Source organism: Lepidochelys olivacea (genome assembly GCF_965140295.1).
Source record: "Lepidochelys olivacea isolate rLepOli2 genome assembly, chromosome: 8".
Classification (NCBI taxonomy): Eukaryota; Metazoa; Chordata; order Testudines; family Cheloniidae; genus Lepidochelys; species Lepidochelys olivacea.
Genome location: NC_140418.1, coordinates 89,014,491 through 89,236,177, shown reverse-complemented (window position 1 = coordinate 89,236,177; position 221,687 = coordinate 89,014,491). Strand labels below are relative to the sequence as shown.

Sequence of the window (221,687 nt, the reverse complement as noted above, 5' to 3'; positions counted from 1 at the left end):
AGAGGGGAAAAAAATAATAGATTTTCCCAACATCCCTTGGGACCATCTGGTGGGCTCTTTAAAAGAGTGAAGGAGGCACATGCCTGAAACTTGGGGGGGTCCTTCCAAGCTGCCAAAACTTCAGCGCAGCTAGTGTCTGTCACAGGTAAGAAAAATTATCTCAGATTTCACTCCTCTTGTTTTTATTGTATGGCTTACTTTTTAGTTCAGCATGTGTACTTTCTACCAGAACTGTTGGAAGTAATAACACTTCTCTTGTGTATCACTTTCCATTTCTGAGAGGTTTTACAAACATCAGCTAATTAATCCCCCAGTGTGCCTGGGGATAGTCAAGTATTATCAGCCCCACTTTTTAGAAAGGGAAGCTTTGACTCTCCATGCCTTTGTTGCTTGTGTCTATGGTAACAGCTGGGGCTAGAACTCAGGTCTTTCTGGCAACCAGTCCTGTGCTCAGGTTACTATGTCATGTTTCTACCCATAGTTTCTTACCTTCTTCTATTTATCAAATCTTTATTGTATATCTGGTTTGAGAAAGGTGTGTGTGAATGAGAGAAAGTGGTATGAATGAAAAGGACAAAACAAAATAGAACCATTGTTTTTCCACCCACCCGCAACTCAGCAACTATGTTTAGTTTCCTTTACACACTCAGGGCAACGGGTTTATAATGCTGACATGATAGTCGGGGAAGAAGTTCTGGCTCTTTTTTTTAAGACTAGATAGGAAAATGGTTCAGATATTTTTGAGGTAGAAAGTAGGGAAATATTCTTTATTATAAAAACAGTTTTAAAACATTCTACAATCTGAATCAGAGAGTTGAAATCAGGCATGGAAGTAGTTTTTTGGAATGTGGTTTTCTTCTAAATTCAATGTGCAGTTAAGGCAGTCAGTGGTGCAGGGGAGTCTGAAGTTGATCCAGCAGCACCTTGGAAAAGTGAACTGAAGTTGGGATGAGTTGAGGGAAGATCTCTTTGCATGTCCTGGCCTCAGTCTAATGGTTGAGGGGGGTCCTCTTGTGGACCTCTAAGTTTTGCAGAAGGAGCAAGAGATGAGCTGACTATATTGAGGAAGGAGGGTCTTGGGATACCAATGATAGTGAGAATGGACTTCAGTGGAAAACATTTGTGCCTTTATGTGTTGGGATCATAGAAGTTTGAATAGCACCAAACTCTTGGTTCATGTGGAGAAAAAAACCCAACTTATGTAGGGTTTAGAGTTTTCCATGCAAATCCACTTTCAGTTTCAATGGCCCTTACACTTGGTCCCCAGTCTTCATCCCCCTAAACTTCTGTAGCTGCAGACCTGCTTAAGAACACAGGAGGTTCTTGCTTTTTGATAGCAAGCCAGTGATTGAGGTTGCTGTTGTTGTTTGGTGTTTGTAAGCTTGCTCTGAAGTTTGGACCTCTGAAAGCAGGTGATCTATAGCTCCTAATTCTCTCAAGATAGAGGCTGATTTCTGTACAACCACACCCAAGGACCTACGTATGTACTCAAGTATCCAGCCTGGGCTGCCACACCTTTGCTGCTGCTCTTGTTAGAGCTAGCTACAACAAAGCTAGCTCAGATATGTCTGATTGAAGAGTGGACCTACTCTTACGAGGCCTGCAAATGTGTGGGGCAAGGCCTTTCAGGGGTGACTAGCAAAATAATTTCACTTTCTGGAATTTCACTTTCCTGGGGGTGGAGGAGAAGAAATTCCATTAAAAATATTAAAATAAATTAAATTAAAAATAAGTGTCTGAAGGTTGCACATTTAAGTGCACTAAATACCAGGAATGAAAAAGTTAGTTACACATTTACTCATTTCATCTCAGAAACAGAAACTACATCGGTAGGTAGAAGTGGCTTCAAATTATATTGTACCAGAAGAGAACTATAGTTATTATTTGTATGTCAATAATCTTTGGAGGCCTTAATGAGGACTGAGGCCCCAGAGTACTGTGCTTTGTAAATCATATAGAATGTCATTGTCCCTGTCCTAAACCCCATAAAACCCCAATCCTGCAAGAGGGGCTGACCATTCTCACAGCAGGATTGAGATCTTATGAACAGTACATATCTTTACTCATATGAGCAAAGCTGCTCATGTGCATAGGTGTCTGGTTAAGATGCAAGAAGTGAGAGTAACAGAACGGGGGACTGTGCAGAAAGATGAGGGTAACAGTAATAAGATTATGCAGTTATTTATGGACTAGCAATGTGCAAAGCCTGAGTCTATGAAATAATTAGCTTTCTTTACTGTTTAATTAAGCCTTTGCTGGTTTCAATTGTCTTTAAATCTCTGCATATTTCTATTTTTAAATAACTTTGTCAGTGAGCGAATATAATAAAAATCTTAAGCACAATTATCAATAAACAGAAATCAGATATTGGGCTGATTAAAGGACACAGCTGGCCCTTGTCACTTTATATATCCTTTAAGGATAATATCCACTTACCCTCTCCTGCTAGAGGAGCAGTGAGGAATTCAGAAGAACTCAGCACCCCAGGTGTGGCTACTTGTTTTGGTGCCTATAGGGGAGATGAGGTCTCTTGAAACTTTAGCTATCAGTCAAGAAGTAAGAAGATGACTGAGCAAATAATAGCCAGAGAGTCTGAACAAGGGAGCTTCTGGTGGGACCTCCATGTGGTGTCAGCTATTTAAGTGCTATGGTTATGGCTTCTGTGTACTGCAAGTTTCTAGCAGTCTTTTGTCTGCAGGGGCAGGGCCATTTTGTGCCGCAGGGCTTGAGTGTACTGCTGGCATGTACTGTAGAGAGGGGGAGGCGTTGGAGTTGTGCTCTCTTTGGAGACTTTATTTTATTCATTCTTGTTTGGTTTGTTTCTTTTAATCTCAAAATAGGTCACTCAGATGCAAAATATACGGTTGTTCATTATCCATGGGGGAAAACCTAGCCCTTCGGGCTGCAACTAAGGTATGCCAGAAACTTCAGGGAATTAATGGAGCAGCTGCGTCCTGAATAGGAACTTTGTGTGTGTAACAAAGTGACAGTAAAGGGGGAATTGGAAGAACTTTCTGTGTCAGGGACCAGCTTTGTGTAGGTTTATGATGATAGTATAAAACATCACAGCTCTACATAAGAGAAATGAATGTTGTGAAGTGTAATTGAACAATTCAGTTAATATTTGTGTGCTCTGCTTGGAAGTCAATTAGCTCATTGTACTGACATACAGGGATGAACCAGAGACACCAGAGACTGGTGTCTGTCAGGTTTCATTTTCATAAGCTCTTAGAAGATACCCAGCTTCTATAATTTACATACAAAAGGGGGGTGAATTTCAAATACACTGTAAAACATTATTTGTACTTCAGACCCCAGAAGCTCGAAAAGGTCACACTAATCAAATCCGACACCAGTTAGGCAGGCTGGGTGGCTCAGTTGATTTACATTATATAGCCTTTACTGTTTTATGTTCAAACATGGCTGCATTTCTAGATTGTACAAGTGTATTTTGAAGAGCTGTGTTTCCAATCGACTGTCTAATTAACATCTCCCTGTCTCTGTAGTTTGAAGATAGACTTGGCTAAAAGGGTTCTAGTGAGGATGTTTTTTCTAGCACAGACAATAACAAATTAGTTCACATTACAGAAATCATTTGAAACAAGCTATTTTTTTTGAAGTGCCATTTTAGTCAATGGTTTTATACCAACCTAGATAGTTTCTTTTTAATTCTTATAGTGAAATGTAAATCTCATGATCCATAACACACTAAATGACAAACTAAAGTCCCTTGCCTACAGTAATTTATAACCCAAGGCAAATTAATACCAGTCTGCAGAGTACTACACATATCAGAATGCACAAATGGTCACTAATCGTGAAAAATCTGTTTTCCAAGCAAATGGGGAGGAATCATGAAATCTGCTTAATTACAGCTTCTCATGTCTAATTAGACATTCAGCACGTAAGGCCTCTTTCATAAAGGTTCTGATTTTCGTTTAAACTAGAATAAATGTATGAGCTTATTTTTAGTAAACATTTAAATTATGGATTCATGAAATGGTTGTCAAACCTTGAATGCTAATATGTAAACAATTAGTTGGCTACCTAGTTATTTCCATTAATATTATGAGATATATTTTTGCCATATCCTGACTGGGGATGAAACTGACGGACTTAAGCTTTATTTAGCAAATCCCTCTCCATTCAGAATCTAAAGCTCCTTGTACTTGGCAGTCAGTGTCCAGAAGGTACCTTGTCTATGAAGCCATATGGGGAGAACCGCTGGGAGCAAATAGAATAGGAGGAGCCAGGCATGCACAGGCTACAACAGGGGCCTATCACGTGTACCTAAAGCATGATTTTATTTTCAGATATGAGTAATGTGTTTTTATGACTCATTTTCTTATTTTCCAGTCAGTCAAGCTTAGGCTGCTTATATATAAGCTGCAAAAGCATTTCCTTAAGGGTCCAAATGAAAATTCAAGCACTACTGCTATCCAAATATTAGTAAATACAGTTTTAAAATAGTGTGAAATTCTGACTTGACAATAATTATTGCTAAGCTACTTTAAAATTGTGGCATGCTGGCAGGGCATGCTCTGTGCAGGATCTTTGGGTTTGGATTTGGGTTCAGTCCATCAGAGACTGGATTTATTAACTTTATGGGCATTTCAGGAGGAGGCAGGTGGATGGGGTTGTTAACGGGCTTTCTTGTTTAAGGGTTTAATTTGGTGCAATCTGATGAATGAGTTAGTTTTAAATTTTGTTATGAATTATTGTCTTAAGTTTGGTAGAGCACCCCAAGCGCAGGAGGATGTTTAGCTAATCTGACTCATGCATGGATTTTAATAGTATTTATTTAAAAAAAATTGTCAAAGAGCAGATTAAAAATTAAAAATTTGGTTATAGCTATTTTACACAGATGGGCACTCATTCAGTGTTGTGTACTGCATGTTAGGTCCTGATCCTGTGAGATGCTGCACATCTGCAACTACAAGTAGAGTGAACATGAATTGCAGGTGTTTGGTACCTCTTGGGATCTGTCCCTAGCCATTTGTTACAAGGGTTTGGCACTGATTGTCCTTGGTGTTGAAAAATCCATACAATAATATTTTGCTCTTATTCAGTGCTTTTCATCCATAGTTCTTAAAGCACTTTACAAAGGAGGTCAGTGTAATTATCCCCATTTTTCAGGTGAGGAAACTGAGGCACAGAGAAGGGAAGTCACTTCCCTGAGGTCATCTAGCAAAGCAGTGATAGTCAGGAACTGCCCCAAGGTCTCCTGCATCCCTATCCACTAGGCTACACTGTCTCCTCTGTAAACTAATATTGGCATTGCATGCTGCTAAAATAATAAGACTGATTCTGTCACCTTCCAGTGCCCTCCTTAAACTAATGTAATAAATGCCAAAGTAATATGGAGACCACTGTAACTTTCAGAAATAAAATTCTGACACATTCTCCCAGGCTGCTTCTATAACTCTACTGACAGTAAATATAATGTATTGGCCTATTACCCAGCATGGGAGACAGGTTTGCAGTAAAAGTCATGCCTGTTTTTACTTGTTTAGAAATATTGATAGGAATATAAATCCTGCAAAATAAGGTACCATGTGTTTTATAGAGAGAGCAATAGGATATATATTGTAGGACTGAATTTTCCAAATTGGAAATATAGTCACACAACACTGAATGCATGAAACAGCACTTGTGCTAAAAGGTGTTCGTTTAAAACAGCTGTAATTATTTCAAAGGTTAAGAATTTAACAGTTTGGCTCTGCAGACAGGTTTAACATTTTCTGTCCTGTTAAAGTAAGTGGAGTTGTACGGAACCTATACCAGGGATGTCCCACTGGTTTTTAACTAGATCAGTTTAATTTTTTTGCAGTCTGTATAGTGCATGGAGAGTTAATTTGCATATTTTAAAAATAAATGCAAATAGCTTTTTAGTGCTTACTGAAGTAAGTGCTCAGGTATTTATACAGACAACTATGTAGATGTTAGGGTGTGTGTGTGTGTAAATCAAGATAAATGAAGGTAGGTAAATAATTTCCTGTAGCATTTCCAAAGGCAGCATCAGCGGAAGCTAGATACTGTAAGAAATGAGATGCGAGAGCCATAAGCTCTTCAGGGCAGGGACGGTGTCTTTGTATGTCCCTTTACAGTGTCTAGTGAAATGGGGTCTCAACTCGGATTGGGGTCTTTGGATGCTGGTGCAGTATAAGTTCAGTATTATTTAATATGCATGTTATGATGTTTGTGTACTTGTGATGCTTTCATAAAATGCAGTGCTCAATAGTTCCCAATTATCAGTGCTGTAGTATAATCCTATGATACACTGGGCTATGATCAGAATGTCTTTGTATGAGAGTCTAAAGCTCACAACCTCTTAAAAGATTGTAGTTACTCTACCCCTCTCCATTTGTTCATTTAAAGCATGTCTACCCTGCAATAAAAGATCCATCACATGGCTGCGGCTGACCTGGGTCAGCTGACTCAGCTTCACAGGGCTCAGGATGCAGGGGCTAAAATTGTGGTGTAGAGATTTGAGATCAGGTTGGAGCCTGGACGTTGAGACCTAGTGAGGGGTTTGTGTCTCAGAACCCAGCTCCAGCCCAAACCCAAATGGCTACACTGCAATTTTTAGCCCCACAGCCCAAATCAATTGACCCAGGCTTTGAGACTTGGTGTTGCAGGGTTTTTTTTACTGTGGTGTAGATGTACCATTTCTATGTCTCTGAAAGACTAACTTCAACATGGGTGTTTCTGCAGCCACATGTGTTGCCAGTAACCACAAGGAATAACATGTGTACTCCAGAAGGTGATAAATGATGATTGAAGTGCTGCAGTGATGGGCAAAGTATGCATAATCTGTTCATCCCAAGAAGCACTTGTGATGCTCTTAAATGCACAGATATCTTTCTAGTAGAATCATAGGTTTATAAAAGCAGCTGTGCCTTTGAACTGAAAAGAGAATAAAATGGGCACATTTAACAGGGGACAAGAGAATGACAAGTGCAATGTGACATGTTTACCAGAACCTAAAATATAAATGGATTTTCAAAAGCTGGCCAGACTCCTTTCCTTTCCTGAGCCCTTGGTGATGCTACCGTCCGCTTACAAAGTGTGGTGAATTCAGTGCAAATTGGTGAGCCCTGTGAAAGTTTTGTTTAACTGGGGTTCATGTGGACATTTTCTATGGCATCCTCTTTTCTTCCTCTGAAGCATGAGTTCCAACAAATTCAAAATGAAACAGTCAAAATTGCTGAGTCAAGCCAGGCTTTGATACTTGATCATAAATCAGCCAAGTTCATGCAAAAACATATGCAAACACTTTGATAAACTTCATCTGAGTTGGTAACAAAACCTGAAAGTGGGTGAACCTGATGTGAGGTTTGGGTTTGGTTGTCAATATTTCATACAGCCATAGCGCTGAGTGACTCTCTCTCTTCCTGGGGCTGGGTACCCATCATAGAATATCAGGGTTGGAAGCGACCTCAGGAGGTCATCTAGTCCAACCCCTGGCTCAAAGCAGGACCAATCCCCAACTAAATCATCCCAGCCAGGGCTTTGTCCTGCCTGACCTCAAAAACCTCTAAGGAAGGAGATTCCACCACCTCTCTAGTAACCCATTCCAGTGCTTCACCACGCTCCTAGTGAAAAAGTTTTTCCTAATATCCAACCTAAACCTCCCCCACTGCAACTTGAGACCATTACTTCTTGTTCTGTCATCAGCTACCACTGAGAACAGTCTAGATCCAGCCTCTTTGGAACCCCCTTTCAGGTAGTTGAAAGCAGCTATCAAATCCCCCCCTCATTCTTCTCTTCTGCAGACTAAACAATCCCAGTTCCCTCAGCCTCTCCTCATAAGTCATGTGCTCCAGCACCCTAATAATTTTTGTTGCCCTCCGCTGGACGCTTTCCAATTTTTCCACATCCTTCTTGTAGTGTGGGGCCCAAAACTGGACACAGTACTCCAGATGAGGCCTCACCAATGTCGAATAGAGGGGGACGATTACGTCCCTCGATCTGCTCGCTATGCCCCTACTTATACATCCCAAAATGCCGTTAGCCTTTTTTGGCAACAAGGGCACACCGTTGACTCATATCTAGCTTCTCGTCCATTGGAACCCCTAGGTCCTTTTCTGCAGAACTGCTGCCTAGCTACTCGGTCCCTAGTCTGTAGCAGTGCATGGGATTCTTCTGTCCTAAATGCAGGACTCTGCACTTGTTGAACCTCATCAGATTTGTTTTGGCCCAATCCTCCAATTTGTCTAGGACACTCTGGACCCTATCCCTACCCTCCAGTTTATCTACCACTCCTCTCAATTTAGTGACATTTGCAAACTTGCTGAGGGTGCAATCCACACCATCCTCCAGATCATTAATGAAGATATTGAAGAAAACCAGCCCCAGAACTGACCCTTGGGGCACTCCGCTTGATACTGGCTACCCAACTAGACATGGAGCCATTGATCACTATCTGTTGAGCCCGATGATCTAGCCAGCTTTCTATCCACCTTATAGTCCATTCATCTAGCCCATACTTCTTTAACTTGCTGGCAAGAATACTGAGGGAGACCATATCAAAAGCTTTGCTAAAGTCAAGGAATAACATGTCCACTGCTTTCCGCTCATCCACAGAGCCAGTTATCTCGTCATAGAAAGCAATTAGGTTAGTCAGGAATGACTAGCCCTTGGTGAATCCATGCTGACTGTTCCTGATCACTTTTCTCTCCTCTAAGTGCTTCAGAATGGATTCCTTGAGGACCTGCTGCATGACTTTTCCAGGGACTGAGGTGAGGCTGACTGGCCTGTAGTTCACTGGATCCTCCTCCTTTTTCTCTGTTGTCTTTTATTGCCAAGTTTATTCTCTCAATTCTCTGCATATTTTGTATTTACTCTTTGTAATATTCTTTAAATGTAGCAGGATTGCTGGAGAAAGTATTAGAAAATGGAGGTTTTAGGTTTATTCGAGGTTGAGTTTATTGTCCAATCAATTCTTTAGGGTGAGAGGTTAAAGATTTCTGAGCTTTTACAGAGAATTTGAATTTTGATTTTAGTTTTAAAAAATAGTTGATTAAATTTTGTAGGTGTTTTGGTGAGTGAATAAAGTAGAAATGAGTGGCAGGATGGCCTTCTGGTTCGGACACTGGGCTGGGTGCCAGGAGATCTGGGTTCACTACTTTGTCTTTACCACAAATTTTCTGTATGACCTTGGGCATACAGAAAATTGACCAAAATTGAACCAAACTGTAAACTCTGTATATCATGGAAAGCACTTCAAGCCAGAGGTGTGGTATTATGCCCAGCACCCCTAGCTGCAGTACCTATATGCTCAGGAATGGGGAAAGTAAGTGACATTGGGCAGTCACTTAATCTTTCTGTTTCTCAGTTTCCTTTTAATAAAATAGGGATAATACTTCCTTTCTCCTCACCGCTCCGTCTGTCTTGACTACTTAGATTGTAAGCTTGTGGGGTATACAAATAACTGTGCCACTCCTCTTTCCTTTAGGTCAATGTTTCCACACTGCTCAGTGGATCACTTGCTGGTAATCTGCAGGTGCTAACTCCTTATCTCCATCTGCTACACGGCATTCGTAGTCCGCTTTCCTAATATTCCTTGAATTGTGCTGTAGTTGCTGCAGGGTTGTCATTTGTTTAATGGAAGGGGAATGCTCTCCCTACTAAAGTGTGGTCCACACTGTGGAAAAGTTTTGGGAGCCGCCTCTTTAGGTTTCTGTCTAGGGGTTGAGAGGGCAGCTTTTCTGTCTGTAAAAGTCAAGGAAATCGTCACAAGCTGAGGCAAGTGGAGAGAGGTCCCAAAGCAAGCCATTCAGGTATGCATATAAGAACTGGAAGATCTTTACTGTTATAAACACTTTTTTCTTCTGCCTGTTTGTTTTTCATGTGTTTTTCCCTCCTTTTATAATGAACCCTGTGTTCATTAAATACAAAGGCCCCACCTTGTTGGTGAGATGGCATGGCCTAGGGGTATCTTGGAGTTGGTCAGGCATGCTGAGACTCCCTCTCCCAATCCATCCCTTATTTAAACAACTTTTGGCATTTACAGTCATTGTCCTCTCTTAACCTGAGACACTTAGCCTCAGTCAGTTTATTTAGTTAAGGCCCAGGTTCCGTCCCAAAGACCTTGCATTCTGAGACCTTAATTCTGTAACATGCTTCCTGTGGGCAGACCTCTGCACCAGAGCAGATTAATTATGCAGCACTGGGCCAAAATCTTTGCCTATCAGTGGAAGGAAATGGCAAGTAGTAATGCTCCAGTTGAAGACGTGAGAGATTTCTCCCTTTTGCTGCAGTGTGGAAATGGCATATTTGGCACTAAGGGTATGTCTTCACTACCCGCCAGATCGGCGGGCAGTGATCGATCCAGCGGGGTTTGATTTATTGCGTCTAGTCTAGATGGGATAAATCGACTCCCCGAGTGCTCTCCTGTTGACTCCTGTACTCCAGTGCTGCGAGAGGCGCAGGTGGAGTTGATGGGGGAGCAGCAGCAGTCGACTCACCGTGGTGGAGACACCATGGTAAGTCGATCCAAGGACGTCGACTTCAGTTATGTTATTCATGTAGCTGAAGTTGCGTAACTTAGATAGATCCCCCCTCTTCTCCTCCCCCCCACTTCCCCCCAGTTTAGACCAGGGTTTAGTGTGGGGGAATTGGAAGCATTTTCTTATTAGCAAAAATTCCTTTTCTTTTTTTGGGAAGGGGAGCACATACTGTGTCAGATACACATCATTAGGTGTGTCAAGAATATAACCTGTATAGTACCAGTAACATGTCTGATAACTGCTCTACAAGTGTTAAATCTCTCAATCATCTCTTTGAGTGTGTGCCTTTTTTTTTTTTTTTGGAAAGGTTAAATACTCTCCTGACCCATCTGACTTGGTTTAAAATTGCATCGCAGAAAACTACTACGGAGACATTAAAGCAATGCACACCATAACCAGAGAAAACCTGGGATAAGGATTGACTCAGCTACTGGAGTGATGGGTGCCATAGAAAATCCAGAGGTAGCTATAAATGACAGAGACATTCATGAGAGGTAGCAGTCTGCTTCTCTAACAGAGAATGCTTTCCCAGTTCCCAGTATCAGACTCAAGTGGAATCCTGTAGAAGGACAATTTCAGAATGCTTGGCAGGGAAAAAAATAAAAGCTGCTTGTTTGAGCATTTCACACACACTACTATAATTAAGAGATGACTCTGATAACTGCTGAAGCTAATGCAGGTGTCTGTTTTTAGGGGAGGAATACAGGTTGCGCATGCTGAATGGCTGCAATCTGTTGTCCGTAGCTTTGTTTTTTCCCTCCCCCGACCTCACCCCTGAAATTCTCATGCATTTCCAGCCTGATCTGAAAGCCCCACTCCCTTGTGTGGGTCTTTTGTTTCCTCTTTTTAATGGCAATTCCCTGCCCTTTGGCTCCGAGGCTCTTCATGCGAAATTAATTCCAAGGCTATCTTGAAGGCGGTCTGGATGAAATTTCTTCTGCATCATCCTTTTGGGGATAATTGTTTATGATGTGACGTCAGTCCAATTGATTTTCTCTTGAATGGCTGAGAGAGAAGAGGGATCAGCAGACACTAACGTGAAGCAAAGCTACAGCCTCTGTTTCAGAGAGATACAGAAACTGACATTCTGAATGCACTGCTAGTATTAGAATGTAATTGCACTGAATGGAGGGAGCCATACAATGCTAGTAAAATCTGATTATTTATTCAGACTTGATTTTTTTTTTGGCAGTCTTGTTTATGTGCACATTTCACGGCAGAGCCCTCTCTTAATCTGACAGTGGCTGATAATTAATCTTGTTCACCCAGCTGCTGCAATAGGATTATAAAGAGGGGAAGTGCGTCACAAGGTACAAAAAGGGGTTATACGTTTGGTGAAAGTGTGGGGGAAAATAGGAAACGGGTTCTTGTGTTCTGGAGGGGTATTGTGTCAGGAGATGCATGCATGCTACCATGTGACGAGGTACAGAGCTGGAGGGATTGGCTGAGACGCTGGCAGGCGTGTGAGCCAAGCCAGTTCTCTTTCTCTCCCTTTCTCTTTCAGCATCCTTCTGTGATCCTGTAGGTGATATGGATACAGCAGCATCCATGGCCTGTTTTTTGCCTTAGCATTCTTTTTCATTTTGCTCTGGCTGATGTACAAATCAGGGATCTAAAGCATTTATTTTAAGGACTTACATTAAGCATCTGGTAACTGGAATCGTATTTTCCTGTATTTTTTCAGGCTCCTTGGAAATTGAGGAATGCAATTCTGCCACCATGATGGAAGGTAGGTTATTTTCTGAGTGTGTCTTGCAGTATTCCTAGAGTTTTAAAATGCATTAATGGGGGGGGAGGCAGGAAAATGTACTGTGTGAGTATGTGTGTGTGAAGGAATTTGTATATGTTTCTCCTAAAAACCGTCTGGAAGCTTTTCAGAACTGGCATGTTGCAAATGATGATATAATATACAGCATGTTTAGATTATTGCAGTCAGATCCTCAGGACTGTGTGTGGTGTTCAAGATGTGCACATTTCTATTTAACCTGATCCTCTGAGGGTGATAAAACAGAAGCAGTCACAATGGTTCACAGTAGTGTAGAAATGTCCTGATCACAAAATAAATGTGAAAATGGGGTATTTTGCATTAATCTCATTTGATTAAGTGTTAATTCATCACTTACATGGAAATTCACTTTCTGAATTTGACATTGACACAAGGCTGGTCATTGAAAATGTTGCCCAGGCCAGATTTTGTAGGTTTTCTTTAAGATTTATCAGGATAGGATTTTGTTTGCCCACAATCTAGTATTGAGGGTATGCAGCTGAATTGTTTGAGGGGGACCAAATGCATTTGAACTGAAGGTGATATTTGCCATGAAGTGTCTCTGGATTGAAGATGCAGGCTTTTTAAAATGATTTTATTTATTTATTTGAGACTCGGAAAGAAATGAAAGGGCTGCAAGGGAAATGTGGCCTGCTGGGGCACATAAGATACTTATAGGAATGTCGTAAGGATGCAAATCTGGGCACATATGGCAAAAGCCTCCTGTTGTTTCTTGAACATATTTCAACCCGTCATTTTTTGCTCAACCATATAGAAAGCTGTTTTTATGCTTTATTGAGCAAGATACTAGGAAAAGGAACTATAAAACAATAGAGTAGATAGTTCATGGTCATTAAAATCAGATTCTTCTTAATCGCTTTACAGTCCCTTGGATAAAGACAGGAAGGGACCACCTCCGATACTGTAATGTGACCAGGAGACATATCGGCAGCTGTACTGAGACTGCAGTTCTTCTGGTTTTCACACCATACAATGGTGTAAAAATACTGCCCTCTCTAAAGATGACAGGCAGGATTTTGAATCTAGAATAGGTTTAACTATAGAGATTACAATCTGCTATGGTACGCATATCAGCTATGAAAATAGTTATGCAGTTGTCCTGCATATTGAACAAAGATCTTGAGGATTGATTTTTAAATATTTACATTGAAATTTACAGAAATTGGATGCTATAGTGCATATTGATTTGCACATAATAATTATTTTGTTCCATAACTTTTTTGGGGGGTATTTAGCTATTAAAAGAATTAAGGTTATTGCTGTCTGATTCTTTAACTTTAAAATATAGATACAAACTAGTATCAGGTATAATTTTCAAAAAAATAGTCTTTAATGGCCTGAGGCTCAATTCCTTTCCATTAAATCTAATTAATCAATGGGTCGTTGGGTTTTTTGTTTGTGTTTTTGGGGGGTGGGGGGAAGAGGTGTTTGGTAGCGAGACACTTAGGCTGTTGCAGGATTGAAAGAAACAGAATTGGCCCCGTCAGCACTGGTTCTCCACTTATGAGGTAACTCCCTTCTCTTTGTGTGTCAGTATATTTATGTCTGCATCTGTAAATTTTCACTCCATACATCTGAAGAAGTGGGGTTTTTACCCACGAAAGCTTATGCTCAAATAAATCCGTTAGTCTTTAAGGTGCCAACGGACTCCTTGTAGATTAAATTTAGATCATTTGCTGTTTACAACATATGTGTTTCACAAAAGTGTGGCTTAATTTCAAGAAGAATTCATAGAAATAAATGGAAGTTGTTCAGTTTTACTACTTTCATAGATATTAAGGCCAGAAGGGACCATTATGATCATCTAGTCTGACCTCCTGCACAATGCAGGCCACCGAATCTCACCCACCCACTCCTGCAATAAACCTCTCACCTATGTCTGAGCTATTGAAGTCCTCAAATCATGGTTTAAAGACTTTTTTTGTACTGTTTAGCAAATCTCGTGATTGTCTTTTCCCCCTGGGTATTTATCTAGTGAATTACATGGTTGAAGTGTGTTCTCTGGAGATGATACACTAATGTAACCCTTTGATTCCCCTTGCAGTATAGTCTACTGTGTCATCACAGACTGTCAGTTTGGTCCATTCTGATAAGCTTATCAATGTGCTGCCTAAACTAAAGTGAGGAATTAAACGAAGGCCTGTATTGAGTTTTATGGACAGCATTAGTATGGATTTAAAAGATGCATCCTACACAGGTTGCTACGTTGTGCCTTACAGAGAAAAGAGAAATTAAATGGTAAATATTAAGGGGCTTTTGTTGACTCTGTTGAGAGAAGAAAATAACCTTTTATAAAACATTTCTGCATTTAAAAAAAAAGGGAATTAAAAATACAGGTTTCCTATGTTGGATGTTTGTGACTCCTTATGAGATTGCTTACTGTGTTTTTCAATTATCTTAATGCTTCAGGGACTCAAGAAAGGAAGCAAGACAATGGAATTTAGTGGATAAAATGATTAACAAGTTTGATTAATTTTTAATAGTTTAAAACGAGTTCTGTTTAAGGACTACAACAGCAATACAATCAACACCTAATTCTGAAGACCATCATGTTGCAAAGACATGGTACCAAAACATTCTTGGTACCAGAACATTCTTAAAGTGTCACTGTCCGGTGAAACTTGACCTGAAATTTAGGTTTTATAAAAGCCTACGACCAAGCTGTTTCCTTAAACTACAACTTTTAAAAAAGGTCACTTAAGTCCTCTGCAGTGTTTGTCACCATGACATTGAGATACTGTGCTAGTGTCTGAGAACCTGAAAGAGAATTTAACTAGAAAGAAAAGTGAAATTTACTAATCTATTTCCTTTATCCAAAGTGGGAAAGGGGCCGAGAATGAATGTGGGTCACCACTAGCTAATAGCTCCTAGATTTAAACATCTGGGAGCCTAATATTCTTGATGGATGTTCTTGGGCGGATGTTTACCAGTAAGATAGAACCTAATTCTATTGATCTTTTTTGGTACTGTGTCAGATTCCTCTTCTGACTCTTGAGTGGGTGGCTTGCTGGATTTTTTTTTAAACAGGCAAAAGTTGTATTTCTATATTTTTAAATCATATTTATTAAATTCTTGTGTGTGTACCTGACATGTAATAGGGTACATTTGCTATATCTAAAAATACCTGAGGAAAGGCACGTATATTTCATAGTATGCTTAAAAATCATAATGAGCGTCTTAAAAAGCAGCCAAAAAAATCCCAACATGGTAGCTGCCTTCAGAGAACAGTGGATTCTGAACATATGCCATAGAATGTCTAGGATAAAAGAAGTAGATCGGACTGAAGAAGAGCTCTTTGTGGCTCGAAAGCTTGTCTCACTCACCCACAGAATTTCCAATAAAAGATATTACCTCACCCACCTTGTGTCTCTAATACCCTGGGACCTACACGGCTACAAATACACTGCATACAGGAGTAAATCAGTCTTGAATTTCACAATAATTAATCATAGATTCATAGGACTGGAAGGGACCTCGATAGGTCATCTAGTCCAGTCCCCTGCACTCACGGCAGGACTAAGTATTATCTAGACCATCCCTGATAGGTGTTTGTCTAACCTGCTCTTAAAAATCTCCAATGATGGAGATTCCACAACCTCCTTAGGCAATTTATTCCAGTGCTTAACCACCCTGACAGTTAGGAAGTGCATACTATATTGTTTAACTTGTATATTGCCTTAGTGCCTACTGGAGGCCAACCAGGCACTGTACAAATATGTAGGAAAGGACAGTCTCTTTCTCAAAGAGCATATAATCTCCTGTAGTTTTAAAATGTTGAGAGAAAACACACCTGTAACAGAATTGTATCATGTGACACAACTAGGATTTGCATTCAAATGACTAAAAACAGGTATGAAATTCCACCTTCTGAACAGTCTTTGGTATAATGGCTTGTTCTAGAGATTTGGATCTTCACACTGAGTTGTCAAGTAATTCTGGGCCTGATCCTGTAACCCTTACTCAAATAATCTGATTGGTTGGCATAACAGAGGTAAATTGTGTGCTCCCTTTTCTCCTAATACAAGAACAAACAGAATTAACCCATGGAATTCTCTGCCACAAGATATTATTGAAGCTAGTAGCTCAGTAGGGTTCCAGAAGGATTAGGCATTTATATGGATAATGAACACATCCACAATTACATTAGACTGGATAATATTTTTTATAAGAGATAGAAAACTTCATTCTTAGGAGCTGGTTTATTCCCTGATCTGCAGGGAGTTAGTGAAAAACTTCCCCTTTGTACATGTTGTTCCATAATTGTCTACTACAGACTTTCTTGCACCTTTCTGTGGCGTCTGCCACTGGCCACGGTCAGAAATAAGATAACTAGAGTAGATGGATGGATCCAGTATTGCAAATCCATTGTTCCGTTGACTTCAATGTGTTGCATTGAACTCTATTATTGTCATGCTGAATATACAGAATTAGGACTGCAGGTAATTGGTAGTGGTTAGTAAAGTCTCCCCTTACCAAGAGGAGAAGCAAGAATGATGCTTTCACTATATTCTTAGACATTGATGCTTTATTGTTCCATACATGAATTTCTCAATTCTAGCAATTTTAAGGGTTCTTACATGGAAGTGTTTTTAATGTGTGTTTTTTTTGTCTTACGTAGTTTTCTGAGCACAGCCACTGGTAGGTTTGGGATGATGATTGATGCAACAAGTTCACTTGTAGTTATGCATAGTAAGATATAAAACGAATTTTTCTAGCTTGCTAGTGCGCAATTGATAGGATCTGCAGTATCAGTCTCTAAAATTTCATAAATACATATTTAATAGTAATGTTGTATACTAACAAAACATAGAGTGCCGAATGTAGCCTCAGACAAACCAAAAGATCCATCACCCCTTGATTATGGGAACGTTTGGAGGCGGATCTGTATTCGGAATTTGTTTCATGCTCATTCATAATAGCATTGAAAAACAATTCTGTTCACAACTATTATATCTGTATTTTAGCACCTTATTGTTGATACAGAATATTGTACGTTACTCCTCGGTCTTCTACAAAGATATTAGAGAATCACACTATACTTTTAGGGTTATGCATTCCAAGCAAAATCTTTGTTCCATGTTAATGTGACATTGAATCTGTGTGACCTCTCTAAACTACTGTTGGGTTTTTGTAAATGTACTGGCTGTTTAAAACAGCCTTGTAAACAATATTAACATTTTTACTGCTTGTGAGCATGTGGTCTATGTTGTTTCCCAAATGGTTTGATCAGTCACTATCCAAATTAATAATTAACCATCGTCTGCAATTGATAATTTGGTCCATCGTCTGTTCTTTTGGAAGGGATGGTTAAGAGATGTATTGTTTTCACTTCCATTCAATGAAGATGCTGCATTTCTAGGTAGATACATACCTACATTTCAAGTTGGTGTGGTATGGCTCTTTTAGTCATTGCATCCCTAGGGTCAACTGTGTTCAACAAAATATATCCAGGTTGGTCTCCAACACAACAGACAAACTAGATTAAATAAACCTGAGATTAATTATTTAATCTCCAATCTGAATTGGAGCATCCCCCTTTTGGGATGTTTTGGCTTTGATGTTCTGAGTGGGTCTGATATTAAGAGGTGCTAGGCTTGAGCCAGGCATTTGGTGTGAGGGGCTGGCTAGTTGTGATATTCTGTATCAGGCCCAACTATGTACAGTCTTGGGGAAATAACATAAATTTCCCTATATAAAATAATTCTGCTTCTAGGGGTTACCCAAGTGAAGTAAACTGATTTTCCCATAGCTTGTAAGGAAAAGGAAAAGCCAACTTGCAGGTCCTCTCTTATTTAGATAGTTGAATCCTTTCACTGTGTTTTCTGTTCCTCTCCAAATCAAAGTATTGATCCTTCTAGCTAGACCAGTAGCTTGGCAGATAGTCAACCTATTATGGTAGGGGGAACACACTGATTCATAAGCAGCATTATTCACCACATTGGCAGAGAATGTGAGCTGCTTTTGATGTGGGATGGAGCAGTTCTGTTTGGATCCTCATTTCCACTCTTCCCTCCAGCCCCCATGCATGTACACACCCCACTGGCCTTCGCTGCAAGGATAGTGTAGTGCATGTAACTCATGGCTGCGGGGGGTGAAATGGATGTTTTGGCTACAGAGTCATGAAGAACCCTCAGATAGCTTTTAAATCCCACAAGCCCTGTCAGAATACACAACTGAGACCCTGATTTTTCTAAGCGTTGCCCACCTGCAACTCCCCTTCACTTCATTGGAAGCAGCTAATCCCCAGCACTTCTGGAGATCATGGGCAAGGTGGTCACACAAAATTAATGAACACTTTTGAAAACATTTGGCCTTAAGTTGTGTGACTGTTACAGTTCTCCTGTCACTTACAGTTTTTTAGTCTATGTGCATAAAATCTTCCTGGTGGGCCTAGGGCAGGGGTGGGTAAACGTTTTGGTCCGAGGGCCACATCTAAGTATGGAAATTGTATGGCGGGCCATGAATACTCACGAAATTGGGGGTTGGGGTGCAGGAGGAGGAGAAGGCTCTTGAGTGGGGCTAGAAACAAGGAGTTCAGGATGTGGGAGAGGGCTCTAGACTGGGGCAGGGGGTTGGCATGCGGGGTGGGGGTGAGGGCTCCAGCTGGGGGTGGGGCTGGGGATGAGGGGTTGGGGGTGCAGGACCGTGCTCTGGGCTGGGAGCAAAGGGCTCAGAGGGCAGGAGTGGGATCAGGGCTAGGGCAGGGGGTTGGGATGCAGGAGAGGGTCAAGGGTGCAGGCTCCGGGTGGTGCTTACCTCAAGCAGCTCCCAGAAGTAGCGGCATGTCCCCCCTCCAGCTCCTACGTGGAAGTGCAGCCAGGGAGCTCTGTGCATTGCTCCGTCCGCAGGCACCGCCCCTGCAGATCCCATTGGCTGGGAACTCCAGCCAATGGGAGCTGCGCAGGTGGCACTTGGGGTGAGGGCAGTGTGCGGCGCCCCCTGGCGGCCCCTAAGTGTAGGAGCAGGAGGCGGGACATGCCGCCGCTTCCGGGAGCGGTGTGAGCGGGGCAAGCCCCTGACCCTGCTCCCCAGCGAAAACTTGAGGGCCGGATTAAAATGTCTGAAGGGCCGGATGTGGCCCCCGGGCCGTAGTTTGCCCACCCCAGTCTAGGGTTATCTTCTCCCCAGCAAAACATTATATTATATTTCAAAGGCTTCAGAAGAACCTTCATGAGGAAGGGATTAAAGTAGGTCCGGGCAGGTATGGGCTCACCAGAGAACAGGGGGATAACTTCCAGGACAGGAGGAGACATTCATCCACAATTCTAACCTTGTTAATTCTGCAGCTACCTTGATATTTATCATAGTTGTTCAGATAGGTGAATGTATAATAATAAATCTGACTGACTGTTAAAAAATATCAAACAATGGGTCAAAAATGGATCTGGGACTGGCAGTTCAGGAAAGATACATATCTTGCTGGTTAAATTCAGTACTTGTGCCAACATGCTGCCAATTTATATACCTAGGTTGATGATTTAATGATTTAAACCCCAAAATATTAAGACAGCAAAATCTCTTCAGTATGCATTGCACCTAAAGAATGGATATGGCGACAGAAGCAAGCGTAATGCAGCAAAATCCATTGTTTGTCCTTCAGGCAAGACAGCATTGTGCAAAGCAAAGGTAATGCAGCTGACAGTATGTAGTCAAAATGGATAGTATCTCTCTTGTAGTGTATTCTCTTCTCCAGCCAAAATGGGGCTGTTACCAGTGATGAGCTGGCAAAAGGTGAAGAACCGGTTCCTTCAGTCGCTCCAGGTCTTCGGCGGCACTGAAGGACCCGCCGCCGAAGTGCTGCAGACGATGAGGAGCGACTGAAGGACCCGCCGCCGAAGTTCCGGCGTGCCACCGGGTGAGTAAAAATTAAAAAGAGATTCTCCAGGGGAGCCTTCCCAGCTGAGAGCTCAGGCGGGCCGGACAGGACGGTCCCGCGAGCCAGAGTTTGCCCACCTCTTTAACAACTGGTTCTAAACCAGATTCAAAATTTAACAACCGGTTCGCGTGAACTGGTGCGAACCGGCTCCAGCTCACCACTGGCTGTTACCATATCTTTATTTTCGATCCTTTGTGCAGCATGTTGCATGTTGTTAATTTTAACCACCAATCGTCAATTTTAAAGGCTTTGTGTCCTTCTAAAGCCCGAGGGATTGACTATTGTTAAAGGTTGGGTAATGGACTTGATTGTCCAGTTTTGAGCTGTGTCCTTATATATAACTGAGGCTGGCCTAGACTATACTTGATTCTATTCACAGCCAAATAAGATGGAAACAGTATGACTGGTAAAATTCATTTGGAGGGATCTAGATTCTTTATAATAGCATTCAACACCATAGTATCTGAGCAGCTCAAATACGCTGATGAATCTAGTCTCTCAATACTCCTGTTGTGAAGTAGTAAAGTTTTAGTACCATTTCATCACTGGGGAACTGAAGCTCAGAGATTGTGACTAGCTCAAATTACACGGGAAGCTTGTGGCAGTCAGGAATTGAACTCTGATTGCCTGAGTCCCAGACCAGTGCCTTTACCCTATCCAAGACTAGCTTCCTGAATGCTTACAGCTAATTTAAAAATGAAATGACCACTGATTTTGGATTCCCTCATTTTAGTATTCCTGACTTGAGTTTCAGATGTTCTGAGCCTTATTGGCTCCCATCGACTTTAGTTGGCATTGTGGGACTTAGCACTTCCGAAGATCAGGTCCAGAATATCTTAAATTAGATGCCCATAAATTGGCATCCCCAAAATTAGTGGCCCCTCTTGAAAATGTTGCCCTTTCATGGATTAGGTGAAAATCCAGATATAGGACTTCCCATGTCATTTCAACACTCTGGCCAACTTAATCTGAAAGCCAGATAGAATAATTTGGTCTTGTTTCCTACTTTGAATTTCCTCTCTGCACCGTTATCTGCCTCCCTGGCAACCTATTCCAGGTTGTACAGATGTAGAACTATGTGAAGTACGATCTTGGTAAGATGGTGTAAAATTTTTAATGGAAGATTTGCTGCGCCTATTGATTTGTATTTGTGTAACAAGACGAGGGGCCCTGCAAGCCTAGCATGGAGTCAAAGAATGAAGGAAAAACAGCTCATTTCCTCCCTAGTGATGAAACCGGTCAGATGCTCCAGTAATATGGCATTTCAGAGGGCGTAATTTCCAAATACAAAGCATTTGATCGTCTCCGTAGATTCCCTATTGATTGGGGTGCTGGAACTAGCGGTTTTAGGGGTGCTGCTGCACCCCTTGGCTTGAAGTAGTAATAACAAACACCAAGTATATGATTTCCATGGTTTCCACCGTCAGCACCCCCCTATAAAAATTGTTCCAGCATCCCTGCTATTGATCATAATACTTGAACGCATCTGCAGTGAAGAGATAAAGATAGAAATGAAAACTATTTTGCATTTGCTTTAGTCTATTGTTGAGAGAGTTACATTTTGTATAATGTGAGCAAAATCACAAACTACCTCACTTTTAGATAGTGGGACACACAAAAGCCGCTACCTACAAACATTCTTGCCGACTTATGGACACTTAGGAAAATGACGCGGTTTGCTGTGTTTTGTTATTAAGAGAAGTACCATTTTCAGAAGAGGACATTTTCTGGGATTTCTCATATTGCCAGTCAGTTGGAGTCTTGTAACACTATAAAAATGTATTCAGGATTTTCAGTGGTGGTGCTGTGCATACAGGAAAGGTAGACATATGGCAGTGCTCAACAATGGTACAGATAACAAAATATATGCAGGCTTATAAGGACCATTTTGTTTGATAGTTGAGCCCAACCAGAACTCTGCTTTTGGGCATGTCTGGTTTGGATCCAAGCTTTAGGGTTTGGGTTTCTCTGCAGAGTTTGAAGGCTCCTGCATGCTCTCAAATTTCTTTGGCCTGATTTCAATTTTAGTCACTTTGAATATGTTACTGCTTAAAATGATTATTTTTTCCTATTTATTTTAATCATGTGAAAAGTATAAAGAGTCAAGTAAAGGTGGATATTTAAAAAGTGAATGTGTATAAAAACAATGTGGCCATGTACCATAGTAGGTGTAGAGGAGTAGTAGTAGTATACAGCTCTAGTTTGAGTTAAGCTGTATCTTGCTATTTCACACTAATGTCTGGGATTCCTAGTCTCCAATTTCAAATATTAAATAAACATAGAAAAGCAAGCATAATGCATCTCCAAAACACGTTTGGTTCATTTATTTTGATTAACTGCAGTTTGGTTTTAATTATTTAGGGAGACATTTTGAAAGGCACAATGTCAGCTAAGGGTCCAGCTCCCTTTGAAAGTCAGTGGAAATTGAAATTCAGCTAACTCCTTTGTGTGCCTTTGGAAATTGCTAGTTTTGTCCTACCTCTCAACTAAGATTTAATAGCAGATTCTGTAATAAACTCATATTACTAATATAAGATGAATTATTTTTGCAAAATAATCTCCATCAGCATAGGGTGAAGTATAAGGGAGCAATTTCTTGAGCACAGGGCTCATAGAGCATATGAATTGGTAAAGTGCCTCTATACTCTAATCATACAGATCCAGGAATAAAAACAAAATAACTTCAGCCATGTTTTCTATCTTTAGGACGATGCTGCCTGAAAATCTTTCAATTTCTCTGCAGTACGTCTTTCAAATCTTTTTGCAGACTTTCATTTTATTAGATCAATATATTTGAATTTCAACAAATGGAATAACAGCAACCAAACCACGTTACTGATCTGATATTTTGTTTTTGTTAGTTGAATATATTAATGGCATTCCATTTCACCCAGTTTGCTTAATAATCTATTGAGCATATGCCCCTATTTCCTTTATGATTACATGTTTAATTTTACGGACGTTCAATCACTGGCTGATTTTTGTTTAATACTAGTCTGCCCTGGCTTGAGTATGCATTTTGTAGAATGGTTACAGGTTTTTTTGTTTGTTTTTTGGGGTTTTTTTGCATTTAAAGCCTCACAATACTAACAGGATGGCATTTCTTTTAATTTGAATGTGTTTACAGATGCTAAGAACAGCTATTATAATAAAGTCCCATTTTAAACTAATGTATTTAGAAAAAAGGAAGGGAGCAGGAACCAAATGCATCACAAAGATTTTTTTTATTGATCTAAATTGGCACAACTCTACTAAACTCAACAGAGCTGCACCAATTTACAGCAGCAGAAAATTTGGTCTATTATCTACAAACCTGGAATAATAGGGATCCTGGCCCAAACATGGGAATGCACTTAAGCATGTTGGCATGTTTCCCTGAATTGAAGCTCCTGTCTGTAAATTCTGGTCTAATTTATTGATGCAAATTGACTTGCTTCCAATGGTGTTACTCCAGATTTAAATTAATGAGCGATCAGAATCTGGAACCCTCTTTGACAGACATTTTATTTACTGAAGCGCACATGGCCATTCAGAGAAGTTCTGTCTGAGAAATGCAGATACAGTATGCGGTGTTGTTGCTGTAGGCTCCAGGCATGCAGTTCATGCACCCTAACTGCTGGTGGAATGCACATATTTTTTGTACTGAAAAGTGGCATGCACAATAATCTGTAAAATGCACAATGCACACCACTTACGTACATGTGGAACTAAAAGGCTGAAATGAACACACAATCACTTATAGGATCACATTCTAGTTTTGCAAAAGCACCCCTATTTTGCTCATTAAACCTCATTTGTGGCTTCTTATTGTGACAGCTTTGTGTATTCCTCATTAAGGAACATTTTCGGTGTTGATGTGCACATAATCCCTTTTCCTGCAGTGTAGGCTGTGGCTAGAAAGATTGTTTAATTTGAGTGATTATGAAATTCTAGACCAATTCATAGATCCTTTTTAGTAGATGTTTAACTGCAGTATTGTCAAGGTATGGATTTCAGTGCAATTGTTTTCAGCAATCTGTGTGATTGCTTGCTCTATGAATGGTCCAAGTGAAGAATGACAGAAGATAAGGGTCCTGCACTTAGGATGGAAGAATCCAATGCACCGCTACAGACTAGGGGCCGAATGGCTAGGCAGGAAAGTGGCAGACACATATCAAAATGGATCCTGTTACCAAAGTAATTAATATTTTTTTATTAGCTTGTATTCTATAAAAGGGCACAAATATCCAGATCCAGAAATCTTTGGGGGAAATACAGATGCAGACCCATATAGAATCATAGAATATCAGGGTTGGAAGGGACCTCAGGAGGTCATCTAGTCCAACTCCCTGCTCAAAGCAGGACCAATCCCCAACTAAATCATCTCAGCCACTTTCTTTCTGTCCCCATGCCTGTAAAGGACTAATGTATGAAATTTGAACTCTAGGGAGTTTAAATATGAATCTTTGTAGTTCAGGCTGAGTTTTCCCTTCTTTCCTATAGCGTCTCTGTATAAAATTCATGTCACTAAGTTTTCATACACACCTTTTTCTGCAGTAGCTTGCCTGATCAGAACTGTAACTTCTCATATGTTTTAGAAGCTCAGGTTCTTTCTGCCCTCACTGATTTAATTTTGTACAATTAGGGACATGTGTCAGGGGTGTGTACCAGGTGATCCTGTTATCAGAAAGAGAAATAAAGCCCCCTCCCCCTTTTTTTAGCATGTTCAGCCTTAACTTTTAAGGCATGAGTTAATTTGATTGTTTCATAAAGGCCCTGATATCCATAGTGTGTTGTCAAATGCTAGAGCTTCTCACTAGAGTTGTGTGAAACCTGCCGGGATACAGTTGAGTAAATACGCTCCTGTGTGTTCATTTGGAGGCTTTAAGTTTAAGGCTGGTTGCAAAGCAAGCGGACATTCTGACACTCTTCCCTTTTCCCAAATAGACCCTGGAGCCCCTCTATCATCTACACAATGGCCTCCCCCTCTTCCCAACTACCTCTTGGGTTTGTTGAGCCTTCCCTGGGTTTTCTAGGGGCCTGAGCACTATCTAAATGCTCTCCTGCCTTTTCTTTTTTTGGAGGGGTGGGGCTGCTAGGTGAGGTCACTTGTCTCCCTATTCCCTTATCTCAAGGCCCTTCCTGGCAGGGGCTAGGAAACATCCTGACCTCCCTACTGGGGAAGAGAGCTTTTCCTCTAAGCCATAAAGAAATGTATTGCTCCGTAAGGCCTGGTGAATCTTTAGGCCTCACTTACAATCACTCAATAGAATTATAAGGCCCCAATTCCATGGTTGCTATGGTGCTACCGGGCCTTGTGGCTCAGTTAAGACCATGACAATGGGAGAAGACAGCCAGCTTTCTTCTTCCACTGATCTTTGAGGGAACAAGACTTGAAGACGTGGTCTGACCACAGAAGGCCCGTAGGGGTGAAGGAGCAATGGCTTTTCCTAATGACTCTCTGAAAATAAACGGTGTGGGAGAGCAGCCAACTGGTATGTCCAAAGATTCAGGTTGAAGGGCACTGCACTAAATAGAGCAGAGGAACGGGAAGAAAGCTACAGGGCATTCCCTCCCAGCGGTAAGAATAAATAGGGGTTGGAGGTCTTGAATGCTGGGGGTGGGAGGAAAAATGGGTTTTAGTGATATCTGTGACATTCCCAACTCTGCCAATTTCCTTCACTCCCAAGATTGGCAAAACGTGCTGGACCTGGAATTTAGAGTCTAAGTTCTGTACGAAGGTCTCTCTCAACAATACAGACAACTTGACAGAAATGACCAGAGTCAGAACTAACTGATGGGAAGGAAAGAAGCAGCAGCAAACGAAATGTGACAAAGAATTTCTAAAAGCTCTGACACTTTGGGATTTCCATTCTTTTTTAATAGAAGTACAGTCTGAGGTGGTGAGTGACTGAGAGATGCTTTGAGGGTTGGGGTTTTTTTTTTTTGCTTCTCTTTTAAACCTCAAATTAATAGGAACAATGTGAGGGGTGGGAGGGGGGCGAGGGAAAATGTGAACAAACATCTGCTATAAACCTCTAAATGTTTCAAAGATTGCTCTGTTTTTTTCATTTTGCAATTTATCCCAGATCCATTTTATGCTCATAACTGCCGGTTTCTATTATCCTCTGCAAAGTGGCTGTTAAGACTTCTGATAAAGCCTTTGGTGGCATGGTGTTTTTTCTGAAGAAAAAGCCATCTTGCAAAGGATAACATTTGACTATTTTAAAAAATAATCAGAGATTATTACTGTTTAGGCCCACAGCAGTCAGAAAAATTATTGCTATTAAGGGCAACTCTTTTTGTAGATGAGTTTTATTGAGAAAAATACTCTTAAATCCTAAACCTACATGCTGTAGGGAACTTAAAACATCAACTTCAGAATTAAGCTTCATCAAGCGTGGGATGTGTTGCGAATGTGTTCTGAGCACGGTTTGAAATAGGCTGAATTAAGGAAGAACAGCATCCTGTTCAGAAGGAATATGGAAGTCATTTAAAAATTGTGTGAGTGCAGCATTTCACATCTTTTTCTCCCACACCCATTTGCAGTTGTCAAGCAGGCAGATTTAGGATTTAGCACCCTGACCAAGGAACCTTTAAAATTATGATCTGTAGACGCAGGATGTGAACTCATTAAGCATGCACACTGATATGCTGTTCAATAAATAATACGCATGCATGCAGTTAAAGCATGCCATTCATGTATAAATGTGGTGGTCAGTTTTGTGATTTTCCTAAAACAACTTTGAACATTACATCTAATGTAACACAATTCATATAAATTTTATGGTTTCTATACATAAATATTTAATTACTTTAACCATGTTCCATTCAGTGTAATTTTCAGTTGTTCTCATATTCGGTTTCTTCTGAGTGTCTTCACCCCACCCTCCTACCACCAGACCACTCTCTCCATTATAATAATTGAGAGTGTCTTCCTGGATAAATAGTCTTGTTAATAAATAGTCTTCCTGGATATTTTTGACAGTCTCACCTCCAGCTTTTATATCACCTGAAAGTAAAGATAGACTGTGGCGTCATGTGACAGTGCTAATAAAACATTGAAGCCTTTCCAGAAACATTCAAAAATCATGCTGCGGCATGGCTGGCAGAATTGTGTATGGAATTGAAAAGTGGCCTCTGGATATTTTATTCTCTCTCTGGTGATGAAGACTGAGCTTCTGATAGGCTCTACAGAGGAGCCGGTAGACACACTCTCTAGTTCTGCTTTGATCATTACCAGCGTGTAATAATGGATGTGTGGGTGGCTTTAGAGATGTGGTAAGAAGTTTTTTTTTTTTTTCCCCCTCTGTCTTCTTAGCTATTCTTAAATGTCTGACTTTAATACACCCATTGAAATAACCAGAGGTTTCATCCTGAAAGTTTTACTCGGTGCAAAACTTTCAATGTATTAAAATGGGATGAAGTTGATGTGGGAAGAAAAATAGTGACCACCTTATATTGTGGAAAAATCTCTGGCAGTGGCAGAAGCCCCAGCCCTTGCGTTCCTTAAATCTAAACTGGAAAAAGAAGATTCTGTGAGGATCTGTGACGACAGGGTGATGAAATGCACAGTTGGGTGAAACTTCTGACTGAAACTTGTTTTGCCAAAAATGCAGATTCAGGCTGACTGAAACATTTGATAAATTTGTGTTGATTTCAGCAAATTTCCAGTTAAATAAATTCACACGACAAGAGGAGGAGGAGGAGGTGCTCCTCCTCTTATAGATAGGCCAGTGGTTAGAGCACTCAACTGGGATGTGGCATGTCCCTGTCCAAAGTGGGGATTTGAACCTGGATGGTTAGTATCCTAGCCATTGTGCTCTTGGGTATAAGGTCAGCTCCTCCTCCTTGGTTTTGTGCATGTAGCCCTTCAATTTCTACTTTCATTCACTGTTGTTAATAAAGGGTTAATGCCCCTAATGAAAAAATTCAGACTTCTCAGTTTGTGGAAAAAATTCAGTTTCTGGCTGACCCAAAACAAACACACACACACTTCTCAGAACTGCCAAAAAATCAGTTATTCACACAGCACTAAAGAGGATAGACAAGAAGATAACTTACCAGGTCTCTTCTGTCTCTAGCTTTTATAACTTGTCTCCCTTTTATGTCTTCAGTCCATTAATGTAACTGATCAATAAATAAATTCCCTAAGCATGAATTCTTAAGAAATTTTTAATAAAAATTCTTTCAGATTAAAACAATTCCTCTAACAATTGTTCTGAGTAGAGCATTGTCCTTTCAAAGGCAAGGAAGGGGCCAGCTGTATCTACAACACACTGATTTGGGATTTTCACTTGCATGTTCCTTATCCGTCTCTAAATTGTAGGATCTAAAACTCACTTCAGACTGCTATCTGAAGTAAAGGAAAACCCAGGAAAAGCTCTATATAGTTTATTTGGCTGGTATATGGTGGCAAGATTCAAGCGCTGCTTCTTTTTTAGAAAGTAACAGTCACAACCATTAAAAAGAGAGCAGGGCAAATAATTCATACTAGTTCATTCCAGTTTTGTTCAAAATTATTTGGGAAATGATTTCTGTGAATTATTCATACTGCTTAGGTGTTCACAGAAGTTTGTTGCAAATATTGAGTATTTGCACCTTTTTGATGATACCCACAGGTCAAAACGGCATATTTCTGTTCCCTGCTTGGATGAGTCTCTCTCTCTCTCATTTCTGGGGTGGATCTGACAATTGTTCTGCAACATTTGCTTAACATTTAGTAGTTTTGGTGAATGTTCTTTACAGCAAATTAACTAGCACACTAATATAAAGTAAACATACAGGGGGCGTGAATGCAATAAAAGAAAAATGATTTTTAAAAAAATTATGGATTTTTTTTTTAGTTGTAGTTTTTCTCTCAGCTTTGGCTAAAATCTTGTTCCAGAACGTGAAAAAGTGGCTTCTTTTGCATTAAATATACAGCATCACATTGAATAATTCTACAATGCGATTATATAATGTAATAATTTGCATTTATAAATTTCCTTTCATCTAAGTATCTCAAATCACTTTAAAAGTTGGTAAGTATTCCTACTCTACTGGTGGGGACATGGAAGCATAAAGAGATTTATTAACTATTCTGAGGCTACGGAGGTATTTAGTAGAGTCTGGAACAGAATCCCAGTCTTTTGACTCCCAGTCTCCTGCGCTATTAGTTAACTTAAGTTTAAAGCATCAGTGTTATTAGGGAATTGGTATTTGAATTTGATGATGGTGGAAGAGGGGCCACTCAAAAGGCTTCCGAGGGGAGGAGGGACAGGCCCACGCCACATTATCTTGCAGGAAGATACAGAAGAGCAGAATTTTGAGTAGAATATTCCATTACGCTTTAATGTAAATAGTGTTCAGTCATCACAGAAATAATGAATTGCCCTGAAAGAAAGCTTACTAGTGGCCTACCAGTGTAACACTGTCCCCTATCGACTAAACCCTTTTAGAATAACAATGTTAAGCCCAGATTTTAAGGCTATTTGGGCATCTGTGCACTCAGTGTTGCAATGCTTAACTGATTTGAATATGAGATTTAGGCTCTTAAAAGGGATTTAGCGTCCTAAATCAGGTAGGTGTTGCAACACTGAGCACAGCAACACCTAATTAGCTTTAAAAATCTGAACCTTAATGTCTTGATAACTCACTACTTCCTTTAGTCTATAACCACCCAAGTTTATTGGTCTTCAGGCTGTGCTTCAAGGTACATGTCTTGCTCATATGGAGATGGTGTGGAATGCTGGGTGTTTTTGTTTGTTTGGGAGTCAAATGTTTCTGCTCATGTTGTTGCTGGGTTATTTGACTTGCTCTTGGGGTAACTGACAGGTTTGTTTTTACATATATTTTCAAAACTTTTTTTGTCAAGGACAACCATAGTTATCAGATGTGCTCTCTTATTGTAGAAAACTAAAAGTCTAAATAGAAATGTGTGACCTCTGTTGCTACAGAAGGGTGAATGGCACATGGATGTGGAGTCAATGCTTCGTATATCTATCTATTTACTTCACTTTATAATAACTATAAAAAGTCCCAACCTCTGGGCACCCTTGACAATATACATGCACTTAAATAAACAGAACTGCCCCTGGCAGTAACAAAAACTTCAATCTTACAGTGAGATTCCACCCAGAGTTGACTTTCTCTAGTGCAATGGTTGTCTCACGTGCTGCACACAAAAAAAAGTCCCTGATTAGAAACTGGTCAGAAACAAGATGGTGAAGGAGCCATGGAAAGATTTGGATAGAGGGCACTTTAAAAATTCTGTGTTTATCATGCGTTATTTTTTCAATTTTGTAATGTTTTCATTGTCAGTTCTACTCTGTAATTTATTTTTTTTTGGCTTTTCACCTTCACAGCCCAGCATAAACTGCCATTTATATGTACAAAACCTTTGATCCTTAGAAAATAGTCCACAAACCCTGTTAACCCAAATACAGTTCAATTACAAATGTTCATCAGCATAATAGTACAATTTTTTGTTTTGTTTTAACGTAGGTTTATTTTAATAAAACCCACATTTCTTTATTGCCGTGAGACTACAAGGAGCATCATAGACATTTCTGCTGCATCTAGCACAGAAATTGATTTTACAGGGCAAGGGTATAAAATAAGAGAGAGTCTGTTAGATCTTGTAACTAGCCAAGGATTCCAAGTTTAACAGAAAGAAATAGTACATAAGAACGGCCATCCTGGGTCAGACCAAAGCTCCATCTGGCCCAGTATCCGGTCTTCCAACAGCGTGCTCCAGAGGAAATTAACAGAACATGTAATCATCAAGTGATCCATTCCATGTCACTCATTCCCAGCTTCTGGCAAATGGAGGTTAGGGACACCATCCCTGCCAGTCCTGACTAATAACCATTGATGGACATATCCTCTATGAACTTATCTACTACTATTTTGAACCCTGTTACAGTCTTGAAAAATATTGAAGTATTTGTATAGTATAAATACTAAGACTTCTAAAATAACCAGTTCTGCGTTCATGATACACTGTGAAATTATCCAATCTATTTTAATCAATAATTTTTAAGGCTATTCATTGCTTGATCTGCAGTACATGTATGTAAAGGTGAATGTGTTAGGTTTGTTTGTTTTTTTAAGCAGTCATATCCCTTAAAGCTATGCCATAACCAAAGAGTTACTTTTGGTTATGAGTACTGTGGAGGAGATTACAAGGACACTATTGTGTAACCCCAGAAGTAATGTTAAATCCATTGAAAAAGAAATGAAAGGTTTGCAGCAATCTTTTCAGGAGTTACTGGCATTCAGAGTATAATGTGCGTGGGTGTCTGTTGATATATTGTGTGCAGCAAACCGCTCCTCAGAAAACAGGCCAAATAAAAAAAATTGTGTTGCAGCTCTTCAGCAATCTGCTGAGATGGCGCACAACTCAGTTCCCAGAACTGCCTCCCAACAGAAATGTGACCTGCTAAAATCTCAGCTGAGTATTAGTGATTGTTTCCTGTTAGCCATGGGGGCGGGGGAATATCAGCTTTGTCCAGTTAGGATAGAGCAAAGTTATGCGGACGTTTTCTCACTTGGAAGGCTCCTTGTCTTTTCTTTAACATAAATCTGAAATTTTTTAGAACTTGATCCTTTCCTCTGAAACATGGATGTACATTGTTGTGCACCTAAATCAGCTGCATCACAGCTGATATACCAAGCAATGCGGTGATAGCATTTGGACCTGACGTTTTACAGATGCTTAACCTGGGGTGGGGGGCAGAGAAGCAGGGCCTAGCGGTTAAAATAAAGGACAGAGAGCCAGAACTCTTTGGTCCCATCCCTTCTGTTTTTTCTGTTTAACTCTGCAGTATTGGCAAGTCACTTAGTATCACCTTTGCCTCAGTTTCCCAAGCTATAAAGTGATCTCACAGAAATGTTGTGTGTTTAACATTTGTAAAGTTTTGAGACCTTCACAGGAAAGGTGCTACATTGCTATTCGGTATTGTCTCAAGTGGTTAATTAGTCAACAGGGAAGAACAATAAAGTCAGTCTTGACCAGGAGCTATTTAAAGGAGAAAGATTCTGTTCTATGCTATTACTGATCTGAGCACCTTTCTAAATAATAACACACAACCTTTGAAAAAGGCATTTGATCTCTTTTATGCCAGCAGTGAATTAAATTGACAAACTTTATCTAAGTCCAACTTATTTTCCGTAACAATTGGGTCACTTCTTTTTCTTGCAGAAAACAGGCAGGGGAAATCCCTTGGTTGTTGTGTGTACATACTGTAAGACTTTATATTTAAATAAAAATCTAATCTGCATTGAAATCTGGTAGTGAGCATTTGATATAATTACATTATTGAAGTCAATGAATAAAAGATGGGAAACAATTTATATTCTTATATTAAATGTTCTTTCTTTATTTAATGCATTAAAACATGAAATTAATTGCAGCTCCTCTATTGTTCACATAGACTGCTGCTCTTCTTAATTCTCTGCTAAATCTTATAGTAAGAAACAAAAAATCAGATAATCACTGGTTCCCCACTCTAGCTTAGATCTGCTTCCTCTAGGGACCTTTAAAAACAGATGGTAATATGGTTTTCAGTCAAAATATAGCAAAGGACAAGTATAAATCTTCAATGTGTAATTCAAATGTGTTTGATTACATTAAGATCGCAAGCTTTCATAGATTTTAGTCAAGTGAATCCAATTCAGCTCCTCTGAAAACAAGAAAAATGCTACCCCCTAATGCCAGCCCTGCACTTGTGACCCCGTGACCCCTGATTGAGAAACACTGATTTAGATGAGTTGACGTACCCCCCTGGAAGACCTCTGCATACACCCAGGCGTACATGTATTCCTGGTTGAGAACCACTAGTTTAGGGGGTAGGGAAGCATTTTAATCCTAGAAAGCAGCACAGACACTGACCAGCATGGATAAAAATCAATGATTTAAAAATAAATCCATTTTTATTGAAATTAAATTAGCTTTATTTTTTTTAAAAAATAAAACATTTTAAAATTACATTTGAAATTGGAACTTATGTTTGGGCCTATACTTACTACAATCCATTAAAACTACTTAATATTTTTGTATTTAAATTTAAGTAGTACATGTTTGGCTACTTTTTAAAGAAAGTCAAACCTCTGAATTGGTGGAAGTTACTGGCTAAGTACCTGGAACCAGAACTTGCTGAAGAGTTAAATCAGCTTTTGACAGCAATAATCACTTCAGCAGATGCAGAGAGATTTATTCTACATTTTATTCTACAGTTCTCTGAAAACATCTACTCAATGTGCAGCAGCAGTCAAAAAAGCTAACAATGTTGGGAATCATTAAGAAAGGAATAGATAATAAGATAGAAAATATCATATTGCCTCTATATAAATCCATGGTACGCCCAGATCTTGAATACTGTGTGCAGATGACCCTATCTAAAAAAAGATGTATTAGAATTAGAAAAGGTTCAGAAAAGAGTAACAAAAATTATTAGGGGTATGGAACGGCTGCCGTATGAGGAGAGATTAATAAGACTCTGTCTTTTCAGCTTGGAAAAGAGACGACGGGGGGGAAGGGGGAATATGATAGAGGGCTATTAAAATCAATACTGGTATGGAGAAAGTATATAAGGAAGCATTATTTACTTCTCATAACACAAGAACTAGGGGTCACCACATGAAATTAATAGGCAGCAGGTTTAAAACAAACAAAAGGAAATATTTTTTTCACACAATGCACAGTCATTCTGTGGAACTCTTTTGCTAGAGGATGTTGTGAAGGCCAAGATTATAATGGGGTTCAAAAAAGAACTAGATGAATTCATGGAGGATAAGTCCATCAATGGCTATTAGCCAGGATGGACAGGGATGGTGTCCCTAGCCTCTGTTTGCCAAAAGCTGGGAATTAGCAACAGGGAATGGATTACATGATGATTACCTGTTCTGTTCATTCCCTCTGGGGCACGTGGCATTGGCTACTGTCGGAAGACAGGATACTGGGCTAGATGGACCTTTGGTCTGACCCAGTATGGCTGTTCTTATGTTCAGTTTACTTAACTATCTCAATTCAAACTTGTTCGCTTGAAGTTAAGAAACAAATTGGAAGCTGAAAAAGCAGGAAGCCTTGTTTTCCTCTCCAATCTATGAATTAAAAATTAGGCTTGAGAAGACAAGAGCTACTTGTTTCTGGTCACCATGTCTTTCAAGATTTCAGAACTATCAGCTCAATTCACTAACTACAGATAACGCTTCCTTTTGTTTAATACATCAGTTAGTTTGAGTGTGAAACGTGTGTGTTTTTATATAGAGAATATTTTATTTACTAAAATACAATTGTTTTTGTGCATTTTAATTGAATTTGTATTTCCATCAGAATGAAGCTTGACTCAAATAGTCTAGTAAATAAGAAATGTCATTCATATTTTCTAAAATAATAAATTTAAAAAATCAGAATCTTAATAAATGTAAGTTAAGCCATAAAATTGTTTAAGTAAATGTGTATAGATTTAGTGAATCCTTTTGGAGAGCAAAAGGAAGCACCAAATTTAGTGTAAAGGCTACATTTAATTGCAAAGTAACATGTTTCAATGATTCCCAAGTAATGACAATCAACCTTTCCTTATTAATATATCTAAAGTACAAATGCAAAACATGATTAAAATTGATGATGTAAATCAGTCCACCCTGATACCAAGGTACTGTGGTCTAAACCTGCCAGCTGTGGAGTGTTGAGTGACTATCTGCTAAAATTCAGTCCAGGGATGGACCCAAAGTGGTGAGGCACTAGAAGTTTCTGTGTGCTTCCCAGACTAACAAATGGCACTTCTGCCTAATCAGAGCTCATAGATAAGAGAACACAAAATATTCAGTCTTATTTCCACTCCCAAATGCAGACACAATCAATTCACAAAATCCTCATGGTGCCTTTTGGCACTAGTGCAAGTGGCATGTTGTCTTGAAAAGAGTAACATCTAGAGGAAAATATCCCAGAGTGGGATGGTTGAGTCTGTGCCACTTTTCATTTGGAAAGAGTTGCTTAAGATTTAGTTGTAGGACCACACTTTCCTTCCCCTTCCCCCGCCCCTTGGTTAGCAACTGATACACTAGAAGCTTCCTTTTCCTCCCCCCACAAATGGATATGCAGTCTTGGTTGATCCAGTACGAATGTAAATTTTAAGGGGGTGGCTTGGTGTCTTGCATATTAAATCTGCAGCCTCTCAGTTCACACCTCCAGTGGAGATGCTAATTGGCACTAATATTGAGGTTTTGTGATGTGGATCACTGGCCATTGGGAATTGGACTAAGACAACCTACTTGCTTCATGTAGACTGCCATAAAGCTGTATGGAACAGCTCTTCGTTCTGACATGATTTGGTTTTGAAACATTGACCTAGTTCCGTTAGCTATCTGGATCCTCTCTCACCCTCCAAATCCAGGTTTGTTATAAATTTTACGCCCTATAGAAAATGATTGTTTAGACATTTCATGGTCTCCCATTTCTTCTGCTTTTTTGCTCTGTCATGCACATCCTAACCATTGATTTGAATTAATTTAATACTTATAACAGACATTCGCCTCTGTAATAAACTAGCTTTATATGTGGAGGAACATAAACATTTCAGTGTAATTTTTAAAATCTTAGAGACAAAATAATGTAGACGCTAACACGTTATCTAACAATTGTTAAATATTCTTTGTGTGCCATATAAAAAATCACAGAATATGAACATTTTCAATATTCTCTGTAAATGCTATATAAATTAAAAAGAAAAAAGATGAGTTCATAATGCATGTAGAGTGCAAATGAAACTATAGTTCATAATACATGCAAATGGAACTATCTAGATAGTACATCTTAAATATTTTAATGTAAAGTTAGGGGTTGACAATTTATACAAAAATCATAGTGAGAGGCCCACACCAAATTAACTCTCTTCTGTGCATATATGCCTTATAATAGGTATTTTATCATATAATCATGTAATGTGTATGTAGTGGCACAGCATGCTCATTCGTCATTCGGTAAGATTGAATGCATTACTCAGATACATACATTTACACGGGGCGTGCACAAGGGGAGCCAAGCAGGGCCCATGGCAGGGGCACAGAGATCCTCCAGCCCCGAGGCCATGGGTGGGGCACAGTACGCGCCCCTCCAAAAGCGGTCAAATTTAAATTCCTGTGCATGCTCCTGCATTCACATATACAAAAGTTCTTGGTGTTAAAGCTTGTTTTGTGGAGACATCTCTCCCACTTCCTCCCGTACCACTTAAACCCTTGTTGTTTTGGTAAAAAGAAAAGGAGGACTTGTGGCACCTTAGAGACTAACCAATTTATTTGAGCATGAGCTTTCGTGAGCTACAGCTCACTTCATCGGATCTCTAAGGTGCCACAAGTACTCCTTTTCTTTTTGCGAATACAGACTAACACGGCTGTTACTCTGAAACCTGTTTTTTTTGGTGTGAGGGTTGTCTTTGTTGAGATGGTTCTGTGGCTTTTTGCTACAGTCAAAAGGTGATGAACTTTTCCAATAGCCCTGCTATGAAGCACTAAAGGATAAACAATTCAGGTGCATGAAACTGTGCTGGGTATCTGTGGGCATCACTACTTGTAAACATTTAGAAAAGAGCTGCTTCAGCAGTTAAGGGCTCAGATCCTGCCCCCAAAATGGTGTGCAAGGAGTTACTTGGACTGGATTAGACCTTCAAAACTTCTGGCTCGGTTTGATGAATAAACTTAGGTTTTTACCTCCATTCTTATTTTCTGAGTGAACCAATGTCCCTACCTGTAATGCATAGATGCAATGTAAGGAGTTAAGGTTAATATCTTCATGATTTCTTAGCACTTAAATAGTTTACCTTCACTTTGTACCAATGAATGCTTTCTGCTTTTGTTTTGAAAAGGAAAGCAGAGAGATGTGGGAGAGGGAGGGTAGAAAATGCATAACCCCAAGCTGGCTCTTTACCACTGACAAGTTCCTGACTCATCTCTCCCCTGAAGGTGCCAAACCATTCTAAATCTGAAAAGTGAATGATGAAAAATAGACTGACTGTGATAAATGTAATAAAGAGATGGGGGTAAAAGTGTAAGCAAAGCTGCATAAAGAATGCTGTGGGAAACTGAGTAACAGCTGATGTCTGGGGTATACAAGATTAATGTATTTCTCATTATTATTTTTTCCTTTGTAGTCTCCCACATGGTACAGACAAGGCTCCTGTCAAGGTTCCTTTCCCACTCTGAACTCTAGGATACAGATGTGGGGACCTGCATGAAAACCCCCCTAAGCTTATTTTTACCAGCTTAGGTTAAAGCTTCCCCAAGGTACAAACTATTTTACCTTTTGCCCCTGGACTTTATTGCTGCCACCACCAAGTGTCTAACAAATATATAACCAGGAAAGAGCCCGCTTGGAAACGTCTTTTCCCCAAAAAAATCCTCCCAAACCCTACACCCCCTTTCCTGGGGAAGGCTTGATAAAAATCCTCACCAATTTGCATAGGTGAACACAGACCCAAACTCTTAGATCTTAAGAACAATGAAAAAGCAATCAGGTTCTTAAAAGAAGAATTTTAATTGAAGAAAAAGTAAAAGAATCACCTCTGTAAAATCAGGATGGTAAATACCTTACAGGGTAATCAGATTCAAAACATAGAGAATCCCTCTAGGCAAAACCTTATGTTAGAAAAAGACACAAAAATCGGAATATACATTCCATTCAGCACAACTTGTTTTATCAGTCATTTAAACAAAACAGAATCTAACGCATATCTAACTAGATTGCTTATTAGCTCTTTACAGGCGTTCTGACCTGCATTCCTGCTCTGGTCCGGGCAAAAGCAACACACAGACTGAGAGAACCTTTCTTTCTCCCCCCTCCAGCTTTGAAATCTTGTCTCCTCATTGGTCATTTTGGTCAGGTGCCAGCGAGGTTATCCTAGCTTCTTAACTCTTTACAGGTGAAAGGGTTTTTCCTCTGGCCAGGAGGGATTTAAAGGTGTTTTCTCTTTATATTTATGACAGCTCCATTTTGTATAGGCTGTGAGATCAGATAAGATCTGACACAATCCATGGTGCTATGGCTTCAGAAAAGTGATCTTGTTCTAGTTTTTGTTGGGGGAGCAACTGAGTTAATAGATTCTAAGGTCAGAAGAGACTTCTGTGATCATCTTGTCTGACCTCCTGTGTGGGGTTTCCCTGAATGAATTCTGCGTCAAGTCTAAAAGTTGTGTTTGAGCTAGAACAGTTTTTAGAAAAACATCCGTTCTTGATTTTAAAACGTCCAGTGATGAAGTCCACCACAACATTTGGTAAGGTGTGCCACTGGTTAATTAGCCTCACTGTTGAATGTATGTGTGAAAACTATAAGGAGTACAGATTCCTTGTGATGAAGCTAAACATAATGGTTTAATGATTAAGTTTACTGTCTAGACAGTGATTTTATTGTTGCCTAATATCAAGTATATAATACTGCAAAAACCAGGAAAAGACACATTATGCCATGAGCCTATTCCACCGTAGATGTTTTTAAGGTTCTGCAAGTCACATTTATTTTTAAAATTACTTTTTGCACATTTTGGTACACCTTAAAGCAATTAACTTCCTTCAGGTGAGCCCTATAGACCTCACAAGAGCTTTCTCTCATTCTAAAAATATATCAGGAGACCCAAGGCATTGTGACCTCAGTGCTACTTGATCTGCGTCCAGGGCAAAAGCAGGATTAATTGATCTTAGGTGGCTTGCTAATGGTCCTGAAGTTTTTCATGATGGAAAATGCCTGCAGCTAGTTTTTATGGGAAACAGTACATAATGGAACAACTGACCAACAAATGAGGTTTAAATTTAAGTTTGGAGGCCAGAAAGTCCTATTCAAATGTTTGCAGATTTTACTGAGGGAAGTTACCAGAAGCGTTCTAAAACACCAATAGGTTATGGCCAGTCCTGGAGAGTGAGTGATCCTTACTATCAGTTACATAGATACACATGTTGCCCCAGTGGTCTGCTACACTGGCTGGTTCCCCGTTGAATACAGAGTCAAGTTCAAGATCCTCGTTATCATCTGTAACACTCTCCATAGTACTAGTCTAGGCCATCTAAGCACTTGGCTATACTTCCAGATGTAGAGCGCTTTGAGTTAAATCGGCCTTCGTAGAGCTCAGTAGGGAAAACGCTGCAGTCTGTCCACACTGACAGCTTCAAGCACACTGGCGTGGCCACATTTGTGGCACTTGCAGTAGCATTGGGCATGGTGCATTATGGGCAGCTATCCCAACATGCAAGTGACTGCAACGTGCTTTTCAAATGGGGTGTGTGAGACAGGGAGTGTGTTGTGTGTATGTGTGGAGGGAGAGAGAGTTGGTTTTGGGGGGGCTGAGAGCATGTCAGCATGTTGTCTTGTAAGTTCAGACAGCAGCAGACCTCCCTGCCCCGCCCTCCCCCGGACTCTCTCTCTCTCTCGCACAGTAGTGGTTGCTTTGTCTCAGAGCAGATAAGCATGCCGGCTGTCAGAAATGGAGCTTTCAAAGGGCAAATCCGCTTTCCTACAGTGATTCAAAAACAATGACAAGAGTGGCCACTTGACTTAAGGGAATTATAGGACATTTCTGGAGGCTGATCAGAGCTCAATAATGCATCACCTCGTCCACACTGGCGCCACGGCGCTCCAGCGGGGGCGCAGTAAACATTATTCTACTCGCCGAGGTGCAGTACCAGCCGCACTGTTGCCGTGGAGTCAGAGTGCTCTACTTGCCTTGCCAGTGTGGACGGGTAGTGAGCTAGTGCGCCTGGGACTCCTTTATTGTGCTGTAACTCACAAGTGTAGCCAAGCCCTAAGAGACTACTTCTCTGAGCCCATTGTTTCCTTGGACAGCTAAATTCTTCAGGAACTATCCATTTGTGTGAGATTGGGGACACTACTGGTAGCTCGTCCTTCAGAAGCAGGTTAGAATGGCCATGGATCTCTCTGCTTTCCAAACAAAGTGTTAAACAGCCTGCTTTAGCTTTCCCACAATGATCAATATAAAAAATAACAAAAAAGAGAGGATGGGGCAGAGCATGATAAATGGGGAGAAAAAGAAGGAAATTCCTACCTCCAGGAAAGGAGAAAGGAAACTGGAGCACATGAGCAGCTTTATGCTTTGCTTAAATTAATCTTTACTAAAGACGAGTACTGTACAATGTTGACACACACATGCACATACAGGTTTCAGAGTAACAGCCGTGTTAGTCTGTATTCGCAAAAAGAAAAGGAGGACTTGTGGCACCTTAGAGACTAACCAATTTATTAGAGCATAAGCTTTCGTGAGCTACAGCATCTGATGATGCATCTGAGGAAGTGAGCTGTAGCTCACGAAAGCTTATGCTCTAATAAATTGGTTAGTCTCTAAGGTGCCACAAGTCCTCCTTTTCTACATGCACATACAGTATATCACATCAGAAATGGACTCCCTCATAAAACTGCAGTAAACTTTTAGAAAATCAATGTACCTTTCTGAATACTCCTTATTTTTTGTTTCTCTAAAATGTAGCACAAGCCACTGATTTTTAGCTCTTTGTTAGGTTTTGGGAAAGAACAAATGTGTCTCAATCTTAATTTTCTTGGGATTTGCTATATCTGTTAGCCAGAGCAATGTTTGCTGTAACTGTTAGCAAGAGCAACGTTTATTCTTGCGACCTACTCTCTAAAAATTCACTAACACATGAAAAATCTCAGTTTGAATATCAAGTCTACAGCCTATTTGATGACTGTATAAACTAATCAGGCAGTGGGATGTGTGAATTTCACAGGTAAGACTTGCTTTTAAAAAACATCACATTAGTATTTTTGAAAGGTGCCAAATTGAGAGGCTTGCAGATCACATTCCTTCTTCTGGTTGAGCAATTATAAGCTTCCTCTCACTGTCCCATTAATGTGCTTGTATCCTGCATGGGTCACCTGTAAAAATAAGGGAGTTAATTCAGTTCCTTCCAGTCTTTGACCTCTCAGGTGAGACTGTGAGCCAGGGTGTGACTTATGATCCTTTTTGTGATAAGAACACTTTTTTCAGTAGTTACAAGATTGAAACCAATAATGCATTTCATGCAGGGACATCTTTCAACTGATTTTTTCTTCTTTCCTTTCCCTTTCTTTTTTCCTTTCCCACCTTCCTCTCCTCCCCTTCTCCCCAAAATATGACTTAGGCTTTACTTTGCCCTCAGATCTGAACTGCTGAATCTGATATCTGGAATAACCTATGCATTAGGGAGCAGCCAGCAACTTCACTGCTAAACTGCCTAGTTTTTTCAATCCTTTAAGGAGCACAGAATTCCAGATCTGCATGTTTTCCACATTTAGACTTCCACATAGATTTCTAAGATGGAAAAATCAGCATGGAGTGACAAAATAAAGTAAAGTTATTAAAGCACACCAACTTTTCTTGTGCTATTGTTTGAAACAGGTGGACTTGGAAGAGTCCCATAATGCTTGTATTCAGTGACTCTTGCTAATAACGTGCTCTGTCTTCTTCAGCTCTGTAGTCGACATGAAGCCATCTGTTCGGATTTTTTAATATTTTTCTATCCATTACAAAAATCCAAAAGCTTTCATTTCAACCAGCTTTAATTAAACATATGCTTCAATCAAGTTATGTGATGTGGCACAGTGGTTGCCTGAGAGATCAATTGAAGAGAGAAAACAACAGAGTCCTTGTGGCACTTTAGAGACTAACAAATTTATTTGTGCATAAGCTTTCATGGGCTATAACCCACTTCATCCGATGCATGGAGTGAAAAACGCAGTAAGCAGTATATATATTACAGCACATGAAAAGATGGGAGTTGCCTTACCAAGTGGGGGGTCGGTGTAACAAGGCCAATTCTCAACAGTTCACAAGAAGTGTGAGTATCAGCAGAGGGAAAACTACTTTTCGTAGTGACCCACCCAGTCTTTATTAAGGCTTAATTTGATGGTATCCAGTTTGCAAATTAATTCCAGTTTTGCAGTTTCTTGTTGGAGTCTGTTTTTGATGTTCTTTTTGTTGAAGAATTGCCACTTTTAAGTCTGTTGTTGTCATGTCTTTTCAAATTCACTAATGAAAATTGCAGGATTCCCATTCTAAGGTGAAAAAGGAAGAGGTAAGGAAAGCAGCAACGCTCACTTAACTTTATTATGCATCTTCCAGCTGTTGCCCTGACTTTCCCAATCTTCCTAAATTTTCCACGTTTTAAATTACAGTATATCCTAGCAATGTATCGTGTAACTTAAAAGAGAAGGTGGTGAGATTAAATTTGGTAAAACCAGTATATAACATCCTCTACTAGCAACTTGGTAAACACAAGTCAAATTTCAAAAAGGTCTAAGGCCCTTCTTCAGATGTGATTTAGGAGCCTGACGCTCACTGAAAGTCAGTGGGACTTAAGATCCTAAGTCAGAAAAATGTGACCCTGATTCAATTTAATGTAAACAAATGCCCTGACTTAGATCATACAAACTGTATTGCTACATATGAGCACATTTTTATCAGTATTTACTGATTTCCTGCCTCCTCTCTAATTCTAGGTTTTGTGGTAGATTCTAATAATCAAAGTGCAGAACTACCTGTTAGCTAAGGGCTTTCTGAAAATCTGAGATGTGGGGTGTTTTGTTTTTTGGGGTTTTTTTTTACTCTTTTGTTTTCTTAATTTCTTTAAGTACACAATAATTAAAAATTCCCCAACCCTCTACAGGTTTCTCACTGCTCTCTTCATGTCCTCTGTCTGCTCCTCACTCAGCACCCACATCTTTCATGCTTCCCCTTGAACAGTTTCCCTCTCCCAATGTACCAGGTTCCTTCCCTCTATTTTTTCAACTCCCTCCTGAAAATCCACTTCTTCCTGCTCAGGTTAGAACTTGACAGCCCATTGCCATCCTATTTCGAAACAAAAATAATTTAACCTGAACAACCTCAGTCTCTTCTTTGATTCTTAGACTGTAAGCTCTAGCTACGGCACTGGTTCAGTACTTACTCAAGAACACTTGCACCTCTGTGGTCACTCAGTAACAGACTTAAAGGTGGCAATTTTGCAACAGAAAAACTTCAAAAACAGACTCCAATGGGAAACCGCTGAGGTTGAATTAATATGCAAACTAGATACTATTAACTTCGGTTTGAATAGAGACTGGGAGTGGCTGGGTCATTACACACATTGAATCTATTTCCCCATGTTAAGTATCCGCACACCTTCTTGTCAACTGTCTAAATGGGCCATCTTTATTATCACTACAAAAGTGTTTTTTTCTCCTGCTGATAATAGCACATCTTAATTAATTAGCCTTTTACAGTTGGTATGGCTACTTCCACCTTTTCATGTTCTCTGTATGTATATGTTATATCTTACTATATGTTCCATTCTATGCATCTGATGAAGTGGGCTGTAGCCCACGAAAGCTTATGCTCAATTAATTTGTTAGTCTCAAAAGGAAGAGTGCCTAGAGAGAGATGGTGAGTGTATGTAGCTCTCATTTAATTCAGTGAGAGGGCTCATCAAATTTCAGGATCAGGCCTTAACAGCACCACTTCCTGCTGCACCTGAGATCTTATTACTCCCAGCTCCTATGGGATATGAAGAAGTCCCATTAACCACAAGTAGTAATGCACATTAGTTGTATCCTGCAATGGGACAAAAAGACCCCTAGTCTCTCATTTAAGGAGTCTCATTTAAGTTTTGCCATGCCCTGACCCTTTCATGAAATTTGAAAGGTTACGATCTTAAGTGAAAATTGCATGTCTGTCTCTTCTCCATCTTTGTTGCCAAAAGACAAATTGGGGACATTATGTGATAGCGCTGCTTAGTGATTCATATTCAGACAGGCTTAACTTCTTTGAGAATTGCAGTTTTATTCTCACACTTACCGGTAGATTAATAATGAAATTCCACTTGCTTCATTACCAAAAGTAGCCTTCATTCTCAAGCCATATGTACAGCTGAGTCACATCTGAAGTATTGATCATATTCATTACTACTTGAAGCTAAAAATTAAAAGTCATTAATATGCCAACAAATTGCATATTCATGTTGGTCCAGTTCTCAGCAAGTGGGCATTGGTGCCATAGTTTTTACTGAAGAGAAATTTTTCAAACTAAAAAGCCTGCTAACTTTCAGGCTTCTTAAGGAAAAAGTGTTCAGCTTCTTTGACTAAAGAGACTCCACAGTTGAAAAGTGGGCAAGGAACAAACACCCCAGATCTCTCCAGTCAATGCAGCTTCCTGCCTCCCAAACCAAATCTGAATACTTGACTGGCCAGCATTGCTTCATTCTTGTACTGCATGGACCTTCAGAGATGCTGTACACATTTGAGCTATACATTCAAATGTTTTCAACTCTCTTGCCAGCATTTTATAAAACTGTTGATCAAAAGTAAATGATCCCTACAGGGGAGAAAGGGGGTGGAAGTGTGTAAAGCTCAAATTGTTGATTGCTGTTATGCCATGTAGTTATACTTGCTGCAGTCTTTCCACTAGATGGTAGTCAATAACATGATGTAATAAAAGATTTTAAGGGTTCCCCCGCATTGGTGTAACATTTTATAGCTATCAAAGTAGTAAAGCTGTTTGCAAGAGTGAGTCTAAAGGTAAGTGGAAGACTGTGGCTTCAGATACCATGGTGATGGGCATGGGATGAATAGAATAGGAATAGTGGTCAACAAGAATAACCCACAATGAAAAATAAATTACCACAGTATGACTTGTTTTGGAAATTTTCCCCTTTAGATTCCCTGTTGGGAGGTGCCTTGTAGAATTCTACTGCAGTAAGTGATAGGGCAACCCTGAAAGATTTACACTTTTATGGCTTTAATTTTTTGCTGGTAGCTAATCCCAATCTTTCAAGGTGCTCCATGGCATCAACTTCCGCTGAAACGAGAATGGTTAATGTCAAATAAAATGTAAGTTGACGTCACTGAGCATGCTGGACCTTCCTTCCCTCTACTTTCTCCCCCCTCCCCCCAGGCTTTAGCCTTGAAGATGGATGTCACAAATATGACTGCAGTGTTAGTTTTGTTCTCGTCTTTTTCTTTGTCAAAGAACAATGGTCTAGATTTTCCTTTAATAGTTGTTACATTTTTATAGACTGCCTCTATATATAAGAATCAATAGATAAATTGTAAGAACTGTGCCCTTTTTTTTAACGTTTAAGAGTTTTTAAAGCTGACTGAAAGGGGTAAAATTCAAGAGTCCACCTCTGAATGCTCATCAGTTGATTTACAGCTGGTATAGGCAGTGCACCCAGTAATGAATAATTCAGGTGATGGAATAAGGAAATCAGGTAGAAACGCTCAGGTTAGTCAAACCATGATACTTAATGTCACATCTTCTCAGTGCTTGTCATCACAGATCAAGTGGAAAAATCCTTGTTGCTTGATCAGGGAAAATCTAGAAGTCTTGGCACATACCCGAACAAATTTCACAAGTATAAGTGCTCTGGTGGGCATATGGAGGAAGCCTATGTAGGTGATGAATTGTTGCACTTACTGGGACAAGGAGTTTGAATATGTTGTGGGAAAGAATATAAAATAAGTCTAAATGTGGTAAGAAAAGGAAACTTTGAGAATGAAAGGAAAATTGAACAGCCAGTCAGGTCAAATGAGACCTTTTTAAAGTAGCTCCTCAAGGGGATAACCAAGGTAATTATTGACAGAGAAGATAGACACTGGTAAAAAGAAATGTAATGAATTATTTATTTCAGTCTTCACAGAGGAAGGTAGACAGCAAATGCCAGACCTATTTTCTTCTTCCTTGACTAGGACATATATCAGAGGAAACCAGGATCATGCCAAAACAAACGGGAAAATATTTGCAAATTCTGAAGCCTGATAAATTCAATTCAGAGACATCTCTGAATTCTTACAAGTGACAAAACAAATTGGCAGGTCCTGGGGTTACCATTAAAAAGCCCACATTTGCCAACAGTTACCCCACAATGGCAGCTGAGACTCTAATATTTTTAATTATACTTAGAATATAAAATAACTGTGGCAACAGTGGTGGCAACTGTATGTTGATTGGCACTGTAGATCTTTTAATGAGCAGTGTATCCTTGAAATCTGAAAATGTACTGAATGACGCTCAGGCAGGTTGACTTAAAAAGCAATTTACCCATAGGGAATATCCAGGAACTACAAACCGATCAGTTTGGCTTCAGCAATGATGAAAGAAACTGGAAGAACTCATTAGGTGCAGAACAGAGGAATCCGCTGCATGTAGTGATTTAATACAGTTTTGTTGAACTGTAGTTTCCATAGCACAATATCTGTTGCTGGTGAACCACAGGAAAGGCAAATAGTTTAGTAAGACAGAGAACATGCCTCCACAATTACATAACACTTCTTGAGAGTGTAACAAAAGAGCTGATGAGGGGAGGGGGAGCAATGAACATAGTGCACCTAAACTTATAAAAGCTGAAGCATTACACAAGGTCAGTGAGACAGACTGGAATAAAGAGTGGGCTGCTTGAGTGGAGAAAACTACAGTCAGCTGGATGTATAAGGTAGCGACTATGTGTGACTAGAGAAGCAGACTGAGCTGGTCAATAGCTAATATAGTGCTAGAAATGTTAGGATAAATTTTTCGTTTGTTGGAGTCATTTAGAAGAAAGATCATGAAAAAAGGTAAAGAAATTTGATGATTGTCTATAAATGGTGGAGAAGGGAGGGTGAGCGTAGTAGTAATCACAGTGATAGTACTTGGCACTTCGGTAGGACCTTTCTCCACCATGGACTCCGAACACCTTGTTAACATTAATTAAATCTTCACAAGTTCAACACTCCATGAACTAGGTAAGCATTATTAACTCCAGTTTGGGGAAACGGAGGCACAGGTAAAACCAGAGCTGGAAATAGAGCCCAAGTCTCCTGACATTCTGTCTTCTAATCACTAACCTCGGGGCGGCGAAGTCATTATTTAAGCATTTCAGTGTTGTATAAGATGATAGAGTTCAGAACTCTTCAGAACAAGTTGGGGGGGGGGAAGCACTCTTCATGTGGTACTGATACACTGAACTGGGAAAGAATCCAGGAGATAAGAGGCTAAAACTAGTTTGATGATTTTGGTGTATGTTTTAACCCGAAATAATTTAAAATATGGGAGTAAACCCAATCAAATAGCTTAGATAAGTAATATTCCAGATTTGTATTTTCATATTTCAGCCTCCCTCCCCCATCCCATTCTGGCATCTGTGTACTGATTTTTTTATGAAAATGGTGGATTTTTTTGGTTGGAGGATGGTGATTGGGGGAAAAGACTAATTTGATAGCAATTATATGTTATATATAAAAAGAAAAGGAGGACTTGTGGCACCTTGGAGACTAACAAATTTATTTGAGCATAAGTTTTGTGAGCTACAGCTACTCTGAAACCTGTCATGTTATATATAGTATGTACTTAGGCCCTGGTCACGCAAAGAGATCTGCTTACAAGACTGGGGCTATGCACAGTATTTGTCAAATGATATATTCAGGTTGCATGTATGTCTGTGCACACTCACACACTCATGCACACAATATCTTCCAAGTGCATTGCTCAGGTAGAATTCTGAAGACTGCTCAAAAACTTCTGCCCATGCAGTCAAGCCCTGATCTGTGGTTTTAGATGAATTCTTGACTATTGATCCATATTTCTTGTCTATGTGCACTAGAAAATGTAACTGAGATCACACACTCATTCCAGTGTTTTTAAATCTTTCTTTCTTTCTCTTACCCTCATTGTGTAACATTTGCAATTATACTTGTAAATGAGTTCAGTTATAAATTAATGACTGTATGAAGTTGCCATGTTTGCTGTTTTAGATCCTCATCGTATTTTTTCAGTTAATAAGCCTATTGAAGATGTCTGGATACATGATTTGATCCCAAGGGTTGATATCAATCCGTAATGTGCCATGTCTTTGAAAACTACTGAATGTGTACATCATTGTGCTATTTAAATTAAATTATAAAACATAAAGAGAAACTCATAAAAATTGAGGGCTGCAGTAACTTAATTACTGAGACCTTGGCTTTCCACCCTTAGACCCTGAATTAGGACGACCAGCCGGGCTGTCTTCCTTGCTACAGTATTTGAAAGTCTGCTTCCAAAGTGAATAGGACATGTCCACTTTTTTCAGACATAATATGTTTATTAATCTAGAGCCTAAACTTGCACTGGGTGTAGAATATGTCCTGATGCAGTCCTTTTCTGTGCTGACCTATAAAATGCAGGTTTATTAAACTGCAGTTAAGGTTATTTCCTAGATGCTCAACAGGGTGTTTGTCTGTGGTTTTTGTTTCATTTTCACCATTATCTTTAAATATGATATAACTCTTGATTGAGTGGAGTCTTGATTGAGTCTTTCTTTTTGGTTTAGCAAACTAAATATTTTTCAGCAAAGCAAGTTAAAAACAAACCTAAAGGCTTGTGGTTTACAATAACAATAATAGGTGTTTCTTCAAATGATTTGCACATGTCCATTCCACTCTAGGTGTTTGTGTGCTTCAGATGCCAGAGAGTTTTTACCCTTAGTGGTATCCATCGGGGTGGCCCGAGTGCCCTCTGCTGTCTCATGCACACCATGCAGTCACAAAGGAACGAGCAGCCCTGACCCCCACCTCCCGAGTTCCTTTCTACTGCCCATAATGGTGGTGGTAGCTCCCTGTCCTTGCTTCTGCAAGTCTTTGCTTAAAACCTGTAAACAGTACCTGTGTATAGTTAGTGTAGTTGAGTGGCTGGTCGTTGGTTAGTAAATATAAACAAACAAAATCAGTTGTATTTTGTGGGGAGGTGGGTGGTTCTGGCACCCAATTTGGATACTGCCCCCGGTACCAGAGATATGTCACTCCCTCTTGGTTTCAAGCCCTGCCACCCATGTGATAAGGCAGTGCCTAATAGTGACCGTCAGCCTCACTGCTTTAAGTGCTTGGGGGAGGCTCATGTGAGTGACAAGTGTGGCATCTGAAATGGCTTTGAGCCTCCTTCGAAAAAAGACAGGGCAGCTAGATTAAAATAACTGCCGATTCCATCAGCAGAATGTCCTCCATCTGCTTCGGTCCCAGTACAGAGTACCATTGGGTCAATAAGTAGTGCACCTCCAGCAGATCGGCATCACCAACACCAAAGAAGAGACATCGGAAAACAGACTTGATCCTGGGATTGTCAAAAGACACACGGAGGGTGAGCTCCTCTAAAGACTCAGAATGATGTTCAAAGAAGCAGCACTACTCAGAGCACTCCTGTAAACAGCAGAGTTCATTCAGTCCAGAGCTCAGTGCGGGCCTGTTGGGACTGGCTCCCAAAGCACCTTGGTCAGCATTTCCTCACACCACGGTATTGCACGAGGGTACCAGTTAGGCCAGTAGTGTTTAGGGGAATGCCACAAATGATCTCCCCAGCTCCCCTTTCTTCGGAGACTGAGCCTTCTTCACTTCTACTGACCGGTTCGGCACTGCCATGGTCAGAAGAAGAAAGTGTTTCTTCAGGAGACTGTGAAGTGGGATCCTGTGTATACTGACCTAGCTGGTCCCACCAGGGGGATATGTCACCTGCCCATCCTGGCTTCAGCCTCAGTTCTAGCAGGGCTCTGTTAGAAAGAACTCTTTGGTTACACATATTAGGGGGCTTGGACCCTATGGGGCTTCTCCCTCAATCAGAAGTGCCCCCACAGCCAACTCAGCTGGCTTCATCTACTGGCCATCAGGAGCGTCGATGCCACAAACATTGTGGTAGAAAGTAGAAAGCCCAGCACCAAGCAGAGTCGGGATCCCTCTAATGAACAGCCACAAGAGAAGCAGAAACTGGACCAGCCCCCAGTCCTGTTAGTATCCTTTTACCCGGATCACACAGTTCTGGTGGAGCCTATTTCTCTACCTCTGATGATTTTAAGATTCATCAGGAGTTGAGGAGAATGGCTATAGCCCTAGACCTTCACCTGGAGTTGTCTGGGAAAATCCATTCTGACATTTGTGGTTCCAGCTAGAATAGCTTTATTTTAATTGGGAGAGCTATCTTAGAGTCTACCCCTCTAGCAAACCCCAGTTTCCCTGCTTCTGACTGCATGAAGGGTGGAGAGATTATATCCCCTCCCAGGGGTTTGAGCACCTATATAACCATCCTCCTCCAGGCTCTCTTGTAGTGGCAGGAGCCAATGAAAAGGAACATTAGAGGCACCAAGGATTAATCCCCAAAAATAACAGGACAAGAAGCTGGACATTCTTGGGGAACAAGCTTTATTCCACAGGTGGGTTACAGGTTCATATTGCAAACCTGGAAGGTTTTATGGGGAGATACAATTTCACCTTGTGGGATACGTTTTGAAGGTCAAACACAAGCTCCCAGATCAGGTGAAACAGAAGTTCCATTATTTTGTAGAGGAGGTTGCCAGAATGGGTCTTGATGCAGTGGATTCTGCAGCACACAACACAGCCTTTGCTATCACTATGAGGTGCTCATCCTAGTTACATAATTTTGGCCTCCCTCCAAAGGTGCAACAGACAGTCCAGGACTTACCTCTTGGAAGGGCCATCGCTCTTCTCAGAAAAGACAGACGAGATTCTGCATAGTATCAAAGACTCTAGAGCAACCTTTAAATCTCGTGGCATTTACACTCTAGTAGTAAAGCAGAAGACGTTCTGTCCTTATTAGTCCGAGCACTTTCAGGGGTTTGCTCCTCAACCCCAAGACCTGCCAAGGAGAAAAAGCAGAGGCTACAAATGACCACCACCACTACCCTCTGCTTCCACAGCTGGCAGTTCATCAAGGCAGGCAGCGTCTTCCAAGAACTCATTTTGATGGACAGGTAGAGAGCAGTCTACCAGTTCCAAGAGTTTTTCTTTTTCTTTTTCCAATTTTTGAAAACTGCCTGTCCCACTTCTGTTGTGCTTGGGGCCAGGTCACAATAGATCAGTGGGGTCTAAGCACAGTGGAAATGGGATATGCAGTTCATTTTTTATCATCCCTCCCCCCCCCCCCCGACCCCATCTCCCTTCCCTGTCCCTGTTCTGGGATCCCTTCATGAGACAATATTACTGCAAGAGATGCAACACAGCTCTTACAAGAAGAAGGGAGAAGAGGTCCTTTCTTTGTTCGGAGGAAAGAGAATTTACTCCAGATACGTCCTGATCCTGAAGGCAAAAGAGGGTCTCAGGCATATTTTAGATCTAAGGTAGTTAAATAAGTTCCTTTTTCAAAAAAAAAAAAAGTCTGAATTCTGGATAGTCAGTCTAGCTTCCATTATTTCTTCTCTGGAGCCAGGGAACTGGTATGCTACTCTTCACTTAAAGCGCTACTTTCACATTCATCAGAGCCACAGAAAATTTCTTGTTTCACTGTCAGTGGCTGCCATTTTCATTTCAGTCCTCCCCTTTGGTCTCTCAGCTGCCTCAGGTGTTTTTACAGTGTGTGTCAGTGGTAACAACATTCCTCTGGTGGTTAGAGGTCAATGTATTTCCTTACCTGGATGACTGGCTGATAAGAGGTTGAGCCATGTTTCAGGTGGTGGTCAGCATTCACATAATCCGATCCACCTTTGATGCACTAGGACTTGTGATACCAGAACAGAAAAATAGAGTTTATTAGCGTGGTCCTGGACTTGACAATGGCTAAGGCCTTACTATCTCAGGCAAGGAGTCATGCAATGCATAGCCTCATTCTGGACTTAAAGGCTTGTCCTCTTACCACGGTGAGAAACTGTTTAAGGCTTCTGGGACACATGGCATGCACTTATGTGGTCCAGTACACCAGACTGTATCCCAGACTTCTTCGGGGCTGGGTGGCAGAGATGTATTCTCCAAGAAGGCACCACCTAGACATGTTAGTGCATGTACCAAGTCACATCTTATCCTCCCTAGATTGGTGGATAAACCTGACCAATGTCTGCAAGAGAGTTTCTTTTGCCCCTCTACCTACCTGGGGTGGAGGATTTCACCTGGGACCCCTGTGTATGAAAGGTCCCTGGTCTCTCCCAGATCTCAGTCTACACATAGCCCACAAATCCCTGATGTTTAACTTGGATGGAGTTCTCCCCTTGCATCAGGGAAAGGGGAGTATTGGTGCTGTCCAACAATACGCACACCATGTTTTATGTAAACAAGCAGAGAGGAACCTGGTCCTTGCTACTGTTTCAGGAAGCAATCCTGCTCTGGGACTTCCGCATTAGCAACTGTATACTTCTGAAAGCAGTCCACCACTTGAAGCTCAGAATATGCTTGCAGATCATCTGAGTAGGTTATTGGTGGATCACCACAAGTGGTCCCTTTGTCCAGGCATATCAAGGCCTATTTTTTAGCTGTGAGGAGCTCCCCAAGTGGATCTTGCGCACACACCATTCTTACTATACTACCAAACGTAGATAGCTGTCAAAAATGTATCTAATTCTATATTTTAACCTTCCCCTAGAATGAGGAAGGTAAAGGTAAATGAGACAATTGTTTAACAGAAGGTTTAATGTTAATTTGTTCTGACTAACTGCTGTTAATATAGTATTTGTGTAGTGTTCATGGCAGTTCAGGGGAGTCTGAGATTCACAAAAATTGCACCACTTGGAGAGGGGGTATTGTAGTGGCTTGAAGCCACCTTTTGCATCCTCCCAGTCATGGGCTGCTTTGGGAACAGAAGCGGCCCTGGGCCTAACTTAAATAGTTTCCCTGGAGCCATAGTATGGGCCACAGCACCCGCTCTACACCAAGGCTGTAAAAGAGTCCTCAGGATGAAACCTTATGCTTATTTTCCTCAGTGTCTGCACCAGGGCGTAGTCTTCCCCTGGCTGGAATTGGGACTTTTAGGTCCCCCTTATGCTGCTCCCAGCCTTTTTTGTGTGGCATAAAGAAACCAGAGCAAGGATAAGGATCTCAATCATCTTTTCCAGACACATCTGCTAAATTATTTTTACTTACGTTGCATGATGGGGCTAGCATAGAAGATGCTCTCTGTTTTGAGTTCTAGTGTCTTGCTGCCAAAGGTTAACAGTTGATTCTTTCTTCAAATTTTTAAACTCTTTGAAAGTGTGGGTGGGTCCACGGATGCCATTGTGAAAGCTGAATGCTAATGAAAAGTCCTGGCTGGCATTTCTAGAGTGTGACTCCTCTGTTTATATACTACAGTGATCAGCACAGCCGGTCAGAGTGCAAACATCCATAGGCTGTTCCACTGATTGCATTTCAGACCGACATGTGATGGGCCACTTCTAAGAGAGAGTGGATAACCCATCCTCTGTGGCCATTCAGATTCTTTGTCCCTGTGCTGAGAGAGCTGTTAACAAATATAGGGGGAAAAGCCATGATATAATTTATCGTTTTCACTTTCTCAGTAAAGATACTGTATAAAAAGAAACATAAAGAACATTAACCCCTCTTGGTGCTGAGGGGTTGAATGTTTTGCTTCTGATGTCAAGAGGGCAAATTTCCAGGCCTTGAGACTGATCATGTTTCTTGTAGGAACACAAAAAAAAAATAAGATTCATATGATGATACCCATAAACCTGAAAGCAGAGCTGTTTGTTGGCTTATCAATCATCAACAGTGACTGAGACCACCGGCTGAAAATAATGCCTCTCAGTCTCCACCCTATAAAGCAGGTCAAAGAAAACCCTAGCTTTATAGCAGAACCTTCAAATAAAGCTCACCCAGACCCCCAAAATAAAAACAAAACAAAAAACTAGAAAAGCAATATATTCAGAACATAGTTACTGAAATTATAGAATAGTCTTATAAAAATGATCTGAGATCTTAATTGCAAGTAGGTGTTTTGGTCATGGAGCTGCTATGTACTAATATTTGAATAATGATCTGTAATGATGGTATGAATATTGTAATTGACCTGATCAGTGAGGTAAAGTTGCTGTATGACTCCAGAGGGTTGTTAGAATTTCCTATGTGAACGTACTGAAGGGTTCCCAACCCTCCAGGAATTACAGATTAATCTTTAATTAGAGATTATGTCATGATGAAACCTCTAGGAATCCCTCCAACCAAAATTGGCAACCCTAATGTATTGATCTAATTTAACAGGGGGCTGTGGGAAATGCAATCAGGAAAGCCATACAAGTTATAGAGAAGCAACCCCAAGCACATGCTTAAAGAAGAGTGGAGCAAGCCATTAGTTTCAAGGATCCTGTTCCAACCAGTTGCAAACCTAGCCTCCAAGCCTGGCAAACTAGAGAGCAAAAGAAGACTAAAGACTTAAAAAGTCTCTCAGAGGTGGAAAAGGAGGCTTCACTTATCGGGAGCTGTCTGGTGAGACAGACAACAGAGAGTGAGAGGCTCTCGGAGGAAATCTAAAGAAGTCACTCCTTGCCAGATCCAAGGAATGATAAGCCTTAGGGAAAAGTTTAGGGGTGCTGGGGGTGTGGCTTGAAGAGGTGTCTATCATGTACAGGGTTTACAGTTTGGTTCAGTGGTTTTCAGCACCCCCACTATAAAAATTGTTCCAACAGCACTGGAAAAGCTAGATATGCGTACAGTTGTTTTCATGGTTTTTTAAGATGTTTTCTCTGAAATGTCACCATGCCTCAGTGGGTCACAGCTGAGAATACCAGAGTACTGGACTAAATGCTGAGAAAAAAGGCAGACTCACCCCAAACTGGTGGTTATTCATCATTAGATATATCAAGCCAGTAACAAAAGTAAACTTCTTTCTTACCACACTACTTAACAAGAAGTCAGAGATGCAGTCTCCTTAGACACTCCAGCCTTCATCTCGCCACCAATGAAAAATCAATTTAACCATATAGAGGGTCCTTCTAATATAAAGAGATCAGCCACTTCGCCAGGTCAATATAAAACTCAGATTTTACTCTATAATCACGCTGCTGCCAATCCTTTAGTAACGCAAAGCTAAAGGTTTATTAATAAAAGAAAAGAAGTTAAAAGAGGTTAATAGATCATATACATACAATAATTACAAAGTTCTTATATCAGGTTTGTAGCAGTGATGTTATAGACTGCTGGCTTGTAGTCTCTCAGGTAACTTCTAAAAGATTGGAAGGTCTGCAGTCCATAGTTCAATATGCTCCTTTTAGTTGTAAATCCACAGTCTGGAAAATTAGGGTCGGAAAGAGGAAAATGGAGACACCTCAGAGGTCTTTTATATCCTTTGCCATGTGCCTGGAAATTCACTGGGTCAAACACAGCTCACAGCCTCTGTTTGTGGAAAGTTACTGCTCTAAGATGGAGTACAGGGTCACATGAGCATACCACGTGTCCTTACAGGCTTTGATGACTCTCAGAGGCAGTCATTGCCCATATCTGTGCTGAGCCATCTGCGGGAAGGCTTCTCTGGACAGAATGAGTTTCTCCTATGGGCCATCCAGATTGAATAGTCCATTCACAAGGTGCTGGCTAGACTGGCTGTAAACTACCTTGTGGGAGTTACCCCAGGAACAAACATTTTGAGATACAGGTATATAGTCAATATTCATAACTTTGGATACAGTGATGATACATAGCTTTAAAGAGTATAATCTTATTTAGCACTTCATAACTTTTCCATGGACACCTTATATGACATATTTTATACAAGAGTTGTTGCAGTTGTCTAACAGTGGCAATATCAATGATATACGTGGTCACATTTCAATCATACAGCATCACAAATGCCTTCACTCTAAGTAAGGAATACTTTAAGGAGGCTGTTTGATTGCTCTGTTAACTACTGTCATTGCTCTCGGAGTGAATAGAATTGCAAGATCTGGACATAAGTCAGACTTGCTGAGATAAATTACAGTGGATACTAGAGCTGTGCAACTAAGTGCATTTTCAGTTTGCTGGCCAAACTGGAAAAGCTCCTCTTAACCCCAATAAATAAATAAAAAATTCAGCTCAAATGAATAGTTCATTTTCAAGGTTTTGACTTTTTTTAAAGTAAATTTGAAGTAAAAAATGTCAAAACAAAACAGATTTTTGGAGAATTGTTTGAGGGTCTTTTGGGTTTTTTTGAGTTAAAGAATTTGGTGAATTCAGTACCAATTTATGAAATGGTTCAGTTGACTTGAATATACATTTTTTCGGTGAGAAGTTTTTTCTGAAACATTTCGCCCAGCTCTTGTTGATGTACAAGGAACTGCAACCCAGGGCCTGGTCTAACAATGGGAGAATCACATGATTCTACCCTGAGAGACAGTTGAATGCTAGAGGCCTGAGTTCGAGAAAGGTGGCGCACTCAGAGACCAGGAGAGGTCAGAAGTTCAATTAAGCTAGTAACTATGACAGTATGCACATGGCAACATTAAATTGACCTACCTCTGTCACCACTGAAATAGAAACCCTAATTTAAACAGTTGGGTTAACAAGCTTGTATGGTTTGAAGAACACATGCATAACTGGAAAATAAACCAACAAAAGCAAATTCCTTCCTCACCCTCAAGCAATGTTTCTTTGAATATCAAAGCCCAAACATAAGCTACAAAATGAAAGATATGAGATGAAGGTCACAGGAAAAATAGTGCAGGAAGCTTTAAATGATGTAGAATTAACTTTCTATTACTCCCAGATAACACTAGCTATAAACTGGCTTTCACAAATAAGTATTCTTATAGATTCTTTTTTATTTTTTTATTCAAATAACAAATACACATAAAAACTGCCAAATAAGAAGATATGGATTTAAAAAAAAATATGTACCAGTAAAGATTTAAACCTCCTCATGCTAGTGTATCTCAGTACTGCCATTATGGGGCTGTTACTGCTCTTAAATTAGCTCTGCTGGAGAGAGAGAATTAAAATCAATGCCCTGATGCTGGCTTAGTGAAAGTGGTACTTGGTAAAGAAAGGTGAGGAGTACGTGCCCTGCTTTAGACAAATATGACTTTAAGTGTCTGTGTAGCTGAACTTTTAGTTTCTCTGAACTGGGGAATTCAGATCCTTGTTTGTCTGTATCAGGATCCCTCCACTCTCGTATATCCTTCATTCCCTTCTCTTGTGTCCCTTTTCTGCCACCCAAGTGTCTTCTCACTTGCACCACCTTTTCTGTCTTAGCAGTCAGTTCCTCACCGCTGTCTACAAGCACCCTCCCAGAACTGCAGCATTTCCAGTGTATCGGGGATGGTGTTTTGCCAAACTTATAAAAATGGATACAGCCTATTTCTTTTAATTTGATGCATTATAAGGATGATTTTTTAGGAATTGTTTAACTCTACAATTCTTCAGCACCTCAAGCAATTAGGAAATGAGATTGGAGACTTGCAAAATAAAATATAGAACTATATTACTGTCCATATATTTCAACCTCTCAAATGACTATCTCTGTCTTTTCAAAGACAGATATGACATTCCAACAATTATCCTCCCAGTAAAGCCAGGGCTTGGGTTAATTAATCTCAGAATGTGTAACCTCTATCGGACAGAAATGGCATTCAAAATGAATCACTATTTTAACCTTCTTCCAAATGGGAAGATCATAATGCAGACTCCCATTGGACCTCCTTCATTATATTTTTTTAATTCCCCTGAATTGCAAGTGGGACAGACTGACCCTGTTCACTGGAATTCCTAGGGCTCCCCTTCCCAATAGCTGACCATATTCCCTGGGACACTTGACATGAGCAGAAGAGGAGCCTGTGGGCAGCAAATATCTGTAGATAACCTCCCTCCACTGCATGTTTGTATTTTTCTCTCTTCTGCAACGGTCATTAATGAAAAGAGCTAGTCTTCAGTTTCTCCTGCTACCAGTCTCAAGCATTGTTACTTTACCATATCTAAAAAGGTTGCTTTTCTGCTGTGAAGGTTTGAACCAAATAACGGTGCCAGAAGCAGGTGATAGTTTAGTGCTGCAGCAGAAAACCACATGGCCTGAGGCCTTACCTCAGTCAGGAATAACTGATTAAGTAACCTCGAAGTGACATAATCAGTAGAATGGAGGGTGAGTAGCTTAAAATACCTTCATACAACTAATCTGTATGGTAGCTTTGGCATAGGCTTTGAAAAGGGAGCCACCTCCCTGCCTGCTGGACCTGCCTTCAAGGTAACCATGCATCGAAACAGGTGTCTGTAGCAAAGTGGGTAAAATGAAAGCCCTACATTGTGTGTCATTACAGATAAGACCTAATTGGGAGGAGAGACTTTTAATGGGTCTTGCATTTTCTATAGAACAAATAAGATCTTAATGTCAGGATAAACATTAAATTGTCGTGCGGGGAAGGAGGCACAGACTGTAGCCTGTAAGGATTTGACAGGAGATTTCAAATTAAAAATAGCTAGTTTGTGATCAGAAATAACATAAAATGGGGAGGGGGAATCAAACAAATATGGATTTGTCTCAGCATGCTGTCTCCTGAACAGGTTGTCAAGTAAGGGCGGGGGGAAGGCATTAAAAACGTGCTATAAAAATAAAGTTTAATTAGAGAACATGCTTCAACAATGGACATTTCTTCAGGCTGTGAAGACACTGTCTCCAATGCCATTTTCTGTTTTAGTCTTTCATTTCATAAAACTTTTTTGCTAACCTTTATCATTTTATGCAGACTTTAAGATAGTGAACCCATTATATAACTGAGCAGAACACTTATCTGGTAAAGTCAGTCATTGAGTCTATCTTGACTAAGAATACAGATCACTTCACTAAAATTTTTTTTTCTTTCCAAATTTTAATGCATAGGGGGTAGAGTTATGCTTTGCAGTGAGATCCTTGTAGGTCTCATCTCGATATTAACATACTCCATTATGAAAGAAGTTGTCCTAAAACCAAAAACCAGATACGGTATAAGCAGTGCCTTACGCTGAACAAATGTACAAAATCAAGGAAATTGAGTTGAGGTTGCCAAATCAACTGTAACAGTTTCCTTTATCCAACTGTGCCTGTGTTCGGCATCATACCTGGTGTATGTAAGATCACCCTGACCTGAGAATCTCTGCAGCCGTACCTAATCAAACCCTTACGTAATATTGTCATTACAGAAAGATGCAATAAACATGTCTCAGAATGACTGACCCAGACCCAGAAGTAATTTTCTGTGTTTAATGGTGGTATTATTTTTTAAAAATACAACTATAGGTACCCATCCTGTAGAGAACAATCACAACATAAAAGGACTGCCCATAAATATATAGGTTGTATCCCATATGCTCCCCAACGAAGAGTGGGGGAAGGGGAAAAGAGCTTTGCAGTGTGCCTATAACATTAACAAATCTGGACCCACAGCAGGTGCAATTTCCAAAACTGATGACCCCTCACAGGCAGTCCCCTACCAGCAGCTTCTTCTCCTTTAGATACGGGGCCAAAATGTTTTGTATTCAGAATAGTTATAATTATTTGCAAAATATATTAATTCCTCTATAACTTTCTAGTGCTATGTAAAGAGGTGTGTTTATGAGAGCCTCTTCTTCCTCTCTTTTTTTGAAAAGCTCTCTCATGCCCACGTTCCTACCTTAGGCAAAACCTACCAGTGTGTGGTTTCCAGAAGCAGTAAAGAGATTTATTTTTCCTTTCACAGTAGAGAACACCTGTCACAGAAGTTTCACAGTTAGTAGGGTCGATAGGCATATTCTCAAACTCTACTGAATTACTCCTCAGAAAGGTGTTCTTCATTGTACTGTGTATGAAATGAAGTTCTACTTGCTGGCCTTTCTGTTCTTGTAAACAGATTCGTATTCTATTCATTATTAGTAGCTAAGGTGACCAGATAGCAAGTGTGAAAAATTGGGACAGGGCTGGGGGGTAATAGAACCATAGGGTTAGAAGGGACCACAAGGGTCATCTAGTCTAACTCCCCTGGCAATATGCAGGATTTGTTGTGTCTAAACCATCCAAGAGACAGATTATCCAGCCTCCTTTTGAAAACCTCCAGTGAAGGAGCTTCCACAACCTCCCTAGGCAGTCTTTTCCATTGTCCTATGATTAGGAAGTTTTCCCTGAGATTTAATCTAAATCGGCCATGCTGTAGTTTGAACCCATTGCCTCTTGTTCTGCCCTCTGTGGCGGGAGAGAACAACTTTTTCTCCATGTTTTTTATGGCAGCCTTTCAAGTATTTGAAGACTGCTTGTATGTCCCCCCTTAATCTCCTCTTTTCCAAACTAAACATACCCAGTTCCTTCAGCCTTTACTCAAGGGCTTGCATTCCATCCCTTTGATCACCTTTGTCACTCACCTCTGGATCATTTCCAGTTTCTCTACATCATTTCTATACATTGGTGACCAAAACTGAACACAGTACTCCAGCTGAGGCCTAACCAGTGCTGAGTAGAGTGGTACTATCACCTCCTGTGACGTGCATGCTATGCCTCTGTTATTGTAACCTAAAGTTGCTTTTTTTTTTTTATTTTTTGCAACAGCATTGCATTGATGACACGTTGCGGTTATGATCCATCACAACTCCCAGATCCTCTCAGCAGTGCTGCCTGCCAAGCCAGTTATCACCCGTTCTGCATTTGTACATTTGTCTTTGTTGAATTTCATTTTGTTGTCTATAACCCAGTTCTCCAGTTTATCCATATCCCTTTGAATTTTAGCTCTATACGCCAAAGTGTTTCCAGCCCCCGGCCAGCTTTGTGTCATCTGCAAACTTGATCAGGATGCTCTTTATTCCTACATCCAGGTCATTAATAAAGATGTTAAATAACACCAGACCCAGAACAGATCCCTGTGGAATCCCCCTCGAGACTTCCTTCCAATCTGACATCATTCCATTTAGAATCATAGAATCATAGAATATCAGGGTTGGAAGGGACCCCAGAAGGTCATCTAGTCCAACCCCCTGCTCAAAGCAGGACCAATTCCCAGTTAAATCATCCCAGCCAGGGCTTTGTCAAGCCTGACCTTAATAGTTACTCTTTTTTTGCATCCGATGAAGTGAGCTGTAGCTCACTAAAGCTTATGCTCAAATAAATTTGTTAGTCTCTGAGGTGCCACAAGTACTCCTTTTCTTTTTTTGTGGTGGTTTAACCACTTATGTATCCATTTGATGGTAGTTCTGCAAGCCTGTATTTCTCCAGCTTCCTTATCAGACTGTCATGTGGGACTGTGTCAAAAGCCTTGCTGAAGTCCAGGTATGTTATGTCCACTGCATTCCCCCATCCACCAAATCAGTTACTCTGTCAAAGAATGAAATGAAGCTGGTTTGGCATGATTGATTCTTAGTAAATCCATGCTGGCTACTTAGTGCACTGTTGGAGACCTGGATTCAAAACCTGATACAGGGGTGGTTGTTTTCTTAAAAAAGCCAACCCCCCCCCCCCAAAAAAAAACCACATGTAGTATCATAGTACCTATTGTTGCTGCTTTTGTTTCACAAAATGACTACAAAATATTTTATTTACCCCACAGGGTAACTTAATAAAATCAGGGTGCCAATGTCCTCCCTATGTGCTAAGCAACTGTCTCGATGGGGGCCCCCCAAAAGTCACCTCTCTCACACACAAATATTGAAGGACTTTATGGAACAAATAAAGCCTTTCCTTGTGCCCTGAAGGCTGACAAACTCATTCTGTTGGATTAGAAGGTGCAAATTCCATAGATGAGATCCTTCAATTTAAGAAATCCTGCCACCATTCCTGGAAATCTGGGTTGTGGGCATCAGCAGCAAAAGGCCCTGAGCAAATTTTAACTTCCATGGTGGGGCACTGAGGATAAGGCAGTCTCTCAAATGCCTGGCAAAATCCATGCTCCATTGAGTCAATGGCAAAACTTCCACAGACTTCTGTAGGTGCCAGGATTTCAAACCCGAGTTCTAGACCTTTCAAGTTAGCACAAAACTTAGTGGCTCATATAGAGTAGTACTAAAGGTGTGGTAAATGCTGTTTCCTGTTATTGGTAATGATGCTGTGTTTTTAAAATGTTGAAACTAGGCAGATTTTAATACCACTACTGTTCTTGAAATCTGTCACCAAGAGGGTACTAAGAGAGAAACTTAATGTTTCATTTTGAGGATAAAAACCAAGCCCAGTGCTAGCCCATGTGATTTTGACATTATGCAGAGAAAACTAGTGTTTAGACATACTTATTGAAACTTGTAACAGAAACTATCAACAAGTGCAGAATGTTTCAGGAAATATTGAAATGAATTGCAACTCAAGGACACATTCAAAGTAAGCAGTTTAGAGAAACATAAAGCATTAATCATATGAGTTGAAAACGAGCACTTTGGCTTGTAGAATAAACATAATAAAAGCATTCCTTGGCTGGCTCTGTGCGTTGTCCTCTGAACTAATTTTGTCATTTCAAATACTTAAAAGATTAGATAAATTGAATTTGTTTCTGCAGAATCATTGTCAGGCCTTTCCTTACAGAAGAACATTATGTGACACACACAGAATATTTGAGAACTGGATATGAAGGAAACAGTATCAAGAAGGGTAAATAAGATGCTAGAGTCTTTGTCTATCTGACTGTAGCCAGGAGAAAAACATTTTATACAAAGAAAAGAGCAAGCGGAATTTTACTAAGGTTTGGGATTTCTTCTGCATGCCATTCATTTCAATATTTGCACAAAAGGACCTGACCAACAGCCATTTTTTAGTTCTCGGTTTTGTCAGCTATAACATTATTCTTAATTCTCATAGGTAAAATACCACAAATATGCGCAGTGTTTTACAGTAGAAACTAAAAGAAAATTTTCATGCCCCAAAGGGGAGTTAATGTAGTGAACTTTACCAAGATTGAGGGGGGAGGGGAAAAAAAAAGAGGGAGCATGCCTAAAGTTAGGTTCCTAAATCTATAGTCAAGTATATAAATATGTGGCCAGGTTTTCAAAGGGAACTGTAGGATGCTCCGCATTTTTGAAATGTGGCCTCATATTTATATGCCTGAATGTGGAATTAGGGGCCTACATTTCGGTTCTGATCTTTTAAAATCTTAGCCTATCCATCTAAGAGACGTGGCAGTAGTATGCAATGGGAAGTACAACTGGCTGTGTCCAGTTATGGCACATGCAGTGTGGACTGTGACTTTACTACAGTTCAGGTCTGTTTGTTGGAACCTGGGTTGTGCCACCGTGTGTACGTTAGGGTTGCCACCTCTGAGATTCAAATAACCGGGACATATGGGACAATCCTGAGCCCATAAAACTGGACAGCTGACCGTGTAGACTGAGCACCCTTACAGATTTTCCCAGGACATATTCCTCAAAAAAGGGATGATCCTGAGAAAACCTGGAGAGGTGGCAACCCTTGTGTCGGTGTGTGTTACCTCAGTGTCTGGTAAATCTCCCAATATGAAGTCAGCAACGTTTATTAGAATAATCCTGTAGTTATGGCACAGGACTGGGAATCACAAGATCGCCATTAAATTTCCAGCTCTGCCACAGATTTCCTGTGTGACCTTGGGCAAGTCATTTGAACTGTGTACCAGTTTATCTTCTGTAAAATGGGAATAATAGTTGTATACCTCACAGGAATACTGAGAGGTGCTTGGACACTATGATTGTGGAGACTCTCAAGTACCTAAACAAGTTGACAGTCTGAGTTAAGACATGAGGAGGCAGGGTGGTGAGTATTGGAGTAGAAACAGAAAAGACAAGAGTTTACAGCAATAGGATTGTGTGATTGCTTAAGCTGGTAATAATACCATTAAGAGTTGTATACAATTAACTTTTTGTGTGAATTAATTTTGAAGTCCTCTATTCTTTTGTGAACATGATTCTGCATATGCACAAATGACTGACTTATTTTTGCTCAAAATGTTTCAGAACTATTTTACTACCCAGCAAAGCGGGGTATAATTATGTCCCCATTCATTATGTGCTGTTGGATTTACCTTCAGTTACTTAGTTCCCAAAGGTGATCATTATCATGTCATTTCCTATTTACTGTCAATAGCTTAGGTATTTTTATATTGCTGATGGGAATGAATTAGTGTTGAATAGCATTCTGCTACTGTGGGATCCAAACATTTTTCATGATGTCAACCTAATTTTCTCTGGGGCAATCTCTGTATCAATACATGCCCTCCTATTTGCCATCCCATAACATTCTTGTGCAACTATAGCAATTACTTAGAAAAGTAAAGTTAGGGGGAAGCAGAGAATATATTTTTAATCTGTATTTTAAGGCATCTTAGAAGCTGGAAGTCAGGAGAAAGAGCTAACTCCATGTGACCAGCTGCCTCTCCTTTTGACTACAGTTTGTGAATCTCTGCTCTTCTCCATACTGATTAATACTGATGCATGTATGCACTATGTACAATTCTACAGAAAATATACCAGTTATGTAATTGTCTAAAATTGTTACTATATGAATAAAAATAAATACGCAATTTCCCTATTATATCTTAGTTAAATATAACTAGTACTTAATTAGTGGAATACCCAGCATTTCAGTCTTTCCTGATTAAAAATACCAATCCTCAATGAATGTTTCCATACTAACACATTGCATTATCCTCATATAAATTTGTCCATTTTGCATTAATGTAGTGAAATGTTTGAATTTAATTCCTGAATCTTTAAAAAAAAATCTTTTTTAAAAAAATCAATTATGAAAACTGGTGGAGAGTTTTGATTGAAATTGACTTCTAGTGGGAAACGAAAATAATGTTTTTGTTTTCAATAAATGTTAAGTATAGACCTGATATACTCTGGATTTAATTGGTGTTAGCAACTACAAATAATAAAAGGAAAAAGGCAATTGGTATAGGGATCAGTTTTCAAAACAATTAACCTCTATACTGAGCTGTTTTACACACTAAGGGATATCTAAGCCAGCATAGATATATTGGAGTAGAAAAGAAACAGGTCTGTTAGGATGATTCCTTTTGATGCTACTGGATCTAGGCAAAACCTTATAATTCCCTTGCTCGCTAACTAACTAAACTCAGTTTGTGCTGTCTGGAGTCACCAAACGAGGTCTCTGAGTTGTGGCATAGACTAAGCAATCATATCCATGACCACTGATTGCACTACAGGTTTGACCAGCAATATACTTCATCAGGGCCTGAATGATACATAGATAGTGACTTCCAGCTGAGACCACATTTAACACAGGTCAGGCTCATCTGGCCAAGGAGAAAGATCTCCTTGGCCCGACTAGTAGATCAGCTAATTTTGAAGCCTGACCTAATGCAGGAGTATGCAGGATAACATACATACAGGGAGTGCAGCTGCCAGGTGGGGGATTCAGCTAATTGGCAGTCTGCTTTAGTACCTAGCCATCACTTTAAAAGCTGCTGCCTGAAGATTAAAGTGGTCTCAGGAATTGTCAAGTCTGTCATTGCCCAATGATGGAATTTCATTACTTAGTATTTTTTTTAAAGCGTTTGGGACTGGGAGAGCTCATGAAAATACATTTAAGATGCCAGGACTTCCTTTATGAAAGGCAGGGAAGCATTTCAATATGAGATGATAGGAGCAGGGTAGATGCCCAGGTGAAAAGATAGTCCTGCAGTGCTGAGTGCCTTTTTCAGCCTGCATAGAGAGGCCCGTTGGGAATAGACTGTCACCAGTGACCTAGCAGAGGCTGGCATGGCATGGTATTAGCAAGCATCAGGACTGCCCAAGCCATGAGTTATAAACTCGAAATAAACCCATGACATGTATTTTCAGCCTGAAATGCCCCAAAATCTATTCCCAGTGCACGTCTGCAACATGATCATTGCAGTGCCATTGGGAGTAGCAGTCAGCCCTGAAAAGAGTAAGACATTCACAGGCAAATACTCCAAGGTGGTGTTATCACAGCTACCACTTTGTAGAACATTGCTTGTGCTGTCACAAGGCACGTTATCCCGTTTCTCCTAGCAGCAAAAATAATCCACGTCAGCAGAGTTGTCAGTTATTGCCTTGATCTGTGACTGGGTGTTTCAGACTGGTTAAAAGTTAGTCTTCTGCCCTTGCTGCCTCTGTGATGGTCTGATACCACTCTGCATAATGCTACTGGGCAAGGGGCATAGACTGTATCTTTAAGTACTAAATAGGGGTAAAGCAAATTTAATGTCCCATAAAAGAGAAGTGTCAGTGCAAAAGTTGACGAAGCACTACTAGTTGCTCTAGGGGTTTTTTTAAGTGCCAAATGCAAATTTATATAAAAGGCTAAGTGTGGGACCTCACTGCATATCATTAATATCTTAGAATTGGAACTGGGACTCCGTACATGTATGATACCTTTAAAGGTGAGTCAAATAAACATGACAGTGATGTGGAAGAAACACCTGTTTTAGCCTAATGATCTTAGAGAAAATATTCAGGAACAGTACATCCTTCCATGAAGATTACCCCTGTAATGCTGAAGAGGTCAGTATTTGCATGGATTAGCTGTTTTGTAATTCCTGACTGGTGTATTAAAGCAGCCACTGCTGAGCTTTATTTCTGCATTTAAACTTCCAAACTAACTTTTTTATCTTTTGAATCAGGCTTGAAATTCTTTGTTCGGGATCAAGTCTGGCTTAAGGATATTTCAGGTCTCTAGTGAAGTTATTTTTGAGGGGAGGTGAGGCTGTCCCTCAGTTTCTTTCCCTTTTTCTTTCTACCCTTTCTTTTCTGGAGTTGGTACCATGTGTTATGATCCTAAGCTAATGAAGCAACTCATCAGTGTGCTCAGACATCCCAGATACTTGGCGATGGTCTCTATCTTGAGGGTGACCCTCTGCCCACAACTACAGGTTTTGCAGGTCCCAAAAGCTTGCTCCATTCACGATGGTTAATTCCCTGTGTTCTCCATTATACCTTCTTTTAGGCTTTGTGTTCTAATCCCCATCACCATTAACACTATACTGAGAGGTCAAGTTTCTTGAGATAATATAAAATATACAATTAAAAAGTTTTATATTCTAAATATTCATTTTAGTCTTCCCAGGCTTCTGGAGACTTCTGATACGCATTGGGTATGTTCATCTCACACATCACATTTGTTAGCATAAGCACTCAAGGACACTAATTTAATTCACATATTAGCAACATGCAGCTAGATTCTCAAAAGAGCACAGTACGTTGGGTGCTGAGATCTTCTGAAAATCTATCCAGAAGTGTTGCCATGGCAACTATTGGGTGTTATTAGTACTTTTGAAAATCTGGCCCATAAAACTATAGAACAGGCGTTTCAGATAACCATCTATTTCGATGTGGTCTTTGCTAACCACCACTCACCCCATCAGCGGCCTATTTGCAAATGTAAAAGTAACAGACGGTAGGTATTTAGGTATCTTAAGTCTTTAATTCAGTGTGTTTCATCTTCTTAAAAACAATAATTTGGGCTATCACCCCTTTTGATCTTTTCATCTCTTCCCATCTATTCTCTTCCTCCCTTTACCTGCACATGCTTCCCTACTCCATAATCGCTGGTTCCCTTTTCATGCTGCCTGTTTTTCTCTCTCCTGCTGCTCTGGTCCTCCTGATGACTCCTGGCTCCTGTTCCTCTGCGACTCTCGATCATGGATGCCACCCCCAGCCATACTGGTGGGATGGTGGCTCAGAGTACAAACTCCTGTAAAAACAGCTGTAAACAAGGGAGAGTAGTTGGCACTAAATGACATACCAGATCTTGGTGAACCACGAGCAAGTGCTCCATGTATCACCAGATGCCCATGGGCCCCAGTACGAGAACCGCTAGTTTAACAAATCCGTGGACATCAAGCATAGGCGCTGAGTTTTTCTTTTCCTCAGGGGGGCTCCACCCCTGCTCCGCCCCAAGGCCCCACACTCGCTCTGCCTCTTTCTGTCCCGCTTCGCCCCTGCCCACTTGCTGCTTTCCGCCCTTCCGCAAGCCCCTCCCCCAGCCACCAAACAGCTGATCGGGGGTGCTGCCAAACAGCTGTGGCTGGTGGATGCTAAGCACCCACTATTTTTTTTCCCATGGGTGCTCCAGCCCCGGAGCACCATGGAGTCGGCGCCTATGCCACGAAGAACTTCATAGTTGTAACTACTGCATATCCTAGCGAGTCAGAACTTTAGATATACAGGCCACCAACCACATGAGCTAAAGGAAAATCTCTTCTAGAATGTATGATCTGTAAGAGACAGCTGAACAATTCTGATGCTAGCCTTGCCATTATTCTCATCACAGAATGGATGAGTATTCTTTTGCCTGTTCTTAAACACCAGTTTCATATACAAGTAAATCATATTGAATAGGAAGGTTATATCACATATTACTTACTGACTTCACAATAGGCATAAGGAACTGAAGGACAAAAGGCCTCAACTTGTACAGTCAAGCTATGAATCTCACATTTTAGCAAATTAATTTTGAGGAATGTGCCTGAGAGCCAGATGGTCACATTTGTAAGACAGTGGGTTGAAAAATACCAGCTTAACCTGCTAACAGTAGTGGACAAAATCTTGCAGTCCTTCAAAACTCTTGTTTGAAGTTTTGAGATTTTGTGTAAGGACTCAATGGGGACCTTGTGTTTGGCCCATAGAAAATAGGAGAGATTTTGTTAGATCTGAAAAGTACTTCGAGATATGACACCATATAAATAATGTAGGGAGTGAAATTCAGACTGGGTGATCTAAATGGCCTTTTATAGCCCTCCTTATCTATGGATCAAATCTGGAAACCCCTAAAACTGCTTTTGCTCCATCCTGACTCACAACTCATTGAAGTCAATGAGAATTAGAACTAAGTAAGAATACACTAATGATTTCAGGATTTGGCTAAGTGCATTTATGACCACACTTCACAGCTGCTATTATTTTTGGTGCTTGGAATGGGCTGTTTATATTTTGGAAAGATTGCCATTCGTTTGCCTTAAGGTAAAGATTACCATCACAGCAGAAATACTGAATGGCTCCTGTTTTGAATGATGGAGACTAAGATGTGTACAATAAGCTAGATTCCAGAAGGGAGCCTGGCATGCAATTATTTCATGCTGAGATGTTTGAATACATTAGAAGGGTGTTTTACTTACAGTTAGGTAGAAAGGACCACTTGAGGTGTAAGTTTCTCTGCAACAGGTTTGACTAGCATTTCAGTGCTCCAGACCAGCACTTGTAACTGCTTTCTCTGCTTCACCCCTCAATCCTCTGGTAGCAGTTGCTGTTACAGCACCCTTTTTCCAGCAAGATGAACAGATTGCACAGGCACTGCTTTGTAGATAAGCCATCAGGGAATATTCAAGGAGAGAGGTGAAGGAGCACTTTGTGTCCAGGGGTGGAATGAAGGGTATCATAGTAGCAACAGAAGTCTGAGTACAAGAAGGTAGAAATTTCTCCCTACCTAAAGTATCCTTCATACAATGTGGCAGGTTGGATACACAAACTTGTTTTTTTTTCTTTGATGGCTATTTTACGTTCTATAATACTTATAATACAAGTATCTACTGTACACAGTGCTTAATTTGTGCCAGGGCTTGCCGGGGCTCAGCCCCAACATCTCTAGGCTTGGCAGTTCATAGTCCCGGCACCTCTGGGCTTTCTGTGTCAGTTATAAATGTAAAAAAAATTACTTGAGCCCCGGCACCTCTTTTATTACAAATTAAGCACTGACCATACAGAATGATATATAGTATATTTGTCTATTGGCAAGGCTGAAATGGTAATTGCATATGGATGTTTTTGCTTCCAAGTGGCTTAAAAAAAGAAAAGGCAGACCCACCTTCACACAGCCCCTTCGACACACATAGTTGTATAAAATGTTCCTCCGGATATTTAAAAAGCATGATGTTGGTAGAAGTATTGTGTGCTCTTCTGAAGTTTTGACACAAGCTAGTCTGAGCATTTTACTCCTTAAAATGTATTTCAGTGGTCTCATAATCTGTCTTGGTGTACTGCATTTTTTAATGAAATTGTCGGTCTTAATATCAAAAATTAATATGGATGATTAAAACTATTGACCATAATTACTGAGTGACATGTGATGTTCAATAAATATGGAATAAAGTAATAGATATTTTTAGATGAACTGGTAAAAGGTATGAGCATATGTATTAGCTATAAAACCCTATCTGTTTTTAATTACAGCTGCTAATGGAGCAGGTGACCTTTATTCATGTTTTATTTTAGCATGATATTAATATCTCCCTCTGAGTCATCTTCATTTTGTTCACAGGATTGAAAAAGCGTACCAGGAAGGCCTTTGGAATACGGAAGAAGGAAAAGGACACTGATTCCACGTAAGTCTGTGCAATACAGCTTAATGCATTTGTGAGTGGCTGAAATGTTTATACCAGGACATTATAGAAGAGCTACATACACTTGACACATGTAGCATACATTACTATTCAAAACTGGCAGTGCAATATTCAACAATACATTTTAAAATATTTCCCTTAGCTAAAGGACAATGTTGGCACAAGAACAAATGGGTATAACCTGGCCATGAATAAATTTAGGCTGGAAATCATGTGGTTGCTAAACTATCTAATACCAATGAAAAGAAGGTTTGAGGTTCCAGAACAGCCTTTCACTAGGAATAGTGGGGTAAAGCAACCTAACTAACTTGAAGGTAGACCTGGACAAATTTATGAACAAGGATTATATGGCAGGATTGCCTGCAATAGCAAGAGACTCAAGGAACCAGGAGATCCATTCTAATCCTGTGTCCTATGTTCATATTAATCTAGTAGCCAAACGAATGTGATCCTCGTTCCCCGTCTAATGTTGTAGGGACAATTTAGTTTCATGAGTGTTTCCAAACTGTGGTGGTGATGGTGTTCAAATTAGAGGAATATTACTGCTATGAGTGTCTCTGTCTAAACCACCAATTTGCATGTGGTCTGCTGAGAATCCTCTTTTGATGCACCATCCATTTAAATATGCTGTTTTAACAGGTCAAGGCCAGTCTTTGGAGTAGTAAAACACTCAACTGGCTTTGTGTTTATGTGCTTTCAGAAGTAGTTATGGCTCAGGTAGAGAATCAAGGTGATGTTTCATTGCTGGGAGTAGATGATGATCATGCATAATAGGATTACCAATTCTTGAGGGTTCTCACTGTTAAACTGGCTTGTTCTAAGTACTGTTTTACTTTCATGGAAAACATTCAATTTCTGCAGTAACTGCGAGGAAGAGGCATATATTTTAGAGTACTCTTTTTCAAGTATATGATTTTGTCCTACTGCTGCAGCATGCCGTGGGGTTCTTTGGTAAGGGATATACCAATATAATAAGTGTATTTTGGAAAAGTTTTAATTGAAAACATACCCTGTCCAGCTACAATCATAAAAGAAAGAGCAACAGAAGAAGACTACAGAAAATGTCATGTGCTGTACAATTGAGTGTACAGCAACCTCTGGAGGAGTGATACACATATGGAAGAAAGGATGGGTGGGTGGGGGTAGGGAACTAAGGCTTCTCAGATGTGTTTAGCTTTTGACAACGCAGAAATCCATATATTTTTTCCAAGAAAAAATATGCCACATAAGGTTGCCACCTCTGAGATACAAAAAATAAGGGACACTTGGGATATTCCTGAACCCATAAAATTGGACAGTTGGCCATGTGTACTGAACATCCTTACAGACTTCCCAGGATAATCACCTCAAAAAAGGGATGATCCTGGGAAAACCTGGACAGGTGACAACACTAATACCACAGTCATGTGGTTGCTAAATTATCTAATACCAATGTGACCGTCACTGGAGTGCTGTGAACATATCCAGCATTTCCTGGACAGATTGTGCTTTTGACTACACCATCCTCCCTCTGACTTCCACCTAGTGAGGACCATTTTAATCTGCAGTTGAGGCGCCATAGGAACCCTGTTGCTGATGTCTGCCCAGCAGATGCAGTGATTCAATGCATCCCCTAGCCACCCTGGCTATGTCCCCTTTTTAGCCACTGTCATCTCTTTAGGTGGTGCTGACCAGCTTCCTTTCCCTTTGATGAAAGGGAGGTTATGTATAATTAGCGCCCTTTGACCAGTCTGTCCGGAAGACAGTTTACAGAATCTAGCCCCTTGTTTGCAACAGAATTTCTGTAGGTAATTAGCGGGCTCTGTGCTGCTACTGGTATTGCCAGTTCTCCACTTCTGCTTGATGTTGCTGTGTCATTGAGATGCACATCGAAATGTGGCTAGTTGAAGGATTTTGCTGCCATAGGCAAAGTGGAGAATAATAAATATGTTGTTTCCAATTACATTTTGATGCCGTAGGCAATGGCCTCTTCTGCCTTCAAAAAGAGGTGAAATTCCCGTACATCTTCATCGGTAACCTGAAAATGCCTGTGCAAGCTGTTAATCCCTGGAAATCCACACTTGAAGCAAAGCGAAAAGGCCTGTGTTTAAAAAAAAAAAAGAAAGAAAGAAAATTGGGCCATTGAATCAGCAAAATGGTGGTAACTGTTCTATTGCAACCTTTGCTTGTGAATAGGTTGCTTAGCAACAGGTACCACAGACTCAAACTACTACTTGAACTCGTTGAAATTGACTAGGGAACAGCATGTGAGCCCCTGAGCTGTCTCAAATAACAGCTGTCAGGCAGGTGAGGCAAGTTGAGAAGAGATGGGATGAAAGCAAAGAGACGGTGAGGTAGATGACGATAGTGAGAAGGGGAAGGGAACAGACAGATAAAACTAAAGCAATGGGAAAAAAGCAAGTAGCCATGAGGTGGTAGAGATGGGCTGGAATGGGTAGACCAGAAATAAAAGGAAAAGGCAGTGAATAAAAAGTGGATTGGAGTCAGAAATAAGAAAATAATATGAAAAATGGTAGCGGGGTGGTTTAAAAACACAGAGAACCTAAAAAGCAAAACCTGGAGTAATTTAATAAGAGAACATGAGATGCATACTTAAATGCCTATTTGTCAGCCAGCCAGACAACAAGACAGCTAAAGACACCCACGTAGGTCATGTGCAGTTTCATTTATAATTTATCATAAAGATAGAGGAAACAAAGACCATAAATATTTTTGCTTAAAGAAAATCAATGAAACAACGTCTAGTTACTACCTTGTATCTAACCAGTTGCACAACATAATTCGAGCAATTCATTTCAAATTATGTGTTTTTATAGATGCTGTAGGAACGCTGATGAAAGAGTTAAGATAACGAATCCTGAAGAGGATGTTTTTGATAATGAGCTGGTAGGAGAGACTATATTAGGGAAAACACTTTAATTAGTGAGCTACGGAGGTGGCTTATCTTCCTGCTTTGATGGGGTGGGTGGGGTGATTTTTTTTTTCTTTTGTGGGGTGGGGAGGAGGATGAGGGTGCCATAGCATCGACATTAGTAGGATGGAAACAATGGCAACCATAAGGAGTAATTTTGCTAATTGTGTCCATTGTAAAACTTAGTAGTGCTAATACTTGAGCAAAAGGAGAATACTCATTAGCTTGCAGCTGCAGAACCACAAATATCTGCTTCCTTGGCCTCCAACCACTAGAAGATGTGGGACTACATATTTTGTCATTCACTACTCCCCACTCCCTCCCTTCCTTTGGGTTTGTCTTCCAGTCTAGCCTTTATTTCGTTACGTATGCATGAGGCCCTGCCCTCAATAGAATCTACCCCAAGATGAGATCTACAAGTGTTCTCACACTCTGCCTTTCCTTTTCGTGAGTTGGCTGACTCCCATGCATGGAGCAGTAGGAATGTACTACTGCCATTGTGGCAGTTATTGTGTAGAAAGAATAGTAAATATGGCAGGCGACCAGCTTGGCTGAACATTGAAATCCTTGCTGATCTTAAACACAAAAAAGAAGCTTACAAGAAGTGGAAGATTGGACAAATAACCAGGGAAGAGTATAAAAATATTGTTCGGGCATACAGGAGTGAAATCAGGAAGGCCAAATCACACCTGGAGTTGCAGCTAGCAAGAGATGTTAAGAGTAACAAGAAGGGTTTTTTCAGGTATATTAGCAACAAAAAGAAAGTCAAGGAAAGTGGGCCCCTTAGTGAATGAGGGAGGCAACCTAGTGACAGAGGATGTGGAAAAAGCTAATGTACTCAACGCTTTTTTTGCCTCTGTCTTCACGAAAAAGGTCAGCTCCCATGGAGAGGAGGTGACCAGCCCTCTGAGGAGAAAGAAGTGGTTCAGGACTATTTAGAAAAGCTGGACGAGCACAAGTCCATGGGGCCGGATGCGCTGCATCCGAGAGTGCTAAAGAAGTTGGTGGATGTGATTGCAGAGCCATTGGCCATTATCTTTGAAAACTCATGGCGATCGGGGGAAGTCCCGGACGACTGGAAAAAGGCTAATGTAGTGCCCATTTTTAAAAAAGGGAAGGAGAAGGATCCTGGGAACTACAGGCCAGTCAGCCTCACCTCAGTCCCTGGAAAAATCATGGAGCAGGTCCTCAAGGAATCAATTCTGAAGCACTTAGAGGAGAGGAAAGTGATCAGGAACAGTCAGCATGGATTTGCCAAGGGCAAGTCATGCCTGACTAATCAAATTGCCTTCTATGAGGAGATAACTGGCTCTGTGGATGAGGGGAAAGCAGTGAACATCTTGTTCCTTGACTTTAGCAAAGCTTTTGGCACGGTCTCCCACAGTATTCTTGCCAGCAAGTTAAAGAAGTATGGGCTGGATGAATGGACTATAAGGTGGATAGAAAGCTGGCTAGATTGTCAGGCTCAACGGGTAGTGATCAATGGCTCCATGTTTAGTTGGCAGCTGGTATCAAGTGGAGTGCCCCAAGGGTCGGTCCTCGGGCCAGTTTTGTTCAATATCTTCATTAATGATCTGGAGGATGGTGTGGATTGCACCCTCAGCAAGTTTGCAGATGACACTAAACTGGGAGGAGAGGTAGATACGCTGGAGGGTAGGGATAGGATACAGAGGGACCTAGACAAATTAGAGGATTGGGCCAAAAGAAATCTGATGAGATTCAACAAGGACAAGTGCAGAGTCCTGCACTTAGGACGGAAGAATCCCATGCACTGCTACAGACTAGGGACCGAATGGCTCGGCAGCAGTTCTGCAGAAAAGGACCTAGGGTTACAGTGGACGAGAAGCTGGATATGAGTCAACAGTGTGCCCTTGTTGCCAAGAAGGCCAATGGCATTTTGGGATGTATAAGTAGGGGCATTGCCAGCAGATCGAGGGATGTGATCGTTCTCCTCTATTCGACATTGGTGAGGCCTCATCTGGAGTATTGTGTCCAGTTTTGGTCCCCACACTACAACAAGGATGTGGAAAAATTGGAAAGAGTCCAGCAGAGGGCAACAAAAATTATCAGGGGACTGGAACACATGACTTATGAGGAGAGGTTGAGGGAACTGGGATTGTTTAGTCTGTAGAAGAGAAGAATGAGGGGGGGATTTAATAGCTGCTTTCAACTACCTGAAAGGGGATTCTAAAGAGGATGGCTCTAGACTGTTCTCAGTGGTAGCTGATGACAGAACAAGGAGTAATGGTCTCAAGTTGCAGTGGGGGAGGTTTAGGTTGGATATTAGGAAAAACTTTTTCACTAGGAGGGTGGTGAAACACTGGAATGCGTTACCTAGGGAGGTGGTGGAATCTCCTTCCTTAGAAGTTTTTAAGGTCAGGCTTGACAAAGCCCTGGCTGGGATGGTTTAGTTGGGGATTGGTCCTGCTTTGAGCAGGGGGTTGGACTAGATGACCTCGAGGTCCCTTCCAACCCTGATATTCTATGATTGGAATTTTTTTAAAAAACATGCTTATCGTAAGAGTAATGAGTGTTTTTTTGGCTCACAGTGCAGAGACAGCATAGCATGGGAGTGGAAGACACACTTATTTGTCGGGCTCATTGTAACGGGCCTGGCACCCATCTCTCACAAGTGCCCCCTTCTGATTGGGCATGTCTGCGTTCTTTTAGTCTGGAGACCCCTTTCGGTGGTTCTCAGGTGGGTTTTCAGTGACTCAGCCCTCCGGCCGAGTCACACTGTCTAAACATTAGCCAGCACAAACTCCTTCTGGAGTGTAAAATAGTCCACAGGGGCCTATCTCAGTACCCCTGTGGTCATAGAATCATAGAATATCAGGGTTGGAAGGGACCCCTGAAGGTCATCTAGTCCAACCCCCAGCTCAAAGCAGAACCAATTCCCAGTTAAATCATCCCAGCCAGGGCTTTGTCAAGCCTGACCTTAAAAACCTCTAAGGAAGGAGATTCTACCACCTCCCTAGGTAACGCATTCCAGTGTTTCACCACCCTCTTAGTGAAAAAGTTTTTCCTAATATCCAATCTAAACCTCCCCCACTGCAACTTGAGACCATTACTCCTCGTTCTGTCATCTGCTACCATTGAGAACAGTCTAGAGCCATCCTCTTTGGAACCCCCTTTCAGGTAGTTGAAAGCAGCTATCAAATCCCCCCTCATTCTTCTCTTCTGCAGGCTAAACAATCCCAGCTCCCTCAGCCTCTCCTCATAAGTCATGTGTTCCAGACCCCTAATCATTTTTGTTGCCCTTCGCTGGACTCTCTCCAATTTATCCACATATGGATAAACCACCAATTTATGGTGGTTTCTCTCTCTAGCCCTCCTTGGGCTTTAGTCTTTAAGTAGTCCACCCCTGATATGGGGCTGTATCCCCAGGGCTTCCTGGAGACACTATCTTTCTGTAGCCCTTCCCAGGCTTAGTCCTTATTCAATCCCTAGCAACCAGCCAGGAGCCTCTTGGTCCCCCGGTCCCTGCCAGCAGCATTAGTTGTCCATAGTCCTGCTGCTGTTCCAGGCAGCCAGGCCTGCAGTCCATTCTTCTCCTGCTCCATGCAGCAACTAACTGCTGCTCTGTTTTGCAGCTCCTTTTATATGGCCTTCCTGGGCCCTGATTGGCTGCTTCCTCTGCAGCCACTCTAGCCTGCTTGGAGGACCTCTCCACTGCTCCTTTCCTGGGATGGGTGTGACAGAACCCTGAGGCCTCCAGCAAGGGGCCTTTGGGCCTAGTCCAGCCTGTCACACTCATGCAGTTCTAGACACTATGGTACATTCTCTACTTCTACTTGTGCACTGGTAGCTGTTACAGAAAAACATAACAGTTTGACAGAAATTTTAAGGCAAGGAGAAGGGCTCTCTATTTATAGAGTCAGTAACAGGCCTTCTGTACTTAGTCATATACTCACTATTAAGGACTGTCATATTTGAAGACCCAAACTCAATCTATCTAGCTAGGGTCTTACATTAGTGCCCATCACCATAGTGTCTGAGCTCCTGAGTAAAAAACAACAACGACAGAGTCAGTAGTGAGATCAAGTATTCCTTACAGACATTAACTAACAGGTTGAGTCTCTCCGTCTGAAGAGGCTCTGAAGAGTCTAATTATGTCTGAAACTACTTTGAAAACATACAGAATCAGCCATGGGCTTTGGGTTTGAACAACTCAAGCAAAGTCAGTGAAAACTTGGATGAAGATGCCAACTCAAAATAGGCAACTTTAGTATTAACTAAGTTCAGCAGTGCTTTAGTAATCCAATTTGCTTTATCGTGCTAGTTTTCTCTGTAATTATAATCAAGGATTAATAGAATGAAATTTATATTTATAGCTGGATTTATTATAAAAGAATCTTGTTAACATTTTTTAAATTTAAGTGTGGATTGCGAACTGATAATTAGTTCAGTCTGCATGAGGACATGTAACAGTGCACCGGGGACAAAGAGCAGGTGGCTTGAAGGTGGCTGCATATGCTGAAATAAGGAGGAAAGTGGAGATGTCAATCAACTCCAAAGTTTCCAAAAGGGAATGAAGCCATAAAAAAAGAACAAACTCAATAAAGTAGAGGTGTGGAGAGGAAACTGAACAGATTGCAATATTTTAAGCTGAGGGCAGAAGGGAGACAGGAATCTATTGGCTGTATTAACATTGAATGCTGCCATTGGTGTCGCCTATTATTTTATTGAAAGTGAATTTTGTAATGTTGTATTACACCACTGTGGGTTCGGCTCTGGCGGCTACAGTTTCAAGTTTAACAGAGTGCTCCTTGCTCCAGAGTTAGTCTCTCTAGGAACACATAAAGACCAAAAGTAGTGACCACACATACATTCACAAGTACAAGGTCTAGACTGTTTTACAAGTTTCATTAAAGTTATGATCAGCTAAGTATACAGAAATTCTATACAGACCTATGCTCAATTTACAAATATGTTTATACTCGCATCCTTAACAACAGTGTTAGGGTCTGATGGGTCTCTCATGGCTTGATCATCAGTAGAGGGATGGTTCCTGCTGGAGTCTCTCAGAGGAAAACTGAGCTCCCTGTCCTGGGCATCCCCTATTTATAGTGTGATTCTGTCTATACCTACATTCTGCGCATGTCCAAAAAAGCACCAACCCTCTTTTCTCTTATTGGTTTGTGTCCCTGGAATCTTAAGGGACCCCAGTTTTTATAGGCTGTGTAAATTCCCTTTATTCTCATTAGCATTGACACACAACCTGTATTCTGTGGTTAAGACACATGTTGGAGACAGATGCACCTTTACAGTATTTTTATGATCTAATATTAATCTTCTGGGTAATTTTTTGCAATCTTACCAGTTGGTACCTCTTTTCTCATGATCCTAGAGCATCGGGTTATTTTCTGGTCACTTGTGTCATCATTTCTTGTCTCCAAGGCCCAAAATAGCTAAGCTAAAGTCTTGCAGGCCTCAACCTACAGGTTCTTGCATTTCAGCTTGTCTTACTCATGTCTGATACTTTGATCAGTATTTAGAGGAACCATCGATACTTTTATAATCCTTCAAATTAACTCTAATTAACATACAATAAATATATGTAATATAACATGTTAATCATAACATCACACAAATAAATAATAAAATAAAATAATTGGCTACATTAGGCAGGAAGAGATGTAATTTGGAAGAACATACAGGAGTTGTCCATTGGAAGAAGCTGCAGCAACAGCACTGATTCTCTTACCATAGCCACATCCCAAGAACACCTATGGGCATGTCAGCAATCAGTCATGATGCAGCTGTCACAGTTTCAGGATAATTGCATTTGTGTTTTCCCCCTTCGTGGTCCTTGAATGGCACCTACTTACAGATTTCCAGCCCCCAGCCATCACCTCTCTTGGGGGCAGACCCAGGCCTCACTCCCTCCTCACCAGAGGTTTTAAGACTACACAGCTCCCTGGACTGCACTAAACAGAATGGTGCCTGTGCTTTGCTTTCTCTGAAGGCTAGACTGATCTATTGCCTGCAGTTGTAAGTTGCCACACAGCTCCTTCTAAGCAAGCACATTTATTTTTAAGGTAAAAACATTACAGAGAAAATATATTAAAACAATAAAAGAACCTACATGCCTGCTAAAAAGCTTAGCAGAAGTCACCCCAACCTCTTGTAGTTTTCAGTCCTCCAAAAACCACCACTGGATTTTTCCCCATAACTACAAGTTTGTATCTTGATACTTTGTTCGTATCAGAACAAAGGCTGGGAAGAGCAACCGTTTCTTTATACAGATTAGGTTTATCGGATTATCGGCAGACAAAGAGCCTCTCCTCAGAGCATAGCTTCAGAAGGCTGGGTTTTCGCATAACCCATAGTTAGGTAATTTTCATTAACCTCTCCCTGGGGATTCCCCAGGAAATCCACTTAACACTTATTGTCCCAAAAGTCTATACTTGTCTGGCACATTTTCAATATAGTCTTTTGAACTCCCAGTTTTGTCATTGATCTCATCTACCCCCTAGAGAGACTACATACAATCCTGACCCACAATTAAATTTGTTTTATACAATAAGAGTTTTCAAGGATACTGCAGAAAATTGCCATATCTGTCTCAGCATTCAGCAAAGGTACTGATGCACAGTGAGCTTACATAGAGGTCCAGAATTAATATGAATGGGACAAGTAAATTCCTGGAGAAGAGGAGTTCTGAAATAGCACAGATGTAATCCAGAGGAATTTGCAAAGCCTCCACATTCAAGAGTTTTAAGCTAAAGCAGAGAATGCAAAGGAGATGGTCGCAGACCCAGGAATCCAATGGGGTGCCTTTGAGGCCATCAGGTCAGAGATCTTTGGAAACCAGCCCAGATCAAGAGAGCAGATGAAAAACCTACAGCAGATGGGAACATTTGCTTGAATGAGTGAAGGGAAATTGAATTAGAGGGAATTCTGAGACCAGGAAAAAACTCTAAAGTTACTTACTTAGTTGATAAAATAAGCTACTTGTCTAATATTGATATGCATAGTGTTAATCATCCTGAGCTAATTTGAAAGTCAAATTTGTTTTAATTGTAAGTGGGGAATCATCATCAAATGTGTGTGTTTCTAGTGAAGTCCTTCAGGGATTGGTTCTTGGTCCTACAGTATTTAACATTTTTATCAACGACATGGAAGAAAACCTAAAGTCATGACTGATAAAGTTTGCAGTTGACACAGAAGTTGGAGTGGTAAATAATGAAGAGGACAGGTCACTGATACAGACAGATCTGGATTGCTTGGTAACCTGGGCACAAGCACACAATATGCAGTCCACTAATACCTCGGAAGGAGGAAGAATTGAGCCATCTCTGCCGGGATTCAAACATGTGGTTCTAGGGAGTCTAAATATTTCCTACCCAAAACCAAAATCACTAAGCTTAAGGAACATGTGTGGAATATGGAATCTTATATTACATCTGCTGCTTTAGAAAAATATTTTGGGAACCTCATGTAATGAGTAAGATTTAAATATTAAATCGTAGACTAAGAAAAGGCAAATACACAATCATTATAGAGTGGTTCAATGAAGGACATTGGTGTGTTTAATTATACTTGAGTTGGCAGTAGCTGCCTGTAGATTTTGTACAATGTCATAAGTCTTGACCATCAGTCTTTGGAACATCTGTAGCACTAGATGAGACGGAAGGATGTGGAGGGCGTGGGAGAGGGAAGAGTGGGGGCTGGATTTAATAATTACTTATCATTTCACTCAACACTTTATCATATTTATATAATGCTAAATAAACATGACTGCCATATCTCTAGCTGTTCCATGCTTGCTACAGCTTAAGGCCCAGTTCTGCAAACACTCTTAAGCATAGTCCTTTATATGGTAACTAGTCCTGCTGACTTCAGTGCAGCTGCTACTACTATTCCTCAGAAGAAAGGACTCTGTCCAGTAGAAAGTACTTGCAGGATTGGGCCCTAAATTGTCAATGTATTTTCTATTTCTACTGTGTCTTCTAAAAGAACATACAACATGTCTCACGTAAGGTTTGAGATTGTTTTGGGAGAAATGAATATCAGAATGTGAATGTAAAGAACAAACACTGAAAACAGAAGTCCACATTTCTCCATCAGAAGGGTACGGTGTACAAATCCCATGAAAGAGATATTAAGACCTTTGAAAATGTTACCACCACAGCATTCCTGTGGTTCTTATCAGCAATTGGAAGGTGGGTGACAGTAGCTGACCATAAAAATCACAGCTCGTGTGAATTAGCTGAGAAAATTGTTTACAAAGGTTAAACAGAAAAGGCTGAATTAGACTGTTTTTTGACTAATATGTATTTTATCTTTGTTGTAGAGGATCACCAGACAGGGACGGAATTGTAAGTACTAAACTCTTCTTATAAAATTATTCTTAATGGCATTCAGTCTGTGTCTGTCGAAAAGCATTGTCCTCTGCAAATCAGCATAAGGAAGGTCTTACACTTTCTCTCTATTTCCATTTAATGTAGTAAATACATTAAAAATTCTCTTTATGAGAGAGCTGTTTGTTTAAATCAGAGGAATTCAGTCTGGGAAGATTATTTATTTGTCAAAAATAAGCAGTCAATATAGTTGCAGTGCCAAAATCATCTCTGTTGTACATACAGCCACTTTATAAATCCTGTATAAAAATAGTTCAAAGGTAATGTTAACTAAAATCAAGAATTTGAAAGCTGCCTTTTTATTATGAATGTTTACTTTTTATGGGAAAATGTTGTACAGCATTTTCTGCACAATGGATTAGTAATCTGAAAGGTTATGAAGAGAAATGTGACAAGTTTGACTATTTTCTGTGCAATTTTTATTTTCTATATTAAATTGAAAATAGGAGAGTGGTTACTTTTAAATTATGACTGCTTTAACTTATGGTTTTAAGAATGAATGTCCCTACTAAAATTGGACTTTAGAGGGGTCTTGATTCCTAAATTTCAAGTTTGCAAAGAAGTATGTTGGGTTCAGACATTGATTTTACTGTAATTTGTTTTTTAAAGAGATTTGGTACTCAGATTTAAAAAGCTCATGCCTCAAATAAAAATCAGGAACGTATTCAGAAGGAAAACTGGTGCAGCTGGGAAACTGTTTGTAGTTACTCTGCATCATACTCAGAGCTCTGGAGTGGAAACTAAACCAGTCATTAAAAACATTATATGTGTCTCCCGTAAAATCACACAAAAATTCGAATGCTTAATTACTGCTTTAAGAGGCACAAGTCTTTGTCATCTGACCCAAGATCCTTAGCTTCGTGATAACCCTGCACTCATAGAGCCCTTTGTCGTTAATTCTTAAGAAATGTCAAGAAATGAAGTTCAGAATACTAAACTTTGGGTAACACTTTAATCAAGGCTCTATTCATCAGAAAGAAAAGAAAAATGTAGATTTGCAGATTACATGAAACTGTGGAATGTACAAATCTGTCTTCCCTGGTCTTCAACCTCTACTTCTCCTCTTCTGTTCCTTTCCTGTCTGCCCTTGGACTCTTCCTCCTGTCCTCTTCTTTCTGTTCTGCTACTCTCAGACTCTGTTTCTTCTGTTTTTTCTATGTCAGCTGCAGTCAGGTATTTGCCTTATCTCTTCTCTGTGTGCAGTACTCCTCATGTTTCAAATGCAGTGCTACTTTCCTTTTCTCCATCTGCAATTTCTTAGGCCTCCTGTAAATGTGACATACTTACCCAAAGATCACGATATGTGGGGGAATTCTGTTAATCTTTGTGTCACGTATACAGACATACCCACACTGCGCTTCTTGAAGCAAGAAAAAAGTGTAAGGTGGATACCCCCTGTATACGGAGTCTAAGAATGAAGAGTTACCTAACAGATTAAAGACCTTCTGAAACCAATGACAAAACTACTGTTGGTTTCAGTGATAGCAGGATTGGGTGCCAAAGTTGTGGGTAGCTTGTCAGACCACATCATGGCTTTTTTTTGTTGTTGATGCTAAAGAGTAGCAGAAGTAGCAGATTTTGTTGTTAGATCTAGTACTACCATGCACTCTTCAATAGCAAACTGTTAGCAGTTTTATTGTCAGTAATAACAAGTCATTGAGCTAGAGAGAGATTGAGAGAGCAAGCATGAAAATGACTCTGTAGCCTCCTGATTAGAGCCCTCACCCTGGATCCAGTCCCCCAGTCCAATGACTCTTTACTTATTTATCCACAGTGGAATGGCTTCAACGTAAGAGACTGAGGGAGCCCCACATAATCCACAGGACACTCACCTGAGAGGTGGCAGATCCCTGTTCAAATCCGTTCTCCCCCTCAGGTGGAAGGGAGACTTGAACCAGTGATCTCACACACCCCAGGTTTGCAGTGGCGGATTAGCTGCAGGACCAGGAGGGCCTGTGCCCAGGGTTCCCCCCCAAAATGAGCAACCCCACGCCCCGTCCTGCTCCGCCTAGCCAGCGCTCCTGCAAGGGAGCAGGGGAAGCCTGCGACCCCACTCCCCAGAAGGAGTGTTGGGCTGGGGGCGGGGCAGGGCAAACCCCCATACCCTGATCCCAGTTCCCTGGCAGGAGTGCTGGGGGGCAGCTGGGGGGGACTGCAGGCAAAAGGGGTGAGGGGGGCTCCCCACTTGCTGTGGCCCAGGGCCCCACAAACCCCTAATCTGCCTCTGCAGGTTTATAAACTAATGATTGGGCTAAAACTTATAAGCACGGTCCTTCTTCTCCCTCTTTCCCTGCCCCCAGCCATTTTGCATGAGCTCTCTGATAAGCAGCCTCTGAACACTCCTAGTGGATTGGGTCCTGCAAGTGAGTTAGGCAAAGGAACACCTATCTTCTCCTGGTTTGTGCATCACATTGGGACCTAGAGAGAGTACATGTGCAGAGGCAGAAACATAGGCACCTAGTAGGGCCGCCAACTTTCTAATCGCAGAAAACCCCACCCCCTACCCTGAGGCTCCGCCCCTGCCCCGCAGCCCTCCCCCACTCACTCTGTCCCCTTTCCCTCTGTCGCTTGCTCTCCCCCACCCTTGTCCACTCGCTCATTTTCACTGGGCTGGGGCAGGGGATTGGGCTGCAGGTGCAGGCTCCAGGGTGGAGCTGGGGATGAGGTGCTTGGGGGTGTAGAAGGGAGCTCTGGACTGGGGCAGAGGGATTTGGAGTGTGTGTGTGGGATGTGGGATTTGGGTTGCGGCTGGGGGTGCAGGCAGTGTGGCAGGGGGCTCAGGGCTGGGGCAGGGGGCTGGGAGTGTGGGCTCCGGGCGGCGTTTACCTCAGGCGGCTCCTGGGAAGTGGCCGGCATGTCTCTCCAGCTCTTAGGGGGAGGGGCGGCCACAGGGGCTGTGCAGTTCCTGGCCAATGGGAGCTGCGGAGCCGGTGCTCAGGGCAGGGATAGCATGCAGAGCTCCCGTGGCCACCCCCTAAGTGGAAAGGAAATGTCGGAGCTTCCTGGGAGCTGCGCAGATCTGGGTAGGAAGCCTGCCTGTGCCACCAACTGGACTTTTAATGGCCCGGTCAGTGGTGCTGACCAGAGCCACCAGAGTCTCTTTTTGACCAGGTGTTCCAGTCAAAAACCAGAGACGTGGTAACCCTAGCACCTTGGGAATTTTTACGGCGAAAACTTAAGCACCAAGCAAGTTTAGGAGGCTACAGGGTTTGACAGAAGCTGAGTGGGCATATTGTGAATCCAAGTGAGACCTGATGCTGGAACTTAGGCACCTAAAGTGACAGTTATTCACGTAAATCCTGTTGTGAATCTAACCCTTGGTGTAACCTCCTACAGTAGCTGTCTTCACGGTACGGTCTTGAAATCCCAAACTACAGAATCCCGACCATTCTGACTATCAGTTGTTGGCATGTGCTGATCCTTTTTTATAGAGCAGAAGTTCTCGAGTTGTGGTCTGTGAACAGTTGGGTGGCCAGATGGTGCTCACATCCCCTTCCCCATTTCCAGCTGCTAACATGCATTAATAGACAGACATAGTGTAGTAAATCCCTTCCTAATATGACCTTTCCATGCAAGCAACTGCTGTAGTTGCCACAGGAGTGATATGGTTGTGAATGAGAAAGAAGGTAGTCTGTGGATCAAGTAGAGCAGAGGTGTCCATGAGACAGTCAAAAAGGGATGTTTATGAAGAAGGAGTACACATTATGAAAAGTGTGAGCACTCCTGATACGCTACCTGGTTCTTCCTGCTCATTTTACAAATTCAGGGGCTAATCCTGTGGAATCAGGCCCTTTAAGTGCTTGCTGAACCAGGAATACGATCTGATGCGTCCTTGAGATACGAAATACCATGAAGCCTCTGTAGCCCAATATCTGCCAACCCTATTGTCTGGTGAATAGAGCCCTGGTCTGAGTCCCAATGTTTCCTTTACATTTAAAGGAACCAAATTTGGCCAACCCTCTTTTTTACACTGTATAGTATGTTTACTAACGCCATGTCATTCTTTGTATGTTTAAAACCCTCCCAATACTTTAACACTTTTTCTACAAAACCAAAATCCATTCCAGCTTCCCAGTCCTCATCCTCATGAGCCACCCTTCAATAACAAACCAGAGTGTGCACGTGAAGGAGGAAAAAAAATTTCGGTAAGGAAACAGATTTCAGTTTAAAGCTTCCAAAGGGTTATAAAAACAGTGAGTAAAACATGTTTTAAAAATTGTTGAAGAAATTAGGAAAAATACCTTTCAGACTCCTATATAGTGAGAGAATTCTGATATGTTAGCTATAAAGACAAATTTACTACTAAAAATGTTAAGATTAACAACTATGCAGAGCACATTCAAAGCTCAGTTTGTATTTGGCCTCTAAAATAAGGTACTCAGTTCTGAATTTAGGTGCTTTGATACTATAGCGATGAGCATGGTATAAAAACAGAAGGACTTAGGGCTTGTCTACATGAGCAGTTTGCACCAAGTTGGGGTGTGACTCTACCGCCCCCCACCCCCGCCCTGCCGGCCTGCCATGGACTAACTATCTGCATTGACCCTCTGGACACATTAATAGTTTGTTGATGTGCTTTGATTAGTCCTGTTTCAAAGGGGGTTAGTGCAAAAGGCATTAGAGAACTGTTAATGTGCCTCAGCTGGTTTGCAGGAGGCTAGTGCAGGGGAGCGTCACACACAGCAGCTTGCTGTGAACTAAATGTTCATGTAGACAAGCCTCTAGGTGATTTGTGGCCTGATCCAGCTCCAACTAAAATCAATGGGAGTCTTTCCACTATTTGAGTGGAGGTTGGATTGGGCCCTTAAATTTGGGTATTTGAGTGCCCTGGTGCTACTGTTAACCCAGTTCCATTCTGGGTGCTGTCTAATTTAGTTGCCTGAGTTTGAAAACTGGGCCTGTATTAAGTATATAAATTAGAGGATTGTTTAAACCTATTTAGTGCCTTAAGAGTAGCCTGACATGTTTAGCATGCATAAGTGTGGTTAGTTTGACGTCTCTCAGACTGGTAAACAGCTTGTTGATTTGAAAAGAGATTGCTGCACATATAGTACATTTTAATTGTAGAGACTTCATTGACACGTTTTATTGTGTGGTGAACAGACTTTGCTTTAAGATGAACCTAACCATAGTGACATCAGTAATGCAGTGCAATTCCTGTCTGAACATTATAGTGGTCTTCATCTGTGCCCCTCTGTGGAAAGGTGCATTAGTGTTTCTTTTATAAACTTCTTTGGGTAAACGTTTTATAACTTCGCAATTAAAATTTACATTGAGAGTACAAGTTCTCAAGCTAAGGACAGAACTCTGCCCAGCTATTGGTTTTTGCTTTTGCTAATTAACGGATATTGACAAGAGAGCCATTTTCACCCCGGGTGGGGTTTGTGGGGGTGTGTGTGGTAAATAATAGCAGAGTTTGACCCTAGATCAATCTGAGCCTCTTTAGTCTTTCAGCACACACCTCAGGTGGACAATTAGTCACTTTTGCTGCACCATTTGGCACCATTTCTGCAATGAATACAGTTTACTGCCTATAAGAAAGCAACATTGCTTTCTGCAGAAACCGATAACACCTGTTAGCGTATCATGATTTCTTTTTCCAGAAAAGACTAAAGCAGTGGATGATGACTCAGCAAGGCGGCTCATTGTATAAAACACTACTTATGACCAGGCTTTCTACATGTACACATACATATATGTAACCCCACAGCTACCTCCATTACAACCTGAAGAAAGCTATGTGTACTCAATACGTGAAGGTGTTGTGGAAATCTGTCCAATACTTGGTGGTGATGAACCTATAGCACTATAAATGTACTGAAGTGTCTCAGCACGGCACAATGAATTCATAATTTTGCTTCCCTTCCTCACAGGGTGGTGGGGATTTCAATGAATGGTTGTTTATAAAGTGCACTGAAATAGGGATGTGGAAGATTCTACAGAAATGCAAAGTATCATTTATTTGGTGGGCTATGGATTTTGAATTGCCCTATTTATAACCAAAAATCAGTCTTTTACATGATTTTAAAATTTGTATTGTTTGTATGAAATAGCTGCTTAGGGACATCACAATCATCTGACCGTACTGACCAGTTTCTTTAGAGGGTTTCTATTCTGGCCATTCTGTGACAGATTTCAGTAGTTTGCTCCAGATAGACATTGTGTGATTCTTAGCTCTTCAATTTAAAAATTGTAAATTTGTTCTCAAATGTATTACAGAAGAAAAGTAATGGAGCTCCAAATGGATTTTATGCAGAGATTGACTGGGAAAGATACGTAAGTATCTGGATGATCCCCTCCCTCCGTTTTTAATAGATGTCAGTGCTATGTGATGGGAAATTCCTAACCCTTCATATGCTGCAGGATTATGTCAGTCTGGTAGACTTGATTGTTTTCACTGATCCAAGTGTGTTTGCTTCATATATAGAATCCTCATCTTCATTTCACTCTCTCCACTTCAGAATGAAGATCACATCCTGGAGTATTCACAACTCCAGCCTGGTTCAAATGTTACTATGTATTTCAGGCAAAGACTCCGTTTTCCTTTCCACATACTTTGTTATGTGGAAACGACTGTTCCTAGAGCAAGCTGAGGGTGCGAGGGATGTCATGTTGCAAGGCACACTTCCCTCAGAAATTTTTTGCCTGTTGTTACGAGTTACACCTAAGATTACTGGAAACCGGCAGTGATTAATGAAAACAATATTATCTCCAGTTTTTTGTTTGTTGACGTGACTTTGACAGTGCTTCATGTGCAGTCAATTTAACTATAGGTCGTTTCCCTGTTTGTGTATCGTGCAGCAACAGGGGTGAGAGAAAAACCTGCAATAAAAATAGAAAAATGGAATTGTAAAACCACAAAAATTGATATGAGGGAACTAATCCATTTTTTCATGCTGTGTGCCTATTTAAGTGATGGAGTAAATCTTACTGTTGAATCAGAATTGGCAATTGTAAGAACGACATCACTGTGGAGAAAAAAAATGAATTCAGCTATTTTATCACCCTGCAAATGTGTAGTTGAAAACTAACCTTACTCTGAAATATATTTTATATCCTCATGTTAATTAGATTGTGTAAAATTATCTAGATACTGGGTAGCTCAAATTACCCATTAAGTACCAATTACCCTGAGTAATAAGGAAAGGTCTATTTGAGACTGATTATACCATCAATATGGAATATGTCAGAGTTAATTGGAAAAAAAAAATTTCAGTTGAACATTGAGAGCATTTACCTGCCAAGAAGCTAATGGTTCAAAACTATGTTAAATGCAGCACTGATGACTTTTGCCTTAACTGCCTATGGATCTGATTCTATAGCCTGTTCCACAGGCTCAAAGGCCTGCAGGGTCGAATGCTCTTCTGGAGCATATGGGCCCTAGAATGATTGTGTTTCTGTACTACATGGCTTCTTATTTTTGGTGCCTGCCTTCCATTGTTTCCATCCCTCTTCCCAGCACTTTTTACCTGCCTAATTCTGTGGACCATAGTTGCAGTGGTTTCTGCAGCAACCTAGCAGAGACTGTTAAAATCCTGTGCAATTCCTACAATCCTGCCTTTCTTTTCTCTCCAAACCCTTACACTTGCCAGGTCAGCTCTGTGCAGTGGACTTGATTGACACTGCCAGAGTTAACAACAATATCACTTACCTTGTCATGGTAGGGTAGTTTATAGATATTAACCAGTGCAGCTGCAGCCATGTTAAGCCTCCTATAAACAAAGGCTTCTCTTCAGCTTGCTCTACTTTTTTCTAATTTTGGGTAAAGCTCACTATTTAATCAGTCCAGCGTTTCCTTTGACATATCCTCCTGATAGAAGAAATCGCTTAAGTTGCTCTTCAGTGAAATGTTTAACAAGAACTTAATTATTTTGCTTTGTTTATGCCCCACCCAGAATTCACCTGAACTTGATGAAGAGGGATACAGCATCAGACCAGAAGAACCAGGCTATATCCTTTATTGTTAGCCTTACATCTCAGTTTGCAAACTGTAATATGATCACGGGTTCATGGAGTGGTCACTGAAATTTTTCCCTTATTTTTCTGTACACTATTATTCCTCAGCTAAAAGTGAAGCCCAGTGGAGATTCACCTGATACAGAACTGCCTTGTTTTATTCATAAGAAATTAACAGAAAGGAGTAAGTGGATAGGAAGCACACTGAGAAATAATTACGTTCAGTGCATGCCACTAAAACAGATGTGATTATAATGCTTGCAGTGAATCAAAGCAGATTTCTAGCCCTTTTCTCTGGGTTGGCAGAAACTAGAAGGGTTGCAGAAGCAGTGTGTTCATTCACTGGAGGAAAGAAGCAGTTTCCATCTCTCTGCAGAACGCCTTTGGCCTTGTAAGAGAGAATTAAAACTAGAGGAGCTGAACAAATGTTACATTTATGAGTCTTGAAAAGTAGGAATCCTCATCTAATGGTCAGAACCCAGATCTCTAGATTCTCAATCCTGTTTTCAGCACTGCCATAGACTCACTTGGGCAAGTCACCTAACTGTTCTTTATTTTCTCCATCTATAAAATGGGGGTGCTACTATTTTACTTCTCAACGAACTAGTGACACTGAGTGTTTATAAACCATGTTGTGAAGTTAATATAGAAATGTGCAAAGTATTGTATTTAATCTCAAGCTTGTTTATGCTGATCTAATCGCTGTGTAATTGTTGACACTGTTCCTTTCATCCATTTAAATGAATGTAAGCAGGAGCAAGAGGAGATATCTTGTTTTTGTAAAAGCAAATCTAAGCAGAAATGAATTTGCCTTTTGAAAATCACCATCCATATACAGTGATGTGTAAGAGGCTTTGAAAGTGTAGATATATATTTTATTTAAAATACATTTGTCTAGGGCAGGGGTGGGCAAACTTTTTGGCCTGAGGGCCACATCGAGGTTGCAAAATGGTATGGAGGGCCGGGGAGGGAAGGCTGTGCAGTCACAAACAGCCTGGCCCCCGACCCCATCAGACCCCTCCCACTTCCCACCCCCTGACTGCCCGCCTCAGAACCTCTGACCCATCCAATCCCCCTGCTCCTTGTCCCCTGACCGCCCCAACCCCTATCCACACCTCCACCCCCTGACAGGCCCCCCCCCGGGACTCCTGACCCATCCAACCCGCCCCCCACTCTTTGTCCCCTGACCGCCCCCTCCTGGGACCCCCATCCCTAACTGCCCTCCCCCAGAACCCCACCCTCTGACCCCCCAGGACCTCACCCTCTATCCAATCCCCCCTGCTCCCTGTCTCCTGACTGCCCCACTCCAAACCTCCCCCCATCCAACCGCCCCCTGTCTCCTGACTGCCCCCTGGGTCCTCCTGCCCCTTATCCAACCTCCCTCCCCCCTGCCCCCTTACCATGCCAGTGGCAGGACAGGCTTATTAGAAAGCCTGGGAGGTGGGCGGGCACGTGCGGTGGTGTGCCTGCAGGGGAGGGGCTGGGAGCTAGCTTCCCTGGATGGGTGCTCAGGGGCTGGGCAGGGTGGTCCTGCGGGCCGTAGTTTGCCCACCTCTGGTCTAGGGTGTGATAGGCACCATGGAAAACCCTTAAGATAGCTATAAATTTTATTTACTTGGTACAGAGGAGCCATAACATTTTAGATATTCTCAAAATGTAGAACAATATATACACACTGGCCCATCTCCTCCACTGTGACTCTCAGAGCACAAGTATGAGGTGTGCATATGAAGGAGGCTTAAAGCTCACAGGTGCTCTCCCTTTATCCTCCTCCTGCTGGTCAGGATCTCTGCATTTTGTTTGAACAGACTGAAGAACTCTCTCTTATCCCAGGATATAACACACCGCTGAGGATTGGCACAATGAAGGGATATTGTGGGTATGTCCCCTTTCCTCCAACCACACCCTCTATCCCTGTTGCAGGGAAAGTTAGTGGAGTAAGATTTGGTGCTACTACACCCTTTGCACTGGGTTGATCTCCCTTACTGGCTTTGCTAACTTTATAGGTCGTCTGTGTCAATGGTGCGTTACAAACCAGCCACGCTGCAGACAAGAATCTGGCCTGTGCAGTGAGCTGCCTTTAGTAAGTAGACCGTGGGAAAATAGGCTCATAACTTCCTCTTCTGCTGCCACTGAAACTTCCTGGTTACGTATTCGTGTATAGAGTGTAAACTGGTACAGTGCTGAGTGGTGGAAAAAGAGTACTCCTAAATTAATGCTATCCCACAGTGCAGTTTTACCTACTTTTATGAGCAGTCAGCAATTTACATCCATGCTATTGTGTGTGTGTGTATATATATATGTATATTATGTATCTGTTATATACAAATATGACAAAATGGAATAGTAGTGACAGGATTGGCAAAAATGTGTGACCTCTGTTACCCATTTTTGCAGATGTACAGTTGGGGTAAAATTTTCAAAAACACCTAAATCCCATTTTCCAAAGTGACTTAGGAACCTAAATCTTACTGGAAAATCAGAGGGATTTAGGCTTCTAAGCACCTATGTCACTTCAGAACATGGGCCTGAGGCACTTTTTGAAAACTTGACTTTAGGAGTTTGAAAGGATGGGGAGGGAGGTGGTATTTTGCCTCCACTATGTATAAAGAGCCTACCTCTTAGCAGAACAAAACATTCTTTAACTGTGATCTACCTACCAAAGGAAAGCACTTTTATTCCTCAAGCGAATCAGAAGAAGAAGAAGAGTCACACAAGAAGTTTAACATTAAGATTAAGCCTTTGCAGGCTAAAGACATTCTTAAAAGTGCAGCAACTGTAGATGAATTGAAAGCATCAATAGGCAACATCGCACTTTCTCCATCTCCAGTGGTGAGTGCCCTGTGTTTTAATCTTTTACAAAGTTGGGAGAACAATAACATCCTATCCTGATTAATTGTTAGTAGTCAGCAAGTCTGTTAATTGAGCGTCAGACTGATTCATAGTTAAATACAATTTTTTTGCACGTTGTCTAGTTTAGACACTATTTCTTAGTTTAGTCACCCAGTAGCCACGAATAGCTCTTGGAGATTCAGTGTCATGATTTTTAATAGATATTTTTAGTTCAGAATGTGCTAAAATATCATAAAGTTTCCTGAATGTGTTAAAATACTATGAAGAATCTTATAACTTCTTGATGTACTCCTTTATTTCAGTGAGTTTCACACATCTCGAAATAATCAAAACCCAACATGTATACTTTTTTCTTATTTTCTTTTTAAAAAAATGAGTATTTGCTATTACAGTAGAATCTGCACAATCCAAACTCCAGTTATCTGAAACTGCCATTATCCGAAACAGGGTCATGTTCTCCTCATATCTGTTAATTGCGTGGAAATTTCCCTCCGATATCAAAACTTATTAGGGTCTGATACTGCCAATCTTACATTGGGCAGTACCGCACAGTGAGTCACCTTATTGAAATCAATGGGATGGATAATTCATGTAAAAAATTACTACTCAGCATGGGTAAGGATGGGAGAATTGGGCCCTCGGTATCTCTCGTGACATTTGAGTAACTGAGATTGTCTCTCATTGGAGTCTGTATGCATCCGATGAAGTGAGCTGTAGTTCATGAAAGCTTATGCTCTAATAAATTTGTTCGTCTCTAAGGTACCACAAGTACTCCTGTTCTTTTTACGGGTACAAACTAACATGACTGCTACTCTGAAACTTGAGATTGTACTATAATAGCAGTAAGACAATAAGGCAAAACTCCACTGAAGTTGTTGATGCTACAAAATGTAAAAATGGCAAAAGTAAGATCAGAATTAGGCCTCGTGTATTTCCCTGCTTTTACCTTCCTTCTTTCATCCTCACGTATTAATTTTAATTTGTTTCATTTTCTGCTGTACATAAAAATCCATCAGAACTACCTCTTGTTTTGATCTGTTATTTTCCAGATCACAATAACACCTACACATCTTTGTAATAACACTGATATACAATGTTACATGTGCATTCCTTAATGAAGAAATAAATCCAGATTTCTAAAAGGAAGGACCATATTTCATTAAACCCTTCCTCTTTTTTTATTCCATTAGCATGTATCTTTTTCAAGGCTTACCAAGATCTCTGACTTGCTATCCCAATCTATTCAGCTGTGCAAAGCTCTGTGATTTCTCTCCATAGGTAAAGCTTTTTGTTTTTTGTTTTGTTTTTGAAGTTGCATGGATTTGCAAGTCTGGCATCTTGCTTTGAGTTTGGGCTGAGAATACACCCCAAAAACTCAAAGTGAAAATGAACTAAAACTGAAGTCTTCCCCACCCCCCTTATTTTAGGCCAGTGCAACATCACTAAGTTATGTGAGTGTCTAAGTAAAGCCACCCTGAAGTGGGGAGTTTTACATCTGGGTTGAAACCCAAACTCTGGTGATAACCTGCCTGTGTGGTGTCTCTATGGAAGTTTTACTTTGATAATTGGCCCATTTAGTGATTTTTAAATGCTTTCTCCTCATTGTGACCAAGTTGCTTCCTGGAGTTTCACATTCAAAGCCCAGAACCAGTATTAAAGTTCCTAGGATCATGCAACATCATCTAAACCAAATCTGTTCGTGATTCTCTTTACCACATCACAGCCACAGTAATCCAATGTGCATATATCTGTGTGTATCTATCTATAGACAAAGATATCATTTTGTGGGGAGAGGAGAAATACTGGAAAATTTAAAAAAATAGAGATAGCACTAAAAATATACCAAAGGGATCAATTGTGCACTGTCAGGTGCAGAGATAAGGGCGAAAAGATCTAATAGGCTTCTTCAATGTCTGATATCTGCTTCTGGGATTAAAATAGTTATCCTCATCTTAAGCAGCAGAAACGACTGCTATTCTTCACAAATAGCAGGTGCACTATGTAGAATTTGAAATCTGTAAATTGGAGCAGTTAGCCCACAATGCAGCCCCCATTCTGAGGTCCTTCACCCTCACTAATAACTCATATCTCCATAATTCATGACTGGCAGATGTGTGGTACTAACTCATCAAGTAATTCTGTATTTTGGTCATCTAATTGCCCTAAAGCTTATGAATTTTAGGTTGATCTCATGCTGAAGAATATTAATGACCATGAAATACGTTTGCAGGTAAATGAAGATACATTAAGAGAGTATCAAAATTTGATCGGTTCTTGGCAATCACATTTTTCTTAGCTGTTACCCTGTTTTAATAATTTTGAAAGAAAACTTCCATGAAGTAACATAAAAGGAATTTGGCCCATGTGGCCACTTGCTGTCTTGTGCCTTGTGTTCCTGAAATTGAAATAAGAAAAAAAACCCACTAAATCCCACAGACCTGCACACTCTACTAAATACACTGCAAGGTCAAAGCCTATTTTCACTTACAAATTAAATGAGAATATCTGTTTCCTAGTTTCTGTGATTCTTTCGCCACCCAATGGAGTTTTGCCTTTGACTGATATGGAGCTGGATTTAGTCCCTTTGCAAACACATTCATGTTTGTTAATTTGCTGCTGCATGAAGCTCTTCCCTTTTGCATGCAAACGTGTCAGAGTTTGGTTTGTGGCTAGTCTTTGTTCTAGTGAGCTGACTTGTACAGTTATGAAGTCGTAAAGATGCTGCAGCTGGCCTGGAGGCAGGACAGCAGCGTATTCTGTTGCTGTTTGCGGAAGCTAGGCTCGAGTCAATTTGGGACTCTCATTTCCTGGGCTGTGGGAGCTGTGGGGACTGTAAATCATGCAGAATGATGGCTTTATTGTTCTGTGGAGCATGTGGCTTCCTGATCCACTGACACTGCCTGGAGGAAGTTAGACTTGAGGCTAGTTGCTGCAATGCTGATCACAGAAGGGAAATATGCGAATTAGAAAGAAACATTAGGCAGAGATGAAATGGGAGAGAGAAAGATACTAAGAGCCTGATCCTCAGCTACTGTAAATCAGCATAGCTCTATTCAGTTCAATGGAGTTACACTAGTTCACATCAGCTGGAGGATCTGACCCTAAATATTAACATTAAATTAACTGGATTATATGTGGTCTGTCTGAAATGAAGAATCACTCATGGAGTTATCTAAGATAAAGGCATAGGTCCAGATTTGTGGACACTCCCAAAATACATGCAGCAGAAGTCAAGGGGCAGTGTGCACAGCTGGCATAAAGCACTCCTTTCAGCTGCTCTGATTCTTGTGCTATTTTTAGCAGCTACCACCATATGTTGTGTTAAACTAGCCTGAGGGCTGGTCTTACGTACATTGGCCTATAAGAACCATGAAGGGGTGAATACTTGGGCCAGGACTGGATAGCAGATATGTGTTCTAACTATGTCCCTTTCCTGACACACTGAAAAAGGAAGGTATGTGTCATGTTAACCCTGCATTGGATGTACCCCACTGCAGGATCAACCCTGCACACTGGTGATCTTCCCTGGCTCACTTACTCAGTTTCTGCAATTTTAGTACAGTGACAACTTGGCACAAAGCAGACGTAGTGCACCTGGGCATCTGGCCCATATAACTGAAGCCAATGTCACCAGCATTGAAGCAATGATCCTCACACACCAAATTTGCTGGGGTGGACATTGTGTGCGGATGCCAGACTCTCGCCTTCCAAAGCAAGCCCTCTATTCTCAGCTCACCCTGGTCAGAGATCCTGTGGTGATCAGAGGACATGCTACAAAGACACGCTGAAAGTGTATCTCAAGAAAACTGATGCGAATATCACAAGATGGGAGGAGCAAGCCACCAACTGAACCTCAATAGCGCCACATCCTTCATCAGGCACTTCAAGGAGAAGTGCCTTGCCCTCCAAGCTGAAAAAAGAGAGCGAGAGAGAGGAGGAAGGAAAAAAGAAAGAACTTTCTCCCAGCAGGCAGCTGACCCACCAGGAAATGCCTGTACCTACTGCAGGTGGATCTGTGGTTCCAGGATCGGACTCCTGAGTCTTCTCAGTACCCATCTGTAAATCTCAAATTGAGAGATCGCTGATGATGATGACCTGGGGATCTGGTCCATATACTAGAGCCCCTTCTGGTTCAATAACTAGGTACACTTCCTTGAGAATGTAGCTTTATTTACGAGATCATATTGACACAAGCACAGGAGCTGATGCACCCCCTAGCATGAAGTGGTTTCTATCATATACAGGGTTTACAGTTTGGTTCAATGGCTCTCAGCACCCCCACTATAAAAATTTGTTTCAGCCCCCCTGAACACAAGTGCATTTCCACAATACAAAAGCACAAAGTGAAAGGATTTTAGCCTGCAGTCAACCAAACTATCTTCCTTTTAATCTCCCGCTACAACTTGTCTGCTTCACTCCCATGGGAAAACACTATATCGAATTCTGTCAGTGCAATTCAGGGAAAAGAACACTGTCAAGTTAAAAATGCATGTATTTTAAAAGTTTCCTTAACAAGGTTTGTTTGTTTTTTAATAGCTAACTTAGAGCAGTGTGACCTAGTGGATTGAGTTCTGGAGTGAGACTTATGAGACCTGGGTTCTATTCCTGACTCTGCTACTGGCCTGTTGGGTGACCTTGTGCCTCAGTTTCCCCATCTGTAAAATGAGAATAATGATACTGCTCTCCTTTGTAAAGTGCTTTAAGATCCACGGATGAAAAGCCTTCCATAAGAGCTGAACCTGTAGCACTGCATCCTTGTACAAACGGATAAAACCCGTATAGTGACTAAACAAAAGTCAACAAACTAGTCTATTTTCCTTGTCATAGAACCATAGGGTTAGAAGGGACTGCAAGGGTCATCTAGCCTAACCCCCCGACAAGACGCAAGATGTGTTGTGTCTAAACCATCCAAGACAGATGGCTACCCAGCCTCCTCCTTTTGAAAACCTCCAGTGAAGGAGCTTCTACAATCTCCCTTGCTCCAAACTCTTAAAGGGACAGGATGCAGGTTGATATCCTCCTGACAGGATGTCAGGGTGGTATTTACTATCAGGACAGTATTTACCTGCATCCTGTCCCTTTTAGTATTTGGAGCTCTGCTGAAATGGTCTAAGGGGGTACAGTGGGAAAGCAGGAAGTGGGCCCAGGAGGGTGACTCCCCCTGAATTGGGAGAGTAACAAATGCACTTTTCCCTGTTTGTGCAGCTTGTTTAATTTTTGCATTTCCCTCAGTTTGGACAATGAAAATAGACTGGTTAATTTACTTTTGTTTAGTCACTGTTAAGGATTTCATCCATTTTTACACCCCCGTTTCCACTGGAATTTAAAAACCAAAGTAATGGAAGGTTCTGGGCTTAAGTTTTGTGAAAGCTGTTGTTCATCTCCTCTCTTCCCAAAAATTGTTTTTTCAACCAAATTTGGCCTGACAGTGTCTCTTCTGTTTGTGAAAGCAGTGTTATAACTGATCATGCAATATTTCTGTATCTTGTACCCCTTGTCCAGCTTACATGCAGAAATGAAGCAGACTGCAGTAAAAAGAAGGAGCCATATCTTTCCCCCTGTATGTTAATCCTTTGTCTGCATGTAGGGCAAGGTTGTGAGCAACAATCTGAAACAAGCCTAAAAATGAAATGGCACACATGGTTCTTGTTAGTACAATTCTAATCGTTCCATTCTCTCATAGAAACAAATAAACTTATGTACTTTGGTCACATTAGGTGTAGAGATGGAAATAACCTTGAGAAATTTCTTATGGAAGGGATAGTGAAAGGTTGTCATGGCAGGGGACAACCAGCGAATGGTGTGTGGCAGATGACTGGAAGGTGAGCTGCTGAGTACTCAAAGTTAGCAATGGATGTTGAAGGCTTCCTACAATTCTGCTACGGTGTCACCGATATTCAGATATGAATAAACGGATTTACTTTACTAATTCTTAGCAACATTACATTTGTTTCTCATATAGCTATCCTTTGCCCTACCATAGGTGTGTGCCCTATCTCACTCAAAACCCATTAAGTTAATTACCTCAACCATGGTTCTAATATTTTCTTTTCAAAAAGATGGTTAGTATCTAGAAGGATGATGGGAGATGCCCGTGTTTACGTGCTTCCTACTCTTGCCTCCCTTGATCCTTTGGGGCAAAAGTTATGACACTTCAATTTAAAGATGTCTGAAAGAATAATTAGACTTGTCTAGAAACATAAATATAATCTATAGAAATAAAAAGAACTGTGCAGTTACTAGGGAAGGAAGATGGAAAGTGACTTGCCACGTTTTTCATAATAAAAAATAAAACTGCAGCTACTCAAGTAGTTCTAAGACCATTAAATATGCTGCTTTATGGTGAGAATCACAGATTTTAACAATGGGATGGTGTCCTGTCAAAGTCAACTGTATCCTTACAGAGAGGCCAAACAAAGCCTTCCTTGGCTGAACGTAGCAGAGATTAAACCTGCAGTTATTTGGTGAGAGAACAGCTGAGAGCCTCCTGCTAAATTTTAATCACTCTGTTTTGTCAGATTACCGGAGGAACTGTTCTATTTGAATGTATGATCGCACAATTCTGTTTTGTTAGAATCTCTCAGTACATAAATAAGGTCAGATAGATGCTTCTTTCTAGCTTGCTTGAATACACCTATTCTTTCCTGTTTAGAAGTAGTTTAATTTGTTTCTTTACTTGTTGGGGTAGTTCATGATGATGATGCAACCTGACGACATCAGATGCACCAGAGTTTTACATCCCCAGCCTCCTTCCATTTTTTTTTTTTTTTTTTTTTACTGGCAATCCCAGTTTTGTGCTATTTGTACAATGGAAAGTCCAGCTCCAAGTAGGAAGGGTTTTTTAGTGATCTTAAGCAATGTTTGTTTATGCTAAAATGAGTATATTTTATAGTACAAGTTAGGGTCCTGACTTAAGTTTATGCATGCATGCTTGAAAATGATAGAATTCTGATTCCATACTTCAACAACTAAATAAAAGTTCAGAAGTGTTGAGCTCTCACAGATTTTATAAAAAGAAAAGGAGTTTTTGTGGCACCTTAGAGACTAACCAATTTATTTGAGCATGAGCTTTCGTGAGCTACAGCTCACTTCATCGGATGCATACCGTGGAAACTGCAGAAGACATTATATACACACAGAGACCATGAAACAATACCTCCTCCCACCCCACTGTCCTGCTGGTAATAGCTTATCTAAAGTGATCATCAAGTTGGGCCATTTCCAGCACAAATCCAGGTTTTCTCACCCTCCACCCCACCCCCACCCCACACACACACAAACTCACTCTCCTGCTGGTAATAGCCCATCCAAAGTGACCACTCTCTTCACAATGTGTATGATAATCAAGGTGGGCCATTTCCTGCACAAATCCAGGTTCTCTCACTCCCTCACCCCCCTCCAAAAACCACACACACAAACTCACTCTCCTGCTGGTAATAGCTGGGAATATTGTGGGGGGCGGGGCGGAGGGTGAGAAAACCTGGATTTGTGCTGGAAATGGCCCAACTTGATGATCACTTTAGATAAGCTATTACCAGCAGGACAGTGGGGTGGAAGGAGGTATTGTTTCATGGTCTCTGTGTGTATATAATGTCTTCTGCAGTTTCCCCGGTATGCATCCGATGAAGTGAGCTGTAGCTCACGAAAGCTCATGCTCAAATAAATTGGTTAGTCTCTAAGGTGCCACAAGTACTCCTTTTCTTTTTGCAAAGACAGACTAACACGGCTGTTACTCTGAAACAGATTTTATAGACGACCATGGGATGTGCCGGCTTTCCCCACCCCTGAAAATCATGTCACTTTTATTTATGTTCCATGGCCCTTTGTCCAAATGTAAAGGAAAAACGACCTGAATAAATCACTTTTCTCTGAACCTAACATCCTGGTAATATTTAGGAAAACCGGGACTAGTCAGGGGTAACCCAATAAAGGTATAATACATTTTTACAGGAATTGTATTAACTTTTTGAAACTGTCAAAATCATTAGAAAACTTTTGAAATCATTATTTTGAATTGCATTGGAATCTTCAGATCTTTGTAAATGAATGGTCTTTGCTAGAGAGAACTTGTTAATAAGCCCAATGTGCTCATATGTTCTTAATGAAAGAAAAATTCACCATTCACTGTAAAAGTTAGCTTCTTGATTTATAAATTAAAACTCAACCATAGGCAGTATTTCTTCTATTCCTTGCACAACTGACCTCTGAACGTCAAGGTGATAGATCACCCTTCTTGGTGCAATAATATAACCACTCATTAAAACCTAACAGCTCTGATTGCCTTTGCCAGAGTGGCCACCAATCAGATACACCCAGGCTGGAAGACAATACCTCATTTAGAGAGATGAGGGTTTTTTCAAAGTGTAATTATGTTTCATAGCTGCTGCAGTGGCCATAGTCATGGCAGCACATACAGCAGGTTCAGTTGTTTCCAGTGAAGATTTATTTATGACAAATAAATAAATGTGTATTTTATGAAAGGTTGGGGGAACTTATAGTGCATTCTCTGATTTCCTCCATGGAGTGGCCATACAGATAAGTTCCTCATGGGTCAATAACTGACTGACAGACAAGAAATAAAGGGTAGGAATAAATGGTCATTTTTCAGAGTGGAGAGAGAGAAATAGTGGTGTCCCCCCAGGAATCTGACTGGGACCAGTGCTGTTCAACATATTAATAAATGATCTGGAAAAAGGGGTATGCAGTGAGGTGGCAAAATTTGCAGATGATACAAATTACTCAGGATAGTTTAAGTCCAAAGCAGACCGCAAGCAGGGCCGCCCAGAGGATTCAGGGGGCCTGGGGTCTTCGGCGGCGGGGGTCCTTCCACTCCGGGTCTTCGGGGCACTTCGCCGAAGACATGGAGCGGAAGGACCCCTCGCCACCGAATTGCTGCTGAAGACCCAGAGCGGAAGAAGCAGCGGCAGGTCCTTCACTCCAGGTGTGTTCGGCAGCACTGAAGGACCCACCACCAAAAACTCTCGTGGGGGCCCCTGAAAACTCTTGTGGGGGCTCGTGTGGGGCCCGGGGCCTGGGGCAAATTGCCCCCCCCCCGGGGCAGCCCTGACCGCAAGGAATTACAATGGGATCTCTCAAAACTGGGTGACTGGGCAACAAAATGGCAAATAAAATTCAGTGTTGATAAGTGCAAAGTAATGCACATTGGAAAACAATACATACAAAATGAGGGGATCTAAATTAGTTGTACCATTCAAGAAAGAGATCTTGGAAGAATAAGTTCATGGAGGATAGCTCCATCAATTGCTATAGTCAAGATGGTCAGGGGTGCAATCCCATGCTCTGTGTCCCTAGCCTCTGACTGCCAGAATCTGAGAGTGGACAACTGGAGATGGCACTAATTGCCATGTACTGTTTGTTGCCTCTGAAGCACCTGGCACTGGCAATTGTTGGAAGACAGGAGACTGAGCTAGATGGACCATTGTTCTAAAGTTTGTGAGCAGCACCATTTAAATCTCTTTCTAACTAGCATAGTAGCTGAAGCTCACTATGGGATAGGATACGGAAGACTGCTGAAAAAATGGGAAGTTTTTTTAAAAATGGAAGAGCTTCTGATAAAACAGAGGCAATTGTGGTCACCTCCCTTGAGTCATGTGGGGCTCTATTTCTCCATCCCCTGCCTAAAATGCTAGAGTACTGAGCTTAGGTGCAATATTTTTTTAGAAGCCTGCAACTTTTTGAGATTGGATCCTTTCATTATTCTTGCATTTGTCAAAGCTTGTAGAGTATGGCACTTTATTTTCCTGTCATATAAACCCTTTTAAGAATTTAAACTTTTAATTGAAAATTAGCTTTGAGTATAGTTAGAAATAGCCAGCTATGCCAATATCCTGTAATCATTTCTGTAAATGGCTTAAATAAAAGTGCTGTGGTGTTCTATGGTATTTTTCACTGTAATCTTATGTCTACCTGAATAATATTCAGACTGTATAAAATATTACCACTTTGCTGTTCGTTTAACAGGTAGGCTTTTAATGCTGCTTTTCATAGATGTAGATCTTCTGTTTCTCCATGTGGTAATTTATTTTTAGAAAATACTTATTTTCTCATTTTCTTTTTTTATTTTGGCTGCATTCTTTTAGAGGAAAAGTCCGGTAAGAAATCATTTGCTCTCTTTCTACCTTTTCATAATCTTTTTTTTAACAGAATACTTTGGTGTTTTTCTGTTTCCTCTATCAATTTTTCACTTGTCTGTAGAACTGAAATGTAAAATGAAAATACTGTATATCATTGTTTACTAATGATGGCATCTATTCTTTCTCCCGTGGATTTAATTCAAAGGTATTTTTTAAATGAGCTAGGTTTCGCTTCCATTACATTTAATTATTTTCCCCTTTGGCTTGCATGAGAAGAGGAAACTTTGAGGGTGTTTTTTGCCCAAAGATTTATGGGATGAAATCCTGTTCCCAGTGTAGCCAATGAAAGTTTTCCCATCAACTTGGGTGGACCAGGATTTCACCCATGGTATGTTTAATGCACATTACATTGCATGTCCAGTTATCAGATGATGCGGAAACCAATAGTTCTATAGCATAACCTTTGCTGCTATAGTAACATTAACAATATGAATGTATTCTTGCCAAAGACTTGGTTATAAACGTTCATGCCATAACATTGTGCAGGCCTACACAGAGTTTTGAACACTAAATGAGTTTTGTGGTCTGAGCACCAGATCTCAAGAGAGGAACTTCTAAATTCTAGTCTCATCTCTTATAATTACTCCTCCTATTGCCTTGGCCAAGTCCCTTGAACTTTCTGCCTCAATTGCCATCTGTAAAACAATGGTTTTCCTGACAGTCGGGAGTCTTGTGAGGTTTTGTTGGCTAATGTTTGGACTGAGAAGGGGGTTGTAAAATAAGCTGAGTGATATGTTGTAGTTATTTAGGCATATTAGCTACATGTTCTGAAGCTGAACTCCCCTTTCTTCACTCTGCTACCTTACAGTACCTCTTATTAAAGTTTTCTTGTGGTATATGGTAAATATTTTTTTCTTCCAAAATAGTTTTGAATAGATTTGAAGTGAAACAAGTGGACTTTTACTTTATCATTTAAAGAAACCAAATGTTGAAGAAATTTTACAAAGTACCTTGATTTTTAATATGGAAGAAAATACTACCTTGATCAAATAAATAAATTATAAGAGGACTTGCTAACTAAGAAGAACAATATGTAAATTGACCTTGTAATTGTAGAAAAAAAAATGTAAGGCCAGGTCCTTAACTCACCTAACTCAGTAGCGCTCAACTGAAGTTGGTGGAGCTATTGCATCTTACACTGGCTTTGGTTCTGGTCTATAAACTTCCCACTATAACAAAAATACCTTTTTAATTCATTTTCTCTATACCACTGCAACTTCAATTTGAAGTTAATTAGTAAATTTTATGAGGCGCTTTTCTGCAGTGCATCTGTATTGCAGGTGGTATTGGATTTCGATGTGGCTTTTGTTTCCTCTTCCAGAAATATGGAACTTCTTGATCGTAGCTGTCTGCATAACAGTTCACAAATAACAGTCAAGTTTTATTAGAAAATCTAAATCAGAATTTGAATGCTCTCCTGGCTTTTAAAAAAAACACTCATGCCTTTAATTATCTAAGGTACTTTTGTTTACCCAGTGGCCAATGGACTTTGTCACTGGTCTGTTGAATTTCACATAGTTTTTTTCCTGCTTTACTTATTTCCTTTGCTGGGCAGTATAGACAGCTGCATTCATAGACATAAAATGGCCTACCTGCTGCAAAATGAGAGATGACTTGTCCCGTGGTAGGATAGATGAGCTAACCAAAGATACAGAGGTCTGGTCTAGTCTTCATTGTGCACATAACTCCCATAAACCTTAATGGAAGTAATACATGCAGAACAAGGGGAGAATACGGATCAGGGCAAAGACCAAAATATGAGATGGCACTGGGATAATGGGGAGTGGAGGACTAGGGGGCTGGAGAATATGAGAGATATGCAATTAAGGTTTCAGTTGAATCTGACTATTTGTTATGTAAAACTACTGAAGTGCTCTGTTTTTTAAACAATTAAAATTCTTCTCAAACTTACACAAATACATACAATTAAAAGCCTCATTGGACTAATAAATTTATCACATCTACTCCATTAATGAAACATTCTTAATCTGATCAGATTCCTGAATTCAATAGAAAAAGGACTAACCTAGCAAAGACTATCTTGAGTGGAACTGTCAACTATTCATTAACAAATATCACAGAGCTGTGGGAAAAGTCCAGAAAACATCAGCTGAACAGTCCTGTATTTATTGTACATCGAACTGACAGTGGAGCTTTGAGAAACAACAGGAGTATGCCCATGGCACTCGTGATTTTGACATGTCTGACTGACAGCATGTAAAGTTCCAAAACCCGACACCATCTGTCTGCAGAACACCTAGATAACTGAAACACAACTCTGAGATATGTTATGAGTAACTTCAATTTTGATTGACACATACATGGTGATAGTAAGTTGCAGTTGTTTATTACAGGAAAAAGATTACCAGTTGGCTACACCAAAGGAAAAAACAAAAAAACCCTCAAAGGCAGATTAGGAGGTTCCTTGGAAAACTGTGGAAAAACAACATGCATCCCTTCATTTACTTTCTTTGTGACTTTGACATAACTGGCCATGATGGCACATGTATCATGGCTTTTCCAGTTTCCTTTTTTCACAAGAATCTAACATTGAGAAATGTGAACATCTCAAATCCCTGACCTTATCTGGCAGAGAGGTCGTAAGAACTTGTATGGTTCTTGATTTGGAACATCACCAGTTGCTTCTAAAACCTTATATGAATGTAATTGTTCTTGATTACAGATTATACGTCCCTGAAAAATTCCCTCTCCATTTCCGATGTGACATTTGACATTAAGAATGTGTGTGTGTATTGGCAGGGAAAAGGGAGATGTCCTTGCCCCAGTTCAGTAACTGTCAATTACTATTTGCAGTAAATACACCACAATTCAGCTTAGTATTGTCTTCAAAAATGGTTAGTACTTTTGTATCAAATTCGTTAACCCAAAGACACTGTCTCTTTCAGGTATTTGTGCAGGTGTGAGAAGAATATTAATGGTTTTGAAGAATATGTAGTACCTTACTCTCAACTTCGTCACTGATTTCATGAAACTTAGTTTTATCGATAATTTTTAACTTATCTCTGCTGTAACACACACATGCTGTATATGTATATACATTCAGTTATATACAAGCGCACACAATGGGCCATATGTTCAGCCTTTCTCTGGTTGCTTTGCTTTGCTTTGCTCTGACAGCACAGAGCAGCCCAAAACCCTGCCAATCCAGCCCTCTGTGGGTTCCTCCTATGCATATGTAGTAGCTCTAGGAGATGTGAACAGGAACACCAGTGTGTCTCATGGTTCCCAGCTATTGGTACAGCACTTAGGAGTCATAGGCAGCTAGAAGCAATTTAAAGGATATCTGAGGTTGCTGGAGTTTCTAACCCCAGGATCAGGGAGCTGCAGAGTACCTTAAAGCAGACCCCACTTCCCGCCCACTGCACCAAGCTTGTCAGCTGCAGCTGAAGATCTATGCCAGCATCTTCTTTATTGCTTGTATCAGTGTGTAAAGTTATAGCGATACCAAAGCGAATCCAAGCCAAAGAAATAACATCCTGTGTTGTCCAAACATGGTCCATGAAGCTAGTAACATAGCTGATCGGAGCACACATAGAAGGTTCTCATTGGGGCTTAGTGTCCTTTTAAATAAGGAAGGGATTTTCATAGAAACATAGAAGTTAATCATAAAAAAGTAGGACTCGAAGGGACCTCAGTAGGTCATCTAGTCCAGTCTCTGCACTTAAGGCAGAACTACATAATAACTAGACCATTCCTGACAGGTTTGTCTAACTTGTTCTTAAAAATCTCCAGTGATGGAGATTCTACAACCTCTCTAGGGCTTTCATATTCATTGGAAGACACTTAGGAGAGAATACTGATAAACTCCATGAATATGCACAGCTTTCTACCCCATTATACCTCTGAAGCATACGCCAAAGTGTTGGCTTATTATATTCTTTTCTTGTTCTGCTACTGAGTTACCTTTGTCTGTACAGTAGTAAGGACACAGGAGTACCCAGAACCACAAGTTCAGACTTTTTTTGGCTGGGGATGGGGGGTGGGGTTAATTGCTACCTCATAATCCTTTCTTCTTGTGCTCCACCTCTGGCTGAGTATTCTTACTCACTCTTTTTACATTGGCTCACATTAACAAGTATTTTTCCTTATCGATAATACAGTCATCATTTTGCTGGTACAGCATGTTCTCAAACCCTGTGATTTTCATTTCAATCAACTGAAAATTTCCAAGGAAATATTTTCTCTTTCTGTTAATGGCAATTATTCCTCTCCTGAAAATAACCTTTTGTAGAGCTTTTTTTTTTTTAACCTCATTGTTACCCTGGCATTCAAAACCAACTGCCTCTCAGTCCAGTTCTGTTTCTCAAATATATATATAATGTACTCATCACCATGGTATTTAGGTGCCCTCTATTTGAAATAGTTGCTGGTCTGTTGCAGTTTCTTTATCCTCACAAGATTTGGGTTTGAAGAATGTCTTCCCAGGGGAGGTCTGTGGCTGGTTTTCGGCAGTGTTCTCAAAGTTTAAAGACGCCTCCGGGTGAGATTACACCCTGCATAGATTGCATAACCCATTAAACTGCATTGTAGAGGTGGGTGAGAATTGAGGTGTCTTTAAAACATGTGGGCTCCATTTGACACCTGACTTAGCACCCAAAAATACTTAATTTCTTTTAACAAAAGGCTTCCTGTAGCCTGGTAAATTAAATATATATTTTAAATGGCGCTTCAAATATTTTGGGTTTATTCTTATATTAATATACCTTTTTTTAAATTCTGGGTTTTTCCCCTCCTCATGGAAGGGTCCTGTGAGCTCCAATGATGCCTCCTCCCTGACTTTTCCTCTTGAGAAGAAACTGTCATCTTTCAATTATCTATCAAATTGCTTTGTAGCATTTTGTGATTTACAAATGTGGATTAAAATTAAACCAGCCAACTGCTGTTCGCTTTGAATCTGACCTGGGCCTTGACTCCAGGTGTCTTGAGGTGAAAGGCTAGTGCCCCAAGCTAGATAATTTTTATAACGTATTTTAAGCTTAGTACTTCAGTGGATTGTTAGTCAGAGATTTGAACTGTGACATACAAGTCCCTCTAACTCTATCTTATTAGTCTTATGGTGTAAGAGAAGCTAAAGTGGCTGAAAATTGTGCAGAGACAATTCCAGGTGCTACAGGAACAAAATGAGCTTATTCCTATAGAGATCACTAGGACACCCTTCGTCGTTTATGGTAGATATTTTTACTGTAAAAAAGCAACATGACCTGGTGCTTAGTTCCTGGGACTTTGAGCTTGGAACTACTGAGTTCTAATAGCAGCTTCTCATGACTCTGGGCTAATCACGTGCCCCCAGTCCTGCAGTGAGCTCCAGTGGCTCTAATATTGGTAATACCCAGCATTCTTACATCTCAGCTCAGGGGGAATTAAGGTTGCTCAGCACCTAGGAGTCATGTCCTTAGTCCTCTATCTCTGTTTATTTTCTTCCTCTGTAAAACTTGGATAAGAATATGGTACCTCCTTCCCAGGTGCACTGAGCATTGATTGTGAAGCGTTTTGAAAAATGTAATATTTAAAACACTCTTGATGCTTAATATATAAAACATGTTGAGTATTTGCTATCCCCTGTAGCCCTAATATTACTATCTCAGAGAGGGAGAGAGATCTATATGTCTGGACTGTGCCTGTCCTAGAGCATTGGCTTCTTGGGACAAGGACAATCTGGAATGCGTTGTACACACCAGTGTTCAGTTCTCACTCTCCCTCTCTCTCTGTAGTTGTGATGACCCCCAACAATAATTAAAATACTGCATTTGATTGTTTTAATTTGCCTCTGCCTGAAAAATTATCCATTGACTCAGCTTTATTTTATGGCATGATGCTAAAGAACTGAGGAATTATTGCAAAGACAGAACAAGAGGAAGGGAACTTGATCTTGAGATCAGATGCATACATGTTAAGTCTCCACAGGTTGGATACCATCTCTCAGGCTTCCTCAAGAAATCTCCTGTGTTTTCTCCCATGGTGTTTTTCTTGAAACTGTTTATGTGGGTGGGTTCAGACAACTCTTCTCCATTGTGCAATCTCCCAGCACTTTCCCTCTGCTCTCCACGAGCTGGTCATATTGTGAGGAGTATGGTAGCTGAGAACAGAGGAGCCTGAAAGACAACATGAGCCATGCAAACCAGCCCATCTGCTTGCCCAGTACTCCTGAGAGAGGAAAGGTGCTTGTAAGGGGGTTTCTAACTTCAGAACTGAGTTGTGAGGAGGGGAGAGCTCCAGTGCCACAGGAATGAGGGGAGGGAGAAGATGCTTGTAGAGATGCCTGAGGGGTGTACTTATTACATCTAAAGTTGGGTACTTCAGGCACCCTAACAGACATCTTCCATCCCACTGTGATTCTGGAGCCTAGTGTTTATGTAGTTTACCCCCCAAAATTCCTGACAGCCTTGTAACTCTCTAAAAAGGGTATATAAAGCAGGTTCAATGTCATCACCATTAATAAGCAAAACCCAAATTTGGGTGGGAGTGGGGGTGTGGGAGTTCACTTTTCAAAACACTGTATCTATTTAATTAGAAAAATCTCATATTACCCAAGTCTGTTTACTGATCTGTCATTCTCTGACTAGGTGTCTGTTCTCTCTTCCTTCTTGCTGATCACAGAGGCGCAGCCCGGTAAGAACTCTTACAATTTTGTAGTCCTTACATTTGTTGTGAAAATGGCTGACTGGTTGTTGGGGTCTGGTTTATTTAGCCTTAAATCATTTTTTCCCTAGGTATCTGTAGTGAAGTAAATGAATGTAAACTTTATTTGGTGTAAGGTTTTTTGTTTTTTTGTTTGTTTGTAAACCTTCTGAATGATGTATCAGAGAGAAGTCAATATACATGTTTCTTTGTTCAAATACATATGTATTTGTATTAGTCGCTCAGGGTTCAGTCCAGCAGCGGTGTGAATGAGTTATAGTTATGAGAGCAGGCCTGAGCCATCAGTGCTTTGTTACTGGGCTGCTGAGCATGGTGTAGTGTTCTTGCAGTCCAAAAGGGTGAAGAAAACCGAAGGGAGAAGGTGCTTCAGGCTAATGGCAAGAACACTGTGCCCAGCACACACGCTAAAGCATTGAGCATCTTGTTGTGGGAGATGTTCCATGAGACCCTTCTGAGGTGTTCTCCCATGGCTGCCCCTGCCCTGTTGCTTAAGAGCTGGCCTTAAAAGAACACAGGAATAGGTGCTACTCCCATAGGTGCTTGGAATAAATTAAAATCCTGAAAATGGCTGCCATTCATATCAATTGCATTTCAGTACCTATTCCTCAACCATGCCCTATCCTTGTCTCCCCTGCCATTCTGTCCACATCCCCCACAACTCCATTGCTCACTTCAGTGGAATTAGAGGTTTGCTGACCTTGCTGAACACTGTCCAGGGAAGCTAGACCACTGCTCTCCTCACTTTTCTCAGTAGTGCTCTGTAGACTTCTGGATAAACCTCTGCTCTGTGCAATTCCACTGCTCTGCCTGATGGCTGAATGGGACCAGCAGCCCTCAAGGCAAATGTGAATGAACTTGTAGAAAACATGATGTTGGAGGGAGAAAATATGCCCTTCCCTCAAAATCAGAAACTTTCCTAGAGCAGCTATTCCCCCATCATGCATGGGGAAAAAAGGCTTCTCCTTTGTGTCATGAAGGTAAGGGAAACCCTTGCATTAAGAAATGTCACATAGAGCTGTGGCATAGGTAATTTACTAGGTTATTACCACATAACATTGCACCATGGTAACTGCATTAGGAACAACCATAAGCATGTTAACATTGCTGTATTGTCTCATGTTGTTGACAAATAACCACCCGTCACCTCTGATGTCCCCGTCCCCCTCCACCGGAGATGTGTATTACAAATACATACTGCATCTTCTTTTCCCCTTCTCTTTTTTAGAGGTCGGTCTGTTGTATATCTGATTTTTTTCTCTCCTGTTTTAACAATTTCTACTTCTAATAGTCTTCTGGATTCTTACTAGTTCACAAGCAGCCTGAAGTGTTCCCTAGGTCTTTCACTAGCTTGCCAGTTTGTTTAATGTAGGGGTGTGTGTGTGTGTGTGTGTGTGTGTGTGTGTGTGTATATATATATATACACACACACATACACACTATATGACACGGTTTAAAATACTGAAAGTAGGTCACTTGATTTAGACCAATTTATAGACCATCAAAGTTCAGGATTGTTTTTAGGATTCATCACAATTAAAAATGACTAATCAATTTACAATCAAGTCAGCTGAAAACACAACATTCCCAGGTAATGGGTTTATCTGGCTCGAAATCCTTTTCATTATTTATCTCTGTCCTCCTCAAATCAGGAGCAAAACTGATTCCATAACATGTACATGTGTGTCATAAAGGTAATTACCAGTATGGATGGTGGATTGGAGTCAAATTTCATTTATTCCTTAGTATTGATGCTTGTCTTCTCAATCAAATTGAGATGTCAGCTTTTGTTACCTGTTTTACATATAAATTATGCTCACCTGGTCCTAAACCTTAGTGTTTGTTTCTAATTCCAGGGCGCAATTAAAAGGAATTTATCCAGTAAGTATATTTTTTTTAGCTTGCAGGAACAGATAGTGTCTCAAGAAGATTGATTCTCTCATGAACTTTAAAGAAGGCAAATTTACTTCAAAACGTGCTTCTCTATGTAGTTTTCAAAGTACACTTAAACTTTCATTTCCCAAAGAGTAACTCTTAAAGGAGAACTCTAGGTACTGTATTAATGGCTGAGTCCTTGAAATGGATTTGGGATGCAGTGCATGTGCCATTGAACTGCAGTATGTAGTGTTCCACCCTTCAAGAATGTGTTGCTTATAAAATTAACTTAGTCCAGAGGTGGCCAAACTATGGCCTGCGGGCCACATCCGGCCCGTGGGACTGTCCTGTCTGGCTCCTGAGCTCCCGGCCAGGGAGGCTAGCTCCCGGCCCCTCCCCCGCTGTTCCCCCTCCTCCACAGCTACACTGCCGTGCAGGCATTACTCTGGGCAGCGGGGTTGCACGCTTATGCTGGGCTGGGCGGCGGGGCTGCCAGACATGCCGCTCTGAGTGGCATGGTAAGGGGGCTGGGGCCGGGGCCAGGGGGTTGATGGGGCAGGGGGTCCCGGGGGATAGTCAGGGGACAGGGAGCAGGGGGTGGTTGGATAGGGCAGAGGTTCTGGGTGGGGAGGGGATGGGGAACAGCGGTGGCGGTTAGGGGCTGGGGTCCTGGGAGGGGGTCAAGGAGCGGGGGGGGGCGTTGGATGGGTGGGAGGTTCTGAGGGGGGCAGTTAGGGGGTGGGAAGTGGGAGGGGTCGGATAGGGGCGGAGGCCAGGCTTTTTGGGGAGGCACAGTCTTCCCTACCCGGCCCTCCATACAGTTTCACACTCCAATGTGGTCCTCTGGCCAAAAAGTTTGCCCACCCCTGACTTAGTCTATTAATGTGATATGATGCCTCTAAAGTCAAAAGGCGCATGGAGCATTCTAAGTTGGGGGTACACAACCCTGTTCAACAGACTGTGTTTCTTAAACTGTCAAATAGTCCCAACCACACAATTTTTAATAAGGAGGAATGAAGAAGGCAAAGCTAGTGCTTATGCCTTTGCACTCTCAAGTCAGAAAAATTAGGTAGCAGACAACTAGATTCTGCTTTCTCTGCAGACAGCTATACAATGGGCTTGGTATTGGCAACTTGCTGAATACATATATTTGTATATTAAGAGATTAATATATTTGTTGAGGAGCTGAATTACACTTCTTCACCTTATTATGGGTTGAGATCACACAGCCTCTTACTTCTGTGTCAGTGACCAAGTTTAATTTTTAGTATGAAGTGCATGCTAGTTTCATGTAGTTGATGTGACCCACATCTTTGAGTAGTTCATGTGAAAAATTGAGATACAGAACTCAAGTGAAAACTGATCTAAACAGAACTATCATATGTAACAGGTGAAGAGATAGCAAGACCTAGGCGTTCAACACCAACTCCAGAACTTGTAAGGTCAGTATGAAAGAAATTGTAAATTAATCTAGATATTGCACAAATATTAGTCTGGGATCCTTGTACCAAAGGTAGAGATGAGCAGTTAACTTATTACCTAACCCACAACTACTTTGGGAGTGGACACCCTGTTAGTTTTGTACATGAAAATCTGTAAAACTATCTAGATTTGATACCATTCTTGGTAGCAACTTCAGGAAAAAAGCATTTCTTAAAAACACCATCTCCAGCACTTCATCTTACTTCCTGGAACCAATCATAATTTTAAGAATGATGTAAAAAAGTGGAAGTGCCCTCCATGATGTAAAGTAAATTTTATCAATATATTCTCCTGCCTGCTGGGTCAAGATGACTCAGGGTATGTCTACACTACAAAATTAGGTCGAATTTGTAGAAGTCGGTTTTTTAGAAATCGTTTTTATATATTTGAGTGTGTGTGTCCCCACAGAAAATGCTCTAAGTGCATTAACTCGGCGGAGTGCTTTCACAGTACCGAGGCAAGCATCGACTTCCGGAGTGTTGCACTGTGGGTAGCTATCCCACAATTCCCGCAGTCTCCGCTGCCCATTGGAATTCTGGGTTGAGATCCCAATGCCTGATGGGGCTAAAACATTGTTGCTGGGTACATATCGTCAGGCCCCCGTTCCCTCCCTCCCTCCGTGAAAGCAGCAGCAGACAATCGTTTCGCGCCTTTTTTCTTGAGTTACCTGTGCAGATGCCATACCACGGCAAGCATGGAGCCCGCTCAGGTAACTGTCACCGTATGTCTCCTGGGTGCTGGCAGACGTGGTACTGCATTGCTACACAGCAGCAGCAACCCCTTGCCTTGTGCAGCAGACGGTGCAGTAGGACTGGTAGCCGTCATCGTCATGTCCGAGGTGCTCCTGGCCATGTCGGCCAGGAGCGCCTGGGCAGACATGGGTACAGGGACTACATTGGAAGTGACTTGACCAGGTCATTCTCTTTAGTCCTGCAGTCAGTCCTATTGAACCATCTTATGGTGAGCAGGCAGGCGATACGGATTGCTAGCAGTCTTACTGTACCATCTTCTGCCAGGCAGGCAAGAGATGAGATGGCTAGCAGTCCTACTGCATCATCTTCTGCCAAGCAGCCATGAGATGTGGATGGCTTGCAGTCCTTCTGCACCGTCTGCTGCCAGCCAAAGATGTAAAAGATAGATGGAGTGGATCAAAACAAGAAATAAACCAGATTTTTTTGTACTCATTTGCTTTCCTCCCTCCCCCGTCTAGGGGACTCATTCCTCTAGGTCATACTGCAGTCACTCACAGAGAAGGTGCAGCGAGGTAAATCTAGCCATGTATCAATCAGAGGTCAGACAACCTGCTTGTTCCAATAAGAACAATTACTTAGGTGCACCATTTCTTATTGGAACCCTCCGTGAAGTCCTGCCTGAAATACTCATTGATGTAAAGACACCCCCTTTGTTGATTTTAATTCCCTGTAAGCCAACCCTGTAAACCATGTCGTCAGTCGCCCCTCCTTCCATCAGAGCAACGGCAGACAATCGTTCTGCATCTTTTTTCTGTGCGGACGCCATACCAAGGCAAGCATGGAGGCCGCTCAGCTCACTTTGGCAATTAGGAGCACATTAAACACCACACGTGTTATCCAGCAGTATATGCAGCACCAGAACCTGGCAGAACGATACCGGGCGAGGAGGCGACGTCAGCACGGTCATGTGAGTGATCAGGACATGGACACAGATTTCTCTGAAAGCATGGGCCCAGCCAATGCATGCATCATGGTGCTAATCGGGCAGGTTCATGCTGTGGAACGCTGATTCTGGGCTTGGGAAACAAGCACAGACTGGTGGGACCGCATAGTGTTGCAAGTCTGGGACGATTCCCAGTGGCTGCGAAACTTTTGCATGCATAAGGGCACTTTCATGGAACTTTGTGACTTGCTTTCCCCTGCCCTGGAGCGCATGAATACCAAGATGAGAGCAGCCCTCACAGTTGAGAAGCGAGTGGCGATAGCCCTGTGGAAGCTTGCAACGCCAGACAACTACCGGTCAGTTGGGAATCAATTTGGAGTGGGCAAATCTACTGTGGGGGCTGCTGTGATGCAAGTAGCCCACGCAATCAAAGATCTGCTGATATCAAGGGTAGTGACCCTGGGAAATGTGCAGGTCATAGTGGATGGCTTTGCTGCAGTAGGATTCCTAACTGTGGTGGGGCCATAGACGGAACCCATATCCCTATCTTGGCACCAGAGCACCAAGCCGGCGAGTACATAAACCGCAAGGGGTACTTTTCAATAGTGCTGCAACCTCTGGTTGATCACAAGGGATGTTTCACCAATATCAACGTGGGATGGCCGGGAAAGGTACATGACGCTCGCATCTTCAGGAACTCTGGTCTGTTTCAAAAGCTGCGGGAAGGGCTTTACTTCCCAGACCAGAAAATAACTGTTGGGGATGTTGAAATGCCTATAGTTATCCTCGGGGACCCAGCCTACCCCTTAATGCCCTGGCTCATGAAGCCGTACACAGGCAGCCTGGACAGTAGTCAAGAGCTATTCAACTACAGGCTGAACAAGTGCAGAATGGTGGTAGAATGTGCATTTGGACGTTTAAAGGCGCGCTGGCGCGGTTTACTGACTCGCTTAGACCTCAGCCACTGTTATTACTGCTTGCTGTGGCGCTCCACAATATCTGTGAGAGTAAGGGGGAGACGTTTATGGTGGGGTGGGAGGTTGAGGCAAATCGCCTGGCTGCTGGTTACGCGCAGCCAGACACCAGGGCGGTTAGAAGAGCACAGGAGGGCATGGTGCGCATCAGAGAAGCTTTGTAAACCAGTTTCATGACTGGCCAGGCTACGGTGTGAAAGTTCTGTTTGTTTCTCCTTGATGAAACCCCCTGCCCCTTGGTTCACTCTACTTCCCTGTGAGCTAACCACCCTCCCCTCCTCCCTTCGAACACCGCTTGCAGAGGCAATAAAGTCATTGTTGCTTCACATTCATGCATTCTTTATTCATTCATCACACAAATAGGGGGATGACTACCAAGGTAGACCAGGAGGGGTGGTGGAGAAGGGAAGGAAAATCCCACACAGCACTTTAAAAGTTTACAACTTTAAAATTTATTGAATACCAGCCTTCTGTTTTTTGGGCAATCCTCTGTGGTGGAATGGCTGGTTGGCTGGAGGCCCCCCCACCACGTTCTTGGGCATCTGGGTCAGGAGGCTATGGAACTTGGGGAGGAGGGCGTTTGGTTACACAGGGTCTGTAGTGGCAGTCTGTGCTCCAGCTGCCTTGCAGCTCAACCATACACTGGAGCATACTGGTTTGGTCCTCCAGCAGCCTCAGCATTGAATCCTGCCTCCTCTCATCACGCTGCCACCACATTTGTGCTTCAGCCCCGTCTTCAGCCCGCCACTTACTCTCTTCAGCCCGCCACCTCTCCTCCCAGTCATTTTGTGCTTTCCTGCACTCTGACATTATTTGCCGCCACGTATTCATCTGTGCTCTGTCAGTGTGGGAGGACAGCATGAGCTCAGAGAACATTTCATCACGAGTGAGTTTTTTTTTCTTTCTAATCTTCACTAGCCTCTGGGAAGGAGAAGATCCTGTGATCATTGAAACATATGCAGCTGGTGGAGAAAAAAAAAAGGGACAGCGGTATTTAAAAAGACATTTTATAAAACAGTGGCTACACTCTTTCAGGGTAAACCTTGCTGTTAACATTACATACATAGTACATGTGCTTTCGTTACAAGGTCGCATTTTGCCTCCCCCCACTGCATGGCTACCCCCTCAACCCTCCCCCCTCCCCGTGGCTAACAGTGGGGAACATTTCTGTTCAGCCACAGGCAAACAGCCCAGCAGGAACAGGCACCTCTGAAGAAAAGCACCTTATTTCAACCAGGTGACCATGAATGATATCTCACTCTCCTGAGGATAACACAGAGAGATAAAGAAAGGATGTTGTTTGAACGCCAGCAAACATACACTGCAATGCTTTGTTGTACAATGATTCCCGAGTACGTGTTACTGGCCTGGAGTGGTAAAGCGTCCTACCATGGAGGACGCAATAAGGCTGCCCTCCCCAGAAACCTTTTGCAAAGGCTTTGGGAGTACATCCAGGAGAGCCGCGAATGCCAGGGCAAATTAATCCTTTCACATGCTTGCTTTTAAACCATGTATAGTATTTTAAAAGGTACGCTCACCGGAGGTCCCTTCTCCGCCTGCCGGGTCCAGGAGGCAGCCTTGGGTGGGTTCAGGGGGTACTGGCTCCAGGTCCAGGGTGAGAAACAGTTCCTGGCTGTCAGGAAAACCGGTTTCTCCGCTTTCTTGCTATGAGCTATCTACAACCTCATCATCATCATCTTCTTCTTCGTCCCCAAAACCTGCTTCCGTGTTGCCTCCATCTCCATTGAAGGAGTCAAACAACGTGGCTGAACCCCCTAAAATGGCATGCAGCTCATCATAGAAGCGGCATGTTTTGGGCTCTGACCTGGAGCGGACGTTCGCCTCTCTGGTTTTCTGGTAGGCTTGCCTCAGCTCCTTCAGTTTCACGTGGCACTGCTTCGGGTCCCTGTTATGGCCTCTGTCCTTCATGCCCTGGGAGATTTTGACAAAGGTTTTGGCATTTCGAAAACTGGAAAGGAGTTCTGATAGCACGGATTCCTTTTTCCATACAGCGATCAGATCCCGTACCCCCCGTTCAGTCCGTGCTGGAGCTCTTTTGCGATTCTGGGACTTCATCGTGGTCACCTCTGCATGGTCACCTGCAGCTTGCCACGCTGGCCAAACAGGAAATGAGGTTCAAAAGTTCGCAGTTCTTTTCCTGTCTACCTGGCCAGTGCATCTGCGTTGAGAGTGCTGTCCAGAGCGGTAACAATGGAGCACTCTGGGATAGCTCCCGGAGGCCAATACCGTCGAATTGTGTCCACAGTACCCCAAATTCGACCCGGCAAGGCCGATTTAAGCGCTAATCCACTTGTCGGGTGGAGTAAGGAAATCAATTTTAAGAGCCCTTTAAGTCGAAAAAAAGGGCTTCATCGTGTGGACGGGTGCAGGTTTACATCGATTTAACGCTGCTAAATTTGACCTAAAGTCCTAGTGTAGACCAGGGCTCAGTGCCTGCCTGAAGAGTTCACTGTGTGCTTTAAGACTGATAAGAAAGCTTTATTTATCTCTACTTAGCTCCTGACCTGTGACAACTTAGCTGTCTGGTTATCACTAGCACAGCCACCTTCCATTTCACAGGTGGCTTTGCTGTATTTCACTGATGGGTGTCTAGTGTGTAATCAGACTTTTGCCTGTCTTGTTTGTAATCCATTTACCAAGCTATATTATTTGGGACCTTTGGTTGAAAGGTCAATCAAATCTTATGTAAATGTCAGTAATGGTATTTATTCATGATGCTTCCTCTCATGCTCACTATAACAACTTTGTAAGGCTATCAGATGCCATGGTGATAGGCACTATATCAAAATCTTAATAGACAGAGAAGCATACCACAGCAAATGCAGGAATAAAGACCTGTTGAGGCCATTTATATTAGTTTTCTTTATTCATGTTGGGATGATGCCATGATATTATAAAACAATCAGGTCTCTTCTCATCTTTGGAATAAAGCTATGGAATGAAACAGAAAAAAAGATAGCCAAGCCAAACATTTAATGTTAAACATCCCCCTCAGGGTTATGTTCTGCCACTGATGTGCAAGTAATTCATATCCAGAGTAATACTTGTTTGTTTTAACAGGAGTTATCTATGTGATCTGTCTATATTAGTGCCTAGCTCCTTGTGTAGTATCTAAGCAATCTAATGGGTCCATGGCACTAGCAAAGATCCTTGTCACCTGAACTAAAGAAGAATCTTCACATTGGCTGTGTCTGCAGTGCAACTATGGGAGGGAGGGGTGTGAATCGCAGCACACATTGAAATGCTGCAATGCTCTGTAACTGCCCTGTGTGGACACTGCAGGCATGAACTAAAAGGTACCTAGTTTGTATTAGCATAGTCCTCTTCAAACTGGACAACTTTAACGTGAACCAGGTACTTTTTAGTTTGTGCCAGCAGCATTCACCTGGGTCAGTTACAGCACTTTGATGTATGCTGCACCTCAAACCCCTGTAGTCCGACAGGGCAGTACAGACAAGTTCTTGGTAAACCTAAGGGTTTCCTTCTTCCCTGTGGGTCAGCCACTAGCAGGCTGTTTAGTCAGACACTTGATCAATGCTGGCAGTATCTCAGTAGAGATACTTAGTAGAGAATGTGGTATGCATACATGCTATAAAACTTTAATACCACAGGTAGCACTGAGAGGCTAACACTTCAGAACCTCTTTATCTTTTAAGCCCATTTACAGTTTGTTCCTTACATTTCTTATGCTAATATTTGTATTATCCTGCAGCAAAAAAGCCCCAGATGATCCTTCAGCCCTTGCCCCACTGTTTGGCCCACCACTGGAGTCAGCATTTGAGGAACAAAAGTTGGAAGGTATAAAAATCGACAGGGGGTGGGTTGCTTGCTTGTTTGTTTACTAGCCTGGCCATTTTTAAAAAATGGGAACGTTAGTTTGAAATAAGCCTTCTTAAAAAATAAGTTCTGCAATAAGGTCAAATGTGCAACAAGTCTACTTGATCACTCTCCCTGCCATTGAGACATTGCACTCTAGCTAACTCCTTCCTGTACAATATATAGAAACTGGCACAGTCTGCAGATTATAAATTGATGATAAACATTTAACTAGCAGTTCCAGAGCATGCAAAATAATTACCCTCTCACGAAATAAAATTTAATCAATAATCAGTTTTGTAAGTAACTTACACTTCTGATACAAACCAAACCATAGTCACAGGGGATATCATATGCTCCTGGTGTAGGTCCTTCAATCCAATATAAACAGAACCACAGGGGGGATATAATTTTCTGGAGTATCTCTCTGTTGAATAAAGAAAAGGAGTACTTGTGGCACCTTAGAGACTAACAAATTTATTTGGGCATAAGCTTTCGTGAGCTACAGCTCACTTTGTGGCACCTTAGAGACTAACCAATTTATTTAAGCATAGCTTTCGTGAGCTACAGCTCACTTCATCAGTGAGCTGTAGCTCACGAAAGCTTATGCTCAAATAAATTGGTTAGTCTCTAAGGTGCCACAAGTACTCCTTTTCTTTTTGCGAATACAGACTAACATGGTTGCTACTCTGAAACCTCTCTGTTGAATATGTAACATCCTGGCATTTTCTCTGTGAATGTGATTTTCTATGTTGGGCAGATAGACCTGGCTTTTGAAACCCTTTTAAAAGGAACATCAGCTCCGGCCAGACAATGAGTCAGGGAGAAACATGTGCCAATCCAAGTACTGATGGAATGTTTGTATCTTCTGTCTGGTAGAAATTGGTACTGATAATTAATTAGTGGATTCTATAATTGAAATTAAATATTTTGTATTGCTTTGGTGTATGTAATTTATGTTTGTGTTCTTAGCTCCTTTAGATCAGACAGAGATATGGGGCTCTGTCCAGCCAGTGAATTCCAGTTTAGACTCTCCAAAACTACCAAGACCTTTTCCAACTGGAAGTAAGTTAAGTGTGGATTATCAGTCTGAAAAATTTATCTGGGCTATGGTATACTATGAGATTCTCTAACACTGTAATCATGTGGCAAGTTAGTTTATTTTTACTGGACTGACTTTAACTGCAACATACTAGAATGGAAAAAGGAGACATTCGTTTAATAATGTATTGGGTGGATGGCTTTCAGAACAAAGGAGACAGTGCACTTCATCCCTGGGGAGAGACATCACATGCAGAGGATTATCTGAATTGGCCAGGCTAAATTTGACGCTGTTTATCTGAAGGAAGAGAGAGATTGAGGACCAAATACAGCATATGATAAATACTATAGCGCCTGCTTATCTCAAAGAAAGATCCCGCTATTCTAAATTGGATTCACAGTTATATCTCCAGAGGAAATCATAGAAATGTAGGACTGGAAGAGCCCTTGAGGTCATCTATTTCAGCCTGCTACACTGAGGGAGGACCAAATATACCTAGATATCCCTGACAAATGTTTGTCTAACCTGTTCTTGAAAACCTCCGGTGATGGGGATACCACAACCTCCCCTGGAAACCTCTTCCAGTATTTACCTGTCCTCAATAGTTTGAAAGATTCTTCCTAATATCTAATCTAAATCTCCCTTGCTTCAGATTAAGCCCATTACTTCTTGTCCTACTCCAGCTGACGTCTTATTGGTGCTGAGTAGAGCAGGACAATTGCCTTTTGTCTTATATATGACACTCCTGTTAATACACCCCAGAATGATATTATTCTTTTAGTAACTGCATCACACTGTTGTATCATAATCCATTTGTAATCCACTGTAATTCCCAGATCCCTTTTAGCAGTACTACTGCCTAGACAGTTATTCCCCATTTTGTAGTTGTGCATTTGATTTTTTCTTCCTAAATGTAGTACTTTGCACTTGCCTTTATTGAAGTTCACCTTGATACAGATAGTGGTGATGCACACTAATTGCCCTATAATCATCATTTAATTATGCAAGGATTTTAAAATAGTCTACCATGATAAAAAGTCATAGTCATTATCTCTGTACTGAATTTTGGGACACATGTGCAATTAATCTTTATCAACTCTGCACCTTCAATGGCATTAAAAAGAAGACACCCTGAACAGGAGGAACCTACAAAGAATCAAACACACCATGTTTTATGAGCTTAATGCATCTCTTGAATTTATATTCTTTCCTCTGACCTGTTTTTCAGCACCTCCACCACTTCCACCAAAAAACATTCCAGCTACACCACCTAGGACTGGTTCTCCCTTAACAGTTGGTATAGGTAAGAATGAGGCATTACGTTTATTAGCTCATGAAATAATACTGCATAAGATATATACCGTGCATAACTGAGCATGGTCCTGTAACCACTGACTCCAGAAGCCCCCCACCGACTTCAGTGCAATTTATGCATGTGTAAATGCTTACAGAATCAGGTCCATTCTGAGGAAATCTGCATAACGACCACGTATTTGAACGTACTTGTATATGTTTAACTCACATGCATTTTATGTCTCCTTTTTATTTCCGATGTTTTGGCATCTATTGTGTTCAAAATTATACCACCTAAGTCCTCCATACAGAGCCCGTGATTTTTTTGAATGATTGTCATCTTTACTATCTATTGGTTTATGTCCTCTCGCCCTTTTTAGTACTGAGCCATTTTAGTAAAGAAATGTGACACTAGTTCCAAAGTTATACCTGAAACTGTGATAGTAGCTCTTTAAATTGGCTTTTAACTTTCATTTTGAATGTTTTTTAAGGTTCAATTCTTATGAAATAAGGGTGCAAAACTAATGTTTCTTTTTCTAAGAGCAATTCAGGGTCTGATCCGGTCATTCTTGCACCCCAAACTCCTGTTGCTTTTCAAGGGGAGGCTTGGGTGTGAAGTTGGGATTTAATTTGGAATTAGAAAATCTCAGTGTTGTTCATGCAGAGGTATGCCAGAGAGCTATGTTAACTATCATACTTGTAAAGATCTATGCTGAAAGAGAGCTAGGCTATGTGGAATGCAACAGGAGTAAATGAGGTACTTATAGCATATGTTGCTCGCAGGCACAAATTTATCAACTAAAATCAGAACTGTATGTTTAAATAAAGAAATGCAATCATTGTTCTTTGATACAGATGCATTGCATGAAAAACAATAGTTACATTACGCAACATGAACATACAATGCAAACGTGGTATATTATTGAGCCATTTAGTCATATAGAATCTCTATGCAATGAACTTAGTGCTCTATTCATCAATATCTTTATTCATACTCGCGTATCTTCATTTTTCCATTTTATATCTATGCAGTCTGATGGCATTTGTCTACCTGCATAAAATAGCATTCATCAACAAGAGCAAATGAAGTACGCAGCCATGTGTGACAATATATAGGCTGGCTTTTGGCTTGCAGCATATTTCAGTATGTATATCAAGTGTGGTAAAACAGAAAGGTCTCTTTTTAAAATTGAACATTTTACTCCCTAAAATACAGCATGAGTTCTCTATGACAACAGAGTCGGAAGATGGTTTTCTAAAATCTAAGAATATGCAATAGATGTACACAGGAGTGTATGTAGTCATAATAGTAGTGGTGTAGTGGGTATAGCTGGGGACTCCTGGGTTCGACCATCTGTTGCCACTGACTGTGTGACTTTGGACAGATCACTGTGTTAATCAGTGTACCTCTTCATTAAATAGGTATTACACAACCTCCCTGTGATGTGGTTAGGCTTGCTTAACTTTGAGATCTTCCATAAAAGATGCTGTACTGTGTAAGTGTCCAGTCTGATCATCAGTATTCCACAGTAAGGAGAGATAAAAATCTGAGTACTAGAGGAATATGTGGGGTTTGTTTCCACTGGCTGCAATACAACTGGGTTGATGAATTCTATTTCCATATTGGTTACAAGGCTACATTTGCTCAAAAATTAACAACAAATGGTGCGTGATGATTCAGTTCATGAGTAAAGCCTTTAAAAAACCTTGTATCCACAGTAGGTTACAGCTGAAACACATACACGCTATATGCTACAATATACTGCATGTACATTGCCAGTATATTTTATAAGTGTTCCAAAATAGTATATGTGCGTGTATAAATATGCAGATTATCTCAGGTAAATCTCCGGTTCCTGTGCTTTGTGTGTATTTTTAATATTTAGTAATAATTCACTATCTTAAGTTATTTAGACCATGCATAATGAACATCACTAGCCAATTATATATTTCAGTAGGATGCAGATATGATGTAAAGTAATATACAAGAAAGGTATACATATGGTATATAGTGCATGCTTTTTTCATATAATGTATATATTTTAATCCCATATATGTTTTTGTACATTGTGCATAACCGTATTACGTAGATATTTTCATGCACATGAACTATGTCCCCAAAAGCTGGTAAGAAAACCTGCTTTTTAAGTATCTCTGCTGGAATGTAGCTGACTTTGCAAGCCCCATATAAATGTAGAGTATAGTGCAACTTCAGCTATACCATCAATATTAAAGTTTAAAATAAACTACTTTGACCACAGGAAGTGACCAGACAGCAACAGAGGTCAAAAGTGACAAACTACCATCAATCAATGACTTGGACAGCATTTTTGGCCCAGTATTGTCCCCCAAGTCTGTTGCTGTTAACGCAGAAGATAAGTGGGTCAATTTTTCCGATCAGTCCCCGGAAAACATAACAGCAGAGTTGACTTCAAGGGAAAAAGTGGTGTCCCCACCTGTGGCATCAGAAATCCCAGCTGAATCTCCAGCTGTTGAAACCTCCCGCAATGTTCCATCACCTCTCAATTTAGAAGAGGTTCAGAAGAAAATTTCTGAGCAAACCCACGTTAAAGATGATAACTTAGAATCAACAGCATCTCCCAAAGATTTTGGGTTGGGACAGAGAGCTACACCACCTCCCCCTCCACCACCTACCTACAGAACAGTGGTGTCATCACCTGGACCCAGCCCCATCAGTGGCACAGGAAGCACCAGTGGTATGTCTTATAGCTTGAGTGTGCTTCAGTGTGCCCATGAATGCCTTTTTGCTGCAGTGTGAACACAACCTTTTAGCTGCTCTTAGTTGGCTTTTAAGCATCAGTCATTCCCTTTTGTTTGATTGTACTGTGCCCCCAGTGGCGTATTCTTTTCATCTAATGCTCTTGTGGTCCAAGTCGAGCTTGTACCCTAGATATCATGTTTCCTTTTACCCTGTCATTGCTGAGTGTCTGACATTAGAGGGGGAGTTGTGACTCCGCAAATCAGACTCCAAGGTGTAAATCTCGACAGCTTTTCACCAAAGATCATGGTTATTGCCTTAAATAAGTGCACATGCTCAACAGTTTGAACTTCTCTCCCAGATATCCACCTGTGATACATGTGTATTTGCAGGGCCCCAAGCTGCTGGCAGCCCCAGAATTTGGCACAGTTGCCTGCCTGCCATAATATCCTCCAGGAATTGCAAAATGAACAAAAATAGTGGAAAAACAGACAAATCTTCGCTGACTTTTCAGAAAACAAAACTGTCACTTTTAAGTAAAGCAGGAAATTCTTTGAATTCACTGTCTGTTCACATGACCGCACATGTGCAACCAAGTCACCTTAAAGGCTAACAAAGCCAAATAAACAGAAGCCCTGCAGATATAAGTTGTGATGCAACAAATTCAGTATATCTCTACTTCACCATTCTGAGAATGTCCTTGAGAATCCTAGATAGTGCGAGGCTGAACTAGGCTTTGATAAATAGCTTTTTAAAGTAAACACTGTAGAGTAAAACATGGATTTGTTTGAAGTTTGCTGGTTGATTGACTTCACCAGTTTAATTCTAAATTGGTATATGTCCTTTAGGTCAAATGACCTCGTTGGAGGTTGGTTTTCCCAGTGTCTTTCATGTCGTTCTGAAGAGTGGTACAACTTGATCACCTTATTTTTAATGACTAAAGTCTTGTCTACATGGGGAAATTTACTGGCAGAACTATACTGGTATAATTATACTGCTGTAATTATACCAGTACCTGTCTCCACATGGACATAGCACTATCAGCTAACCCAGCAAAAGGCACTCTTTTCTTGGAATAAGAATGTCCACCTGGGAAGTTAAAGCAGTATAACTATATAGGTATAATTATACTAGTGTAGTTCTGCTGATCAACTTCCCCATGTAGACGAGCCCTAAGCAAGATAGAAGTTACTGGTATTTGGAGAAAAAGAATCCCATGTTTTAAAGTGAGCACTGATGCTAGTGTTGAACGTGTTATATTGAAATTCTTTGTTTGCATTCGTGCATTTCCCAATTAAAACAGATATTTTCTGATTACTTTAACTAGGCCATGGTTTTCATTTTATGTATAAGCATTTCTGTGGTGCTCAGCATTGTAGTGTCTGAGGAAATGAAAAACTGGAGAATGCTCCCAAGTTAGATTTTTCATCCTTTTCGCATTCTCATCTTCATGTGGCAGAATGTAGCTCTCAGTGAAATCCCCCAGCTGGGGAAGGGTGGGGGTTTTTTTGTTTTTTTTTTTTTAACTAATCCTGACTTCTGCCTTAGAGGTGAGCATTTCAGTGGTGGGTAAAGAGATTTTTCTGTGTTGGGTTTGTAAAGTGCTCTGTATTGTAAGGTACTGATCACACTTGATGTCTGTTGGAGTTGAGGGTGCTCCGTACTTTGTAAGAGAGGGACCCTAGATACTGATGATATTTTTGTTTAGCACCAGCTGTTTCCTGAGTTCTGTACAATGCACAAAAATATAGATGCTCCCTGCTCTGAAGTGTTTGCACTCTAAAAGCAGGCACACAGAAGATGGAGCACATTAGAAAATTCCTAGGTGGGGCTACCTCCTGTAATAATTATAAGCCCCTTATAAACACTGGAGAAGAATTGGATTTTTAGGATGGATTTCCCTGAGGAGAGGGGGTGGCTTGGGGGACTGGGATAAAGAGGATGTTCCACACATTGGGAGTGGGGGGTGGGGGAGGGCGCAGCATGGAACATACTATGCAGATAGAAGTGAGAGAAACTTAAAACCATTGTCATTTAACAGTACCCAGTGATGACCATACTACTATGGGGTAAGGTGGAATTCTGAACATGTTGTATATATGGTCATTAAACGAGGTCTTCCTTCATTTTGCTGGGTTTTTGAAGATACATCCTCTTTTCCCTGATAGCTGTGTGTTGGCTTTTGTGTGTGTGTTTAACTGACCACTGATCTTGTAGCATGTGATCAGTCAGCATATGTCTGATCTCCTTGATAATGCTGCTGTGGGAAGCCACCCTACAAGAATGTGGGATGCAGAATGCCTTGCATGACTTTTAAAGGGCCAGCAGTTGGGAAGATTACCATTGGTGGAGGGCAAGTTTGACAGTTTGGGTTTGTATAAGTCCCTTCCCTACTCATTTCAGCCACATCCTTGTGTTCTCCTGACCTGTGCTAAAATAAATCTCTCTCCAAACTCAGAACAGGCCTTTCTGCCACTCCATTCCAAATCCTTTGGTGATATTCTTTTCAGTTACCTGGTCTGCTAGGCTCCCAGTTAGCTGGGCATTCAGGTTCCACTTGCTTTGGGATGCTCTCAGATCAGAGCTGTCCCCGAATGTGTTGTCTTTCTATTCCTGGGAAGTCCTGGAAGCTGTAGGATTTGAATACAGCAGCAGGGACTGCTGGTTCTGCTCAAACACAAAAATGGAGGCCTGTTGGGGGTCATAATAGAAGAAGATGGAGAGGTCCTGGCCTCAGCCATCTAAACCTTAAAAAAAAAATCGGGATGGAGGGGGAGGTTGGGGACAGGGATTTGGCTTCTGATCCTTATTTGAGACGCATGATTGGGTTGGTTCTTTTTGTTCCAAACTAGTTGGCTAGTCTCTAATTTTTAACCCTTTCAGTAGCTCATTAAGGAAACACACGTACATGCTTACCCATGTCTGTTATGCATATCTATTTTTTAGTTTCTCCTTCTGCTTTACTTTTAAGTAGAGTGGTGTTAGTTGGATATGTTCCAGAGCTATAAAATGATTTGATGGCAGAACATTTTTTTAAGGTAAAGAATTCTGTAGTTCTGCAACTATAATTGGATTTTGCAAATGTGGGATTACATTCAGTTACGTGTTGATTAGTGAAATTCTGCTGCATATACTTGGTGCAGAAAGTGGTATAGAAGTGCAGTGGAATTCAAGGGATCCTGAATGTTTCAGGAACAAATATCGTCCATTTTAAAATTCTTACATCTAGAACATCAACAGTTGTTGCTTCTCTAACTACTTAAAACATTAATATGGATAAATACAAGTTATAATTCTGTTCCGTTAGAATTTCTGCAGTCCTGTTAGATAATTTCCATTAAATAATTCCCTTCTTGTAGGGCAATAAGTTTTTGGTTTTTTTTTTTAACGGGCTGAAGTGGAAAATTTTCAAACACAGGTGCCTCAAATTAGTCTCCTAAATCCAATTTTAGACTCCTAAGTACAAGTGGCTTAATTTTCCAAAGTACTGAAATTGGTGTCCAAGATTTTAAAAAAGCAGAATCTAACTTTTGACCCAAGATTTTATGTAACATGGGGCAAATTTTTCATTTCATTTTCAAATGTCCATGTTTTTAAACCAAGCCAGTGTTAGATTCTTAAGGCAAATTATTCTGTTTTAAATGGAAAAATGAAAAACCAAGCACCCCATCCTAGTATATAGTTAGAAAATTAGACAGTACAATGCCAAACAGAATGTGCTTTCAAGTATTCTGTACAACTTGTTAACAACAGTCCTGAAAGAACCAATGTATGTATCCTTACTCTTAGGTCTTTTCTATTTAGAGGTATTGGTAAATCTTAGTTTAGGGGTTGAAGGAGTTTTAAAGATATTTTTTGCACAATACACTATAAAATGTGCTTTTGTAGAATATCAGTTATTGCTGAACTTATCCTGGTATGTTAAATTTTCTTTGTTACATCAAAATAGTATGTCAAGTGTTCTGTTAAGTACTCAATCCCATTCCTTTTCATTAAGTTGTAGCAAGTTGATCTTCGCAGCAAGGTGACAGGGATCAATGACAAAATGAAACATTTGAGCTTCGCAGTTAGCTACTTAAAATTTGTCTTTTATGGTAACTATATTTTTTAAATAATTTTTTTAAATGGATTCTTTAAGGCTCCCCAGAGACCTTATAACATTCTGCCCTTTCCCCATTCTGGTCCTCACTCTTGTTTAATGATTGGATGCCATCTTACAATAATAGGCAATGAAATTAAAATTAAAAGAATTGTGCAAAGTTTGTCCCCATCATTGTAAACTACTTCTGCCAAGGACTCTTTGTTTTTTTTTGTTTTTTTTTTGAAGCCATTCAGGTATTCGTTCAGACTCTGTTATCTTAAATGTCATCTTTGTTAACCTCAGCCTCTGTTTCAGCTGCATAACCAGGATTGGATAGAACCTCATTGTAATTTTGTAACAAAGATCATAAAGGAAAAAATCCAAAGTAAAACTTGAATATATCATGTATTCAGCATCAAGTATGGAGTCCAATCTTACAAACCATTACTGCTCACCACAGTGCCTACTGCAGTTATTTCTATCCCCTTCATACTACCGCACTTACAATGAGAAAAACTCAATCTCTCCAGCTATAAAACAGGATAAATTCTTCCCAGTCAGTTATGTCCTGGCCACCATACTAGCAAATAATGCTGGCTGAAAACATTTTTTTAAAGCTGTTTCCCCTCCCATTCACCCACCCTCTCAGTGGTTTGGACAGTGCTATTGTTTTAAATGTTCAGTGAATTCTAAGAAAATGTCTCTCTCTCCTGTCTTGCATTTACAGTCTTTCATGTAAATCCATGAAGATGTCTGAAATAACAAATGTCTTATACCAATGATAATGCTTGAGAAAAGCAGGCCTACTGCACAGTACATATAAAAATAGTTTCCTTACTACAGGAAATATATTAGTAAATGTCAATTACTGAAATTTCTTTTTCCCTTATCCAAAAAACAAGTGACTATATCAACATTATGAATTTAAAACATTCAGAGGTAGAGAAGAGAGACTTGCATACAAATAACCAGAAGAGAAATCAGGGGCTAAGGGAAGAGATTGTGAAAGTTAAACTGAAAAAATATTGTAAAGCTATCGGTAGTCGCCTCTCATAGTAATTCGCTGCAATAAACAGAAGTACAAAGTAACCACTTGCTACCAAACTGTCAGCATGTAATTTACAGACATGATACTGGTGTTCAAGAGAGAAGATTTAAAACTTCTGATACTTTAAATATAAAAATAACATTTTTCACCATGGAGCCAATTTTAGCCTCTGATTTTGTGTTCAGAAAATCACACCAACAAAGTCTGCATTACCATGTATACGTGCAAATTTAGAGCTTGGTATGAAGTCAGCTCAAACCAGAACTTTCATACTGTAATTCCACAGCAGATCATTGAGTTTTGGGTTTTACTATGGCCTTCTTGGTTATCAGCTGTAACTTACTCTTCCACACTGCCACGATTATAGATTGACTTGCAATGCGGTAGCTGTGAATGTGAGTTGGAAGCTGGATCAGTGTTTGTTTGCTTGATAGCACGCAGTGCGCTGTGCAGAGTTTGGTGTTGAGAGAGCAGTTTGAGTTTAATCTTGTATTTATAGCCTGTGTTTATTTCAGGTTCTTCATCTCCGGCTCGTCCAGCGACTCCACTGGCTGCTTGCAGCAGCACCACCCCACCACCTCCTCCACCTCGGCCCCCATCTCGGCCAAAACTGCCTCCAGGGAAGCCTGGAGTTGGCGATGTGGTATGTTCGCCCTCTTCATAACCCCTAATGAGAAAGGGATCTCAGAATGAATCAGGAATTTCCTGTTTGTTTCCAGTCTGATAAAACAAGTTAATAGAACTGAGCAAGTAATTCATAGCAAATAATTGAGTCTGCAAATGGTCCCTGACCAGTTCAGTTTTCTATAATTTATTCATCATTGGAAATTACACACGGGAGAATTTCTGTGAATGATTCTTGATCTGCTGATGGCTTGCTAACAGTTCACTGTGAGTATTCAGTATGTGCAGTATGGGCTGTTTGCTAGTTTTGATTGGACGCAGTAGACTGCCCGTTCCCTGTTTTGGATAAACCCCAACTCTTAGAATCAGGATTTTTGGTGCAAATACTCATGTTTATCAATTCAAGATTCACTTTCCTAACATATTTTCTAACATTGCCTTAAAATATGCTAGTTGTTGAAACATTCCTGCCACTAAATTTGTTCACTAGACTGGTTGCAGAAAGCCGAAACAAAAGGGACACCAGTGCAGCTAAAGTGAATTATTTTTGAGTTAATATTTTTTTCCAGTTAATAATTGAGTCCTACAGGTTAAAAACCAAGAGTATCCTGCAGCAAAGTGTAGATTTAAATAATGGAAGATGGCACGCTCGTGCACACATTTTACATGTCCTAAAACTTCCTTTCATCTGAAAATCCTCAGAAATAATGATGTGATTATAATAGGTTGTGGCTCTTGTGCCAACAGAATTAGCAAGTATTCTAGTTTGCATGGGACTTAGTATCATTCTACAGTAGTTTGCTTAAGTGTCTTGTCATAGGAACACTGGGAAATCCTGCTTGGCTGATGAGGAGGGGAAAGATGTGTTCTAGTCTTGGTGGTATATCACACCACAATAATTATCCTGTGTCCCCATTTTTAAATGCTGTATAAATAAGAACAAAATGTATCATTAAAATGGTATGATTAGTAATACTGTAAAATATTGCTACGAACCTTCTCTATATTAATGCATTGTGGAATTAAGGCCCATTCCTGAAAGCACTATGCATGTAGAACTCTTAGTACTGTTTAGAACTCTACTAGCCAGTGAGAGTTTTGCCTGCAGAAGGATTCCAGAATCATGCCCTGAAAAAATGATTTTCTTTCTTTCTTTGGATTTATATGTATATCTTTTCATCACAGTGGGTTGGCTCCTCTAGGACCTAATGCACACTTACTGCTTCAAGTGGGTTATCACAAGGTTTAATGTGTGTGAATCCAGCCACAAGTGGTAACTCATTAAATAATTACTTTGTGTGATATTTACCCATAACATATCATCCATCCTGCATTTTCTAGTCTTAAATTGCCATCTTGTAGTTACATGGTGTTGCAGGGTCTGAAGCAAACGCTGGGCCTTCCGTGTCTAGAATTCTCTCCTCTCGCTCCTGTTTGTTTTAAAATTTTATAGCACTGTCAAGTTTTTGAAAATTGTAAAAATATTTTGTGGCCCGAGAGGATAAAACAGACTTAGACTTACAAGACAGAATTTTACACCGATTTTCCGAGACCCTATCTTCTTTAAAGCCTCATTTGTATTAAGATCCACATTATTTACTGTGCGTGACACAAGGATCCCAGAAGAAGGTATTAAGATTACTGGTGTATATAAAGCCTTATGTCTTGTGTTTATATTTGGTGTAAATGTTACAGTATGTATATTTTTAATCTTGCGTTATTTTGTGTTTTTCTACAGTCCAGGCCTTTTAGCCCTCCTATTCACTCATCCAGTCCTCCTCCGGTAGCACCTTTAGCCCGTGCTGAAAGTACTTCTTCCATATCATCCACCAATTCCTTGAGTGCAGCCACTACTCCCACAGTTGGTAAAAACCACAGGTTTCTTTTGTAATCTTTTATAGAGTTGAATGGCTTTTTTAAAAACTTGAGTTTCTGAAACCCTCTACTTTGTTATATCATTTTCTAAATTTTTGCTTTCATGTTCATATTCTTTTAAAGCAGTTTAAGTGAAAGAGTAATCCAGGTATGAAATATTAAACTGATACCCAGCATATACATGAGTTTTCTTGTTCTGTTGGATATAAAAGTGTGTTAAGAGTATGGGTATTTGGTAACAGTAGAAGATATCACCAATGAAGTATGGTGTTAGTATTAATCGATATCTGTAAACTTAGTCAAAAGAAGAATGGGAACATTTTTCTTTTCCTTTTTGGCGGAAGGTGGATTAGGGGGAGCCAAGATTTGAAATTGGATGGTGGCATCCTGGAAACAATTACTCCTAAACCGTGTTGAGTTTTCAATCTGATATTTGCCTTTAAACTAATAGATAGCAAAACTTTGGGGTCTTGCAAAACCTTTGAACTTTTCAAAACAATTAGGGTTTCTGATACATCTTACAACTTGGAAAATTGGTGCAGTTTCCTTCTAGAGGAAACTAAAACACTCTTTAAAAACTTGATTCACTTGCTAAGTAGATAAGGTAACATTTTCTGGAGTGGGAAAAAATAAATACAAAAAATATTGTAAGGCTGACAGTCCTAGGTTTGGATGTTTTGAATCATGGCTTTCTTCCTGTGGGGCTCCTCCCTTCTCTTTCTTGATACAGGAATCTCTTTTATTCTCTCTGTCTCTGCCTCTTTCTCATTTACGAGGTTTTTTGCTCCGTATCCTCTTATGGACTCTTATCTGCTGCAGACTCCAGGTCTCTTTCCCCCCCCCCCCCTCATATTCCCTCTGTCTTCATCAAGACACCTCTCTCTCGCTTCTGTAGATCTTCAGTCCCTTCTTTGTTCCAGGTGTTCTCCTCATTTTCCATTGTTTTTGCCCCTTATCTCTGTCCCACTGTCATTGCTGCTATCTGACTGAACCACGTCTTGCCAGTTCTCCTACTGCTTGCTTCTTACATTCTCCATTTTCTTTCAGGACCATTTTCAGTTCAATTACTATATGAGATTTGCTTCGTGGGGGAAGGGGACTTGCACTACCACTGAAATTGTTTTTCCTGGCTAGTCTGAAGTAACCAGTGTAGCTCTCCCAAATGGAAGCCAATTTGCTATTGTTAAATGTTCAAACCCAGGACATCTGAAAATCAAAATTAATTAACTCAAGTGTGTGTGTTGTCCCCACTTTGATATTGAATGGCATTACGTTTGGAGAGCCTTGAAGTATAGTATTAACAAACAGTCTTTATTCCTAATACAAAGAGAGGATTTTAGGAATTGTTTTTGTTTGTTGAAAATGGAGGTGGTTTGAGTCTGAAACCTAGATTCAACCTTTCTTCTCAAACATGAAGAAAGTCTAGATCTGAATGTTTGCAGTTTGCACCTGTCTCTGGCTAAAACCCAAGAGCATTTTCATTTCTTTATGTATTGTTTGCTGTAGCTTTGATTTATTGTGTCTCCGTTCTACCATTTTTTCATTTTCCCGTGCCTTCTTTACATTTGTATCCTCTGTTCCCATTTCCAGGTGGTCACCATTACAGCAGTAGCATATCCCTGAAATAAATGCATTTCAACCAGTCCAAATTAGGATGTATTTTCCTCTAATGCACAGAGGACTGTGTTCAGCAAGGATCCATACTCTGTATTTGCTAAATGTCATGAGGACTAAATGGCAAAAAATGTGAGATTTGTAATTCTCATATAGCATCTCTGAAATTGGTATTCATTAACATAGGTTTTCATTTAATATTTGGATCCTTATCAGTGAGCACACTTTGAAAATAGAATAGCAGATAGCAGAAAGAAAGCAAGTGTAAATAAAGAACACGCTGATTTGTGTTTCAGATATGCTATGAAAAGTTTGAATGAAATTTAGATGAGTCTCCAGGCAGGTCTAACTGTTGAGATAAATATGCCATGTTTTGCCAACACTTCAGCATTCGTGTTATCACTGGGATTGAACAATCTTTTCCAATGTAAGAAAAATAAAAATGCTTCCCCTCCTTAATCATATTGAATTCCTTTCTACCTATTTAATTTCCTGGACATATATATTTTGTCAGTGGAAGGAAAATCTCTCTGCTTCTCTCATACATGATTTTCATTCCATTCCTTCAGTCAGTATAGAATGTACCAGGAGGAGAACACAAGACAATGTTGCAAAAATACTTCCTTTAAGGTTCTAGCACAAAAAAGCAGCTACTGGTATTTAGTTACCCTTTTCATTGTTGGATTGTACTTTTGGGGGATGAAAGCAATACTAGTTGAGGTGAAGGTTACAGCTTTGAGCATCAGATCAAGGTTATTGGGGTAGAACTTTGGTATAAGTGAATTACTCTGAGTGATAGGTGAACTGCAAAAGGTTCAGAGGTTTGATCAGAGCAGCATCCAAAAATGAGATGCTTATTATGATAATCACTGAACTATCTAAACTTCTTTTGTTTAATTGTTAATCTCACAAGAAGTAGGTAGCTTTTGTCTGAATAAGGGGTTTAAGATCTGATCTTCCTAATTATACTGAGATAGTTCCCACATCAAGATAATAAATTAAATTTTTCTTGTGCAGTAGGAGCACACAGTACAATTACCTTAAAAATGAGAGAGCCTGCACAACTGCATATCACAAGATCTATGGAATGTTCTATGCGTGCCATCTTGAATTTGTTCCTTCAGGAAATTAATCCCTGTGGCGGCTGCTTAAGCTTTTAAAGAGTTGGTTTTTTTCAGTTTTATTGGATGTAGGCAATGCTTCCAATAAACAATATTTAAATTGCTTTGAAGATGCACCCTTTTAAAAGCTACCTAAGTGACCCTGGGCACCGACACTTCATCTGGAGCAAATTGAAAATTGTGGCTCCTATATTGCCCTACAAAATTCCACTCTGTCTTGTAGGATTTCCACACTTTTGAAGAGGTAGCAGTGCAGGGAAGCTGCTTCCTTTTTGGTAAAGCAAGTGCAGAAGGTACAGTTCTGTCATGACTCCTCCCTCCCTTACCCCTCCCATTTTTTCTAATGGCCCCTGTGTATGTTGGATCTCTAATTTGAAAGAAGTAATATTTTTGCATGAGGAAGTATACATACTAGAAAGGACAAGTCTAATTCCTTCCAGAGGGGCTCACTCAGCCAGTTGCAGTATATCTCTACATACCATGACATCATTACAGGGTTCCTATTTTAACACAGATGAGTTATTACTGAATAAATTCTTCAATGCACTAGCCACAGACAGGCTTTCTTTAGCATCAGGAATGAATGTCTTCTCCCTTCATCTTTTTAGTAAACAAGTGTATTTATTGTAGCCATTAACAGGACAGCCATGCACTCCATTTCACATTCTAGTTCCTTTGTGTCCACATGAACCCTCTTCCTGAGTAGTGTTGGCGTGTGGGAGCATATTCCTCAGATATATCTTTGATTTGCCAAAGTCCCCCTTCATTTGTCCATGTCACAAGCCATGTGGGAGTGCTTACTGCTTTCTCCCAGAAGCAGAGTGGTTCTGAGGGGTGATTGAAGTTACCAGTTCATTTAAAATCGAAATGTATCCTTGTCATGTTACCTGGAAGTGTGCACAGATGTTAGCAGAGAAGGCAGAGGTAGGCGGTTTTTTGAGAGGTATCAGCTGTTCCGAAGCCTGGGCAAACTTTCATGGATTATTGTGTTATCATTTCATATAGAGGTAATTCAAGGGCCACTCAGAAACTAACAGCAACCCACCCCATGTGTAGTGGGGCAGTTGCCCCACTCCCACAGAATTGGGGTTAAAGGCAGCCCTGGAGAGGGCTGCAGCTGGGAAATGGAGTGAGAACAGCTGGGGGAAGCTGTGGGGAAGCAACCACAGCTGTGGCCAGCTCAATTAGGGCCCAGCTGGCCCTATAAGAGGGCTGAGGGCCAGAAGCTGCTGAGGAACATACAGTACCTGAAGTAGAGCAGCGCTGGGGAAGGGCGAGGGAGCTGGGGAGCTCCAGCCTGGTAAAACCCCAGGCTGCAGGCCTTGGTGAAGGCCTACAAAGGTACTGGGGCTGCAGAGGGGCAGCCCACAGATAGGCAAAGGCAGCAGGTCCTAACCCCTTGCCAGTGATGAGTGGCCACTAGACTGCAGTCTGCCCCAGTGAGCAGGGGCTAGATGATGACTGGCAGTAGCCACTGAGGTAAGGTGTGTCTAGAGGGCTGGGGGTTCCCTGGGAGGGGAAACCCAGAGTGGGGGTCCTGTTGGGGCAGAACCCCAGGGAAAAAGGCACCAGGGTACGGGAGGGACACGGGGCCAGCAGCAGGCGAGACACCGGCCTGCAGAGGGCGCTCCAGTGCTGGTGAAGAGCTAATTCCCTGGACGACCAGCAGGAGGCGCCGCATCAGTGAGCATTGCCCCGCTACACCAGGATTCCTCAATGTAATAGAAAGGTTAATGTGTGACTCTCTCTATGTCTGCTGAATATGCCATTGGCTGCTTCCATTTTAACCTGATGTTGATTTTTTGCTACAAATTAATGGGGTCAGAGGCCGCGGGTAGGCCTATGCTAAAGCAAATAAAGTTGTATGTTTTTGCTGCCAAAAGAGTGTTGAATAAGAACATAAGAATGGCCATACTGGGTCATTTGAATGGTCTGTCTAACCCAGTATCCTGTCTTCTGATAGTGGACACTGTCGGACGCTTCAGAGGGAACGAACAGAGCAGAGCAATTTTCAAGTGATTGTCCAGTCCCAGCTTGTGGCAGTCAGAGGTTTAGGGATGTCCAGAGCATAAGCTTGCGTCCCTGACCATCTTGGCTAATAGCCATTGATGGACCTATGCCTATCCTCCATGAACTTATCTAATTATTGTTTTTTAGCCCGGTTGTGCTTTTGGCCTTCACAACTTCCCCTGGCAATGAGGTCCACAGGTTGACTGTGTATTGTGTGAAGTAGTACTTCCTTTAAGCTGCGGCAGAGAGGCAAGCAAACAGTGGTTGGCTTAAGGCAGCTTTGTGTCATTAAAAGAAAAGAGCAGTAGTTGTGGAACATTCGTAGCTCAGAGCCTACATTAGCAGTGACTCATAGTCAAAACTACATCTGACCACTCCTGAACTAGCCTCTTAGAAAGGGATCTCTGTACTTATATTTGACAACCCCACAGGTTTACCTTGTGGCACAGTAAGTGGTCTTGTCTTTTTTTATATTTTTTTGAATTTTTTTTAAGCGTATTGGACTTGCATTGTGTTGAGGCACAGATGTACTGGCTGCTCTTTAGACTTATATAGTCATAAAAAAGACATTCCCTGATCATTTGTCTGTCCATTTGAAATACGTATCTGTGCCTCAAGTCCAAATATAGTAATGAACAGAGCTTTTAACTATCTCCACTGTGCTGTTAGAGATTTGTTTCCGAGTTGCAAAGATTATACCATTTGATGGACCTTATCCAAAAGAATATTGAACAGAATGATTTTATTTGTCTGTTCTTGTGATTTGGTTTTTTCTTTGTTGTTGCTTCTGCAGTTTGAATAACACAAGAAAAAGACTCCATCGTTTTTATTTCAGTGACCTTCAAATTATTTTTCTCATTTAAATTCTTATGTTTTGTTGATATAGTACACTGCTTGATTTCATTTGGGATTTGTGTTTTCATTCTTTTGTCTTTTACGTTTCTTTTGCTCATGGTATCAGAAGATGATGCTTTTATTGACAAACTGCCCTCGTTTGAAAGGCGCTGTGAAACGCCTGCAGGTACTGTATTAGCAGAGTGGTTTCAAGAAATCTGGATTAAAACTCCCAAGCCATTGTCTCATAAAAATGCCTATAAAACTTACGGACATGCTTTCTCCTCAACCACCATGAATGTCCAGTGCATATGACACGTTTTAAAATGGAACTTGTACCACAAAAAATAGCAGCACATTGCATGACAGTTTCTCAGTGACCAAAAAGATTGAGAGAGGGGATATGCTACTGTTTTGTGAATTTAAATTGAAGGAATAAATTTAACTGCTCAAAAATACATTTTCTAATTATTTGAATAGTACGTAATATCTATGATGTTTGTTCTCCAATACTTTCAAGGTGGTGTGAGTCCAGGTAAACTGGTAATTCTGGAGGGAAGGGGACAAAATTCAGTTAGACACTTTCTACTCCAGGTGCTGCACCTGGAATTTTATGTCCTAAAATACAATTTTAAAATATACATACATTTTACAATAAAAATATTTTTAACACCAACAGACAATGCAAAGTACAGCATGCTGCCCAATACAGTTTGCTAATCCTATTTAAGCACCATAGAGACACCACTGGAGATGAAGAGCATAATGCAAGTGACGAAGTTTGTCAAAACAAGTGCAGTTAAATATACTAACCCAGCCTGCATGAACAGGAAGCCTCTTCTACTCCATTCATAGGCAACTACTATCAAGCGGGCAAAAACACCCCTCCATCTAGTCTTCCATAGCTTGCTTTTTGCTTTCTGTTTTCTAAACCAAAAAACAGAGTTAAACACCATCCCCCTTTTCCTTGCACGTTAACGGCTTGCAGTGCCTCTTCCCTCCCCCATAGTGAGATAAGTTACCTGCTCTGTGACTCACACTGTGTCCTTCTCTCTCCCTCTCCTTAACCTTTCCCATCCCGCTTCAACTCCTGGCCATACAGAGAATGAACAGCCTTCCCTCGTTTGGTTTGACAGAGGAAAGTTTTATTTGACTTTTGAAGGTAAGTAGTACATAGCATATCAGCTTGTAACTTACTCCCCTTTGCTCTTACTATTTAAGTCCTATGGTTTACTTCAAAAGTTCCCTTCTAACTTTTTGTATGAAAATGCTATGGCTACTTAGATGACATCATATCACAAGTTCAACGAGGATCATTTAAATTTGATTTGTGCATTTGTCTCCCTTCAATTACTTTTTTTAAAGGACAAAAAGAGACTATTCTTATGTAAATTAAGAATATATTCTACAGAACAAAATCACTTATATTGCCAAGGAACTTGACTCTGTCAACCAGGGCTTCTTTTTACACTCTTCTGCAAACCACGTGGTACACTAAATGTATCGCTACACAATATGATAACTGAAACCTAAATTACTATTTTATTTTCTATTGGCCTTTACCCTCTTCTGGGTGATTTAACTAGCATTAGCCCACTGCCCATTTTAAACTTCCTAGAAAACCTGTGACATACTTAAGGTATTTTGGAGAGTAATGTGAAAATAACATCTGTATGATTATCTTGAGGGTGCTACTCATCATTTTGTAAAAGTAGGAAATCAGGAAATGTGCCCTACAGCTGCTGTACAAAATTCATCTGCATAATCCCAGCATTGTATCTAATTAATTTTCAGTCAGTCGATAAAATTGAGTTATCCTTCTGAATTAATGAGCTGTCCAATTAGTCTGTTCACTTTGAATTACACGTAACCTTTACCAACTCTTGTATTATAGTGGAGTCTGTAAAGTCTGTTCCTTATAAATTCTTGTTTTCAGAGATTTATTTAAGTCAATTTTAAAAACTCACTTGAGGCTAAAAATGCAATCATCTATCCTGGAAACAAATTAAAACACAATCTGTTTGACCTTTAAGTTTTAAGTGTGTGCAAAAGAAAAAAAGTCCACTTTACTGGTCTGGGTGGTTTACGTGAGTTTATTGCTAATAAGAATTACTAGGTTGACAGCACTGGAGACTGAAGTCGTCTGTGTATAAAGAGAATAGGCACCGTGGGCAAAAGTAGTGCAAGCTGCCCCTCCCCACTAAGGACCTCGAACTTGACCTAGGGGGACTAACTTTAAGAGGTGAAAGAGTAATTGAGTCTCCATGCCCATTCAGCGTTTAGCCTGCCATTAGAGATGACTAGACAAATCTGATCGTGGCTTAGTGAATTGGGCACCTGTCTAATAGAGATTGGACTGAGACCATCAATTTTCCCATAGGCAGCAGATTAGCTATCAAATGGTGGTAACTGTAGGACGCTAGCAACTTAGACAGATGGTGTATCTATGGCTAATTTGAATAGAACAGGAGTGAGTAATCCTCTGGGCCATCCAGTTCCTCTGCTTTTTGATATTGAAAAAGTTTTGGCTGAGTTATTAACATTGGAAAATCAGCTGCTGTTTACCCATCGTACCTGTTTTACAGTAAGGCTGTAAAATACCTGTACTACAAGTCTTATGGTCTATTTGCCTACTTGGATGAGGGGAGTCTTAGTGCTTTTAAATTGTGCTGCAGAGATGTGAGGCTTATGTTGTGGTGTTTAGGGAAGTATATAGATTATATTTTAACATTACTTCTTGAGCTAGAATATGGATCAGGGAGATGGGCAAGGAGGGATAAAATCTGATTCCTAACTTATGGCAATCTTCTCAAAATTTCCAGGGTTTTAAAATAAAATTTATATAGTACTTATACACAGTATTTGGGAGGAGTTATAGTCCTCTCTCAGCATTTTAGAGGTGGGTATATTCTATCCAGGACTGAGTCCAGTTCAGGAGCTCTAAGGTAGGCAAAGGGTGGTAGACAGACAATGGACAGTGCTTCAATAATCTCAGTAAATCAATTTGATTTTAAATAAAACCATGAGTATCATTCTTACAATCTTTTCATCTGAATATCCATTGGAAGAGGCCAAGGTTAAACTCCCTTAGGGTTTTACAAAATCTGTGATGGAATTATTACTTTCCTTCTGGTCATTGACTTTATCCCAAAGGTTGTCGTATCAGTGGATCTGAGAGATCTGGCATCTTATTCTATAGTTGTTTCCAACTGTTTGGATTAGAAGATATCCAGAGTGAAGATGTGCCAAGTCTTGTTTCTTAATTTAGAATCCTTGAAAAAAGGATAATAAGGAGGAGGCAAATCATAGGAGTCTCATCACTGTCTTGCTATCTGAAGTCTTCTATGATTGTGCTTATGTTTACTGCTAGTTGCTTCTTTGGATGCCCTAATTGTTAAACAGATCTTTTCATCATCAAAGAGCCAGGTGATTTGAGGGACTTACTACTTTTTTTGTTTGTAGATAACTTAGAAAGTTTTCCTCTGAATCAGAACCAAAAAAGCATTCTCTTTCTTTTCCCTCTAGTAAAAGTTTCCCAAACAGAAAACTCTTTGGCTTCTGTATGTACTATTTCAGGTTTCTTCTGTACTAACTCTATTATGGGTAAACAATCCTAGAATTTGCTTTCATCACTCAGCATTTAGATTGTTGAATACATCAGCTGGCTTTCAGCATTTTCTATTATTAGAGTTATAGCTGCCAAGAATTTCCTTTGAGCTGCTAATATCTTGAATAATCTGACATGGCTCAACTGAGGTAAAGTGCCCATATTCCATCTCCTACCAGATATTTTTCTTAGGCTTCATTTAATGAAGTTGTTGCCAATATAATGCCAAACTGGTTCTGAAACAAGGAGGTTGTCTTGGAACAGAGTATGCAAGAACTGGGGTATGGGTTACCCTCTTGACTAAGATCAAGTGCAGTATACAATCACTAGACCACTGGTAAAAATTCGGGCAGACTGATTATCAAACATTTGAACAGATCATCCCTAAATTGCACAGAAAAAGGTTTTTGATAATTGTGATCTCTTAGCCTTGATGTTTAATGACATTCTTACTCTAGGTAACAGTTCTGTACTGGGAAAGGGAATGGACACAATACCCTGATGGGACTTTCTTGATTGGTTTCTATGATAAAAACAGTTACTCTCTTCTCTTATATGAAGACTGACTACACAGTTCTAAGGTGTATATTCTACCATTATCATTATTTATTTAATCCCAATTAGTTTATTTTCCCCCACTTTCATTCTGAACCTTCAGTATTGCAACAGTTTTTATAATCTGATTTTTGTGTGCTTTCTTATAATATTCCAACAGACTTTAACTTGTAAAAATTCATTGAAAGAGAAACATAAAATTGTAAAAACGAAGAATATTATTGCTGTCACAAATGCTATATATGTGGATCAGTGTAATCTCCTAATTGGTTTATGGAGACCACATCATCTGTTTTTTTCCCTTAATAGTACAAAAACAAGGGGATAGCCAGTGAAATGGAAAGGCCATGCATTTAAACCTGCATTTACACAAATCTAAAGCCAGAATGTTAAAACCACTGCCAACTGACAGGGTTTAGGAAGAAATTTCCCTGTGGGCAGGTTATTTCATAATTGTCCATAACAGGAGTATCTGGCATCTTCTTTCAAAGCATTTGGTATTGGCCGCTGTTGGAGAAAGGATACCAAGCTAGGTGTACTAAGTTAGAGAGTGAAGAAGAAAATCCTGTACCTAGCTCCCTCTTTGGATAGACATGTCTGTAGATGCAAAAGAATTACATATTCCTTCAAAAGTTAATTGTTTCTAACATTCATTAAATTGGCTCAGTAATCACCAGATTAGAATGCAATATATGACTCAGCCAAGTATGTTGGGCCATCTCATTTTGAGATAATACATTGGCCATTGTAGACACAGCGGATGTGTAGGCTTGAAGATTCACATTTTAAAGAGCATGGCAGAGTTCTATTGTTAGAAGTTAAGTACTGCCGCCAATCCTATACACACACAACCATTCAGTTACTCAGGTAGTCATGTCTGTTGGAGCTGTTCTGACCAGTTGACAGTTTGCTAAATATCATCTGCCTCTGTTCAGAATAGTCAGATCGTGTTTACTGAGAGAAATTTCCCTCTGTTTCATCGACAAAGCTAGATGTGGCCCGGTCATGGAGTTGGGTTTCACCGGGATTCGTGTCAGAAGAGACAGTTGGGATTTCTTCTCTGGAGTGATTTGGTAGATTTTCTCACCTTGGTTCTGAATGTGCTGGGGGGAACCATAGTCTGTGGTCTGTGAGGTGGACCTATACTCCTTGTGGCTTGTGAAAGCAAGTGAGGTATTGGGTCTACTGATGTTAAACAGAGTTGGCTTGCTCAATCTGTGTGAGGCAGAAGTGTGCTTTGGTTCCCCAGATATCCTCAGAAGGCCTTCAGCAGGTAGGCCCTAAGATTCTGCTCTGTCTCCTAGACTCTTGTTCAGTTTCCTATCAGCAATCCCCTTCCTCAAAGAGAGGGTGTTGGTGGCATGGATGGAGGGGCTTTGTAGGTATGATAGTACTACCTTAGGCAGTATTGTATTTTGCCAGAGATTCTCTGCTGGTTGTCAATAGGAAAAGCACGTGCAAATGGTATACCCATCCCCCCCAGTCCTTGATTCACTCCTTCTCAAACTAATAGGGTGGCAATGTCTCAGCAGCAGCTGACCCACCCTTGTTCACCCCACCCCTGTTCTACATGCAGATCCCCAATGGGTAATCTGGACCTTCTTGTATATCTTGATGAGTACATGCTAGAAAAATTGTGAGACAATAATACAGGTTGTTTGAAATGAATACAGTTGAATAAAGCAATTGCACTTCTACATATTATAGCTCTAATTTTGCAATATTCCTTTATCTATCCCTAAGTTTTGGAGTCCAGATTTATTTTTGGATTTGACCTATGAGTTGTTCTACAATGGTATAAAAGGAGATCTACAGCATTTGGAATTTGTTAGCACTATTAACTCAGTGAATGATACACCAGAAAAATGGATTTCTTGCTAAAGATTGTCAGCTACTGTAGATTTGGGAATCAGGTGATATATGAAAGGGTTCTGCATGATTTTGTTCTGATGTTATGCCATCTCAATGTTTGTTCAAAGTTGATTATATTGAACTATCCCGTCTGGGGACAGTATATGTTCAAAAGTATATATTCCAGTATTCCAGCAATTGCAAACAGTGGTGCGGCTCAGTCATTCTTACCTATGTGTCATGAAAGCCCATTTTCAGTACCACTTACAATGTAGCTACCAAAGTTGCAGTTGTTGAAGGTTTGAATGTTTCTTTTTGCTAGTGTAGACAAGACTAGGGGTACAGGGAGAGGGAAGAAACATGTCCGATTCTTTTGGAACTTGTATGGTGGCTGGAATACTCATTGGATGTGTGTTGACTAGATAGGGAACATGGTCTTCTGATTAAGGCTCAGGAATTGGTGTTGGGACATCTGGGTTCTGTTTCTGCCTGTGTCATGGATTTCTTGTGTGACCTTGGCCTAGTCCTCTGAGCATCAGTTTCCTTATTGTAGAATGTGAAATAACAATATTTAACCCTCAGAACACCTCTGTGAGGTAGTTAACTCATTAATGTTTGTAAAGTGCTTGGAGACCTGTTATATCAATTTAGATGGAATATATTAGTCCCAAAAGTTAAAGGTGTTAATATGACCCTGTCACTGTCCAACATTAAACAGTGTTAAACAAGTTTCAGGGTTTGGTACATAGGGACTTTAGCCTGCTTAGTTCCATGGGAAATACACCACTACTAAATCTTTGTGACCCTTTATTAAAGATACAGAAAAGAAGGAAAAACAGTTAAAATGTTTGAAATGTAAAGTATTAAATAAGACTTTCATTTTAATAGCAGCCCTTGTCCCTTTAGATCAGGGGTCGGCAACCTTTCAGAAGGGGTGTGCCGAGTCTTCATTTATTCACTTTAATTTAAGGTTTCGTGTGCCAGTGACACATTTTAACGTTTTTTAGAGGGTCTCTCTCTATAAGTCTATATATTATATAACTCAGCTATTGTTCTATGTAAAGTAAACAGGGTCTTCAAAATGTTTAAGAAACTTCATTTAAAATTAAATTAAAATGCTGATCTTATGCCGCCGGCCCGCTCAGCCCGCTGCCATCCTGGGTTCTGTTCACCTTGGCTGGCAGCAGGCTGAGCGGGGCCTTTGCGGCCGGGACCCCGGCTGGCAAGGGGTTGGCAGCCAGAACCCCAGACTGGCAGTGGGGCTGGGGCCGGCGACCAGCACCCCAGACCGGCAGTGGGCTGAGCGGCTTAGCCTGCTGCCACTCAGCCCGCTGACGGTCTGGGGTCCCAGCCCTGCCCCCATAGAGTGGGTACCTACCTTCTCCCTGGTTCTAGCCCATTCTCTTCCTCTGTCTCTGCACTGAGCTGAGGATGGGAGTGCACTGAGCACAGGGGTGGGTGTGAAGGAGCAGGCTGGAGGTTGGGGTGCAGGGTCTGGCCAGGAGCTAGTATGAGGGAGGGGGGTCATGGTTGGGGCAGGAGGTTTGGGGGTGGAGCACTTACCTGGGAAGCTCCCATTTGGTGCAAGGGGTGCAGATGGGAATGTGGGGGGGTGGGGGGGTGCAGGAGCTCCCATATGGTGCTCAGGGTGGGGGGTGGGAATGTTAGGGGTGCAGGAGTCAGGGCAATGGGTGTGGGGGGGCTGGGTATGTGTGGAGGGTGCTGGAATTAGGGCTGGGGTTGTGGGGGGGTGCAGGGGTCGGGAGGAGGCTGGTGTGTGGGGCGTGCAGAGGTCAGGGCAGAGCGCTGGGTGTGTGTGAGGGGGTGGAAGGGTCAGGGCAGGAGGCTGGGGGTGCTGGAGTCAAGGCTGGGGGTGTGTGGCAGGGTGCAGGGGTCAGGGCAGAGGGCTGGGTGTGTGGGCTGGGGTCATGAAGGTGCTCCCAGCCTGAGCGGCTCACAGTAGGGGGCTGGAGGGGATATGCACTGATTTCACCCCACGGCCCTGTCCCCACCTCGTCTCTGCCTCCTCCCTGGAGCAGCAAGTGCGCTGCGGCTCCGCTTCTCCCCCTCCCTTGCAAGGGCCATCAGCTGATCGGCAGCAGGGAGGGAGAGGAGGAGGGGCAGGAACCCAGCAGGCTGGGGGAAGAGGCGGGGGAGGAGGAACTTGCTTGCTCTGCTACAGCAACCGGCAGGACCAAGTTTCTTCACCCTGCTGGGGGGCACCGGAGAAAAGTGGTCTGGGGCAGGCAAGATTTTTAATGGCACGCTGCAGCCTGCCAGGGTCCCGGCCTGGGTTCGGCAGCAGGCTGAGCGGGGCCAGTGGCTGGGACCCAGCAGGCAGCAGCGTGCCATTAAAAATTGGCTCGCGTGCCATAGGTTGCTGACCCCTGCTTTAGATGGAGAGAATGTTTAGAATGGGAGAGGGGGAACCTCGTCTGACAGTCTCTTCAATGACCATAAAGATGGTCCTTTGGGGGGAAAAGAGAAAAGTTAGTTGAGCTGGGCTGGAGCTGTTGCTGTTGTTAAAGACCAGTTCTGTTTCCTAGAAGGCAAAATGAGACAAAACACCCAAAAGGGAAAAGAAAAGAACAACAAAGATAGAAGCTGTATTTTCTGTCTCTGGTGTTGACTCTCACTTGCAGCCTTGCTTCTGGAAAAACCCAGACTGTGCACACAGTCTGATCAGCTCATCTGAGACCTGGCAAGCTTGTGCTGGCGTCCGGCTATTCAAGATGTTGCTTTTAGCTGTCTTTCCTGTTCACAGGCTTACAGCAATGTCCCCCCCCAAAAAACCCAAACAAACAAAAACAGTTTTGGCCAGCTAATCCCTACTCTTATTAGAAAGAAGGAAACGAGAGAGAGAGAGATAAGAACTAGGGAAGGGAGAGACAAAGTCTCACATCCAGATGGTGTTTGGGATCGAGCTGGTGAAGGTGGCTCTCGCTCTGGTCTGGTCAAGACCTCTCTCAGGATTAGAATGAAGAAGGTCCAGGGTCCCAGCAGATGGTGGGGGTGAAGCTCACTGCTTCCCCTTCTTTCAGTCTACAGTGTCATGATAGCCTCTGTGCATTCGTATTTTCCCCCCTCCAACTCTCCCTTTTTTTTTTAAGAACCCCAAAAGGTACTGATGGGCATAATAGTCTATCCCCTTGTTATTTTGTCCACCGATTAGGCCTGATTTCTAACACACCAGTTTTGGTTCATTAATTTCCAGTCCCACACTTTCCTTGTTTACCATGATCTTAACACGGTCCTTGAGTTACATCAGTAGGCCGTTTTGGTTGGATTAATTCAGTCTTTCTGTGTTCCTTTATCGATCGACATGTGATGTTATACTTTATAAACTGGTGCTCATTTTTTACAGCTGAGCTCACAATTAGGTAAATTTGTTGGCCCAATTATTACAACAGATGCTTAGATGAAAGGTGCTGTGTTGTGTAAGTACAAAGTTTTATTATTTCGTATCCAAGGTAGTTAGACCAGCTGTCATTTTTAAATGTTTATTTCTCCCTGAGTGCTACAGAAAGTTTGTAATACAGTTTTGTTATGAAACTGGCATGCTAAATTGCAGATGTACACCAGCATTTTTTAAAGCAACATTTACTACTGGCAGCATTTTATGCTAAGATGTGTAGCATCTACCACCACTGCTGTGATAAAATCAAATACCATGGCATAGTAAGTGCTTGTTCTGTGGTGCCTGCCATGCTGCCATCAGTCTAACGTGGTTTCATTCCAGGAAGCAATATATCTAAATAAAGAATTTTTTTTGTCACTTCCACATATGAAGTATAGCATCAAAACAGGGAAAGAGGAGGAATGTTAAAATAGATTGCATTGGTTGGATAAGACAACTGGCAAAAGACCAGATTTGGCTTTTGTCTAATATAAAACCTAATTTAACCTGGCCTAAAAACCCAGATGCATCATTTCCTCTGTGTACCCAAGGGATGGTTAGAGATGCATTAAAGTCCAGAGTTACACTCAAGTTCAGGATTTTTTAAAAAGCAATTGGATAACCTAGCAAGTTGTTTCAAGCGATTGGAAATTGATCTACCAAACTGATGGTGCTTAATATGATTTACATCACTAATTTGCCTTTGTAAATTACCATGTATTCCATGGATTACTGAAAAATGTAGCAAGGTAACATAGGCAGAGTTTTATAATTTGGGCAGTAAGCTGAAGGAAAGCCACAAAAGGCAATAAATAAAAATGCAGTTTTGATACAGACGTGACAAAATCAATGCTTGGATCATCATCTGCACAAAAAAGTTATATAAAAAAATCAACAAAGGTGTTGGATACCTCTATGTTAAAGGAGAAAGAATAGACTAGACTTTTTTTAAAAAGTAGCAGTAATTCATCATTCACAGTGGAGGTTTTTAATTGGGGAAAATGCACCATGAATTTAAAAACAGGTACTTTCTGTCCTCCTTGAATTTATAGCAATAAAATGAAAAACTACACTGTTATTTAGTACAATAGTTGGGTCTTTGATAAAATTAAATGGTTAAATCATATTAAAAGAATTAAAGGAGGCACTGAACTTGAAAAATTCACAGGCTACATTTGCTGCTATATAGATTCAATTTATACTGTATGTTAATCCATTAATTTTTTTAAAATTTGCCTAGTTTAATAAATCTCAGTGACCCAAATGCTGGTCCAGAATAAGGCAATTTCTCATTATGGTATTTCACTTGATATTCTCTGTGCAATGACTATAATCTACCCTATCTAGGTCATTTAATTTAGTATGCATAGGTTCAATTGCTATGCTGCTTCTCAGTAAATTGATAAGGAAAGCCAAGGGACAAAAGAGAAATCTACAGCCAGCAGTTAAGAACAACAAGAAGGAGATTTTAAAATATATTAGGAACAAAAAGAATCCTGACAATGTTATTGGTCCATTACTAGATGGAAATGGTAGAACTAGCAATAATAATGCAGAAAGGGCAGAAATGTGCAATAAATGTTTCTGTTCTCTATCTGGGGAAAAAACATACCATAGTCTCATCATATGGTGAAGACAGCACTCTTTCCATTCCACTAGTCTCTCTAGAGGATATTAAACATAAGCTACTAAAAGTGGACATTTTTTAAATCACCAGGTCCAGATAACTTGTATCCAAGAGTTTTAAAAGAGCTGGCTGAGGAGCTGGCTGGACCTTAATGTTGATTTTCCATATGTCTTGGAGCACTGGTGATGTTCCAAAAGGGCAAACAGGATGACCCAGATAATCAGATATCAGAGGGGTAGCCATGTTAGTCAGTATCCACAAAAACAACAAGGAGTCCAGTGGCACCTTAAAGACTAACAGATTTATTTGGGCATAAGCTTTCATGGGTAAAAGTGGGGTTTTTACCCATGAAAGCTTATTCCCAAATAAATCTGCCAGATAATCAAGTCAGCCTGATATCCGTTCCGGGCAAGATAATGGAGTGTCTGAAACAGGACTCAGTTAATAAGAATTTAAGGGAGGGTAATGTAATGAATGCAAATCAACATGAGTTTATGCATATATTTTTATGAGACTCCAAGTTTGGTTGATAAAGCTAAAATACTGTATTATTGACATAATATACTGTAAGGCAATTGACTTGGTACCACACAACATTTTCAGTTAAAAATTAGAATGAAATAAAATTAACATGACACAGATTAAATAGATTAAAAACTAGCTAACTGTTAGGTCTCAAAATAGGGAACAAAGGTAAGCAGCAGGATACGGACCCTGGACTTCAGGAAAGCAGACTTCGACTCCCTCAGGGAATGGATGGCCAGGATCCCCTGGGGGACTAACTTGAAGGGGAAAGGAGTCCAGGAGAGCTGGCTGTATTTCAAGGAATCCCTGTTGAGGTTACAGGGACAAACCATCCCGATGAGTCGAAAGAATAGTAAATATGGCAGGCGACCAACTTGGCTTAATGGTGAAATCCTAGCGGATCTTAAACATAAAAAAGAAGCTTACAAGAAGTGGAAGGTTGGACATATGACCAGGGAAGAGTATAAAAATATTGCTCGGGCATGTAGGAATGTTATCAGGAGGGCCAAATCGCACCTGGAGCTGCAGCTAGCCAGAGATGTCAAGAGTAACAAGAAGGGTTTCTTCAGGTATGTTGGCAACAAGAAGAAAGCCAAGGAATGTGTGGGCCCCTTACTGAATGAGGGAGGCAACCTAGTGACAGAGGATGTGGAAAAAGCTAATGTACTCAATGCTTTTTTTGCCTCTGTTTTCACTAACAAGGTCAGCTCCCAGACTGCTGCGCTGGGCATCACAAAATGCGGAAGAGATGGCCAGCCCTCTGTGGAGATAGAGGCGGTTAGGGACTATTTAGAAAAGCTGGACGTGCACAAGTCCATGGGGCCGGACGAGTTGCATCCGAGAGTGCTGAAGGAATTGGCGGCTGTGATTGCAGAGCCACTGGCCATTATCTTTGAAAACTCGTGGCGAACCGGGGAAGTCCCGGATGACTGGAAAAAGGCTAATGTAGTGCCAATCTTTAAAAAAGGGAAGAAGGAAGATCCTGGGAACTACAGGCCAGTCAGCCTCACCTCAGTCCCTGGAAAAATCATGGAGCAGGTCCTCAAAGAATCAATCCTGAAGCACTTGCATGAGAGGAAAGTGATCAGGAACAGCCAGCATGGATTCACCAAGGGAAGGTCATGCCTGACTAATCTAATCGCCTTTTATGATGAGATTACTGGTTCTGTGGATGAAGGGAAAGCAGTGGATGTATTGTTTCTTGACTTTAGCAAAGCTTTTGACACGGTCTCCCATAGTATTCTTGTCAGCAAGTTAAGGAAGTATGGGCTGGATGAATGCACTATAAGGTGGGTAGAAAGCTGGCTAAATTGTCGGGCTCAACGGGTAGTGATCAATGGCTCCATGTCTAGTTGGCAGCCGGTATCAAGTGGAGTGCCCCAAGGGTCGGTCCTGGGGCCGGTTTTATTCAATATCTTCATAAATGATCTGGAGGATGGTGTGGATTGCACTCTCAGCAAATTTGCGGATGATACTAAACTGGGAGGAGTGGTAGATACGCTGGAGGGGAGGGATAGGATACAGAAGGACCTAGACCAATTGGAAGATTGGGCCAAAAGGAATCTGATGAGGTTCAATAAGGATAAGTGCAGGGTCCTGCACTTAGGACGGAAGAACCCAATGCACAGCTACAGACTAGGGACCGAATGGCTAGGCAGCAGTTCTGCGGAAAAGGACCTAGGGGTGACAGTGGACGAGAAGCTGGATATGAGTCAGCAGTGTGCCCTTGTTGCCAAGAAGGCCAATGGCATTTTGGGATGTATAAGTAGGGGCATAGCGAGCAGATCGAGGGACGTGATCGTTCCCCTCTATTCGACATTGGTGAGGCCTCATCTGGAGTACTGTGTCCAGTTTTGGGCCCCACACTTCAAGAAGGATGTGGATAAATTGGAGAGAGTCCAGCGAAGGGCAACAAAAATGATTAGGGGACTGGAACACATGAGTTATGAGGAGAGGCTGAGGGAGCTGGGATTGTTTAGCCTGCAGAAGAGAAGAATGAGGGGGGATTTGATAGCTGCTTTCAACTACCTGAAAGGGGGTTCCAAAGAGGATGGCTCTAGACTGTTCTCAATGGTAGCAGATGACAGAACGAGGAGTAATGGTCTCAAGTTGCAGTGGGGGAGGTTTAGATTGGATATTAGGAAAAACTTTTTCACTAAGAGGGTGGTGAAACACTGGAATGCGTTACCTAGGGAGGTGGTAGAATCTCCTTCCTTAGAGGTTTTTAAGGTCAGGCTTGACAAAGCCCTGGCTGGGATGATTTAACTGGGAATTGGTCCTGCTTTGAGCAGGGGGTTGGACTAGATGACCTTCTGGGGTCCCTTCCAACCCTGATATTCTATGATTCTATGAAAATGTAACTGTAAATGGAGAATCATCATCAAGCAGGTGTTTCCACTTGGGGGCCCACAGGGATTGGTTCTTAGCCCTATTTAACATTCTTATCAATGAACTGGAAGAAAACATAAAATCATCACTGATAGAGTTTGCAGATGACACAAAAATTGGTGGAGTGGTAAATAATGAAGAAGACACGTCACTGATTCAGAGCAATCTGTCGTCTGGATAGCTTAGGTAAACTGGGCACAAGCAACCAATATGTGTTTTAATATAGAAATGTACACATCTAGGAAAAAATAACACAGGCTATGCTTACAGGATGGGGGATTCTATCCTCAGAAGCAATGACTCTGAAAAAGATTTGGGGGTCATCCTGGATAATCAGCTGAACATAAGCTCCCAAAGTGATGTTATGTCCAAAAGACCTAATGTGATCCTGGGATGTATAAACAGGGGCATCTCAAGTAGAAGCAGAGAAATTATTTTACCTCTGCATTGGCACTCATGCGACTGCTGTTGAAATATTGTGTCCAGCTCTGGTGCCCACAATTCAAACAGGATGTTGATAAATTGGAGAGGATTCAGAGCCGCGGGAATGATTACAAGATGAGAAAGAAGCTTTACAGTGATTGAGTCAAGGAGCTCAGTCTGTTTATTTTAACAAAGAAAAGGCTAAGGAGTGACTTGATAGCAGTCTATAAGTGTCTACATGGGTGATGGACTCTTCAACCTACCAGAGAAAAATATAACACTATCCAATGTTTGGAAGTTGAATCAAGCCAAATTCAGACTGGAAATAAGTCATAATTTTTAACAGTGAGAGTAATTAGCCATTGGAACAATTTACCAAGTGTCATGGAGTATTCTCCATCACCAACAATTTTTCAATCAATATCGAATGATTTTCTAAAAGATATATTCTAAGAATTATTTTGAGGAAGTTCTAGGGCCTCTGTTATACTAGACTAGATCACAGTGGTCCCTTCTTGCCTTGGAATCTATGACAAGAAATTAAATGTAATGCTATGAAGTCCTCCTAAAAATGGAGATTTTTCATCTTCATTGTCAGATCATCCTGCCAAAATGAAAAGTTTATAAAATGTGGACCTTGAAGCAACAATTAAAATCTCTGTAAGGGACGCCACAGTACATATATTAGCTTGGCCTTCCCGTTAGCCCCCAGTACATGAGTGCATGACTGATGTTAGTGCTTAAAAAATAAGTTAGAGCATCATTAAATTTGAACCTTCTTACATAAAAGCTGTTGGGTATCTCAAGTCATTAACAGAGAAATCTTATAGATTTGTATACAAACTAGTAACTTTTAAAATAATCCAAAATAAGAACCTTGAATCCTAAACCCATTCTGTGAATCTAAAATCTGATGGAACTTATTTTCTTGTTCCTGTTCAGATGCACTTGAATTCAAAAAAGGGGACTGTTGTTCTGAAGAGTATTGAGCAGATAATTGTGGAAATATGAGAGGAGCTGACTTTTATGTGACTTTCACTCTTCAAGATGAGTAAAGTCTCATAAACTCATAAAACTGTGTGGAAATCTCATGAGGTTGGCTGAAATCTTGGGAAAACACCTCATGAGATTTTGGGACCATCAAACCTGAGTCCTCATTCTGATTTGGTTTCAGACCCAGGACCCTAGCCTAATTTAGATCCAGTCAATGGGATTTGACCTCTTAAGTGCCTAACCATTTTTGAAAATGAGATTTAGGCTCCTAAATCAGTTAGGTGTTGCAACACTGAGTATAGCAATGCCTACATATTTTTAAAATCTGGGCTTCCCTGCTCAGTCCACCCTGATTTTTAAACCAAATGTTTGGGAACACTGTTGAGGGCCCAATCCAGCAAATAGTAACAGGAACGAGTTTCTCCTTTAAAGGGACAATTCATATGCATAAGGGATTGCAGGATTGAGCCCCTAAAGGAGGAAAATGTTTCCAACTATTTTGTGACAAGTGACTTGTGACAAGACCCAATTTGAGGATTCTCTGTGCCTCCATCTACAGTTGATGAGGTCCCTGAGTGCAGGGACAGAGAACTTGGCAGCTAAAAGGCTTTGTTTCAGCTTTAAGGAAAATGCATCTTCTCTGGAGAATAAAGTTTAGAAAAAGAAAAGACATACACTATCTACCTATTAAGGTAATTACGTATGTCTCCGCACTTTAGTCTCTTATAGATGTATACAGAATGCAGTATATAACCTGGAATGATTAAACAACTGAGGTGTGCCAACAGTTGGTTGATAGAGAAGATTATCAGTGAAGGAGGACCAAAGTATCCCTCCTGTCCGTAAAAGAAACCCATACATGCTTTCTGCAACCTGGATTTACCTATGGCATGGTGTGACTCACTTAGATTCCTTTAGATAAACAAAGCGACTTTTGGTTCTTCTAACCACACTAAGAAGAACATCCTCTATGATGTGATAGACCAAGGCCAGTTGGGTGTAGCAGAAGGGAGATATACTGGCCACTGGATTAACAGTTTTCTTTTCCCAGACTGACCAGAGCATGGGCTGCTCCAGACTAATGAGAACACCTGATTCCAGTTAACCTGCAAAGAGTCAGATGAGGCCATTAAGCTAATGTGACCACCTGACTCTAATTAAGGCCCCTCTGATTATATAAAAGGGCTCACTCCAGTCAGGCAGAGAGGAGTCAGGGAGCCAGAGGAGAGGAAGTGTGGCTGAAGGGCTGGTTAATGAAGACACCCTCAAGTCATTAGTAAGGGAGCCCTAAGGTAAGGGTGAGGAAGGAAGAAACAGAAGAGCTGTGGGGAAGTGGCCCAGGGAAATGTAGCAACTCTGGCAATAAAAGGTTGGCTGCCAACAGCTGCTACCATTAGGGTCCTTGGGCCGGAACCCGGAGTAGAGGGCAGGCCTGGGTTCCCCGCAACCCACCACGACGGAAACATCTCCTGGGACGGGAAAACAGGCCCCTGTCAGGACAAAAGGCTAAACTGTTTTGGCGTGAGGTCGTAGGAGCAACAGAGACTGTGGGAATTCTCTCACCAACCTCCATTGCTGGCTTATGATGAAAAGGGCTCAGTAGACTGTATCCCTGGCCCTAGAGAGAGAAGGGCTACGTGGAGGGTCACAGTGAGCCTCTGAAGCTAGCATAAACCACCTGGAAGCGTGGGACCCATGGGGACAAGGTCAGAGCTCTGCCACAACAAGTACATTGTTCCCCAACTATCCTGACTATTGTCCGGTCTGCTCAAGTAAATGTCAGAGACTCCTATAGCAGAGTTTATGTGGAAAGCAGTTCTCGTTAATTATAGTATATGATTATATAATCTCCTCCTGCACTGCAATTTACTAATGCCTCTAGGACAGAGGTGGGCAAACTATGGCCCGCAGGACACATACAGCCCGCAGGACCATCCTGCCCGGCCCCTGAGCTCCCTGCTGGGGAGGCTCACCCCTGGCCCCTCCCCCACAGTGATGCACTCCTGCTGCTCTGAGCAGCATGGTAAGGGGGCAGGGGTTCTAGGGGGCAGTCAGGGAGCAGAGGGCGGTTGGATGGGGCAGAGGTTCTGGGGACGCAGTCAAGGGATGGGGACCAGGTTGGGAGTGGGAGTCCCAGGGGGCCTGTCAGGAGGTGGGGGTGTGGATAGAGGTCGGGGCAATCAGGGAACAGGGAGTGGGGGGGTTGGAGAGGAGGTGGGAGTCCGGGAGGGTCTGTCAGGGGGCAGGGGTGTAGTTGGGAGGCAGTCAGGGAGCAGGGGGGGGGGTTGGATAATGGGGTGGGATTCTGGAGGTCAGTTAGGGGTGGGGGGGTCCCGGGAGAGGGTGGTCAGGGGACAAGGAGCAAAGGGTGGTTGGATAGAGGGTGGGAGTCCTGTGGGGGGGCTGTGGGGGTGTGGACAGGGGTCAGGACAGACAGGGAGCAGGGGGGGTTGGATAGGCGGTGGGGTCCCAGGGGGCAGTTAGGGTCAGGGGACAAGGAGCGGGGGGGTTGGATGGGTTGGGGGTTCTGAGGGGGGCTGTTAGGGGGGTGGGAAGTGGGCGGGGGCAGATAGGGGTCAGGGGCCAGGCTGTTTAGGAGGGCACAGCCTTCCCTACCTGCACCTCTGTACAGTTTTGCAACCTCGATGTGGCCCTCAGGCCAAAAAGTTTGATCACCCCTGCTGTTGCCTGAGCAGAATCTACATGCTACTTAACCTATTATCTAACAAATCAACACACACTAGTTTCCGCTGTATGTATGTAAACCCTCAGCACCAAAGTCTTAAAAATGTGCAAAACCTTACCCCTATTTAATTTTTGGTGTGGTTGATCACTGAAGGTTTGGTGGCTTGGTTATATCCTTCTTGGCATACACATTTAATTGAATTACTAAAAAAGATGGTCAGATAAATTACTGAAAAATCCTTATGCCATTAATTACCAGTATGTTGCTTCCAAAGTGCAGATTGTTTTTCTTCAAGGGATAACAATTGCATATCTTCTGCTTTTTGGTGGCTAGAGAGCCTTAGTCCCTCTTTTCCTGTCAAGATATTTTTGATGTTTCTGATTCTGAACAGTATCTGCTATTTTGAGCTCCCATATACACAACTGAATGCCGGCATCTTACTTAACCTCCAAAGAATTAGACTTTAGAGCTAGCTTCTCTAAAAAAAGAAAAAAGAATTGTGTCCCTACCAACAGTATGCTTTCTTTATTATCAAGTGTCCGAATCTTTGGAACAATCTAATATTTACCCCAGGCTTGAGAAGATGCCTGATAATATATTTCAACGGTGTATCATATTTGTATAAATATAGTGGGGACATTTGCTCCCACCTGGCTATTATTCTTCTATGAGCTTTTACAAACCCAGACTTACTGCTGGTGTCACTGCTCCAGTTTTGAGGGACCTGGACTAAATTTTCTGATTTCAAACAGAGTAAGAGTTCCTCTATTAGTACTCTTGATTTATCCTGGGTCCTGTGTCAACTTGAACAACAAGTGAATTGTTCCCTGCTGGGTGTTTGCATGAACATAAAGTATAACAAAATAACAGCATCCACACTCTACAACCCTCTGGTGGCCACTACTGACTAAAATTAAAATGTTTTTGTTGATTCACTGTTGGGTCTCTGCACCTTTGTTATCCAAAGCTCTCTCTAAAAAGGGAACAATAAAAGCAGTAGAGTGGGTGGTGGTAGAAAGTGCTATATTAGTGTGCAGGCTGCTAATAGAATAAAGATAAGGATCAAAGCATGTTGAATATTGTCAGTAAAGATAACAATAATGTTTTGACCAGAAGGTCATCTTGCAGAATAACTTGTAGGTGGACTGGAGTGCGCATAAGGGTTGGTAATAGGAAGAGATGGCTCTTGTCATAAATATAAAGGGAAGGGTAAACACCTTTAAATCCCTCCTGACCAGAGGAAAAACCCTTTCACCTGTAATGGGTTAAGAAGCTAAGACAACCTCACTGGCACCTGACCAAAATGACCAGTGAAGAGACAAGATACTTTCAGAGCTGGAGTGGGGGGAAACAAAGGGTTCTCTCTGTGTGTGTTGCTTTTGCCAGGACCAGAGCAGGAATGCAGGTCAGAACTCCTGTAAAAAGTCAGTAAGCAATCGCATTAGTTTCTGTTTTGTTTAAATGGCTGATAAAATAAGTTGTGCTGAATGGAATGTATATTCCTGTTTTTGTGTCTTTTTGTAACTTAAGGTTTTGCCTAAAGGGATTCTCTATGTTTTGAATCTGATTACCCTGAAAGGTATTTACCATCCTGATTTTACAGAGGTGATTCTTTTACTTTTTCTTTAATTAAAATTCTTTTTTTAAGAACCTGATTGCTTTTTCATTGTTCTTAAGACCCAAGAGATTGGGTCTGTGTTCACCTATGCAAATTGGTGAGGATTTTTTATCAAGCCTTCCCAGGAAAGGGGGTGTAGGGCTTGGGGGAATTTTGGGGGGAAAGACGTTTCCAAGTGGGCTCTTTCCCTGTTATTTCTTAGACACTTGGTGGTGGCAGCAATAAGGTCCAGGGACAAAGGTAAAATAGTTTGTACCTTGGGGAAGTTTTAACCCAAGCTGGTAAAAATAAGCTTAGGGGTTTTTTCATGCAGGTCCCCACATCTGTACCCTAGAGTTCAGAGTGGGGAAGGAACCTTGACAGCCCTACGCTAGACATGTCACAAATTTTGTCGGACATTGACCGTGTCATGAGGAAAATAACTGCAGCAGGCAAGTGTCCAATTTTATGGACAAATGATAAAGCACAACTGGACTTACCTGGGGGAAATTGTATTGTGGATACTCCTGCTGAACTGGTTTTGAGAATTGGTAGAGAATGCACCAAGTTCACCAACACATATCAGTCAGAGACTAGTGTTACATCATTTTTATATTTAGGGACTGCTGACGATCCAAACATAGAAATATGTAGCTGTTACTCTCAAATTCACAAAGCATCATTTATACTTAAAGTCAAAGATAATCTGGTTTTTATCAGACTTTATCATTTTATACATGTCCAAAGCTATTCTAAAGATATCAAAATTTCATTTCCAGGAAGTTCAGTTCTTCAGCTGTAGTATCAACGCAAAAATCTTTTTCCTAGTCTCATTTCTTCCTCCAGCAGAACTTTGACCGTTTACATTACGGGACATGTTTACATAAAAGCTGTGCTTTGGAAGTTGGAATAAATAAGGGATTTAAAATTAGAGATGCAGAGATGTTAAATAATTTCTACCGGTTGAAATCTAAGATTTTGGAAATAGGAAATTAAGTGCTATCCTTGTTCTGTATTTATCAGAATATATGGATGTGGCTTCCTTCCGCCAAATGTAAGCGTAACTCTTCTTCATATTGCAGCCCTTCAGTGTCCCATCAGTTATTCTACTTGTTTCATCCCTATTCTAATTGTTTCACATGAGCACAAAATAACTCTCTGTGCTGCCTTTGTGAATGTCATACCAGATACTTGCCTGGGATGATGTGGATTGATGCAATGCCCAGTTCTCTCTCTTCCTAGGTATCTGGGTATTTTAGATTATCTTTTTATTGTTTGTTCTTCGTTTCAAATCCTGTACTGTCTGTCTATGAAAAGAAAATGCTATTAGTAGACATTCCTTCCTTCAGGTACAAGGGATCTTATGATGTGTCAGCCCATCTGCTTTCCAGAGCTAGCTACTCTCTGTGATAAGGATGGGGTCTCATACATTCACCTGTGACCTTCTGTTCCAAAAGTGTTGCTCAGTGCAGAGATGCCAAGTTGGAGATGTGTACGTGATAGTGTAGGGAAGCTGTAGATGCCTCCCACAAGATTACTTTAGCAGAAATAAAATATCTGCCTTTAAAATGAATTCTTCAGTCACAGGCTCAAAATAGTGTTTGGGTCTGCAGAATGCTGAAAACTAGGGAATGTTTCCTCATGATCAAGAAAGGTTTAAGTTTTAAGGATCTAGCTCAGGGGTGGGCAAACTTTTTGGCCCGAGGGCCACATTGGGGTTGCAAAACTGTACAGAGGGCTGGGTAGGGAAGGCTGTGCCTCCCCAAACAGCCTGGCCCCCGATCCCTATCCTCCCCCCCCCACACTTCCAACCCCCCTGCTTCTTGTCCCCTGACCACCCCCTCCCGGGACCCCTGCCCCTAACTGCCCCCTGGGACCCCACCCCCTTATCTAACCCCCCCAATCCCTGTCCCCTGACTGTCCCCCCTGACTCCTATCCACACCCCTCCCCTTGACAGGCTCCCTGGGACTCCCACCCCCTATCCAACCCTCCCTGCCATCTTATTGCCCCCACCCCTATCCACACCCCCACCTCCTGACAGGCCCCCTGGGACTCCCACTCCCAACCCTCCCTGCTCCCCATCCCCTGACTGCCCCCCTGAACCTCCGCCCCATCCAACCACCTTCTGCTCCCTGACTGCCCCCCGCCCCCTTACCATGCTGTTCAGAGCAGCAGGAGTGCGTGGCTGCGGGGGAAGGGCCAAGGGCAAGCTGTGGGGGAGGGGGCGGGAACTCGGGGCCGGGCAGGATGGTCCCGTGGGCCGGATGTTGCTCGTGGGCTGTAGTTTGCCCACCTCTGATGCACCTGCTGTTGTTCAGACTCTTTTTCTCTAGATCTAGCTGCAGGGATTTCATCGGGTCTGTTACCTGCTGGGCTGGTATTAGGGATGTCTGAAGAGGTACAACACATCTGTTGACTTCAATAGCGCATCAGTAGAATATGAAGGTGCAGAAGTGAAATTTGTGAGAGTGCAAAAGGGCTTGCAGAAAATGATTGCTGTGCAGATTAAACATCAGTTGTTCATCTCTTAGATAGCATGTTGTCACACAATCATGCACTCTTCATTCTGCATTGGAAAAAGCCACTCTGTAGTTCAGTATGATGTGCTTAGGAAATCAAATCTTTTGTTGAATACTTGTGAATATATTTGCTTTTAGGGATGAATTAGCTTGTCCAGAAGGGGAAAAGCTGGGGATTTTTACTTAGACCTAATTGTGGACTCAGGTTTACATGGTGGATCTCTGAAGTTTGGGTAAACTCATTTAAGGAGCTTCGAGCACCTTTGCATTAAACTGTGAATGCACTTGTTTTCCGCCCTCATCCTAAAAGAATCGTGTTCATATGTGTGTGTGTGTCCTTCTGCATGGTGCATGTGAATGTATGTGTGGTTAGCAAAAAGTGGGCCAATTATCCAAGTGTCTGTTCTGCTTGTCCTATAGACTGAAACAAGTTGATCTGATGCAAATTTATTGAACATCCTTTATTTCAGACCTTTTGCTGAAATAACCCACTTTCTTGAGCCTCTTCAAAAATCCAGTCGAAGAGGAGATGCCTGGCTACCTTAATTTTTACACACTTTTAAGATACATTAGAAATTAAAAGGGAAAATCCCAGCAATCAAAATAAGCAACCGTCATTGGTGCATGTTACTTAGCTACCTGGTGATGTGCCTTAGGTACAGGGTATGAGAAAGAGGGGAATGTTTAAAATGTCTTAATATTTTCTTATTGAAGATATATTGTCTAAACTTAGATATTTGATGTTTCATCCAAAATTTACTTAATTATTCCTTTAATGCTAATCTGTTACTGTACTATTCTGATCCAGGTTGTACTGTCAGATTTGCATAAAGATCCAGATTTGTGGGGAGGGGTGTAAAATAAATATATAATCAAACCCATATTAAAAAATGGAGTCGATCATAAATGTTTGAGAGAAATGTGGTCATGATGAAAACCCCTGCTCACATCCAGATCCAAGGACAATCAAAAGACAAAATGAAGGTATAAATGTGATTGCTTATATAGAGGTTCTCGACTAGATATGACAATGAATGATATTTTAGAAGCAGTTGATAGATCCTTGAAACCTTTTCACATACGTTCTCTTCAAGAAGGACAGACTCAGACTCTAAAATTATTCCAACAAGGAGAAAAAGAGCTCCACATGAGACTAGCGTATAGTCCATTCTCCCAAATTCCATATCCTCGCTCAGTCCATTGAATAGACGAGGGCATTGAGCCTTACAAAGACTCCACAGTCTTCAGTTTTGAAGCAGCTTTGTTCCCCCACTTTTTTTGTTTGGTTGGTTTTTAGTCACAACATTCTGATCTTTCTCAACAATGAATATGCCTTTCAGTTCAAAGTCTGGAATAAATCTGTGGAGGTGTAACCATTTTTAAGATTCAGAAAAGCCAGGGTAGTGAGTAATAAATATATCAGTTGATCCCTTGCTGTACATGTGCTGTGGCCAGACCCACTGTACAAGCAAAGGGGCTTCACCCTTTTTTGTGTTCTCACTGATAGGTAGATATCTGGGTCCTTTTCATGGGGAAGAGATCTAAAAGCTACAGCTATCTGATCTGCATTTCCCTTACTACTGTTGCTTCTGCATGGGTTTGATCCTTTCTCTCTTCAAGAACTCTAAGTCAAAATGCAGCAGGAAGGATAGCTGTCACACATAGATGATATAGGCATTTCAGTGGCAGTACCGTATTCAGTCCTGTACCATATTAGGATGCTTAAATCTAGTGCTGCCCCCATTTGTCACTTTATCCCTATACCTCAGCATCTTTGCTCAGTAAGTTATGGGTGGATTGAAAACATCCAGAGATTTGCTGCTGCATTTACACTTGCAGCAGGTGAATGAATGACCTAAACCATTCATCTTTATTGCATCAAGGCCTTGGAAGCTCAAATAAACTGAACTGCATTTGCAAAATTTGTTAATACCAGCAGTGCACAAACTTTGTACTGCAAAATAAAAGCCCCAAGGTTTGGTAGGCATAGTTTGACATCTATGTTTTAAAATCCCATCTCTAAAACACAGCCTTTCCTTTGAAATAATCCATATTATTTTTTGTTTCTGGGAGAGATTTAGCCAGACCAGGAAGGGCAGGATAGAGAACTTAACAGGCTGGTTTTAGTTACAAAAATACAAAGCCTGCTTTTAAGAGATGTGCTGAGCACCTCCAATTCTAATTAAACTAATGGGAGCTGACTGCTCAGTACCTTTGAAAATCAAGCCAATGTTACGTTCCCCATCCCCATGCTCATCCTTAACCTATTGATTTGCACAGTCTACCACAATACGGATTGAAGTTTTGAACATGCATTCAGATTCCCAGAGAATGAATGAAAGGTATAAGTCATTCATTATTATTGTCTCAAAGCTTTAGTATGTCATGCCATTGGTAAATGACTAGTAATTAATCATTCTAATCTATTAGAATTTCCATTAAGAGAGAAACTAGATCTTTGCCAAAACAATATTTGATGCCAAAGGCACTTGTTATTGGAAATACTCCTTTCTATTGTTGTTTTCAATAAACAAGGCACCTCCTTTAGCTGTCAGTGTGGAAAGTAGTGTGTAAATTTCCCACATGCCCATATTTGATTTATATGCAAATTCTGAATTCATCTACTCTTTCCCCCTAATGTGACTTTATTCAGTTTTTACCACTTTGGTGCTAATTTAGGATTTCTTACATAGAAGCAAGCTCATTGCCAGCAAAGGAAAAATCAATGGCTGCAAACACCCAGGGGTTAGTTATTTTAGTGTTCATGTTGAGTATGCATGGTGGCAGCTGCATAGAATCTCCATTACAGAACATGCAGTGCATGATTGGAGCAAATATCTTGGTACTTTAATCCCTGCAACCCTCCCGTTTCTTCTAATTATATGACTCTCCTGAATTAATTGCTGTGGGTTTGCATCCCTGAGTTTCACTCTGAATTTAATTTAAACCCAAAACTCAACCTGAACTGCCAAGTTTTCTCTGATTCCAGATTGAATTCAGAATTTCTCGTGGGTTCGTTCTGAAACTATAATTTACACTAGTCTTGCTTGTAAGTGGGCTTACCCATGCTGAAAGGTTCACAAATCACCTGTTTCCTCTTGTTTTTTCCTACCCCCCCCCCCACCCCCCAGATGTTCTGGTTTAACTTGGATTTAAACTTGGAGAGTGGTCAGTTTGGATGAGCTATTACCAGCAGGAGAGTGAGTTTGTGTGTGTATGGGGGTGGGGGGGATGTGAGAAAACCTGGATTTGTGCAGGAAATAGCCCGACTTGATTATCATGCACATTGTGTAAAGAGTTGTCACTTTGGATGGGCTATCACCAGCAGGAGAGTGAATTTGTGTGGGGCGGTGGAGGGTGAGAAAACCTGGATTTGTGCTGGAAATGGCCCACCTGATGATCACTTTAGATAAGCTATTACCAGCAGGACAGTGGGGTGGGAGGAGGTATTGTTTCATATTCTCTGTGTATATATAAAGTCTGCTGCAGTTTCCACGGTATGCATCCGATGAAGTGAACTGTAGCTCACGAAAGCTCATGCTCAAATAAATTGGTTAGTCTCTAAGGTGCCACAAGTACTCCTTTTCTTTTTGCGAATACAGACTAACACGGCTGTTACTCTGAAACCAAGCCAAATTGTATCCTCCTACAGATGTGCCTATGTGGGGGAGGCGCTGGAAATTCCCTGAGGTGAATGTCAAAGGCCCCAATTCAGCAAAGCACTAAAGCATATTCCTATTCAATGTCTTCAGTAGGACTTAAATATGTGCTTAAGGTTTTGCTGAATCAGGGCTAGAGTTTCTTTGAAATATTCCCAGTATTCCCACAGATCTCCAAGATCCAAAAGGAAAAGACTCCCCATTGTCATGGAAGCTTGGACCCCTGCATTGTTGCTCTAGAGGTAACCAACCTCTGTTGGCCATGTTCCTATGAGAGCCTGGCTGCAGCTGGGCCAGCAAACAGTGCCTGTACAAACCTCCATCTCAGAAAGGCATGTAGGTATTTAGTCTATGTGAACGCTGCTTGGAGCAACATTTAACTTAGACACAGATATCTGCTACCTATAGAGGAGAGAATGTGGCAGACAGCAACAGCTCAGTTTGGGTGAAGGGAAGAGGGAAGGAAACTGCAGAGCCAGTGCTGCCTTGGAATAGATGCAGAGGTTTGTGCTTCCCATCGGGCACAAAAGCGAAAAGAAGGCCTTGGGCCTCATCCCTTCCAAAAAAACCCGGAGCCAAACGATTTACTGTAAATTGTGGGGTGATGGAGTGTTTTGGTTAAAACATCATCCAGCTCTCTTCTGTAGAACACAGAAGTGTACTGCACAAACTGTCATGCAAAGACTGCCTTATTCATAAAGCATCAAAGTTCCTTCGGATGTGTGCCACTGCTTTCACGTGCTGTTCATAGTAAAGAACTTAAATTATTGTGGTTATACAGAGAGTAAATGACCATCTGTGAACACATTCAGTCCCATTCTGAACACCCAGGGGACTCTTACTGCTCACAAATAAAAGCAAAATGCCAGACTTGACTTTTTATTTTCAGTAAATGATTCTTTATTCCCCCACCTCTGGTACAACTGGCTTTGAGTAATTGTAATGTTTTATATGCACATAACAAGTGAAAGTTTTCCCTCTGTTGCAGGCTCTTCTAGGGGACCCAGTCCTTTGACGATGGGGGCCCAGGACACCCTCCCTGTAGCAGCAGCATTCACAGAAACTGTTAATGCATATTTCAAAGGAGCAGATCCTAACAAGTAGGTACCCCCACCCAGTGGAATAGTCAACTTCAGGTACAAATCTTTTCAATGTAATGTTTGGGTCATTAGTCGTTATTTCCAGAGGTCTCCCAGGGCATGAGTCAACCGAAACATCTAGCAGGGCTCAAACGCCTCTGGATGTGTGTAAGTCCCGTCAATGTTAAAGGAAATTATAGGTGTGAATCAAAGGATAAGACCTCCTTTATTGAGTGTTCTCTGTAAAACGTATCCGTTATTGTGAACACATCTTATTGTTCAAACCCACTAGTTAGCGTTTGTTTGTTTTTTTTAAAGGTGGGTGAAGAGAGTAAAAAACTCAGTGCAAGCCATGCATAGCAGAGTGGAGTGGTGTCCTGATCTGAGCACAGCACTAAGAGCCAGGGACTCCTGAAGAGTGCCAGCACTATCTCAATAACATGGTTGACTCTGACACTGACTCGCTGTGGGGCCTTGGGAAAATCACTCAACCTTTCGTTCAGTCATTTTCCACACCTGTAAAGTGAGGAATACGTTTGCCTGCCTGCCTGCTTTACGGGGTGTTCTGACAATTCAGTCTGGGTAGCATTTTAAAGGTCATGTTTTATGTAAGAATCTTGAATCCTATTTTAGCAAAACTATTGATTTCAATGGGGCCAGGATGTCACCCCTAGTATCTGTGTCTACAATAGATTTTTTCCACTGATAATGGAGATTTTATACAGCCTGTCTATCCTGTAGACCGAAATAGACCATCTTGTACTGTTGCTCACACTGTGAGATGTGTCTGCTATTGCTTTCGTTTCCCCAAAGGTAGTGCATAACTTTTCTTAAGTTTAATGGGAAATCTTCTACTATTCCTGAAAACCTGAGGAGGTATCTCTCTTCTTTATTGTGGGCAGTGAATTCAAAATCAATTTCAGTTTCTCCTGTGCCTAACTCTTTACTGATGTTTCTTATCGCAGTGGTTCTCAACCAGGGGTCCGGGGCCCCCTAGGGGGCCGCGAGCAGGTTCCAGGCGGTCCACCAAGCAGGACCAGTTTTAGACTCACTGGGGCCCAGGGCAGAAAGCCTAAGCCCTGCCGCACAGGGCTGAAGCCCAGGGCCGAAGCAGAAGCCTGAGAAACTTAGCTTCATGGGGGCCCCTGTGGTGTGGGACCCCAGGCAATTGCCTTGGTTGCTACCCGTTAACGCTGGCCCTGGCTTTTATATGCAGGAAACAGTTCTTGTGGCACAGGTGGGCCATGGAGTTTTATAGCATGTTGGCAGGGGGGGCCTCAGAAAGAGAGAGGTTGAGAACCCCTATCTTATCGGGTTCTCATTTGGCCCTTTGTCTGTTTCCACCAGACAGGTAAGAGGTGGGAGCTCCTGGTATATAATGCTTTTTAAAGGGAAAAGCTCTTGAAGGACATCAAATGTGATTCTTTAGGAGAAGAGAGGGTCAGGCTAAATGGTTGCTCTTAGCTTCTGTGATTCAAGTCTGGTTTTTCAGCACAAATGAACTCTGGCGGGGTGGGGGTGGAGAACGAAAACGAACACTACAGGAAAGAGAAAAGAACAGCAAAAGATAGGAAAACTTAGCTTCTGTCTCTGAAGCTCACAATTTAATTTCTGGGAAACTGCAGGCGCAACTCATGGCACGCAACCTTATTAGCCACTCTGTGTCCAGCCAAGCTTCTGCTGCAATCAGGCTGGTAAGACATTTTGTATAGCCAGTCTCCCTCATCACAGCAAAGCGTCGCATGGTTAGACAGAAGGATAAAAAAGACAGGGGAATAAGGATGAGCTAGAAATGTATATGGTCATAGAGGCAGTGATGTAATCTGGTTCCCTCATCTCATGCAATACTGCCCGAACATCTTTCCGAATCAGGGAAATGACTTACCAGTTATGGTACTCCAGGTCCTGTCATGCTGGTCAGTGTGGTAGTACTAATGTTCCAGCACTTTGCCATTCTCAGAGTTCACTGCAATGCTCATGTGTGTACGTTGCCAAATGTTCCTCAAAAAATAAACGTGCAAAAGGGGCAGAATTGCTACCCTACCACATCAAAACTACCCAATCAAAACAGGCTTCTGATGGTCCCTGAATGGATGGTTCCTCTCATTTTAAGAAGGTTCTGGTCTGTTATGACTATTTCGTAGCCTCACCAGAAGCCTTGAAAACCCCTGATCAACAATTCTTTTGGCTCTAACAAGCTTAGTTTAACACTTCTCTGTCTGTTTTGTGATAGTTTAACAACAATTCTAAATAATATATTTGCAAGTAAATATTACCTTTCTTCCACGTTTCACCCACGTTGAGCAATTTAAAAATTCAACCTGGAATAGAGTTTAATGCAACAGGTATAATTGAGTAGTTTTAAATTAATTATTTAATTGTTTTATCAATATCATTTATGTGGGCTAATTTTAATGTACTTATATACTATGCACATTAAATATGCAACACTGGTTATAAAAGATCTTACAAATATGAGGGAAATACTTTTCTCTTAAGGGCTATTCATAGATTAGAGATGCACAGATAGTTAACAGGTTTGATTTGGTGATGGTAAAATAATTACCAGTTTTCTCATGCCCACAAGTAACTAGAGAAAAGTTCTGTTTCTGTGTGTCAGGCTTATCTGTTTTATGGCCTGAAAAATATTTTTCATTGACATCTATTTCTGTTCATCAAGGAATTAATTTTAAATGTAGTTACAGAGAGGGACCAGAAACTGAGTCTCTAGAGTTTATTGTGGGAGTAATATACCTATAATCTGCAATTCTTCTCTCCCGCCCTACTTTCTGGATATTGCATTCTGAAAATCTGACCTGATGCTAGCTAGTGTGGCTATACTAACCTATTATCCCTCCTACACAAGTACACTGGGCCAAATTCTGTTCTCATTTCCACTGGCATAAATCCAGCATAACAACTGAACTTTCCATGAAAGTGATTTCTTGTTCTTCAAAGCCCTGCAGGCATTCAGAAACCAAGATTTACTTTGTCTATACTTCCTACAACCATAGAGAACTACAAAGAAATGCAAAAAGAAAAGGAGTACTTGTGGCACCTTAGAGACTAACCAATTTATTTGAGCATAAGCTTTTGTGAGCTACAGCTCACTTCATCGGATGCTGTAGGTCACGAAAGCTTATGCTCAAATAAATTGGTTCATCTCTAAGGTGCCACAAGTACTCCTTTTCTTTTTGCGAATACAGACTAACACGGCTGTTACTCTGAAACCTACAAAGAAATGGATGGACTCAAGGCCTGTCTTTATACTTGGTGATTATGGTTGATTTGCTCAGGATAGTGGGTGAGTGTCTGAGAGAAAGGTGATGTAATTAGGTTTGTTTTTTTTTAGCTTTGGTCTGTATTTTCTGATTTTTGTGTTTGTTTGAACCTTATTTGCCCTTATCAGCTTTAAGTGCTTGCAATGAAGTTTTGTATATTTGAGATTTATGAATTAAGATGAGTATTATTCTGAAGTGCTTTGCCAAGGAAGGTATCACATATCATCATTCCCATTTTACAAATGGGGAAGTGGAGGCATAAAGTGGTGAAGTGACTTGCCCAGGTTTCCTGATTTCCAGTCCTGTGGACTTGTTACCTCCCTCAGCATGTAGTTGATAGACACAAACTAATACCACTAGAAGACCATTTCACTCATCAGTCCTTCCTTTGATACAGCAGACACAGTACTGTACTAAAGGACATCTCCTTGCCAGAATATCCTTAGATGTTGTTTGCCACTCACTGAAGAGACGGGGATTGCCCTATTTATGTTAGTAATCAATGCCCTCAACAATTTTCCTGCAAACATTAAATATATATGTATGTATGTATCTCCTTCAGTGAGCGTAGATTCTCAGCCCTGAGTTTAGAGTCAGGGCAGCTGAGAATGAGTGGCAAGATTCTGGGCCAAATGGGGGTTGAAACAGCCTGTGGCATAACCGTACACTACCAGATCGGCAGGCAGTGATGGATCCAGCAGAAGTTGATTTATCGCGTCTAGTCTAGACACGATAAATCAACCCCCGAGCGCTCTCCCGTCAACTCCTGTACTCCAGCGCCGCAAGAGGTGCAGGCAGAGTTGACAGGGGAGCAGCAGCAGTCAACTCACCGTAGTGAAGACACCACGGTGAGTAGGTCTAAGTACTTCGACTTCAGCTACATTATTCACGTAGCTGAAGTTGCGTAACTTAGATCGATGCTCCCCCCTCCCCCCAGGGTAGACCAGGCCCTAGAACAGCCTAACGGTGCCACATAGACCATTGCATTAGGGGGATGCAATGGTCCTATTTCACTAGGAGAGTGCTGAAGCACTGGAATGGGTTACCTAGGGAGGTGGTGGAATCTTCTTCCTTAGAGGTTTTTAAGGTCAGGCTTGACAAAGCCCTGGCTGGGATGATTTAGTTGGTGTTGGTCCTGCTTTGAGCAGGGGGTTGGACTAGACCTCCTGAGGTCTCTTCCAACCCTAATATTCTATGATTGCACAACCAGAAACTGACAGCATACCATGTACCCCCCTCGCTGCCCCCCACCCCCGAGCTTCATGACTGCTTTGCACTGGTAAGATCTGTTTTCAGATGACAATACTTGAATTTGAAGCAAGAAAAGTCACATTCATGTTCCATCTGTATCTTTTCCCTGCTATGACTCTCTCTTAAACTTAGATTTACAGCATAACTTTGATACACAGCCACATACTGTATTTTCAGCAAAGAAAGATATACTCCAGTTCATTGGCACTAATTTTTTTATTGCATGCTATCTGTGTAAGAAGCCTGGAGATATAACATGATCTCTAAAAGATACTGGAATATAAATTCAGAGACTATATTTTGAAGTGATAGATCCTGTAAGAAAATTGCTGTCAACACTTGGATAGTCTGCTTCTTTGTGCTAATGTACATGGATCAGCAACAAGCAAAGAATGAATAGTGTGATCACTGAATTAGTCTGAGGCCTAGAAACAACCAGTAAGCAAGAAAATAAAAATGGCAAAAATCAATGCGAGGGTTTCCCAATTAGACTATATATTATATCCAGAGTGCACTTCATCCACCACCTCCTATTTATGGAATCACTGTTCCATGAATACTGGAATCCTGAAACCTACTACTTCATTATTAAAGATGCTGGCCTCAGTACAAACATTGTCACCTTAGCACTAATTCCAGCAGTGCTGTGGGCTTACCATGTATGTATAAACCTGGCATCAGAAAGCACTGAGTGGAATGGGTAAAACACAGACAAGGCAGGGCATGTTGGTTTTATTTGGTAAGTTCTCTCATTGATTTTTGCAATCTGACTGCCAGAAAACAACTCTTTCCAGTATCTTCTGTATTCCTCTTTCAAAATAACTATCTCTGCATTTTGCACATTCATTACATCTGAATTGAACACTTTCCTTTTCCTTGCTGATCCACTGGGGGAATGAGCTGAGCTGGAGCTGCTGCTAGTGAGGGTGCTGATGGCTGCCCCCCACCCCCCTCCCCCCGTACAAGCAGGGACACTGAGATCCAGCACAGACACTGAAAGTTGGCTGCTTCTACAGCCACAAGACAGCAGTCAATATGGCTGGATCAGGACCTGCAATGAAATTACAGCTCAGTTCCAGTTGCCTGGGTCAGAGAGCAGAAAGCTAGGGCTGTCCCAGGCAAAACTGGGCTGTTGGCAACTGTTCAATTTAAGATGGTTGATTTTGTTTTTCTGTTCTGAAGAGAAAAGCAGATTGTTTCTAGAAGCAAGTCCGGAGGAGTTCACAGAAATATCACATTTTCTATTTGTTGCCCAAATACCAGAATTTTTCTCTATTCAGACTAATGCTGTTTTAGGAAGAAGATGATTTTCTTTCCAGTATAATAGAGAAGGAATGAAATGTCACCATCTCCATCATGCCTAGCTTGATACAGATGATTCACTTCCCAGGCTATATTTTAAGCTGCTTTCTTTCTTCTCTCCCTTTGTCTCCTTTGATTTGATTTTGAAGATGTATAGTGAAGATAACTGGAGAAATGGTGCTGTCGTTTCCTGCAGGAATTACCAGACATTTTGCCAATAATCCAGCCCCATCTGTTCTAACCTTCCGTGTAATAAATTACAACAGGTTAGAACACGTCCTGCCAAATCCGCAACTTCTCTGCTGGTAAATATAATTTTACAAAAACTTTGTAGAGACTTATAAGAAATGTTACTCTGTAGCCACGTTGGAAGAAACATTTCAAGGGAATAAAATACTGTGATCCTATGGAGGTTTAAACCTTGACCTGCAGAATTGTTCACAAAACCATCTCTCTCAATATTATTGAGAATAAGGCTGAATAGGATGCAGTCAATTTTAAAATATTTTAGCTTGAATTGTTTAGTTGTTTGAATAATGCCTAAGATCAATGAGTCCTCCATTTCTTGTTCATTTGCTTTGTGCATTTGACAACACTTAGTTTATAGTCAGTTTGGCAATTTATCCTGGATAGTATGGATCAGATCCTGAGATCTTGGCAAACTGCAGTCTATGCAGGATCCAGGCACCTCCCTGCTTCCCTAATTCTGGGGCTGGCTACCAACCAAACTACCCCTCCCCGCCCACCCAGGTTTCATTTAGAAGAGCCTCTACACAATATTGTGGATGTTCAACCAATTTAGTGCTATTGGTTGGAGACTGCATATGGATGAAGCATTGTGATACTGCATTAGGCTTTCACCACTGGTTATGGGTTCAAAACTTTAAAGTAAATTCAGGGGTCAATTATTAAAAGCACCTAGATGCCTAACTCCCATAGAAATCAAAGGGGGATTAGGAACCTAGGTGCTTCTGAAAATCCCACTAGGTGCCTTTCTGCATTAACTACCTAAGTGACTTACTATGAGACTTATGTTCCTAAGCACTTAAGTCACTTTTGAAAATGGAACGTGGGTTCCTAAGTCACTTGGGTACTTTTGAAACTGTTACCCTCCATCTCAGGTCTGGCAATGCTGCAGTTCTCTCAGGCACTCAATTCACTTTGGATATGTGTCCACTTTGAGCTGGGGATGTAATTCCCAGCTCAAAGAGACATACTCCCACTAACTCTCATCCAAGCTAGTGCGCTAAAAATAGAATGTAGCTTTGGCACTGCAAGCTGCAGGACAGGCTAGCCACCCCAAAGACATACCCGTCCGACAGCTGAGTAGAAAATTTCAAAAGAGCTTTCTCTCACTATGTCCAGCTCTAGCCAGTGCTTATTAGGCCCTTGTTCTCAAGAGAAATTAATTTACAAAGTTATATATACAGAATACATCTGTGGAGCTGTTTACAGTTGAGGCCAAGGTAGAGTTTTCATGAAGTATTTCAAAAAACGGAAGAACGGCATTGTTTTGTAAGTGTAGAATTAAATCCTGTTATACAGCATGCCCAAGATTATGTCCTCTGATCATTTTGAGAAGAACTTCCTTTTACAGATTCTGTTTATGAAAATAGCTAATCCTTTACCTTTTGGTAAACCCACAGTGACAGTACACAAACTGATGCCAACACAAAGGAATTCTGGGTAAACATGCCAAATCTGATGACACATCTAAAAAAAGTGTCTGAACAGAAACCACAAGCAACATATTACAACGTGGACATGCTCAAATACCAGGTAAACTCTCTTGCAAAGTAAAATTTTTCAAAAATGCAATTAACATTGTAGCATTAATAGAACCTGTCTCTAGTACAGAAAAGTAAATTGCCTGAAATAGTCTGCTCTTTAGTACAGGAATTACAAGAAGTTTTGCACAGGTGTAGCCTTCTCAATACCACTGGAATGGGTGTGACTTGAGTCCCTTACAAAAACTTACTGGGGAAGTGCAGGGAGTTCTCTGCTCTAAAATCAACAACGATTTTATATCCATAGATGCAGATTTCTCCCTCTATCCCCGTGAAAACTAAATATTGTTTTTCTGTCATTTCTAAGGTATCTGCCCAGGGTATTCAGTCTACTCCATTAAACCTTGCAGTCAGCTGGCGGTGTGAATCTACAAGCACTGACCTTCGTATTGACTACAAATATAATACAGAGGCAATGACTACACCAGTAGCTCTAAACAATGTCCAGTTCCTAGTTCCCATAGATGGAGGAGTAACGAAACTTCAAGCTGTGCTTCCACCTGCTGTTTGGTATGAAAGTCTAGTTCAACAAAGCCATTCCCTGTTGTTTGCCATCCCTGTCACTTTCGTGATTATAACAGGACTTCATCCCCAGTAGGTATAGAGACATGCTGATATTTATAAGGCTCTAGCTGAGGCATGCAGGATCACAATGGGTATGCTAGACATTAGAATCTACTTTTTGTAGTAAAGGAAGACATGAAATGCTACTCTGATTTTTTTCTGTCATTTTCACAAATGAATGGTCTGATCTTAACCAGCATGCATTAAGGTGAAAGTCACTTCAGTAATCTTAATATTAATGATGCTTAGTACTTAGAGTGCTTTTCATCATAGAACTCAAAGCACTTTACAATCATGGGTAGGCATTATTGTCCATATCCTGCAAATAGGGGAACTGCTGCATAGAATTTGTGGTTTGCTCAGGGTCACGGAGTAAGTCATTGGCAGAGTTGGGGCTAGAACTCGAGTCTTCAGATTTTTCAGGTCTGGTGCCTATCCACTTCACCAGACTGCCTTCTATTAGTTTATTATTAGTATAACTTTTTGCATTTATCTGAATTAACTCAGCAGCTAACACTGTCCATGTGTGACAGCAACAGATAACTGGCAGAATGGCACTTACATTTGTTTTGGTCCCAAACCTAAAGCAAAACTAATGCAGTACGATCTCATGAGACTCCTAACCAGGAGGAAGCATTTTCAAAAAATTTGCACTGTTCCCACTACCTATTCTAGAATGCAAATGACTCAGAAGGGCTCTTTCATTACCTCCATTGTCTTCTACAGTTACACTATTTTGTTCCTTTTTTTTAGGAATGCTGAACAGCAAAGAATATTGTGGAAGATTCCTGATATCTCACAAAAATCAGAAAATGGAGGTAATAATGCAAGTTTACATTTAATTGATCTCAGTTAATTGTTTTTAATTAGAGACATTGACTAGTTTATCTTTGTGCACATCCATCAACAAATCAATTCCTGATGAAACTTGACATTATAGGGTACTGTTCACAGCACAGGAGCAAATTAGCTATGTAAAGTGTGAACAAGATCAGCGTGACTGGTCACACATTTTCCTGCCAATTTTAGAAGTGTAAAGGGAGATGTGTAGTGGTTTGGGCTTTAATTTCATCAAAGAAAAACCAGTTGATTTCTACAATTGAGTTTCTTCAGCCCCATGGAGGTCCTACAAGTCTCTCTCAAAGATTGAGTAATCCCCATTATTTCCCCCCATAACATTTTCTATTCTCAAGGTATCACCTTGGGCCAACTGCCCTTCAGCATGTCATATTGCACATACTAGGAATCCAGCACACGTGCATGTACTTTCTATTTGGTGTGACTCCTGCAGTTTATTTGTTATCTGATTTACATCTCTAAAGTCTGAAAAGATAACAGTCTGCTGAAGTCTGATTTGATGAAACGCTCACATTCTTATCAATGTACATTTGCTGCCATTTATATAACTTAGGGAACCAGATTTATTTCCGAGCACTTTTGGAATAAAGAATGTTATTTACTATTCCATTCACTTGGATTCCATGCTAAGAGCCATTCCAGAAGCATTGTATGTGTTACTCTCTTGTAATGATCTTCTGAAATTCTTAATCCGAAGGTGTGGGTTCTTTGCTGGCAAGATTCCAGCTTTCTGAAGGACCAAGCAAACCTTCGCCATTGGTAGTGCAGTTTACGAGTGAAGGGAGCACTCTCTCCAGCTGTGATATTGAACTTGTTGGGGCAGGATACCGGTTTTCACTCATTAAAAAGAGATTTGCAGCAGGTAAGCATGTCACGAACCCCTTCTCCTCAATTGGGTGGGGACTGTATCAGTAGGAGTAACAGGTGCTGGCCACTTGCCATACATTTATCCCTGCAGTGAAGAAAGAGTTTGCAAGATAAGGCACTAAGAAGAGGGGATAACTCCTGTACATAGGGCTCTGATAAAAGGTGTCTATATAAAATACTTATTGTTTTACCAAAAAAAACTATGTTTTGTGCCTTTAGCAACAAGAGTTCACACATGCACAAAGTACAGTACAATCTACACTAGGGACCATTCCCAAAAGCTACCCCTTGTCTTTAGAGGCTGCTTTAAAATTTCATGAAGATTTCTAGAACCATTTTGTTCAGGGTTTAATTAATCACCTCTTCCAAGTGATTGATTTTTGTTGGTCCTTTGGATGACTACTTAAGACTGGTTTTACTGTATCTTCCAAAGGTCTGTTTAACTGGACATGAGCTATTAGAAATTAAACGTTGAAGAGACATCACTGCTTTGCCAACTGAGTGAGAGGCAGATATTGTTCTGTAAAACTGCTAATATATCCTGCTAAAATTTTTCAGCGTTTTGCTCTTGGTACATATGTTACTGACTCTCAAAGGCATGAAGGACAAGATTGGAAGGGGATGCATGTGTGCGAGCGCTGTGAGGTATAAAATTTTGATGGCTCCAGGAGGGGCACGTTCTGTGCCCCCGCCACAGCCCTCGGAGTTCTGCCGCCTCATTAATTATTGGGGGGGGGCATGCCTCTGCTTGCCCCCTCCTTGTGCATGCCTCTATGTGCATGTATGTCTGTGTCCATGTCTGCCCATCCAGGGAGCAGACTTCATGCATGTACATATTAAAAAACAATGATTGAGTAGTTTTCACTATTGTTGCCTACACCTAGTGTAAGTAAATTCTGGCCTAATGTTTTAATTCACTCTTGCAGGCACAAGCGGGAGGGTTCATCCCTAAGAGAGGCAAGCAGTGGTATCACCACCAGTCTCCATTGGGTTTTACGCCAGGGACAGCTGTTTTAAGTGCCATCAAGGGATCTATAGACGTTTCACTGGCAGAATCTTCACAGGACATGTATTGAATAAGCACAGCTCCCAGCCAGGCTGGCCCAACCCCACTTCTTCCATGTTTGTGAATAACATTGTTTGGGTTCAGGCCCCTTGTTGGAGTGGAGGGGGAAGGTAATGTGCCACTGAACCCCTGCTCTCAGTGGACGTCCTGCATCTGGGGTTGCAGGGCCTGGGCTCCTCTAGGACAGAGAGAATGAGCACCTGTGTATGAAATGTGGCATTTGCTAAATGGGTGAGACAGATACATATTCAAAAAACACAATCAGGGTGTGATTTTGCAGTGACCAGTGTAAAACCAGAACTATGTCACTGTGGAACCAGGGTGAGATCAAGTATCACTGTTTAACTTTGCTATGGATCTAGTTACAAAATAGACGGGGGAAATCATACTCTCAGTAACCTGTTGTTTTAACATATTCTATTTATAGGAAAATACTTGGCTGATAACTAATGGAAGCTTATGCAAGTATATGGAAAATCCATATAACCACGGACTGCTGTGTGGAACAGGTTTGAATTACGGTTTAAGGGAAATGAACTAAATTCTGCACTTGGGGCACTTCTGTTGGAAGTGTCAGCGACTTTCAGCATTTTTTCCTGAGAAGACCACTGTCTTGACCAGTCCTACAGTATTTACTTCTAGATGTAACATTGTTAATGGTTTTAAAATGTAATTATTGTATTTGTAAATTGTACTCATTCCAGTAAGGCTGTATTTTGGCAGTTAGACACTTGAGTTTTAGAATTTTACCATTCATGAAATGGATGTAATTTAAACTGTGGTATACAAATTTAATAGTAGTACTGTTGAATGGCACAATGCTTACAGAGGTAGATTACATTTTGTCAATATATATACGATTTAAATACAATACTGGTAGCTGTTAAAAAGGGGGTGCCTCATGAAAAAAGAGAGTTGAGTAGAACCTGCAAACTGATTTACTTTTTCTTCAGTCCTTAGTATGTCTTATAATAGTGCTAAATAAAAGGTCTATCTTCAATTGTTTAGCTGGTTGAACTCCAAAAGAATATTTTAATAAATGCAGAGGTTTTAACTTATTTTCCCCCCTTCCCTCCCAAAAACCCAACCAACCAAAATACAAAAACCGAATGTCCATATTTCTTAAAATACTTATTTCAAACTTCATAACAAATAATGCAACTTTTCCAAACACTGTCTTCTACTTTTATGGACTCTTGTTTCTTCTCAATATTCTGACACTTCACAAATGTGTAGATTATTAAATAAGCAGGCAGTTTAAGACATTCAGTGATGACTCTGTATGTCCACAGACTGTAACTGTATTAAAGGGCACATTTTCAGCAACCACCTCCACTTTTGCAGTGCTGTTTGTTGGGGGATTTTGGAGCACCCTATGTAAGATGCTTCACAGACATACAGAAAAGTTCCTAGTCTCAATAGTGAAGAGCCTAAGCAAGCAAACAAACCCCGCCCCCCCGAAAGATAACTGGAGAAAGATTGGTTTCAGAGTAGCAGCCGTGTTAGTCTGTATCAGCAAAAAGAATAGGAGTACTTGTGGCACCTTAAAGACCAACAAATTTATTTGAGGAGAAAGAATGTAATATAACCCTATTATGTAGCCCTGATACAGCACTTTTTATCCATAGATCATAAAGTGCTTTATACAATTGAAGGATTTAGTTCTGTTTTACACATAGGGAAATTGAGGCACTGAAAACTTAAGTCCTGCACAAGGTAACAGAGTTGAGTCAATGACAGTGTCAGAAATAGAACCCAGGTCTCCTAACTCACTGTCTTTTATCTTGTCAACTGGACAATTTTGTATTGTGCAAAGACTGAGTAGTTAGAACGTTTCAAATATTTTGAACTGAGAGCGCTAACTCCTGGTCTGGTCCATTATAGACACAGTAGAACTAGTAAAAACTTTCTAACCAGTAAAAACTTTTAAAGTGCTCTCACTGTATATTTGTCACACAACTTGTCAGGTCTGTGGTTTTATTTATTTTATATATTTATTTATTTATTTGGGTACTCTAGCATTTTTTAACACTGAACTGTAATGTGAGCTAAATTAAAAGATTAGAAAGTGAAACTTAAAAATGGGGTTAACTGTTAGTTTGGCAGCTAACTGTGCCCATTGTCTATTTTGCGTGCACAATGTACACATTTGTACATGCAGGTCTTATACCCAGTTTTCTCATTTGCATTAGAAAATAGCTGTACTTGGAAAAATAGTTGTATGCATAAAAGTGAGTGCTTAAAATTGGAGTCTGTGGCTGAAAATTTGGCCCTATATGTTTCTTCTGAGATTGGCATAGTCAATCTCAATTCCACTATACTACGTTGTGTTTGTGGAATTGAGTTTCATGCATGTAAGGAGAGCAGAATGTCAACCAAGATTTTCTGTGTGGCTCTAAAATGAGAAAATTTTCTTTTGGATAGGAAACTATTTTAAAGAAAACTTCATGAAACTGCAGACTTAACAATGTGCAGCCTAATAGGTGAGCCAGTCTTCAGTAGAAAAAGGATGTTACGTTTGTCTTCACAGTTCTCTTGAATTCTGTCTTACTAGGGTGTGCTAGAATATTAATTTCACAAATCTTCATCTGCTGTGATAAACCAGGTGTCTATATCTTGCCTTTACACTTTGAAAAGTCACTGAATGAGGAACATGTCTCATCTTGGATGAACTGCAAAATTAAAGATGGGCCTAAACCAAGCCCTTGATTCAAACACCCCCAGCTCTGGACAAAGTTGGGATCCAAATGCAATTTACATTTTGGGACACAGACCCATTACTGTGTGAAATGCAACTGAAAATTATTTTTGAGGTAAAATTGGCATGTCTTAGCCTACTGCTGGCAAACATAGTGATGTCATTTGTGACATGTCAGCTGAAATGGTAGAAAGGTAGTTTCTGTTCTGTTTTAATGTAAAAATTGTGCTGTGTGAAAATGAAATATCTGTTCAAAATTAAACATTAAAATTGTTCTAATGTTGAGGTACACAGAGAACTACAAGATCATCCATTAATTATGATGTTGGGTATTATATAGAAATATGTGTAATACCAAATAATGTTAATTTTCAGCCTCTAAATTCATTCCCCATATCATTAGTGTCCCAAAAGTTGCCAGCAACAGGCTCACAAATGTCAATCAAAAATAAAAGCATTATTTTCATGTACGTGTCCCAGATCATACATGTAGATAAGTGCTTATTAGCAGCTGAACTTTGAGTGCTTTTTTTTTAAGTACACCTTTCTTTTAAAATTACTGAGAGCAAATAAGGAAATCTAGAAATATTGAAACTCTGAGCACAGTCCTAGATTAATAATTCAATATATGTGTTAAAGATGATCAACTTTTGTTGGTCTGTGCATGTTCACAAAAAATAAAATGTAACAGGATAGAGATTAAAATACAATTGTTATAAAAATTCATACATCCTCCAAACATTTAAAAGTGAACAAGACAGTATTCCTAAATAGGGGATTTGCCAGTCTGGTTTGATTTTTTCCCCTGATTGGAAATATGACTGTATTGACTATATAACCAACATCTATTTGAAATAGGAACTGAATATAGGGCAAGTAATTAAAAATAAAAACCTACAAAAAAGAGAATTCTTCAAATCAGTTTATGAAATATACAATACATAATTTGCAAAACCATGCTTCAAAAATTGTAATCCATACAAAAATGTTTTTTAAAAACATAAATATTACTGGTATACATGTAACTCACTTTATATTTTATGTTAAGGAGATTTAGAACTTGATAATGATTAACACAAATTATGGCAGCTTTTTAAAATGTTGCAGAAAAGAACCTGTTCTATTTATACTGTAAAATGCCCACTTAAAAAACTGCATAGCCTCCCTGATGTGAACTGAATATGAATAGACCAGATGGGGTACATAGGTACCTGTATAACTATACACTTCTATTACATCGAAAGTAGTAAATACTAGCTCTTTGTGGACAGAGGTTATCCATATATTGTAAACTCAGTTCAGGAAAACTCTCATAGCAGAAGAATCTCCTACACTGACTCAGCTGTGGTGAGGCTAACAGGACATTTTCACAAAGAAGAACAAGTATGTGCAGTAACCATAACTTTGTTTCAAGAACTGAATGACTGATTTAACCAAATCTACAATTACATCCATCACTACAATTTTCATTATTAAAAAAGATCATGTAACTAGGAAAGTCCTGTTGAAAAGACCAGTCTTATACATTGGAGTGCTATTCTGCCCTAGCTTATGTTCAGCATATCTCAGATTTTCTGCTCTTTGAATGAGTGTCTTTAGCACTGTGATAGGCTGTCCAAAATTACATTATTTAGCACTTATATAGTCCTGTCCTTCAAACCCCTTTTCCATCATCATGATCTGATTGCCAGCATTTGAGTAAGTGCGCATTTGCACCTTTGTGCATACATGGCTAGATACTGTAGGTGAGCTTTCAACCAAGTGTGTATGCATGCAATTTGCGTGCATATGTTCAGATGTGTGCAGGCAAAGTATGGAGACAGCAAACTGGGCCCTTAATCACAATCCTCACAATGTGAGGTAGGTAGAAATGCATAGAAATTCTGGGCTAGATGGATAAGTTTCAAGTCGTCTTTCCTTGAATAAAAATTAAACAATTCTGTCTTAAGAAAACAAGAGTACATAAATGTAAAGGTGCTCCAGAGTTTTATACATTAGGTCTGTGTTCTGCATCTCTATTTTATAGCATCAGACTCTCCAGCCCGTTACTCTGCTTTGAGGTGCTCCAGTGGAACAAAGCATATTTAAACCTGGCTTAACTGTGTACTTGAATTCTCCAATGCTCCAAGGCTTCCATAGTGGTACCTAAACCACTCACCTTCCTGCCCCACAGTAAAGGAGGCACATAGGCTCAGGATCATCCTGGCTGATCACTAGCTGCTAGAACAGACCCTGTGGGCTGTTGGCAACCGATATAAAATAGAGCAGCCTAAAGTCTGGGGACTAGGTCAAAGCTCCAGGATCGGAGAGCCACAGCGATGGTTTAACATCATATTTGCTTACCCATCCCAACCCCTGATTTGCATCAAACACGGCATGGCTGGTTGGAAGGATATGGACCAGAGTATCAGAGATCGCCAGGTTCACCCTGTACTGGCAGTGTAATTGCCAAATGAAGAAATTGTTCAAGAACAGTTTGTCAAGTATGTTAAGGACAAACAGGCTTTTCTTCAGTATCACTTACTTGTGTCTTCTCTTTCCATCCAAACACATCAAACCCTTTAGGTTCTTTTGTAAGAAAACTCCATGCCTTCTTCTGTCCCTGTTAGCGTCTCCTCATAGTGACAGTAAGAGACTAGCTTCAGGTCTTTGTTTGCCATTGCAGTTAAGGCAATTGGCAGACTTTATTACTCTTCCAGCAGTGGTCCTGTTCAGGGTGGAGGAATTTGAATGTGTCAATCTGTTATACCAATAAAATAAAAACCAGCAGGATCTTATTAAAGGGGAAAAGGCAAAATGCCACATTTATTGTGAATACAGAAAGAATCATAGTAAGCAGTTATAGCTATAACATTCCATTCAATTTCATATTTATTCACACATTCATTCATACACACACACACAGGTTCTGCAAGGTTGTTATCATAGTTACCAGCCTTAGAGTTGCTCATGCCAAGCCACTGGCCAGGTGGCCTGGACATGAGGAGGGAGCAGGGCCTTGTCAAATGCTCCTGGAAGTTGGTTTGCAGAATCAGACCTCAAAGTTCTCACTTTCTAGAGTCCATTTTTATAGGAATTTCTTCCTATGCCAGTCTATGGGAATTGCTTCATCATGCTGTTGCTGAATCAATCAGCAGATGGCACATTCCTGATGGCTCTGTGCTGCCAAATGTTATCTTGTTCTTTGGTTCTCCCATTCTTGAGGCTGTTGAGTGGATTCCAGTCTGCCCTCCGGGGGGTCCTCTGGTTATTTCCACTTGACGCCTTCTTCAGCCGATGGACACTGGATTGTTCGGCTGGCACCCCCTGATCATTCAGTTATTATCCACACCAAGCATCCATCCGCATACATCCTCTATCTCTATTTTAATCACAATTGTTAACAAAGCTAGATGAATACAACAAAAGGGCAGGGAGTCTCTGGGTGCTGTTTCTGTTGTTACAGAGTATTGCTTTGAGTCTCTCTCTGTGTGAGTAGTTGTTGTTACAAAGAATTGCTTTGAGAACAGACTCTGTCTTAGAATGTACTAATGCAATTAGCAGCTTGCAAGTTTTACCTCCACGCTGATTGCAGACTTGGGTCTTTTAGATGTTAAGAATATTCATTCTTTTCTTTTTCAGTTTGGTAACCATTGTATGTGAATGTGTCACTCCAGAAGCAAACAAGGGCTCTATTTCTAGTTTCCCTTGTATGGTACATAACAGTATCAGAAATGGAGATTTTGCTAGGTAGGGTTTTTTTTGGTGGTCTCACCTCAAAATGAAGTTTCCTTTCAATTCGTAATGACAGAGTTGTGTAGTTTTATTTTTTGAAATAGAACTGGGTAGCATTCATCACCAGAGTATATGTCTAAGGAAAGCGAAATATTCGGCCTAAACAGGTGGACTGTGGACACACATACTATATCAATTTTCAGCTCACCTATATTCCTCCTTATGTAAGACTTCTTTAGGCCACCTTTATCTGTTTCTTAATAGTTATGTAAAATCATTCAATATTATGAAATACTACCATATAATAAGTACCCGACTCGTTTTTTGATTATTTTTCTTCTTAAATATCACTTTCTTTCTGTGTAGCTTTTTGTTTTAAGGCTACTTGCCACAAAGCTCCTATTTCTGCTCAGATCCATTAAGGTCCCTTTGTATAACCTGTGGAACTTAAATGACACACAAAATATTTGTCCCAGAAGCATAGCCTTGCAGACAGGGAGTTATGTTCACCAACCAGAAAGTTATTTCAGCCTGCTAGAGACAGGACTGGAAGAGAGCCTCTTGGTAGGGATTGACATTGCAAAAAAAAAATCAGGATTTATTTCCCTTTGCCATCTGTTGGTAGGATGATGCAATATTTGCAGTCTGGGCTGGAGAAACTGTCATTAAAAATGTATAACTGAAATTATGTACATCTGTACTTTTGACAATGAAGGTCCAGCTTTTGCTTTGTTTTAATGTTATCAAAGTAAATATTAGATATTTATTTTGAACTTCTAGTGCTCAGTTTTAAAAACTGGTCACACTCATTTTGCACTTGCAGTTTTATACTCATAAATTGTGAGCAGAATTAATTGTAGGTGCACATAATGGCATTTAGGTATCTACATACCCACAAAAATCAAGTAGTTGAGCATTTAAATAATATAATTTGGGTTCATGAAGGGTACACCTGCTGTCCTCTAGATAAGCAAAATGGAAGGCTGGCTTGAGACCCTTAAAAGATTTTGCCCTTAAAGTGAAAAATATATTTTGTTTTTTTACAACACAATTCTGGACTAACAAACACCTATTGATGATGGCATTCTGTTGAATTGAAATGCTAATGTTAAAGAGCTGCACACAAGAAGACACTGGTGAATGATCCTGTGCAAATGTTTTAATGGTTCTTTCTAAGATCTTTTCAGCATAAGCATAATCTGAACAATCACTGCTTAATGTTTTGTATCAAAGACATTTTTAAATGGCTGGATCACAATAAACAGCCTGAGAGGCTGAAACAATGTGAAACATCTTTCACTGAATGTTTACAATGCAACATAAAAAGGTAATGATGGTTTTCCTCCGATCTTTCATCCCATTCTTGTTCCTCAGTTTTCTAGCTGTACAGTAACTTGACATTAAGTTGAGTACAGTTCCTGTCTGTATGCACTTCACTGAAAGGTGCTCAGAATTCTGCATTTACAGAAAAACTCTGAATAGCTTGACAATTTCTTAAATACAGTACAAAATATTGTCACACTTAAACTTTTGACATCTATTTTGGCATAGACTTAACAGAACCAGTTTGATATATGAAATATAGATTTATTTCCCCAACTCTTATTAGTGGGTATTGTTTTTACATAAGATGCTTTGTTTAAAAATCTTCATTTTAGAGCTTACCATGACCAAAATATATAATATCACACAAAATGCTATGTTCCTGAAAGGAAATTACTCTCTCAAAAGACTCCATTCCAAAATCAGAGTTTTTGTTTCCTTACAAATTTTCTAGGAAGGGAATTCTTGTGGAGTTGGATATCTTTTTATGCTAGTAAGTATTTTAGTTATTGCACCATTAAACATGGCTAGAAATGAGCTATAGAAATGTAAGGCAATGATCTCTCCCTGTGTGATTTCCCTCTTTATCTTTAAGAGTGGGAGTACAGATGTTGCTGCTTGATCAATTTTTCTTGACAATTTCTAGTGTTCATTTGGTGATGTTATTCAAAGTTTTACATATAAGCAGGACTTCATTACAGGCCAAGCAGTATGTGAAAAGTCAGTCCAGAATCAGCTTTTTTAATGAGAGGGTCTAGAATATTATTGATCCTCTGTTTGAAATTAACTTACTTGTTTCTTACAAGTTGCTTGACAAACCTTTGTGTAAATGAGGTATTGCAATTTAAGTCTTAAGCCAAATGTGCTCTGTTTAAAACCACATCTTTCACCCCACCCCACCACTGTATACCTAAGAAAATAAGGCATCTTAGAGGAAGTTCAAGTTTTTCCAAAGATAATTAGATCAACCAATTACTTCATGTCAGAGAAATTCTGTCAAAATGTACATGGTCATTGGGTGGATTGAGTCAAAATAATATATTACAGTGTAGAGCCCTAAACCCTCAAACATTTATGTACGTGTCTTCAGTGGGACTTCACACATGCTTAACTTTCAGCGTGAGTGCAAGTATTTACAGAATTGGGCCCTATTTACTAACTCTTATGTTGTTAGTAATGCTCCAAACATCTACACTAAGTCCCAGAAGTGAATTGGATTTCCAAGTGTACTGCCCTATATATTGTTTTATAAAATACCTTGTGTACAAAATGTTTAAATATGTGGATTAAGTTTCACAAGTATATTTTTAAGATTTAAGTTAAAAAGTTAGTCTGGCCTTTTTAGCCTACACATGCAATTAAATATACTGTATCTTTAGTCTATGATGCCCTAGTTACTGCTTAGTCTGTGATGAAAACTTTGCTGCTTACCTAATGTCCTCAGAGAAAAACTGTAAAAGATACAAAGATTTGTTGCATTTGACATACTGCAGCAAAGCTTTGTATTTGACCACTGGTAATATGAATGTGTTGTATTGACTTGTTGAAGATAATCATGAAACAACATATTTTAAATGTTACTTGCCTTATAGATTAGGATACAAATATGTGGATATCATTTTTGTAAATAATGTTTTTTATAAATATCTTTCCTTCATGATATTTCCCAATGACCATTTCACAAAATCCTGAATATGCAATTATTTACCGTATAGACTATTACAACAAATAAGGTCCCAATTCCAGAACAAGTTTATTAATTCTATACATAAGAACAAAATTAAGTACCTGATTAAGTTGTAATTTAAATGTGACTTTTTTTTTCTTGAAAATAAATGAGAAACATTAAAATACTCTATTTTTTTGTTTTGGATCAGTTTCCAAATGTAGTATTTGCAATGTTATTACCACAAGTTTAAACATATGACAATGAATCAGAATTGTCTGCTGTTATCCTTGGCACCATAAATAATGAATAATGCTTTCCCCTGTCAAAACATTTATATGGTTTTATTTTAGTCATTTTTGCTAATTTAGTGCTGAAGAAAGGTAAGGATCCTTAGCACTGCCCTGTGTCTTACATATATTATAGGTAGTGATCATGCAATCAGATGTGTGTGATAGTTTTTGGTAATGTACTGTTTGTTAATACCAATGTATATGTAGCATTTATAAATGTTTAACATTTATCATATGCATGTGGACTTGATTTTGAGGTAAATGTGCCACTAATGTGTAAATAACTCGTATTCAGGAAGGATATTATGGTGTTTATATTATGGATAAGGCTACGTTTTAGTCACGGGCAATAAATAAAAAAAAAATCTGTGCACTGCCTCTGCCAAGAGCGCCAGCTCCGCAGCTCCCAATGGCTGGGCACCACGGCCAGTGGGAGCTGTGAGGGTGGCGCCTACAGGTGAAAGCAGTGCACAGAACTGCCTAGCCAGGCCTCCACCTAGGACCCGAGGGAGGGGGATGTCACCACATCCAGGGAGCCCCCCCCCGAAGTAAACGCCGCCCAGAGCCCTCTCCCTGTCCCATGCCCCAACCCCCTCCCCCCTCCCATGCCCAAACTCCTGCTGCTGCTGCGGGAGAGGGGCACGGTGGCCTGAGACCGTCCCAGCAGCGGCCGGTGCAACTGGCCAAGGGGCTGCCTGAGCTGCTCAGATGGCCTCTGGGCCAGGTGCACAGACTGCTGCAGAAGTCAGAGGTCACGGAATCAGTGACTTCCATGACAAACTAGCAGCCTTAATCATGAAGTAATGACTCCATAGTTAAGTTTGAATTTTGCACTTAACAGAGACTGAGTCCCTGCTTTGTGTGTGAAAAATACAGCGCTCCCACCTCCCCCGCAAAAAATACAGCACTTACTCTTTTTGAGTACAAAATGAATTTTCTTCTCAGAATTCACAAGCAACTCAACTAGCTTTAGGAATTAAAATTATTTAAAAATGAGTCCTTCATGAAATTTATCACCCAGCATCAGACCAGTTTTCCCCATACTGTTCTCAGTAACAGAATAACACACTCTTCATTCAATCTTTCCATGTAGTTCAAACTCATTGGAAACTTGTACATGGGCTACATTTGAATATTTGTTTAGAGTTATTGGTCATTTTTTCCCACTCTTCATAACTGAAAGTTTCTCCTGCATCAGGGGTTCCTGCTCTACTCCTGAAGTGTCCTGCAGCACTTGTAAGGGTAGATTGCTAGTCTGTGTGGTGTTGGCATATAGGGGTGTCACTGAGGACAGGATTAAGGTTGCAGTGTGGGGGTAGTATGTATCTTAACTTGGTATGTCATGGTTTTCAGATATTTAAGTATGTGTTACCTTAACTCGTTGTTTCCCAATTTTCAGAAGCTTAAGTTTAGCCATTCCCCACATTCTGGAAGAGTACAAGGCAGCATTGGGCAACCTTAACTCTGTGTTAATGATGTTTCTGGACCATTAATTTCCTTGTTTTTGTTTTTTAAATATTTTCTCAGCATTCTTCTCTTCCACAGGCCAACTCTGCCCCTAAACTCCCTCAGGCTCCTTGGGAATGATTACTCCAGCTAGAGAATGCACTTGGCTGGAGTAGTCTCCTCACTGCCTGTCCAACTTTTTCCTGCACTGCTCTGACCTCCCCTTTATCATAGAAACAGCAGCAGTGGAGGAAAAGGGAGATCTAGATCCCGCTCCATCTGCTTAGTGGAGCACTCATGGAGATGAACTGTTAGGGATGAGGGGTATTTGTAGGAAAAGGTGGGAGGGAAGGGCAGGAGGGCTTAGATGGCTCCACTTCCTCTCCCCCAGCCAGTATGTCACTGCAGAGGAAGATGCCCAACTTTCCCTCTGCTGTCACCACTTCTGAGCTTCCATAACATAAAAGGGCCCTTTGATAATGATCTGAAAAAATGACATTTTTGAAAACCCAGCTCTTCATTAAAGCTCTAGTTATCAAACAGGGTTTCTGAAATTCCTTATATTATTGAGGGGCATTATCTGAAGGTGTGCTGCCCTCTCAGAACTCAGCATCTGTGCCAGCACACAGCACGGAGGGGCAAAAGTTGACAAAGGGGCAGCAGTACCCCCCTATATCCTTCCAAATCCCCTTTCCTGTTCCAGTGCCCCCCCATACTTCCTTCACTGCTAATTCCTCTGCCATGCCCATTGCTTTTGACCACTCCACATCCACTGCTACTGAGAGCCCATTCACCCCAATACCAGTCACCTACCCGGTCCCCCCTCCTCCTTGCCTGGTAAAGTTGGAGGGATGAGGGGGAGGAGTTCATGTATCAGCTAGACCAGGGGTGGGCAAACTTTTTGGCTCAAGGGCCACATCGGGGTTGTGAAACTGTATGGAGGGCCAGGTAGGTAAGGCTGTGCCTCCGCAAACAGGTTGGCCCCTGCCCCATCCACCCCCTGACTGCCCCCCTCAGGACTCCCAACCCATCCAACTCCCCCTTCTCCCCTGACCACCCCCTCCCGGGACCCCCTAACCAACTCCCTGGAACCTCACCCCCATCTAACCCCCCCGGCCCCTGACTGCCCCTACCTCTATCCACACCCTCACCCCCTGACAGGCCCCCCGGGACTCCCACACCTATTAAACTGCCCCCTGCTCCCCGTCCCCTGACCGCCCCCCGGGACCTCCTGCCCCTTATCTCATCACCTCTCCCTGCCCCCTTACCATGCCACTCAGAGCAGCAGGATTGGCTTATTGGAAAGCCTGTGAGGTGGGCGGGCGCAAGCCATGCTACCAGCGTGGGAGGGGGAACAGCAGGGGCGCTAGCCTTCCCGGCCAGGAGCTCAAGGCCGGGTAGGATGGTCCTGCGGGCCGGATGTGGCCCACGGGCTGTAGTTTGCCTACCTCTGAGCTAAACGCAGGACAGTTTGGCTAATATGTGGAGAAGAGGCTATGCACTTCACTTTCAGCACAGGAAGCTCAGAGTTATGAAGTAGACCATTAATTTCAGAGAGAGATTCTCAGCTGAATCAGAAAAATGCAACTAGAAGTACTAAAGCTTTTGTAATGCAACAACTCTTTAAATACTTCTAAACTGGTCCTTGTTACTGTTCAATATTTGATCTTGGGACAGTCCATGCTATAAATTTCACACTTAAAAATTATATTGAGCTAGCTGCATCTATACTAGGGGTTAGGTCAAACCAACTACAGAGCTCAAGGTGTGGACTTTTTCACGGCCCTTGGCAATGTAGCTAGGTCAATCTAATTTTTAAGTGTAGAACAGTTGATAGGGTTTTTCCCCCCTATCTCTGCACCAAAAAAGTTATTAGAATCTGAAAATGTTATGAGAGCATCTTATTTAAGGGGTGATTGAACAAATTACCCTAACTCTTCAGCACACACCTCTCCTTAGGAATACTGCTTTTCAGGAGCAGTTTGATTATTAAAATCAACTCCTTAGGGTGAGACTATATCTGAGGAACCCCGTAATCAACAGACCCCCCCCCCACCAACTTTTGTACCGCTACCACCACCCCCATGACAATTTTTTATGGTGTTTGCCATTTCCTTCAGACCCCTTTTCACAGAAACTACAGTGCTGTGAGGGAAGAAACTGATGTTTGACCCGTTTTGTTTTGTGTATAGAATGAATTCTGGAAACTGAAATTTGTTTTATTTTCCATGATAAACTTAAGTTACTGCTTTGACTGAAGACAGTATGCTAGCTCAGTATTAGTCAATGTTGCTGGCTCCTATAGTCTTCCATCTTCCTCCTATTTGATGGTTTCAGAGTAGCAGCCATGTTAGTTTGTATTCGCAAAAAGAAAAGGAGTCCTTGTGGCACCTTAGAGACTAACAAATGTGTCTGAGCATAAGCTTTCATGAGCTACAGCATGCATCCAATGAAGTGAGCTGTAGCTCACAAAAGCTTATGCTCAGATAAATTTGTTAGTCTCTAAGGTGCCACAAGTACTCCTTTTCTTCTATTTAATGTTATTTTCTTTGACAGTACTTCTAAAGTAAAATTGTTGTATGCATGTCATGCCTGACCAACCTGATTGCCTTCTATGATGAGATAACTGGCTCTGTGGATATGGGGAAAGTGGTGGACGTGATATATCTTGACTTTAGCAAAGCTTTTGATACGGTCTCCACAGTATTCTTGCCAGCTAGTTAAAAAAGTATGGATTAGATGAATGGCCTCTAAGGTGAATAGAAAGCTGGCTAGATTGTCAGGCTCAACAGGTAGTGATCAACAGCTCGATGTCTAGTTGGCAGCTGGTATCAAGCGGAGTGCCCCAGGGATCGGTCCTGGGGCCGGTTTTGTTCAACATATTTATTAATGATCTGGATGATGGGATGGATTGCACCCTCAGCAAGTTCACAGATGACACTAAGCTGGGGGGAGAGGTAGATACACTAGTGGGTAGGGATAGGGTCTAGAGTGACCTAGACAAATTGGAGGATTGGACCAAAAGAAATCTGATGAGGTTCAACAAGAAAAAGTGCCAAGTTCTGCACTTAGGCCGGAAGAATCCCATGCACCGTTACAGGCTGGGGACTGACTGGCTAAGCAGCAGTTCTGCAGAAAAGGACCTGGGGATTACAGTGGATGAGAAGCTGGATATGAGTCAGCAGTGTGCCCTTGTTGCCAGGCAGGCTAACGGCATATTGGGCTGCATTACTAGGAGCATTGCCAGCAGATCGAGGGAAGTGATTATTCCCCTCTATTCAGCACTGGTGAGGCCACACCTGGAGTATTGTGTCCAGTTTTGGTCCCCCCACTACCAAAGAGTAGTCCAACAGAGGGCAACGAAAATGATCAGGGGGCTGGGGCACATGACTTATGAGGAGAAGCTGAGGGAACTGGGCTTGTTTAGTCTGCAGAAAAGAAGAGTGAGGAGGGATTTGATAGCAGCCTTCAACTACCTGAAGGGTGGTTCCAAAGAGGATGGAGCTTGGCTGTTCTCAGGGGTGGCAGATGACAGAACAAGGAGTAATGATCTCAAGTTGCAGTGGGGGAGGTCTAGGTTGGATATTAGGAAACACTATTTCACTAGGAGGGTGGTGAAGCACTGGAATGGGTTACCTCAGGAGGTGGTGGAATCTCCATCCTTAAAAACCATTAAGGCCTGGCTTGACAAAGCCCTGGCTGGGATGATTTAGTTGGGGATTGGTCCTGCTTTGAGCAGGGGGTTGGACTAGATGACCTCCTGAGGACTTTTCCAACCCTAATATTCTATAATTCTATGTGGATTTTAGAGCACTTTGAAGTATCATCTCTTAAACCAGAAAAAGCTTTGCTCTCTCAGGGCAAAACTTGTAAAAGGTGCCCTGGGGGAATAGCATGCAGACAGCAAATAATGTTAATTCATAAAGCAATTAACTGTTACTTGTAAAAATTAACTTTGTGCTCAAAGAGCATGTTTGCTGTAGTTTGGGGGGAGGATGTGCTTTATTTTTCATATATAGCAAAGAATTTGTATCTTTGCTACCTTCAACATGCAGGGCTGTAACATACACATTTACATGTGTGGTGTAAGGAGGTGGGAAGCATGAGATTGTAATTAAAGTTATGTGTAAAGAAGATGGTGCTACAGTAGGGCCAGTCTTCAAGGCAGCTCTACCTTCACCTCACCCAAACTGCGAGCTAAGGCCTGGTCTAGGCTACACAGGGTGACCTCAGGTAGCTTACATGGACCTAATTGTACCAATATACACACTACAGCCTTGCTTCTGAAGATGTAAGTGTCCTACTACACCAACAATAACTCCACCTCCACCAGAGGCTTGCAGGAGTAATCAATTATTTTTTGTCAAGATATAGTCAAGGTCTAGACTCCTTAGGGTAGATGATAAAGAAACAACGATAAGTAAATAAAAAGATTTGGGGGTCCATTCAAAGACAGCTGGCGGTCTGGCTTTGGCCTGTGGTCTGTCTCTTGACCACCCCTGCGGCATAGGACTTATGTCAGTGTAGTTAGGATGACCCAGTGTCTCTGTAGATACTCCCTTCCTTACATCAGCTGTTGGCTGTCTTGTCAATTTCACAGCTCCAGCAGAGCCCTGAAAGTGATAAGAAAGCCAGGCTCAGGGCTCCCGCAGCCAGGCTGCTGCTGGGTCTCCACTCCAAGCCAGGCTGCCACCCCAGCTCACAGCTTGGGCTGCCGGCCCATCTGGGCTCACTGCTAGGAGCCCTACTGCCCGCAGGGGCCCTGGCTTCATGCTGGGAGCCTGGCTGCTGACTGGACTCTGGGTGGGAATCTTCCTGCGGGAGGCAAGAAGCCCCAGGCTGGGATGTGAAGGCGCGAATCCAGGGGGCAGCTGGGGTCCCCGGGGAGCTGAGAGTCCTGGCGGTTCCTTGCAGCAGGAGAAGGCCGGGAGGGAGCCCGCCAGCCAGCCACAGAGCACGGCGGCCCCTGCCAGGGCTCCACGGGCGCCCTTCCGCGCCCGACAGACCCTCTCGCCGAGGGCGTCGCCGTGTCCAGGGCCCGGACGAGCGCAGCCCGGGCTGGAGCCCTGTGCCTGCTACGCCGCGCCGCGGCCTGCGGAGAGAAACTGGGGAGCGGGAAGGGAGACGGCGCGGGGCCCGGCTCTCCTTGCCCGCGCGCCAAAGGGGAGCGCGGCTGGGCGCTCACGGTCACTGCGCCCCCGCCCCGAACCTCCCCGGGCCGGGCCGCGCCGCAGGGTGTGTGTGTGGCGGGTCACTCCAGAAGCCCCGCCCCCTCCCCCTGCTGCCATCCAATCAGAAGCAGAAGGGGGCGAGCCGAGCCGGCCTGGATAGAACCCGGCTCGCGCACGCTGCCCCCGCCCCGCTGGCCGCGGTGAGCCCCTCTCCGCGCCGTCTGGGCCGGGCGCAGGGTGGGAGCCGCCCCCGGCAGACGAGGGGGGGCGTGTTTGGCCGTAACCTTGGAAACCAGCCGCCGCCGCCGCTTCTTTGGCAAGGGGCACTTCGGCTGCGGGTGGGGGTGAGTGCGGGGCTGGGTCGGGGGCGGTTCGGCGGAGGGGAGCTGGGGGTGTGGCCGGGTTAGCTGGCGTGGGGCGTGCCGCTGGGTGGGATGCAGGGCCGTGGGAGTGGGCTGACATCTTCTCCGCAAACTCAAAACAGAGGTATCATTTTCTAGTCAATGATGCCCCAGTTCAGTTGTTTCTGGTAGGGTACGTGGAACAGACGTTAGGCCAAGGGTTACCAGTAAAATCTCCTTTGGACCGATCAGTTTTCGACAGCGCACAGAGCTCCGTAGACTTGGTTTGCTAAAATATGTAGACTGTTGCTACAGCCACCTGTCTGTTTCAGGGTCTCCATCATTCTGTATAAATTCTCAGATTTAATAGGCATGTCGGACACAGCTAAGGATAAGGCAGCGCGCCTGTTAAAGAAACGAGGCAGCGTATCCTCTCTAAGCAGCCATGAAGTCAGAGCAAAAGAAATCCTTGGAAAAAACAAAGAGTAAGTAATTTTTCTAATTTGGATTATAAAATAATGTAAGGAAAATGTTGCCTTGAGAAATAAAAAGGGTAATGGATGAGGGGATGCTTTGAATCTAGTGCTTTGAATACTAGATTCTAGCCTCTAGTGCTTCTGAAGCACTATGAGAAAGCTTCTTTACATGGTAATTACAAAGGAAAAATGTTCTGTCATTCAAGCATCACTGTAAGAGTGCTTTTTCTCCTCATGATTACTTCACTAAATCTGAGGAACCCATAAATGTTCGGGACCCCTTTAGTCTAAACCAACAGTCATAAGCAACAAATTTAATGTTGGTTGATGTGATTGTTTTGGGGATTACTTGAAGAGGAACTAGTTCTTGGTCATGGTAAAGGTCCATCCTTAGTCCCATGTCTCATCTTGAGAGGCCCAACAAGCTGCTTAATGATCTGGCTCCAATCCAGCAAAACACTTTAAGGATACGAGTAGTCCCACTGAAGTCAGTAGGATTACTCACATTCTAAAGTTAAGCAAGTGCTTAAATGTTTGGATCAGGGCCTGCATGCTGAGATCAAGCCCATGGAGAGTACCCATTTTAAAATGTTCATTGTAACTGGGTGACTTCTTGTTTTTGCCTGGGTGAGGGAGGAACTTCTTAGAGGCTTAAATTCTTTATTTTAAAGATATTCATGTTTATAGCTCCCTCTTAAAAACCTTTCCCTCTACCACCTTTAAAGGGAAGGGAAAAGTTCATATTTGGGATATCACTCTTCTAATTAATCCTTTGGATGTGCATTCTGAGCACAGCTTCTGTTTTCAAAACTAATGTGCATTTAGGAAAAAAACAATTTGAATTTGCTATCTGTGACAGGTTGAGTAAAGCAAAACAATCGCTTTTAAACATTAATTTGGTTTTACTATAGCAAACACACTAATGAAGCCCAGAATTTAGAATGGATTTAGAATTTAGAATGCAGTGTTTCTCCAGTCACTTTCATAAATGCATCTGATGGCTGCTAGATTACATCTGATGGCATCTGTCGGAGATTGAACCAGGAACCTCCAGAGCAAAAATCATGAACTCAAGGGTGGAGGCTATAACAACTCATATCCCCCATGGATTGGCACAGAGGGGAAGCAATAACACATTTGCTAGTGGGTTCCATTTGGAACCAGAAGGTAGATTTCATCGGACTCCTTGTGAAATATTCTAGAGTATTCCTTTTTTAGGGGACATCTCAGTCCACAGACTTGTTTGGCAGTAGTTTGGATGCAAAGAAGAATGACAAACTATTTACCAAAATTATATTTTGTAAAGCTGTAGTTTAAGGTGAATTTTGCCTGTTTCTTATACTGCACCCAATTCTGTGGTATCAGAGTTCCTATCAGATTGATTTTTACTTATCTCCATCCCACTCCCCCACCATCCTACTTAAAATTGAGTAGTTGGCCACCGAGCTGCTTCTAAATTCTGGGCTTCATTACTGTATTTCTGTTATAGTAAAACCAAATTAAAGTTTAAAAGTTATCATTTTGCTTTACTCTGCTCAACCCCATGCAGCTAGAAAATTCATTTTTTTTTCTTAAATGCACATTACTTTCCAAAACAGAAGCTCTGTTTTGAATGCAGTTTGGCAAATTAATGCATTATGTTCTTTGAAAACAGTTAACTTTACAAGAAAGAGCAGATATTTTGCTTCCACTACTCTTTAGTGTTTAACTGGGTGTGATGATGTGTCCCACTGAATGGCAGCATATTTCTTGAGTGCCTAATGTCCTGAGAAAAGGCATTCTTAACTGGTCCCATTTTGACATAAATAAGTCCAAAAATTATTTTAACATTTTCTGAGAGAAAAAGCTGTGTGTCTGTACCATCTAAAATTTTGCAATTTATTTTTATCAACATAGTTTTCAATATACACTCATTTATACAGTCACTTTTTGAATTATTTTTAGCTCCATGAGTACAGTGTCTTATATGGATGAACCTGGCCATGATATTCCTCGTCTTGCCATTCAATTGGAGAACACTTATCAGCTGGGTATGGAAACTTCCTCCTCCATCTCACACTAAAAAAAATAAGCTCAATACAGGTGATTGGGTGAAATTTAATAGTCTGTGATATATTTGTTAAATTAATTGCTCTGATGATCCCTTCTGGTCTTAAACGCTATGAATCCAAAATGTAAACTGTATAACTCAGATATTGCCTAAATGGGGAAACAGTCAAAATGTAGTCAGTTTTGAAAAGAATTCAAACTACTGTCATTTCTATTAATACATTTGCCCCTGAGTCCTCTTTACCAGTTTTTGTGGTTTTACAATCACCTCTCCCTGTTCTTAAAAAACAAAAACCACCACATCACACCTTCCCTTGCTGTGTAAAAAACCTACAGGGGAAAAACACTGAAATAGACTAGATGCCAAAATGCAGTTAAATGCATCAAGTTATCAAATTAACAATCTAAAATTCAGAGAAAAATGTTTTTCTCTAAACTTTCAGTTATTATAATATTAGGTGCAATCTGGAACAATTGTAAGCTGAAAATTTTCAGGGAGAAGTGGGATTTTGAAGTTGATAGTTTCTCTTTAAGATAACTTTCTTTCATCAAGAGTGCTTCTCTTAATTTGTACACTGGGAGGCATAGTAATTTATCTGTTTAATTTATTTATATTGAGGTAATACTAAGGGCTCCAGATCAGGGCCACTCTGTGGTAGGTACTGTACAAACTCATAACAAAAAGACTGTCCCTGCCCAAAATTGTTATGGTCATAATGGCTCCCAATAAAATAGCTTTATCATAATAGAGTCTCAGCACGAGAGAATATTGGGGATCAACATTTGTCTTAGTTTAGAATCGACAACCGCATGATGTATATTTTGACTGAAAACAAAATTTATTTGTCTAAAGTTTGGCGTGTGTAAGGTACTACTAATCCAGATAATAGCAAGAAAAGGAGTTTATCCTTTTTGGCCAAAGGTATAGGAGCAATCAGTTTACAGCATGGTAGATGGATAAAGCTTGTCCACTTCATGTCCTTAGAGCTGGGTGGAAAACAGTTTTCCCATCCCAGTAAGATATTTGAGATTTTAAAAAAAAATCCCATTTTGAATTGGGACAAAAAATTGCAACCTTGAAAGCTTTCATGAATTGATAAACCAAAAAAGATTTCAGTTTAGGTCAAAATTTTGTTTTGATAATTTCAAATTGTTTGTTAAATTTCAACACCTTTTCATTTTTAATCTTTTACTTCTTTTTTGATTCCCATCCATCAGCTCAACAGCAATGATGCACTAAATGAAGTCTTTTCTCCACTTTCTATCTTGAACAAAGCTATGAAGCTGGTACATCTTTAAACATTTTTGTTCTGTCATCCTTCATTGCATTTATCCAATGCATCCTCGGTCTTCCTCTTTCTAGTTCCATGCACGCTGGTATTTATTGCCATGTATGGTATCCTTTCTGAGTCCATTCTTGATGTGTGCAGACCATCACAGTTGTTTTTCTTGAGTCTTCTGTACTTGTTATATCATGCCCTAGCTGTTTTCTTCTCCATTTTTCATTTTCTGCCGTTTTGAAGCTCAATATTCCTCTCAGCCAGTTCATTTCTAAGTGTAAAATCTTTTGTCCTTCAGATTTCCTCATATACCAGCATTCCAATCTGTATAGCAAGTGTCAGCATGACCATTGTCTCATATACGTTGAGTTTTGTTTTTATCAAAAAATCTTTAGCCTTCCAGATCTTTCAGTTTTTCAAATGCAGTAGTGGCTAGTCCAATTCTTGTTTTTATGTCATCTTCACAATTCCCATTCTCTGATACTCTTTCCCATTCTACCTTGTCAGTTATTCTCTGTAAATCCTCCTTAGTCAATTCTGGGAGGTCCATGTCATGTGTGAATCTAAGACTCCTCCCTTTTCGTCTTTCAGTGCTACAGCCATTACTGCTTCCAGTACCAAGTAAAACAAATCTGGTGATAGCATGCACTCCTGTTCTCGTTCTGAACCATTCCATCAATTTCTTGTCTCTTCTCACTGCACTCATTGATTTTCTGTAGATGTTTTCTATCTGCTTGATCAATTTTGGGGGGCTGCTATACGTTGTCATAACTTGCCATAACCCTTTCTGCTAAATGAAAAGCCTCTTTGAAGTCTATACAGTTGTAGTAACAGGTTCGGTTGTGTTCTGTGTATTTCTTTAATATTTGTTTTATCACAAATAACTGATCTGTTGCACTTCGATCTGGTCTAAATCCAGCCTGTTCCTCCGCAAGTGCCATTTCCTCCTCTTTCTCTTCTCTAACCTCTTGGGTGAATGCTTTCCCTGGTGCTATTTTATTGTAACTAACTTAAATGTTTCAAAACGGGAAACTGCAAATTTTCGTTTCTAACATTTGAAACAGAACATTTGATTAATTTTGAAACTTCTTGTTTGAGTCAAGAAACTTACTGAAACTGACCTTTTCCTGCAAACGGTTTCAGTGAGGACTAATCAAAATATTTCAGTGGGAAGATGGTTTGCTGAAAAATTCCTGACTAGCTGTACATGGCCCACTTGTAGATCTTGCAAATTATCTTCCTGTAAGGCAATCTTTTCTACTGAGACTTATGCATAAGAATGTACTTAGAACACTTTATAGGACCAAACAAGTGTACGTTTCTGCCACACAACTGCGTGATCCACAACCACATTTTCCCAAGGAGATGATAGAGTACGATTGAACTTCGAGGCAAATGAGCTATTCTGCTGCCTATAGTACTTCCAATACTTTGAAGGGTATTACATCCCCATTCAACAGATTTCAGCATGCAAGAGGTATAACAACCTGTAGGTATTTTTTGTGTGCCTTAGTTGGTTAACATCAAAAAACACTCAGAGACTATGGAAAAGAGGTTAAAAAAACCTTAGATCAAAATAAACCCAAAAAGGAATTGTGGGGAAGGGGTCACAAGGTTATTGTAGGGACAGTTGGGGTACTGCTGCCCTTACTTCTGGGCTGCTGCTGGCGACGGCGCTGCCTTCAGAGCTGGACAGCTGGCCAGGAGCCCAGCTCTGAAGGCAGAACCACAGCCAGCAGCAGCGCAGAGGTAAGGAAGGCATGGTATGGTATTGCCACCTTTACTTCTGCACTGCTGCCTGTAGAGCTGGGCCCTTAATCAGCAGCTGCCACTCTCCAGCTGCCCAGCTTTGAAGGCAGAAGTGCAAAACTAAGGGTGGCATGGTACGGTATTGCCACCCCTTACTTCTGCACTGCTGCTGGCAGGACGCTGCCTTCAGAGATGGGCGTCTGGCTAACAGGTGCCGCTCTCCAGCTGCCCACCTCTGAAGGCAGCACAGAAGTAAGGATGGCAATACCATGACCCTCCTAAAATAACCTTCTGACCCCCATCCCCCACAACTCCCTTTTGAGTCAGGACCCCCAGTTTGAGAAACGCTGGTCTCCCCTGTGAAATCTGTATAGTACAGGGTAAAAGCACACACAAGACCAAATTTTATTGTGGGAGACCAAATAGCATGGTCCGTGATGCATTTTTCATGGCTGTGAATTTGGTAGGGCCCTAGTCTTAGCATTTGTTTCAAGTGATTGTTAGCAGATCACAACTAGCCATATATTTGCTCTCCAATTAGAGAGATCCATTGATATCTTACATTGTCATTCTTGTTTTACATGTCAGTTTAATATTTTGGTAAAAATTCTGGAGGGGAATGAGAACAAACAAGGAATCTCATTAAAAATTCCCAAAGTGCTACAAACCTTAACTTGTTTATACTTAATTTCCTGGTAAATCTATTACAAACTTGTAGTTAAAGAGAAAAAATATGATTTTGAAGGTGCTTTATTTTAATTTGTCGGTGAATTGATATTCTTGAAATGCAATATTGTAATAGCACTGGCTAGAACCAGAGATGTTGTGCAAAGTTAAACAAAGCACCTCAGTCTTGATCTTTAGCATCCCTCCTGTTTCAATTCTGGGTCTCTTTTAAATAGATTTAACCCCATACTGAATTGTGTGGTAGCTTTATAATATGAGATCATAAAAATATTTTTAGTTTCCACCTGATCCAGGGTTTGAATTCAGGTCTCCAGAGAGACATCTAACTAGTGTACTAGTTCACTGTTCTAGTTAACCCCCTTTCTTTGGTCATTTTGATTAGTCGGGTTAAAAAAGCAGTTTACAATGTGTGTTCAGTTATTCTCAACATGGACTTATAAATTAAAGCACTATAAAATATCTACATATACCAGGTCCTGCAAAACGTTTTCCTGTGGTCACAGTAAATAATATTTTGAAGGATGTGCTGACTAATTATCTTCAAGAAGAAAAATATGAAGCAGAGCTATGCAGACAAATGACAAAGACCATCTCTGAGGTATAAAAAATAAATTATTAGTACAATTAGGCTTTTTAAGTAAACTATGGATCAGATTCACCCCCTTCTCAAATCCATGCATTGAGGGGTCTTTCATGCACAGTCTCCCCAGTTTCTCTGGTAGACCTTTTTCTGTATGTCTGGGGTATGCACTGGGGAGGGGAAGATGATTTGTCAGGCTTGTGACAAGTGGGTGGGCCAGAGACTGCATATCATCCTTCTTCTGGTCCTCAAAATTTACCCAGAAAATGGAACAGTCCCAGGCTGTTGTAACTTTTGTGCATAGCCCCCTGGATGGTCACAGGGACTCCTGTGGCCAATGGGGAGTGGTTCCATTTAACTTGTCCTCCCAAGGAACCATGTGAGTGGGCATTAGGTGTACCAGAGGCAATGTGGGAGAATTTTGCTAGCTCTCCTTCTGTGGATCCCCAGCCAGATTTTGGGATAGGCAAACCCTGTACCCCTGACAGAAAAATGCCTCCAATCTTTTTCCTTTTAAAATCTCCTTTCCTTGGCTTTTCATGTCAGAAGAGACAATATTAGTAAGTAGAAAATAGGGCTTAGGAAAATTTAAACGAGTGAACTAAAGGTTTGAAGTTAAAATCTATTAAATCCCTGTGTGGATGCTCTCATTTACAAGTTAAGTGGCCTCAGTTCACTGTAGCTTAATCCTCCAGAAACAACCAAAATAGCCCCTTAGTGATACTTCTGCATTTGTGCTGTTGCAAATTCTGCTTGGTAACACATGTGCAAGTCTTCAGTGAGTTTGTTTAGGTGTACTAGAGTGGAACTTGGGTATCATCAACAGATTTGTTTGAGAGAGAATAGCATGTGCAACTTATTCTTTTAGCAAAGATGGATCTGTAAAGCTAACAGAAGTAAAAGGCAGTAAAAACTTGTGTGTTTGGGTATTTTTGTTTGGTTGGTGTTATACATTTTAGTCAACATAACAGATCATCTCCATATGTATATTCAGTTAAGAGTGAAGGTGCCATCTTTTTCATAGACAGTTTTCATATTTGAACTGTGCTTTGCTCTCTCTAACTAATCAAGAAGATGCCACCACTTTTTAGAATGCAACTCCTGAAGTTAATCCTTTGGGGATATGGCATTTCCAAGAACTGATATCACTATCATCAGTGTTGAAAATACTGATTCATTGGTGCTGTAACCTCAGTCTGACATATTCCACCCTCTAATGGTACTGGAATACTTACAGGATGATGTTGCAGGTCTATAGTTAGGTGATTACCAACAAGATTCTTGAAAATGTTTAGTAATACTATACATAACATGTTTATACTTATTGTATCAATGCAGTGATTTTTACCTGTGAACCTACTGTAGAAAGAATAATTTATCTGAACATGTTTCTCTGTTATAGGTTATTAAGGCTCGGGTAAAAGACCTTATGATACCAAGGTACAAAATTATTGTGATTGTACATATTGGACAACTAAATGAACAGAGCATGCGAATTGGAAGCAGATGCGTTTGGGATCCTGCAAGTGATACATTTTCATCGTATGTTTTCAAAAATACCTCACTATTTGCTCTTGCAAATGTCTATGCTGTTTATTTTGAATAATGAAAAGCTCTAGTTTATTAGTGGAAGAAAAATATCTAACTTATCGTGTTTATATTGTAGAAAAACTGTTAGAAGACAGGTTTCAGTGGTAGCCGTGTTAGTCTGTATCAGCAAAAAAAATGAGGCGTCCTTGTGACACCTTAGAGACTAACAAATTTATTTGGGCATAAGCTTTCTTGGGCTAGAACCCACTTCATCAGATGTATGAAGTAAAAGATACAGGAGCAGGTATAAATACATGAAAGGATGTGGGTTGCTTTACCAAGTGTTAGGTCAGTCTAATGAGATAAATCAATTAACAGCAGGATACCAAGGGAGGAGAAATAACTTTTGAAATGGTAAGAGAGTGGCCCATTACAGACAGTTGACAAGAAGGTGTGACTAACAGTACGGGAAAAATTAGTGTTGGGGAAATTAAGTTTAGGTTTTGTAATGACCCAGCCACTCCCAGTCTTTATTCAGGCCTAATCTGATGGTATCTAGTTTGCAAATTAATTCCAGTTCTGCAGCTTCACATTGGAGTCTGTTTTAGAAGGTTTTTTTGTTGAAGAATTGCCACTTTGAGGTCTGTTATTGAGTGACCAGAGAGATTGAAGTGTTCTCCTACTGGTTTTTGAATGTTATGATTCCTGATGTCAGATTTGTGTCCATTTATTCTTTTGCGTAGAGACTGTCTGGTTTGGCCAATGTACATGGCAGAGGGGCATTGCTGGCACATGATGGCATATATCACATTGGTAGATGTGCAGGTGAACGAGCCCTGGATGGTGTGGCTGATGTCGTTAGGTCCTCTGATGGTGTCCCCTGAATAGATATGTGGACAGAGTTGGCACCAGGGTTTGTAGCATGGTTTGTTCCCTGGGTTGGTGTTTTTGTTGTATGGTATGTAGTTGCTGGTGAGTATTTGCTTCACGTTGGGGGCTGTCTGTAAGCGAGGACTGGCTTGTCTCCCAAGGTCTGTGAGAGTGAGGGGTTGTCCTTCAGGATAGGTTGTAGATCTTTGATGATGCACTGGAGAGGTTTTAGTTGGGGGCTGTAGGTGATAGCTAGTGGCGTTCTGTTACTTTCTTTGTTGGGCCTGTCTTGTAGTAGGTGACTTCTGGGTACTCTTCTGGCTCTGTCAGTCTGTTTCTTTGCTTCACCAATGAAGTCTGTAATGGGCCACTCTCTTACCACTTCAAAAGTTATTTCTCCTCCCTTGGTATCCTGCTGTTAATTGATTTATCTCATTAGACTGACCTAACACTTGGTTAAGCAACCCACATCCTTTCATGTACTTATACCTGCTCCTGTATCTTTTACTTCATACATCTGATGAAGTGGGTTCTAGCCCATAAAAGCTTATGCCCCAAAAAATTTGTTCCTCTCTAAGGTGCCACAAGGACTCCTCGTTTGTTTTTTTTCTTTTGTTAGAAGACAGTCAGCTTACATTTGTTTTAAAAAGGGTGAAATAAGCCTTTCAGTGGTAAATGTAATAATCATGCACACTTAAACCATTTTCTACTCTTGCTACTTTCCACAGGAAATGATTCATACTAAAATGACATTTTGCAGTTGATTCTAATTGTTCTTTAGAACCACATATCACTGTATTAGCTTGTATCATTATTTGTTTTTGTTTTTCAATGAGAGGATTTTGGCTCTTAACTAGTAAGCTCTGAGGAAAATCTAGATAAATATCATGACAGATAATAACAGTTCATTATGTTTAGAAATGTTTTATTGGACTGTAAGCAGCAATGTGTCTAATCTGTGGTATGTATATGAAATTCCATTTCTATTTTACTTATAATAAAATCAATTAGTTAAAACTGCACTGTGCAAGAGTTGGAATTAATGTTTTTAATTAAGGTGGTTTTATTTCTTTATAGTTTCTGGATTAATACAGAAATCCTGTTAAATCCTTGTCTACTCACCTTTATCTTTTAGGCTGTGTTTACACTACAGACCTTACAGTGGCACAGCTACAGCCATACCAGCCATGCCACTGTTAGGTCTCCTCTGTGTAGCCATTCTATGCCGGCAGGAGAGAGCTCTCCTAGTGGCGTAATTAAGCCACCCACAACAAGCAACGTTCGCTATGTGGGCAGGAGAGCCTTTCCTGCCGACATAGCGCTGTCCACACCAGCACTCTTGCCGGTGAAACTTATGTCAGTCAGGGGTGTTTGTTTTTTTTCACACCCCTGACCAAGAAAAGGTTTACCAACAAAAGTGGTAGTGTCGACAAAGCCTTAGTTTCATAAAAGGCTTAAACTGTGCTATCTGTTTTGCTCCTTGTCATTTGTATACCTACAAATACACACCTTGAAAACAGTTGATAAATTACCCAGAAAAATTGAGATGACAACTTCAGAATAGAAGAGGAAACACTTTTGTTTAAATTGCATAAGAAATTTGACATATTGCCAGATACCATTTTCTGCTCAGATGTACCAAGTGATTTTTAATTGTTACATCAGGGTACCACTAAGGCAGAGCATGAGGTCATTTTAAATGCTGAAACCAGAATATATAGATATTAGGGATATGTGCTGCTTGGATTCACTTATGGAATCCCCATTGATACAAAAAGAGTTGTGGACAAAGATGGAATTTATACCTCATACAAAACCCTTCATATTACATTTCTTTGGGCTAGGTTCCAAACTTCTGGTATAGGGAGATACAGCCTCCTTGCACCATAAAACCCTTTTCTTTTGGCTCTTGGGGACTCTTCCTGAAGGGTAGCAGGAGATGCTTCCACCTCAGGGTAACTTTACCTCACAGAGAATATTGAATTGGCACACTCCCCAAAGTCATCACAATACCTTCTTCCCAGTGAGCACTGCCTATTCTCCTTCCTCTTCTCTGACAAGTCCTTATAAACTGGCATACATTCTGGGTGAAGCTATCTTTGTCCTCAAATATTTGTGTCCTCCTTTCTCCCCCGCCCTCCAACCAAATAAATCGTATGAGAGTACTCTTGTATTACAGATGAGTCTGAACTCTCTTATATACTTCTCTGAATCTAACATAGCGTGGTACAATAAATCCCCTTTTTATTTATTATTGGATGCATGTGCTGTCAGGGAGGTGCTCTTAGAATGTTCTTTGTGTAGTATTTGGAAGCCAGAATGTTGCAGTTTAGAACCTCTAGCTATTCTTGCTAAGTCCTGTAATATTTGGTTTTGTATTACTTTAAACTCTTTCTTTTCTATTTGAAGAAATGTGGAGGAGGGGGGAGAAAAGTAGGAAATGAAGTTATAGGAATTAACACTGTCTGATCCCTGATAATGCTATCCAGATCTATGTCATAAGAGCTCTGATAAACTAGCTCTTAGGCACAGGGAGTTGTGGAGCACAGAATCCAGTGGAGGTCATTTGGATGCATGTTTTCACACCCCTAACCCCCAAGTAGCTGGGTAAGGCCCAATTACTTTGTTTGATTTTGCAGGGGTGGGGTTGTGACTGGCTTCTACTTAATGGCTTCTACTTAATATGTTTACATCAGTAACACAAGTTTATATCTTATTATATCTTCAGACATAGAAATAATACCTGCAAACAAATAGGATGAACACACTCAGTAGATTATAAGCTTTGTAATGATAACTTACAAGAGACCTTTTGCATAAAGCATATTCCAGTTACATCATATTCACATTCATAAGCATATTTTCATAAAGCATATGGAGTGCAACCTCACAGGGTTGTGGGAGGAGGAGGGGAGAAATGGCCTTATATGGTATGCAGGTCAATTTCACTTGATTAAGTCCACCTTCCACACAGCTTGCATTTTAGATCTGTGCACTTCAGAGACCTGTGGATATATTGAATGGATTAGATCATATTCATGCACATATCACTCCCATAATAAGCTTACCCAAGAATTTTCATGGAAGATCACAATATATCATGATTCCAAGCAGGTCTGTTTGGGTTTTAATTTTATAGTAGAAAGAAAATATGTAGAACATAGGTTTTAAATTAAGTGACTTTCTAAAGCATCAAAAATAAATCTCTCTTGGCATTTGAGAAAAATTGAGCTGGTTTCTATTTGTTTTTATACATAGAGCCATGTGGGTTTATAGTTAATGTTCTATCAGAAGTAGCTATGGTTTAGCAAAAGTGAAAATAGCACAGCCGCATCTGTAATATGAACCAACCGGTTTTAATGTTAAATAAATATAGCTTTACAACATAAAAAAAATCATATACTGCAGTTATATTTAACTGTGTGTGTGTGTGTATATATATATATATATATCCCACTACCCAGATATGGCAGGGGATTCAGTTTTATCTTGTAGTAGAGTGTCCAGGCCCTAACTTTTACAGCACTGAAATGTCTTGTTGCTTAACTAGCTGATGTACCTTACTCCATGGATCATTTGCTTTTTTTGAGGCTTTCATCTCCTTTTTCTATAAGATGAAGCAGAGGTGTTTCCAAAAGATGGTAAATATCTGGTAAAAAAAAAAAGCCTCTAAGACTTCTGTAGAACTAGGGTTCTCAACCAGGGGTATACATACCCCTGGGGATACACAGAGGTCTTTCAGGGGTACTCAACTAATCTAGGTCAGTGTTTCTCAACCTGGGGTGTCCAGACCCCCTGGGGGGGGTCATTGGATGGGTTTAGGGGGATTGCAAGTGCAGGGCTTGCCTTAGGGGGTGGCAAGCAGGGTAATCACCTGGGGCCCAATGCCACAAAGGGCCCCGCAAAGCCAAGTTACATGCTTCAGCCCCGCTGCCTTGGAGCTCAGGCTTCAGACAAGGCTCACAAGTAGTAAAAGGAAAAGGACCTAGGGGTGACAGTGGACGAGAAGCTGGATATGAGTTAGCAGTGTGCCCTTGTTGCCAAGAAGGCCAATGGCATTTTGGGATGTATAAGTAGGGGCATAGCGAGCAGATCGAGGGACGTGATCGTTCCCCTCTATTCGACATTGGTGAGGCCTCATCTGGAGTACTGTGTCCAGTTTTGGGCCCCACACTTCAAGAAGGATGTGGATAAATTGGAGAGAGTCCAGCGAAGGGCAACAAAAATGATTAGGGGACTGGAACACATGAGTTATGAGGAGAGGCTGAGGGAGCTGGGATTGTTTAGCCTGCAGAAGAGAAGAATGAGGGGGGATTTGATAGCTGCTTTCAACTACCTGAAAGGGGGTTCCAAAGAGGATGGCTCTAGACTGTTCTCAATGGCAGCAGATGACAGAACGAGGAGTAATGGTCTCAAGTTGCAGTGGGGGAGGTTTAGATTGGATATTAGGAAAAACTTTTTCACTAAGAGGGTGGTGAAACACTGGAATGCGTTACCTAGGGAGGTGGTAGAATCTCCTTCCTTAGAGGTTTTTAAGGTCAGGCTTGACAAAGCCCTGGCTGGGATGATTTAACTGGGAATTGGTCCTGCTTTGAGCAGGGGGTTGGACTAGATGACCTTCTGGGGTCCCTTCCAACCCTGATATTCTATGATTCTAAGTGAAAAACAGGCTCAAATATCGCACTGAAATGTAAGTAAAATATTGATATTCCCATCGACTTAGTTTATAATTTATATGGTGAAAATGAGAAAGTAAGCAATTTTTAAGTAATAGTGTGCTGCAACTTTGGTATTTTGATGTCTGATTTTGTAAGTAGTCTTTAAGTGAGGTGAAACTTGGGGGTATGCAAGACAAATCAGACGTCTTAAAGGGGTACAGTAGTCTGGAAAGGTTGAGAACCATTGCTGTAGAAGATCTAAGGTAAGTACTAATTTTCTTACATATATGAATATTTAATCTTGGGCCGATCACTGCTAATACTGTAAAGGAAAAATATCTAATATTTGATTATTATAAATGTATACTTCTAGATCTCTTCTGCATTGCAGCATTAGGTTTACTACTTAATCTTTAATACAAGTTTTTTATGTTCTGAACTTCTCCTTGGCACTATCTATTTAAAATGGGTTGTTCAATGTGTTTTGTTTTTGAAAACACTAGATAGAAAAGCAGATGAGGTTTAATAAACCTCACCTCATTCTTATCCCTTTGCAGAACTTGTTCCAAGTGAAAGCCGTTTGGCCTCAGTGGAGCCCTGCAATTTGGCTCAATTCCTCTTTCTGTGCTCAGGAGAGTTTTGCTGCAAGAATAGCACAGATGTTACAGATCAAGGGCAGTGACTGAATCAACCATTGTGCCATATTGTCACAATTTAACGTCAGGATTGTCTGCTTGTCAACACTCCCCTGGTCCAACTACAACACAATTTAAAAATTGAAGGTGGCTGGAACCCCTCCTGGTTTCCTTATAACTGGGCAAAAGCTTTGAACAGTCTTAAGGCTTTGGCCTGGTTATGGGGGCATGAGGAGGTACCATCCATGCTACAAAATTTAATTGTGTTACAACCAGGTCTTCTGACTGGGTTATATTTCTAGCACCAATGGTGCCTATCTAGCTCCCCAGAGAAGCACTGTTTTTTCTTCTATGTTGGAGCTATCCTGAGAGCCCAGCTGGTCCAGGGAGTTAGAGCTGTCTGTACCTTATCTCCAATAGCCCAGTCAGAGCACAGAAGTTAAGGCTGCCCCCACAGCTTATAAACTAGTTCTCCTACCATAATCTTAAATCAAAATGTCCTCAGAGTAAAATTTCAACAGCACAAGTATCTTAGGAGCCTGAGTCTAATTTTCAAAAGCGACTTAAGCACTTCAAAGCTTAAGTCTCTTTGAAAGTCAATGGGAATTGGGTTATGTCCACACTTCAAACAGTCCAAACAGCTGGGTCAACCTAACATTTTAGTGTAGACCTGGCCATAGGTTCTTAAATGCCTAAGTCACTTTTGAAAATTAGATTCAGGCTCCTAAGCCACTTGAGTACTTTTGAAAAACTTTACGCCAGATCTAATGAACTTCAGGGCAAACTGCCAGCCACCTTTTGTTTATTCAAGGAATTTGAAAGTGGGAGAGACTTGGGAAGCTGGTGAATTGCTGGAGAGGGAGGGTAATTCTTGCTTTTTGTTTGCTTGGCCTGCTGGTTTGGGTCATACTGGAGGATATAGCTGTGGTCTCATTGCAGTGGAGGGGTTTTGATACGTATTTTTAAGTAATATCCAAAATGCTTAGAGCTTTTGGATAAATGTCCTTTTTTAAGGTGCATAAAGGTAAAAAAAATATTTTGACTCTGGGATCTTGGTTGAAGTCTGCCTCTAGTTACAAGAGGAAATGTACCTCCTTGAGCTCGGAACTGTATCTTCAAGCTCGCTGTAAGAGGGCAAAGTTGACCTTGTATCCAGAATTGACCTTGTGTAGACTTTATTTGGAGAACTATTGACACACCAACAGCTCACAATAAGATACAAGTATAAGGGCTACAAACCCTTATGCACAGGGCAAAAGCCAGCTATGAATTGATGGGGTTTTGAGGAAGTAACTTTGCTGATGGGCAGGTTATTCCATAATCATCCGTTATGAGAATTCTAGCAACTTTCTCTGAAGTTTCTGGTACTGGCCATTTCTGGAGACTGAACAATGGACTAGATGGATCACTGGTCTGATCTGATATTTCAAGTCTGATGTTGCACGTGGGTGCTTGAATCCAAGTTTCGTTCTGATACCCATATTGTAAAGGCATTATGGATATGTCTACACTACGAAATTAGGTCGAATTTATAGAAGTCGGTTTTTTAGAAATCTTTTTTATATAGTCGATTGTGTGTGTCCCCACACAAAATGCTCTAAGTGCATTAACTCGGCGGAGTGCTTCCGAGGCTAGCATCAACTTCCGGAGTGTTGCACTGTGGGTAGCTATCCCACAGTTCCCGCAGTCTCCGCTGCCCATTGGGATTCTGGGTTGAGATCCCAATGCCCGATGGGGCAAAAAACATTGTCGCAAGTGGTTCTGGGTACATGTTAGCAGGCCCTTCCTCCCTCCCTCCCTCTGTGAAAACAATGGCAGACAATCGTTTTGCGCCTTTTTTCCTGAGTTACCTGTGCAGACGCCATACCACGACAAGCATGGAGCCCGCTCAGCTCACTGTCACCGTATGTCTCCTGGGTGCTGGCAGACGTGGTACTGCATTGCTACACAGCAGCAGCAACCCCTTGCCTTGTGGCAGCAGATGGTGCAATAGGCCTGAAAACCATCCTCATTGTGTCCAAGGTGTTCCTGGCCGCCTCGGGTCAGGAGCACCTGAGCAGACATGGGTGCAGGGACTAAATCAGGTCATTCTCTTTAGTCCTGCAGGCAGTCCTATTGTACCTCTTTTGGAGAGCAGGCAGGAGATGAGGATGGCTTGCAGTCCTACTGTACCATCTGCTGCCAGCCAAAGATGTAAAAGATAGATGGAGTGGATCAAAACAAGAAATAGACCAGATTTGTTTTGTATTCATTTGCTCCTCCCTCCTTCCTTCCCTCCCTCTGTGAAATCAATGGCTGACAATCGTTTTGGTGAGGTCTGTCAGGGGCACCTTGAAAACTTTAATGGAGATTCAGTCCTGTGTGAAATACCAGAGGGAGGGATAGCTTAGTGGGTTGAGCATTGGCCTGCTAAACCCAGGGTTTTGAGTTCAATCCTTGAGGGGGCCATTCTGTGTGACAGTTGTTTTTGTTTCTCCTTGATGTAAAGCCACCCCCTTTGTTGATTTTAATTCCCTGTAAGTCAACCCTGTAAGCCATGTCGTCAGTCGCCCCTCCCTCCGTCAGAGCAACGGCAGACTATCATTCCGTGCCTTTTTTCTGTGCAGATGCCATACCATGGCAAGCATGGAGCCTGCTCGGATCACTTTGGCAATTAGGAGCACATTAAATACCACGCGCATTATCCAGCAGTATATGCAGCACCAGAACCTGCAAAGCGAAACTAGGCGAGTAGGCGACATCAGCGCGGTGACAAGAGTGGTGAGGACATGGACAAAGACTTCTCTCAAAGCATGGGCCCTGGCAATGCGGGCATCATGGTGCTAATGGGGCAGGTTCATGCGGCGGGAAACAAGCACAGACTGGTAGGACCTCATAGTGTTGCAGGTCTGGGACGATTCCCAGTGGCTGCGAAACTTTCGCATGCGTAAGGGCACTTTCATGGAACTTTGTGACTTGCTTTCCCCTGCCCTGGAGCGCATGAATACCAAGATGAGAGCAGCCCTCACAGTTGAGAAGTGAGTGGCGATAGCCCTGTGGAAGCTTGCAATGCCAGACAGCTACCGGTCAGTCGGGAATCAATTTGGAATGGGCAAATCTACTGTGGGGGCTGCTGTGATGCAAGTAGCCAATGCAATCAAAGATCTGCTGATATCAAGGGTAGTGACCCTGGGAAATTTGCAGGTCATAATGGATGGCTTTGCTGCAATGGGATTCCCTAACTGTGGTGGGGCCATAGACGGAACCCATATCCCTATCTTGGCACCGGAGCACCAACCCGGTGAATACATAAACCGCAAGGGGTACTTTTCAATAGTCCTGCAAGCACTGGTGGATCACAAGGGACATTTCACCAACATCAACGTGGGATGGCCAGGAAAGGTACATGACGCTCGCATCTTCAGGAACTCTGGTCTGTTTCAAAAGCTGCAGGAAGGGACTTTATTCCCAGACCAGAAAATAACTGTTGGGGATGTTGAAATGCCTATAGTTATCTTTGGGGACCCAGCCTACCCCTTAATGCCCTGGCTCATGAAGCCGTACCCAGGCAGCCTGGACAGTAGTCAGGAGCTGTTCAACTACAGGCTGAGCAAGTGCAGAATGGTGGTAGAATGTCATGACAGGGTCAGGCCAGATGGCTATAGGAGAGTAATAGAAGGCAGATATATTAGCCCCAGGCTCAATAGGTCCCTTTTCCCTGGGTAAGGTAACAGGGAAGATTCCAGAACAATCAGGAACCTTCTGGAGACAATTAAGACAGGCTGATGAGAACACCTGCAGCCAATCAAGAAGCTGCTAGAATCAATTAAGGAAGGCTAATCGGGGCACCTGGGTTTTAAACAGGAGCTCACTTCAGTTTATGGTGTGTGTGTGAGGAGCTGAGAGTGAGAACACGGACTGTTGGAGGACTGAGGTGTACAAGCATTATCAGACAGGATGAGGTGAGGATAAAGAAGGTGTTGGGAGGAGGCCATGGGGAAGTAGCCCAGGGAGTTGTAGCTGTCGCACAGCTGTTCCAGGAGGCACTCTAGACAGCTGCATTCCACAGGCTGGGCTGGAACCCGGAGTAGAGGGCGGGCCCGGGTTTCCCCCAAATCCTCCCAACTCCTGGTCAGACACAGGAGGAGTCGACCTGGACTGTGGGTTTAGAAAAATGGCCAAGCTGAGGGCTCCGTGAAGCTCCAAGGCGAGCAAATCCGCCAATAAGCGCAAGACCTACCAAGGTAGAGCAGGAACTTTGTCACAATGTGCATTTGGATGTTTAAAAGTGCGCTGGCGCAGTTTACTGACTCAGTTAGACCTTAGCGAAACCAATATTCCCACTGTTATTACTGCTTGCTGTGCGCTCCACAATATCTGTGAGAGTAAGGGGGAGACGTTTATGGCGGGGTGGGAGGTTGAGGCAAATCATCTGGCTGCTGGTTACGCGCAGCCAGACACCAGGGCGGTTAGAAGAGCACAGGAGGGTGCGGTGCACATCAGAGAAGCTTTGAAAACCAGTTTCATGACTGGCCAGGCTACAGTGTGAAAGTTCTGTTTGTTTCTCCTTGATGATACCCCCCACCCCTTGGTTCACTCTACTTCCCTGTAAGTAACCATCCTCCCCTCCTCCCTTCGATCACCACTTGCAGAGGTAATAAAGTCATTGTTGCTTCACATTCTTGCATTCTTTATTAATTCATCACACAAATAGGGGGATAACTGCCAAGGTAGCCTGGGAGGGCTGGTGGAGGAGAGAAGCACAGGGAGGGCTGGTGGAGGAGGGAAGGACAAGGCCACAAGGACTTTAAAAGTTTAAAACTTTAATACTTATTGAATGCCAGCCTTCTGTTGCTTGGGCAATCCTCTGGGGTGGAGTGGCTATGTGGCCGGAGGCCCCCCCACTGCGTTCTTGGGCATCTGGGTGAGCAGGCTATGGAACTTGGGGAGGAGAGCGGTTGGTTACACAGGGGCTGTAGCAGCGGTCTGTGCTCCAGGCTGCTTTTCCTGCAGCTCAACCATATGCCGGAGCATATTAGTTTGATCCTCCAGCAGCCTCAGCATTGAATCCTGCCTCCTCTCGTCATGCTGCCGCCACCTTTCAGCTTCAGCCCTCTCTTCAGCCCACCACTTACTCTCTTCAGCCCACTATCTCTCCTCCTGGTCATTTTGTGCTTTCCTGCACTCTGACATTGTCTGCTTGCATGCATTCGTCTGTGTCTTGTCAGTGTGGGAGAACAACGTGAGCTCAGAGAACATTTCATCGTAAGTGCATTTTTTTTGCCTTCTAATCTTCACTAGCCTCTGGGAAGGAGAAGATCCTGTGATCCTTGAAACACGTGCAGCTGGTGGAGAAAAAAAAAGGGACAGTGGTATTTTAAAAAGACACATTTTATAGAACAATGGGTACACTCTTTCACAGTAAACCTTGCTGTTAACATTACATACATAGCACATGTGCTTTCGTTTCAAGGTCGCATTTTGCCTCCCCCCACCATGTGGCTAGCCCCTCACCCCTCCCCGTGGCTAACAGCGGGGAACATTTCTGTTCAGCCACAGGCAAGCAGCCCAGCAGGAACGGCACCTCTGAATGTCCCCTTAAGAAAAGCACCCTATTTCAACGAGGTGACCATGAATGATATCAATCTCCTGAGGATAACACAGAGAGATAAAGAACGGTTCCAGGTCCAGGGTGAGAAACAGTTCCTGTCTGTTGGGAAAACCGGTTTCTCCGCTTGCTTGCTGTGAGCTATCTACAACTTCATCATCATCATCTTCCTTATCCCCAAAACCTGCTTCCGTGTTGCCTGCATCTCCATTGAAGGAGTCAAACAACACGGTAGTGGTGGCTGAAGCCCCTAAAATGGCATGCAGCTCATCATAGAAGCGGCATGTTTGGGGCTCTGACCCAGAGCAGCTGTTTGCCTCTCTGGTTTTCTGGTAGGCTTGCCTCAGCTCCCTAAGTTTCACGCGGCACTGCTTTGGGTCCCTGTTATGGTCTCTGTCCTTCATGCCCTGAGAGATTTTGACAAAGGTTTTGGCATTTCGAAAACTGGAACGGAGTTCTGATAGCACGGTTTCCTCTCCCCATACAGCGATCAGATCCCGTACCTCCCGTTCAGTCCATGCCGGAGCTCTTTTGCGATTCTGGGACTCCATCATGGTCACCTCTGCTGATGAGCTCTGCACTCATCTGCAGCTTGCCACGCTGGCCAAACAGGAAATTGAAATTCAAAAGTTTGCGGGCTTTTTCCTGTCTACCTGGCCAGTGCATCTGAGTTGAGAGTGTTGTCCAGAGCGGTCACAATGAAGCACTCTGGGATAGCTCCCGGAGGCCAATACCATCTAATTGCATCCACAGTACCCCAAATTCGACCCGGCAAGGCCGATTTCAGCGCTAATCCCCTTGTCGGGGGTGGAGTAAGGAAATCGATTTTAAGAGTCCTTTAAGTTGAAAAAATGGGCTTCGTTGTGTGGACGGGCGCAGGGTTAAATTGATTAATGCTGCTAAATTCGACATCAACTCCTAGTGTAGACCAGGGCTAAGATTTTGATCTCCGAGTGATGCTATTAGCTATGTATACCCCCACCTTTGTAATCCTGCTGGGGGTGTTCATAAGTGAGAAAGCACAATGAGAAACATACATGGTACATTGCACACTTTATTAAAATTTAGCCACAAAAACTGAAACTAGTACAATAATTGGACAGGGGAAAATATTAGCCCATGTGGTTTGAAATTTAACTATTTAAAATATGTTAAATGCCTTGTACAAAGAGCTGAGCAATTATCACAAAAAGGCATTTCAAAGCTGCTTTGCATTATACTCTTTAAAATTTAACCTTTAATTCTCGGTGTGATACAGAAAATAAAGCTAATATTCAAGAAACACAATTGTAATAGTCTAGTTTCAGACAGCTACATGTTGTGATTATTTTAATGTATTAAAGCTATTGGATATAATCCGTCCAGCATCTGATACATTTTAGCACAGTGAACTTATATCTCTTTCGCTGCAGCCGATGCTGCAGCAGGATGTAGAAAGTAGCGAAACCACTTCCCGCCTTTTTTGTATAGACTTTTGCCTGGTTCCTCTTAAGTCTCTCTCAGGCTGGGGTTTGATGTTAAGGGTTTCTTCCCTCATGGGTTCTGGATTCTGAATGCCATATTCCAAGGGTTCTGTTGAATCACTGTTTCCATGTGGCAAATGCAGGTGCCTCTCTCTGTCTTCTGATAAAAATTAGAAACAAACTAAAATTAGAGGGCATAGAATCCTTAGTGTAGACTTTCAGCTCTAATAGAAAAGATAAATTAGCCTTCACCAAAGAAACCAAAAGGTCAAAGGTATTCTCACCTCATTCTGGTTCATTGTGCATGTCTATTGTGGTCTGAATGATTAGGATTTACCTGATCATTAACATTTATTTCACCAGAATTGTACTGAAACAGATGTCTGAGAATTAAAGAACCTATTAATATTCCATTAAAGAATCTGTAATTCTTTTACAGCTTGTCTGTGCAACTGTTTAAGTGAGGACAACAAATCTGTTATCTGTTGGTGCAGTTGTTTTGGTGGCTGAAACTAACTGTACATTTGTTTTGAAGTACTAACAGTGCCGCTTCATTCTGACAATTACTTTTAAAATCAACATCCTGTACTATGACAGGGCAATGGTTCTCAGACTAGGGCCGCCGCTTATTCAGGGAAAGCCCCTGGCGGGCCGGGCCGGTTTGTTTACCTGCTGCTTTCCGCAGGTTTGGCTGATTGCGGCTCCCACTGGCTGCGGTTCTCTGCTCCAGGCCAATGGGGACAGCGGGGAGCAGCACAGGCCAAGGGACATGCTGGCCGCCCTTCCTGAAGCCCCCATTGGCCTGAAGCGGCGAACCGTGGCCAGTATCTGCGATTGGCCGAACCTGTGGACGCAGCAGGTAAACAAACCGGCCTGGCCCGCCAGGGGCTTTCCCTGAACAAGTGGCAGCCCTAGTCTGAGAATCACTGTGGTAAGGTACATTCCTTCCTGCAGTTCAAGTGCCATTGCTTTGTGTATCAGATATGAATAGTTCCAAGATTTTCAAAAAATTATACCCTAGTATTGCAAATTGTTTCTCAGCTGTTTGTAATTCAGGTGCATTTTAAGGAATATTTTGAAGCTCTCAATACAATGTGGTGCGCTCTTGAAAAAAGAGAATAAGGATCATAAAGTACAGCAACATCCACTCCTTGCCTAATACAGAGTTAAGTGATTTCCCCATTTGGCCAGTTCTCTAAAATATTTTGCAGAAGTATTTCTAGCCAAACTTTTTTCTCTGCATGCAGCCATGAGCTTCAAGCTTTCACTAGTGTAAGAGTTTCAATGAAAATAGATGCTTGACTGGAAAACATTAAATACATAGAATGGTTTCCTAAAACTAAACTCACTTATTTAATCCTTTATAATTAAGGTCCCAAATTTTGAGTCCAAATCACTAGCAATGCATATTACATGGGTATGACTTTAATGTATATTGCTGAATTTTCTGAAACTTCCCAGTAATTTGCAAATTAGTTTGTACTGTAAAACATCTTGGGAGAAAGCCATGCCTCTTGAAGACAATGGCAAAACTTCTATTCACTTCAAAGGTGGCAGGATTTTCCCCCCTTGACATAAAAACTAGGGTTGAGAATTTCAAAACTAAGTGTTTAGCACATAGTTGGCTTGAAAATCTCAAGCTAGATCCTTTTTTATTTAAAAAAACAAACCTAAGCTAGGTAAGTTTCAGAGAAACATAGTGCAAAGTTGTACAATTTCACTTCCTTGTCTGAAAGAAAGCTCCCACAATACCGACTCAAGAAATACATTTCATGGAGATAAAAGAAACTAAGCATCCAATTGTGCCCTTATAGGCATCCAGGTGACACCACCCCCTGTGAATTCAGTTAGATTTGTGAATGCATATGAGGGAAGAAGTGAGCCAACTGCACATAACCCAGCACTTACCAAATAGATCTTTTGGATCATCAGTCAGATGCCTTCTCCATCGGGATCCCCCACACGTGAAGACAACAGCTCTTATGAAGTCTCTCCCACAAAGCTTCATATAATTCCCTTCACCTTTTACGTCAGAGACTGCTATCAGGAGAGAGATTAAAACCAAACCCAGGATTGCACCCTTCATTTTGCAGAACTAACACCTGTTGGATCAGAATTCAGTGGAGAAGAAAGAGGGCCAGCAAAGCCAAATCTGAGGATTCTGCTGAATCCAGCCTATTTATATACAATATCCATTGACTCTATAGGGCAAGGGCAATTTTCATGAGGCTTTAATGTTTGTCAAGCATGTGAGTTAATCAGCTGTTTCTGGTAACATTTTAAGTGCTTTAGGATTTCCACTTGGATTCTGAGCAAACAATTATTAAAGGGTATATTTAGGTAGCACTATTGCTTAACAATGGAAGCATATCCAGTAGTGCGGCATATTTATAGAGCACTAGCTTAGATCAACACTACTAATGAGTATTTTCTGCAAAAATGAATGGAAGTTTTATTGCATGTTTCACACATTTAACTGTGTATGTTGTTTTTGATTGTAGAAAAGCTCAGTCTACAGCAGCCAATTTCACAACTGTGCTAATTATGACCATTTAAATAGAGATCTGGTCATTTCTGTTACTGAAAATCTCAAGCTACAGAGCGATTTAACTTTTTTCAGTTATTTAGTTCTCATTTATTTAATCATATGCCTATTCATCATTTTTGCTCTTGCTAAGTGTTCCTTCATGTAATTTGGCAATTGTGTTTAAAAATATGGGCCAGATTTTCAAAGTTAGGCACACTGATCCATTTCACATACTGAATTTATTCATGTGGATACTTTTTGTGCACCAGTAAATCAGGTATTTGCACATGCACATGGCAAAATAGGCACCAAATTTGCTTCTGCACACAAGATATCTTTATGCAATCAACTAGATGGTGCACATGTGTATATGTGCAGTTGTATGTGGCTAGTTTTGAAAATCTGACCCTGTAGATGTATGGTGTTAAAAGGCAATTTAAATTTAAAACAACAGGGAATATGGTAGAAAATGAATTATTTCCACATGCTCAAAACAAACTGCAAAATAGCTATAATTATTCTATCAATTTTTTTCGAACATAATGTAAGAATGGCCTTATTGGGTCAGACCAAAGGTCCATCTAGACCAGTATCCTGTCTTCCGACAGTGGCCAGTGCCAGGTTCCCCAGAGGGAATGAACAGAGCAGGTAATCAAGTGATCCATCCCCTGTCGCTCATTCCCAGCTTCTGGCAAACAGAGGCTAGGGTAGTGGTTCTCAGACTAGGGCTGCCGCTTGTTCATGGAAAGCCCCGGCGGGCCGGACTGATTTGTTTACCTGCCGTGTCCGCAGGTTCGGCCAATCGCGGCTCCCACAGGCCGCGGTTCGCTGCTTCAGGCCAATGGGGGCTGCAGGAAGGGCAGCCAGCACATCCCTTGGCCCACACTGTTTCCTGCAGCCCCATTGGCCTGGAGCAGCGAATCATGGCCAGTGGGAACCGCGATTGGTCGAACTTGCAGACACAGCAGGTAAACAAACCGTTCCGGCCCACCAGGGGCTTTCTCTGAACAAGCGGCAGCCCTAGTTTGAGAACCACTGGGCTAGGGACACCATTCCTGCCCATCCTGGCTAATAGCTATTGATGGACCTATCCCTCCATGAATTTATCTAGTTCTTTTTTGAACCCTGTTATGGTCTTGGCCTTCACAACATCCTCTGGCAAGGAGTTCCACAGGTTGACTATGCGCTGTGTGAAGAAATACTTCCTTTTATTTGTTTTAAACCGGCTGCCTATTAATTTCATTTGGTGACCCCAAGTTCTTGTGTTATAAGAAGTAGTAAATAACACTTTCTTATCTACTTTCTTTACACCAGTCATGATTTTATAGACCTCAATCATATCTCTTCTTAGCCGTCTCTTTTTCAAGCTGAAAAGTCCCAGTCTTATTAATCTCTCCTCATATAGAAGCCATCCCATACCCCTAATAATTTTTCTTGCCCTTTTCTGAACCTTTTCCAATTCCAAATATATCTTTTTTGAGATGGGGTGACCACATCTGCACACAGTATTAAGATGTGAGGGTATCATGGATTTATATAGAGACAACATGATATTTTCTGTCCTATTATCTATCCCTTTCTTAATTATTCCCAGCATTCTGTTTGCTTTTTTGACTGCTGCTGCACATTGAGTGGATGTTTTCAGAGAACTATCCACAATGACTCCAAGATCTTTCTTGAGTGGTAACAGCTAATTTAGACCCCATCAGTTTATATGTATAGTTGGGATTATGCTTTGCAATGTCGCATTACTTTGCATTTATCAACATTAAATTTCTTCTGCCATTTCATTGCCCAGTCAACCAGTTTGCCTGGGTCTTAACTATCTTTAGTAATTTTGTATCATCTGCAAATTTTGCTACCTCACTATTTACCCCTTTTTCCAGATCATTTATGAATATGTTGAATAAGACTGGTCCCAGAACAGATCCCTGGGGGACACCACTATTTACCTTGCTCCATTCTGAAAACTGACCATTCATACCTACTCTTTGTTTCCTATCTTTTAACCAGTTACCAGTCCATGAGAGCACCATCCCTCTTATCCCGTGGCAGCTTACTTTGTGTAAGAGCCTTTGGTGAGGGACCTTGTCAAAGGCTTTCTGAAAAATCTAAGTACACTATATCCACTGGATCCCCTTGGTCCACTTGCTTGTTGACCCCCTCAAAGAATTTTAGTAGATTGGTGAGGCATGATTTCTCTTTACAAAAACCATGTTGACTCTTCCTCAAGAAATTATAAAAAAAGAAAAGAAGTACTTGTGGCACCATAGAGACTAACAAATTTATTTGAGCATAAGCTTTTGTGAGCTACAGCTCACTTCATCGGGTGCATTCCGATGAATTATGATCATCTATATGTCTAACAATATTGTTCTCTATTACAGTTTCAACCAATTTGCCTGGTACTGAAGTCAGGCTTACAGACCTGTAATTGCCGGGATCACCTCTGGAGCCCTTTTTAAAAATTGCCGTCATATTAGCTATCCTCCAGTCATCTGGTACAGAAGATGATTTAAATGATAGGTTACAGACTACAGTTAGTAGTTCTGCAATTTCACATTTGAGTTCCTTCAGAACTCTTGGGTGAATACATCTGCGAATACAGACTAACACGGCTGTTACTCTGAAACCCATCTGGTCCTGGTGACTTATTGCTGTTTAATTTATCAATTTTTTCCAAAACCTCCTCTAATGACACCTCAATCTGGGACAGTTCCTCAGATCTGTCACCTAAAAAGAATGGCTCAGGATTGGGAATCTCCCTCACATCCACAGCCATGAAGACCGATGCAAAGAATTCATTTAGTTTCTCCGCAATGGCCTTATCGTCCTTGAGTGCTCCTTTAGCACTTCGATCGTCCAGCGGCCCCACTGGTTGTTTAGCAGGCTTCCTGCTTCTGATGTACTTAAAAAAAAATTGCTATTACTTTTTGAGTCTTTGGCTAACTGTTCCTCAAATTCTTTTTTGGCCTTCCTCATTGTATTTTTACATTTCATTTGCCAGTGTTTATTCTCCTTTCTATTTTCCTCTCTAGGATTTAACTTCCACTTTTTAAAGGATGCCTTTTTGCCTCTCACTGCTTCTTTTACTTTGGCTCTTTTTTGGTTCTCTTACCATGTTTTTTAATTTGGGGTATACATTTAAGTTGAGCCTCTATTATGGTGTCTTTGCAAGCTGCGTGGAAACTTTTCAGAGATTTCACTTTTGGCACTGTACCCTTTAATTTCTGTTTAACGAAACTCATTTTTGTGTAGGTCCCTTTTCTGAAATTAAATGCTACAGCGTTGGGCCACTGTGGTGTTTTTCCTGTCACAGGGATATTAAATTTAATTATATTATGGTCACCATTTCCAAGCGGTCCTGTTGTAGTTACCTCTTGGACCAGATCCTGTGCTCCACTTGGGGCTAAATCAAGAATTGTCTCTCCTCTGGTGGGTTCCAGGACCAGCTGCTCCAAGCAGCAGTCATTTAAGGTGTCAAGAAACTTTATCTCTGCATCCCGTTCTGAGGTGACATGTACCCAGTCAATATGGGGATAACTGAAATCCCCCATTATTATTATTGAGCATTTCACAGTCTCCCTGAGCATTTCACAGTCACTATCACCATCCTGGTCAGGTGGTCAGTAATATATATATATATATAATAGTAACCCTATATTCTTATTACTAGAGCATGGAATTTCTATCCATAGACATTCTATGGTACAGTTTGATTCATTTATGATTTTTACTTCATTTGATTCTACGCTTTCTTTCACATATAATACCATTCCCCCACCAGCACGACCTGTTCTGTTGTTCCGGTATATTTTGTACCCCGGTATTACTGTATCCCATTGTTTATCCTCATTCCACCAAGTTTCTGTGATGCCTATTATATCAATATCCTCATTTAATATGAGGCACTCTAGTTCACCCATTGTCTTATTTAGACTTCTAGCATTGGTATATAAGCACGTTAAAAACTTGTCTCCTTTTAGCTGTCTGCCATTACACAGTATAATTGAATGGGACTCTTTTTTTATTTGACTGTTTTTGATCAGACACTGCCTGTATTTTATTTTGGTAACATCTGAAAGAGCATGGTTGAGAAGCTTTATGACTATGCTGCATAGGCCCTGTAAAGAGAGATTTTGAAATCTGTGACACTGCTCTGTGATCTATCTGTATTATTTTGTTGGTATGGTATTGCTATGCCTGTCATGTCTGTAGGTCCCTAAAGCATTATTTTGCAATAACACATGCTTAAGAAAATTGCTATGGTTTGGACAATTGAGGTCAGAAATTCACTATTTAGAAACAAACTACATGAGCAACCTCGATGATCTTTATCACTTCCTAGCATCAAAAGTGTTTCCCAGCACCATGGTATTAAACTTTAATTGTTTTGCGTAGGGCGAATTACTGTGTGTTATGGGTGTGATGGAAAGGGCATTTCACAAAGGTAGTGAAAATGCCCTTTCCATCACACCCATAACACGCAGTAATTCACGGTAAGTAAACAACTATCTTCACTGATGAAAAGAAATGGTGTATTTTTTGTCAGATTTTTAATAATGATTAACACATGATTCACCTCAATGGTTCTTGTCTCAGAAACATATGTGAATTTGTTCTCTGTCAAGGGTCAAGCTTGCAGTTTTGTCATAAAGTGTGTAATGTCAAAGGAAATGAATGGTAATGGGTCTCTAAACGATGTACAATTTTGAGGTTGTCTTTAAACATTGAGCATTCACTGTAAAACAAATGAGACAGACTAAATGTTCTGTACATTTCAAAAATAAGGCCCTTTGCATAACAACACTCAAGGACAGAACAGATATTGCATTCATCAATTGACGGGCAAGCATTTCACTTCAAAGCATTGATTTTATTTTTCCTGTGTTTAGAGATGAATCTCTCCCTAACTGCAGATAACGGGCTAGAACTTGGAATAATATTGTTAATTGGTCACATGGGAAGATGACCCATTTTTATGGACAACCAATACCCCAAATCCTCTAGGATAATATAGTTGTCCTCATGTAAGGATGCCCAGGTCCAGTATCATTATTCAATAGAACTAGCAGTGTGGTCCACAGAGAGTGTAAAGTGCCTCTGTGCAAGGAATCCATGTTCAAATCTGGCCAGTCATTCATCACTGTGGAATGATTTGTGGGGGTACTGTGTTATCTGCCTTAGTAGCTTTTACTGGCTACTTGCTGAAGTTTAGTTGTACCTGCTTGAGGAGCTCTGCCTTTATCGTTAGCTGTGGTTTGAATGCAGATCGCATGGGATCTGAAAAATATCTTGCTCACTCACTATATGATAAAAAGAAAAGGAGGACTTGTGGCACCTTAGAGACTAACGAGTCCTCCTTTTCTTTTTGCGGATACAGACTAACACGGTTGCTACTCTGAAACCTGTCACTATATGATGTATTCCCAGGCAAGAGAATGCCAGGTTGAGAGCAAGAGACGGTAAATTGACTGCTTCTAATGCAGATTTGAGGCAATGTCTTGATTCCCACTGTGGTGGCCTAAATAGGAGTTCTCTTCCAGATTTTTTCTTCTTCTTCCTCTAATAAGTTAGGGCCTGACCAAGAGGCCAGTGACTCTAGTGGGTATCTTTCTCTTGCCTTCACTAGGTTTTGGCTCAGGCCCTTGATGTGCCATGTGATGTTGTCAGGAAGGCAAGGCTGAGGGAGTATGTGTGATGTTTGGACCTGAACCCTGTGAGGTTCATTGTGGTTCCTTCAGGGGGACAGTTTCACAGTCTCAGGTCAGTCCCAAAGAAAGCCCTGTCTCTTGGATAAATAAACTTTGTCTTTCAGGTCTGTTGTCTCTGAGCAGAGCTGTTGAGGTACTGAAGGATGAAGCACTACACTAGGTGTCCTGGACATAGGCTGTTTAGTGCTTTGAAAATAAAGACTGGGATGAAATCCTAGACTGAGGGTGAAATCTTGGCACTGGTGAAGTCTATGGGCTTTTTGCCAATGACTTCAGTGGGGCCAAGATTTCACCCCACAACCACAAGTATAATGCAATGGCTAATGTACAGG

At 41.3% G+C, this 221,687-nt stretch overlaps 3 protein-coding genes across 5 annotated transcripts; 2 read left to right on the top strand and 1 right to left on the bottom strand.

Moving 5' to 3' along the window:
• Window positions 1-11,989: 11,989 nt before the first annotated feature.
• Window positions 11,990-178,102, top strand: SGIP1 (SH3GL interacting endocytic adaptor 1). The gene is made up of 25 exons (XM_084637122.1): window positions 11,990-12,240; window positions 69,973-70,036; window positions 81,265-81,289; window positions 87,551-87,607; window positions 89,227-89,281; window positions 91,944-92,119; window positions 102,241-102,252; window positions 108,913-108,924; window positions 110,808-110,832; window positions 112,217-112,268; window positions 118,651-118,736; window positions 119,727-119,819; window positions 121,025-121,099; window positions 123,351-123,806; window positions 129,453-129,580; window positions 131,300-131,426; window positions 137,143-137,202; window positions 138,118-138,177; window positions 163,832-163,943; window positions 169,906-170,061; window positions 171,403-171,535; window positions 171,851-172,053; window positions 172,861-172,925; window positions 173,663-173,827; window positions 175,326-178,102. Exons 1-25 carry the CDS (start codon window positions 12,231-12,233, stop codon window positions 175,346-175,348), a joined length of 2,430 nt encoding a protein of 809 aa, XP_084493248.1. The 5' UTR covers window positions 11,990-12,230; the 3' UTR covers window positions 175,349-178,102.
• Window positions 178,103-191,344: 13,242 nt separating this feature from the next.
• On the top strand, window positions 191,345-200,197 carry DYNLT5 (dynein light chain Tctex-type family member 5). 3 transcript variants are annotated; one of them, XM_084637943.1, is made up of 5 exons: window positions 191,345-191,409; window positions 191,912-192,035; window positions 193,971-194,056; window positions 198,265-198,389; window positions 199,774-200,197. In XM_084637943.1, exons 2-5 carry the CDS (start codon window positions 191,923-191,925, stop codon window positions 199,975-199,977), a joined length of 528 nt encoding a protein of 175 aa, XP_084494069.1. In that variant the 5' UTR covers window positions 191,345-191,409; window positions 191,912-191,922; the 3' UTR covers window positions 199,978-200,197. The 3 variants fall into 3 exon arrangements, with proteins under 3 accessions (XP_084494069.1, XP_084494068.1, XP_084494070.1); XM_084637942.1 differs by having other exon boundaries at window positions 191,352-191,553; XM_084637944.1 differs by lacking the exon at window positions 191,345-191,409 and having other exon boundaries at window positions 193,971-194,108.
• Window positions 200,198-213,029: 12,832 nt separating this feature from the next.
• On the bottom strand, window positions 213,030-215,122 carry INSL5 (insulin like 5; the record flags this gene model as incomplete). Its single annotated transcript, XM_084636633.1, has 2 exons — window positions 213,030-213,274; window positions 215,023-215,122. The coding sequence occupies 2 exons, from the start codon at window positions 215,120-215,122 to the stop codon at window positions 213,030-213,032; spliced, it is 345 nt and encodes a 114-aa protein (XP_084492759.1).
• Between the last annotated feature and the right edge of the window lie 6,565 nt (window positions 215,123-221,687).

Excerpts from the sequence above, each read along its gene's own strand:
- DYNLT5 (XM_084637943.1), top strand. The coding sequence starts at position 191,923 with ATGTCGGACACAGCTAAGGATAAGGCAGCGCGCCTGTTAAAGAAACGA. Across the intron at positions 192,036-193,970 it reads ATCCTTGGAAAAAACAAAGA|CTCCATGAGTACAGTGTCTT; the intron begins GTAAGTAATTTT and ends AATTATTTTTAG. Across the intron at positions 198,390-199,773 it reads TGACAAAGACCATCTCTGAG|GTTATTAAGGCTCGGGTAAA; the intron begins GTATAAAAAATA and ends TCTCTGTTATAG.
- SGIP1 (XM_084637122.1), top strand. Across the intron at positions 89,282-91,943 it reads CAGACCAGAAGAACCAGGCT|CTACCAAAGGAAAGCACTTT; the intron begins ATATCCTTTATT and ends ACTGTGATCTAC. Across the intron at positions 172,926-173,662 it reads ACAAAAATCAGAAAATGGAG|GTGTGGGTTCTTTGCTGGCA; the intron begins GTAATAATGCAA and ends CTTAATCCGAAG.